The 288,358-nt window shown below is 42.4% G+C and overlaps 1 protein-coding gene across 1 annotated transcript; it reads right to left on the bottom strand.

The window, feature by feature from the left end:
* Positions 1–75,008: 75,008 nt before the first annotated feature.
* Positions 75,009–248,984, bottom strand: BRINP1 (BMP/retinoic acid inducible neural specific 1). Its single transcript, XM_017664395.3, has 8 exons — positions 248,577–248,984; positions 202,317–202,584; positions 137,434–137,624; positions 129,969–130,138; positions 126,965–127,070; positions 104,115–104,351; positions 99,481–99,703; positions 75,009–76,577 (listed from the first exon to the last, which is right to left on the bottom strand). The coding sequence occupies exons 2-8, from the start codon at positions 202,532–202,534 to the stop codon at positions 75,437–75,439; spliced, it is 2,286 nt and encodes a 761-aa protein (XP_017519884.1). The 5' UTR covers positions 202,535–202,584; positions 248,577–248,984; the 3' UTR covers positions 75,009–75,436.
* Between the last annotated feature and the right edge of the window lie 39,374 nt (positions 248,985–288,358).

The following is a 288,358-nucleotide window of genomic DNA, read 5'->3' as shown; positions in this document are numbered from 1 at the left end:
CTGGCTTCATACCGATTTATTTTTATTCACTAAATATATTAAACACTGCAGTATTATCCTGCATTATTTTCATTTTTTGAGTCTCTGCAAACCTTATTATAAAAAGATACTGTATGTCCACTGGAGGACATACAAATTAGAACAGACGTGGTACACCCACACTTCGAGCCATTATTGTTGGAAAAATATTACATACGTAGTTTTAACTCAGAAGTCATGATTCATGGAATTCCCTAGAAGAGAGTTGGTGAGTGGTTTTGTATTTTTAAGCCTCTGTAAACTTCAGGGACCAGAACTTGCCAGGGAAGAACCCAGAGATAAAGGTCAAGGTGAAAGATGGTTAACTCATTAATACCAGAGGGACTGTCTCATATTGAGAAGTTTCCTACCCTCTCCCATTAAGAAGGTTTTGCTAGAGCATTACATTAATAAACTGTTGATTAAAACAGTTAGAAATTCCAATGGATTAAAAAATTTGTTTTATGATTTAAAATAAAACCTAAGTATCCCACCCTCTATAACTCCAGGCTGAAATCCCTGAATATTACTTTTCTTCCTTCTCATCGCTGTCCAGGAAAATCAATCCATCTGGTTCACCTTGAATCTCGAGCTGCATATTTTCGGCAGCAGAAAATTCTATGTTTCCAACACTGCTGGGAAAAAGGCAGAGAACCTCCACAGCATCCTCCAGCCAGGAGGAGGACAGAGGACTCAAAGGAGCAGAGTACTTGCAGCTCCTGGCTGGTGCCCATGACTGAAAGACCATAGGCCAGGAGTTAGAATGTTCAGAGCATATCGCTGATCTCAGAACACTAGTTCCTCTAACGATTGAGATCAGTGTGGGAAGAGGTTCAGAGTAATAAAAAGGGCTTTCATGCATTATTATTATTATTATTATTATTATTATTATTATTACTATTATTATTACTATTATTATTATTATTAATACCAAGCAATATCTATGAAGGAATGGATGTAATATATAGTAGGAATTGTAATACTTAACACTCACATGTGCTTACTATGTACCACTCATTGTTCTAAGTGTTTTTACCTTTGTTGATTCATTTTATTATAGCATTTCACAGCTGAGAAAAAATAAGAGGTTGATGAATGACTGGGTGCTGTGTCACTAATTATACTACGATTTTGAAGGAAGGTATTCTTGACCCTAATTTGAGCAGTTGAGAAAATCGAAGGTGACTTCCCTGAGGTGCAGAGCTCAGAGGCTCTGGGCCCACAGGGTGGATATTTTGGCTAGGTTAACCTGCAGAGGTGATGAGGCTTGCTCGAGCTCTGAAGGGTGGAGCAAACCATATTGAAAAGTGCATCTTTTTACAACTGGGGAAGCCTAAGTTCTCACGGAGACCCTCCTAAAGATTTTCAGGATGGACCACCATCTCTGTCTTGTTCGTATGCCCAGAGTTATTGGAAAAGTCAGGTGTTAAAATGCATATAAACTCCACCTCAAATGCTCTTCCTCTGACGGATCCACAGGATGAACTATTCATCCATCCAACCCTCAGATCAAGGGTCACCACTCCAAGAGGCTCTCTCTTCCTCTCCCTCTTCTCTGGGGTAGAGTTCCTTTTTTTTTCATTTTTGCCTCCACATTTTCTTCACTTCCAGTGCACTGCGATCCCTTTGTGAGAAAGTCTGTCATCCTCACTAAAATGAGGATGGCACCCCCATCCCTATTACCTAACACAGGGACAGCCACATAGTCAACGCTCAGCAAGTGTTTAATGAGTCGCGTGAGTGGCCTTTCTTAGTTATAGCAGTGCTCGCCTCTCCCTGTGTAAAAGATAGCTAGGTCACTCATTGCACAAACGCTGACTGGGCTGCTCTGAGTAGGGCGCTGTGGAAAATGAAGAGGATACAGTTGTAGACATGATGCAATATATGTAACTTAATAGAGGATGCAGCCAATGAATAAGAACTTACAAGGGGATGGAGGGGGAGAGGCCAAGACAGAAAAAGGGAGAGAAAATGAAGAGAGTAATTTATGCACTGTATCCATTTGTCTCCTTCCAAAATTCTTATGTTGAGATCCTAACCCCCAAAGTGACGGCCTTAGGAGGTGGGGCCTTTGGGAGGTGATTAGGAAATTAGAGCAGGGAATAGTGCTCTGATAAATCAGCCCAACTGAGCTTCCCTGCCCCTTCTGCCATGTGAAATTACAGTGGAAAGACACTGCTCTGGGAAGCAAGTTCTCCCAAGACACCAAACCTGCTGCTGCCGTGCTCTTGAGTTTCCCAGCCTCCAGAGCTGTGAGACATAAACAGTTGTGGTTTGTAAGTCACCCAGTTTGTGACATTTTTTGTTACAGCAGCCCAAATGGACCAATACATCCATGTATCCATTGCATCATTTATCAAAAGGCATTTACTATATGCCATGGACTGTGCTAGGTACTGAAATAAAACCTGGAACAAGATCTCACCCCTACCCTAGCCAAATCCCCAGTCATAACCAGTGAACACAGCCCTGGGATTTTAGCTACAAATAGAGAATTGGGAACTGAAGCCAACGGGCTTGCCTGCTCTGAATGCAAGACTGCCTCGCAACTCCCTGTGTCCTCCTGGGAAAGACGGAGCATGGGTCCTGAGGCACCACGTGGCAGTGACATCTCCGCTAGCTGTTAATCAGGGCCTTACCGATGAATGTGCAGCCGTACCTTAGGGACGGGAGCATGCGGGATGCCTCGGATGCTATTTACTATCTCTCCAGAGAAAGTCTCTGACCTCAATTTCATTTCTTGTTTTTTATTGACCCATTTCACGCTAGTGGAGTGAATTTTCAAGGCCCTTTAGGGACAAATAGGCTTCTCTTGTCCTTGTTAAATGGACATACTCCATGCAGTGCTGGGTGGACACAATCTTATCACTGGGAAGATAAGGTCTGAAGTGCGTGACTTGGCTGCCGTGACCCAGACTGAGCCCGAGTCTTCAGAAATCAGACTTTAGTGGCTGCATTTTGAGGGTGGGGCCTAGGATGGGTTCCACACTCTTATCCTAATTTGAGACAGGAGGAGGACAGACAGAGTGATTCTGTGCCTAAATTCCATTATACTTAGGTTTTCCCAGGGAGACACCCCTGGGTAAGGAGGAATGCAGAAAGGAATGGTATGGGACAGAAAGACAGAATTGAAGGTAGAAAGTCACAGAGGAGGAGAAAGAAGGCCTAGGGGGTTGAGAATATGATCAAACAGGGAAGATTCCCAAAGGAAAAAGCAGATTAAAATTAATAGGATGGATGCATCAGTCAGGGTGGACTAAGTTATACTGTAGTAAGAAACAACTTGACATTTCAGTGGCTTTAATCAACAAGAGCTGATTTCTCACTCAGCCGCATGTCTGTCGGGGCTCAGAAGGATCGCTGTGTTTGTGCAGTCACTCGAGAATCCAGGTAACGGAGTAGGCAGCCTCCTTTGCTGGCCATTATGTCAAAGGGAAACTGAGTTCAGAAAGGTCTCACACAGGCAGTTAAATGCTCTGAACACAGCAGGAACACATCATGTTTGCCCATACTTCATGAGATGGCCGAGTCACATGGCCCCACTCCCCCAAAGCGACCAGAACCATGTGCTCGGGAGTCAGAGAACACTAATGTGTTTCCCAAGGGGCCTGGGGATAGAAGGAGATTCCTCAGAGGTGTTTATGCCAATATATTGTTTTCAGAAGTGGACAGGTCTGCAAACCCTGTCTGATTAAGATTATGGCCCTGGTAGGAATGTGACTGCTCTTCCTCAGGGTTGTAAAACAACCTATAACAAATAAGGTTAATAATACCAAACCCCAGACTTGTGTGCATATTAAAGGAGTCAAATACAGGCAAAGAGTTGAGGGCAGTTCCTGACAGATACTAAGTATGCCGTGATGCTAACAATTCTTCTTCGTAACAACCCAGTGAAGTGGGCTATGAGTTCTGTGTCATGGCCTGGAGAGTGAGGCCTGGGATAATACCCAGAGTCAGTGGCAGAGCAGCGCTCACATTGCAGTGCTCTGACTTCAAAAGCTCACATTTCTGTTGCACATAGAAGTTATCATCCCCACGGAGCCCCTCGGTAGCCCTGTGGTGGCAACCACCAGCCCTCCTGCGCCTGTCCCTCCCAACAGCACAACTTCTGGGGGCCCTTCAGAGAGTAGCCGCCACCGCTGGATGTCATCATATCTAAGCCTCACACCAGTGCCATGAGCCCGAGCCTGGTCGCCCCTTTCTACCAGCAGCAAAGGGAGGCTCGAGGAAGCTGAGGCGCGAATGAGCTTGCCAGGGCTGCCAGAGCGGAGTACCGCAGATGGGGTGGTTTAAATAACAGAAATTTTTTTTCTTACAATTCTGGAGGCTGGATGTCTGAGACAGGTGTCAGCAAGGTTGGTTTCTTTGGAGGCTTCCTCCTTGGCTCGCCAATAGCAGTTTTCTCCCTCCATCTTCACATCATCTTCCCTCAGTGTGTGCCTGTGTCCTAATCTCCTCTACAAGGAGAGAGATACAGTCACATAGATTAAGGGCCACCCATGTGAACTTCTTGTATCTTAATAACCTCCACATACGGTCACATGCCAAGGTCCTGGGGCTGAGGAGTCCGACACTTGCGTTTAGGGGGAATACAATTTAGCCCATAAAAGTAGCCTGCCCCCAGATGGAGCCCTAATTTAAACAGAGGCTGTTCTGTTTCCGTGTCTACATCATGCACCTTCCAGCCATTGGTAGAGCCCTACTATATGCTGGGCACAGTGCCCTCCACTTTTACAGATGGTCCTCGGAAGAAGTGTTGACCCATTTGGATAGATGAGGAAATGGTAGCTCACAGTAGGAAGAATTTCTCCTGGATTGTCACTGTTGGTCACCTTGGGTTGGGTTCAGATCTTCTGACTTTTGACTAAGAAGAAACTTTCCCTCCTATCTTGATCCTTTAGAGAAGAGGCAGCCATTTAAAAATGATACCATATCTGTAATAATAGCAATAGTTATTTAATACTATTTATTTATTGGCATTTAATACCAATTATGTGCACACATGAGAATAGGCACTTAAGACACAGAAACCTAAGAAGCAATGCCAGTTTCCTAGGAAATTGCAACCTTGATGAAAAGGCAAGTAATTGGCAGTAAAATACAAATACCACTTGATGTTCAATGAGAAGTGCTGTCAGTAAATCCTGTAAAAATTTAGAGATGATGTAAGTACTGTTCTGTAGACTGTATAGACTGTATTCAGAGAACATTTTTTGCCTTTAGAAATGCCTTCGGGGGTTGATGGTTAGAATGTGAGCAACAATAGATGCAGAGGTTCTCAGGCGTGTTTGTGGAACAATTTCTGGCCATACTCCTACATGCACATCAATGGCTCCCCACTGTCTGCAAGGTAAAGTCCAGAATTCTTAGTTTGCCTTTCACATCTTCACTAGTTCATGTCTCTGCTCTGTGACCCACCATTCCCCTTTTCATGACCTGTGACTAAGATCCAGCCCCTAATCTGCCTTTCATTCCCTGCCTCTGGTCCTACACCTGCAGACGGGAACTGTGCACAGAGGAAAGTGCAAAAGCCTCAGTCAGCCAGGACGGAATTCTGGCTCTGCTACTTACTAACTAGCGGGGCATTTGACAAGTTATTTAACCTCTCCCTTTCTTTGCCCATAAAATAAGAATAAGTAATAACTACCTGGAAAAGCATATGTGAAGATTTAATGAAACAAAGTATATAAAGCACCCAAGTTACTGCCTACTCTATTATATATACTCAGGAAATGGTAGTTATCATTATAATAATGATGCTTTTCTCATGTCAGCAACTCACTTTTACTGCTTCTTAGCCTAACAATTCCCACAGCACATTTTCATATTTATACCTCACCTTATATTACTTACAGAGAGAAACAATGCAGTGCGGTGTTTAGGGGCTCAGTCCTGGAATCAGCCTGCTTACCACTTATTAACTGTGTGATTTTGGGCAGGTTGCTTGGCCTGTCTGTCTCAGTTTTCTTAGGTAGATAATGGAGACATAAGGCACCTCTTTCCTAGAGACGGTTTGAAGATTGAATGACTTTACATCATAGTGCCTGAAATATAGTACATACTCAATAAATGGTAGTTACTGTTAGCTCCACTTTATAGGGGTTGGAAGAAGTCATGTAATTTGAGCAGAGCTGAGTGGCTGGTGGGACAAGAACTCTCAGCATCGGAATTTTGAGCTAGATGACTGCATGGCCTGTGCTCTTAGTCACCAGGCATTTGGTTTCTCCCATGAATAAGAAACATGTTCTCCTCCAAGCCCTTCCACACCATCATTATCTGATTCCCACACTGGATAACTCTGCAGGCCAGGCGACAACCAGTCAGACTGGAGGTAGGGCTCACTGCCTCCCACTTTCATGCATTCTATAAAGGAGTCTGCACTGAACCACCCCACATCCTTCATCTGTCCTCAACACATAGAGCTTCTGCATATTTAAACAGAGGACTCAGTGTAAAGCAGCATGTGCAGTGTCACATAGTTAGTAGACAGCTGCTTAAGACCAAAATCCAGGTCCCATTTAGATGATTGCTGATTTTTGAGCTCCTGCTAATGGCATGGCCCGTGTAGACACCACTGTGGGAGACTGGGAAATGTATGTGTTCCGTCCTATTAGGAATTGGACTATGTTTATTTCTGGCAAATAGTGGGCACTCACTAAACATTTGCTGAATGAATGAATTCACAAACCTACCTATTCATCTCTCTTTGTCTCTCCATGTACCTATCTAACAAAGGCCTGGCCACATCTTGCATTACACACCCTCAGCTCCTTACCGTATGTTATGCCAGGACTGTGATAGGAGTGGGTGCTGTGGGCACCAAGAAGAAGTCTCAGGACTAGCAAAACTGCACATTCTGCTCCTTCTGAGGTGCCTTCCTGCCCGCACTTACTTCTTCTACACTAGCACAGAAAAGTCATGATTACAGCAAAAGCTTACATAATTCGATAGTTTTGCTCTTAGCAAGCAGCAGCAATCACAAAAAGAACTTTAAATACAAATGCGACAAAGAATGGAAGTAATCATGTTGCAGTCTCCAATATGAAAAAGGACTACATTTTATTTTTTTAGGAAAGAAATGTGGTTCTACATGAGGACCAGAATCTACAGCACAAGTGCAAACACTACCCTTTTGTAATGGTCTGAATCAGATTCACTAATATCTCTCTCTTGGGCAAAGGTCTTGTTACCTAAACAAGCTTGACCTGTTTTCTCTTTTCTTTGTTAATTTTGTGTTTCTTAGTTCTTCTCGTCTCTCACTCTCTTATTTACCTTAAGTCTTTTTGTTATTTGTTTTGGTTTCATTTGTTTAAAGTTAAAGATGTCATTGTTGTAATTAACTGTGTGTCTCTATTTTTTTCCATTTAAGTCTAATAAAGTGGAATGCATATTGGCAAAATAAGGCAAATGTGACTTCATTTATGCATCTATACCTCATATGTTCAAAATAACTCATTGGAGGTTCCTTGAAGTTTTTCCCTGTGACTTCCCACATCTTGATAGTCACCAAGTCTTGTTAATTCTACACCCAAAATTTCTCTCAAACCCATCTCTCTCTGACCAACCTTAGTCACTGCCTTACTGCAAGTACTCACTGATGAATGGGCCATTGCGGTGGCACCTTAAGTGTCTCATCTCCTTTTACTCTCCAGCCCTACCATTCATCCTCCATCTGTCAGAGGGACTTTTCTAAAACCCAGATCTGATCATGCTTTCTCCTAACTTAGTGGTTTCCATCTGTTAGAGGATTAAGTCTGAACTGCTTAGCATGATGTGATGGGCTGACCTAGCATGATATGACTTCTGCTTGTGTCTCCAACTTTGTGTCTAACCCCGGACCAACTAAGAGGGAGAGAGGTAGCAACTCTCAGCAGTTTTTTTTCCATTGTCTGCAAAATGGCTTAAACTTACTGGTCCTTTTTATGTACCTTTTATATACTGTTTCCCTTGCCTGCTGGAAGAGTCTCCACAATTTTTTGTATGCCTATTGTCTTTTCTTAACAGCCAAAACTCAAAGATAACCTTTGTTTTTGCAAAGAGCCATTTATTATCACTTTCTTTTTTACTCCTACATCACCTTATGGGTACTATTACCTTTACATGGATTGCACTGAAGTATTATTACTTTATTTTTTATTGCAAAGTAATATATGCAACTTGTAAAACCTTTAGAAAATACAGATAAGCACAGTGGAAAAAAAATTGCTAATTCTGTCACTCTGATGCAACGAATATTAACATTTTAGTGGATTCTACTTCTAGGTTTTTCTCCAAATGTATGTGATTGTTTTGCAAAAATATTATATTATCTATATTGTTTTGTAATTGGCTTTTTGAGGTGGAAGAGTATACTGTTGAAGTTATTTCCGACCTATAAAATTCTTTCCAAATGCTATTGTTAATTCTGCAAAGTATTTCCTCGGATGAATTAAACAATTTCCTATTATTTGAACTACGATTATGTCCAAAAGTTGCACATTATAACGAGGAAGGCAGTTTTTCTCCTTACAGCTAAATCTTTGAGTGTGATCACGATTATTACTATTTGATAAATTTCAAGAGGAAGAATTTCTGGGTAAATGAGGGTATACAAGTTTAAGCTTTTTGAAATACATTTCCAAATTGTTTTTCAAAAAGATCCTATTAACTTTCACTCCCAAAGTCAAAGTATGTCCGTTTTCTCACCAAGGTAATAGTAAGATATGATATTTAATATCAGTTAAATAAGCAAAAAGTGTACTTTGTGAAATATACTTCCCTTTGCATATTAAACTCATACATTATTTTTTCTGTTGTGATTTTAATTGGGTCTTCAAATTCACTTTTCACTAAAGTGTTTATCTTTTTTTTTCCATTGGTTTTATATATTACCCTTATCATGTGTGCCGCACAAAAATTTTCTCTTTTCTGCTGTCTGTCTTTGAATTTGGAAATGATTTATGATGCAATTCATCCAATCCCTATTGATTTGAAATGCTACCAGCATTATATATTGATTCACATATATACTCAGATCAGTTTATGAACGTTTAAAAATAATCCATCAGCCTGTTCCTCTACCATTAGTCTATTTTTAAGTAATTTTGGTTCATACCCATATTATACTTGATGTTATTATTATTATTATTAGCACTTATTACATCATTGATCTGTTGATCATGGCCAACATACAATATTTCAGAATATAGTGCTTAATAGTTTCACAAAATATATCTGATACATTCTTCCAAACAACTCTGTGGAATAGGTACACTTATTAAATACATGCTTCAGCTAAGGAAACTGAGACATTTGTTATTTGTCATCTAGTAGAAGTGAGATTAACACTCAGCTTGGCCTGACACCAAACCTACAAACTCAAATCCTATGCTTTCTCTTTATTCATCTTCAAAATATTTTGTGCCTATTCTCAGATGGTTTACTCATGGTGACAAACTTTAAAATAACATTATTAACTTTGTAAAATCAGCTGTGAATTTTTTGGAAACTTTTTAATGTGGCATGACATATATATGTACAGTACATGAACAAAAAATGACTGAATCTGTATATCTATCCCCAGACCAAGACATTTATCAGCAAATCAGAGACCTCAGTGTGCGTTCCTGTACTCGTTACTACTCCCTACCGGTAAACACTCTCCTGATTTCTATACCATATTTTAGTTTTACCTGGTTTGGGATTTTAAAGAAACACATACATTTACATTTATGATATTGAGTGTCTTTTGGCTCTCTGTCTTCTATTATGAAAAGTCCAATCAAATCATTTATTTTAAAATTTTATTCATCATATTGAATTGAAGAGTCCCGTGTATATTCTTGATACTAGCCCTTTGTCATATTTCATGTGTGTGTGTGTGTGTGTGTGTGTGTGTGCAAACTTTTATGTATATATATTCTTTTCTGAAAAGAGAAAGGTTCTATTTTTGGTGGTGCCTAATTAATCCATTCCCCCCTATCATTTTGGCAAATGCTTATGCTATAATCATAAAGAATTGTTTTATGTTCTTTCTAAAACTAAACATTTTTAGTTTTTATGTACATGATCCATTTTGAGCCCATAATTTTGTAACTGCTATGAGTTATGGGTCAGGTTTTGTTTTTTTTCTGTAGAGATACACAGTTGTTCAGGCATCACTTATTGAAAATATTCTGTCTCCATTAATTGCCTTGAAAACTTTCTGTAAAATCAAATAAGCATATAAAACTGTGGGACTGTTTCTTAACCTTTTCTCCTGTTTCTTGATCTATAAGTCTATTCTTTTGCGAAGAGCACATTGCCTTGATAAGCATATAAAACTGTGGGACTGTTTCTTAACCTTTTCTCCTGTTTCTTGATCTATAAGTCTATTCTTTTGCGAAGAGCACATTGCCTTGATTATTTGAAGTTATATCATAAGCCTTGAAATCAGGTTTTGTAAAAGTTTATAACCTTGTTCTTAGCTTTCAAAAATTGTTTTAACTATTCTAAGTGTTTTGCACATACACATATATTTTAGAATTAGTCAATTTTTATTTTAAAAATGACTTCTGGGATTTTGTTTGGGATTGCAGTGAAACTGTGGATCAATATTAGAAGAATATGGAATCCAGTTGTCCATGAAAATAGTATGTGTCTCTGTTTAGGATTTCTTTAACTTCTTTCAGTAGTACACAAATTTTAAATATCCTGTTTACTGAACTTGTGCATCTATATATACCCAAAAAACTTCCTCAGGAAGTAGCACTTTTTAATTCTATTTCTGATGCCTCTAAAAAATAGAGTCACTTGTGGATTTCTTTCTTTTGCACACGTTTTTTTGGTCCCGTTTCTTAGCATGTCAGGCGACTTTTGGTTGAATGCTGCCATGCTGTCTTCTTTGAGAGATGTTTACCCTGCCCTTTGATGGAAGGGAGACTGGGGGAAGATCACCTTTGGCTGATCAGAAACTGAGCTGACATGAAACAGGGTGGCAATCCTCATTTATTTATTTAGTTAGTTATTTAGTTATTTAGTTATTTTGGTATCATTAATATACAATTACATGAACAACATTGTGGTTACTAGATACCCCCCATTATCAAATCCTCACCACATACCCTATTACGGTCACTGTCTATCAGCATAGTAAGATGCTATAGAGTCACTACTTGTCTTCTCTGTGCTGTACTGCCTTTCCCGTGCCACCCCCTACATTATGTGCGCTAATCGTAATGCCCCTTTTTCCCCTTATGCCTCCCTTCCCACCCATCCTCCCCAGTCCCTTTCCCTTTGGTAACTGTTAGTCCATTCTTGGGTTCTGTGAGTCTGCTGCTGTTTTGTTCCTTCAGTTTTGCTTTGTTCTTATACTCCACAGATGAGTGAAATCATTTGGTACTTGTCTTTCTCCGCGTGGCTTATTTCACTGAGCATAATACCCTCTAGCTCCATCCGTGTCATTGCAAATGCTTTCCTTTAAGGTTTCATCCCCCTCTGGTTGTGCACACTCCTCAGCTGAAGCTCTGCCTGGGTTCCCAGCTGAGATGCTCATCAGGGCTTCTTGCCTCTCATGGTTCTGACCTCCAGTTTTTGTCTGGTCAGTTCCAAGAGACTTGGAGAACTCTGTTCTACATCTACAGGGCTTCTGCCTTGTTTACTGTTCTCCTGGCCTCTACAGTTCAAAAATTTAGCAGATTTCTCAAGGGGAGACCAGCAATTGTGCTCATTTCTGTGAACTTTACTTTCTATTAGAATCTTGGCTCCCTAGAGCTCAGGTGCCTTGACAGTCATGAAGAATTTTTTTTTTTCCTCAAGTTCACCAAAAGTTCTGCTGGATTCTTGACTACTCAGCAATGACCATTTACTTCCATGTTCCAATAATGGGCAAATGCCCTGAGGAATAGTGTGGTTGGGATGCTGTGTGTGAGCTAAGCTCTCCAAACTGCCCACGCTTCTCTTCATTCTGGACTCCTGGAATCTCAAGTCTCATCTCCCTCCATAGTTTTCTTACGTCTTTTCAAAATGTATTCACTATTTTTTTCCTATTTGTTTTTAGTGGGCGACTGGTCTTACACAAGCTACCACATCATAGCCTGAGAGGAATTCTCCTTTCTCTGTGTGGTTTGCCAGTACAGATATCTGTCCATTTTATTTATTAAAAATTGTTAAGTGTATGTGCTCAAAGTAGTTCATATTAGCTGCTTATTTTTTTCAATGTCTGCAGCATCTAAATGATGCCTTCCTTTTTCCTGATATTGATAATCAAGGTATTCCCTTTCTTTTTCTTGATCAATCAAGCTAAAAGTTGGTCAGTTTTAGTAGTTCAAAAAAATTAAAAACAGCTTTTGGTTTCAGTGATTTTTCTCAGGTTCATTTTTTAAAAATCAATCACCACTCTTTATTTCCTTATTTCTACTTATCTTGGGCTTACTTTCCTCTTCCACAGCTTCCTAAGACAGAAGAGTATATAATGCTTTTTTAGGCTTTACTTCTGATGGAGTAAACCATTTAAATCTATAATTTTCCCTGTAAGCCGTGATTTTTTATGTTTTCATAATTTTTGATAAGTTGTGTTTTCATTTTATTTGAGTTCAAAATATTTTCAAATTTCCTGTGCAGTTTACTTCATCCATTGTTTGTTTAGAAGTGTGCCATTTCAATTTCCAAATATCTGGACAATGTCCAGATTTTTTTCTTTTGTTGACTTCCAAGAACGTGCTGTGTATAAATTATTTTTAATTTTTTGAGACTTTTTATGGTCTAGCACATGATCTAGGTTGGTGAATATTCTGTGTGTTTGAAGACAGTATAATCTCTTGCTTTCGGAAGGAATATTCTAGAAACATCAGGTTCAGTTGATAAGTAAAGGTCAGTTCTTCTATATCCTTTTTTAATTTCATTCTGTTTGTCTATCAGTTAGTGAGAAACAAATATTGAAACCTCAGATATAATTTGTGTCTGTTTTCTCCTTTCAGCTCTGTCAGTTTTGCTTCATGCATTTTGTAACTTTGTTGTAAAACATATGTAAAGGTAATCTTTATATCTTCCTTTTGTAGTCATCCTTCTATTATTGTGAAATGGCCCTTTCTTCTCTAGAAATATACTTGTTTGGATGTCTATTTGCTTTCCGATTTCCCAAGTATTTTTTTATTGTTCATCCTTTTGTGTTCAGTAAATATTTTTTAGTATACCATTTGAATTACACAACTAAATTTTTGGCAACATTTCTTTTCATTGTTATGTTTATTTGATCTAGGAATTATAATATGCATATTTAAATGACCACAATCTACTTAAAATTAATACCAAATTTCTCCTGGTTAAAACAAAAATAGATGATTCTGGCTACAGTAAATTTCCAATTACTACACTCCCATCCATTGTACTATTCACGATATATATTATATTATGGATGCATACATAAATAGGTTAGTCAACAGACATAGATAACTTGATCTACATATATCTATGTATTACACTAATATGTTCCACTCAACAATGCTTGTGGTGTAATTTTTGCTTTAATTAGCCACATATCTTTAAAGGAAACAAGTTTTCTGACTATGGAAATACATTGGGTGGCCCTTCTCAAGAATACATACAGAGGATGTCTGACATGTCCGGGTACTATTTCTTTCAACACTGAGGCCATACTTACCCCAGGCTGCTCAAAGCCATAAGTCTGAGCAAGTGGAGATACGGTGCTGGCACACTGCTGCTCAGCGCAGCATTACTCTGACAGGCATCCTGGCTGAGATTTCTCAGAAATGTGCTCTAGGCTGAGGTCTTTCCTACCCAATCCATCTTTTGTTCTCTCTCTTCACAGATGTTGCACCTAGTAGTCCAAAGACTGTTTACTCAAGTCTTCTCCTTATTAATTCCTCACACACATTACCTTAAAGTAATCTATCACATTTAAACACTTCTAGGTGTCTAATTCTTGGATGATTTAAACTGACGTGACAAGAAAAAGTACATATAAACATACATACATACATATATGTATGCATATTTGTAAATTTTTTTGACCATTTTCTATTTTCTTCATTTCCTTCCTATATATACAAGGAACTATCCAGTATCATATCTTTTCAGCCTAGAAGATTTCCTTTAACATTTCTTTAAATTGTGTCTGATAGCAATGAATTCTTTCAGTTTTTGTTTATCTGAAAATGCCTTTATAACACCTCTATTGGTTTTTCTTTCAATGCTTTAAATATTTTAATCTAATATCTTCTGGCTTTCATTGTTTCTGGTAATAACTCAGCTGTTAGTCCTAGCATTGTGTCCCTGCTTGTAAAAGTGCTGTTTTTATTTGCTGCTTTCAATTTTTTCTATTATTTTTGGCTGTTGGCAATTTTACTATGATGTGCTTATGTAATTTTCTGTTTTTTTTTTTTTTCTGTCTGTATACTCCTTGAGGGTTGTTCAGCTTCTCAGATCTGTGAATTAATGGGGTATGTTTTTTCAACAAATCTGGAAAAAATTTGACCATTACCTCTTCAAACATTTTTCTTTCTCATTGTGTCTTCTCATTCTGGAAGTCCAGCTGTTGGAGTGCTCAGTACTGACCATAGATTTCTGAGGCTTTTCTCACTTCGGGATTTCTCTTCTCTGTTATTTTGTCTGGAAACTTTCTATTGAGCTTTCTTCACATTCACCAGTTCTTTCTTCTGCCATCTCAAATCTGTTGTGGGACCCACCTAGTGATTTTTTCTTCACCTTAGTTGTGACACTTTTCAGATAAAGCATTAAAAAAATTCCTTTCATAGTTTTTATCTCTGTTAATGTTTCCTGTCTATGCACTCATTAACAACATATTTCTTTTTAATTCTTCAAACTAATTTTTCCTTTAATCTTGGAATACATAGCCATTTACTTGCTTTGATGTCTTTGCTTGCTAAATCCAACACCTGGACAGACGCAGAGTCGATGTCTGTTGACAGGGTTTTAGGTGTTTGTTCACTTTCCTGCATATCGGTCATACTTCTGCATGTTTGTTTATTTTGGGTTGACAACTGAATGTTGCAGATATGTTATATTGATTCTGGAATCTCTGGTGTTTTTCTGAGTACTTTCATTTCTAATAAATGGGTCACTTGGCTGTGTTCAAACTGAATTACATTTCCCTGTGGTTTGCAGCAGCAGGTAGGTTTGCCCAGGATTTTTTGACTTTAAACTGTTGCTTTTTAGACATCTCTTCTGGATGTTTCCCATATCTGCATATTTTAGTGGGCAGCCAAAGTTTGGGGAAGACTTTATACTTAGATTTAGGAGCTTACTTTCTCTGTGATTCCCATGAATTAAGGATTCTCCCTGAATTTTTTTGTTCCTTTAATAGCTCTCATTTCTGCCCTCTAACACCTTAAACCAAAAAGGCTTCCACTTTTCTGCCACTGGCACTTTGAGTGGGTTGGAAGGCACCCTTAGGTAAGAACACATCAATGTCACAGTTCTTTTTCTGTGCAATTACAGTCTTTGAAGTATAAGCTTTGACCTGTTCTTTGTTATTTTCCAGCATCTTCAAATAGTTGACTTTACTAATTTTTTTCCAGTTTTTATCATATTATCTCTGTAAGAAATCACCTGTTCTCATTCTGTGGCCATTACTGGAAGTCATGGTCCTGATTTAATAGTATTTTCCTCATGCTAGTTTCATTTATATAGGTGGATGAAATTATATGCTATCTTTTGTCACACTGTGGAATAACTATAGTGTTTATTACAAATCAGTACAATAAACTAAAAAGCATCCTTCTGTTTTATGTACATAGGAACTATCAAAGTTACATGGAAACTATATCTTAAAGATTCAAAACTCTTTCCATTAAACACTCTTGGCTCTGCACTGTCTCTGTATCATTTGAATGATTTTAACATTACATCCAGGATCACTGTATTTCCAACTTTCAATATATGCTTATATCAATCTTGATAAGATATATTTATTTATAAAATAATTTTCTAGATATTTTCACATTTATTTTCAAAGAGTTGCACATAACATTCTTAGCTCCATTTAAATGATTCCTCTCTATCCAGAGCTACAAGTTCCTTCTGTTTCCTGACAGCTTATTCAAGTTTACTTGGCTTTCTGTTAGACTCATTTAACTATTTATATATTAGCCCTGTTCTTTAAGCTCTGAACACTTTGAAGTCAGGAATTATGCTTTGCCTACCTCTTTGTCTAAAGCACCTTGTACAATGCCTTTCACATTGAAGGTCTTTACTGTGTGCTCAAATGAACTGCAAAGACTTTCAGCTATTTATGGAAAAATTGCATATTAAGCTGAACTGAAAGTTTATTTTACAAATAGTGAAACTGAAAGAAGAGTTGACCTGCCCAGGTTTACCCAACAAGTTCACAGCAGAGCAGAGACTTCTTCCCAAAAAAACCACACTGCCTTGCTAAAATGGATGAAATTAAAGGCAGCCTCAATTACCACCTCTTCTTCACATATATATTCAGTTAAAAAATGTACTGATTCCAAAGCAATTTGAAGCTCTAAACTTGTGAAAAATCTTTCCATTAATATTCTGCTTTGTCAAATCATTTTTGGGTATTAATGACAACCTAAATTGGGGGCCTCTGGTTCTTGGCATTGTGTCGTCCCAGGAACACGTCAGTGTGTAATGGATGTGGCTAATTTCGTGATTCTTTGCAACTTTGTAGAGAATCGCCCTGCCAGTTTTTGGCAAGAAGGTTTGGTTTATTAAACTTGGAATTCACCATGCAGGATAAATAATGTCTATGTCTGTCCCTCTTTAAGCATGTGTTCCAATTGAGGGAAATAAATAAACTGTCTCTTTTCTTTCAGACATGTCCATTTGTTTTTATATGACAATTAACATAGAATATTGAAGAAAGGATTAGGCTAGAAGCCAGGAGATCTGGGTTCTTGACCGAGTTCTGCCATTAACTTGCTGATGACTTATTTCCTTTCTAGGGATCAGAGATTCCATATCTTTAAATTGAAGCATTTAAATCAGTGCACAACATCTGAGCATACCTCAGAGGTGCTTTAGAGGGCTGTGTTTATGGATAAAGCCAGAAAAGCTCTCAGAACCTATATATTTATTTGCCTAGCTTCAGAACATAAAAGGGAAGGGCAGTTTTTTAGAGGTTTTTTCCTTTGGCATCTTCCATGCATCAGGATGTCAAAAAGGAGCATCCGTATTGTGAGAAAAGCCATCCTCCAAAAATCTCACAAGAGAGATACAGGAAATAAGTTCTAAATATTCAAATGACTGAGAATACTTTCAGCACTTTTGTTGTGAGATCGTGGGTGGGAGGAAGCAATGGGACAAAGCCTTACAGGGGGGGCGCGCCGGCATTAGAGATGGTCCTTGATGAGTGAACAAGACTTTCACATTTACACACGAATCACGCATTCCTCGAGGACTTTGTTGATTCAGTGCGTACTTCTTAAGACACCTACTATGTACCAGGTACTATGCTATCATTGAGGATACAATGGTGAGTGTTACGGAACTTGTAGTCAGGGGAAGAGACAGGCAGGAATCCAATCATCACGTATCTGTGTCATTACAAATTACTGTAACTGTTTTGCATTAAGAAAACCAGAGTGTGACTTGATATGATCCAGTGAGAATGGTAAGGATGTCCTGGTCAGGGAAGGCTCATTTCTTCGAAGAAGTGGCACCTGTGCTGATATCTGGGTTACGGGTGCCTTAACTGGGTTACGGGGTGGTGGGGGAGGGAGGAGGGGGAGGCCCTGAGGAGGGAGGGAGCATCATCCCCTTGCAGAACGGAAACGAGGTCAGCAAGGCTGGAGCCCAGAGTCAGGAGGGGACATAGGCAAAGGATATTCTGGGCTAAGAGAATAGACGTGGAAAAGAGCGAACCCTGTCTTGAGAATTACAGGTAATTGCATTTGATATGTTATGGGCCTCCAATACCTGAGGAGAAGTGGAAGTTTTTGAGGGAAAAGTAGGTTGAGTTTGTATCAAAGAGAGGTTTTCTTGACAGGCTAAGTAATCTGGGTTTAGGTACCATGTGTGAAGAGAGAGCCAGGAAAGTTATTGCCCTTGGACCTGCTTTTATAATTTACATTTGTTACCAGGTGAAGAGAGTAAGCCAAAAAAAATTTTTTTAGAATAAAGGAAGGAAGGAAGGAAGAAAACCCACTTAGAAATGGGCTCTGTGAGGGACACAATGTGTGCAGTCAGCTGGATGCTTATCTGCACTGATACCACCACACGTCTTGCGGGTCCTTTTATGTGGCTAGTTGCAAAAATGTGTGAGGAATGGAAGCTTCACCCCTGCTTTTTCATCCCTGATGTTGTGTGTTGTTGCTTTCTGCTTTTTTTCTTTCCCTGAGGTGTCACCCAAGCAGTACATAATGACACTGGGAAAAACAAAAGCATCTCTTTTTCATAGTCGGGTTTATAGTAACAGATGGTCACGTTCACTCGGCAAAAACAAATAGCTCAAGTGCTAAACACAACAGGGTTCAGAGGGGCAGGAGGAAGATTTTTGCCTGAATCCCCATTCATACCTGGCTCTGGGGAGGGAATCATCTGCTTTTGGAGTGCCACCAGGGAGGGGCACTCGAATACTGCTGGGAGGAGTGTGACCACAGTAGAGAGGGAGACGCTGCCCAGATCCTCTTCCCCCCCTCACACCACAGCGGGCACATCCCCACAGGCCCCCTCAGCCTCCACGGCCAGTCTTTCACCAACTCCAGTCAAATTTGTTTCTTAAGTTTCTGTCTGTCTCTTTTTTCTTCCACCAGTTTATTCAAGTCACTAGGTTCTTTTGTCTGTTATTTATTTAAAAAAATTTTTTTTCTCTCCATTGTTTGTTATCTTTAATTTCAATAGTGAAATGTTCAAGGTAATATCCACTAGATTCAAGTGAGCGAAACATAAACTGTTAAACCTCAATTATGTCTTTTACTAAAAGTCTGTTCTAAAGATGATAATGATTTTTTCAGCTGCATTGGGATAAAAGTTGGCAAATAAAATTGTAAGATAAAGTATTCCTTGTGATGTGATATGCGTACATATTGTGAAAGGATTCTCCCATCTATTAATTAACACATCCATCACCTCACATTTTTTTTGTGTGTGAGAAAATTTAAGTTTCAAATTCAATTATACAAAACAGTGTTAATCAACTAGTCACCATGTTATATATCAGATCCTCAGACCTTATTCATTTTATAGCTGTAACCATTTACCAACCTCTCCTTATTTTCCCTGTTCTCAGCCCCAGCAAACACTTTCTACAATTTCTATTGTTTCTATGAGTCTGATGGGGTTCTGTAAGATTCCACATGTGATACCCTGCAGTGTTTGCCCTTCTCTGGCTTATTCCACTTAGTAAAATGCACTTAAGGTACATCCGTGTTGTTACAAAAAGCAGGATTTCTTTCTCATGGCTGAATAATATTCCACTATAGAAATGTATTATGTATATAATTATACATGTATAAAGTATATATAATTATGTATATTATCTATGAATTATATATGAACATCTGTAAGTTATAAATTACATCTATCTATATGTTTTATATATACATACAATTTTCTCTCTTCATCTGTTGATGGACACATGGCCATTTCCCTGTCTGGGCTATTATGAACCATGTTGTAATGGACATGGGGGTACAGATTTCTCTTTGAGAACCCGTTCTCTTTGCCTTTGGAATATACCCGGAAGTGGACTGCTGCTTCATGTCTATGTTATTTCAGTGGCCTCCCAGCCTTTTCCTCTCCTTTGCAACTTCTTCCTTCCTTTCTAGCATCTGTGCTGCTGACAAAGTCATCTTTCTGAGATGCAAATCTGACCGTGTTATTCTACCACCTAAAACCCAATGAAGGCTCCCTGTTGCATTCAGTCTATAGCCCAAGTTCCTGAATTTGGCCCAAAATAATCTCCAGGAACCAGCCCCGTCCTAGCTTGGGTCTCATCTGTGCTCAATGTCTACATCAGACACATTCATACACTTCTGCTCAGTGACTGATGGCCTGTTTGCAGGTCCATGAATGTTCTGAATAATCCAGGCCCCGTGCTTTTCCTTTCTGATTAGCTTTTACTGTAGTAGCTTTCCTTGCTCCTACTCACCCATCAAAACCTTATTCAGCATTTCCTCCCTATGAGGTCTGCTTTGGCCTGCCTTCAGCATCACTAAATAATTAACTACCCTCTTTAGCATCCACATATCTCTTACAAATCTGTTATTTCTCCATCAATAATGATAATGTGATATAGCTATTTGTTAATGTGACAATCTTCTCATTATTCTGGGCCTTCATGGAGAAAATAGAGATTCTTCCTTATTCATCATTTATCCCCAGAGGCCATTAGGAGCTCTCTGCGCAACAATACTAATAGCTAATGCTTATGGAGAGTTGCTATGAGCCAGGAATTGTGCTGAGGCCTCTTTTCAGAGGCAGTGTAGTAGGAGCTCAATATAGTGTTTTTGATTCCAAGTTGCTCATCAAACAGAGCACGATTCATTTTCTGATTCACAAATAATGGGGACAGCAAATTATGTCCTTAAAGCATAGACACTAAGGACTTGGGATGGAAGGGACAATTAGGAGATGAATGAACAAATCATATGCCTGCTACCCTCCAAGACATTCAGTCCAACTCCAGAAGTATTGATTATATACATGCTGCCTACCTGTCGCCCCCCCGCCCCCAGAGTACATCTCCGTATCAATAGAGGTTTCCAAGGGGTAGAGAGAAGTACATCTCCATATCAGTAAGTGATTACAAGGGTGACCAGCGGGGGCTTATCTGGACCAAAGATATTGGGTGGAGCTCTCTTTTCTTCTACAGCCAGGTCGTGAGAGACGCAAGACAACTGTTTGTAAGAAATAAATGGTTTCTCCCACTTTATTTCTCCCTTTGACTGATTTCGGTTTCAAAGGTATTTTGCCCCGCGATATTCCACCGGGAGTTACAGTACCCAATGTTGTACTAGGCAATTGACCAGCGCTGGCTTCAGTTAGAGGTGCTCCACCTGATTCAAAGTCAGTTTTCCCATCTGTAAATGAAAATGTATTAGTATTTTGATCATTGTGTTTTAATTTCACACACACAGAGATCGCAGCGGGAACTCAATGCCGTGCCGAGTCCAGTGCCGAGCACGTAGTAGTAGCGCAGGAGGGAACGCTCGCCTTGGGAGCAGCATGGTTGTAGCTCCTCTTCTGCGTTATCACCGTGGAGGCCTGGGCTAGACTCTCTCCCTCTCTGTATCTCAATGTCACCACCTTGAAATTGAGAAATGTGACCTGGATGGGTTCTCTTGTCACTTCCACCTTTGATATAATCTGTGGTGTTGTGGTTCCCTCCTCAGAAGTTTCTCTAATTATGGTTTTCTTTACCTAAATTGAACCAATTTCCCTTTAGCCTTGCAGGTATAAACACCCAGAGAAGCTGCCATGGCACAAGGGGCTTCTCTCCTCAAGCTAATTATAAGGCTTTGGGGGAAGGTTCAGATATATCACTGGGAACAAGAAATAGACCCTGTGTTATTTTGATGCCATGTGTTACTAAGCAAGACATGAGACAGGTTAGAGCCCTCAAGTTGCAATGTCTTTGCAACTCAGCTCTGCCAGTGGTGTGACTCAGGATGAGAAGGTCACCCTCTCTAGGTCTCATTTTGCTCACATCGAAATGGGGACAGTAATGGTACCTATAGCACTAATTGTTGTGTAAATGCATGTTTGGTGTTTAGAAAAGCTTTGGCATTATAGTGAGAGACCCTTAAGTAGTAGTATTGTGCATATCATTAGGCAGAGTGCTAGCTACTTCATTTAACATAGGAGAAAACTAGACCCAGGGAAGTGATAAGGTATTTCTGTGGTCATAGGGCAACCCCTTCACCAACAAAACAACACCAAATATAAAAAGAGAAAAACTGTCACAGCAACTGATATTTGTATAACATCGCAAATAGAACATTTGCAAGTGTCATCAAATAGGAACACAAATTCTCACTTTGAAAGAGAAAGATCAGACTTGGAGAGGTTAAGTGACTTGTCCAAGGTTACATAAGTAATTCATAGCAAAGCTGGGATATGAGCCTAGATAGTTTAATGAAAAGCCTCTCCCAGTTCCTTTAAACTCACAAAGCTGAGCAAATATAAGCCCCCATCCACTGTGCCTCCCTAAATTCTTGGCACCTGAACCAGTTCCATAAGAAAGGTTTGGGAGGTTTGGAGATAAGAATAGCAAGGTCACTGTAGCTGTTGGAGTATCTATTGTCTGCTTATCAATCATCCATCTTCCAGTTACTCCTAGTGGATTAGGCTGAGGGGTGGGGTTGGGGAGGTGAGATACTAAAGGCCGATTAGGCTTGACTTTGCAGAGCATGCCTCCTCTCTCTGTCCTGGGAGTTCTGCTGTCTGCCTCCCCAGGTACTCCTTTGAGCCCAGTGGGAAACCTCGAAGTTTCCTTTGAAACTCTAAGCCCCACATCCCCAATCAGATGTGCAAGACGTCTGCTCACTTAATGACCTATTCAAGACATTTGAGGATCTGCACTATCTCCCTATCAGCCTCTCTGAAGCATGCAGTATCCATCCGTCCTTGAAGTGGGTCCCCCGGTGCAGTGATTAAAACAGTTCTGTGTTGGATAAACCCAATGCAATTTTCCAAAAGTCATCATTTTGGCATTTCCCCGCCACAGCAGAGCACCTCGCCTCCAATTTCTGCGCTTGCTCATTTGTTTTTCTTCAGACAATCTTGGAGACACTCTTTCCAGTGACCTCTGCTAAGGGAAGGGAACAGTACACTCTTATCCTGACATTATGCAGACACAGTGACAAATTGGTCTATTTTTTATGCTGGGCAGAAATGGTAGCGGTGGGAAACAGGAAAAGCATATTAACTCCCAATATCTCTGACCACTGGTAGGTAGAGTTTGGAAAAACTTGTTTTTTCTTTTTCTTTTTTTCTAAGATGTCCCTCCTTATGTCTGCTATCATGTGTTCTTCCTTTAATTAGTCCTGGAGTGTGACATTTCCAGAGTAGGCTGCAATCCTAATAGAGTTTTGAAGGCAATATGACCAAGAAAAAATTTGTCATTACTGTCCTAAATGGGCTCCTCCTAACTGTGCTCCCAGCCCATCCTTCTTAGTGACACAATCACTCTCCAGGTTATCAGTTATTCAAATGCTGGATTCATTTTTGCTACAGCTTTTTTTTATCCCTCATGTTATTAAATGCTATTGATTCTTCCTTAGCAATACTTTTTTTTTCCGTTCACCTCTCTTTGCATTTCTACCATGTGTCCCTAGTGTGGGTCTGTGATGGGTGACTCACTTGCACCTGTGTATAATTTTTATTATTTTGAAAATATTTTCTTATACTGTATATCAGCTATTATTCTGATTGACTCTTTCGGAATGTAAAGCACGGGTGCACTGATCCTCCTTGCTCACCCATGTGGATGTTGTATTGAAATTCCTTCTTGAAAAGTCATCGAGGGTGTTATTGTCTCTCAATCCAGAAAGCAACCAAATGAATGAGCTCTAGATGGGAGGCATGATGCGAATTTGTCTTTTGTGCCCTTGATCACGGAGAGGTCAAGGCAGCTGGGAGATCATTCTATAAGGGGAACTGTGAGATTGAATTGTCCACTTGGACATACATCAGAAGATACAGAAGGAGAAGCCAGGACCCACTTCTGCATTACTTGTACTATTCCTGGGTGTGTCTCTCCATATTCTCCTTAACTCCTTATGCATTTGTCCTACATAGGACAGTGATCTCCTTAGGAAGGAGTTCTGCCTTTTCTAATCAATGTATCCTTCACCCCTCACAGAGTTCTCAGTGTTTCTTAATAGATGCTTAATATTTTTAATCAAGTTGAATTACAGCCTTTCAGGCTAGAGACTTTATAACAACTTATATTTGAAAATATCACTTTTCTTTCCTGTGTTTATTTTACTTCTGTTCTTGCTTGGTATTTTAAAGTTTGTTTGTTTGTTTTTAAATTCTAATTGGTCTAAGCTGAAGGAAGGAGAACTGTCTGCCCACAGGTAGACCATGGAATTAATTGGGAGGAATATGTTGCTTGGAAACTATTGCATTCCAAGCTACAGAATCCATAAAAGAAGGTAAAACTCCTGGAAGAGTGTGAGATCACTTGTTCAGGGTTTTACTTTGTATGATTACATTTCCAAGTGAAAAAGAGGAAACACTGATGTAAAGTAAATTGACATGTATAAAAATGGTGTTTATTATTTCACATCATGACATTTCCTGAACTGTGGTAGATTTGAGGGTGAATAGATTCAGTGTCTTCAAGAACCTGAATTATCCATCTCTCTTCTCTGCTATCTTTGTAATATGTTTTATCCTCAGGCTAATCTTCTAAAGTTCACAAGATTGTGGCCTGCAGCAAATGGGGCCTTGTGTTTTCTTATTCACACTGAGTGGAGAAATAAGATTCCCAACCTTGAGATATGCTCTTAGCCAGTTGGGAAAGTATGCCCACCACAAGATAACTAACAGGCACCAACAGAATGTGATACACTATTTGGCTGTGGGGCTCGATTCCTGAACCCATCACTGGCAAAAAGAGAAAGTCACTCTGATTGGCTCAGACCCAGGTTTCTCATCCACGGCACTGTTGGCATTTCAGGGTCAGATAATTCTTTGTCCTGGAAAAGCTATGCTGTGCAGTGATGGAGCATCATCCTTGGCTCACTAGATGTCAGTAGCATCCCTCCCAACTTATGAAACAAAAATATCTCCACACGTTGCCATAAGTCCACTTGAGGGTTGAGTCACAGCCAAACTGCGAACAACTGACTTAGGCCAAATGACTGCAGCATCTGAGAATCAACCACAATCTCAAGCCATAATCAACTACCCCTCTGTTCACAGATGTTCTCCTCTGAGCAATAAACATTTGAAATTGTAAGTTTTATTTTAAAATGTGTGTTTCACTCACAAGATCTTTATCATGGTATGCTCAGATTATTGCATAATCTAACTATTCTCTCTGATATTTGCCCCAAAGGAGAGTCTGCAATTGCTACATGTTACCGGTCTCCCTGATTTTGCCTTTCAGTGACGGTGCTACTCTCTAGTGTGGTACCTTTCAATATCCAAATTGGAAAGGTGCTATCTAAAGAGCACAGCCTGCTTCAGGGTAATTGATATCACTGAGAGAGAGAGAAATGAGGACGAACATGTGAACTGTGCAAGCAAAGCTCGCCACACTTATTAGAATAGTTACCATATGCTTGGCTACCATTCTGTGAACAGGCATTGTGCAGAGGGCTTCCTGTGCATTATCTTATTTAATCCACACTAAGCCATGTAATTTATGCATTTGCGTATCCATTTTACAAGTGAGGAAACTGAAGCCAAGAGATGTTTTATTCTTGCCTAAGGTCAGAAACTATTGCATTCATGCAGCAGGTATGATGCAGAAACACAATTTGACCTCAACTCTCTTCCACTATGAACTGACTGTTTTTTAGTCCAATATTTGCCAGTATCTATGTCATTCTCCTTTTATAAGCCCATCCTTTGGAGCTCTAACCTTCCAGGATTCCATCATTCATAAGGACAGTGATGCTGGACACAGGAAGCAAGAGGGGCTGGGGGTGTGGCTCTGAAAGGAAGGAAATGTTGTTAAATGAAAGCCTGAATCTGCCTTACAGACTCATCTCTACAAGGCTGCTTTCTGACTGATAAATCCTGCTCCCTCAAGTCACTTCCTTCAGCCACAGCTGCATGCAACATAGTAATCACCATCAGAAGGGTCATCTCCAAATTGCAAAGGACAGCACAGCAGAGGAAATTATAATAGATAACACATACTGCCTGTATATATCTGTCATGCAGACGAGGGCTGCATGCAGAATTCTAACTCCGTCCCCTGTAGCCCTCTACCGTCTTCCATTTCTTTTGCAATTACACTGGCTTGAACCAAATTTTTCAAGTCTACCAATTGGTCTCTTGCTTTTTCTCTTCCCCTACCAATCCATTCTACTTAAGTGGGTTAATTCTTTTTTTCTACACCACTTAGCATTTCACTTCTCTGTTACCAAAAGTGCACAAACCAGAAAGAACTAAATTAAAAAAAAAAAATCAAGCCATGGCTTCTCAGCTCGTTATTGTACAGCCCCTGGGTATCCCAACCCTTCTGTGATGTGGTCCTGCGCTCCTTCAGGCCTACCAGATTCCACCACATTGAGCCTCTGCATCACTCACTGTGGGACGGGCCCCCACTGGCTCTGCCCATGCTGTTCCATAGGCTTAGAATGCTCTCTGATAACTCTCTGCATCCAGTTTTCCCTGTTTGGGCAATTTCAGTTTTTCCCTAGTGTTATGGCAAAAGCTAAAGTCACTGTACCCATTTTATAGGTGACCAGAAAAAAAACCAAATACATAAGAGATGAGAGCCAAGTCATGAAGTTTGTAAGCTATAGAGAGGGGACTGAAATCCATGTCTTCTGACCTTCCATGTCTTCATCTGATGTCATAAGATTCACCATTTTCACCATGCAGTCCAAACATAATACATATAACCAAAACTGAACTCAGCCCCCTTTCTCACAGCTGTGTTATCTTCAGACTTCAGCTGGTACTATCAGTGCAGCCCACTGAAGAGCCTTATCAACCAACTTCCCCCCTGCTTCCTTTGTCCTAGACTCAAAGGGACCATCTCCATGAGATTAATTCTGAAGCTGCTGTAATGTTTGTATAGGTGATGCCATCCTGTTATCTTAATTGCATATTTGGGAAACCCGCCCTGTGCCTGTTTCATATGGCATGCCATTTGGTGTTTATGGCCATCATACTGGAGTTAACAGCATATGGGGAGCTCATGCACTCTGAATACTAAGTTTATCCAATCTCTCTCCCAGAGCCAACAGGAGAAATAACTAATCAAAATGATTACAATAATAGAGGGTCATATAAATGCCAAATGCAATAGCTATTCTTCATTCTAAAGTTTCTTCCTATCTCTTCTCCACCAACATCATAAACTCAGGGAGAGGGGAAGCAAGATATTGTACATAAATAATTAGAAATAGTTCCTTAAGCTTTATTTCAAATCCTTCTGCTAAGGGTTAAGATCCAATTTTAGGGTCATCCTGAAGGTGAGGCAAAGTTTCAGGGATAATTGAACTGGAAATTGTGTGACCTTTCCAAAGACCTCTCTTTGTACTTATGCATTTTTCTCCAACCAGCAATAATAATAATATAAAAAGATACAAGAATAACACTTAACTAAATCAGATGCAGATGGCTGTTTTATCAAGCAGAGGCAATTTTTATCATTTTAAAAGCTTTTGTTTTTGTAAAGGAAAGAAAATGGGCCATGTTCCCTTGCTGTTTTTTTTTTTTAAGAGAGGAGAAAGCATATGTTTTTTAATTTGAAATGGAGTATTAATGGTGTTATCTCCTGAGAACTGCTGTACTAGACTGAATTGTAGAAAATGCATTTACTTGCAAGCTTTCTGGTATAGTCTTCTCTGACTTAGAGAATTAGTGGTGTATTATATCAGCCTACCTTTCCAAGACAATACTGTACACATACCCTAAAAGTCAATTTCCTGAGCCTCTTTTACTAGATTACCTTGTTTCCTTTGTTTATATTATTGATTTAGGGGAAATCATTTGGTGAATATTGAGTGGTCACCTAAATGAGAAGGTGGTAATATACGCAAGTAGACAGAGAGGGATATAATATAAGGGGATAACAAAACCTGGTATCTGCCTTGCACTTTATGGCTTGCATTATACTATTTGAACCTCAGTGTACCCCTGAGAGTTATGGGACAGGAACTATCATCCCAGTTTTATAGCACGGAAGTGAAAGCACAGAGAGTGTAAGTGGTCCCCTCCCCCCTTGCAGCTGCTGGTAATTGAACCAGGACTAGAACCTTCACCAGTCAGTCTCACGTTCCCTCTTCTGCATAAAGCTGCCTCTAGATTAAAAATCAACGAATCCATTCAGAAGCAGTTAGAGAGCACCTATTATTTAGCTGGCACTATGTCACGCTAGTACTTGAGACAGTGACAGCCCTTATATAGTGTCTTTAGGTACTACCCCAGTGCACAAGGGGCTTACCATTGGGTCTAAACGGCAAGCAGAAATGTACAAACTATTTGGTGAGCAAGAAATGCATATGAGCAACTGCAAGATCAACATAGATTGGTAATGTAGGAGACCTTACTCAGGAATGAGTAGAAAATTCATCATGACATTAGCTAACATTTATAGAGCAGTTACTGTGTTCCAGTCACTTGGGCTGTAAATGTTTTCACTCATTTGATAAACATCTTCTGGTTTTGACCCAAAGAGGCATTTTGGAGACTTGCAGGGAAGAAACCCTAAGTTCTGGCATTTTTAACTAATGACTAGAGCATGTGACTTCACCTCTGTGGGCCTCATTGTAGTCATCTGAAAAAAATATGTTTAGGAAAAGTACCGACTGCAGAAAAATTCTGTCAATAATGTGTAAAATAAAATAAAATATTGGCAAGTAGTAGTAGCCCTACAATAATTTGTGGGGGTTTGTAATCAGTATAGTTGTTTTTGTTATTAGTACTCTGTGGTAAGGATCAGAGATACAGAAATGCATAAGAAGATGCTACTCAACTTAAGAAACTCCATCTAGTAAGAGTTTTCTGTATAATCCCTCCGTCCTTCCCTCTCTTCCTTCCTTCCTTTCTTCCTTCCGTCATTATTTACTGAGTGCCTCCCATGTGCCAGACAACACACTAGGTCCTCAGTTCTCAAGAACGTATTAGATACTGATGGAGCCCAGAAGGAGATATCAGTCTAGGGGAAAAATAATTTGCAATAAATAGTTACCATGAAAGGTTATAAATGCTGAGATGAGAGTGCAGCAAGATGCCAGGGATACACAGTTCAGTGGCGGGGAGGTTAGAGAAAGTTATAGACAACTTCCCTGGAGATAGGGCAACTATACAGAATCCTCAGCACAACTGGGAGCTGGCGAGGCAGATGAGCATTTGATGTCTTACTAGGAGTTTGGCTCAATGGAACCGCGTGCTGTCCAGGGTCCTACAGTGACTGAATGACCAGGCAGGATCGCTGTGACTCCAAATCCTCTCTGCCTAATCTAAGTGTTATGTTTCTTCGCCAACTTAGACCTGAGTTTCTCTAGCTGGAAGATCATAGGATTAACCTAGAGTTTTCTAAGGTATGTTTTACCTTGAATATTAAAAACTTTCATAAACTATTTGGCAATTGCATGTATATTCATTTGGGGTCTGGTCACTATTTATATCTCTTCTTTGGGGATTGCATTTTATCCCAAAGCTTAAAAGAAAATCACTGAAGACTCCCAAATTTAGATGCTGACTCATAAACTCTCTCAAGTTTGAGACTCATCTATTAAACTCAAAAAATCAACCTGAGTATCTAATAGACAGCTCAATGTAACATATCCAAAATCAGAATCTTTAATTTTCCCCCACAAAGACCTGTATCCCCTAATAATGTAATGGTGCCAACATTAACCTAGGGGTCAGCTTAGAAGTCTGTTCTTGTTCTCCTCTTCCATCAAGTCCATCCATTCTCTAAAATGTCTTCTGCTCTAATGAAACAATATGGATCAAGGCACCACACATCTATGACTGATGAAACTAGGTAAGAAGTTGATGGGAAAGTTCCACAAAGAATGAATCAGAAAAAGAGCACCGGAATGCACTGATAATTTAAAGAATAGCCACCTGATCATGTGTCCACTGGGATACAAGAATAAGTCCCAGGCACCATCTATGAACCTGAGTGTAATCAATCCTCTAGATATACCTTTTAAATCTTAGGAGATACAGGGGATAATAAAGGAGCAGGTATAATGATGCTGTTAATATACAATCAGGAAAATACAGAGCAGGAAAAGTCCATATGACAGAATACACAGTTTTCAAAAAAATGCAAATAATGTTAAGTTTACAGAAGCTAGAAGAGTTTCCTTTTATAAGCAATACAAAAGTAGGCAAAACTCATCTGTATTACAAAAGATAGAATGGTGGTTCTTTGCAGAAGATCCTGACCAAGAGGCGTGAGGCTTGAAATAATCTGACTCATAATCTCTGAGGTTCTTAATCTGGGTATGCCAAATTTATTGAGCTGTATACTTTGGAATTGTATAAATTTTGCCTCAAACAAAAAAAATTGATTAATTTATATAAACATGGAAAGAAAACTCTTAGCAACAAGGTAGACTTCAGAGACATATCAACCACATTCAATATGTGAATCTTGTATGGATTCTCATGGGGAAAAAATACTTGTTAAACATGAACATTTTTGATACAATGGGGAATTATTGAACACAGATTAGATACTAGATAAGAATTCCATAATCTTTATGTGTGATAATAGTAGTATAGTAACAGAAATAACAATGAAGAGAGGGAGAAAGAAGAGTAAGAGATAGTCCTGATCTATTAAAGGTACTTAACTGATTAACTGCTGGTAAACACGATGAGATGTGTGATATTTGCTTCACAGGACTCTATGGCAAGGGGTAATAAACTGGCCCATGAGGTAAAGCCAGCTATCACCTGTTTTTGTAAATTAAGTTTTATTAGAACTTCCCCACTCCCATTCATTTACATATTGCCTCGGGATGCTTTTGCATCACAAGGGCAGAACTGAATAACTGTAGCAGAAATTTCTGCCTTCAAAGCCGAAAATATGTATTACCTGGCCTTTATAGAAGTTCGCCAACCACTGCATTGAGAAGGCAGTTAAAGAAGAAATAAAGACTAGAAGAAAAGAAGGAAGGAAAGAAAGAAGGGTTCAGGAGAATAAAAAAAAAACCTAGAATGTTGATATACTGGGTGATGGCTACATACACATTTATTTTTTTCTAGTCTACTTTTATAAATATTTGAAGAGTTCCATGTATTTTGTATATATCATAAATGCAGACACATTCCGCTGTGATTCAAACTCTGACCATCACCTGGAATTCTTTAGTAGCTTCTAACTTTTCTTCTAACATCTCCTCTTGTCCTGTTACCCTCTTTTCTTTGTACTTAAGCCAAAAAGATCCCTTTAAAATGTATATTGAATCATGCTACTCTACATATTAAAATCTCCAGTGGAAATTCTAAAGTCTTTGACACGATTCCACACTTTGGTCTGTAACGTGGCCGTGCGTGAACTGGCATACCCCAACGTCTGGGACTTCATTTTCTAACACTGTCCACAAGGGCCTCTTCTTGCTATTCTTGGTAAACTCCAAACCTATTCCAAACTCAGCATCTATTTCATGCTGCCCATATTCCCAGGAAACACTGTTATCTGGCTCTTCGATGGGTTTATTTCACAGTACAGGTATGATCAAAGAAACTCACCACCTTATTAAAATAGCCATGTCCCATAATTACTCTATATTCTCTTTTACCTTACACTTGTTAATTTTTTCATAGTATTTACCTGTAGCCTTGTATTTTGCTTTCTTTTCCACCAGAAAGTAAGCTATGTGTAAATGGAAACTAACCCTTCTTATACTTTATTCCATTTTCAGCATTAAGAACAGAAGCAGAGCAGAGGGAGTGAACAAAAAAATAAAAAGAATAAGCTGAAAAACCAGCAGATTCAGGGAGCAGAAAGATATTTTAAATTCAAAGAAATAAATCACAGGGATGAAAAGTACAACATCAGGAATATATCCATAATATCGTAATAACTTTGTATGGTGACAGATGGTGACTGCACTTGTCATGGTGACCATTTCATAGTGCATATAATTGTCAAATCAATGATGTACACCTGGAACTAACATAATATTGTAGGTCAGCTATACTTCAGTACAAAATTACAAGTTAAAAAACAAAGAATTCTAAAGCGTAAAGATTCCTGTAAAGTCCAAAAAACAGAATGCTGGTAGATACAGGGATATCTGCAGAGCAGCAGTCCATGACAGAGGAAAGAAACAGCAGTTCAGCATGACTAAGCTCACCAGACACTTACAGACACTTACTAGGGAGAAGATGTGATGTGACTAGGAACTGGGAGTCTAGAAATGCCTAATGCGAATACTCCTTTATACTCAGTTGAGTGGTAATAATGGCGATGTTAATAATAGCTGACCTGCTAAGCAGTGTTGGTCATTTCCTGTGTGCCAGGCCCCACTCTAAGGACTATGTGTATTATCCCATTGGTATTTCTTCCTCACAACAATGCTGTGAGATAAGTACTATTAGAACTCCGTTTTAAGAAAAAGGAAATTGAAACACAAAGAGAGAGACTAAGCCAGTAGGCAAAATACTTGCAAACAGCTACCAGTGTAAAAGAGTATATGGAACTATTCGCCACATCCCCCTGTGGAACTGACGGAATGGGAATGGCCTATGGAGACGTGTCAGAGAAGGCTGCCTGGATGAGGCAGGCAGCATTTGATCTGTGCCTGGTGGGATGAGGAAGCACTTTTTCCTGGGGGCTGGGGTGATGGGCTGTCCAGGGTGATGGAAAGCCATGAGAAACACCACAGAGACATAAAAACACAGTTAGCACTTAGGTGCTTAAGCTCTAAACTCTGGCAGTGTGCAGAGTTGGACTCCCACTCAGCTGTGTGCCAGCTCTATTGACCCTATGATCCAAGTCATGCCCTGATTTCCCTTTGGGCTGTGTTGAGAATTAAAGTAAACTTTGCATTCGAAGCACATTACCTGGTGGATGGAAATCACTGGGCCTCTTCCAGCTGTTACTTCTTCCAGTTTAGGAACAGAAGTTATAGGAAGCGTGTCACCAAAGAAATCCGGTGCAGTGTAAGCCTGTGAAAGGGAATCCGAGGTCATTTCCCTGAAAGCTGTGATCTGAGAAGTTCAGGCTTGGTTCTGTAGACCAGGGGGTACACACTCACAGAAAGGGCACCGAGTCTACCAGGCAGGCGACTCTAGGGAGCCGTGGTTTTGAGATGAACTCCACAGGGCACCTCAAAATATTAAGTATTATTCGTTTGTATTATTATTAAACACAGTTCATGGCTAAGTAAAACAAAACCTCATTAACACTGAAAAGCAGCCCTTAGGCAACTAATTTGGGACCTCTGTGGAAGCAGTGGTGATATTTTGAGAAAGAGCAACACCCAATTTATTTTTGGAAATATCACTCAAGCAACAGTGGGGAGAAAGGATGGAAGGAGCTGACTTAAGGCAGGAGGTCATCCTGAAGGTCTTTGAAATCAAGCAAACAGTGAGAACCTGAACAAGAAGAGCTGCAGAGAATTTGAAAGGACAAGGGTGATTGGGTGATTGGACAAGCCCTGGGTTCAAGAAGCAAAAACCGATGGCAGAACAAACATCGAAACTTAAAAAAAAGTTTCAACATCGGTTTCGGTAAAAACTCAGAATTTCTAAAAGCTCTAAAGTCATGCAAAGCGCTCCTCAGGGCAATTGGATTTGCTCCAGAAAACCCAGACATCGCTCAGGGCCTAGAGTTGGTGAAGCTGCTGACAAGAATCCGAGAATGTTATGACCTTCTGTCCCAGGGCAATGTTGGTGACTTCGCTGCACTATGTCTCATGTAGCTAAGGAACAGAAAAGCAGTCATTAAAATGTCAAAGTCAAATATCAGAGACTGGCATTCAGGAAAGGTGATGGGGGTAACTAATTAAGACTTTCTTCCATAATACATTAGCTGCTTCAATGTCACCACTGAAGAGTCTGTCTTCAAGCTTCACAAACTTGTGTCTTCCATGGAAGCATTTATCGAAACAGTTCTTCCCAGCGTTGCATTGAGTACCATCATGCAAATGACATGTTGTACTCTGGGCAGCATGTGCGATTTTAAGAAGAACAAAGTCCAAGCCCTTTAACCTACATGGTTTCTCATCCTGCAGTGTCCAATATAATAACCACTAGGCACATGGGCCTAGTGATCACTTGAAATGTGAGTAATGCAAATTGAGATATGCTATAAATGTAGAATACACTCTATAATTCAAAGATTCATAACTAAAGAAAATGTGAATATCTTATTAATGAGTTTATACTTATTGTCTGTTGAAATAACAATATTTGGGACCTATTGAGTTAAAACATATAGTTAAAATTAATTTCACTTGTTTCTTTTGCTTTTCTTTTATGGCTACTTGAAGAAAATTGGCAACTGGCTTTCATTTGTGGCTCATTATATCTTGATTAGATTAAGCTGTTCTGGACTCCAACCTGTCGGACCTCTTGATGTCCCCTAGTATAACTGGTATCTTAGTGGTCTAGTGCCATACCTTATGTTTGTTTGTGAAAGCCTACCCATTCTTGAAACCCATCTAGAAGGACATTGCTTCTGTTCATCTTTTTCTGAAGTCTCTAACCATATATGAGATTCTCTTTGGAGCTTCCAGAGGAATTCATTTATTCTTATCATGTATTTATCATAGATTTTTCTGTATTTTTTTCACTTGTTTTACCAGAACATAAACTCTTTGAAGACAAGCAGCATATACAAACACCTTTTTATAAAGCATAGAGCTTGATACATTTTTTTCTTCTGAAAGTTAAAATGGTTCAAGGATCTTCTAATCTGTTATGGAGTCACGATGCTTCAGAGATCCCAGAAACTGTGACAGGTAAATGAGATACACTTACCCCCTTGATTCTGCTTTTGTGATATTGCAGCTACTAAAGGAGACTATCAACAGTTTTGAACAGGAAAAAAATAGATGAAAAATGAGTTCCTAAAAATAAGGAAGCTTAGACTTGGGAAAAAGGTCATAAAAGGAAAATTAATAAAACCTGTATTAAAACCATGTACAAGACAATTGAGAAAAAGAGACAGAGAGCTCAAGAGAGACAGACAGAGGTTGGAAAACGCTGATCTTCCGTTCATGCTAGGGAATAGCACCCAGACCAATTAGGCACACTTTAGATGTATTATTCAAAAGCTAATGCCGGTAACACACAACCCTTGACTTTCATGGCTTAATGAAATAAAAGTTTAAAGTTATTTTTCCTGCACAATACAATCCAGTGTTGAGAATCAGGAGTCGAAGGCATGCTCTGCTCAGCATAGTCATTTAGGGACCCAGAATTCCTTCATTTTGTGTCTTCTCCCTCTCCAGGTCATAGCAAAACTCTCCATTCAACTATTAAAAGAGGTTAAGGGCAGATTGAGAAGTTTATTAATGAGCCAATTCCAGAAGTGTCATATGTAATTTCCATTCACATCCCATTGACCCAAACTTAGTCACATGGCCACACCTGACTTTGAAGGAAGCCTAGGAAACTAGGTGTGGGTTAAAGAAGAGATCAAATATGTTGGTGAACAGTGCAGTCTCTAGACCGTCTCTATGTACATGTAGCATAGGGCTTTCCTTCATTTGTTCTTTTATTCATTCCTTTAAGGCAAGACTTCTCAACCTTGACACTATTGACATTTGGGGCTGGGCAATTCTTTGTTACACAGGGCTGTCCTGTACATTGTAGGATGTCACCAGCTCCCAGCCTCTACCATCTAGATGTCAGTAGCACTCCTTCCCACCCGAGTCATGCCAACAAAAAAAAATGCCTTCAAATATTTCCATTTGTCCTGAGTGGGTTGGATGGAGGGGATCACCCTGGTTTAATCGAATATATTCCCTTATTGAGTATTTTCTGACTGTCATAAAATATCTATTTGCTAGAACTGTAGAATTATAGAATTCTTGATTCAAAGACATCAGAAGTTTATTTTTTTCTGATCTTTATACACAGCTATCCCTCAAACATTACACCAGGTGGAAATCAAGCACAGACAACAGATCTTATCTCAATTTCCAGCCCATTTGTATGCCTGCATGTAATATTTTTCTCTGCTTTGATTTCTCTGGTTCTCTTGTCTCAATATTTGCCTCTGGATTATCTTCTGTTTTTAATCCCTGTTCAGTTCTCTTTTTCTGGAATACTGAGTTTACACTGATACTGGAATATTGATATTCATACAACTTTTGAATCTACATGCTTGGTCCAAGGTAATCTTTCTCCTCCTTTCTAATAGGGAACAGGAATCATATAAGGACTGAAACTATCTTATCCCAGGAATGTACAAAAAATTGGCACTCATGTCTTCATTACCACAACTGCACTCTTGGGAGACATGACTAATCAATCACGATACTCTTTCCTCCTGAGCCTGGAGTCCACCTCAGAATTCAGGAAGCACTATTGATAGAATGGGATTGTAACAAGAGCTTAGAATTACTGTTTTCAAGCTCTGGTCCAACTACTTCACTTTAGAGAAGAGGAAACTAGAAACCCTGGAATGAAATGGATTGCCCAGGCCACACAGAATTGTAGTGTTCTGACCTCTTGTTTCTTCTTCTGCTCCTGTGATATGAATTAATGAGGCTTGCCCAAATCCTGTGGGAATTTCTTGGAAGTACAGCCTTGCAAAAGGTTACTAAAAGCAAGAGCATTGCTTGGATGGGTGGTTGGGGTGAACTTGAGTTGAACCAGATTCTCTTTTCTTTGCTATCTGAACAAACAAAGAATAAACCTAAGAATACTGAGCAGAGACTGGAGGGGTATAATTACCCCACCACCCTGATTTTTACAAGATCAAAGGGGAAAAAAAGATTCTGAATGCTAACTAAATGCCTGAATTTAAAATTCAAGAAAAACAAGAAGCAGTCACATGAAAGGAGGGTTAACTGCATCAGAATGTATGGAGCGTGAATGTGACAAGTATCTTTGAATGAGAGGATTTGAGATTTCAATGTTAGGTACAGTCTTTTTAGAAAAAAAGTCATCAGAGTCTGGTGGGAAATCAGAGGCTGTTTATGCTTTATCATTTGTATACCATAAAATACACTGGAAAGAAAAATTGATCCTGGTTCATTTTCTCATCTGGGGTTTATATCCCTACCCCCAGCTTTCCTGGCTGAGGCTCATACGGCCCATGTTTATGTGAAATGTGCCGAGACTCTCATCTTGCCTTTCAATAGTTATAGGTCTCCCCAGGAAAATGGCTTTACAGAGGAATTTTATAAAGGTTTTAAAGATTTTACTATGAAGGATTCATCCCTTCCACAATTATTTGTTTTAAAAGGTACTTTGTAGCCACTGCTAGTAGAACAGCTATTGATCCCCTCACAAAGAGAAGACCAAATCTTGTACGGCTGCTGTACCTCGGCATCTTCTAAACGGATATAATAATGTGGTGAAGTAACCCGATCATTTTTCTCGTTGGAGGGTCTCTTATTCCCACTAATGGTGACAGAATAAAATTCAGGCCCGTAGGCAACAGAAACCACAAATTTCACTTTGGTTTTTAAGTTATGTGGAGACTGTAATGAACTTCACGTTATTGCATGAAGTTTGTTGAAGAGGTATTGCCAGACTTGTTAAACAGACAACCTGCAAATATCTCTTGACTCAGTCACGTCCTCTCCATCATCTCTGCCTTAGCCCACCTCCTCCTTTGGTTGGCGCTACTGAGACAGCTTCCCAGGGGGTATCTGCTCCTTGTGTGCCCCCCGGCTATACCTGTTCGGGTCTGTCCCCCTTGCCTACAGGAGTGAATCCACACTGTGGCACATGCTAAGCCCCTGGCGACCTGGTTCTTACATACTTTGTCTCTTAACTGCTTAACTTAACTGCTGCCACGTGAATTCCGCAAATCAGCCTAACAAATGAATGATCATATGGTATCTCGTTCGGTGGAATAGGATAGTTTATGGCATGCCTTTCAACACAGCTGCACAGTCTGATCTCTGGCATGGAAGCTTTAGACAAATATACATGAAGGTTTTTTTGTTTCTTCACTTGGCGAATGGCCTTGAGAAAATCATTTAATTTCTGGAATCCTGTATCCTAAAGTGTGCATAATGATAAGAAGAAACAGGTGTAAGGGGCCAGACACAGTAGCTGGTACATTACTGCTATGCCCTTAAAAAAAAAAGGAACTATATTTCCATAGGTTATAAAATATAATAGGAAAGTGAATAAGTGCCAGAGGCAAGCAGAACAGGCTTTAATTCTGTGAATCTCAGTTTTCTCATCTGAAATAGGGATCACAAAGGGGGCCTAGTTGGGTTGCCAGGATGACATGTGATAGTAAAAAATATCTAGTGTAGTGCCCAGCATAAAGTCAGTGTTTCAAAAATGATAGGTATGAATAGTATTATGCCCTCCATATAATAAAATAGCACTATAATCATTACTCAACCACATTCCAACCACTCGATGTTAGTAGTGAGTTGCAAGTGAATTTATGCTCACAGGTCATTTATCTATTTGCTTTATATACTGAGCATTCTGTTAAATCACCATTGTGGTCTAAGCGTGGTTCCAGGTGATGGAAGTACAAAGATGAATGTTATAGCTCTTGTTTACAGGAACTGCCAATCTACTGAAGGAAAGATTTTCAAAGAGGCAGGATTAAAAAAATATATAAGCAGGAAACACCCAAACAGTGCTGTGCAAATATAAAAAGTAAAAAGCAATACATCAAAGAAAGTTTCATGCAAGTGTCAGCAATTTGAGCGTGAAGGAGGTGTGATATCCCTTCGAAGGCAGTGGCTGGGGTAAGGACAGGTCTGGAAACAGGTAGCAATTTGAGCACAGACACAGGGACGGGAAAGGTCTGGAGAATGCTGGAGCTTGGAGGAGGGCAGGCCAGTGGCTTGCCACAGGGCTGTATTGTCAGGAGACAGGAGCTTAGGTCTGGAGGTGACGGAGATCACTGAAGACATTTGAACAGTCGAGTGGCTTAGCAATGCTTAGAAAGGTGAATCTGAAAGTTAGGAGGACAGACCAAATGGAGTTTTGGAGATTAGTTAGAAGTCTGTTGTAATAACCCAGGTAAAATTAACAAGGGAACTAATGTGCTTCTAGTGGAAATAAAAAGTAAAGTCCAAATGTGAGAAAGACTGCAGCTGTTCTAAGGGCAAAAACATTTAGTCAATTACTACTAGGTGGGGAACACTGTACTTTTTGTTAATTATTGCTGTGTTCTGGCTTGTAAACCCAATAATTATTTTGATGTTTAAACAAGGGAAGTTTGTCTCATCAAAAGCAAAATTTATTAGCAAATAAGGTGATGTGCATTTCCAATGGCCACAGTACAGCAGGTGATGGCACCGAGGTTAGAATGCAGGTTGGACTGAAGCCAAAGTCTCTGTGTTTTCCACCTGTGTGTTCTATCACAGTGCCTTGTTCTACCATATTACCTTCTGGAAAGGCATGTCCTTTGCTTTGCTAGGTAAGGTGTGATAAGAGCATGAAGTTCATGGAGGAGGGTGATGGGCCATAAAGCCACGCACCCAAACAGGGATGAGGTCCCACAAAGCTCAGCAAACCACATGTGGAGTCAGAGCCGCTGGGTGTGAGCAATGCTTCTGGAATTCTTTGAGGTTGAGGAACATGAACAAGGGAAAGCACGGAGGCTGCAAGATAGTTTGGGGGTTGTTGGGAAGATTCAGGCAAGAAAATACAGCCATTTGAGCTGAGGCATGGCAATGGGGATGGAAGTGTACGTACTGCTAGAGGAGATGTTGGCAATGTACTGCTCAAGGGTGAAAACAGGTTTCCAAACAGTGTGAATCTCATTTTGTGTCTAGAAGATAAATAGATATGTCTGAACCTTTTCATGGGCCTCTCTCTCTCTTTCCCTCTATCTGTGTCCCTCTCTGTAATGTCTTCAGAAGTAATCCCAGAGTAAGAGTATGGCTGCATTTTTATTTTTTCTGCTCTTTCTGTGTCAGGAACTGTGCTAAGATCTTTATGGCCATTTGCTTAAATAATTCTTAGTTTTATGAGGTAGTTATTAATGTAAATATCCCTGTTATTTATTATCTTAATGTGGAATTAGAGCTTCTGGAAAGTTAGCTGCTTGCCTAGAGCATAGTTGCTTTTTCGAATAAGTGAATACAGATCAAGTGTGTTCTTGGCACAGGGCTATTGCCTGCATGCCACCATGGATTAACCTTTTAACCACTATGTAATTATTTCTTAATTTATCTATTAGCTCTTTTTATTAAAAATAAAATATATTTTACATATGTCTAAATCTGTTTACATATGTTATAAAACATTCTGTACAGATAATATTGTCATCTAGCTCTTACTTATTCATAGGAAAAAAAATGACCACTTTGCCTCTCTTAAAACTTCTATTATAAAAGAAATGCATGCATATGGTAGAAATTTAAATTGTTTTAATAGTAAAATAATGAAAAGAGTCTCCCTGAAAGGTCAGCTTCAGCTTCACATCCACTCCTACGGAAGAGTACTGTGAATTGGTTGTGTGTGTGTGTGTGTGTGTGTGTGTGTCTTTCCTGAAATGTTCAACACGCAAGCATATGTGTGCAACCCTTTATTTAATTCATGAAAACAGATGAGGTCAAACTAGATACTCCTCTGTACATTGATTTTGTTTTTTCCCCTGTGTATTAAAGATCTTTCTACAATTGCACATAAGAAGATCCCCAATCTTTTGAAAGGCTGTGAAGAACCCCATTGTATGGTCATGCCTTAACTAACTTAGCCTTTTTTGCACAGAGAAAATTCTTACACATATGTGACCAAGAGTATCTATAGTACAAATTCTTAGAGGTTAAATTGCTGAATAAAGTAATCTGCAAATATTTAATTTTAATTGAGGTGGCCAAATTAACATTTTATATATATGGAGAGAGAGAGAATGAGAATTAGCTATCTTCCCTGTGTTTTGCATATAAAATTGTCATGCTTTTAGTTTTTATAAATTTTGGTTATGATTCTAAATATTGCATAGAAGTATTTATTTATTTACTTAATAATCTGCACTTTGGTAGTTTTTGTGGGCTTTGGTCAAATATAGTAAGGCATTTTTTAACAAACTCAAGATTTTTTTAATGGTTTTTTTCTTTATATTTACAGTTACACACTTCATCTTAAATCTGTGCTCCAACTAGAATATATTTTGGTGTGGAAATCAGGTAAGGATTTAACTTTCATTCTTGTGCTCACACCAAAGGGCTCACCTGTTTTCCAAGAAAATCTATTCAATAAGCCATCTTTCTTCCTTGCATTTAAAACTATAATAATCCATTTGTTTAATGTATATATGGGGCTATTTGTAGGATTTTTATCCTGTTCATTAATTTGTTAGTCTGTTCTTGCTACAGCAACACAGAGGTTTTCTTACTATATCCTTGTAATGCATTTTAATATCTGATGGTACTAGGCTCCCCTCATTTCTTTTATTGTTCAAAATGGTTTTGACAGTTTCCTCATGTTTATTTTCTAGATGAATTTTGGAGCTATATATTCAAGTTCCAAAGTGAAATATTGTATTAATGTATTTGTTAGGATTATACGGAATATTTAAGTTAATATAATTGATTTTTTAAAACCATTTACAGCTTCTTACACAAGAATGAGGTATGTCTTTCCTCTTACTGAAGTCTTTTCTTATGGGTATCTGTAGAGTTTTAGTTTTCTTGTTTTCATATATACCTTGTACACACCACATTAAGTTTATTTGTAGGAAATTAATCTTTATTATTACTTTTATAAATGAGATATGTTCTTACATTAAATTTTCATTAATATAATTATAAGCGTTATTGAATCTTTAGTGACAATTTTGACCAATTACCTTATAAATTATCTTACTTCTAATAATTTAAGTAGTTTCTCTGAGTTTTTAATGATATATTTAGTCATTTTATATGTGTTGATAATAATTTTTCCTTATTTGCTTTTTATGTATCTTATTTTCTTCTCTAAATGCAATGGCTAATACTTCCAGAGCAATGTTAAGTAACAATCAACACATTATTTGCCTTATATTGTTTCTGAGTTTAATGGAAATGCTTCTGTTGTTTCAAAATTAATAAACTTTTGTTTGACATGGGTTTAAGCATCAAAAAATCAAATAGATACATTTTTTCATTTGTTTCAGTACTTATTTAGATAACCACATGCTAAGACTTTTTTCCTGTGATTTATTAAGATATTAAATAATACTAATTTAATACTAAATTTCAAACAGTTTTTTCCTGCCTAGGGAAAAAAAAAATTCCTCTTGGTTATAATGTGTTAATGTATTAATTCATGTGAAGATGGGTCGGTTCTATTGACTCAGAATTTAGAGTTTTTAAGTCAGTATGCAGAGATGGGATACATCTTCATCTTTTCTGTTTTGTCTTGATGGTCTGGTTTGGGTATCAATACTGTCTTTTCTCAGTCCCCTCCCCACCACTCAGCACATACAAACGCACATATACTTTTCTAAAGTAAATAGTTAATGATAGTCTAATCTTTTCCCAAAACAACCCCCTTTCAATTTATTTATTAGTTCTGTGTTTCTGTTTTCAAAATCATTAATTTGGTTTTTACTTATTAATTTGGGCCTTTTATCTTTTATTTCTCATTTTCTAACTGGTAGATGGCTAATGAATCCATTTATTTTCATGTTTTTTTAATAGTAATGTGTATACAGCTATGAATTGTTACCTGCGCATAATTGTAACTATTACATAAGGCCCCATATATGACATTTCCATTATTGTTCTTTTCTAGACATTCAGCAGTTTGGACTGTGCTTTTCTCTTTGTTCTAGAGGTCATTCAAAGAACAGGGAGGATTGGTGGATTTCTTATCTTGTCCCTGTCCTTGCAAACCCATCATGATTTTACTGTGATCAGAAAATGTGACCTTTTGACTTTCACTTTTGATTAATTATTGAAGTTTTAGTAGTAAACAAATACAAGATTGAGCTACATATATGTTCCATAGGCACTTGTAAAGAGGAGGAATTTACTGTCCTTTGTTGTAGAATTAATAATGCCTGCCTCAGTGGTAATATTTCATCCATGTTTTTCTTCTACTTGATGTGTTTTTCTTAAGCTGAGAGTTCAATTAAAAAGCCCCACCAATCTTGTTTTTGTACTAATTTTGACATTTTCTTTATTTTTTTCTTAACATCAGTTCTGTGATATTAGGAACATAAAAACACATGACAATGGAATATCCATAATCATAGCATTAGAGAGTACCCTTCTTTGTCTTAATTAGTTTTCTCTCTTATTTAAATTTTATTTTGTGCTTACAAGTTAATCCCTGTTTTATTTTTGCTTAAATAGTATGTGTTTATTTGGCATTTTACAGTTTATCAAAGGCATTTGTTTTAACTGCTGTAACTCCATGTTGTTTCCTGAATTAACCTCATGGTCTTTTTGAATAATTTGTGGGTTTATCCCATTGTAATTAAGTAATATGTCTGTATTTCATTTTAATACCATCAGTTTATTTTATGTTAATTTCTTTTGTGCCCATTAGATTTTCTATTTTGTTTCCCTACATGTGCTTCTTTGATTGCTTTTGTATTTCTGATTTCCTTGAGATAAGTTGAAAGATTCTTTGGGGAAGAAAAAAACCTATTTGCTACATTTGTAGTTAGTAATAATATTTATAGATATGTTTTTCTTGATATAACAAATACAAGTAATATTTTTAGAATCATCCACCACAGGAAAAAATAAGAAAAATTACCATGTGCACATGCACACACACACTTACACACATGCACACACACACGTCCTTATACCACCCATGTTCCCACTTCCAATTTTTGTTAGTGTCATTTTCACATATATTTTTATGGCTTCTAGCAATTACATTCTGCATAGTAACCAACATTCTCACAAATCTTTAACCTTAGTTCTACATTAAAATAAAGTCAGTGCATAAGAACTTTGATTCTATAGTTCCTACTTTCTATGCATTTTATTTTGCCTCATTTCTTGGTTGACTGGATTTTATGGCCATGTCTTTTTTCAAGAAAAGCTCATGGGTGACATTTCCTCAGAGTTCTACCATGTATAAAAATGGCTTTTGGTTGCCTTTATGCTTGAACACTAATTCAGCACAGAATACAATTCTTGGGTCATGCTTTCATTCCTTTGGACCAAGTAGGCATTGTTGTTCACACTGCTTCACTGTCTGCTGGCGTTGAATGTTGCCTAGTCAAAACCAGAAGTAAGGCTGTTCCTCACCCCCCTTGCTGTAGAGGATCCTGTGTGTGTTAGAATGCCTTTGGTAGTTACTCTTTGTCTTTGAAAATCAATAACCTACAAGGCTATGTCTCACATTTGATATGATTTTGTCTATCTGTTAAATCAACTTTTCCAGGACTTGCCCCACCCTTTCACTTTGTACATGTAGGTATTTCTTTAGCTCAGTATCTTTTTCTATTACATTATAAACATGTTGGGGGTTTTTGGCCTACTTTATTCCTTTTCTCAGGAACACTAACCATCTGAATGTTTGCTGTCTTCTAAAACACATAGCTCTGTATTTTTTACAATTCCATACTTTTATATATTTATTTTTAAATTGAAGTGTAGGAGATATGCAATAGTTTATTAGTTTCAGGTGCACAATATAGTGCTTCAGCAATTATGAACATTATGAAATGCTCATGATAAGTGAAGTTATCAACTGTTACCATACAAAGATACTACAGTATTATTGACTATATTCCCTATAATGTACTTTTCATCCCCATAACTTATTTACTTTCTAACTGGAAGTTTGTTCCTCTTTATCTCCTTCATCTATTTCACCTTCCCCCACTTTCCCCCCATGGCAACCACCAGCCTGGTCCCTGTGTTTATGAGTCTATTTCTGTTTTGTTTGTTTGCTGTGTTTTATTTTTCAGATTCCACATGTAACTGAAATCATACGGTGTCGTCTTTCTCTAGCTCACTTATTTCACTTAGCATAATACCACCTAGGTCCATCCCCATTGTCACAAATGGCAGGATTTCATTATTTTTTATGGCTGAGTAATATTTCATTGTATATATGTACCTCATCCTCTTTATCCATCCATGTGTCAGTGGCCACTTAGGTTGCTTCTTTATTTTGGCTTTGGCAAATGCTGTGATAAACAGCTATGATAGGGCTGCATAAATGTTTTCCAAATTAGTGATTTTGTTTTCTTCAGGTAAATTCCCTAAAGTGGAATTACTGGGTCACATGGTATCTCTATTTTTAGTCATTTGAGAAGCCTCCACACTGCTTTCGGTAGTTGCTGCACCAATTTGTGATCCACCAACAGTGCACAGGGCTCACTCTTCTCCACATCCTCATCAACACTTGTTATTTCTTATCTTATTGGTATTGGCCATTAAGGCCATTCATTTCCCTGATGACTAGTGATGTTTAGCATGTGTCTTCAGGTGTCTGTTGGCCATCTGTATGTCTTCTTTGCACAAATGTCTGTTTAGGTTCATTGCACATTTTTAAATCAGATTATTTGTTATTTTGGTGTTGAGGTACATGAATTCTTTATAATTTGGATTTTGCTGTCTTATCATATATATCATTTGCAAATATCTTCTATTCAGTAGGTTGCCTTTTCATTTTGTTGATAACTTCCTTTGCTGTACAGAAGCTTTTTGATCTGAGGTAGTCCCATTAATTTATCCTTGTGTTCCCCTTGTCTAGTTAGACATATACAAAAAAAAATTACTAATAATGCTGCCTATGCTTTCTTCTAGGAGTTTCATGGTTTCAGGTCTTATGTTTAGGTCTTTAATCCACTTGGAGTTTATTTTTGTGTTTGGTAAAAGACAATGATTCAGTTTCATTCTTTTGCACGTACTGTCCAGTTTTCCCAGCTCCATTTATTGAAATGACTATCTTTTCCCCATTGTATATTTTTGCCTCCTTTATCATATATTAATTGACCATATAAGCATGGGTTTATTTCTGGGTTCTCTCTTCTGTTCCATTGATCTGTGTGTCTTACTTTTGGGCCAGTACTATTTTGGAGCTTTGTAAAGTTTGAAATCAAGGAGTGTGATGCCTCCAGCTGTGTTCTGCTTTCTCAAGATTGCCTTGTCAGAGGCCACATCATTAAGATAGAAACATTACATGAAGAAAGGAGTCTGGGTTTCCAAGTTACTCCCTAGAGGGGAGTCACCAACAAGAACCACCCAGTCCACACTGGAGGATGATATGAGGAAGGAACAGAATTATATTACGAAGGACACTGATATTTGGGGATATTACAGTTAGGACCACCTTCCTAAGTGGTTGTTCATCAAGGCATTATTCTGTCGATATTAAAAATACCCAAGCTCAGATTAGAGCTTTAGAAAGGGCAGTCAAAAGAGAAAGAACTGACACTGGCCTGATTGTGGTAGGGCTACTTCTTGTATAAAAGGGCACTCTTCACTTCCAGAAAGGCCTACTGAAGCCCATAGTCAATAAAACAAAGCCTGGCTGCACTGTCTAGCACAGAAAATTATGCTTGGCATGCTTGGACTTGTGAGGAGCAATTAATCATGAAGATGCCATTAATTAGAAATTGCACTAATAAAAATAAAAGGTTCTCAAGCATTATAAAACACTTTATCTCCCTTATTCTCCTCATCAGCTGTGTATGTTAACCATTTGGCAGAAAACTGAGGTTTAGAAGATGAAGCACAAAACTCTGGATCATACATTTAGTTAGTAGCACACACAGGGCTCGAAATTCGAAATACTTGACAGCTAGCTCAGTACTCTTTTTCTGTGATGTACTTTTCTGTGAGCCTGCAAATATATATATACCAGTCTCAAGGGGTGTTATCTGGTCAATGCAAACCCATGTTTAGCTCAAGAATCAAACGTTGAAATTCAAGAATGACCAGCAAATGCTAAGGGCCCTTTAGGGTTTCCACTGTACTGCGAGGCAGATACTTGAGACAATGAGAATGCACTCTGGCATTTAGGCCTGTGGCAGACTGTGCGGCACGGTGTCCAGGGCAGGGGCTTGTGTTCGCTGACTCGGTTTAAATATTACCTCTGTCATGTGTCAGCTGTAGGAAACTGGGCAACGTACTTGATATCCCTGAGCCATCCGTCTATGATTATTTATAGCAAAATAATAATAACAATAATAAATTTTGTCCAGAAAATGCACGGAAAATTACCTGGCACAAATGAACTGCTCAACACAGCTGCAATAATTGTAATGGTGACCAGTAGTAGTTGGCGGAGTTTTATTGAAGGTAGTTAGCCCTGGTTATGGCTTACAAGGCGTTAAGCAGGCCTGTGGCCACTGAGCTGTCTCCGTTTGACCATGACACCAGTGAGCCCTGGAGAGCACCACAAGACAGCTTTGACTGGTCTTCCTCGCCTAGCACCATCTGCCCAATATTTATTATCCAGAAAATAATAAATGATTGCTGCCACACGATAAGAAGCTGTCTTGGCTCACTTCTTATTCTAAACTGATTTCAGGACAAAGTTGCCCCCACTAAGGGGGGCATGAAGATAAATTTTGACCTTGAGGTAAGCTAGCTTCTTACTCTACTCACCAAGTCTTTTTATTCATAAGTGCTGGGTATGACTTAACCTCATTCCATATAGAATATTTGGGGGAAAAGAATCTGTTAAATATTAGAAAATGTTGATGATTTTGCTTTTCATATTTTCATGTTGATGATAATAAGAGTTCATTACAGAAAATGCTTATACATATGAAATAGAAAACAAAAATCACCTTTAATCCTACCAACCATAAATATGCCCCTGTATTTTAAGATGTTTCCATTATATTTTTAATGCATGCACACATATATTTATGTGTGGTTACAAAATGTCTATAATATATATTTAGCACCATGGAGCGGGGTGGATTTGGTGAATATTTTAGAAAGCTGTACAGCCTTATTGTTTTCCAACTTGATAGACTAACAAACTAAAGGAAACATTTTCCAAATAGGAAATTATTCTTTGACGAGCAAATCTTTAGCTTTAATGAACAAACACAAAGGAAATTGTTTGTATGTTGATGGCCCTTCTGGAATCCCTGAAGATGTTTGGGAACAGTGGCTTTTAAACAAGTGAAACCTCATCTCCCTGCTATCTTATTTCCACTGTTAATTTATGTAGAAAATCTTTCTCCTTCTAGATAACACAAAGTTATGTGTCAGTCTGGCCTGAATTAGTGGAGTCTGAATTAATGAGATTTGCCTGTGTTTAATCCACTTTCTTCAAGCATGTGTTCCTCCTAGCAAAATCACCTTGGGATGCAAGAACAAAGCGGTAACAATTAAAATATGCAACAACAAAACACCAGCTCTGAGCATACGTTAAGAAATCAATGAGACACCTTTAAGTCTTTAAATCTTGCCTCACAACCAGAAGGTGAGTGGATTGTGTTTCAGACTGGACAAGTCACTGCAGGGCACAGGCTCACCATAGGTAGTAACCCACAGGCTCTAGATTTCGGGAGGAAAAATCTCCGTTCTGTAAGCAAGAGCCTCATAGCGAAAGACAGTAAGACGAGCTGCAAGGCAGGCCAGCCCAAATCTGAATGGTATTCATGCTGGTGTTCAGTGGAGCATCAGGATACTGAGGACAGTAGCCAAATCTCAAGTGAATATTGGGAATAATTGGGGAATGGGGCAAAAAAAGGCAAGTGAAAGTTGATAAGAAAAAGGGGAGTTAACAGGAAGGCAGAGCAAGAGTACATGTTTTTGCAACGCAGGTAAGAGATGGTTGGTCTAGATATGGACCACTCCTCATCTATACCTTGATTCTATCCTGCAAATGCTTCTGTCATTGTTCTTGGGATATATATTTGTGTTATTTGTGAGCATGCCCCACTTACTAAAACTGAGATAAACTCTCTGGGGTAAAGACTTAATTGTTGTATCTTCAGAAAATAGAATAGCATCTGACACATAGCTAATGCCTCAAGTATGTTCATTTAATGAACAGATGACAGAATGAACCAGAGACACATAACCTCTTCATGTCAGAACAGTTGTTTTGTCTGTAAAAGGGCAGAGAGATGAGTGGCAGGGCCAGGTCTGAATATCTGGCTGCATTCTGATATGATGTGAATCAGTTTGAGCACAATTGAAAGGTTTGTGCCTAAGTATTAGGTATGGGCTTTGGGAAATGGTACTGGGTCTGAGAGAGGGGAGCTGTTTTCCTGAAATAGTATGTGTTCATTAAATTCAATGAAGGTTACTTAGGGCTTTTTGTATTTTAATTATCTGTGGTGGCTTACACCATTGAGAACTTGAGAGCTGGAGGTCAACAATAATGCATAGTGTTTGCCATAAAGTCAATGTAGAATGGGGTCAGAGGATGTGTCCTAGGCTCTGTGACCACTGGGAATTCTGGTCCTGGTAGCATCACCTACTTCCTGCAACATGGAGGAAACTTCCTTTCCTCTGATTCCAAGCAGAAGGACATCCATTAATGAGAAGCATGCTCCAGGCCGCTCTCCACCTCCCCACTTACTCCTCACATGAAAGTGAAGCATTCTAATGGTTATGTTTAGGAAAGCAAGTGACCTTTCTTCTGTGGGATCTGCTTTCTTGCAAGTATGTCACTGTTCTTCTCCTGCCATGGCAAAGACTGTAGACGAAGCTTTATTTTCAGGGAGACCGGCCTCTGGCTGTCCAGCACTGTGATTGGGTGGGCTTATTTGTAATTCTGTGCTGTAATATCAGGAAGCCCATTGTGGTACACATCTGAACCACATCTTCCAATCTCTCCTTCAACAGTGTGACAGGTGATACTTAGATTTTTCATCTGATTAACCATTCTCAATCTCCACTGCTTTAGAATGTAGGTGATATTGGGTCCCTAAAACAATATCAAGGAACTCACTTGACCCTATAGAACCTAGGATTCTCCATCCTTGCAATGGATAATTGCCAATGCAGTTGCTCTCTAAAGTGTGAGAGACAATGATGTGTGCAAAAATGGATGATTATTTCAGGGTTCCCCAAGACCACCCTGAGGCTCAGTGATTCACTGGAAGAACTCACAGGACTTAGAAATTGTTATACTCATCTTTTCAGTTTATTATAGCAAAGGAATACAGATTAAAATTGGTAAAGGGGAAAGGTATATAGGGTGAAGTCCAAAAAACCAAATATAAGCTTCCAGGTATCCACTCCCTGTGGAGTTGCATAGATACCTTTAATTCTCCTGGCAATGGTATGTGACAACATGTGTAAAGTGTTGCCACTTACAGAAGCTCACCCAAGCTTGGTGTCCAGGATTTTTATTGGGGATCAGTTGTGTAGGCATGCACAGTGATTGACCTCAGCTCCTGTGACTCCAGGTCCTCAGAGCAAAAATGCATTCACCCTCAATCATATTTATCAGTATGAACTATATGGTCAGGCTGGTACAGCATGACCCAAGAACCTAGTTACACAAAACACACTTATTAGGCAGATACTCCAATGGCTCAGAGCTCATTTCTGAAGAGCTGGCTGAAAGCCCATCTTGAGGACAGAGCTTTTTTGGAAATATGCATGGTTTGAACTACCCAGTTCAGCTAAGTTAATACTTTCTTGCATAATAATCCACCGTAAAGTACTGTACTCATCTATAAGGTTAGGCTTCTTAATATAATAGGAAAGTACTGATAAACAGTCTATATTTCAACTAGAAGACTGTTACCCTACAATATATTGCAAAAATTTTCTGATTGTGGGGGGAATCCACCATTTCCTTTTGAAGCAGCAAAGCATCAGAGTTCAGTGATACTCAGTAGGTGCTTAATATTGCTAAGTGAAGAAGGAATTCTCTCAAAAACATGAGCTTGGGTGTTAGACAGAGCTGATGTGAATCCTGCTCTTCTAAAGTCCCAGAGCCAAAGGCATTTTCTAAGACACAGTTTCCTCTCCTGTAAAATGAGGATGGCTATGGCTAACTTTTTTTCAGAATCTTTTGGTAAATTATCAATATGAACCCTCAGGCATTTAGGTAACAAAATGATTCTACTTCAAGGGGCACAGTTAGAAGTCAATCCATCCTATGGAGGCCCGCTTCTTACCTATGACTTTATACCTCACGTGTTGACTGGCATCAAAACAAACTGAGGATCAAGAGGAATTAATTCAGAGGTGCAAGGAGGATTCAATGTCCACAAGTCAGTTAATGTGATACATTAACAGAATGAAGGCTAAAATTCATATGATCATCTCAATAGGTGCAGAAAAGGCACTTGACAAAATTCAACACCTGTTTATGAAAAAACTCTCAACAAAGTAGATATAGAGGACATGTATCTTGAAATAATAAAGGCCAAATATGGCATGCCCACATATAATATCACACTTAATGGTGAAAAGTTGAAAACTTTTCCTATAAGATCAGGAACAACACAAAGGTGTCCACTCTTGCCACTTTTATTCAACATGGTATTGGAAGTCCTACCCATAGTAATTAGGCAGGAAAAATAAATAAAAGGCATGCAAATTGTGAAAGAAGAAATAAAACTGTCACTATTTGCACATGACATGATATTATTTATACACAATCCTAGACTCCATAAAAAATCTGTTAGAACTAATAAATGGGCACTATAACAAAAACAATAAAATAGTATGAATAAATGTACCCAAGAAGATGAAAGACCTGAATATTGAAACTACAAGACAATAATGAAAGAAATTGGAGACACAAATAAACGGAAAGACATTTTATGCTCATGGACTGGAAGAATTAATATTATTAAATTGTCCATAGTACCAAAGCAATTTACAGATTCAGTGCAATACCTATCAAAATTGCAATGGCATTTTTCAAGTAAATAGAACAAATAATCCTAAATTTTTATAGAACAACACAAGAAAATCCAAATATCCAAAGCTATCTTAAGAAAGAACAAAGTTGGAGTATCACACTCCCTATATTTACATATTACAAAGCTATATTTATTACAAACTATATAAAAAAGCTATAGTAATTAAAACAGAAAGGCATTGGCATAAAAACAGAGACATAGATCAATGGAACAGAATATAGAGCCCAGAAATAAATGCTCACCATGTGATCAATTAATTTACAACAAATAGCCCATGAATAATTCAGGGAAAACGGAATAACTACATGCAAAAGAATGAAACTCAACCACTATCTTACAACATACACAAAAATTAACTCAAAATGGACTAAAGACTTCAATTAAGACCTGAAACCATAAAACTCCTAGAAGAAAACATAGGTGGTAAGCACTTTGATATAGGTCTTAGCAATGATTATTTTAAACTGACACCAAAATCAAAAGCAACAAAAGAAAATAAGTGTGACTACATCATATTAAAAAGCTTCTGCACAATAAAGGAAACAATCAATAAAAAGAAAAGGCAACGTATGGAAGATATTTACAAATGATATCCAATAAGGGGCCAATATCTGAAATAAAGAACTCTTACAAACCAATAGCAGAACAAACAAAATTTGATTAAATAGTGCGCAGATCTGAAGAGACATTTTTCCAGAGAAGACATACAGATGGCCAAAGGTACATGAAAAGGTGCTCAACATGATTAATCATCAGGGGAATGCAAATCAAACCACAGTGAGATAACACCTCACAACCATTAGAAAGACTGTACAGTGAGTTTTGGCAAAGATGTGGAAAAAAGGGAACACTTGTGCACTGTGAGTTTAAGTGTAAATTGGTGCAGCCACTACAGAAAACAGTATGGAGGTTCCTCAAAAAATGAAAAAAGGAACTATGTTGGGATCTAGAAATTCTATGTTTTGGTATTTTTCTGAAGAAAACAAGAACACTAACTCAAAAATATATATGCACCCCCATGTTCACTGAAACATTATTTACAATTTCCAAGATATGGAACAACAAGAATGTCCATGGATGAATAAATGTATAAAGAAATTGCAGTGTTTATATATGGTGGAATATTACTCATCCATAAAAAAGAATAAAATCCTATCATTTGTGACAAATTGGATGGACCTTGAAGGCATTATGCTAAGTGAAATAATTCAGAGAAAGATATCATATGATCTCTCTTATATGTGGAATCTAAAAATAAAACAAAATCAAACTCATAGATAACAGAGAAGATATTACTAGTTGCCACAGGCAGGGCAGGGGGTGGGAGAAATGGGTAAACTGCTTTGTTTTTGTTTTGATTTAAATAAATTATTTAGTTTAAAAAAGACAAAAAGGAAAGGTTTAAATGAGGATACCATCATTTAATGCCCGACCTTTGCTCCGGCAACTGTGAGAAATGTGCCACAATCCATGCATGAACATCTCCTATTATAATAGGGCTCCTGCTTTCTACACTCATTTTGATGTTTGATTCACTTTGCATCTTACCATATGTCTAAAAAGTACACATTAAAACTTCAAAAAAGTTTTAATCAGCTTATTAGAGAATTCATGTACAATAAAGCTATTATATGGCAGCACATCCCAGCTTCTATGAAGGGTTCCTTTCAGTGTGACAGATTTAGGTCAGTGTCATTAATGAACATCCAGATTGATGTTGTCAGCTTGATGATCACAGATGGCAAATTCCCTTTGCATGGGGAAAGAAGGAAAGAGGATTTATCATAGTAGATCATTTTGCCCCTCGTTTGGTCTGGCCTAAGCAGAATCCTGAACCAGATGCTTCTGGAGAAAAAACGTTGAATATCTACATAGGCTTTGAGCAGAGCACTGGAATGGAAGGCAGATGTTCTCATTCTTGCCTTGTATTGTAGCTTAAATGTGTTCCCTCCCCACCCCCTCTGCCCCCCCAAAATTAAAATCTTGAAATCCTATAATCCAATATAAGGGCATTTAGAGGTGAGATCTTTGGAACGTAATTAGCTTTAGGTGAGGTCATGAGGTGGAACTCCCAAAATGGGAGTAGTGTCCTTATAAGAAAAGGAAGAGGCTAGAGTTTTCACTCTCCTCCATGTGAAGACTCAACAAGGAGACAGCCTTCTGTAAACCAAGAGGGCCCTTACCAAGAACTGAACTGCTGGCACCTTGATCTTGGAGTTCTCAGCCTCCAGAACAATGAGAAATAAATGTTAGTTAAGTCATCAGTTTAAGATACTTTGTTTTAGAAGCCCAAACTGACTAATACACCTTGCATCCTACCAATGACTAAAGATCACTGTGGCCTTGGCTAGGTCTCTTTTACCACTCTGGGCCTCTGTGCATATATGAAGAGAAGAAAATAACAGATGAGTAATCCATTTTTTTTTTCATTCAACAAATACTGAGCGCATACCTGGTGCCAGGTGCTGTGCTAGTACGAGGGATAGAACAGAAGTGAAGATAAACATGTTCCTAATACAATGACTTCCTAGCCATTCTGCCTACTTATATATAAGGGATATTAGTTTACTCCACAGTATACAGATGCTATACACATTTCTAAATGTTACATTTCTTTCTTTTTAAATTGTATGTTTCTGAGTTATTATAGCAGGATCACACTCAGAGTTCCCTCCAACCTTCTCCTGAGCACTGCATTCATCCTGTACACATATGGTCCCAGGAAAATGAGGAGACCTGGTCCTTGGTCTCTATTGACCGCCATCTTCCAACTCTGTTGTGCAGGAATCCTGTATGCTTCTCCTACATAGGGACATACTGAGGTCACTCAGAAGACCTCAGGGCCTTCACAAGGTGGCCTGGATACTTCACTCCAGGCCACACACCATGTGTCCATTTCCAAAGGCATCCAGGCCAACAGTTGCATCAAATCCCAGTTCCCTGCAGGGAAGCAAGGTTCAGCCTCATTCTCAGGAAATCCAAGCCACTATGTCATCTCTCTTCTGATTCTAGTGGCCAGCTCTCTCCACCTACCTCCACAGTGACTGCAGCCTAATTCTTCAGTGGGCAACTGCATTCGTTTGCTAGGGCTGCCATAACAAATAGTACACACTGGATAACTTGAACAACAGAAATTCTAGTTCTGGAGGCTAGCAGTCCAAGATCGAGGTGTTGGCAGATTTTTTTTCGGGGGCTTCTCTCCTTGGCCTGTAGATGGCCAGCTTCTTGCTGTGTCCTCACAAGGTCTTTCCTCTGTATACACACATTGCCAGCATTCTGTGTGTGTCCAAATTTCTTCTCCTCATAAAGACACCAGTCAGATTGGATTAGTGCCCACCGTAACAGCCTCATTCTAATTGAATTGCCTCTTAAAGCCTCATCTTCAAATACAGTCACATTCCAAAGTACTGGGGGCTAGAACTTTAACACATGAATTCTTGGGACACAAGTCAGTGAGTGACAGCCATCATCACTACCAACTACTGCACAAAATGCCATTCTTCTAGATCAAGATGAGAATAGTACCCATGGATTTGTGCAATACAACCATTCTGCTAACCTCCCCAGATGGAGTCTGTTGCAGGACAGCCTTTGAAACCAAAGGAGATGCTGGCCTTTATCAAGCGTTGAGAAGAGTCCCTGGAAGTCATAAACAGCACTTTGTGGGTGGTATGTGTGAATATACAAAAAGACAGTCAAAATGGATGGTTACTTCTTATTCATTTATGATGAGCCTGTATTCCAGAAAATAAGACACGGTTAATCTCTCAATCAAGATATTCTGATTAATTGATGATAATTAATAGCTAATACATGTTTATTATGTGTTATATGTGTGTAATCTCCTTTAATCCTCCACTCTTAGGAAATCATTGTAAGGATCAAAACCAGAAATGTTAAGTAGATAATGTACTCTCAGAGGAGGAAGAAGAGGAATATATATTTATTTTGCTCCTACTATGTGCAAGGTGCTATTTTAAGAGTGTTTTCTCTCTTTACATCTTCACAACAGCCTCATGGAGTGTGTGTTAATATCTTCATATAAGGATAATGATACCAAGCTCACAGAGGTGAACTAACCTCCCAAGGGTCACACAGCTAAGTCTTGGTATAGACCAGGTTCATCCTAAAGGGAAGGGCCTTTAACTGCCATATGAAAGAGGTGAATGGGTCAGGTGGATTTCCTGCATCATCAGTAGGATGACCAGAACTTGATAAGAGACCAGCCTTTAGACTGGATCAGTTCTGGGCAAGTAGCACGTTCTGAAGCAGCTGCTGCAGGTCATGAAAGACAACCACTTAGTGGTTGTGGACTTTACCTGGTATAGACAGGATGAAGAAACAACAGTGAGTGATAGAGTGGTAGTACAATCACACAGCACTGGGGCAGTCATAATGGTGCATGGACAAGAGCACAAAGGGCAAGCCTTGGGACTGAGAGTCTTAAAACAGGCAGAGTCAGAAGGAGAGGTAGGTAAATGAGCTCACTTGCTTGAGAAAAGGCTCCACACATGAGGGAAGGGGTGGCAAATGGCCAATGAAATGCAGGATCTCCTTTCTTCAGGCAACTAGGCAAAAGACCAAGACAGGAGTTCAAGAGACTAAACCAGGGACCCAAGTACTAGGAGACAAACACAGGTGAGGTAGCAGGAGGGCTGGCTGGATGCTAGGACATGTGGTCACATGTTATCACACTGGGATTTTTGCAATGGCTGCCAGCTGCTCTTAGGATAAAGTCCGAAATCCTCATATGAGTTGTAAGATGCTTTAGCATATGTGGGTAAAGTGAAGGTTCCTGTGGCCAGGATTCTCACCTCTCCCTGATTGGCGAGCTCACTATACACGTGAGGGCAATACATTGTTTTTTTTTTTTTTTTTTTTTTAATTTTTTTTGAGAGGGCCTCTCTCAACTTTATTGGTCAAATGGTTGTTAACAACAATAAAATTCAGTATAGGGGGGTCAACGCTCAATGTACAATCATTAATCCATCTCAAGCCTAATTCTCGTCAGTCTCCAATCTTCTGAAGCATAACGAACAAGTTCTTACATGGTGAACGAATTCTTACATAGTGAATAAATTCTTACATGGTGAACAGTACAAGGGCAGTCATCACAGAAACTTTCGGTTTTGATCATGCAATATGACCTATAAACAATCAGGTCAAATATGAATATTCGTTTGATTTTTGTACTTGATTTATATGTTGATCCCACATTTCTCCTATTATTATTATTATTATTATTATTTTTAATAAAATGCTGAAGTGGTAGGTAGATGCAAGATAAAGGTAGAAAACATAGTTTAGTGCTGTAAGAAGGCAAATGTAGATGATCAGATGATCAGGTGTGTGCCTATGGACTAAGTATTAATCCAGGCTAGACAAGGGCAGCAAGACATCCACGGATGCAGAAGATTTCTCTCAAAGCAGGGGGGGTGAGGTTCTGAGCCTCACCTCTGTTGATCCCCAAATTCTCACCTGATGGCCCCCCTGCGACTGTGCCTGTCTTAGGTTGTTCCTCCCTTGAGGAATCTTACCCGTCTCTGGCTAACCAGTCATCTTCCGGGGCCATACAGGGAAATGTAAAGTTGGTAAGTGAGAGAGAAGCCATATTGTTTGCAAAGGTTAGCTTTTTACTTCTTTGCAGATTTATGCCCTGTGGCTTCTATGCCCAGCACTTGTCTCGAGGTATCTTTACCACCTGGAGGAATTATGATACTCGGTAAATTCGATCTGAGGCACGAATTCTATTTAAGGGTTGTAATTAGGAAGGAAGAAGAAAAGCTATAGATGTAGCATATGAAGGAAACTTGGGAGGATTGATTATTTCTTTGACATATCTTCTTGTATAGTACCTTAAGTATGTATAGGTTTTAAACTACTAACTAATTTGCACACACATATTAACATAATAGGAATACGGTGACATAAACAAAGCAAATCTATAATTACCATCCATCTCCAGTGAAGCCAAGAAAACCAGTTAGGCACCCTAGGCATTTGTGAAAATTTATCTATGATATGATGGATATTGTCCAACTGTACTTGAACCATCAGACAAATTAAAGCAGCCCATTTCTGGGATCTGTTCACATCCCATATGTTCTTTTAACCATAGATAGTCTATAGTCATGAGATTTTGGGGTGCTTCAACTTGCACCCCTCCCAACTCCTGGTTGAGTTCCAACAGTACAGATCCGGTCAAATTCGTTGTCTCACTGTATGCACATGCCAGCCTAGACATCTCCCTCCTCATTCTTATGGCAAGTCCAGGAGACGGTGGGCTGGATGCAGCCACAACCGCAGCATCATCCGGATCCCTGTGGAGGCTTTTTGATGATCATCCCCCGGCACAAGTCCTCCAGAGAGTGCTGATGCCGGAAGCTCCTCCTCATATCGTATCTTAGTTCATTTTCTGGGTATCCAAGCTAGGCCTTGATCTTCTGCATAGAAACAAAGAGACCCTTTGCCCACACTTTGACATGCCCTCTATACCACTGTGCAGAACTCATTGGAGGTCAGCACACAGTAACTGCTTTTTTTTTCTTTTTTTTTTTTTTTAAATTAAGAGAAAGGAATATTATCAGAAAAGAGTACCTCCATAGCTGATCATCTGACACCCTTTAAGTGATCAACATTAAGGATATTTAAAGCATGCGTTGATCTTTGATTTACCAATAGTTTTATCCTGTTAAGGAGTAATCCCCCTTTTCTTTCTTTCTTTCTTTCTTTTTTTTTTTTTTTTTTTTTTTTAAATTTTTAATCTACACTTACATGAAGAATACTATGTTAACTATGCTCTCCCCTATATCAGGTCCCCCCTAACAACCACAGTACGGTTACTGTCCATCAGCTTAGCAAAATGTTGTAGAGTCACTACTTGTCCTCTCTGTGTTGTGCAGCCCACCCTCCCCTTGTTCCCTCCCCCCCATGCATGCTAATCTTAATACCCCCCTTCTTCTTCCCCCCCCTTATCCCTCCCTGCCCACCCATCCTCCCCAGTTCCTTTCCCTTTGGCACCTGTTAGTCCATTTTTGGGTTCTGTAATTCCGCTGCTGTTTTGTTCCTTCAGTTTTTCCTTTGTTCTTATACTCCTCAGATGAGTGAAATCATTTGGTATTTCTCTTTCTCCGCTTGGCTTATTTCACTGAGCATAATACTCTCCAGCTCCATCCATGTTGCTGCAAATGGTAGGATTTTCCCTCTTCTTATGGCTGAGTAGTATTCCATTGTGTATATGTACCACATCTTCTTTATCCATTCATCTACCGATGGACATTTAGGTTGCTTCCAATTCTTGGCTATTGTAAATAGTGCTGCGATAAACATAGGAGTGCATCTGTCTTTCTCAAACTTGATTGCTGCGTTCTTAGGGTAAATTCCTAGGAGTGGAATTCCTGGGTCAAATGGTAGGTCTGTTTTGAGCATTTTGATGCACCTCCATACTGCTTTCCACAATGGTTGAACTAATTTACATTCCCACCAGCAGTGTAGGAGGGTTCCCCTTTCTCCACAGCCTCGCCAACATTTGTTGTTGTTTGTCTTTTGGATGGCAGCTATCCTTACTGGTGTGAGGTGATACCTCATTGTAGTTTTAATTTGCATTTCTCTGATAATTAGCGATGTGGAGCATCTTTTCATGTGTCTCTTGGCCATCTGTATTTCTTTTTTGGAGAACTGTCTCTTCAGTTCCTCTGCCCATTTTTTAATTGGGTTATTTGTTTTTTGTTTGTTGAGGCGTGTGAGCTCTTTATATATTCTGGACGTCAAGCCTTTATCGGATCTGTCATTTTCAAATATATTCTCCCATACTGTAGGGTTCCTTTTTGTTCTATTGATGGTGTCTTTTGCTGTACAGAAGCTTTTCAGCTTAATGTAGTCCCACTTGCTCATTTTTGCTGTTGTTTTCCTTGCCCGGGGAGATATGTTCAAGAAGAGATCACTCATGTTTATGTCTAAGAGGTTTTTGCCTATGTTTTTTTCCAAGAGTTTAATGGTTTCATGACTTACATTCAGTTCTTTAATCCATTTTGAGTTTACCTTTGTATATGGGGTTAGACAATGGTCCAGTTTCATTCTCCTACATGTAGCTGTCCAGTTTTGCCAGCACCATCTGTTGAAGAGACTGTCATTTTGCCATTGTATGTCCATGGCTCCTTTATCAAATATTAATTGACCATATATGTTTGGGTTAATTTCTGGGGTCTCTAATCTGTTCCACTGGTCTGTGGCTCTGTTCTTGTGCCAGTACCAAATTGTCTTGATTACTATGGCTTTGTAGTAGAGCTTGAAGTTGGGGAGTGAGATCCCCCCTACTTTATTCTTCTTTTTCAGGATTGCTTTGGCTATTCGGGGTCTTTGGTGTTTCCATATGAATTTTTGAATTATTTGTTCCAATTCATTGAAGAATGTTGCTGGTAATTTGAGAGGGATTGCATCAAATCTGTATATTGCTTTGGGCAGGATGGCCATTTTGACGATATTAATTCTTCCTAGCCATGAGCATGGGATGAGTTTCCATTTATTAGTGTCCCCTTTAATTTCTCTTAAGAGTGACTTGTAGTTTTCAGAGTATAAGTCTTTCACTTCTTTGGTTAGGTTTATTCCTAGGTATTTTATTCTTTTTGATGCAATGGTGAATGGAATTTTTTTCCTGATTTCTCTTTCTATTGATTCGTTGTTAGTGTATAGGAAAGCTACAGATTTCTGTGTGTTAATTTTGTATCCTGCAACTTTGCTGTATTCCGATATCAGTTCTAGTAGTTTTGGAGTGGATTCTTTAGGGTTTTTTATGTACAGTATCATATCATCTGCAAATAGTGACAGTTTAACTTCTTCTTTACCAATCTGGATTCCTTGTATTTCTTTGTTTTGTCTGATTGCCGTGGCTAGGACCTCCAGTACTATGTTAAATAACAGTGGGGAGAGTGGGCATCCCTGTCTGGTTCCCGATCTCAGTGGAAATGCTTTCAGCTTCTTGCTGTTCAGTATAATGCTGGCTGTGGGTTTATCATATATGGCCTTTATTATGTTGAGGTACTTGCCCTCTATTCCCATTTTGCTGAGAGTTTTTATCATGAATGGATGTTGAATTTTGTCAAATGCTTTTTCAGCATCTATGGAGATGATCATGTGGTTTTTGTCTTTCTTTTTGTTGATGTGGTGGATGATGTTGATGGATTTTCGAATGTTGTACCATCCTTGCATCCCTGGGATGAACCCCACTTGGTCATGGTGTATGATCCTTTTGATATACTGTTGAATTCTGTTTGCTAATATTTTATTGAGTATTTTTGCATCTACATTCATCAGGGATATTGGTCTGTAATTTTCTTTTTTGGTGGGGTCTTTTCCTGGTTTTGGTATTAGGGTGATGTTGGCTTCATAGAATGAGTTTGGGAGTATTCCCTCTTCTTCTATTTTGTGGAACACTTTAAGGAGAATGGGTATTATGTCTTCTCTGTGTGTCTGATAAAATTCCGAGGTAAATCCGTCCGGCCCCGGGGTTTTGTTCTTGGGTAGTTTTTTGATTACTGTTTCAATTTCTTTGCTTGTAATTGGTTTGTTTAACTTTTGTGTTTCTTCCTTGGTCAGTCTTGGGAGGTTGTATTTTTCTAGGAAGTTGTCCATTTCTTCTAGGTTTTCCAGCTTGTTGGCATATAGGTTTTCATAGTAGTCTTTAATAATTCTTTGTATTTCTGTGGAGTCTGTCATGATTTTTCCATTCTCATTTCTGATTATGTTGATTTGTGTTGATTCTCTTTTTCTCTTAATAAGTTTGGCTAGAGGCTTATCTATTTTGTTTATTTTCTCAAAGAACCAGCTCTTGGTTTCGTTGATTTTTGCTATTGTTTTATTCTTCTCAATTTTGTTTATTTCTTCTCTGATCTTTATTATGTCCCTCCTTCTGCTGACTTCAGGCCTCATTTGTTCTTCTTTTTCCAGTGTCAATAATTGTGATGTTAGACTATTCATTTGGGATTGTTCTTCCTTCTTCAAGTGTGCCTGGATCGCTATATACTTTCCTCTTAAGACTGCTTTCGCTGCATCCCACAGAAGTTGGGGCTTAGTGTTGTTGTTGTCATTTGTTTCTATATATTCCTTGATCTCTATTTTAATTTGTTCATTGATCCATTGATTATTTAATAGCATGTTGTTAAGCCTCCATGTGTTTGTGAGCCTTTTTGTTTTCTTTGTAGAATTTATTTCTACTTTCATACCTTTGTGGTCTGAAAAATTGGTTGGTAGAATTTCAATATTTTGGAATTTACTGAGGCTCTTTTTGTGAGCTAGTATGTGGTCTATTCTGGAGAATGTTCCATGTGCACTTGAGAAGAATGTATATCCTGTTGCTTTTGGATGTAGAGTTCTATAGATGTCTATTAGGTCCATCTGTTCAAGTGTGTTGTTCAGTGCCTGTGTGTCTTTACTTATTTTCTGCCCGGTGGATCTATCCTTTGGGGTGAGTGGTGTGTTGAAGTCTCCTACAATGAATGCATTGCAGTCTATTTCCCTCTTTAGTTCTGTTAGTATTTGCTTCACATATGCTGGTGCTCCTGTATTGGGTGCATATATATTTAAAATGGTTATATCCTCTTGTTGGACTGAGCCCTTTATCATTATGTAGTGGCCTTCTTTATCTCTTGTTACTTTCTTTGTTTTGAAGTCTATTTTGTCTGATATTAGTACTGCAACCCCTGCTTTCTTCTCACTGTTGTTTGCCTGAAATATGTTTTTCCATCCCTTGACTTTTAGTCTATGCTTATCTTTGGGTTTAAGGTGAGTTTCTTGTAAGCAGCATATAGATGGGTCTTGCTTTTTTATCCATTCTATTACTCTATGTCTTTTGATTGGTGCATTAAGTCCATTTACATTTAGGGTGACTAGTGAGAGATATGTACTTATTGCCATTTCAGGCTTTAGATTCGTGGTTACCAAAGGTTCAAGGTTAGCTTCTTTAGTATCTTACTGCCTAACTTAGCTCGCTTATTGAGCTGTTATATACACTGTCTGGAGATTCTTTTCTTCTCTCCCTTCTTATTCCTCCTCCTCCATTCTTCATATGTTGTGTGTTTTGTTCTGTGCTCTTTTTAGGGGTGCTCCCATCTAGAGCAGTCCCTGTAGGATGCCCTGTAGAGGTGGTTTGTGGGAAGCAAATTCCCTCAGCTTTTGCTTGTCTGGGAATTGTTTAATCCCACCATCATATTTAAATGATAGTCGTGCTGGATACAGTATCCTTGGTTCAAGGCCCTTCTGTTTCATTGCATTAAGTATATCATGCCATTCTCTTCTGGCCTGTAGGGTTTCTGTTGAGAAGTCTGATGTTAGCCTGATTGGTTTTCCTTTATAGGTGACCTTTTTCTCTCTAGCTGCCTTTAAAACTCTTTCCTTGTCCTTGATCCTTGCCATTTTAATTATTATGTGTCTTGGTGTTGTCCTCCTTGGATCCTTTCTGTTGGGAGTTCTGTGTAATTCCATGGTCTGTTCGATTATTTCCTCCCCCAGTTTGGGGAAGTTTTCAGCAATTATTTCTTCAAAGACACTTTCTATCCCTTTTCCTCTTTCTTCCTCTTCTGGTATCCCTATAATACGAATGTTTTTCCTTTTGTATTGGTCACATATTTCTCTTAGTGTTGTTTCATTCCTGGAGATCCTTTTATCTCTCTCTATGTCAGCTTCTATACGTTCCTGTTCTCTGGCTTCTATTCCTTCAATGGCCTCTTGCATCTTATCCATTCTGCTTATAAATCCTTCCAGGGATTGTTTCACTTCTGTGATCTCTTTCCTGACATCTGTGATCTCCTTCCGGACTTCATCCCACTGCTCTTGCATTTTTCTCTGCATCTCATCCCACTGCTCTTGCATTTTTCTCTGCATCTCATCCCATTGCTCTTGCATTTTTCTCTGCATCTCTGTCAGCATGTTCATGATTTTTATTTTGAATTCTTTTTCAGGAGGACTAGTTAGGTCTGTCTCCTTCTCAGGTGTTGTCTCTGTGATCTTTGTCTGCCTGTAGTTTTGCCTTTTCATGGTGATAGAGATAGTTTGCAGAGCTGGTACAAGTGACTGCTGGAAGAGCTTCCCTTCTTGTTGGTTTGTAGCCTTTTCCTGGGAGACTAGCAACCTCTAGTTGCTTGTGCTGGGCAGCTGTGCGCAGACAGGGCTTCTGCTTCCCGCCCAGTTGCTTTGGGGTTTATCTCCGCTTTTGCTGTGGGCTTGGCCTGGCTGGGGCTGTTCCTCCAAAATGGTGGAGCCCCGTTGGATGGGGAGCGGCCAGGAGGCTATTTATCTCCGTAAGGGGCCTCTGTGCTCCCTGCTGCCCAGGGGGTTAGAGTGCCCAGAGATCCCCAGATTCCCTGCCTCTGGTCTAAGTGACCTGTCCTGCCCCTTTAAGACTTCCAAAAAGCACTCTCCAAACCAAAACAACAACAGCAACAATGAGAGAGGGAACAGAAAGAAAGAAAAAAAAAAAGGAAAAAACAAGCGATTTTTTTTTTTTTTTCCTCAGTTGCCGGTCCCAGGCACCCGCTCACTGGTCCTGCTGCCCTGTCTCCCTAGCACCAGGGTCCCTGTCCTTTCAAGGTTTCCAAAAAGCACCCACCCACCGGTCCCGCAGGGAAGCAACGCTCGATATTCTTTGTCCTCAGGCACTGGTCCCAGGCACCCGCTCACCAGTCCCGCCGCCCTGCCTCCCTAGCACCGGGGTCCCTGTCCCTTCAAGGCTTCCAAAAAGCACTCGCCAAAAAGAGAGAAAAAAAGGGGAAAAACACGCAATTTCTTCCGTCCTCAGGTGCCGGTCTCAGGCACCCACCCACCGGTCCCACAGGGAAAGACGCGGTATATTCTTTGTCCTCAGGTGCCGGTCCCAGGCACCCGCTCACCAGTCCCGCCGCCCTGCCTCCCTAGCACCGGGGTCCCTGTCCCTTTTAGGCTTCCAAAAAGCACTCGCAGAAAAGGAAAAAAAAAAGGGGAAAAACGCGCGATTTCCTCTGTCCTCAAGTGCCGGTCTCAGGCACCCACCCACTGGTCCCACAGGGAAAGATGTGGGATATTCTTTGTCCTCAGGCGCCGGTCCCAGGCACCCGCTCACCAGTCCCGCCACCCTGCCTCCCTAGCACTGGGGTCCCCGTCCCTTCAAGGCTTCCAAAAAGCGCTCGCCAAAAAGAGAGAAAAAAAAAAAAAAAAAAGGAAAAACGCGCGACCTCCTCCGTCCTCAGGCACTGGTCTCAGGCACCCGCCCGCCGGTCCCGCAGGGAGAAATGCGGGATACTCTTTGTCCTCCGGCGCCGTTCCCAGGCACCTGCTCACCGGTCCCGCCACCCTGCCTCCCCAGCAACGGGGGCCCATCCCTCTAAGGCTTCCAAAAAGCGCTCGCCAAGAAAAAAAAAAAAAAAACCGCTCCGGTTTCTCTCCACCCGCCGGGAGCCGGGGGGAGGGGTGCTCGGGTCCCGCCGGGCCGGGGCTTGTATCTTACCCCCTTCGCAAGGCGCTGGTTCCTTGCAGGTGTGGATGTGGTCTGGATGTTGTCCTGTGTCCTGTGGTCTCTATTTTAGGAAGATTTTTCTTTGTTATATTTTCATAGCTCTATGTGTTTTTGGGAGGAGATTTCCACTGCTCTACTCACGCCGCCATCCTGGCTCCGCCCCCCGCAATACATTGTTATTGACTAGAGCTCTGCCCAGTGCTCTGCACAACACGGTGGCGTGGCTGCAAGGCTGCAGGAGAGCAGAGACGAGACTGGAGTGGTGGCAGCTCCAAGGACAGAGACTAAGACAGCTGCAGGGGTAGAGAAGTCCAGAGGCAGAGACCGGCTTGCTGCATGCAGACTCGTTCTGAGTGGATTGGATTCTAGTGATTGACCTGCCACCATGGAAATAAAGTTGGGTATAAACCTTTTCACCTGAAGAACATTCTACTGTCATTTCTTTGGTCACATTGAATCCATACTGAACTTGTCGGGCTGAAACCCATTGGCAAGACAATTGGCATAGTTGGCAGGATTCATTGTTGACCAAGGAAAAGAACAGGCTGCCCTCATGAGAGGAGTGTTTCAGCAGGCTGCACCTATGGACGGGAGACATTCAGTGTCCCCCAGTGGACATGTGGTCCTGGGAGGGGGTGGAGGACTGGGGTCCAGCCCAAAAGAAAGAAAATTTGTTGCTGACTGAAATGGCATCATTACAAAGTGCTGTAGAAATGGTAAAGGATGTTGTGGTAGCCCGAGAGGAAACAGCATGAGAAGGAGCAGCGGCATGAGAATCAGCAGCACGAGAGCACAGGCTGCCAGGTGCTGCAGGGCAGGTGCAGGATGTAGTGGAGCCGTCAGCCCCAGAAATGGAGGAGGGAAGGTTTGATGAACAGGTAAGAGTGGAGGCCCTGCCGGTGCCAGAGGTATCAGCCCCTCCCTGGTTAAAATGCCACCTGGTTGAAAGTTGGTGGAAAATCTGAAGGACTCAGCAACCGCGGGTTCTTCCAGGAGAGGTGCAGCCCCCTCCCCAGGTCGTTGAGCGCTCCATGCTCTGCTTCTATCCTTAGACTCAAGCACAAAAGGAAATGCGGTCTGCTTCTCAAAGGAAGAATTTAAAGGGCCCCATGAAGGTCACGAGGACCCAGGTGTGGGTTGGTTTGAACAGGCAGGAGCAGACAGAGAGAAAGTGGATGGCTGGAGCTGTGGCAGCAGCTGAGACCAGAGCAGTGGTTCTGGCTGCTGAAGACAAAGCAGAAGGCAGAGATAAAGCAACAAGATTGGCTTGTGTGTCTGCAAGACTTTGTGCTGGAGAGGCTGGAGAAGGTGGGTACTGTAAGGCCCACCCATGGTTCTGTTACAATGTTCCAGCTTCCTTGCACAGGGACCATTGCAGAGGGTTGAGGGCACATAGATTGAGAGGCAAGAATTCTGGAGGGGTGGAGTGTGGATAAAATGAAGGTTCCTGTGGCCAGGATTCTCACCTGGCCCTCGTTGGCTAGCTCCCTACACACGTGTGGGCAATACATTGTTATTGACTCTATAAAGAGCTCCACCCAGTGCTCTGGGTAACACAGTGGCATGGCTGCAAGGCTACAGGAGAGCAGAGACAAGACTGGAGTTGTAGCAGTGCCGAGGACAGACACTGAGACATCTGCAAGGGTAGAGAGGCCCAGAGGCCGAGACCGGCTTGCTGCATGCAGACTCACTCTGAGTGGATGGGATTCTAGTGATTGACCTGCCACTGTGGAAATAAAGTTGAGTATAAACCCTTTCTCCCCAAGAACATTCTACTGTCATTTCTTTGGTCACAGTGAATCCATAGTAAACTTGTCTGGGGCTGAAACCCATTGGCAAGACAGGATACGATTACATAACACGGGTATATTTTGCTCCTACTCCATCTCCAGTTCATTCTCTCTTCTCTCTCTCTCCCTATCTTCTCTCTCTCTCTCTTCTCCGCTCTTGCCCTCTGTTCTCTCTTTCTGTCTCTCTTTCTCCCCTCTTCTTTCTTATTTCCAGCTGACGTGGACCATTGCATGAACTGTTACTCTGCATAGAACAGTTTTCCCTTCCTCTTTGTCCAGCTCTAATGTATCATTCATGACCCTTTTTAAACATCAAATCTTCTGGTGTTTTCCACGACCTTCCCTCTTTCCTGTCCACTCTAGATTAGGGGTCCACGGTGTACACTCCCATCACATCTTATACTTCCCTTCCTTAGCATGCATTACACTTTAGCATTAATGTTTATCTTCCTCTCTAAACTGCAAGCTTCAAAAAATATCATTGAATAAATGAATGTAGGGTTGAAGGCTAACACTTTGAAACCCTACCGACTGAACACAGTATTGTCTCTAGGTCTTACTGTGAGGTCAAGCGTGTAGGTGGTGATCAGTGGCTGCAGCTATTGTGTGAGGGGCCTTCATGAGCTGGGACCCAGGCCTGTCCTTCTGGCTTCACTTGCGTCATCAGCCTTTAATGAAGCGGACTCACCAAGTCCTTGGCTTGGCAAATCCGTCTTAGCACACCAGATTTCTGCACTGTTTAAAAGAAATAAAACATATTCTCTTTATATTTTTTCCACTAATTTAGACTATATACCCCTTTGCCTGCCTTCTGCCCAACCTGACCTTGCACAAGACTTCCCTCCCACGTGCTTCCTATTTACAAGAGGTCCCTTGTGCTGTAGGCGGAGTTTCACACAAAACTTTGGTCCTGCTCCGGACTGCAGCGGCAGCCCTTACTGCGCAGGCCCAGAGCTCACTCTGCTCTTCCTGCTTGTGTTGCTAAGCAACATCCCTGCGTGCCTGGAAATGGGGTGAGGCTGTACCAGGCTTTGTCATAAAGGAAACTGGGAGTAGTTACTTGGAGCTGCTTCTCTTCAGTATTTGTCTTACAAACTCTTTCATCCTTCTTTCCCCTGATTCCATTCATACAATTTAAAAACGATACCTTCTCCTGTTGTACCCTGCCTCTATTTCAGGTTTTATGTATATACGTTGCCATCAGTTGCTTGTGAACTTTTGGAAGGCAAGGATTTGTCTCCTTCACTCAGTTCCTGTGCTGTAGATGATTCCAGAGGAGCCACAGGGGCAGCCAAGGGGCAGAATGGGGCCATGATTTCAAGCCCCAGTCTTGAGCCATGCTGGCCTAAAGGAATCATGAAAGCTAAGTTTTACTGAGTGTTTATTATGCATCAGGGAGTTCTAGGCAGGCTCTTTTCTGTGCTAACTCACATGAAAAGTGGAAATCTGGCAAAAGAAACATGCTAACCTGTTGAAGTGAGAGTTAGTATTCTCCCCACGTGACAGATGAAGAAACTGAGGCACACAGATGTTAAGTAGCTTTCCAAGGTCCTAGAGTTTATAAAGGGAACTTTTGATTGAATTGAACTTCTTTAGACCCTAGATCTCATATTAACCATTTCATCTTACCCCTTAATTTTGGGCTAAGTAAATTGCAGAATTAACTGAAATTACCTGACTTTTTTGCTACCCTAGTGTCCTCACCTGTGTGCTGTAAATAACAACTCTCTTAGGGATTTATGAGGATTAAATTAGATAGACATCACTTGAGAAAATACATGCAGAAGTGGTGTTATTTGGAAATATTTAAAATCCCTAATCCACATATGCTTGATATAGTTTATTCATTCTGTTTTCTGTCAATGAAGCATTTGTGCCACCCTAAGAAAAAGAAAATTGATTTGCATGTTATGGCCAAGGATGGCAATTCTGGGACTTCTGGTGTTGGGTAGTTGCAGATAGTTTGAGAATGTAGGGGGACAACAGGAAGCTGAGCAAGGAAAAATGAGGATATCTGCCCAGAGCCCCACCTACTGTTTGTGGATGTCACCCTCCACCCTCCTCATTCATCCTAAAGATGCGCTCTATCTATGGAAGTTTACACTGGATGGGGTTTCAGGAGACTTGGATAACTGGTTCCAGCTACACCCACGCTGTTAAAATGTGGGAATTAGCCCTGCCGGAGGTCAAAGGGCTCCTCTCTGTGGGATAGCTGTGGGAAACAGACTGTGGTTTTCAGGCTGGTTCCCCACCTGCCAATCTTACTCCTTTAGCACTATTCTTTCCCCAGAAAGCAATCCACAAGCCAGTGGCACTCTGCCCAAAGAGCGGTGGCCCTACCTGAAGCTAGCAGGCTTCCCTGAGGTGCTTCAGGAGTAAGAAATGCCTCTAAGTTCTGAGTTAGATCCTGCTACTCCAGATGGAAAACCTGTCCTAGACAGCCCATTCCTCTTGGGTTCCTGCTGAAGCTCTGTGATTCTAGGAGTCCGCACACTTGATGCCATCTGGATACCCTCAACTCTGACTCACAGAGGAATTTAATCAATTCCTGTATTAATGAGGTGCCTTTTAGGTCTGGGTTATTCTTATAGGTGACTTTGTTAGACCAGTTATTTATACTTACTGGGAAACTGTGGCAGAGTTAGGAGGCCTATTTGTGGAGACTGACCAGCTCGTGACCACAGGCAAGTCATGTCATCTTTCTAAGACTCAATTTCTTCATGTGTAAATTGAAGTGGTAATTAGACCCACCTCATTGGGCTGCCGTGAAGTTGAATGAGATAGCTGGCATCAGTTCTTAGTATAGTGCTTGGTCTGCAAAATGAGCTCAATTGATTTGAGCTATTCTTATTAAGATTATTAAGTTGCATACATATATGTAAATTATATTTTTATGAATGTTATTTATGTAACAAACAGATGAGCTTCTTATATGCCAGTCACTGTTATGTAGGCTCTTTCCATGTACTTAATTCTCATAACAACCATGTTAAAGACCTATTTAAGAACCTCATCCTTACAGAAGAAATTGAAGCTCAGAGCAGCTAAATACCTCAGTCAAGTCACATAGGTGCTAAGTAGCTGAGCTCTAATCACTGTTCCCTATCCCCAGGTCTGTGTTCTCAGCCACAGCACTATGCTGCCAGTTATTTCCTCATGTCAGGAACAATGTTGAGTGTAATGGTTAATCAATCACCAAACCTGAAAATTGGGAAATTTGAGTTCTGATCCTGGTTCTTTTGGTGCCTAACAATTCAGGAAAACCCAACTCCTGGGTCTAGCTATAAGCTCAGTATCCTTTTGTGTACTAACAAAATATTATTAGGTGACATTATTAAATTATAATTATGTGCTATACAATTAATACAATACAATGAATCCCTTGGCAGTGTTTATAATAATCCCCTAAGTTATAAAAGCGTTACTATTTCCTCACTCATGTGGGCCTGTGGCAGCCAGACCAGGCTTCGGGCCCTGGCTAAGGCTTGCAGAGACCACCTGACAGGGAAAGCATACCCGTCCCCGGTGACATCAGTATGGAAATTTCGACCTGCAGCTGGGGTATCCCTTCTTTCTCTTTATTATCAGCTCTGAAGCTTTCATTTAAAATTGCTTTCAAAGTTATTTTCTTTTTGGAGTGAATGGCCCCATTTAAATATTTTATTAAGACTGTGAAACCTTGACTGTGGCAGAGGCTTCTCGTCCACTGTTAGGGAAATGCCAGCTCCTAGGCGGAGCCCGTATAGGTCTGGGGGACACCTACTGATCAAGGAAGTTTGAGAATGGAGGTCAGATACTCAACTCAGAGAGCAATTCAACGTGCAACTCATGAACCTTTTTGTTTATTCCAAGCTATTTAATGGTTGTTTTTCTTTTGCTGATTTAATATTATTATAGACTAAAGCTTTTGTCCCCTCACCACCCAAAATTCATATGTTGAAATCCTAAGCCCCTAGGTGATGGAACTAGAAGGTAGAAAAGTGAGCCCTCATGAATGGGATTTGTCCCCTTATAAAAGAGACTCTAGAGTGTTCTTTTCCCTTCTGCCATGTGAGGACACAGTAGGGAGACAGCCTTCTGTGCACCAGAAAGTGGATTATCACCAGATACCAAGTCTGCTGGTGCCCTGGTCTTGGACTTCCCAGTCTCCAGAACTGTGGGAAACAAATGTTTGTTGTCTAAGCCCTCCAGCCTATGTTATTTGTTACAGCAGACAGAACTGACTAAGACACTCTCTTCTTCAAACTTCATGCACCATTGTACCAGCTTCAGTGCACTAGACTCAACCCACTGATGATGCAGTCCTTATCAGTGCATCCCTGCCCATCCTTCATCCAAGCTCATCACTTTCCAGTAGAGACCTTGCTTTTAGTCAGCACTTACAATATATATCTATTAGAATATATCTAATTAATAAATTTGGTATTTAGTATATGTTGGGTTTTATTAAAGTGACCATAACTGCCATTTCTACCAAGATGTTTATGTTAAAAACTGCCTTCCTTGAGGGCAGGATTCTGCTGTATGAACTACATTAACTTGCCAGGTGATTCTAGACCAACATATGCTTGAGATAGTGAAAAGGGGACTATATAATCATGGTCAGTGTCCAGCACTTGTCGAATGACTTTGAGCATAACTTCTCATCGCTGAAAGTTGAATTTTTCCTGATCCTTAATGACCCCTATTTAGACCCGAGTCTATAGCTCTGTGTCCACTCTTTCCATTTTTCCAGCTAAGTTGACCAACTTCAACCCTGATGATGTATTTTGCTTTAAAATCTATTTCGGCTGTTCTTAACATTGCTACATCAGCTTCCTTTTAGTTAATATTTTCCTAGTAGATCTTTTTTTCACCCTTTTATTTTCAAACTCTCACCCCTATCTTTTCACCGACAAGTTTTGTTCAATTATATTTATTGTGATTATCTGTAGTAAGTTTTGTTATTACGTCTGTTTATGTGTCCACTCATTTTAATGATTCCTTTTTCTCCTTTTCTGCATTTTTAGTTTTTTAAAAATTTGCCCCTATTAATCTGAAAGTTCTATACTCTGTAGCTACAATTTCAGGAGTAAGTCCCTACTCACCCTTTGACTCTGTGATCTCTGGCCTTGATCATTTATCACCATTTAGTGGATCCATATTATTTTCTCACTTTCTCTCCAGAGAGCAGAGAGTAGGAGAAAATGTTTGTCACTGAGGTGATTTTATCAGCATAGAAAATCCAACAAGATGCTCCACATTTAAAATTATATTCTTGGACTTGAATAATCCTGGAGCCTCCTTTCTCTTATTGTATCAACCTGTCTTACTTTCCAGTCTTTCTTCCGCTTGGTGACACGTAATCTCTGTGCAACTATGATTCTAATTACCGACGGGAGCCTTGCTGTTACTTTGACCTCTTCTTGCCCTCCCCTTTGAAGGGGGCAGATATGCCAGGGTCCAGAATTTTCCAGTGATTTTATTTGATAGCTAATTAATGGCCTTCTGTGGTTTCCATAGCAATGCCACGCTTTGCTGCCAGGCTGTATCCAAATGGGCATTCTGTTCACTCTTTTACCTTTGCATCAGCATATTAATCAGACACCATAGGTCCTTGGTTGCTGCATCAAATTGGTAAGACACTAATTGAATTAAAATCTCACTTGAAGGCTTCAGGCTTTTCTTTTGCACAGCTGGAGGAGAATCTTGTTAGCTCAAACGGCCAGACCCAAGCAGGGGACATTTGGAAATCCACAGAACTTTGTGTCCTTTTATAGCAAAGTAGTTTTCTTTCACCTTTGAATAAATATTTTGAGTCCTTCTCTACCCTTGAACATTTCTCTACTTCCCTGACCTTTCCAATCATTAGACATTGCTGTATTCTCTTTGTAATATCAAGTGATGGAGTTAGTATTTTCAAGATGAAGGGAAGAGGCTTTTCCTATACACACACAGTTGGTGAAGTCTGGGAAAGTACTCAGGTTGAAGGGCCTAATGGAAATGCGATCAGGATTAAGTAGCACAGTGCATATGAAGATAGCCCAGTAATCTGTAAAGTCCTATGCAAATACAAGGGGTATTACATTTTGAGTCTTGAGAAGTGCTTGGAAGGTAGAGATGAAAGGGAAAAAGAAAAGAAGCAACCAAGAGATGATCAGTCTTATAGTCATTCTTCAAGTTATAAAGATTATGGATGATCTTTCATCACATGTAGAGTCAAAATCTTCAGTCCCCTTGGTTGGCTTACCATTTTCAATGACAACATTTTAAGGCTATTATTTTAACTGATTCTCAGAGACACCATTCACATTTATATCTTCATGTTTTTGCGTTCTCTGTTCTTTTGGCCCTTCTACTCCTTGCTATTTGCCCACATCCTTACTCATTTTCAAAACTCAAAATGAACATGTCCATATAAAGACTCCACCAACTATGAACACAGTTAATAACTGATTCAGGGCTGCTCTCTGCATGCCTGACCCCACAATAACACTCATCATGGTGTGCTGTAATTATTGCTTATTTTTAAATTGGTTCACATGTCTGTATTTTGCATTAATTTGTGAGTGGCACAAAAGCATGGGCAATTTCCTTATAAATGTTCATATTTCTGACACTCTCCATTCATCTACTACATTTTGAAGAGATGTTTGATGATTTATTGACCTTCTGTAAAATCTTCTGCTTGATGGATAGGTGTTGTGTAACCTCTGACATGAAGAATTTCTAATCTAAATGAGCACAGAATCTTCTCAAAATCTGAGGTCTAAAAAACTATGCTACTGTGAAGTGCACATTAAGTGTTCAAGTTGTTACCAAAATACACGTTAGTTCATACTAAAAACTAAAACATTAAAGTTGGTATTTACCACTATGGAAAAAAAAAAAGAATCCTTCCCCCAAAACACACAAATAAACTAGGAATTCTTTACCTCGTGCACTGACACCCTCTCCTCCTTTCATCTTAAAATAAATTATACTGGGGATGGTATTCTCTTTGAGTCATAGTACCACAGACTCTGGTGACCCCTGAGATAGGTCTTTGTATTACATCTAGGATAGCATTAACGAGAGAAAAAAGCACATACCAGAACTGGAACCATTGGATGGGAGGTATGCAAAAGCTGGTCAAGGTATGGAAGAAATAGCTAATAATTAGATTTTTTTTACAACACAAGCTTAAAATGAGCACTATTGCTCCCCTTCAATTAAAGAGGAATTCAAGGACTACAGAAGATAGAGCTAATTAGCTCCCTGTCCCTGGCATGGTGCAGTCAATGAACAACGGTGATCTCCCTAGGATGGTAAAGAGGAAATTTGCATTGGGCAGAAGTTTAGACCTGAGGCGTTCTATTTTCTCTTCCAATCCTAAAACTTACAATAATGTTTCTCTGCCAATACAGAAAATATCTGGATGCCCAGAAGCACCTCTAGCAAAGTACCCCCTTAGCAAAAAGATAAACATGAAGTTCCTGGAGACAAAGAGAAGATATGTGCCCTCTACAGGAGTGCTTTGAAATGAGTTCTCTCTTGAGTCTCTCCTTTCAATGTAATCCCCCAAGTCCCACACAGGCTTCTCAGCTTTCACAGTTGCCGAAGAAATGGTGTGTTAGTTCATTTTTGTGCATTTGGAGTTAATCAAAGGATCTTTTTTTTTAAACATATTTACTTGGGGAAGTCTGCCTGGCAATATTAGAGCCTGCCCTGTTTCATTTTATTTTGGTTATTTTTATTCAAACTCAAATTTACTATGCAAGGCATTTCTAAGAAATCTGATACTATTTCTTTTTGGAGAAAGTAGGACTTCTTGATCAAGAGAGTGAAAGCTATCAGAACAATCTGAGACTGACTGAAAAAATACTTGTCTCTTGGCAGTTTGGCTGGAGGAGAAAACACAAAAGTGACCACTGTGATTTAGCAGGAACGGCACCGCCAAGGGGATCAGAAGACAGAGTTCAAATCCTCATTCAGGCAGTATCTCCTTGTGGCCACGGGCATGCCTCTTCTCTCTGACCCTATTTCACAAGCTAAATCAAGGAGTTTGATGGGTGATTCCTAAAGTTCTTCACTATTTCAGCACCCTGTGTTACATTTATGATTCTGTCCCCAATCCCACCTATTGTCCAGCTTCAATTAGTTTCAGTTTACTCAGAATGAAAGAAAGCTGTATGGGTAAGACAGCACCGTCACAGCATCCCCACCCATGTATGAGAAGAGACAAAGAACCACAAGGAATGAAGCATAAAGCAGGAAGAAATTATAACCGAAGAAATATCTTCTTTATCTATGTCCATTTCCTCCCACAAGGAAAAATGGCAGTGTCGGTTGTACATTACATATATCTCTCTTTCTTTTTAGTGTTTAATCTTAGCACCTGCACAGCAGAGATCTTTACAATTCATTGCATATGCTCTCCCTTTTCCCCCCCCTCAAGACAGCACCTGAGGCCTAAGAAGCCACTTCCTCCAAGCGCCTCAAAAGGCTGAGACCCTTCTTCATGACAGAGTATAGAAATAACAAACATGCCCAACGGTTTTATACAGTTGCTAGAACATTTCAGTTTCCAACGAACGAAGATTTTCCTTCTTTGAATATTACATTTTACAAATTTTTGTTTTCTTTTGCTTTGCTTTGTTCTGTTCTGTTTGTACAACAAAAGAGAAAAAGTCCATGGCAAGGAGTCCCAGGCTAACAAAGTTTGGCTGTCATCTGGTCCGACTGTTTGAGGATCTCGGTGTTGTAGAGGTCCAAGGCGTGGTTCACCCTAATGATCTCGCTGTTGGTCAGTTTCAGGCGGTGTTTCAGCATACAGGAGAACAAGTCCAGCTGGGGTTTCCCCGGGGCCACAGGAGGGGCCAGGCGATTAATTCGGTCCCGAATATCCAACAAGAGGAGCATCACGGATGAAGAGGAATAGAACTGGCCGCCTTGAGTGTAGGACTGGTTGACCTGCTGCACGGCACTTCGAAGGAGGTCCGCGTTGAACCTCAGGCTGTACCCGAACACCTGCACATCCGAGATCTTGATGTAGAACTGCCTCTTGGAGGGGTCGGACAGGTCCACAGGGCCCTGGCCAGTCTCATTACGCAGTAGGGTAGGTAGCCGAGTCCGACTACGTAGGTAGATGTGGACCGTCTCGAAAAACGTTTTCCACCGATTGCCCAGCAAGAGAGTCCAGTTGTAGCACTGGCTGTTTTGGAGACGGATCTTCTCCCAGCGCGGGTAGCCAAATTCCCCGAAGGGCATGTTCCAGCCCTCCGAGTGGCTCCCGCTGAAGGGGTTGACATAGACAAAGAACATGGGGTCCAGGCTGCTGTTACGCATCTGACAGATGCGCATGGACATGCCGATCACCATGTGGATGAAGTCCATGCGGTTCTTGTTGCTCTTGAGAGTGAGGGACATGCGCTTGCGCCACCGGGGATCAAAGAAAGTGTCAAGGCGGATCTCGTTGCTGATGAAGGTGGTGTGGACGTAGAGGCGCGAGTCCATCTTCTGCAACAGGTACTTCAACTCCAGGTCCTGGAAGTCCAGGTCTGTCTCGAAGCTGATGAACTGCTCACTCCGCTCCGAGTCCACGTTCTGTGGTTCGCAGCGACCTCGGTACAGCTTGTAGCCCTTGTTGCAGGAGCCGCAGAGTGAGATGTTGGCCAGGCTGCACATGGCACAGCTGTTGTTCCCACCTATGATGCAGGGGATGGGGCGCTGGCACAGCGTGGTGCTGCCATGGCACACGCAGCTTCTCTGGCTCTCCAGGAAGGTCCCCCAAAACCCATTCTCATTGCAGTAAAGAAGCGACTGGACCCGTGCAAGCCACTGCTGAATTGTCCTGGAGGATAGAGGGAAAAATGGAGAAAGTTAACTACGGGTGGACTGTGGTTATCCAACTGATAATACGAAGTGGAGCTGCCACAGAGTGAAAGGACTGGGAAGAACAGTTATCACAGAAAGAGCACTGAGTATAAATTGTAAGAATTATACTGTAATCGCTTGTAATGTCACAGACCAGCCATATGACATTGCACATTACCCTCCTGATGTTCAGTGTCCTCGACTGTAAAGTGAAGGGTTTTGAGAAAATGTTCTTTGGGGCCCTTCCAACTCCATGATTCCATTATACTTTGGCCCCAGAGAAGTTTGAGTCAGGAAATTCAAGTGTCTAAAGTCAAAACACTGCTGCGGAGTTGACAACCGCTTGTAAAAAATCAGCAGTAGAGAACTTAGGGGTCATTTCTTTTACTCTGTGTCAAATGGGTGATCCCCCTTCACAGACTCCTCCTGTGAGGTTATATAACATCCAGCAACTTCCACAAAACCTAATTACATTTTATACTATCTCTAGAGATGACTTAGTGCTTCCATATGTATCATCTTACATGATCTCCACAGTAGCTTTCAAAACATGTAAGAAAGATGTAACTTCCCCATTTTGCCAGAGTACCAAACCGTCAGTTCCATGAAATTTGTGTGACAACATCTATCTCTAGGTGTCCCTTCCCGCTGCCCCTCAACGTATAAACGCTACCCAAGCCTGTGCCCAGATTTCACCCACTACGACATTCCAATGAAGACAGATATTCCATCAGATAAGCAACAGGAGAACAGTAACAATATGTAAGGCGGTGAGCTTAGCAGCCTCTCATCCCCCCTTATTGCTGGGCGAGCCACCCCTCAGCTGTCTTCTGTGCTACAAATAATCCCACCTGCATCTCCTGACCTTGGAATAATCATGAGGTTGTGGGCTGTATCAAAGAACGCATTAATGATACAGCAAGAGGAGTGAGAGGGAGGTGGCGGCAGGGAGGTGGGGCGCAGGGAGCGCGAGGCCCAGGGAAAGAGGAGAGAGAAAACGGAAGAGCAAGGGAGAGCATGGGGAAGGCTGGTAAGACAGGAGCGATGGCCTGACCTAGATGAGCAGACCAGGCAGTGCCGAAGGAACCACCTGGAAAAGCAGAATGGGACGGGACGAATCTAGCACTCTTTGCCCTGCACAGGGCACACTCACTCCCATTTTCTCACTTGAGCCTCACAACAATACCCTGAAAATAGCTTGGGACATGAGGCTCGTCAGAGATTGTTTAAAATCCCGACTTCCACACTTACAAGCTGAGGTGATGCTCGGCAGTTTCCTTCACCTTTCTGATCATCCCTCCACACAGGGCTGTTGTGAGGATTACATGAATTTTTATGTGAAGGCTTAGCCCCAAACTTGGTAGGTATTAAGGGCTCGATAAAAGTTACTTCTTGTTATTCTTGCAAAGGGAGCCTCAGCTCCATTTTATAGACATGGCAAGAGAGGCTCAGAGGAGGAACGATGGACTCAAAGGTTGTACAGTGAGTGAATAGGGAAGTCTCCTGGCTCACAGCTATGGCTTTTCTCACTGTGTGTCAAGCAAGAGTCAAGAAAGCCTTTCTTAAGGCTGTCATACACTGGAATATATTGATGGTGGCAGTGGTTACTGATCCCCACTCTGGGAAGCTGGAAGCAGAAGCCCTTTTGCATCGTACAGGCAGTGTTGCAACCCATCTGTTCTATCCCTTCCACTGCTGAACCACTCTTGCCAAGCCCAGGAACCATGAGGTGGGCAGGAGAGCTTCATGTCAAAAGCATGTGCATTGGCCCCAGCAGCACTGAATTCAAAGCTCAGTTCTGTAACCAGGAACAAGTCACACTGTGTCTCAAGCCTCAGTATCCATATCTAAAATGAGACTAATAAGGCCCATCCCATATGGCGGGTGAGAGGATTGAGTGAGATCATATATTTTAAAGCATTTAGCACAGAGCCTGGCATAAACTGAAGGTAGTAATAGTAATAAGTACTCTTATTCCAGAGAATAAGCTATTCAGTCCTTTGAAGGTATTGAGACACTCTCGGGATTTCATTATCTCTCTGGACTTGGAGGGAAACCATTTCGTTATGTGAGACATTTGAAAATGGATACTGCTGAAGCAGCTTCCCAGAATGCTTTGCTTTAAATGAGTTGCTTATCAGCTGAGAGAAAATGGGGGAGTAATTAGTGTGCTCCTCCAAACTGCTCTGCCTTTAAAATCCGCTCCTGGCAATAAAACCTCTCTCACAACACTGCGTTGAAACCCCTGGTTTTCTTGTCAGTCTCCCGTCCAAAGCTCTGAGGCTTGAAAGGGGTGATCCCTCCTTTCCTGAGCACCTAGCCCAGCACCTGTCCTATTAATGTTTGCTGAATGAATGAATGAGTGAATGAATGAATGAACAAAGTTAATGTTTTCCTTCTCACTTTTCATTAAAAAAAAAAGAAAAGCAACTTCTCTTCCCCACTCTGGACTGCAGTATTAGTGTTCGATACCATCCACCCACACAGAAACAGACCTCCCCAGTCTGCTCGGCGAGACCAATCCTATTACAGCCTGGAGAACAGCAGCAGGCCCAGCCTTCAGGAAACGGAGCTGGAATAGTAATGAGCTAGGCAGCTCCCACCTCCCGAAGCAGAACATTGACTGAATATTGGCTATGAGTCATCCGGTATTTTTGTGAGCTGCAGGGACCTGCCACACGTCCCTGATTGCGTGGTTCCATCTGATGAGGGCGTTATTTCAAAATGCCTCTTTCAAATGGCCCACACTTGCCCCTGCCACTCCCTCTCCAAGTGACAAGGACAGTACCCCATTTAGAGCTCCTCTGTTCCCATCTGCGAGGCATTCTATAACCCCGCAGAGCGCCCCCTTTCTCGTGTCTCATCATTGGGACCCTTTGTCGGGACAGTAGCCCCCACTCCTTGAATCAATGCCTCATTGTGGATGAACTCTCAGAATCCTCCGTGGGGGGAAAGAAAAAGATGAAAGTTCGTGGTGATGGTGCAATAAGCAAAGGGACTAGTGGCAAATTAGGATTCCAGCCCTGTCGAGCGGGAGGGACTGGGGACAGAGGCCCTCTGAGGCGCATTAGCGAGCTGCATGGCACCTGCATCTCCTGACCTCGGAATAATCATGAGGTTGTGGGCTGTATCAAAGAAGGCATTAATGATACAGCAAGAGGAGTGAGAGGGAGGTGGCGGCAGGGAGGTGGGGCGCAGGGAGCGCGAGGCCCAGGGAAAGAGGAGAGAGAAAACGGAAGAGCAAGGGAGAGCATGGGGAAGGCTGGTAAGACAGGAGCGATGGCCTGACCTAGATGAGCAGACCGGGCAGTGCCGAAGGAACCACCTGGAAAAGCAGAATGGGACGGGACGAAACTAGAGGGGATAAGGCAGGAAGGAAGAACTCAGCCAAGCCTGCATTTGCTGTGACTCGCAGATCCAAGGAGCGTGGCCCTGGATGGGCCATCTGAGGGCAAAGCTAGCCTTTAATGAAGAGGCAGGGGCTGGGGTGTCAGACAGGGGGAGCAGCGTGAGTGAGCCTGCATTCCCAAGGTCAGTGGACCTTCCTTTGCTTTTTAATACTTCCTTTTGAGGAGAAGGGCAAAACCAGAAAAACAAGTCTTTTCATTCCAGTTTTGTATTTGTTCTTAACAGAAGCAACTTCCAATAGTGAAGAATCCCCATAAGTCAGATTTATCTCCTGCACCTTCTCCATGGCCAGCGAGAGCTCTGGTTAATAATCACTGATATTCAGAACCCCTGCAATGCCTGTACTGTAGGCAGCAGCCTAAACCAGCCAAGGGCATCAGTGCTTTATGGCTATTGAGCTCTCACTGTGTGCCCGGCATTGTGCTAGAGGCCCTCCCCGCGCAGCTTGCATCAGAGATGGAGACACCGAGGCCCCAAGGAACGAGACAGCTTGTCCGAGATCACCAAGCCCCACCGCATCACACACCAGGCTCTCTAACTCCAGCATCGGCGCCCTTGCTGCTATGTCCCATAATGTCAAATTAGAACAATGAAGCAAGCAAGAAAGAAGCAGGATACAGGAAGAGAAATAAATCAGAAATAATGGAAAAATACTGAAAGTTTGAGCATGTGAAGGGCCTATTATCACATTCCTTGCTTCCTCTGGACCTGCCAGGATCCCTCTCCTCCATTCACAGATAATTGGACCTCACCGACCAGGGCTCAGGGAGAGGTTGGGGACCAGGGTAGGAGGGACCGTGATCTATAAATACCATTTCCCAGGCTAGCGGGCGACAGCCTGTCTCAACCCTGACAACAGAGGAGTGACTTAAGGGGCTGGCTCCAGAAGGGAGGGTCCCACAAAGGACCAACACAGCCCCCCTGCAAGGCAGTCTGTGTGCGCCACTCAGGACCAAGTTTTAAAATGCCTTTCTTGGTCCCTGGGGATCCAGAGCATCTTCTGTTTGCAACCAAAGCTGAACTCTCCTACATCCAAATCAGCATATTTCTGTCGGATGAGGTTTCAATTTATTCTGATGGGGGGCTGAGAGGAGGGAGGGAAGGGGGAAGGAGGGCAGGAGGCTGCATGTTTATTTCTAAAGCTGGAAAGCCCTGGAGCCCGACTGGTAGGCTTCCACCGCAGCTCCACATGAACCAGGCTGGACCGCAGGAGTAGAGACCCTGCAAGCATCTCCCTCAGGCTTAGACCTGAACGTTGACACATGGTCGCTCAGGCGGAGGACCAATGTTTCTTGAGTCCTTGTATATCACGGCAGTTATCCCTTTAGGCTCACAGCAACCCCATGAGCTAGAACTCCTTTGTGATTTCCATTCTACTGAGATGGTGTTGAGGGCAAGGGAGGGACTGTGACTTTGCCATGATCCCACAGCATGGACGAAGCAGACCAGAACTCAGGATTTCTGGATGCAAACGCAGGGTTCCCTCCATTCTCTGCTGTACTTCCCCTACCCTCTAAAACCCAGGCTGGAAGACAGGCTGGGCCCTGGGCCATGGGGGCACCCCCACCGCTCCCCTGCAGGCTCTGCCGTTGCCTCTTCCAGGATTTTCTGGCAACCTGACAGGTCTCCCAGTGACACAGCTGGAGTTGCTCGTCATGTGGAGGGCAGAGGCTGTGCCACCCAGGGCTCCCCATCAGTGCCTTCAAAGGCACACACCTCCCGTTCAGAACCACCCAGGTGGGGGGCCCTGGCTGGAATTCCTAATTCAAGCAACCTCCCTGCTGATTTTAATTGGAGGTTTTGCCCAAGACAGGAATGCAGTGCTGGGCCAGTGGCATTTTAGGGAAGATCATACAGATTGAGTGCCAAGGAGAGCGGGGGGGGGGGGACCAGAATCTAGGCTGAAACAGAAAACTATAATCCATATCTCCCATTTGCCTACCAGGGGTGTTTATTTAAAAGTGGAGAGGAAATGAAAAAAGAAGAAGAAATTGGAGTTCTGAAATATTTTTTTATTATGCCCTGTGCTGCTTCCTTGGCATTTTTTTTTGACATTATAATGGTATCTGAGTGATTCTGTGAGACTCCATGAAACGTGCACCCTGTAGACCACAGACTGGGAAGACAAGCAGTTGTTTTAGGTTTCTGATGATGAACTGTGTTCTGGCTGCGCCGTGTATGACTCTGCATGAGCATGTGTGTGCACACACGTGTATGTGCATGTTACAGGGCAGTGCTGATTCCAGGTGAGTACATCAGTGGTGTCAGAAAGCTCGGGGCTCGGCAGGAAGAAGCCTTGGTGTGTGGATGTGCTTGTATGAATAACTGGCTGTCAGACCCACTCTGTGTTAATCATTTTCCCAGAGAACTATTTAGCTTTTGATCACTGCCCTCTTTGAGTTTCTCTTATTGTCTTAATAACTTACTATTTTCCCTTCTTCTCTCAGTTCTTCACATGACGTCAGAGCCTCATTAAACAGCTTACAACAATACGGAGAGACCAAAAAAAACAAAACCCTTCTGCGGCCCCTTGCGATGATGAAGGTGTCCAGTTTGGAATTGTGCAGTGAAGGCAGTAGGTGTTTGCAGAGGGCAGAGGTAGAGGGTAGGAGGAGGAATGGGGAGAGAAGGAATGCAAAAATCCAAGGGAGCCTTTGAAATTAAGTTGTCAGGAGCTTAACTGGGGAGGATTATGAAACAATTTTTGCAATTACCCAATTCTGTGTCTGGAAGGAGGTGACAGGCAACATCAGCTGCATATTCAAATTCAGTATTTTGCTCTGGGGCATGGATGTGCTAGAGGCAAGTGAAAGAAGGATCCAGAAGCCTTCTTTCAGCTGACACACAGGCTAAGAAAAGCAATGGGAAGCTCCCAGATTGGGGGCTGCAAGAATGTTTCATTCCTCCACTGCAGTTATCAGGCAGGAAGATGAGACTCAGACCAAAAGGCTAGGAAGTCAGAAAGGGCTAATCAGGTCAAGTGGACATAACCCTGAAGTACAATGGTCATCTAGAGCAATGATCTGGCCAGAGGTGGGGTGAGCAGAGGTGTGGGAGTCAATTACATGCTGGACCCTGCTCTACCACTACTTGGCTTTGGATATTTGACCTTGCTGTTTGACCTTGGATAAGTAATACACTTCACCTCTTTGATCCTCAGCTTCCTCATCTGTCAAATGGACCAAGTCATGCCTACCTTACACCTTCTCTTCAGAGCTGGAGTCAGATACTCGAAGTTCCTGGGAGATTTGCAGCGAAGGGAAGTCACGACTGACCATTAACCATTATTGTTACTGATGGCAAAAAATAACTGTTTTGTAAATGTTTCAGGTAAAAATATTCTCCTCAGTTACTAGAACAGCCCAGTTGATTATAGCTTAATAGCCTAGTCTCACTGGTTACTCACCATCTCCAGAACGCTGTCACTGTGAGGCCTGAAGAACAAGCTAGCTGTGGGCTTTAGAGTCAGAAAAGACCGGGTATTGAATCATAGTGCTGCAACTCATTATTTAACCTTGAGCTAATTGCTTGTCCTTTCTAAGCTCTAGTTTTTGCAACTACAGAATGGAGCGATATTACAGTCCTTTAGAGTAGCAGGTAGGATGATGTGTGTAAGTATGTGCACACTACCTCTCATGAAGAGCAACTACTGTGGTGTTCCTCTTGAACTCAGATACAAAATGGTCCCTTCAAAATAAGTAATTATAGATTGCAGACTCCAGGGAAGGAATTCAATACCTGTCACTAGGTCAGCTGAATATCGATATTAAAGTAGCAGCACTAAAACCTCTTCTTGACACACAATCTCTTCTGTGCCCCTGAATCATTGACAAGTAGATTACAGATCTAAGTGTGAAAAATAAAATAATAATAATAATAATAATAATAATAATAATAAATACCTATATCAACAAAACATCTTTTAGAGGAAGAACAGGGGAGCATCATTATATCAGAGGGGGCAAAGATTCCTTCACACAGCTCACAGTAAAAGAAAAACATGATTAATAGGGATTTATTAAGATAAAAAGATATTCATCAAAAGATCCCAACCCCAGAGTAAAAAGACAACCCTTTAGTTAGAGACTATATTTGCTACAATGTTAGCCAATCAAAGACTGGATTTGTATCACATACACACCTTCTCTGCTGACTGGATGCTGGGCTCCTCAAAGGCATTTAAGCCACCTGAGGTTTGCCACGCCTTCCTGGGTCTTTTTAAATCAGAGCTGAGGCAATTGCTCACAATTTTTGTTTTCCTGAGAAGGGTCTCCCTACACTGTTTAATAAATGGGATTTCTCCCAGAAACAAAAACAAAAACAAAAAACTACAAAGTGGTAAGAAAAAGTCGGATAACCAACAGGGAAAACAGGTGAATGAGATGAGCAGGCACTTCATAACAGAGGCTGTTCAAAAGGCCAGGGAGCCCAGGAAACTGCACTTCATCGTCGGGACCAGGTCAGCACTGTGACTTCGGTCACCAGGGCAATGCCAGTTAGAGTCACAAGGAGATGCCACTGCAGCAGGATGGCTACAATCAAATTGACAATCAAAATAAAAAAGATAGCAGACACTAAGTATGGGTGAGGATGTAGAGCAATGGAAGCTCTCCTATGCAACTGGCAGGAGAGAAAACTGGCCCAGCAAGTTTGGAAAACCAGAAGTCTCTATGAAAGTCAGTATACAATATCAAGAGGGGCAAAACAGAGCCACGGTGGGCGTAGCAATGAGAAGAGTGATTCCCTGGGAAAAAAGGCTGGTAGTGCCCAGCAGAGGATGCACGGGGGTTCTTCAGGGCTGACAAGCCCAGTGTTTTTATGTGGGTGCTGCTGGTCACATGCATGGATTCATTTTGTGAAAATTCAATCTTGCTGTACACTTACAATATTCTCCCTTTCTGTGTGTCTGTACTGTATCAATAAAACACTTCCACAAAACACTGTCCTTTAAGATAGTCAGAATACTACTATAAGGCAGCCATACTTTTCCTTTCTATACTTTTAAACTTTTTAAAGCTCTTCTGTTTTATTCTCTATTTTTTATCATCCCAGTTTTTCTGTGGCATGAGTTGGCTAGAGAGGGTATCATGCATCTTCTGTCAATGATATGAAAACCTAGGCTCAGAGAGGAGACATGACTTACTGAAGGGCCCCAGGGTGTTGTCACGTCACTAGGATTATAGCTCAGCCATGTGTGAGTCTGTCTGTTGGCTGACTTGGAGGGTGAGTTTGGGGAGGAAAACGGGGAAGTGGCACCGAAGGAGGATAAAGAGCTATCCACAGACATTGTAAGAACTTAGTTCTATTTCTGACTCAGCCCTCTGAGCCTCTCTAGATTCTATTCTGAACAGGAAGCTACTTCTGAGCCCCACGGAGAAAGAAGAAAAAAAAAAAACTAAAAAACTAAAAACAACAGAAAAAGGTCTGGAGATGCTTATTTTCTTGCCTTACGTCAGCTGAGTGAGTCAACTGCCCTACTTGCTACAAACACAGAATGACAAGCAGGGACGGGAATGGAGATGTGCCTCGTAGTGATGGTTTGAACAAACCTTGCACATCAGGGTGAAGCTTAGCTGCCAGCGTGCATCTTGCTGCCCCTCACCCACACTGTACATCCCTGGATTCCTGCGGGGGTAGCACTGTCTGCCTGTTTTACCCCCCTAAACAGAAAAGAAATGCCAAAGACAAACGCTTTATTGCCCTGTGGTTGGGAGGGCACTTGTAGGCTTTCATGATTGACAGCTAGCTGCCCTGAGCTAGCCTGGGGTTATCTGCGGGCTTGTACCTCTTCCTTAATAGGACAGTTTAATACATACTCAGAATAAGTCTTTGTCACCAAATCACCACCCTCTCCCTGCCCCGATCCCCAAACACACACACATACACAAAAAAAATCAGTAAGTTGGGGATTATCAAAGTAGCAATTTACTCCAAGGGGCACTGTCTGTGGGTTTAGAGTGACAGATTTTCAGAACCCTGCAGCTGAATGATGCTTAGACAAGGCCAGGTCCATGAGAAACAGAGCCCAGAGAGGTTATGTGACTTGCTTGAGGTCACACAAGTAGTCTCTGGAAACTGAGAGCCAGAATCTTCCCCGTGAGGAAAGGCCTCACACCCTGCCACACAAGAACACTGTTCTTTCCCCCAGCCTCTCCCAAAGGACTGATGGCATTTTACCCAGGTGACTGTGCACTGGGGCAGAGGAGACAGTCACATTTCTCAAGGATTATTGAAAACTGTCTCAGAACGGATACTAATTCCAGGAGGCACAGAATGTCACTATGGTCCAGCGGTCAGAAAGGTGTTCGTGGAGGTCAGGTAATCAGTGGAGTTTTAGCCCAGGTCTGTGTCACAGGGAATCCCACGGCTGTTTCTTGTAGTTAGTCCCCCAGTTTCAGAACATGTACTTGGAATTACTTCATGATTAGAATACTCTACAACTGGCAGAATGCTCTTCCTTTCCATTTCTGTACCTACAACTATCCATATACCCATGAAATAATAAGTATTATGGAACATTCTCTCCCTTTAACCAGCTTCCCAGAAAACAAAACAACAAAACTTGCACCTCAGTTGAAACACATAGCAAGGGGCTTCAACCTTAAATCCTCTAAACAACAATCTTGATTGACAAGCATTCTAAAGGGCAACTTTGTATTACACAATGTTTCTTCACAAGGTCTCTGAAGAGTGCATTCCCTCTGTACTAAAATGTATTATAGTAAGTGAAAAACACACTAATATGGGAGGTGGCCCCAGATCCTTTGACATTCCTCCCATAGACAAGAGATCTGTGCTCCCTCCCCTTGAATCTGGGCAGATTCCACTGCTCCTTTGACCAATACAGTAAGGCAGAAGTGATGCACACAGTTTATGGACTCAGATCTAAAGACTAGCAGCTCTACCTCCTTTGGGAAAATCCTCTGTGGATGCTGAGGCCACTGACAAGCCGTCTGACCACCCTGCTTCAGTGGTGACATGGGGAGACCCTGGATGGGGGTGCGGGGTGTTTCCCAGCTGAGCCCATCCTTCTGGGTGTCTGCTAAGGTACTTGACATGAGAGGGAAGTTCCTGCCCAAGCTTCTAGATGAATATCCAATGAGTGAGTTCAAGTCAAGTCCATGTGGAACAGTAGAATTGCCCAACCAATTCTGACATAAATTCATGAACATAATGTAAGGATTGGGGCTTGAAGCCCTTAAGTTGGTCAGTTTGATATATAGCAGCAGATATTCAAACTACAATCTACCATGAGCCCCGAAGAGAATGTAGAATATCTCTTCCCCATTCCAACACTATCAAGCTGTGTTACTGTACCAGGCAGAATCCTAAAAATGCCCCCTCTCTCCCCACAATTCCAGGCTGTAATCCCCAGGACCTGTGACTATGATAAGATATCAGTGCCATGATTGTGTTCTGTTATTTGGCACAGTTGACCTAAATATAAGGAGATTATCTAAGCAGGCCTAACCTAATCAGATGTGTCCCTTTAAAAACAAGTTTTCTCTGGCTGTTGGCCAGAAAGAGAACCTGAGAAATCCTGAGCATGGGAAGGACTAGCTGCACCTTTGTTCCTTTGAAGATGGAGGGGGTCCATGTGCAAGGGCTGGAGAATAACCTCTAGGAGCTCTGAGCAAACCCTGTCCAACAAACAGCAGGGAAACAGTGACCTCAGTCCTACAACCACAAGGAACTGAATGAGCTTAGATGTAGGTTCTTCCCCAAAACCTCAACATTGATTTCTGCCTATGAGATGTAGGTAGCTGTACCATGCCCATGATCTACGGAAACTGTAAGAGAATAATGTGTGTTGCTTTAAGCCTCTAATATAGTTAGAATAACTGTAACTAATACAGTCGCTCTGGCCAAGACAATTCACCACTCTGTTTCATTTTGCTCTTTTATAAAATGACAGGAATAGATTAGATGACCTTTTAGGTTCCCTGACAGTTATGACATTTTATGATTTCATAATTTTAGGTCATTTAGCCTCCCTGAGCCTCAAATTCCTAAGGTACAGCATCCGTGCAGGGCTGGCCCTGTGCCAGTTTTAATTTATCTGCCGGATTCCAAGCTCTCTGTGAACAGAGGTACTCTCTCCCATTCACCACTCTACTACTGCCCCTTGCATCATTCCTGGCACTTCATAGGCACTACGTATTTGTTGAATGAATGAATGAATGAAAATTCAGTATAAATATAATGTAAATATTCTTTGACAAGAACAAAGAACTATGCCTATGCAGAATGGCAACAGAAGAAGGAATATTATTTCATAAGGTTGGGCCAGTCATTGATTTCTGGGAGGCTTAGTTTTCTCACCTGTAAATGGGGAGACTAATCCTTGCTGTGGCTCCCCTAGGTTAGTAAGGTTATTATTATACTATAGGTTATTGTAAGGATCGGATAAGATCATTGGTGTGGAAGCCCTTTGCAAAATAAAAAATAAAAACCTGCCTTAGTAATAGTTGACTTTGTAAGGTTAGCAATGTCCCTAAACCAAATGGGGTAAATTTATTTCCTAATTATAACAGAAACTGAGTATCTTCCTGCTGTTATTTTGGCTGCTGCTGGTTAGCAGTCATGCCACCTCTCAGCACGAGTGGTACCTGCTGGGATATAAAGCCATTAGCATCTGCTTAAGCAGAAGGTGTTAGAAACTCAACTCAAAGACAACTAGCTGAAGGATGAGGATACACTGACAGGGAGGGAAATCCCAGCCTGTGGTACCATGCCAAACAAGCCAGACCACTGCCTCTTAATCTGCTGTAAACCACTCTTTTCCAAGGCTGGGTACTACGCAACCCAGAAGTTTCTTCAAACTTCAAGAGGGGTTCTTTGACCAAGTAAGTTTGAAAAACATGCACATGACCCATTCCCTACTTAGTTGTTTTCTTTTTAATTCACCATTTCATATATGTACTCAATCACAGACACTACCTCCTTTTTCTCTGTCACAATAGATTTAGAATTCAGTTAGGGGAATTCACTTTAGCTTGATTGCTACCAAGTGCACCTATAGTGAAGTGAGCCCATATTTATGATCCAGGTTAGTGTGGTCCCCAGACCAGCACAGCAGTGTCACCTAGGACCTAGAATGCATCCCAGACCTACTGAATCTGAAACTGTGGGGCTGGGGCCCAGCAATCTGTGTTCAAAAGGCCCTCCAGGCGACTGTGATACCCACTCCAATTTGAGGACTATGCTCTAATCCTTAAATCTGTGGTAAAGCTCATGTCAACACAGGGAAAAAATACTGAATCCTTTTACATCTGGGAGAGAGATTCCATTGATTCTTGTGTTCAGATTTCAAATGGCACCAGAGAGGATTTACTAAACCATGGCAGTCCTTCTAATTCATTTTTCTAATGGCCGCTCATCACCTAAATGATAATACAAAAACTCCACAGCTAGGTGCTCAGTCCCTCCATAATTTCATCTCAACACACTAGTCTAATCTTATTCAATAAGGACAATTACCCTAAGAACTACTATTTGTTGACACCTACTATATGCTAAGAACACTGCACATATCCTGGGTAATCCTCACAATAAGTCTGTGTGGAAGGTAATATTACTATCCTCATTTTACAGATGACAACATTTAAGGACAGAGGACACTGAATACACAGCTCACTGGGATTTAACACCGCACTGTCTGGTTCGAAAGCCCATGTATTTCATCTTGATTTATGTGCTCACTCTGATTTCTCATTTCTCATTTCTGGATGAAATTAACCTCACATTCCATTCTTCATAAGTATATTGTTCTCTGGAATGGAAAACTATTCTCTCCATCCCAAGTTCAAAGCATCATCATCCCTCAACTGGCATCTCAACTGTTCCCTCACTTCAGTTCGGCAAATGCTGTGTCATTATCTGACTTTACCTGTCACTGTGGGGGATGGGAGGCTACATGATGAGCAAGAAAAACAGTTGCTGCCCTCATGGAATTTGTGGTCAAGTAGGGGAAGTCCTCAACTGTGTGATCAAGCACACAGTTGAAAATGTGCCAAATGTTAGAAAAAAATGCAGTAAAGACATACTGCAGGACAGTGCAAAATAGCCCAGTGTATCAGGGCAAGCATCCCTAAGAAATGGGAGTTTGAGTCAAAATTTAAGGAGTGAATAGAATAATCCAGGCAACGAGGAAAAGGATTCTCCAGTCTTTCCAACAGGGATCTATTTTGCTGCAATTCAAACTATGTTTATACAATGAGAAGCATAACAGAATCTGTTTTATAGGGTTGTTATAAGGACGCCATGAGTATATATATGTAAGGCATTTAAAATTGAGGTTGGTACAAAATAAATGATCATTACATGTTAGTGATTATTATCATTTTTTTTCTTACTCTATGACCTTGGACAATCGCTCCATTAATAGTGGCAAGTTAATAGAAATAAGCTTCTGTTTCAGGACAAGCTTGTATAATCGACCTCCATATAAGTGAGTTGACACACAGCAACCGGGGTGTGTGGCGCTCGCAGGATGCTGACTACTCATGGCGGGTTGGTTGAGTCCCTTCAAAGCCCACATACTTCTGCTCCCTCCAAGTAACAAGTAAACAGGTATGTTTACGGAAAGTCAGTTCTCTTTTGTTCCCAAACCTGCTTCTGCTTTGCAGGTTGTATTTATTTGCTAGCCTTAAATCATGGAAATGAAAGTCAAATAAATCAATGAACTCTGAGCTTTCTCTGTGGAAACTAATTTGAATTCCGTGGAAAGATTCTATGAAGACTAGTTGCTGAAAAAAATTGCCATCAATTTAAATAAAGAGGAAGTACCTGAAAAAGATTAGGAGGGTTCATAAAGATCTACAAACATTTATATCATTTCTTAAAAGACTTTAAACTATTGCTGCACTTTGAATAAACTACAGTTGGAACTATTACATAATCATAGGTGTGGCTTATGCAAGACAGCCAGTAAAATGTTAAATGGAATATATCAATGCCCTCAAGATTTTGGCCCTATGTCAAAGGGCTGGGCAAGGAGTGTACATTTATATATTTTAAGTTAAAGTCATATGTTTTTATATGTGAAGCATGTATGCATTTTAGAATTCCCTATTTTAACTTTTCAGTTAATTAACTGAAAAATTATTGGTCTTTGTTTGACAAGGAGCCTTGTGCTTTGATTTCTTACTGTGTGCTAGCAGTAGCATATATGTTCTTTTGCGGATTTTCTAATGTGAGGCATTAATTTTATCTCCATCACATCAATTAGAACAATGAGGCTGAGATACTGTAATGCTGTGCCAAGGTGATATTGTTAGTAAATGGCAGTCACACACCTGGGCCTATCAGACTCCAGAGTCTGAAGTCTTAAGTATCTTAAATTCCATTGCCTCCCTACTATATTATTACATTTTGTTGGGCTCATGTTTTATCTCCTCTAATGGAAACATCCATACGTTGGAAGCAGAAACAGTGTGTTCATTAAACATCTAGCCTCTACTACTGCTGTGCTTCTGATTATATTAATACTGTATCTGTACATTTCTTTACAGTTTATTAAGAGTTTTGACATATATCACATAAATTGACAAGGACACCGACTCCATGGGGTAGCTATTCTTATTATCCTCATCATGCAGACGAGGAAACAGAGGGTTCACGTAGGTTTGGAGATTTTTGGAGGTCACACATCTAATAAGTGGCAGAGTAGGAACTGTCACTCTAATAAACTGAAACTGACTTCGGTTCAATAAAATATAAGAAGTCATATTCCTCTGCCCCAACGGCAGGAGTCTATGGAGATTAAATCCAGAGGCAAGTAAGGATGGGGTTCAGAGGAAAGAATCAAAACCAGCATGGATATTTAGGGTCATTATAATAGTGATAACGATTATCTTGGTGGCCAGAGTCATTCCATAGACACCAATTAAACACTGAATGGAGCAGGAAATATGTTAAAAGCTGATGTGGGTTCAGAAGCTGTGGCCCCAGGATTGCAGCCTGAGGTGGATGCTCTCAAGAGATTTTCATCTCAGCAATACACGATTACATCGGCTTGGCTAAGGCCCAGACTGCTGGGTCAAGGCCGTGTGAATATGAGAAATAAAAATAAACCAATGAAAATGCCAGTAATCATGCTACTTGGCCTCAAGAACAAGTTCCATGCATCTGCTTTGCCTCACAACACTGTAACCACTGTAAAAATCAGGTGATAGGGTATAGGGAAGAAACATCAATCACATGGACATTAAGCACCTACTGGATGCTAGGAATTTTTCTTCATCTTATTGAATTTAAATAGACTTTCTATGCTTGTCCTTTTTTATCCCCAGTGGGGTACATTTCCCAAGGTAATGGACTGAGAGCAAGAGATACTTTCAGGACTTCATCCAGGTCAGTTGAAGACAATGTCCATTTGCAGCTTCCACTTTAGCATACTGTCTGGACTGTCCCAATCAGAGGGTCCCACAGTCACTTAAGTCCCTTTGGCCTTAGTTTCTTCATTTATGAATGAGGAAGGCAATCTAACCATATACTATATATGTGGAAAATCCATAGATTATTTACCTGGCAATGGCACACAATTAAAAAATATTGTGTCAACATGCCTTGGGGACTCCATTCTCAGTAGAAAATAATTTACTTGTCCATAATTGAACCAAGTTTTTTGAATAGCTATGGCATACCAATCACCATGCTAGGAAGCTATGATGATACGGTGAAGAACATGGGTACAGGTGCATGCAGAGAGCTGATGGTTGCAAGGGAGAGAGAGAGGCATTAATAAATAGATAGACTTCAGTATAATGGGATGCTGAGATTTGGACTTCACTTGAAAAGTCAGAATGCTAGGAAAGCACATAAAATACATCCCAGCACAGCCTTCTGATGGAAAGGAACACAGCCATTTGAAATGATACCTAAGGATACACAGAAGTTACTGCAGTGAGGCACATTCCAGGCAAAGCCTGTGTAGAAGGAGATGGGATGTGAACATTTACTGAAAAGAAGGATTAGTGGGGTCGTATCTGAGAGGAGCAAGGAGAAAAAGAAGATCTGCTATAGTTAAAGGTGATGTGCAACTATGTCCTACTTAACTTGCACCCCACCCCTCAAGGCACGCATTTGCACCCAGTGTTCTCTGGAGTAGCTGGTATAAACCCATCATGGATTTAACCAGGCCCCATGCAGGGCAGAGCCAGAACTGGAACTCAGGTCCTCTGGTTCAAACGAGTGTCCTTTTCAAAATCACACCCTGACGCTAGATTCTAATGCTTTGAGCACAAGCCCTGTTGCTTGTATCTTTAAATGCCTTTGTTTCTGAAATAGGGCTGGGAGACCAGGTGGTCGGTAAACATTGATGGAATTGCACAGAAAGCCAACTGAATTCAGCGCTGTCCAAGCTAATTTTGTGCTGCTTTTTTTCTCTCGCTCCCCTCCCCTTCCTCTTTTCCCATCTACCTTCCTCTTTTTTTCCTTTCTACCTCCCTTTCTTTCCTCCTGCTCTGCTTTCTCTCCTGCGCAGGAAGACGTGATTTCCATCCCAATGCAGTCTGTAGTCTAGGCAGGGGACCCGAACACCTCGGATCATCTTGTCTTGGGCATGGGTAGAACAGCACAGAGGTTCCAGGAAAGGACCCTGCCTATGTTCGAATCCTTCCTGCTACCTGCTGTATAACCCTCAGCAAGCCAATTAATGTCTCTGTGCCTTAACCTTCCCATTCGTAAAATGGGATGAGTTAGTGCTACCAGATAAAGTGTCTGTGATGATTAAATAAGTTGAAAATGTGTGGGACAGCACCTGGTGCATTGTGAATGATTTAAAAGTGTGAACTCTTAAATGTTGCCTTGGACCTAAACTCAGCTCTCTTCTCTTCCCGAGAACTTCAATTTCAAGTTCCACCTTGTTCACATGGCCCCCTTTCATAGTACACTCATAAGTTTATAAAAGTGCTTCCAGACACACCATCTCAGGTAAACTATCAGATAGAGACCCTCTGAGGTAGGAGGAAGAATTATGCCAATTTTACAGGAAAGAAAACTAATGTTTGGTAAGTCTCAGTGTCTGATAATTGTAGTCACCGAACTCAGAGTCTGTCCCTCTATCAAGGTGAGGATCTCCTGGTAGTGAAACAATCCACATCTTCCCTCCACTGGTCCAACTGCACTACTGTGGCCTGACACTTGGGCCTGCTCCTGCACAGGATAAAAAAAATCCACCATGGTGCCCTGGGACCCCCAAAAGAACCTACCACATCATGGGCATCAATAAATATTTGGTTGGGTATGTGACTCCCCATTGGTAGGTTGGTGCCCTCATCCCAACCAGCACTGAGCCTTGCACTGGGCTGGGTCTTATCTTGGTGCCTCCAGAGCCTGACACTGGGTAAGCTCTCTGGAAGTGCCTGCTGAGTTGACTACTGAACCTGACCCCTTCTCTGTGCCCACAGATGTATCTAATACATCTTGCTTTCTGTCCAGGCTCCAGAGTTGATTTAGGGCCATTTTGTGAATCGCAGCACACATTAGAGCCTATGGGAACTCTAATCCTGGTCCATCACCAACCCCATGACCTTGGAGAGCTAAGCCTGCCTTGGACATCACCACTCACCAAACTCTCAAACCAGGTGCCCCTCCTTGCTGCTGCTTAGGGCCTGCACAGGGCTCCTGGCCACCACGCCCACCACTGGAATCGCAAGACAGTTCCGGTCCTTCTGCTACCTGCCCTGCGACCCTGGGCAAGTCAGATCTTTGCCTCATCAATGCCTTGGCCTTTAAGACAAATTCAATAAAATCAACTTCACAGAGGCAGTGTGAGGATTAGATGAGAAAAAATGTATGTCATCATCATTAATACTCAGGCTTACTGAGTATTATCATGCTCTGAGTAACTTACAGGCTAAATACCAATGCCTGGTAAAAATAACAATAAGAAAAACAGCTAACATGAATGGATGTTTTCCACGTGCCAGGCACTGTTCTAGGTATTTTATGTGGGTTAAAGCATTTAATTATCAAAATAGCTTTTGGAGGTTGGCACTATTAGCCCCATTTTAAAGATGAGAAAATTGAGGCTCAAAGATACTGGTAACTTCCCCAGGGTTACAATGTAAGCAGGTGACAAAGCTGGAATTTGAACCCTGGCAGTCTGAATCCAGAATCTTTATACTTAGCCAGCTCTATTCCCTGTTATAATAGCTGCTCAATAAGTGGTTGTCATTGTTTAGTGATTGCTCTCATTGTCATCAATCACATTTGCCTTACATAGAGGATAGTCATGTCAAGCTCCACGTGTACTCCATTTATCTTGTCGTACCAAGTCTTCAAGACTCCCTCTGATCCCCATGACCCACACCCCCACATTTACACCCTTGAGTCTGCGCTGAGCTTTTGGCCAACAGGAATGGTGAAAGGCACCCCCTGACTTCCAAAGCCGACTCATAAGAAGGCTTCCGGCTTCCTGATGGCCTCGGGACGCTGTCACACTGCAAGAAGCCCAGGTCACAAGGAACGGGCACACACAGGCCAACATCCCTTTGAAGTGCCAGTAAAACAATGGACATTTATTGACCTTGGGTACATTACAGAACTCTCTGGGTCTCGGTTCCCCTTATCCATAAAAAATAGAAATGGCAAGAGGTAAGTAAGAGCACCTAGTTCATAAGGTAGCAGTGAGGAGGAAATGAGTTATTCCTATAAGATGCAAAGAACAGTGCTTGACGTTTAGAATACTGATGCTGAGTGACAACTCCTTCTTTCTCTTTCATTTCTGTCTCTTTCTGTCTCTCTCTCTCTCTGAGTCAGGCACTCTGTTAGGTTTTTGGAATTTTAAAATCCTAACCCTCATCCTTAACCTGAGGGCAAGTATTACCATCTCATGTTGTCAACAAGGGGCAGGGGCTTCCGTAAAGCCTCGTGGCTGGCACATAAAGGGCCAGGATCTGGGTGGTGTCCGTGTGTGGCTAGAGCCCCATGCCCTTCCCCTCTCCCACCTGCCTCCACAACGCCCTTCCTCTGTGACACGGGGAAGTCTGGGCAACCCACATGGTAAGGACGGCCTCTGCTGGGTGGGCTCGTCTCCCTTGAGGCCCAGCATGCAGACCAGCTGCTGCAGAGCAATTGGTTCATTTGTAAATTCCAGCTCGTTTGCCTCAGGTGGCCTGAGTCTCTGGTATGGGACCACTTCTGACACTCTCCCTGGTGGGGCGGTGGCCTGCCTACTGCTGTGAGCGGCACTCATTAAAGCCCCTGGTCCCGATGTCAGGAAGCCAGCAAGGAGGCCCAGTTCTCCTGGGAAGGCTTCAGAGGCATCAGCACACAGCTGAGTTTTAGGGTCCTGCACCCCTGGCACCCAGCATTCAGTACTCGTGAAATGAACATATGGAGTGCCCTGCTGTGGTGGAAGTCTAGACATCCTCTGCAGGTGAGTGTAGGAGGGAGGCTATGGTGTGGTCAGGTTTTCTTGTCTCAGGAGGAGAGAAGGCAGTGCAGTGAGTTCATTCTTCGAAGGTCCTGGGCAGGACTGGCAGGGCATTTTCAGCCATCTGCCTCGCATCGGAGGAGCAGCTGTTCACAGATGTGGACATCGATGCTCAGAATAGTGATGTGACTTGCTGAAGGTCACACAGCTCGCTTCATGGTAGGGCATGATCCGGAGTCCAGCCCCGACTGTGTCTGGTGTCCTTTCCAGTTGCCCCTTCTTGTCCCTTCTCCCTCCCTCCTGACACCTGTCCAGCTACTGCCCTTTGGAGCCCGCTGAGTCTTCCCCAGACCTGGCATACCGCTGGCACTCTGCGCTCTGCATACTGGCCATTCTCATCTTTAATAAATATCTGCCCAGTGTCTTTGGGCCTTTGGACACCCCCCCACATACACACTGCCACTATCACACTTCATGCTCTGAGGGGACCATCAGCAAAGTGACAGATACATCTATTTAAAGCCTCGTCATTGTTGAATATTACTCTTCTCTACCAGATCGGGGCCATGTGGCCAATCCTGGGGATGCACACAGGTTCCGTACCTAAAGATCTGTTCAGAAGCCACTTCTTATGGTATTCTGGGCTGAGTTATAGCCCCCAAAATACGTATGCTCATATCTTCATGCCTATACCTCAGACTGTCACTGTGACTGAAGAGAGGATTTTTAAGGAGGTGATGAGGTCATTGAGGTGGGCCCTCACCCAACGGGACCACTGTCCTCATGAGGAGAGAAGACTGGAACACAGACACACCGCGGGAAGGCCACGTGCAGACACAGGGGAAAGATGGCCCGTACAGACCAAAGAGAGAGGCCTCAGAAGAAGCCAACCCTGCCTACACTTCAGTCTCAGATTTCAAGCCTCCAGAGCTGTGAGAAAATTAATTCCTGTGGTTTAAACCACTCAGCCAATAACACTTTGCTGTGACAACCCTACCAAACTACTATATAAACGGGAACTTTTTCCTCACTGCCAACAGAGCTCTTTCTCTGAGACACTGCTCACAGCACCGTTCACTGTGTTCGTTTCTGAATCTCCCCCAGCACCCAATGCAGGTCATGTGACAGATACCTAGTAGATCTAAACGGCACCTGCTTTAGACACACCCTCATGGTGGCACTGCTGCAGATGACGAGGAAGCCATTGTAGGATGGACCCCTTTCCTAGTCTCTGATTCTGCAACAAGCAAGCCACTGCCAGGAGAAATTCTATTTGATTTGCAAAATAATTACCACAAACTAAGTGCAAAGCAATGGACTAGGAGGGAATGGGGAGAAACAGAGATGAGCAGAGGCAAATGGAAAAGGAGGAGGTTTCATAATGGAGAAATAGAGGTAATATGCAGACTGGAGCAGGTGTTTTATATTAAGGGGTCTTAAAATAAGGAGCCTTCTGTAATGGCTGGCGCAATCAGGAAAGACTTCATGGAGGAGGCAGCATTTGATCTGAGTCTAGAAAAATGAGAGAAAGATGAGTGCATGAACGGGTTGGGGTGGAGGGAGACCCCTTAGGAGAGTATAGGGGCTTTTCATTTGAGTGCCTGTAGAGCTGAGTGACTAAGAACATAGTATTGAGAGTCACAGAGTCAAGGGGGCATCTTGCTGCTTCCTCTAACGTCAGGATTTCCAGACCTCAGCCGGATTATTCTTTGTTGTGTGGACTGCCCTGTACAGTAGAACCCCCACATCCATTATGACACTCAAACAATGGCTTCAGAAATTTGTAAATGTTCCCTGGGGACAGAATGGCCTCCAGGTGAGAACCACTAGCTTACACTGCAGTTTTAGACCAATCACTGGACCTCCCTGAGCTTCAGTTTTCTGATCTGTGCTATGGGGTAGCCACCATGTATATAAATACATGGCTGACACAGCATCTGTCAAGTGACTGTGACCTAGCCTCAGTCTTTTAAAGAAGGGATCTCTTTAAATAAAATTCAGTGCAGAACCCCCCAATATGAAACGGATGAGTGTGGCTGCTCTCGCTGAAGCAGGGTGCACAGCCTCCAGGCTGCCTTCTTGCCCTCCCGTGATGCCTTCATGCAAACGCTAGAGGCACCACACCAGAAAACTCCAGATGCAGCTCCTAAGTGCCCTGGAGAATGGAGTCTGAAAGACCTGGATGGAGACCCGGCTCCTTCCACGGGGCTTCCTGAGAGTGACCCTACATTCTGTGGGGATGCGGGCCCTGTCTGTCTGGTTCACCTCTGCCATCCATCAGAAGACACTGTATGAGGCGAGCAGGGCCGGGACTGGGGTGAGGTCAGCGAGGCATCGAGGCACAATGCCCTTAGGGGAGGGCCCTGCACCAGCACGATGGCGAGGGAGTGCCTCCTCACATCCTTGCTAAAGACAGGCTTCCCAAGCTCCTGTCATCTGCATTCCAACTTTATACTGTAATATTCCCATGTCCTTGTACTTACAGTTACTTAATATTTTCTTTGAATCAATTAAGCCAAATATTTACCTGATTATTAGAAACCCACTATCACATGCTTTCAATGGAATGGGAGTTAGAAGAATAAAAGTGTGAAAATAAATATGAGGAAAATAATAAGTTCTAGCCAGACACTGTTGGTAGGTACCCTTTCTGCTCCCTCTACTCCAGGCCCTGATCAAAAGCCCTTCATAAATAGGTGATTGATTAATTAATTAACCCAGTTTCTTCACCATTAAGATGGGGATGCTAAAATCTGCTATGCCAAGCAATTTTAAAATTAAATAGATAATACATTTTAAGCAACCAGAATAATGCCACAGAATAGTCGGGGCTATTAGTTCCCTCCTTCAGTCAGACACAGAGCACAGAGGCTGAACATTCAGGGTATATTCAGGAAACACGAAGAAATCTAGCAGCTGGAGCCAGAAGGCGCGAAGCCAGAGATAAGCCAGAAAACTGCTGGCCTGGACCACAGAAGGCCTCCCTTGCCACCTCGGAAAGCCCCACCCCCTTGTGTTTGCCTTTGCAACAGTGAACTAAGCTAGCAGCAGGTCTGAGCCTACAGGAGCCGGGGCAGATGGCGGCACTTACCTCTCTCTGGGCAGCTGGTGGTTGGGGTTGTGACGGCAGCGGACACTGAGGCCGAAGAGCTTGCGGGCGGTGCGCTGGAGCTTCTGCCTCTGGGCCTCCGTGGCGCTCTGCAGGAGCTTGTAGCGGTTCTGCAGGTCCCAGTCGTTGCCCCAGTGCTGATGGATGCTCCCGATGGTCAGGAAGTGGTTGCTGGGGAGACGCTTCATAAACGATTTAAACTCATCTAGCAAGAGACAAGGGCCAAGGGGGAGGGCTGAGCATGATTGTTCCCATCAGAGGCAGCCCCAGATGTTTAGTCCCACCTACCAATAAAGCTGGCCTGCAAATAAAGCCGGCTTGTTTGGGGCCCCAGCACACCGCTCTAGTCTGCTCTGCTCTTACGGGGCAGTGCAAAGACTACTCCCCTTCCAGAGAGGGCTCTTCTACTTTCTGTTGCAGGAATGAATCTGCACCCTGCGTCCTTGCTGAAGACAGGGCTTCCCAAGCTCCTGTCATCTGAATTCCAACTTTATACCGTAATATTCCCATGTCACTTGTACTTACAATTACTTAATATTTTCTTTGAATTAATTAAACCAAATATTTACCCAATTCCACATTAGAAACCCACTATCACATGCTTTCAGTGGAATGGGAGCTAGAAGAATAAAAGTGTGAAAATAAATATGAGGAAAATAATAAGTTCTAGCCAGACACTGTTGCCTGCTAAATGATCAAACCCCTGTGCCTGCTCTCACTTGGAAATCTGGGAAAGAAGCAAGTGATAGAGGGGTGTTAAAGGCATATTAGCACCAACTGAAACATTCTCTTTGATGGTATCTGCAGGTTTGAGAGAGAGCTGAAACCCTCCACTCCCCACTGTGTGATCCAGGCTCTTGGAGGTTGCAGGCAGGCACCGCTTACTGCATGCCACACTTAGTGAACTCCAGCTTAAGAGACGGGGACAAACTCTCGGCGCTTCTGGGTACAGGATTCTGCCTCAGTTTGGGAGGCTGAGCTTCAGAGTGTCAGCATGTGCTACAACTTAAAACACCCTTAGAAATGATCCAGGTCAGCTTTGTTGTTCTACATGTAGGGAAACTGAAGCCCACAGTGGGAAAATGATTTTCTGAAGAGAGAACAGCCCATGAGTGACCCAAGCTGCAGTTTCCAATGTAATATTTACCTCCCACAAAGCCCCCTCAACTATTCGGAAAATTAGGTTGGGTTTTGCATATATATTATAATATATATAATATACATGTAAATACTCTGCATATGTGTGTGTGTGTATGAAATCTGCAACTTAATATAAAACCTAGAAGGAAATTTTGGTACATTAGGCACTCATTTCATTAAAAAAAAAAACCCTACATAGCTCTCAGTAAGCACTAGGCTCAGTCTTAAACACCTAACAGATATAAATGATTTGACGGCAAACCTACAAGGTGGTCCTTTCAGTGCCCCCTTTTATAGAAACTAGGACACAGAGATGTTAATTAACTTAGCAAGCCCACAGAGCCAGTAAGTGGTAGAATTAGAACTCTAGACTGGCTCTCAGTACTACGCTCTTACTTGGCACACTGCAGTTACTCTCATCACAACAAAGAAGATCAGTGTATTGGGAGAAAAAAACAAACACACCACACAAAAAAAGCTGCTGCAAATAGGAGGCTCTGACTCCCGGAAAACCTCAGGCACCTCATCACTGTCAGACACGCATGAGTTACAGCTGCATCTTGACTCCTGAACAGCTGTATGGCCATTATTCTTTCATGCCTCAGTTTCCCCAATGCCTTAGTTTCCCATCTGTCAGACAGGTACAACAGCATCTAATCCAAGTCTTGGACTGGTGATACAGGACTGTGTCTTGATACACAGAAAGTGCTCAGCGGATGGTAGCATAAGGCGACAGGGTAATACACGACTGCATTGACTGATACTTTCAGAGAGCTGCTGGAGGCAGGAGACTTGCTCTAAGGACTCTGGGTTGCTTTAGCCAGCCCACCTCCCCGCCATGGAAGACCTGCAGCTCATACTGTAGAGGGCTTGAACATTGAAGGTGAAGGGTCCTGTGCTGTATAGACTCTGTTGGACCCGGAGACAGAGCAATGTCACCCAGTGCGTAGGAAGCCGCTGGAGAATGGAGAGTCAGAGGTATTTGTACTGATTGCTGAATCCGTGTGGGTGTGCATGCAAGTATGTCTATCTGGCTCTCTAAATGAACACATGTGTGTAAATACATATATGTGTATGTACATATATATGTAGATATTGACACAGATATAAATAGCCAAAGAATTCACAGACTGAACATTGAAGGTGAATTTGGGTCAGATAGGAATATATAACCTAAAAGCTAAAATGACTTTAATTTTCTTGACTGAAAGTAAAAGGGTTCCCTCCCAATAAAAGAAGTATAGACCTCATTGTGGATGTAAAGTAGGTCCTATCTGACCACCGCCACTCGAGTCATGAGGGAATCAATAACTTTTACCTGTGGCCAGTCATTAATCCCTCCAAATTACCTGGTGCTGAGTCACAAAGGCCATGGGGTGAACATGCAGACAAGGAAAATACACATGAATGGGCCACATATACATGTGTATATGGAAGGGTTTGCCTTAATGGGTAAAACCATTTCAAATGGATAAGCACAGAATATCTAGAGTAAAGGTGTGCTCTTGTGTGGAGAAAGCATGACATGTGAATCATTTCCGTGGCCTCTTCAGCTTACTGTGCAGCTTCTTCTGCATTTCCTCACCCACCCCCCACCCAAAGCGTCTTCTCTTCCCTGGGAATAAGGATTATGCGCTAAAGATCTCTACTGCTTGTGTACACAGCCTCTCCCCTACCCCCGCCCTGCTTTTTATTAGCCACCAGTAGAGTCTCTCCACAAAAGTATTTTATCAAATGCTTCTTGTGTTACAGCCAAATAATTAATCATAATACATTTCCAACGTGACCCTCTCTTTTATGAATTCCCAGGATTTTAAATGGACTAATGAGTAGAGGCTCATAAGGCATCCACAGCTCCATTCGAGCTGCACGGCGCTGTGAGAACAGACTCAAGCACCAGGCACTCCTAGAGCAGGTTGGGGGCTTAGAGTTCATTGCAAACCAGTGGTTTTCAAACACAGCCCAACAGAGCTCGGCTTTTACCTGTGGTACACAGTGGCTCCGAGGTATGATTCTGTTTGATCAAAGGATTTCTTGGCTAAAGATAAATAAATTCAAATATTAAAAACACAAACATGTCCTCTCATTTATTAGATGAGGGAACTGAGGCCTGGGGGTGAAGCAGAATTAATAAATGACAAAAGCTGCTATGACCACTGGATTTGGAATCAGGGATTCCATTAGCGACCCTCATTTACTAATGACGTCACCCTGGGGAAAACACTGGGCTCAGCACCGTCCCTCGTCTATGATACAGGAATGTCATTATTTACTTTAATGCAGTTGTTGTAATGGATTTAAGGAATACAAAGTTGTTTTAAAAACAGTAATGCTGTATACATATGTCCATTTCCTTAACAGTTAATTTGGGCATGTATTATATGCCAAGTATGTAGGTGGCCTCTCTTAGAAGTCTCAAGGGTTCCCAAACTTTTCATGGGACTGAGTACAGTCTTCTTTCCAAACCTGCCAGGTATTCTAACTCAGCAAATGGCAGGAACATCCATCAAACTGTCTGACAAACATGCCTAAAAGAAGTTCTCAGATCTGACCTCATACCCTCGTTTTCAACTTTCAAAGCCAATCTCATACCAAGCCCTGCTAACTTTGCTTCTAAATATCTTGGCATCACTGCATAATTCCCATATTTACCACCTACACCACCTACTACCTCCAGCCATCTCTCCTGAGGGCACCTTGTGATGGCCTCCCATTGGGCCACCTGGGCTCACCCTCTGACCTCTGCACCACCGCCAAAGGCTCCTTCCCAGGAGGCCTCTCCTGACCTTCCTGACCCCATCAGCCTCCACCTCTTCTCATCCTTAACACACATACCAGAACTGTTGCAAGTATGTGCATGGTTATATGACTAATGCTCAGCTTGCCATGAACTAGAAGCTCCATGAAGGCAGAGATCCAGCTCTGACCCTCATCTACTTTGTGGCCTTGGGTGACTGACCTTCCTTCCCTGAAATTCATTTTTGTTAACCATGAAAAGCAGGGAACAGCTAAGTTGCCTGAAAAGTGACTTCCAACTTTGACAGTCTGTGAATTCTTTGGCTATTTATAACTGTATCAATATCTACATATATATGTACATACACATATATGTATTTACACACCTATGTGTTCATTTAGAGAGCCAGGTAGACATATTTGCATGCACACCCACACGGATTCAGGAATCAGTACAAATACCTCTGACTGTCCATTCTCCGGGGGCTTCCTACACACTGGGTGGCATTACTCTGTCTCCAGAGTCTATACAGCACAGGAGTACAAACTCAGTAATGCTGTTTGTTGTTCTGCTCAGTGGAGATGTATTGAGTGTCTACTGCATGACAGCTGCTAGACCTGGCTCTGGACCCTCCGAAGTGAAAGAGTGGGGGTCCCTGCAGTGACCCCGACCCCAGCTAGACAGTTCTTGTCTAGACCTGGCCCTGGGCCACGTGTGCAGTAGTACTGAGGCTCTCTACCTGAGTTCTCCAGGTCCTTATAAGCTTCAGCCCAGGACTTGGCCATGTTGGCCAGCGTGAACTCCATGATCTGGATGTCGGTGAGCGGGCAGTTGCACTGCGGGAACTCTTCTGCACACTGGCACCGACACTGGCTGTTCTGGCACACATACTCCCCCTCGCCGTTGCACATGATGTAGCTCAAGGCCGACTGGACGAACTTCTCTTGCAGATACTGAGGGAAGATTATCTGAAGACCTGTTTGAGAACAGCAAGGAGGGGAAAACAAATGGTGAAAAAAAAAGTGTTTCATTAACAGTTCCAAAAGGTGACGCGTAGGAACCTGAAGCTGCTAGCTTTCTCTCTGAGCACTGTCACCAGAATATTTCTGGGCTTGCCTAGATCCAGACAGGGCACATTTGGGGAGGCCTCCAGTTCCATCACTTCTACTTAAAATTCCCAAGTCAGACCTCGGCCACCTCTGATATGCACGCTCTATTCTGTTACATTAAAACTGAAGCTCAAGCCAGATCTGATACATACTATTCCCATTTGGGGAGAAAACCCTTAGAGAGCACAAGATTATTGTGTTTTCTCCTTATTTCCTTTATTTCTTCCCTTTTCCTATCTTCAAATATTTAGGAACCCTATTTATGAAGCACAAGTCCTGAATCAGGCACTAGGTCTATAAAGATTAAAAAAAGACACATCTTGCCCTTAGGGAGCTTAGATACAATCCGCAGGGATAGACATGGACACACATCATCAGAACACAGCTTCATAGACCTGGGGCAGAGATGGCCACGCAAGGCAACAGGACAGCAGAAGACTGCAAATAACACTGCTCAGGTAGCAGAGACCTTTGCAGAGGAGATGGGCCTTGGGCTGGCAGAAAGGTGCATGAGAGCTCATATGAAAAGAACAGGAAGCGCATTCCAGTGAGAAAGAGCAAAGGCAAAGGCGTCCCGCAGCCGGGTGCTGCTGCTGGTGAAGTGCATTTGGACGGGGGTGGGGGTGGGAAGTGCGACGCTGTAGGAGAACAGGTTTTAGAAAAGGAGCAGATAGATGCCAGAGTGCAAAGGGCTTTATTTAAATATGCTGAGGAATTTGGACTTTATCCTGTGGATAATGAGGATACTTTGGCCAATTTCATGGGTAAAAGTGATATAAGGAGAGTGATACAATTTACTAAGGCTATGTATCATAAAAATAATTAGTGAAGATGACGCCGATGAGAATTTTCTCCTCTTTGCTCTAAAGATGAAGCAGCCGAGGCCCACTGAGGGGACATGACTAACCTGTGGTTATCAACTGAACACTCTTGACCAGATCTCATGACCTTTTCTCTATACCTGACAAGTCAGTCTTAATCCTGAGAGCCAGTGATGGAGGAGGATTTATCTGGGCGTGAGCATTAATCCTGCACCCTTGGGATGTCAGCACAGCAGGCTGCTTCCCAGGGCGTCCAGAGGACAGCTCTGGCCCTGGTTCGCTAAGGCACTTTCACCTGAGGCATTTCTCTCTGCCTCATTTGGAGCTGCTAAAAGTTTGAGCCACCAGTGCACATGGGCGTAAGGGTTTTACTACCCCTGTATTAGAGCTGCATTATTTGGATTAAATTTCTTTCTCTTTCATGCTTCAGGGACACCCCTTAATCCTACTCATCAGGGATTTGCTGGATAAGCTCAGCATTGCTCTCACTCTTCTCACTCTCTACTTCACAATAGTTTCTAGATGTTTATCTTTCCTTCTCTTACCTTCAAATTATTTTTTTAAAAAGCCTGATCATTTCCACCTGTCTCCACATGGCAGCTAAAAAAGACTATGTTCAGAGGGGCATTGTGGGAAAGGAGACTGTGCCTCCAGCATGCCTTATGGCAAGGAACTATTATAAAGTATTTAAAATGCTAGGCATTGCTAGAAACAGGTTCCTCTACTTACTACTAAGACTTCTCAAGCAAGTTATTCAGCCTATCTAGGGCTCCATTTTCTCTTCTCTAAAATCAAGTTATTTTTAATATCTACATTAGAAGGTTGTTGAGAGGATTAAGTGAACAGATTCCTGCAAATTGTCTAAAGACAAGTCCTGGCACACAGCAAGTAAACAATAAATGTCATTTATTCCTATTTTTGATGCTGCTGCTTCTGATGATTGTGAGAAAGATGTCACTCCTCTGATCAAAGTTCTTAAAAGTTTCAACAGGACCTTAGAATAAATGAACAAACTGTGGGCATTTAATCAGAAGAAAATACTCAGAAGATATTCTCTAGAGATCAGGAGAGATTTCACAAGAAGTAGGGTTTAGAATTCTGTGCCTGTTGAACCAGCACGGGTGGGAGGGCTTCAGGAGGTGGCTCGTATGCCGCAGTGCCTGGAAGGCATTCTACCAGATAGAGGAGTACAGCCTGAGCAGTGGTCTCCTGCAAGGCTGGTGAGCTCCACACCAGTGAACAAGGGGTCATATGAGTTAGATGCACTGCTCAGAAGGGCTTACTTGGATGAGGTACAAATATCAAAAGATGGGGCAAAACAAATCAAGCAGTAAAGTCCCTTCTAAGTCAAGTCTACAATTCTTTCAGAGTTTGCATTACTGAGTCATTTTATGTTTCACCATTTTCACTTCCAGAGCGAAATTTATTTTTAGCTCATCCCAATCCCCTATGGGCATCTGAGTCTATGGATTGGGGTTAAGTTTCTGTTGGAGCTCTACAGACTATACTCTTCAGGCCTGTTTTTCTAGCTTGCTCATCATTTTCTTTCTCCCTTTTATAGGGGATAAAATATGCTATTCTTGGTCCCAGCCCAAAAGGAATTTGGGGAGAGCATTTTTAGAAAATTGCGTCAAATCGTTTCTCCGTTTGGCAAGGATACAAAAGGCAGTATTACCTACCCCATTTAATGCAACTGAAAACAGATGAAGTTTGGGGTGGGGGGTGGTTTCTGGGAGCAGCTGAAACACAAAACTGATTGCTCTTTAAAAATGGAAACTCAGAACATGCCGAGCTGTCTCTGAGGCAGAATCTCCTGGGCAATTTTGAAAGAGAATAATGAAGACATAGCAATTAAGAAGCACTTTTCTGCAAAATGTCATTACTGTTTAAAGTTACATAACCATTTCTACGGCAGCGGAGGTTCACACAGCAGTCAGCGCCAGTCGTCTCCTCATGACCTGTGTCCGATGAAGAGGCTCATTGCTGACCTGCTAGATTGGCGCCTGAAGCCTGCCGGCTTCAATGGGAGTCATAAATAATGTGGAGCGGGATTTGGCCTGTGGAACCACTGTGTGAAAGATATACAGCTGCCGCCTGGGATCGAATATTCTGTCCCCACAGTTCCCAAAGACACACACACACACACACACACACACACACACACAGGAAAACCTGAGAAAATGAGAGAAAAAGGCCACCATTATTGCCGAGCCTATAAATTTTGGCTGACAATGCCTGGGAAGGCAATAGTTGAGAGTTTCCTTGACACACCAACTCACCCCTGCTGAACATATATGCAGTACTTCCCCTCCCCGCCCCAATCTCACTATACAGTAAAAAAAAAAAATCTTGTTACTTTAAAATGCAGTGTTTCGCTGCTCTGCAGAGTGAGTGGGCACTGGAGATGGGGGAGCGCCCACGTCAGCTTCCTTCTCTCTTCCTGATTTCTGCCCCATCCTCCCCAGTCCCTCCCCCCACCTCACCTTCACACAAAAGATTCACAATATTGTTTGTCCTCTGCGTATAGTCCTTGTGTCTGAGATATCATTTCTCCTCTCTGCCGCATGAAAGCACATCTCTATTTCCTTGCCTCCCCCCTTCCTCTTCCTCCAATAGTCTCTATTTTCAGAACACACCAGACATCCTGCCCTTTTCTTCAGTCCCTGCGTCGCAAGTCTTACTCAACACTCTTTGCACTCATCCTTCGCTGGGCCTAGAATATATTACCTTCCCCAAATCTCTGCATGGCCTCCGTCTCCTACAGTCCCAACCTTCCCAGATCACCCAAATTAAATCTCCACTTCTGTCTTCCTCCAAGGATTAGTCACTGACTGAAAGTATCTTCATTTGTTTTCATGTCTTTTTCTACCTCCCTGTTGGACAGTGGGCTCTATAGGGGCGAGGGTCTTGTCTGTGCTCCACAGACACCCTCCTCCCAGAGTGTAACTTAAGGCCAAACCCAGCGTAGCTCCAGGCACTCGTCTGTTGAAGGAATACACTAGCCTCTTTCTCATACCAACTGGAAAGAAAGCTGTCCTTAAAAGCTTTGAGGATGTTGGAATTGAAAAGCAAGATGACCCTCCCGAGGCTCTGCAAATAGAGGAACAGACTCAGGACCTGCCCCCAGGGGTTCTGGCTGAGTTCTGAAGCCTCCGGGCTTCCAGCTCTCCTGCAGGCAAGAGGCACACTAGGGGCTCAGGGTCCCTGGGGCAGCTCTGGTGCTGAGTGGCCTCTGGGGCTGTCTTAGGCTCTCTGAAACTCTGTTTTCATGCCCATCAAGTTAAAATCCCAATGATCACCTTCTGGGACTGCTGTGAGGAGTCAACGAGGGGAGAAAAGGAATAAACATCACTTAAGCCAGAACCTGGCTGTTATGGACTGAATGTTTGTGTCCTCCCAAAGTCCACAGGTTGAAACCCTAAACCCCCAAAGTGGTGATGTTAGATGGGGGGCCTCTGGGAGATGATTTGGTTTAGATCAGGTCATGAAGGTGGGGCCCCCATGATAGGATTAATGCCCTTATAAGAGGAGAAGACAGGAAAGCTTGAATGCTCTCAGATGTGCATGCTTGGGTGCTCCCTCTTTCTCCCTCTCTCCGTCTCTCTCTCTCTCCCCCTATGAGCAGCCACCCAGGAAGGGCCACGTGAGCACAGAGTGAGGGCACAGCGGTCTGCAGGCCAGGAGCGTGCCTTTACCAGACACCAAACCTGCCAACAGCTTGATCTTAGACTTCCCAGCCTCCAGAACTGTAAGAAATAAACATCTCTTGTTTAAGTCGCCCAGTCTTCGGTATTTTGTTACAGTGGCCCTAGCAGACTAAGACATTAGCACAATTAAGTGTTCAGTAAGTGCTAGGATCCCCCACTTCCACCATTATCAGAACATAATCCATTACCTGGACCAAAATGAGCCTTTCTTGGAAAATCCTCCTTGAGTAGCCTCATTTAGGTCAGCAGGATACATGCCAAGAGAGCATTTTCTCTTAATAGCAGTATAGTCATTACTAGAGGTCATTGTTCTTTATCATTCCATTGTTTGTACTTCAATTTTCCTCCTTCCTTCCTCCAACTTCCCTTCTTTTCTTCCCTCCTTCCCACACATGTTGCTTAAGCCCTACCATGTGCCAGGCACCAAGCCGTGGATACCTGGGTGGGTAAGGTAGGCAGTTCACAGTGTAGTCAAGGAGACGGATGTGTCAAGCTGCTTGGAAGCGGGGACACCAGCGCTGTGTCGGGAGACACAGAGGAAGAGAACCTAACCCGGAGTGCAGTAGGGGCGGTGCAGGATGCTCTCCTAGCCGAAGCGGCATTCAGGCTGAGACCTGATGGGCTTGCAGGAATTAGGGGATCAACGATCCGCAGAACAGTTAGAAAGTGCAAACAGCATGTGCAAAGGGCTCGGCGACAGAAGTCCTTCCAGCGGAGACCCAACACTGCCATCGCCGCCCTCTAAAGGTTCATCTTTTTTGTTTGTTTGCTTCCAAGTTCCCTAGAGAAGAGTTCTAGCGCATTAGAAAAGATAAAAACTCCAAAGAGAAGAATGACACAGAGTAGAGATCTGTCAGCTCATCAGAGGAACAGTATTTCTTTTTTTAAATTGAAGTGTAGTTGATAGACAATATTATACTGGTTTCAAGTTTACAACATAGTGACTCGACACTTATCTACATTGTTAAATGCTCACCCCAGTTAGTGTAGTTGCTATCTGTCAACACAGATATTACAGTATTATTGACTATTCTCTGTGCTGTGCTTTCATGCCCATAACTAATTGATGTTATAATTGAGATTTTGTGCCTCTGTATCCCCTTCATCTATTTCATCCTTCCACCCCAACCTCTCCCCAATGGTTACCACCAGTTTTCTAGGCATCTATGAGTCTATTTCTGTTTCATTTTTGCTTTATTTTGTTTGCTTTATTTTGTTTTGTTTTGCTTTATTTTTTTAGATTCCACACATAAGTGAAACCATATGGTATTTGTCTTTCTCTGCCTAGCTTATTTCACTTAGCATAATCCTCTCTAGGTCTATCTGTGTTGTTGCAAATGGCAGATTTCTTTCTCTATTTTTTTTGGCTGAATAATATTCCATTGTGTATGTGTACCACATCTTCTTGATCCATTCATGGACAGAAGGACACTTCAGTTGCTTCCAAATCTTGGCTACTATAAATAATGTGTCTATAAACACAGGGGTGCATCTATCTTTTCAAATCAGTGATTTTGTTTCCTTTGAGTAAATTCCCAGAAGTGAAATTGCTGAATCATATGGTATTTTGATTTTTAGTTTTTTGAGGGACTACTATAACTTCTTTCCACCAGTTTACATTCTGACCAACCAAAGAGCAACAGCATTTCTTAAAGCAAGAAGGATCAAGGGTCCTTGTCCATTAGGGACAGGGAGTACATCTGAGATTTAGAAATAGAAATGAGGGCTTACTGCATTACTGAGATTCAACCACTGGGGATCATTAATGTGACAGAAGAATTTCAGGGGAACCCGACATTGGCTTCCTGGAGATCTCTAATGATGTCAATGCTGCTGTCCAAAGCAGGCACCCAGTTCAGGTGGACTGCCCTCTGTAAGCCAGGGAACATTTAATGTCTGGAGAAGAAGACCCAATCAACAAACCTAAAGGTGCCCCTAAGATCTGGAGATTGTATTCCATCCTTCATTTCTGGCCTGATGCTGCTCTTTTGCTGTTAGGAACTCTTAGCCTGTTCTTCCCTCTTTTAATAAACAGTAGGTGGGGACTTGTTGGAGGAGACGCTTCCTGCCTTCTAGGGACACAGAGGGGCTTCTTGGAGATTCGACACTCAAGCGCAAAATCCAAGTACAAGAGATAAAGGCCTTAATTAATAATTAAAACATAAAATGTAGCATTATGCCTGGTATACAGTACATCTTTAATAAATATATTTCAAACATTCGAATTAGTCATCTTTTATGAAGATGAAAGAAAATAAGCCTGGAGACAGTAATTTTGAAAGACTTTGTGATGTATGTGGGATGTGGGGAGAGTCCTGAAACATGAGCATGGTCTAAATAAATAAAGAAGGGCAGCCATTGTATTCCAAGCAGAGCATATCTTGAGCAAAGGTGAGTCAGTGAGTGAATACCTTGGATCAATCTGTCTTGTTCAAAGGGAAGAACTGTATAGCTTCCTTATTTTTTTCCACTGTTTTATTTTTATTCTATATCCTAATTATCTAATATAGTAGCATTTTTGGAGGAATTACTCTTTTCTGACCTATTTCATTAGATATTAAATGCGCGATCTATTATAGCGCCAGGAGGAAGAGGGAAACATACGGGTTCTATTTTGGTTGAGCAGAAATATTTTTTCTACCTGCACTTGCATCAGAATGTGGCCCCCTGTAGAGATCTCTGAGCCCTACTGGAGTTCCAGCTGTTGTCTTGTACCTGCTAAGTTCTGCTTGTCAAATTCTGTCCGTTTCTGAAAAGCATGAGGTGGGACAAACAAAAGGACTGCACCTTTTGCAAGAAGTGGGACTGATCCCCTTCCTTGTGAAAGCCCGGAGATTTTAGACTGGCAGATAAAGGACTTTATGGCTCCAATAGCCATTCTGAACTCCAGTGTAATGAAGGCATGCAGGTCAATTACCCATCTGTTTGTGTTTCTATTGCTGTGAATTACAGTATCCATCGCTGACAGCTCATTGGAGTGGAATGAAAATAAGACGATAATTCACCGGGTGAAACTGTGCAGAAAGGGCGAAAAGGCTATGATCTCATTCAGAACTTCAGCCCTGTTTCTGTGATGGGTCATTTGCACTCTGGGAAATGAAGAAAGGCAGCTACCTGGGGGGAAAGTGGGTGGGTCCTGGCTCCCTTCCGGATAGAGTGAGCTTTTGTGTTCCCAAGTAGTACCATCTATCCTGTGGAATCTGAAGGAACTGACTTGGAGCCCTTGGATTAAATATATAGGTAAATGAAGTTCAGCACAATAAAACTGAAGCCTTCTTAACAATCTGAAGTTTTGAGGGCTGGAACAGATTGCTTTAGTAGGTAGAAGACTCTCATCGTCGGGAATGTACAAGCAGGATTAGAAAGCTGACATGGCAGGTGTGGTCTAAAGAACCCAAGGTCCAAACGGCATGTGGTAAACTGGGTTATCATTAACTCATAGTTAGTGTTTCTTCCTGCAGCATCCTTCCTTTAAAAAATCAACCCCCCATGCTCGCAACTCAGATGAGTTCATGTGACACGTTCCGGCCAGGGAAATGTGAGTGCAAGTGATGTGTGCCACAGAACCTATGTAGGTTCATCAATTTCTTTTTTCCAATTACCATAAGAATAGGAACACAGTGTTCCATATAGATGCCACCAGAGAAGCAGATTCACAATTGACTTGTGATCACGATGTAGCATCAGTAAGAAATGAGCATTTACTGAGGTTCAGGGATTGTTTGCACGACATAACTTAGGCTATACTGAAAGATACAAGAGTTGATATGGTTCATGGGCCAAGTTGACCTGCAGCCTATTTTTGTAAATTAATTTTACTGAAACAGCCACACAGATTTGTTTAAGTAGTATCAATAGCTGCTTTTACGTTGAAAGAGGTGAGTGGTTGCAGCAGAAACTTTGTGTGGCTCACAGAGTCTAAAACATTTATCCAGCATTTTATACAGAAAGAGTCTGCTGACCCCTATACTAGTTGACCTCTAAAATTCTTTCAACCTTGATTTTCTATGAATCTGCTCTATGCTGTTGTTCATTCATTTATTAAGCAAAGATCAATTAGGCATCTCTGATGTGCCAGGTACTCTTCTCGGCTCTCCAAAAGGGCAAGGAACTAGAAACAAAATCCTTGCTCCCATGGAACTTACCTTTTAGTGAGGATGAAAGTGAATAAATAAAAACAGAGGAGGATTTAAACCGACAAAAGCAGTTGGGAGAAAGGGGACTTATACATGACAATTTTAACTTTGAAAAAAGAGAATGTGATCTAAAACCATGAAATCACCAAGGATAAGGAGGCTAACATATTTTTAAAGTTCAATTTCATAAAATTTCAACATGAGCATACCACTGACGCCTTAAGAAGAGGTTGATTCAATTCAAATATATGCTACTTCATAGAATTCATGATAAAAACCAAATCTGTCCCCTATATATCTATGTTACCTGATCCCTAGATCAGCTCATGTCTCCAAATTCCTCCCTAATCTATTTCCCTTTCCTCGCCACATTCTGCCACACGACTGCTCAGTTCTCTCCTGTTCCAACCTGGGCTCCAGCTCTTACTAACTCATGACCTTGGGAAGTTAAGACGAAAAGCCTTAACTTCTCTGATTCTTAGTTTCCTCATGAAAGCTTCCATTCTAGGTCCAGTGTAAAAAGTGCAATGCTATATATGGATTGTGGTGGTATCTTGATCACATGATTGTATATGTTTGTCAAATTCATAGAGCTGTTCACCTCAAAAGATGAATTTTCCTGTATGCAATTTATATCTCAAAGAATTGGATAACAAAATCAATTACATAACACATATGAAGGGCTTAGAACATGATTAGTTAGTTATTCAACTAATTCATTCCCTATCTTCACCCTGTTCTTTATTGCTTTCCCTGGAGGCCTTTGACAATCTCAGGTTCCCTCTGCTGGCCACCAAGAGTACCTTACGAATACCTAAAATTCTAATAGGACCCTTATCACTTCGCACTATGTTATGTTTATGTTCCTCCTGGTCTGTGAGCTCCTTGATTGTTAGGGCAGTGCTTCATTCCTCTCCCATTTCCCTGTCATCTAGCACATTAGTGGGCTCCCAGTAAACGTGTTTGGATGAAGGTGTATTTAGACAATGTGTTTCAGAGGGTACTGTGGTTCTCTGCTGAATGCTTAGCATGCTCCCCCTCTCTAGAGCCATCCTTCACGATCATCTTTCCCAACCTGAAGCTGTTTTAACTCCAACTCAGTAGTGAAAGAGACAGGCACACAGAAACAGCTGAGTGAAAAACAACGCAGATCCAAAAGACGTCCTAAGAGAACAATGATGTTGAAAGTCTTGACCGCTAATTCCAGCACACATTTTGTTCTGGATCCATTGCTGCAAACTGTGATTCTTGAGGCCTGTAACTGTTTCTTGTATTTCTTTGCATTTTTTTTCCAAGATATCAAGCACAGGGCTAGATCATACTCGGTGTGTGAAAATAAAGCAGTTCAATTCAACAGCTATTAGGAAAGTCTTTTCACCCACCAGTTTACTGAATCAGGTGTTGTGCTAGATGCTAGAGATATAGAAAATGAGTAAGACACAGTGTCTGACCTCAGGAAGCTCCAGTTGGGTGGGAGAACAAGATTCATAAATACACCATTACAATAAAATAGACACAAGTTTCAGTAGAAGGTAAAAAGTAGACCCCTCTACTTTTATAGCGGTAAAGAAGTCAGAAAATTGGACAAGATTGATCCCAAATGGTATGTACATTCCAGCATTTGCCATGGTATATGCCCCAGAATCGTAAATCTGCAAATGCACACAGGATCAAACACACTCAGGTAACTATTCAGTCCACCTCTTGAGACTCATAATACACATTAGCACAGTTAAGGCACAGAGAAGTCCTGCAGTAAGTAAGCGTAGTGTGGTTTATGTTGTTTAATCCAGTGTTTCAGGAATATCGAGTTTTGGCTAAGTTACTGTGTGGTAACAAATAACCTCAAAACTCCAGTGGCTTACAACCACCAAAGTTTATTTCTTGCCCACATTTCATGTTGGCTAGGCTTTGGCCCTGCACCAGATGTCTGCATTTGGATCGAGACTGTTGGAGCAGCTTTTCTCAGGTCTACGCCCTTCTCATGACAGAGGGAAAAGAGCAAAAGCCAAGCCAGACAGTGTCTCCTGAAGTGTCTGCTGCAATGAGGCATGCACTACATCCTCCCACATTCTACTGGCAAAAGCGAATCACATGGCGACATCCAGTGTCAACTAGACAGGAAGTATACATCCCACAGGACAGCACCACCAGCCTCAGGGCAATTCACTGCACTGTGCAGTCCTGTCAGAGGAAGGGAGCAATACAGTTATAGAATCTAATCTATCGCAAATAAATTTATTTTTGTGCCAAACCTTTTTAAAAAAAATTGTAATTACCGTATGATCCAGAAATTCCATTTTTCAGGTATAAACCCAAACGAATTGTAGACAGGTATTCTAACAACAACTTGTACACAAAGGTCCATAGCAGCACCATTCACAGCAGTCAAAGAATGGACACAACCTAAATGTCCCTTCAACTGTGAATGGATAAACTAACTGGTCTGTCCATACAGTGGAATATTACTTCAGCCTAAAGAGTGAACTATTGATACATGCTACAACATGGATGGACCTTGAAAACATTTTATTAAATGAAGGAAGGCAGGCCCCCAAAACCCACATATTGTATTATTCCAGTTTTATGAAATATCCAGAATGGGCCAATCCATAGGCACAGCAGATTGGGAGTTGCCAGGGGCTGGAGGAGGGCAGGAATGGGGAATGACTGCTTAATGGATACGGAATTTCCATCTGGGATTTTGCAGTGATGGTTGCGTAACACTGCAAAAATACTGAATGCCGCTGAAGTGTGCATTTTAAAATGGTTAACACGTTCAAGTTTATGTAATATATATTTCACCAAAATAAAAAAGTTCAGATGAAAACTAAACTGACTTGACAATTCAAATGAATTCAGATCAATAAATACTGAGCACCTACTGTGAGTCCTTAAAAAAAAGATATGGCTGCTTCTCTCAGAGATCTTAATTACAAATTTAATAGCAACTACATACAATTCTGCACATAACACAAGGTGAAATGTGTCTAGAAAAATAATCGAGGCCCATGGAAGCTGTTTGCAGTGCCCAAGGAGAGCTTAATTCTGACTAACACAAATTGTGAGGAAAAAATAAGGATTGACTTAATAATCTCAAAATAATAAACAGGCACCATATTTACATGGAGTCAATGAATTCATTTTCATGGGTGATTTATTTAGGTTTTGAGCATCCTGATGCCTGGTTGCTGCACAATCAATGTGATCAGCAAGGAATTGAGTGGGATACAGTTGGTAAATCAGGTCATCACTATGTGGACCATTTATCAGTGGGCTTTCCATGCTCACTGCATACTCGGCCACGGGTCTGTCTGAAAGGTAGAGATCCCACATGCCTACAGTGCCAAGAGACAAGTTGTCTGACGTCCCTTCTCTCAACATCAGCTAAAATCCCATCAGAATTTTCACCTCTCTCTGTGCAAGTCTGAGTCCTGAGTCACTGAACAATTCCAGATTTGCCCCAGTCAGAGGCAGCGCGTTTTGTAGTCATATACCCCTGGAATGCTGCAAGGCCTCAGCAATCATCTGTTCTGGAGGCCTCTGAGTCATATACCCCTGGAATGCTGCAAGGCCTCAGCAATCATCTGTTCTGGAGGCCTCTGATCTTTCCTGGTCCTGGATCCTTTGAGAGTATGAGAACAGCTATGCAAACGGCATACCTACACACGTATACGAGGAGGCAGAAAGTCTTAGGAAAATCCCAGACTTTCGAAAGAAAGTAGCCAAACCTATAAGCACACAGAAAGGGCTCTAATAAAGGCACGGGTGTGATGCATGTGTTCCAGGTTGAGAAACAACAGGGTGGACGGTCTAAAAGCACTGCCATGACTGCCCCTGGCCTCAGGCTCCTGCACTGCCATGTGCGAGGTAGTTAATTTGACTTCTGTGAACCTCGATGGTCAAATCTGGAAAATGGGTCTAAGTTAAGGTTTACATGAATAGTAATATAAAGAAATGAGCTCTATACTCGGTACCTGAGAATTACCCTACTAGTAAATCACAGCTATGTTGATCACTTTACAGCAGACGTGCTGGTTTTCAGGTTGGCTGCTGTCTACATGTTTTCCAATTAAATGCAGAACAGTGGCTCTGAAGCAGAGGTGCTTTCATTCCCGTTTTGCAGATTAGAAGACCTCGAGAAGCTCACACTTAATTAACTAGTCCGAGGCCTTATCACTGTCAGATCCGCTCTCCTGATCCTCCCCATTTTCTTTGTTTCCTGATTGAATCTTTAATTGGTATCTTCAATCCACTTCTTAAGAGGAACTCCACTTCTCACACGGCAGAGAACAGAGCGCTCCTAGGCCCAGACAGGAAAACCAATATTTGGAAGCAGCCGACTGGGTGGAAGTCAGCAACCCCCTTTGTCATGAGGCACTTCTCTTTGATTCAGCAGCCTGCACAGGCAGAGCCACAGGAAGGCAGACACCCGGTGCTCACCAGACAAGAAGGCCTTAAGTCCCGAGCCGTTGCCTGTGGCCCTGGGCTCAGTCTAACAGGGGGACTCATCCCAGAGCTGCTGATCAGAGCAGGCACTGTCAGCATCACTCGGCGCTCCACCCTGGGGTCACAGGCCACATGGGGTGACGGGGTGTGGGAGGGGAGGGGCATTATGAAAAGGAGACCTAATCCTGTCCTGCCCCCTTTCTTCTACTACTGCATCCAGGCAGGGGCTTGCTCCCGTCCTCCCCACACCACACCGGAGATGTGCTGTGCCTCCGGAGCTCCCTGAGAGGAGGAGCCTGGGGAGCCCAGACAACCAGGAAACAAAAGTCAGGAGACCTTGAGGGAGTGATTTCACCTTTCTGAGCCTCAATCCTTCATCTGTATAATGGGGGGCATGATCCCCTCTCTCAGCTGGCGGGAAGGATAACCTGGCTATTGGACATCAGCACACTGCCTAAGAGTTCCTTTCTTTCTACTGTGATTATTTTGAAAGTAATCATCTCTGCTCTGTTTATGATGCCCCCACTACTAGGAAGGCCTGTGGAAGTTTCTTCTCTTCCCCAGCCGCCGCCTCCTCCTCCTCGTCCCCCTCCTCTTCCTCCATTGCCTCCCTCTGTCTCCTTCCTCTCTCTCTCCCCCCCTCCTCCACCTGCTCCTCTGCCTTCTTTTCCTTTCTACCCACCTTCCCTTCTCCCTGCCTCCTTTCCCGCCTGCCTCCTCCTAACCCTCTCCCTTCTATTGTCCCGTCAGCACCAATCATATACAAACATCCAGCCGGGCCAATACGCATTGGGTTCCTGTGTCCACAGCTCCACTGCACAAGATAAAGAATGAAGTTGGCAAAGCAAAATCCCTTTTTCCAAAAAAAACCTATCCTCTACTCTAATAGAAGGGATAAAACCAAACACGAATGAATAGGTTGCAAGGTGAATAAAAAAAGAAATCACGCCATAAAAGAGGTCTTAAAAGAGGCTTTTCAGAGGAAGTGGCATTTGGAAGATTAAGGAGCATGACTTTTGCTGAAAGACGTATAAGATCTGATGCAGAAGAGGCACGAGCACTTCTGAGGGGCGCTGCCCATGCAAGCTGGCACAGTGGCTGGCAGACAATAGGCTCCTAGGAAATGGCCATTAGGGTGAACTGGATCCACTGGATCCAGTATGATGTGGAATGAGAAGTAGAAGAGTTCAGAGAAAGAGGAGCTCGCTATGAGCTGGGTGATTCATTCATTTAATTATTTATTCATTCATTTGTAAATTCATTTAACAAATATCCTCTGAGCCCCTTATGTACCAGGTTCTATGTATTATGCTAGAGACAGAGTTGGTCCCTCCCAATGAGGAATTTACACTTCAGCTGGGAAGTCAGGCTAGTAACAGGACCGTCGTGCTCTTGTGTGACAACCCCCGGGGAGGAAGGTGGGTAGGATGCCTAACCACGGGGGCAGAGGGGGTAAGCAGCTTTCCTGGGAGAGGTGGAGCCCAGGAATGGGAGCGATGACGTGTACAGGTGCAAAGTAATAAACAATACAAATTTTAGAAGTTGTCTGTAGTGAAAGGTAAGAAATTCTACAGGCCTGGAATTCCAAAGTAAGGGAATGAGTATGTGTAGGATGGTAGAGTAAGACAAAGCCAGGAAGACAGGCTTGGGTTTGATTATGTTCTTGGTGCCAAGTTAAGAAGCCTGAACTACAAATCAGACTCTCCAGAGGCTGTGGATGGGTTTTAAGGAGGGAAGGCAGCATCTGACTTGATTTGAAGACCACACTGGCTGCCGGTGGGGGTGGGTCGGCAGGAGGGCTCAGAGTCAGGGTGACTGGTTGGCTGATCTCTGCCATGGGGGGAGGGGCTGGGCCAGGACAGGCTTCCTGCCGAGGGGATATTCATGTTGGCTACTGCAAGAGGGACCAAACACAGTGAAACCAAGAAGGGAGGTCACTGAAGGCATGAAGAGATTGTGAGTGCATGAGTGATAGGAAATAGAGCCCAGTCGGAAGAAGCTGAGGTTTCAAGCAGACAGAGGAAAAGGTAAGAAGGGGGAAGAAGGAGGAGGAACTCTTTGAGATGAACAAGTGTAACGGACCATTTGAATGTGAGCATTAGGAGGAGGCTCTTAAAACACAGCCTCCTCGGTGGTCCTGTCTGGGGTGCAGAGGGCAGCTTATCATGGTTTCAGCCCGTATCCCCACACTGCCTGGCCTCCCATCTGTTACAGGCCTTTATCTTGTTTCCTTCCACTTTCTCTTTGGGGAACTGGCAATAAGCTAGTGACCATTTTCATTAAGAAAAGTATCACATGACACTGAATCTCAAATGTCATTCATTATAAAACACACCATTGTTTTATGTACATTATGAAAAGTACACCCTGCCAATTAAACTAGGACACACCCTCAGTTGTAAGAAACATTCTAATGTAAGAGATAATTACGATTTAAAAAGTCATGCAACTTAAATCTATAAAAAGTGATCAGAAGTAGCGTTCAAGAAAGAGTCCCCTATGAATTGTATCCACCCCTGGGCCCAGAGATAGTCTCTACCCTCCATTCACCCTGGATGAACTGGCAGGTGCTCTTGCCTAAGGCAAAGAATTCCGGTCACACACAAGACGCTTATACGGGCTTGCCTGCTCTACTTTGACCCTAAAATAACCCCTCTTGCTTGCAGAATCACTTTCCCCTCCCCCTCCCTGAATAACCATTCTCATCAGCATTTAAGTATTTTGCTGCTTCTGTATTACAAAAGAAGTTCCCTGACTCCACATCACCCTCTGCTTGTGTGCCTCTTACTGCCATCCTCTTCGGCAGCGCTGGCTGTACATCCCCTGCCCTCGCTTCCTCTCTTCCCGTTCTCTCTTGAACTCATTTCCTCAAGCTTTCCTCATGTCTTGTCAAGGTCAGTCGTGATCTTAATCATCTATTGGCAGCTTTTGACACAGTTGACCACTTTCTCTGTTCTGGAAAACATTCTTCACTTGGCTTCCAGGATATGACACTCACTTGCCTCCTTTCCCACCTCCCTGGCCACGTCTAAGCTTCCTTTTTATCATCCTATTCCTCAGTATCCTCCTGTCATCCCAACCCTTTAATACTGAATTCCCCAGGTCTTAATAACTGGATTGCTTCTTTTTTCTACCTACCTTCTCTCCCAAGGCAATCCGATCCAATCTCACATCATCAAATACCATCTCTATGCTAATTTACTTCCCTGGTTCTCTCCCTTGGCTTTCCAAATGCCCACTCAGTATCTACACTTGCATATATAATAGACTTCTCAAACTTAGGTTCAAATTCAATTCCTCCTGCCCTATCAGAACGGACTCCTCCCACCGTCTTCGTCCTGTCCGGAAGGTACTTCCTTCATTGCAGGTGCTCAGGTAAAACTTTGGGATCAGCCTCCCCTTCTCATTTCCCCTCCCAACTACCTCTCAGTCCATCACCAAATGCTGTCAGCACTACTTAAAAATACATCCATAACCCAATCAACTCTCACCACCCTCATCACCATGATCACGGTCCAGGCTGCCATTCTCTCTTGGCGTGATTAACACGAGAGCCTCCTCACTGTTTCTTTGATGTTGTTCATGCCCTTTATAGACTTTCCTACATAACAATCAGAGTGAATCCTTTAAACTGTAAATCAGGTCAAGGTAGGCCACTGCCCAAATTTGCAATGGCTTCTCATTTCATCTAGAGTAAAATCTAAAGCATTTTCCTCTTTTTACAAACCTCCACGTGACCTGTTCCCTCACTATGTCTCTGATGGTACAGAAAATATATCTCTCGGTTTACTTGTTTTTTATCTGCTCCCCCAAAACCCACACACTAAATATAAACTCCCCAATGACTGAGACTTGGCACATTCACTGCTCTATATCCAATTCTCAAAACAATATCTGACATATACCTGGTTTTCAACAAACACTGCTAAATGAATGAGTGGAAGTACATGTTAATACATTTTTGGATCATTCCTAGCTTTCAGCAAAATATTCTCTCTGCATCCCTTTCCACATCACCGAGCTACTAAGGCAGCACTCTGCTCTCTGTATACCTCACCAGATGGATACTAGATTAAATTACACGACAGTGTCAGTAAAACACTCAAAGGGCTTCTTGGAGAAAGAAGCATAAAAATAAGAAGTTATTATTATGATATTAGCATTATTACTACTAGTGCGGCTGTTCCTGTTTTGACTACTAAGAGCCTCTGATCACTTCCATGATCCATTCTTTCTCATTTCTAGTCTCCGCCAATCCTCCTCTTTCTTTGTCTATTTCCTCTTAGTTCTTTGCCCTGTTTTGTGAACATTGCATGAAACCCTATAAGGCCAATGTCATGAGCCTTCATCTACCAAAATAAACTTCTGCAGAACCTCCCTTACAGCCTCGTGCACAGGAATTAGGAGAGGAACAGACAGCAACAGCAGTTTGAGAAGAAGCTCTTCAGTTGGGCTTTCAGGATTGAAATTCAAGTTCAATCACTTATTGAATAAGCTCTCGCAGCCTGTTACCTCACCTAGAAAAGAAGGCTGTTGTTGATGCCTTCCCCACAGGAATGATTCAAAGAGTAAAACTTTAATAAATACCATTATATAATACAAATAAATGTAAGTTAAAAATAAACAAAAACAAATAAATATAATAAAAATAAATCAGTAGTCCCTGGCACAGAAGGAAGCACTGGAATAAATAACATCGATTGTTATTTCTGGCTCCTGTACTCTGAGCCAAGGCGTCTGCTTATAGCTGGGCTGGCCACCTCCTGCTGATGTCTCTGCTTTATTCATTTTCTCTTTGCAGAGGATGTCAAGATAGAGCACATTATTAAATAAATTTTTAATATACGAATATTATATACACAGAAATGTGTACCTATAAATCATGTGTGCACAGCTCTATGCATTTTTGCAAAGTAAACGTATCCATGTGTTGCCACCTAAATCAAGAGACATAGCATGACCAATACCTCCAGAAACCTTGCCCATCTCTCTCCAGCCACTTACCACTCCCCTTTCCCCTAAGGTTAATGATCTATGGACTTTGAAAACAATGTATTTGTTTTTTGATCTGTATGGGAATGGAATCACACAGCTTGTTCTCTTTTGTGTTTTGGCTGCTTTTACTCAGTGTTACGTTCATGACATTCTTTCATATTGATGCATAAAAGGGTAGCTTACTTTCTCATTTCTGTATTGTAGCCTATCATGTGAATGTATGATAATTTATTTATCCATTTTCTTGTTGATAGGCATTTGGGGCTATTTCCAATTGGGCGCTGTTTTGGAGAAAGCTGCTATGAACATTTGTGTCTCTTGGTGAACGCTGGTCACATTTCTGCTGGACCTGTTCCCGGGAATTGTGACTGCAGGGCCGTCGGGTGAGGACGTACGGAGTTTTCCATGGATACTGCCAAAAGGGTTTTCTAAAGTGACTGTACTAATTTTTTCTTCCCTGAGCAATGCATGTTAAGTTCCCACTGATCCATGTTGTTTTTTTCACTTGAGCCAGTCTGACTGGTGTGTTATGATACTGAATTGGGGTTTGAATTTACTCTTTCTGAGGACTAGAAAAGTTTATCACTTTTTCAAATGTTTATTTGCCATTTTTATATTCTTGTTTGTAAACTGCCTGTTCATGTCTTTTACCCATGTTCTAGTCTTACTGTATTGTCTGCCTTTTTCTTCCTGATGTTAGGAGTTATTTATGTCTTTTGTACAAGAGTTCTTTGTCAGATGCATATGTCACACCTGTTTCCTCCAACTCTGCTGCTTGCATATCCATTCTATGAATAGCAGCTTCTGATGAACAGAAATTTTAATTTTAATGTGGCCCAATTCATCAATTTTTTTCTTTATATATGGTACTTTTTATATCCTATCGAATAAATATCAGCCTATAAAGAAGTCATGACATATTTTTTTGCCTTACATTTAAGTTTGTTTTATCTTCTACCAAGACAATATTTTTCTGCCACAGATATAATTTTTTATGACTTCCCTACCTAGACAGAATTACTCCCTTTCCTGAATCTCTATAATAGCATGCATTACCTTTATTATCTCTATTAGATTACATATTACCTCAACTCATGTGTACTTTGCTATCCATCTTCTCTGTCTCATCCCCAAACTCCATTTACCCAATTACCTAAATTCTTCATGGTTTTTTCACTGAATCCTGGTCATGATGCCTCCTAAGTAACTCCAAAATGGGTCTGTTTTCTCTCCACCCCACCTGCTACCTCCATGGTCTAAACCTGTGACAGCTGGAGTACTGTAATGGTCCCTAACCCACTTCAAATCTACTGGTATCTAACTAACCACACAGCAGCCAGAGAGATCTGCCAAAATAGCAATCTCTTCCCGCTACTTCCTTCTTAAAAACCCTTCCGTGGTGCCCACTATTCTCAAATGATTGTTGGACTCATTAACGTGCTTCAGAGGCCTTCCAGGATTTGAAGGACTATTTGTCTTTCTCACCATTGATGTCTTTGCTCTAATCTCTTAAAATCTTCCATTTCCTTGAATGCCCTTTCCGAAAGAGTCTTCTGTCTGCCCCCATTTTCATGCCCCTACCCTCCTCTTCATTCACATCTCATTCAATATGCATCTTTTTAGCAGGAAAATTTCCCTGACTCCCTAAGAAGCTAAGTCCCCACACTATCTGGTACCATAAAACCCTCATAATTTCTCTCCATCAAAACCCATTATGCCTATTATTGTTTGCTTAAGCCCACTTCTCTGATAGAGTGTATATTTCCTTGGGGCAGAAACTCTCTGTCTTATTTACCTCTATAACCTTGTGCCTAGCTCAATGCCAACATGGGTTCTTAAAAAAAGTACTGAACTGAGTTGAACTGATGTGGGCTCACAAGCCCAGCTTTTAGCATCAGATTTGGCTCACAGCCTCAGAAAAGATTTGGTGATTCATCACCTTCATAAAACCCTAGAATCAGTATTGAGAAGGACTTAAAGACCACCTACTTCAACTGCTCAACCCAATGGAATATTGATTAAATAATCTCCATAACATTCCTACCAAACATCATCTACTTAGAACTCTCTAATAATAGAAAGTTACTACATTCTAGGTTTGGACATGAATGTGCATTAGAAGGTCTGTTTTGTACTGACTTTAAACTAAGATCTATTTATCCCAGTTAAAAGCTGGGATCCTTATAATTCCCCTAAAGTAGATCGGATTTGGTCCATTTTATCCATATTAATGAGTTTGATCATCTTTCCTGAAATACAAACCCTTTTGCTCTAAGTCAGCCTTCTTTAGCTGTTTATCATAACACAGCCTCCATAGGTAGACTGCAGTTTCTTAATGTCCCTCCTGAAGTGTGATGCCCAGACTTAGACTCAATCCTCCAGGTGTATTTTGGACAATCTAGAACAGGACAAGGCTGTCATCTCCTTTTTTGTGGATAACATACTTCTGATAGTGTAACTAATGGCAGTCCTGGGTTGTGGAGTTCTAAAGTTTATACTATAGTCACCTAATAAGAAAAGGAATTCAAAATTGCATGTGAAAGTGAGTAATTAGAATGAGAAAACTCAGGAATTTAGAAGGTGAAGGAGCCCATTGGGTTCATGGTAAATCAGCTTCTAAATGTCCCTAAGATCTTAATAACGTCCTATTAACATCCTGTTAATCCCTTCTAAACGTTCTCCAATTAGAACTCACATCTCTCTCCACCAACACGCATAGCAGCATTATCAAATGCAAACCAGAGCCGAACATCCTGGGTTTAAATCCTTCTCACTCTTCACAAAGTGATAACTATAGGTGTCACAGGAACTGATAAGGTGAAAATCCTGGCATTCCCAATGCAGATCCACCTTTCATATTTACTTCTTACCAGGTATTGCCAAACCCATGTGCCCAATCTTCTCTACTAAAGGGGGCCGGGTTATTCTTCAACTACTGGAAGGTTTGTTTTGTTGTGTTTTAACACTAGCCACTTTCTCGGCCTGAATTTCCCTGAGGGATTTTTCATTCATTGCTCCCAAGTGACATTAGCAAGCCCTCCCTGAACCATTTCTAACCATCTTCTATAACAGGAGCATGGATCAAAGAGTTGCCAAGGAACCAGAATATAAAAGTCATATTAGGCTCTGCTTAGCTCGACCTGCCAATCTCAACCTAACTTTCCTCCCACTGACATTCAGAATCACCTTTATCAGATACCTTTCTAGAAGGTCACATTTTTAGTCTGCTCAAAGTTAAAACATGTCATTTTTTTTTCTGACTATAAAGTTAATACATGATCATTTGGGGAAAGTTAGAAAAAGAACTGGAAGCCTAAAATAAATCATCCGTGACCTAACCATCCAGAGGTGAGCTCTCTTAACATTTTGGCGTATCTCCTTGCAATGTAATTTTTCCTTATCTTTTTACATTGTTAGGACTATGCCATGCATTCAATCAGAAACTATCCATTTTTAAATTAACATTATATCAAATAATTTCCACATATTCTTGGAAGTTCTTATAAACAACAGTTTAGTACCTGCCTAATATGATGTTGTATGGATGCTACATAATTCATATAGTATAAATTATGCTTTTAAAAATGACATTCTATATTAAAGCCTTATCAATGTTTTCCCTATAATCTCTCTTTATGATGAATTAATAAGGGTAAAATTACTATTTTAAAGGGCATATTTTCTTTAAGGTCATGAGTATACATGGAGCACCTGATATGTAAGACATTATACAAATACAAATATATACATTAACAAATTAACCCCATAATTGCTGCATTCTCCCTACCAGTACCTAAGAGTATCTGTCTCCCTAAAACATTGAGTAAACAATGAACCAACACTGAGTATTCTCATTTGTAAATCCTGCTCAGAGCACACACACACATACACACACAGGTATGTATACAAATATACTGAAGAGTACAAATCATTAACAAAGAAGGAGAAAGAAGATTATACAGAACCGAAATGTCTATAAAATGCCCTATAGTTCTTGGAATTCAAATAACACCTGCCAAAATACATTGAAAATCAAATGCAATAATGTAGGAAATGTGGACGATGTGATATGAAACTTTAATATATATTAGATTTAGAGCATCTATAAATAACACTCTTTAGACATTTTCATCAAAATAATCAGATAAAGCTCACATTTCCATACTTTATATCTGAAAACTAATTAATAACCATGAGTTTAATGTCCTGTATGTGTTAAAATTTTTAAAAAGCAATCACATCATAACTGTCTTCATTTCCCTACTTGTAGTTCTCGTTGGTGCCTCTGTCTCTCATCGCCTTTGTTCTCCCTCCACATCATACCTCCTAAGAATCCCGGGCCCCCTTCCCACCACTTCCACAGGCACCCTACCTTGAAGATGCAGTTTGCTCTCCGTGCTTTGCAGAAGGACGGAACTCACAGAGTCCAGATTGTCATAGCTGTTACAGCCCAGAGGCCCAGTGCGTGTCTCTGTGACCTGGAATGGGCATCAAGGGTGACAGATGTGAGACCCGTGCCCTTGTCTGGGACAGACCCTGCAGAGTCAGCCACGGCAGAGCAAGCCAGCAAAGTCCTCTGGCCTGAGCCAGTGACCACTTCCTGCACGCCTTGCCCATGCCCGGCTATCACCACACGGATGTTGGGGTAGCAGAGCCACTGAGCACACAGACTGGAGCCATTCCTGGTTTTCACTTCCCAAGGTCACTTTAAGTACCAGGGCAGTGAACAGGCTGAAAGCACTGTAGCATATCCTAAAGCATGGGCTTTGGGGTCAGGAGAATCACTGTTCAGTCCTGGCTGTGTCATTTATTTTCTGGATGACCTAAGAAAGTCATTTAACTTCTCTGAGCTTCTGCAACCTGAAGCTGGTAAATGCTTCCCAGGAAGGATGTGAGACAAGACAGGATGAGTTTAAGTGCCTGACACATGGCGTGTGTTCAGAAATGGGCATCTTACCACCAAAAATCTTTATACATTTTAATGAGTCCATATGCATTATTATCAGGCAAGAACTATAAAAGAATCTCCAGTTTCCAAAAAGGCATTGCTTTTGGGCACAATCAGTACCATGACAGAACAAAACACCCCAATCCTAGGGTGGTGGTCTGCAGGACATTGGAAATACTTAAGGTGCAAACAAGAGGGGGACAGGTGCTCAAAAAGATAACTTGGAAATAAGAACGGTTTCCAATGAAAAGAGGTTTCTTCATACTTTCAGCCTCCGCTTCCCATTTTGTAACACAGTCACGTGCAGGGCTGTTTTGAGGTTTGCATCCAGCCATAAAGACACAGCACCCATTGTCACAGGGAAGGACAGCTTGGGAGACAGCCACTTGAGTCTCCAAATGCCAACATGGCCGTTTCCAGCTGGGAAATCTTGCATCACTAACTTGCCCCTTACTCAGCCTCAACTTCCCTACCTAGAAAATGCTAGTAATCCTCTTACCCATCTCAATATGTAAAGAACCATTATATTTGTGAAGGGTTTAGCACTTAGGAGACAGTATATAAATGGAGAACTACTAGGCTTTGGTTTTTTTTTTAATAATCTATTGTTCTTTCTACAAAATAATAGCAGAGTTTTTATTGAATGAGACTCAAAACTACCAATTCATTTTGCCAGAGATATCCTGGGGAAGAAAACCAGGGGCAAAACTTCCCCACCCGGGTGAGTGGCTCCTCTCATTGCTGACAGTGAGGCAATTCCAGCCAGCTGGGTCTTCAGGTAGTGTCAAGGAATGGCAAGAATAATCCAAGCCCCAGACTGTGTGGAGAAGACAGTGCCACTGTAACCGCGGCTTCTCGAGTGGCCTCTGTGCAATTGCTCTGAGGAAAGTCCTCGGAAGGAGGCAGGCTGCACTTCCAGGGTGCATAAAAAAATTAGTTTCAATGTCTCAATCCTGCATCCTGTCCAGCAGGGAGAGAACCATTTGGTGATAATGAAAACCAAGCCTTTGCTTCCCTCCGACTCTGACGGCTTCATCAAGATCTGTCTCTCTTGCCTACTTTCCTCACAAAGCAATGCCCCCGATACAGGCAGTTCTTCCAGGATAGCTGCCTCTTTGTCCATCTGATTTACTTCCCTCTTTCCTGTCTCTCTCCTCCAGAATGCTCTCACCCCCCACATTTTTCTCTTCCCTTGGTCAGTTTCTGACTCATCTGCCTGAGCCTCCCTCCACGCGAGCCCCCACCTCTCCACTTTTTCTCTAAAGATACGTGTGAAAGTCTTAATATAAGGCAAAGTCTGCATTTTATTCAGAAATCAGACTGAAGACTGAGAAGTAAAATGCAGGTATATAATCTGGTTTAAGAAAACTTGAGATGAAAAACATCTGCACTGAAACCCTCAGAAGAACTAATCCTTTATATCAAAAATGTCCTCCTTCATTCTCTTTATAAAGGTAATCTCTCAATTGCATTTAAGATGGAATCTATTTTGTTTTGTTTTGTTAAAATTCTTGTTCTCTGAGGCATTGAATTGAAAATCTAGAGCTGCTCCAGTTAATGTAGCTATTTAAATTAAAATTAATTAAAATGAAATAAACTTACAGACTTAGTTCCTCAGTGACCACATTTCAAGTGCTCTATGGCCCCAGGTGACTAGGGGCTGCTGCCTTGCCTGCACAGATATAGAGCATTCCCATCACCTTGCAAGGGTCTAGTGGACAGTGCTGGCCAGACTGCCTGTTTTGTAAATAAAGTTTTATTGGAACACAGCCTCACCCATTTGTGTTGTTCCATAGCTGATGTCTGCACTACAGCTGCAAAGTTGAATTGTCGCAACAGAGATGTTATGAATTGCAAAGTCTGAAATATTTATTACCTGGCTTTTTTCCAGAAAATACTCACTGGCCCCTGGTCTAGAGAGTAGAGTTCAAGTCCCTGTTAAGGTACCCTAACTGTTTAACCCTGAATAAGTCTTTAACTCTTGGATCCTCAGTTTTCCCATCTGCAAAATAGGAGAAGGGGTGGAGAGGATGAAAAACACAGGTTTTACAAAATTGCTGATGTAGCCATCAGTAATCTGGCTCTTGCTAGGTCTGTGACCTTGTGAAAATCATTTACCCAGTGTAACCTGTTTGTTCACATAGAAATGGAACCTGAAAATCATCCACACAGGAGAACTTTGAGAGTGAATGAGAAGATAGTTGATAATTATGCCACGACCACAGCCAGGGCTGCCCCAGGATATCAGTACCTAGGGTCACCCTAATGACCAGGGGCATGGGCACTTGGCAACATCTGTCACAGTAGTTGGCAGGGGCACTGCTAGCTCCATGGGTATGAAGCCAGGGATTGTATCTGCCCTTCAATTTGTAGAATACCTGGGCTGTTGTCTTAAGGCCTTACCACACAACCCACCCCCAGGCCGCACCTTGATTGCTCCAGTTGATATCTGGATCTCATGGAGCCTCCTCATGGTGCCATCACGGTCGACAAAGTAGGACGATGCAAGCTGGTGCAGAGCTTCCACACTTTGAGTAGCATTCCCTGACTTCCTGTCGAGGCGACTTTTGTCCATGTACATGGTCAAGGCCTCCTCCCCTGCACGGAAAAGGAAAGTTCAGGCAGTCTGTCAAACTTTGGGGAGGGTGCAAAGGCTCCAGGGTCTTGATGCTGAAAATAGCCTCGAACTGCCTACTAATTTTGCCCGAATTTTCTTCTGCCTCTGAAAAGCAAAAGCACAGTGAAAAGAGCAACAGTGCAGAGGTGGCTGTAAGCACCAAGCTCCATAGGATGAGGATCGTGGGAAAACTTGGTTTTTTCAACTATGTCAAGTCCAGCCCCTACGAATCTACTTCACAGTTCTCGCCAACGCCATCTCTAAAACACTCGCCTCCTCTCTGAGGCACAGTCTCTCCTGCACAATGGTGGATTTGCCATAGATGACCCCTTCCCCTCTGTTCCTTGTGTTGCCTCATCATCACTCGTTCCTCTTTCCTCTTCTTACCTCTTCTCCCTCCTCCTTCCCTCCTTCTTTCCTCCTTCCTTTCTTCTTCTCCTTCAGCTACCCCTTCCTAGGCAGATGATGGACAGATGGATGGGATAGCTGAAGAGATGATGATAGATAGAGAACAGCTAGAGAGATAGATTAGATAGATAGATGGATGACGGGATGGAGGGCTGGCTAAAGAGGTAGATTAGACACAAATGATAAATAAGACATAATGGCAGATACAGATAGTGAAAACCTGTGCCTGTGGAGAGAGGAAAAACTCAACTATCATCTCTATGAAGTCAGACATTACCTATATTAACCAGTGCTTTATCCCTTGTACAAAGTCCAGTGCTTGGCATACAGCGATAGTAAGTAAATAATGCATTTTTTCGTTCACTCAATAAATATTCTTAAATGCCTACATATGCCAGGCGCTGTGCTTCTGAGAGTGCAGTAGAGAAGAGGTTCGGTCTGGGGGAAATGGGAGATGACAAGAAAGTTAGGTATTTGGAGGAAGGGAGATTAGAGACAGAGAGAAAGAGAGACAAATACATAAACATATCTTTTCCTGCATAATGTTTTCCTTAAAAATACATGCATAGATTACTAACAGTACTAACTTATGGTGCCTTTTATTTTGAGTAACAAGGTGTATCACCAGAACTTCAGAAATGAGGGTCCAGAAATGCCTACTAAATAGATCCAATCACTGTGCATCTGGTTTCACTGTCTACTAACTGTGAACTTGGAGATGCTCCTTAACCTTTCTGTTCCTCAATTTATTCATAAACAAAATAGGAGAAGAATAGCATCTGTTCCATAGAGCTATTCAGAAAAATTAATCAATTAATGTTTGTAAGGTCCTTACATTAGTGTCCAGTTTTTTGCAGCAATCAAAATCACCTGGAGTAGTAGTAGAAGGCAGACCTCCTGGACTGGCACTAGCTGTCTGAGCAAGTTCCTCACCCTCCCTGATGCTTCAGTTTCTCCACGTGCAAAACTGGGGATCCTAATCATAGGGTGGGTGGGAGTAAATTCATTAATTACATAAAGTGCCTGAACCCTGCCTGGCATATAGCACACCCTATGGGAGTGACTGTTCACTACCGTGATTGGATTACTGCAAAATATCAATTGCATATCCTTACATCTAATCAATCCAGTAAGAGGACGGTTGGAGTACGAACACTATCAATACTCCCTGAGGACAAAAGCCTGACATCTAAAATAAATGCAATGTTTTTAGAATGATGATTACCTTTGCAGTTAAAGAGAAAAAACAATTTGCTTACAGGACAGCGGTTATCCTAGGAAGTGGGTTCTGACCCGCAGATAATTCCTCTGCCTCAATCCCTCCATAACTGCTTCTGGAACACAGTTCTATTCAGTTATTTAGAGTTCTACACATGCAGCCTCCAGTCTGTCTTTTCAGGGTTGTCTCCCACCATGCATTCCTGCCAAACCATTCCTTCTGCCTCCATCATTTGTTCTTGCCAATTTCTCCCAGGCTTTTCCTCAAATTCTTTTCTCTGCTTGAACTGCCATTCTGTCCCTCCCTAAATGTCTGACTGTTGAAATCCTATCCAGCTTTCTAAGCCCAATCCAAATGTCATTTTCTCTTACTTATCCTCCCCTGTTCTTGACCTGAAAGACTCCTAAACACTCGTCAAAACCCACTGAGGCATCACCTTCTTGGTGAGCTTTCCCAAATCCCACTCTCACTCCAGGAGAGATGTAATCACCTTCCCTCTATCATTCTCTAGCCTGGCCATTCAGTTTAGCTCAGCGGGCAGGCACAAAGCATTTTGTGTGCACTGAGCACTTTGGCAGGCACTGGGAGTGACAAATGAATAAGATATTGTCCCCATTCTAGAGTCACTGAGTGACTACAAGCATGCTGTCCAGTAGGGAGCCACTGGCCAGAGTACCTATTGAAATGTGGCTAGTCCAGATTGAACACGTAGGTGTGAACCACCCAGCAGATTTCTAAGATCTGGAAAATAAAAAAGAAAATAAAAGAAAAAGAAAATACCTCACTAGTAACTTATTCTAATGATTATATATTGAAATATTTGGGATATGGTACGTTAAATAAAATGCATTGTTAACTTGATTCTCCCTCTTTTTCTCTTTAAAATTTAAAATTGTAGTTGTGAAAAAGTTTGAAATGGCATTTGTGGCTCATATTCTATTTCTACTGGACAACACTGGTCCAGGGAGAGAGAGACATGAGGGGATCATTTCACTATGCCGGATGACTAGTGAAGGTGGAGGGATACCCAGAGTGGACCGCAGCCCTGGAGGAGGGTGCCCACACCCCTGTTAATAATGTATACACCAGGCAGTGATGGTCCGTTCTCTCCAGTTGCATTTCTTCTCGGTCTGCTCTCCCCTGAACGAGTGCACCATTTCTTCTGCTTGTTGGGCCTTTGCTTTTCTGTCTTCTCCTGGCTACCTTTTACTCCTCTCTCAGGTATCACCTAAAACGGCATCTCTTCTGGGAAGCCTTCCCTGAATCCCCTACTCTTTATTTAAACTAGATTAAGAACCCTACCCACGTGCTCCTACAGGCTCTTTCATTTCTCCAATGCGTCACCTATCACTTTTCCTGGTGATTGTTTAACGGCCTGTCTCTTTCTGTAGAGGAGAAGTCCTGTGAGGTCGAGGAGTATGTAAGAGTCTTCCACCATTTCGTCGTCATTGTCTAGCACAATACAGGCATGTATTACATGCTTAACAACTGATGAGGGTATTTATGGGTGAATGAATAAATACAGAAGTGATCCAGCTCTACAGTGTGTATCGATTGACATATCTGCCTCAATTACTAAACTGCAGTCTTCCAGTAAGAAGATTCATCATCATCAAAATTGACGTCTGGTTTCCACAGCCTAGAATAAGACACTCATGTTTGCATTTTCCCATGAAGCTTACATAAGTAATGCAGGAGGACATGAACGTCCATCCATTGGACTCCATAGTGACCTGAGTAGATGTGGTTTAACAGTGACTTTATATATAATTAGACTTTGGCCTCCAAAGGCAGTGGGTAGTGGCCTTGGAGAGCAAGAGCTCTACCTGATTTTCCTTTGTAATGTTTCTAATACATTTCCTGGGTCAGATGAAGAGCAGATGTTCAGCTGTCATTCAATGGTTAAATGGGTGGATGGATGGAAGGGTGGATAGATGACTGCATGGATAGCTGGACAGATATACGGGAGGAGAGATAAATGATTAAGTAAGTGAATATGCTAGAAGTTAGTGCCAGAAGGCAGAGGAAATAAATATTCCAAGTGTTAGCTCAGGCTCTCCAAGGGGCCTGTGAAAGAGAAGGTGAAACCAGCCCAGTCCCTTTGGACTGAAAACTGACAGAAGCAACCCTTAGATCAAGAGGGGTTAATGGGCTTCTTGCTGCATTATTAAGACTTAATTTCTTGTTTATTAAGAGAATGTTCTGTTTAGAGTTGCTTTCCCATTTGGGCATTCCTGCAATTTGCCTCTTCACCCCACGCAGGCCTTTCCTCAGTCTCTGTTCTCCAGGGGCTTTGCCTTACTCTCTGCAGCACTATTTTTCGGAGGGGAACAAAGTGGAACTCAGACCCACAGGCAATGGGAGATGCGGTGGGAGCTGACTGCTTTCCCCTTACGTCACTAGGGGATATGCTCCCAGATGGGGGTGGGGATTCCTGGACTGTAGGACATCTCTCATTCTTTCCTTCGGAGTCCCTGTGACTTTAGTCTCAACCTTCCTCTTGGTCACGGGGAGATCTCCCAAAAGGCAGGGTGTAGAATAATGAATATATAGACAAACACACAAGTACGCAACCATACATTATGAGCCTCATGCATAAGATGATTTCCATGCCATATGCACATACCTGTGCAAGCTCACATATACACATATAAATGTAACCTGAATTCACATGCATGAGTCCCATGTGTCTGCATGTGCACATTGCCTATGTATGTATGCCTGCATATAGATGAACTTATATCAAGGCATAGGTAGACATTTGTACACATCTTTCTATGCAGGTAAGCGTGCACTCCCACATACACATGCAAACTTAATCATACATATCACATAGATACCCAGGCTCCAAGGTGCTTCCTTTGGCCCTAAATATGATTCTCTGAGGGACTGAGGGAAACTGCTATCCTGTTTTCCTTTGTGTCATTCCAAACCCAAAATATTTCTCTTCACCACCCTCCATGAGAAAATTACCCATACTAAGTACTTTGAGTTTAATCAATTTCACCAAAACTTGAGGATCCCATGGAAATGTCTTAAACATCAGCCCTCCCACCACTTCCACCTCCTCCTTCTCACTCCCTCTCCTTTCTCTTCCTTCTCCCTCGGGAGCCAAACAGATGCATTTACTTGTCCTACATGCGACAGTTTAAGAATCATCTTTTGTTGTTTGAATATGCCCTTAGGAACTCACCTGACATCTCAAACAGCTTATCAGAGCATTTCTCCTAAATGAACATGGTGTTCTTCTTAGGAAAACATTGTAGTGAATACAGTTTTCTGCACCTCTTTGTATTGAGATGGAAAACTGATATCTGGATAGGAAAGTGAATTTCTCAATGTCTCCTGTTCATCTAGAGAATGGCAGGAATGGGCATTAATCCTGAGTCCCCAGGCTCCTTACCCCAGTAATGGCATTCATAATAGGAATAACAACAACAACAGCAATAGCAATGATTTGTTAATTGCCAAACACTGTGCCAAGATATCCTTTTATCTAATCATCACAACATGAAGGAAGTGCTATTATTATTTCTATTTATAAAAGAGGAAACTGAGGTTTAGAGAAGTGGGCACCCTCAGTGCCAAGATGACACAAAACAAGGGGGAACAGGAGGCAGGATTGGAACCCCTGTGATCAGACTCTAGAGCCTGCCCTTCCTTTCTCTACAGCTTACCAAGCCTTCTCTCCCACTGCAGGAGGAGGCTCTTAAGAAGTACTTTTCTATGAACGAATGAATGAAATGATGATGTAAAAGGACCTCATACAGCATCTGGCACATTGCGTTCAATGACCAGTAAATCTTTTCCCCTTCTCTCTCCCCACTCATCCGTGTTCAAGGATGGAGAAAACATTTAGGGCTTGCTGTCCAACACCAGAACTTAATCCAAAGCTTTGCATATTTTAAAATGTTGTGCTGTAAAAACAGGAGAGGACAAGGCTCTGTGAATAATTCACCACCTTGCCTTGGAGAAATTAAAAATATATTTCACTGCAAAAGAAAGATCTTTGTTATTTGGGACTTCCAGGGACTAGGATAGAACACAGCTTCTAATGGAAGAACTAGATGGGTTGCAATATTTTTTTTTTCCAAGTGAAATGGGAGGTGGAAGGAGTTCAAAGAAAAGGGTATGTGTAAACGCAATACCCGGTGTAGAAGTGATTTCATTTCCCTTTACGATAAAATAGAATATGTATTACATGATTTAACATTCAAAGTCCTGCTTAATCTCTGACTAGCAGCAGGCAACAAATATATACTGGCTGGTGGTTTGGGGAGTGAGTGGGCCAGTGGGAGAATGAGTTGTTTAAAAGAATATCTGATGCTGGGGCAAAAATAATGCAGGCTTTGTGGACAAAGGAATATCCTAAGTTAAACGTTAAGGTGAACTGTTTTGTTTTTAGTTTACATAAACTGAATTAAAAAAAAAACTCTGAGCTTTGTCACTTATTAGCCATAGATCTTCTTAGTCTCAGCTTCTTTATCTTTAAAATGGAGATAATTTGACTTAATTTGCACTTTTTGAGAACTAAAAACAACATATGATGCCTACTGTGGGCAAATACTCAATGGCAGTGGCAGCTGATTATTGTAAGAATGAGTGAATTTACTCAACCAGCCTCCCACATTCCCCACAGTATCAAATTCCTAATCTGGTTTTCCTTGAAATGTACACTGGGCACTCAGCTTAGAAAGCTGCACCATCTTCCTTCTGCCTAGCCAACTCCTCTCGAGCTAACCTGTCACTTCCTCCAGGAAGTGTGTACTAACCACTCCAGCTTGTAGGGTTCACCCTTCCTCTGAGGGAGATCAGCTGGTGTACCTCAGTCCCCCAACCCTGCCTCCATCAATTCACTGATCTGGTTTAGTTGGGATGGGTCATATCTAAGTGCACCGTATAAACTCCAAGCTCCCTGAACAGGTGGCCCGCGGTGCTCCACCACCAAAGAGGCTCTCCCAGTTCAGTGGACCTGGTCATCATGGCAGCAAACTGATGTCCGAGGGATTGTAGCCAATAATATGAAATGATGCATGCAGGTGTGACCCAGAATCATCTAAATGTACTAATTGCACCCAGTTCCTTTTGTTTTGCATTTTTGTTTCTCCCGCTTATCCTCCTGTCTTCTTATTCCCTTAGAGATTGATTGGACTTGAAGGGGAGGGATGGGTTAGGCTGAGAAGGGTGGAACAAGTGGTCTGCTTTCCTTCTAACCTGCTCCAAGTTCATGTAAGGTATAAATGATAGTTGTGTATAACATGATAACCTCAAGTTATCAGTCCCCAAAGCAGCCTTAAACAAAGGTAATTCTCTAAACAACACCTGAAGTTTAATTATTTCCCCATATTAGACTACATTTCAAAGGCATAATATAATTAATTAAATATTCCCAATGAACTGAGCTAATTCCAAGGTGAAACCGTATTTTCTTCGAAGCTAGGGAACTGTCAGGTTAGACCATCCCGAGAATGGCATCATCTGCTCTGATAACGATCACAACCAAGACAATTTGGTTTACCTGCCAGTATAGGCTGTCGAGGGATGTACGATGGCAGAGATGTTCATTCGGCTTTGATCCTAGGGAATTCCACCCTCTCCACCCAGAACTGAAGTTATCACAAAACTAGACACCAGTGGCTGCTGACCTACCTCCCAAGGTGGCAGAGATGAGAAGGTGGGTGCCGTACTTTTTGATGATGGTATCGATGAACTGCTGGGTGGTGGGTCTCCTGCCAAGCAGGCGGATGCTCCTTTGAAACTCCGGCATCAGGGGCACTGGATGACGGACCAGGTCTCTCCTCTCAATGGCTGTGTTCCTCACCTTCCAACGGGCAAACTCCCTGGGCAGGAGAAAGGAGTGAAACCCCTCAACTTACACCTCTGCCCCCAAGCCAGAGAGTCCACCCAGCCGTCCCATCCAGGCATTTTTCTTTAGGTGAGAGAAAAACAACAATTATTTGTAATATTTGTCAGATGGTACTTAGACCTGGAGCTCTCAATCCTCTTTGGCCAACAAATATTTATTGAGTATTGCTTGTGTCATGTTGCTTACAGAGCATATGAGGGATACAAAAACCCCTGTGTCTAGTTGCTTAGCCATCTCTCTCACTATTTGTGAATGACACCATAGAGATGCAATTTTCTTGGGTATGTGTTACATAGAAGGATTCATAAGAATGCTAGCTGGATGACTAAATAAACAAATGAGTGGATAGACGGAAAGGAGGGGTGAATGCAGGTACTATATAACAATGGGCCAGACCTAAGGAGCAAAGCAGCTTGGGACCTGTTCTAGACGATTCCAAAATCAAATAATTGGCTCGGAGCTCCATTTTATGCAAAAATCTAACATGCACTCATTGGAAGAATCTACTATTTGGAAGAAATTAAGCTATGTTCTAAAGATCATGTGAGAAACTTCCAATTTTCCCTTCACTAATGATAGAGGAGATCAAGACTGAGGAGCATTGAACTTGGAAGTGCAATTCAGGGTCTCACTTTGCCTCCTGTAAACTATGCGGTGCAGTCTTGGGCAGAATATGCCACTTCTTTGCACCTATGTTTCCTTATCTGTAAAATCCAATTAATAGTATCTATTTCCTATCTCTGGTGCACAGATTACATGGAACATAGGGTGTGAAAATGTCTTTGGAAGCTGCCAGGCACTAATCTAATGTGAAAGATAGTTTTATAACTTTATTTCCTCACAAATTTCCAGACATGTAAATCATTAAACGTTCATGAACAATGAACAAGGAGCATGCAAACTGAATACAAGTAGAAATTTAAAGGATCTTGGTTCAGGTTGCTTTTGTTTTAATAACAACCTCCCTTACTTCCAAAGATGAAGCTCTCCCTGGAACCACTAGTTCTCTGACCTGCCTGAGTTACAAGGTCAAGGTCCCCAGAGAAAAACATATTGGCCAAGAGGGTTGTAAGGTCAGCCTAGATAAATGACAGAAACCAGTATATTTATGAAAAGGTCTCTCTCCTACCCCAAGATGGGAGAGCTGAATGAAGGAAGGGGCATGGAGCATGAAGACGCAGAACAGGGTGGGAATCAGGCCAGAATATACCCTGTAGTTCTGTGGGTGAGTCTGACTCCTAATGCAGAGGAAACAGTCTGAAAAATGCTTTCCCAAGCCTCACAGCTTACAGTCTGTGTATGCTTAACTCATAACATAGTTCAAATTCTAAATAAAGTCAGTTCAGTACCTTTCTGTCATAGGTACCTATTAAGTTCATCAGCTGCTCTCGATGAACCTTCTTCATAAGGCACCTACTAAGTGTGGGGTGTGATGTGTACAGGAAGGGGGGCAGACACATCACAGTCACAGTCCCATGTCCTTAAGAAGTTATACATTTGGCAGGGAAGATATTTCCTGTTTATTGTGGATCAGCTTCACAGGGGGGATCATATCTGAACTACAGTTGAAGTTCAATTGGGATAAACAGAAATATGGTTTAAAAAAAACCCAAAACTCTCGACATAAGCAGGGGCAGAGTGAGTTGCAGGGAATAAAGAATACCTCATGGGAAGGGCTGAACAGGAAGGGAGGTGTATGAAGAAGGGTATGTGACCAGAGATGAGACGGAGCAGCAGGTGGCCAGGTATGGGCATAGGGCAGGAGACTTGTGAGCCCGCTGACGAGAATTTTGTAGGTGTAGTAGGTGACATGTGACATGGCTCCCCATGGTCCCCACACCCTGGTGTTCACTCCTGTGTTTTATCCCCTCCCCTGGAGTGTGGGCTGGACTGGACCCAGTGACTTGCTCCTAATAAAAGAAATGTGAAAGCTATGGAATATTACTTTCATGGTTAGGTTACAAAATATCATGACTTCCATTTTGCCTGGCCTGTGTGTGTGTGTGTGTGTGTGTGTGTGTGTGTGTGTGTGTGTCCCTCTTGCTCACTGCTGTGTTGTGAGATGCTCTATGGAGAGAGCCACACCGCAAAGAGCTGAGGAAAGCTTCCAGCCAAATGCTTCTGAAGAACTGAGACCTCACAAGGAGTGGGTTCTAACACTGTGTGAACTGGGAAGTACATCCTTCCCAAATGAGCCTTGAAATGACGAACTCTACCTGGTGAGAGCAAGGTCACCCAGCTAAGCCACACCCAGGTCCCTGACCCACAGAAACTGGGAGATAATAAAAACTGTTGTATTCAGCTACTAAGTTGCAGGGCAATTTATTATTCAGCAATAGATGAGCAATAAAAGGCAATGAGAAATGTCAGATATTTCTAAGGGAAAAGGAAAAAAGGAATTTCCTCAGCAACTTATTCCTGAAATTTATAAACTTATATATATGCAATTATGAAATTTTATATACACATATAAACATACATTACAAGTACATAGTTACATGTGTGTGTGCATACATACATACATCTCTTCTATTTATAGTTTATGACCTTGGGTTACTACGTTTTTCAAATAAGTACAGTTATGTTCCTCAAAAGTAACATTTACACACAGAGCGGTTAAGCAACGTGTCAAACGTCACACAGCTAGTTATTGGTAGAGCTGGGAACAGAAAGCTGGTATTCTGATTCTTAAAATCACTCTTTTAATGTAGATATTGAGAGGTAGGATAGAAACCGTAAAACCTATATTGATGCAAAGGAATTATGCCACCACAACCACCACCAAATCACAAACCCATGATTCAATTCCTTTTGCTTTTTTTGTTTTTTTTTTAACAGTCTCCACAGTCTTCATGTTCACAAGCTATACACCCAAGGTCTGCCATCTGTGCTGCTTTGGTGATAAAACTAGAGAGGAAGCTGATGCTGAGAACCTGGCTCCTCCCTCACAGGATGGCTGCGAAGCTCAAGTGGGGGGATATCTGTGACCTGCTAAGCACAGTGTAGGCACCCAGAAAGACCTGGAAAACTGGGGGTGTCACTGGGAAGCACTGACTCTGGGCCAGGCGCGCCCTTCAGCACCATGGACAGAGTTCCTAGTCCTAAAACTTGCATTTTACTGGATGAAGCTGGATGTTTAGAAAAGCTATTGAACTATGGCCTGCTGTTTGCAATGGTAATTTTAATCAGAGGGATCAAATAGGGAGGGTCTCTAATGCAGTCTGGAGGAAGAACTGGGGTGGGGGCTGGGGTGTCAAGTCTCCTGTACAAGTAAAATCTTGAAGAGAACATAGGATTTGGCCAGAGACAGGGAAAGGGCATTTCAGGAAGCTCCGTGTGCAAAAATGGAGGTGAAGAGAGGATAGAGCAGTTGGAGAGAGAGGAATGCATGTGTGTGTGCAGTGTTTGTGTGTGTGTAAGTATATCTGATACATACATGATATGTAGTAACAACAGAGAGGTTGTCAAGGACACATGACGAAGGGTCTCATGTGCCAAATTTATATTGTTAGGTTTCAGTCTATAAGCTCTGTTCCTACTGGCCAAAAATCTACACTAATAACGTTCAGAGAATGAGTTTGTGTGACATGGTAACCATCATGGGGTGGTAGAAACAAAGACTGTAATAGTCACAGGATTCTATAGTTTTATCCTTTTCCAAAATGCACTTAAGTAAGAGGGCTTCACTGCATCTAGATCTACTCAGAAGAAGATTTAAATGTTAGAGCTAAAATGGTTGATTTATGTTTTCCATATTTATGCACCTACAATTTTTCCAGATATGAGGATATAGCAGTAAACAAACTGAGGTCCTGCTATACAAGAACTTAAATTCTGGTGAGAATGGGCAGATAAGAAGAAACAAACCTGTAACATATCAGATGGGGAGAAGGGCTATGAAGACAAAGCAGAGGAAGGAGGTTGAGATGCCCAGGGGTGGGGCAAGGGTCTGGTTTTACATACATGGTCAGAAAAGGGCTTCCTGTTTGATGACACTGAAGGAGAGACTTGAAGGAAATGAGGAAGAGACCACTTGGTAGAAGATGACCTAGGAAAAAGGAACTGCAGGCAGGTGCAAAGGTCCTGAGGTAGGAATATGTTTGCCACGTCTCAGGAATATTGATGAGATAGGCCTCGATGAGTACATGACTAATCAGAGCAGATGAAAGACAGATAGGGGAAAAAAGTAGTGAGATAAGGTGGGCAAAGATCTAAAAAGGCTATGTTATATTTCATGAAGACTTATTTTTAAATCCTAAGTAATACAGAAAATCAAAAAATGCTTCTGAGCAATAACACAATCTGATTTACATTCTAAAAGAGGAGCAGTCAATCTTTTCTTCTGTTAAGGGCCAGATAGTAAATATTTTAGGCTTTGCAGCCACAGGTATCTTGTACAAGTAGAATCTTGAAGGGACATAGGATTTGGCCGAAGACAGGGAAAGGGCATTTCAGGAAGCTCCATGTGCAAAAATGGAGGTGAAGGGAGAATCGCAGCTACTCGGCTCTGTCCTTGAAGTGTGAGCAGCCACAGATAATACATGGTTGTGTTCCAATAAAACTTTATTTATAAAAATAAGAGGCGGGTGGGATTTGGCCCGCAAGCAGCATGACCCCTGTGCTAAAAGCATCACTCTGACCCCTTTCATAGAAATCATCAAATCCAACTCACTCAATTCATGGATGGGAAAACTAAACCTCAAAGACATCATTATTTGCTGAAGATCACATAGCAAATGACTGGCAGGGCTGACATCAGGGCTTTCGGGATCATGACTCCAAATGCAGCGTCCTTTCCACAGCCACATGCCACTTAAAAAATAAATAAATAAATAAAAGAAAATAAAGGCAAGTGGAAAGCCTTGGTTGTAATGTTGTCTAACTGCTCTGCTGGCCCAGGAACAATTTCATATAAGTTCTCAGTGAATTGCGCACCATATAGAATAAATCTTTCCTTCTGAGCCCACAGAACAAGCAAATTCCCCTTGGAGGAGAAGGCAGAACTCACAATCGCACAAGATCCGTGGAATATGCTTATGCCCAATTAAGCATCCGAGCAGGGCAGGCAAACCAATTAGACTGAGATTAAAAAAAGGATCCTGGATGGAAGGTATGGGGTGGCTGCAGCAAGGCCCATCTCACTGGGGGAGCGGGAGGTGAGAGGCGGGTTATAACAGAGGCACAGGAGACTGGGGCCAGGCCTGCAGGATTTGGGATGAGGCTGGAGAGAAAACCACAAGCCCGACGCTCTCTTTTTAAAGTGAAGCACTGCTGTTACAGGAATTCTCCCTCATTGTCTTCAATAGCCTTCTGCTTTCCTGCACACACACACACACACACACACACACACACACACACATTGCGTGTGAGGTTGTGCTGAAGAAGGGAAAGACTGAGGTAAGAGAACTGGCTCTGTGCCCTTGGGAAGGCCTAACTCTCCTGGGAAATGAAATAAACTGACTGTATTAGGTGACCGTCGGCTCTGTATCTCTCAGCCTGGGATCCGGAGGTAGAAGTCTTGGGTTAAAACCTGACTGCCACCAATTAGCTGTGAAATTGTGAATGAGTTTGCTTACACTCTATATAGAATGTAGATGTCATCCACTGGAAGCCTGTCTATCTTACAGGGGTGGGTTTAGGATTCCATTAAATCATGCAACACAGCACCTAGAACATGATAAGCCCTCAATAAAATGTTAAAGTTATTATCAATATTTTATCATTGTTGCTACGGTTAAATGAGAGGCCCCAGTGGGAAACCAGGTGACAGTGGATGGATGGTGGGCTGGGAGAGGAAGCAGTCATGTTCTTTTTAAGGTTACTTAAGGGTAGAACTGGGGATAGGTGGGGTTTGATCCTTGTGAACTATGTAAAAAGGAGTGAGCCTGAATTTAAGAAATGGACCAACAGTTTGTAAAATCCCTCTCATACGCAATGGGAACTAAAACCATGCATCTTCCCCAGCTGAAATAATGGTCAGAAAAGTTTGTAAATTACAACAGGGTATGGGCAATTGAAGCTGCTCTCGGTATTATTATTACTATTTGCATTGGGCACACTTACAATAATGTTTATATTGCATAAAATTCTATGTTTTTCTTTGCTTATATGTTAAATGGGAGATGGTAATTTCTACTTCTCGTGGTTGTAAGGAAAGAGCTTCCCACAGTACTGGGCCCGTAGAAGTGCAGGAGAAACGTGAGTTCTCGCTATTGTTTTCTAGATCAAGGCTTCACTCTGAAGTGAAGGATCGCTTCGCTCTGCTTTATAGAGCATGTTTTGCAGCTTTTTCTTTTTTCACTTGACTCTGATCTCAGAGCAGAAATAGTTGGAGGTGGTTTTCAAAAACACACATACTGTAAAGACTTAGAAATACAGAAAAAAGGAAAAAATAAAGGGAAGAAAATAAAAGGATGTTTGGGTTAAATTTAGCATGCAAACCTAATCCTGTAAGGATCTGACTCCTTTATAAAAGTAGACTACAGAAATTTCTGATCTTCCTTGCAACCAAAGGAAAAAGGGAATCACAACCAAAAGAGCCATACAGTGTAGAAGACAACAGAGCAATTGTTGTTCAAAGTTGTTGAAGAAGCACACAGTGCTACAGTAACAAGCAAACATCTCCCATGGTTTCTCACACAGTGATGGGCGTAGTTGATGCTGGTATATGATATACCAATGTTTGATGGGCTCCGTGGAGCCTAGAGCATATGTCAAAAGCACCATCATTCAGTAGAGCAATTTCCTGAGCGTCAAATATTATCCTCTAAATACGTAACTCTAGTGTTGTGACTTAATCCAAGGATAGAGTTTAGAATATTTTATAGGCACTGCACCCCAATAAATGTTTGTTGAAAGCGTAACTGACTCAAGTTATGGGATGTTTGCATTTGTTTATTCCTAGGTGGCTTATCCCATTGATTGCATTAGCTAAATTTGGAAGTGAAATAAAAACAAGTCGCTGAGTGTCTGGGGGATGGGGGTGGGGGAATGTGGGACCACTTCCATCACTGTGAGCAGAAAATTATCCCCAGAGATGAACAAGAGGGATCACAGAGGAGGAGAGTGAGGAGATGAAATCACTGAGCTGAGAGAGAAAGAGAAAGAGAGAGAGAGAGAGAGAGAGAGAGAGAGAGAGAGAGAGAGAGCACATTCTCTTGCCTGCGGTTCTCAGCCTCTCCCCATGGTCCCCAGCCAGCTCGGGGGAAGGCAAGCCCAGGACAGGTGCGAAGGGGACATCATGCATCTTAACAAGCAGGGGTGAGGGGAGGAAGAGCCAACAGCAGAAAAGAAAAAAACACCAACAAACAAAAAAATCTGAAAACGTGATTAGAAAGTTTTAATTACAGGTGAAGACACTGACTTAACTGTAGAGAATAAAATAATCCTTGCTCACAATTTGTACATGAGCTTTTCTATTTTTGAAAGTGTGTTCACTTAGGTAATAGCATTTTATTCTTATACCAACCCCAGCAGCAGTTCTGAGGGCTCTCACGGGAATAAAGTTCAGAGAAAACAGGGGAACTTATTCCAGCAGCAGCTTCTTGAAATGGAGCTGTTCTCACTTAGCAGAAACTTGAGAGGGAAGAACAGAAACACAACAAGCACACTTGGAAAGGTCAAGCTTTCATATAAATGGACCATTTCCTAACAAGCAAGTGGAATTCTTCACAGAACATGCTGGTACTGGGGGCAGGAGGCCCAACAGGGGTTATGGAATTCATTGTGGGGAAAGCAGCTTAGAATGCATTTTCTTTATTTCGCTCTTTAGTTTCCTGAGATGCCCTCGGTCACCTGAGCCACCCTGACACCACTGTGAATCCAAGACATCAGGAAGGAAGGGCTTTTGAAGGGATTATCCAAGGACATTGCTGTCATTTCACAGATGAGGAAACGGAGGCCCAGGGAAGGAGAAGGGGCTTGCCCAAGGCCACAGCAGCACTGGTGGCAAGAGGGACTAGAATCTGGGTTCCTGATCTCAGATCCGGTGTCCTGTTTCCTGATCCACTGTCCTGACCCATTATCTCCATTTTGTGGAATCTGTGGTGTGCTTGGGCCTTTACAAAGCTCTGTCACCATACACATTATCCTCCTGACAAGCTGGAAGAGGGGGAGTATTGCCATTCCTGTCAAAAGTGGAGACAATGAGGCCGAGACCAGCGATGGCAAATTGATGCCAGAGCTGGGCCAGAAGTTCAGATGCCACGATTCTCTGCCTGGGTCTTCCTGCGCCTCACTGCACCCTCCTCTGACCATCTGGCATCACCATGCCAGTGGAGGAAAGGTGTTAAAACTCTCTGAAACTACCTTGCCAGGAGCACGTGCAATGCTCTGCAGAAGAACAAAAATATAGGACATCAAGGGAAAGCAAACAGCTTATTCCACTGAGCACCCCAAAGAGGGGCACAAAACAGGTCCTTCCACAAAGATATCATGGCATCCTTGAGGAGCACAGCCTGCAGTCAGAAAGGCTGGTTTGGGATGAGTGTAAAGACACTCATTAAATGCAGAGCAGTCCTCTGCAGATGCCTCAGCCTCTCTGATCTTCTTTTCGTGGGTAAGAATCCTGGTACTTACCTTGCAGGGTTGCTGGAAGGATTAGGCATAATGAATGCAATTAATCTGGCACTAGTAGCTACTCAATAAATGTTAGCTATTTATCCCTTGGCAAGGCATTCTAAAAGGGGAGTTTGTCGCATAACACATAACTTTTAATGGATATTTTAAATGATCTTAATATGCTCATGGGCTCCAGGGATTACACAAACTGCATATAAATAAAATATTTAAAATTCTGTTTACTCAATTTGCCTCTCTGCTTATTTCCAAAGCATCTATTGTGAAAGCATGACTCATAACTAAATATAGATTAATAAAAGTTTGAAGCAGCAATTATTTTCCAATTATCATAAATCCCATTAAAGATTGCAATTATGCGAATTTTCTCTTTCGGACCACAAAATTTTGAGAGCTCCAAGGGATCATAGAGAACATCTTCGCATCGCCTTCAATCCTTAGACGGAAACACAGAGACTCTGAGAGGGGAGGTGATCTTCCGGGGACACACCGCTGTCAGTAGCAGAGCTCGTTTTAAAATCCAGGTCTTGCACACCCAGACCTCTGCTCATTTCCTGCTGCCCACAGTGCATCTCTTCAGGAGAAAAATGAACAACATCCCCAGCAAGTAGCACTGCACTTAATTACCCATTTCTTTCTTATTAAAATATTTTAGTATTAATAAGCATGCTTCCGTCGCAGAGCCTTCCCCAAATCCACCTTCCCAACTAGATCCTCTTTTGCATCTTATATAAAAAGCTTTCCTGTCCCTGTTTTAAACTAATCAGGAAATCTCTTGTTCTTCAACTCATTCAACACACATTCACTGAATGCCTGGTCTTAAATCAGGAATTAGGGATCTAAAGTCATCATCAACTTAAATGTACCAAAATCCTTAAACATAATTTGACTCTAGGGTCAGCCAACAATATAGGGCCACAGACCAAATTTATCCCACTCCCTGTTTTGTGAATAAATTTTTATTGCAACACAGACACCCTCATTTGTTTACACGCTGCCTGTGGGTGCTTTTGTACTAAAATAGCAGAGTTTCTTAGTTGCAACAGAAACCAGGGGCCCACAAAGACTAAAATATTTACTGTCTGGCCCTTTACAGGAAAAGTTTGCTGACTTTGATTTAACCCATTGACCAGGCCAGTCAAATAATATATTTAAAGGAAATAATCAAGGATGCCCGATCAAAGACTTACAGATTGAGCTACTGAGAAAAATCAGTAAAATCTGTGTGTTTTTTAACAAAAGGATTCCCTTGCCCTAAAAGTATTTTGAAACTACTGGGCCAAAGTAAATCAGGAAACAAGGACGTTTTCCCACACAACTTACTTAAAGCACCTTCAAGTCTAAATAGCAAAGTCATTCCTTAAATACAAATTCAAAGGAACTGATTTTTTTAAAACGTCCAGATCACACCTGAGTTAAGAAAATGAACACGTTTCACATGGAATTTATGATTTGATGATTAAACAAGGTCATTGACTTAATCTATGCAGTGAGGAAGAAAAACACCATTTGGTGGGGAGGGTCTAAGGCCTCTCAGAGATATTTGCCCAAACCCCACAGGAAGGACGGTACCAGCAGCTTTCCAATTTGGCGGAGCCCTGTGAGTCGTAAGGCCATGAAAACACGGCTCCCGGAGCTAAAGCTGGAGTGACCCGGAAGAGGCGACAGTAAGGGAAAGTGGCCCCAATAATGCAAGCTCTTTCTCACTGTCCGGTCTCATCGGACAGAACAGGCTGCCCTGGGAAGCAGGGAGGCCCCCGTCTGAAGATGTCAGGGCAGCGTCTGGGGAACAGAGTGTCAGAGACACACACGGGAGGGGGTCAGAAGCCTCGAGGTGACTGAAAAGCGTTGCTGTTGCTGTGTGTACTGACTAGGAGACTCTACGAGTTTTGGGAAGAAACCACGTGTGTGAAATATCAGGAACTGTCTTCTGAGTGTGCAGGTGGACTGGGAATAATGCTCTGGTAGGGAACTAGTCATTGCTGTCACCACACACAGGTACACTGGCCTCACACAGGCACCGCAGTGACAGATGATAGTAAACGGAAGAGACTACCTACTTCATTAGCTTTTTATGTTTTAGCTCTGAGATAGTTGGATAAGACTCCAAAACACACTGAGAAATGCCAGACCCTTGGTCTAACCTGTACCCATCCTTAGATTCAGAATTTTAATATAGTTCTTTCCTCTAAAGCACATAAAGATGGTTCCTCTCCATCAAATGATCCTCCAGTTCCTCTACTGGGTGTCCTCACAAACGGTCAGCATATGTTATTTTTCTTGGGTGTAAAGGCATTTCAGTGGCCACATCTACAGCAGCCACTGCCTGGCAGCCATTCTCCTACAAGCTCATGAGGGACTTTGCAGAAGAACCCCAGCTCCTCTCTCACGTGCAGACCCTCATCCACGTAAGTCCACAGACTCAGCCACAAATAACATCTATTTTCCAACACTGGGCATGCTTGGTCCTTCAGATCCATATGCCTGTGGGTAAATATGTGTTGGCCACCTAATATGGACCAGGTGCTTTGCACTGATACTCACAAGAGGTGGTTATTATCATCTCCATTTCACAGATGAAGCAACTCAGCACAAAAATCTCAATTAGATCTCTCTTGGTCACACTGTGTGCACACCAGATCTGACTAGTGATTACTTTCAACCCAAGGTTCTATCGAGCAAGTTAATTACCTATTGTGAACATCAAGTCCATGAATTTACATGAACTTGTATTTCTTACTTACCCCTTCCATTTTCAGCAAAGTACTGCTAGTATTTTGGTCACCTTAAAGGCTGACATAGGGTCCAGAGGAACAAGCACTGGACTTTGAGCAAAAGCATTGTAAGTCTACTATCTGCTTCAACAAGTGAGCCTACCATAGACAATAATTCCTCTTTGGATCTCACTTTTCCCACCATACACGCACGCAACAGCTGGACTAGACTGGTAGACTTTGTCTTTCTGTTTGGACACAAAACATTTGTTTCATTTACTCATTCTTCCAAGAAAGTTTTTGTTTGTTTGCTTTGGAGATTCTACCATGATTCTGTCTCCATTTTAGGTGCCAGGGCTACAGAAGTGAACCATGTGGACAAATAACTTACATTTTTCTAGGGAGAACACAAATAATAATACCCCACTAAGTATTCTGTAAAGTAGGTTAAGTTAGATTTAAGCGGGACTTCCCTGGGAATGGGGATGGTCCTGAGGCCTGTCTCCTCCTGTCACTGCCCTAGCGTTCAGGCTGAGGAGCCCAATTTGCAAACCATCTGACCCAGATTCTAGCTGTGCTCTGTGAAATGAGGTGCAGAGGCCACCTGCATCAGAATTCAGTGGGGATCCACGTTAAACAAGAAGCTCAGAAACAAGAGCTCACTTACACTTAGCAAATCAGAGTCACTGCCTGCCTTCGTTACAAGCTCCCAGATGACCTTTCTATGGAGTGAAATTGAAAACCTCAGGTCTACAGGGCCTCTGAGGCCTCCTCTTCTTTAGACAATCTTCTCTATTCCCTCTAGTAAACTCCTTCCCACCTACAGGGCATCAGCCAGAAGGTGGCTTCTACAGAACATCTCCCTGACTCCCCTAGCCAACTCTGTTGCCTAGACCACCAAACAGGCGACAATTCTGTATTTACATGGTGATTTTATTGTCATTCCCCTCCAGTAGACAAGTCAGCTCTATTTTTCTCAGCTCTAGCACATTCTTGGAACTTATTAAAGTACCGAATAAATAATTTTTAAATAAATCAAAGCAGCTTATGAATAGATCTTCTCTCCTTTCCACATTAAGAAACTCATGTTTTTAGGCAACTCCCCTCCCACTTGGATTGTTTTACTGCCAACACTCAGGCCTGGAGTCTGGCAAGTTACCTTAGGACCCTATTTCCAAACTGCCCAAGTCTTCAGTGACTTCCTGTTTCTAATTATTCCTGTGCCCTGTTCCACACATAGGCAGAGGTGGCAATTTAAGCCTCAGAAGTGAGGAATTTTGGAATTAATCCTTAACACCTTAGTACTTTCATTTTTCACTTTTCCAATCGATAGCATTCCAGCAAGTCCAGAGGTCTGCAGGGAAAGACTCATGGGATTGAATGAAACAAGGTTCTTAGGCAAGACACATGGAGGTGCAAATGCCACTCTCTGGCTCCCCTGCTTCCACCTGGACAATCCTACAATTCTCCCTTTATATTACACCCAAAATTGCCTTCTCAAAATGTGGATTGGCTCACGCCACCTCCTCCACTTTGTTAGGAAGCTGTCATTGAGTCCCGACTATCTACAAAACAAATAGTAAGCTTTCTGGATTCCTGTTCAAGATTCCTCATGATCAGAGTTAAACTCCAAATTCCCAACCCCTTCTTCTATTACTCCATCATAACTCTAGTCAAACAGAGCTGTTCTGTGGAGCCATTCATAACTAATCTCACTCACCTTCATCTTTTCCTTACATTTTTTCCCCCTTACGTTCAGAGACTATCCACTACCTAAAATGCAGTCCAGACCTCTCAATTCTGAGTAGAACACCTTCCACAACCTGGCTCGCCTACTGTCTGTACCAGCTTCTGACTCCTAATTGTCCCCTGGCCCTGGCAGATACACAGGTTTATTTTTTATTAAGTTCCAACAAGTATACAAACCTGCTGTGACTACCAGGATCTCCCACCTTCCTGTAGTATTCTCTGCTGGAAAAAATCTTCCCCTGTATCAGGTTCATTCTTAGGCACCAATAACACTTTGCACTTTCCCAGTCAAAATATGCATCACCCAGTACTAAAAATGCCAGTTGCTTCTTTCTGTTCCTGCTACGTGATGCATTCTGTGTGAGAGTGGAGCTAAAGGTGGCACAGTCAGGGTACTCTTAGCCCCTAGCTCAAGACCCAGCATATATAGTAGGTTCTGAAATAACTGAGGAAAGAGTGAGCATGTCTCTCTCATGATCAGTTGACTCCATGACTTCCCACCTATTCATTCATCCAGCCAGTATTTTTTGAGCACCTACTATGTTGAAGGCAGTCTTCTAAATGCAGACGATATGGCAGTGAAAAAGTCAGGCAGCAGGCAAGGTGCTGCTCTTGTAAAGCCCACATTCCAGTAGGAGAGCAAGTCAGTAGACAAACCGACGAACATGTAATGGAATGCTGACACTGGTAAGTCTCATGGAAAAATAAAAAGAGGTAAAGAGACAGAAAGTAAGAGGAACAGAGGGGGCTCACTTTATATGGGGGCAGTGGAAAATTTTCTAATAAAGAGACATACAACCAGAGACCTAAGTGAAGTAAATAAAGGAGGCTTAGCTCTGCCCCAGGCAAAGGGAAAAGCAACTGCAAAGCGTCCAATGCTGGGAGTGGACTTAGAGTATTTAACAAATGACAGAAGGAAATGGTAACTGTGGAGAGGCAGCAGGGGCTACACGAAGGAGGTCTGGTTGGACATGGCGAGGACTTAGATTTTGCATTAAGTGTAATGAAAAGCCACTGGAGGGGTCTGAGAAGGGTGACAGAATGAGGCAGGTTTCAGAAAGATCCCTCTGGTGGCTTTGTGGAGAAGAGCTGAGGGTGGGAAGAGGACACAGCTGGAAGCAGTGAAGCACGAGGTAGCCGTGGCTCTGGTCCAGACGAATGCTGACAGTGGCCTGCAGGAAGGTGGTACAAGCCAAGGTGGCAGGAGTCCTGGAGATGAACTTTGTAAGTAAAAATCTATGGGATTTGCTAGTGCAGAATGTGAAGAGAAGAACCACAGATATTTTGGGTGCGGGGTAGTAATAGCTGGGTGGGTAGTCATGCTATTAGACGAAAATGGAAATATTGGTAAAGAAGCTCATTTGAAAGGAGAAGCCGAGAATTCAGACCCTGATAGGACACATTTAAGAAGGCCATTCAATAGTGGGGGATATGAGTTGAGTTCAAGGGAGAGGTCTAGGCTGGGGATCTAAATGTGAGTCGGATAGATTCTAGGATAGATTCTATAAAGCCAGTCGAACAAGTAAGAACAGATGACATCAGCAAGTCTCTGGCAAACACAGAGAGGAGGCACAAGGCCTCAGACCCGAGGTGCTGCAGTGACCTGGGGATGGGAGAGAGAAGGGTCCCACACAGGCACTGAGAAGGCCCATCCAAGTAAACAAGCAGGATGGGCGGGAGAGAAGCTGAGTAAAGAACGTGTTTTAAACTCTCTACCATCACATATGTGAACTGACCTCAGCTTACCTCCACCTTCACCTTCTCCCATTCTTTTTCCATTGACTGCCCCCCAACTACCGTGGCCTTTCTCAGCACTCAAATAAGCTGGGATGCCTGGCCTCAGTGACTCATGCCCTGCAGGAACTGCCCTTCTCCCAAACTTCTGCTCAAAGCAAACAGTTCAGAGGAGGAATCTCTGACCACCACAGCTAAACCAGCTCCCAGCCCATTACCCAGTTTTCATTTAATTAAGACCGTTGTGTCCCTATCTGCAATGATTTCATCCATTTGTTTACACCTTATTATCTTTCACCAAGCTCTCCAGGCTTCGGCCCTCTCCCAACTACAACATAAATTCCAGGCGGACAATGACATCGTCTCACTCATTGAATGGTTCACTGCATGAGCCTGTTAACTGTGCCCAGCACTCAGTAGGCGCTCAATAAATATTTGTTGCACACATGAAAGAATTCACTGTCCAAACCCCATCTATCAAAACCAAAATAAAATCCTACTTCATTTATGGAAACTTCCCTTACGCCTCCATCTCAAAGCAAAATATGAGAGTCGCTAAATTGGAGGAGGAGGAGGACGGGTCTGGAAACGAAGTCAATAGGGGGTTCCAGCCCCAGCTCTGCTTCTAATCAGCTGTGTGGCTTTGCCCTAGTCACATAAATTCTCTGGGCTTGTTTCCTGCACAATGGGATCATAACTTTCCTTCATCCACAGGTTTCCTGCTAGAGAAAGGGTGTGTAAAGGGCTAGCTACAGGAAGCTGTGCACAGAGGGTACTAATTTATCATCACATCCTTCCCTCCTCTGCATTTCCAAAGCAGGCAGCTGAGCCTCTCATGACCCTGAATTACAATTTCTTTTCTGTGGGGTATCGAACACTGGAAATTATCAATACCAGTTCAAGTCTAAATGCAGTGACTTGCAATTTCTAGATTCCTTGTAAACAACTGCGGAATGATTCACTCTCCCTTTCCTCAGGGGCATGAAGCATTTTTAGCCTGAGTTTCTTTCGCTTCATTTTCACTGGTGTCTTATCCCCTCCAGTGCTCTGCACGGGGACTGTGGGAGTTCGCTCCCAGAATCCCCTTCTGGTCACTTTGAATTCATGGTTTCTTTCCAATCCTTTTTTCCTTCCTTTGTTCTTTCCTCCCCCACTGTAAGCTAACATGTATACAGTGCCTTCCAGTTTGCAAGGCACCTTTCAGATATCTGAGTTTAAACTGTGAAGCTGCCTAATGGGTAGAGATTTTTATATACTCCATTCTTCATAATGTAGAAACAGAATCTCTGAAGGTGATGTGACAGACGAGACCACAGAATCAAAAAGAGCCAGGCCAGGAAGAGACTCCAGGTACAGGGGAACTTAACTCTATGCTCTCTCCACTGTGCCACACCATTCAGTCCTTCATTCGTTCCATTCATTCATTCATGCGTATACTCACGCAGTAAATACTTATTAAGCACCAGACACTATTTAAGCACTTGAGATGTATCAATGAAGGAAACACTCACAGGCCCTTCCCTTGTGAAACTGCTTTCCTAGCAGGAGACAGACAAAAATAAGTAAATGTTTTAGGCAAGGAAAATAGGAAGTAGTAAATACCATAGATAAAAGGAAAGGTGAACAGGGTAAGAGGGACTGGAAGTGCTGGCAACTTCAAAGGGATGCAATTTCAAGTAGGATGGTCAGGTCAGTGTCGCTGGGAAGAGACCGGAAGGAGGTAGCGCTTTGGTAATGGGTGTGGCAGTGGCTCTGGTACCAGATGTGGCTGGTAATGGGTGAGGCAGGCAGAAGTATGGGCTTGAATACGATGTATTTGAGGGCTCTTTACCTGGAGAGAGACAGGGAGAGGGAGGAAGATAGCCCTCTGGAAGGACTGGGTAGGGAGTGGCTGTGGGCAGCTCGCTGTCTGTCTTATGCATTAGCTGAAGCTCAGCCCAACCCTGCCATCCTCAGGGATAAGGCAGAACGCAGGCAGGGGCGATGGGAGCGGGAGGACAGCCACCACGGGAAGCCACCCTCCCCACAGACCACGCCACTGGGAGGGGCAGAACAGGGTGGCTCATGAGGGAGATAGATTTCAGAAGAGACTGTAAGGTGAGAGACTCAAGGACTCTTAAGCATTTATTCAGTCCGTGGACACCAGCTGCTGAGGGTGGTGTTAAGTGGGTGGTGTTGAGAGACTATGTGGCCAGGGGACCCAGGGACCCACGCGCTCTGCCCCAGATCAGGAACTCCTCCCAAAGAATGCAGCCTTTGTCACCAGTGGTGCCTCTATTCTCGGCCCAAGTGAATCCAGCTGGTCCCTGTGCGGGAGGCTGTTTTCTGAACCCGATCAGCATGAAGAGCTAATCTGAAGGCCGCCTGTCCCCACCTCTACTCCACAGGTGAACCTGGTCTCAAGCTTCCCGTTCCATCTCAAGGACAGTGTATGTGTGTCAGCCCCAAGCAGGAGGGAGCACAGGAGACCATTTCCCAGAACAGGCTGATCAGTACCTCTGCTCTATGACTGGAACACATTTTCCAGCCAGAGTCCCTGACTTTGGCCAGTCCTGGGTGAGGACAGGGGGTGGACGGGGATGTTCTCAGGCTGGCCCAGCCGATGGTCAGCATGGTTTGCCCAACAACTCTTTGCTGTGGGCTAGGGACTTAACAGTGAAAAAGACCAGTTCTCTGTCTCAAGGAATTCAATCCAGTAGAGAAAACTAGTATCCAAGCTGTGTCATATCAGAGACCACCAGGATGGCTCTGTTTACGGTGTCATCCCAGAGCTTAGCCTGTGGCAGAGCAGAGCCTCAGTGTAAGTATTTACAGAAAATGACGCCCTCTATGAGGAAAGGGTGAATGGGAATTCGCACTGGGGATGTATATGGAGGAGCGACACGTCCTGCTGAAGGCTGTGGCAAGCGAGATTTTATGGCCAGTAGATACGGACAGGTAGCACTGGTGGATAAACAAAGGAATGGACAGGTGTTCAGGATCGCAGAGATGTCAAAAACTATTTACAGTCTGGGAACTCAAGTGCCTCCTGTTCGGGGGCAGGATTCACTCAGTTCCCTCTTTGGGAGCCACCTCAGGGACACCCAAATGCCGGAAGCATTTGTGTCTGGGAACCCACACATAGTGGGAGAGGTGACTGCCATGAGAGGAAATGGAAGAACCCTGGCCCTGAGGGCCAGATCGCTCAGCATGTCACCCATGAAGTATTCTGGCCAAAAAGGTGCATCCTGAATCTCATCAAGAGCCTCTACCTCACTTCCACTTTATAGGAAGGATGGGGGACAGAGGGGCAAGTTAAACACCACAAGGAAACGGACAAATCCGGAATGGGAACACACTATAAAGATAGCTCTGGATTCTTCACAAGGTCAGTGTCACTAAAGCCATAATAAAGAAAGGCTGTGGTAGACAATTTTTTATTAAAAGAGATCAGAGAAACCAAAAAAAAAAGTGCCATGTGTGAACTTTGATTAGAGAATACTGAGAACGTTTGAATAAATACATACTAGTTATTAGATTAGTATGGAACTAGTGTTAACTTTCTAAGGGGTTTCAACGGTATGATTATTTACTACAGAATGTATGGACTTATTATTTATAGGAGGATGTATTATTTATATTTATTATTTATGCACACCCTTATTCCTAGAAGAAGTGTGCCAAAATATTGCAGGGGCAGTGGCACGATGTCTGAATTGCCATTATTTCAGAGGAGGAGAGACAGACGGAGAGAAAACAGATGTTGCTAATCATTAATGATTCATATCTAGGTAAAGGGATATAGTTGCTGGTTTCCCTTTTCTTTCATTATTAAAATGTTTTGAAATTCTTGTGTTTTTGGGAAATTTTTCAAAATAAAAAGCTGGGAGAATTCATTTTCAAAAGGTCATTATATATATGTTAAGTACTGCATTTATTCTATGTATACACGTGTCACATATTCGTAGAGTGCACTTGAGCATGACATCTGTTGAGGGAGCTGACCGGAGGTCCATGTTGAAATGAGAGGGAGAGTGACGTGCGCCAAGTTCATGAGAGCAGAAAAAACCGCCGCCTCCCAGGATGCTGTGGGGAGAGCTCAGGCCACCCTCTGCAAAGCCCAGTAAGCCAGCTCCAAGCAGGCAGAAAGCAGCTTCCCAGACACAATGTGGGGGCAGCCCAAAGGGGACACAGGCCCTGTGTGGGGTGAACTTGCCAATTCCAGGCATTTCCTTCCCGCAGCATTTCCTGCCTTAGCAACAGGCATGAAAGACCAGCTTCCCTAGTGGTCAAACTGGTCAGGCAGCTCCAACTGCAGAGGCAGACGTTGCTCCATTAAAGTTCTTCTGCACTAACTCCCTCTCTTCTTCATTCAGTAACCTAGGGCAGTCTGCATTTATATTACATTTACTCATGTTTATAAGTAAAACTGAACATAAACTGAGTGAAGTTTTGCGGGTCCTCGGTCCTCGGAGGAAGTTGTTAGGTCAGAGAATGTGCCAGGGGAGAAAGGTGCGTACGAAACTGCCGGTCCCCTCCACAGAGCAGTGCTGGAATCAGACCCACAGCAGGGCTTCAGGGTAGCAGATGTCAGCACCCACTCCATGGGAATAGAAAATAACAGGCACTCCAGAAATAGATGATCTACTAAGGGGGTAACACTCGGAAAACCCTGGAAAACAGAATGAATCCAGGATCCAAGTCTGGCTCTGTCATCAGTTTATGAACTTGAGCAAGCTGTTTGTTTCTCATTTTTGGGACTCGGTTAGCCATCTATACAATCAGAGATTGGATTAATACTTCCCTGAAGTCCCTGGCAAGACTTATTACCATTCTTTGAAATAATATGAGGACAAGTGAGTGTGAACTTCTTAATCTGAAGCCAAAATGAAGCCAGAGAAGTTTAGATGGGCAGGTGGAAGGGCAAACTTTTGCTGGGTTTTATGGGTAGCAAGGATTTGAGTGAGCAAAGAAAAGTGGTAAGGAATTCCGGGGGGTGGGCGTAGCCATGTGAGTGATGCACGGAGGTTGGATGGGAAATGGCATAGAGGGAGGGATGGGAGTGGGTAAAAAGCATGCAAGGGTTGGCCCACTCTCCTCAACTCATCCTGCAAGGCCCAGCCAGCACTACTTCCGGCAGGAACCCTCCCAGACCTCTGATAGCCATGCTGTCTCTTCAGCCTGAATGGGTCCTATATGATGATCCCCCGGTACTCATTACAGATACAAATTACTGACTACCTACTCTGAGCCACATATTTCAAATATTACCTCCCTCTACCATTTTGGCCAAAAAGGCATGAGAAGATGCAAAAATACCAGGCTCAGAGGTCATGTTACCTGTCCAAGGTCATTCAGCTAGACCCAATCTCTTCGCAACAATTTCATTCCGTTTGTCCGTTGCTTATATTCCCATTGGATGGGGAGCTTCCTAAGGACAAGCCACCCCTCCTCTGTTTTCTCAGCACCTCACACAGAGTTGACGCTATCAAAACTCAAACTCCCAACAGGATGATACTAGATGCCTAGCCCTAGATACAGATTATAGCAGACAGCCTAGGATGCTAAAAACAGAGAAAATGCAATTGGCAACCTTTCACAACTGAGTCAATCTCATTCTGTAATCCTGAGTCATTCACCAGATTGCCCAGCCAAGGAAACCCCTGACCCCTTCTCTCCACACTGTGCTCTCTGAATGAATGGCAGGTGTTTCCCAGCACACAGAAGCAGCACACCTCAGGGACTGAGGATGGAGGGAGAAGCCAGCATCCCCCTTCTGGCCTTGAGTGACCATCCCTGGAAAGCAGGACACTAGGATGTCAGGGCACCCAAGGGAGAAGCAGACTCTAGTAGGAAAAACAAAATGGGAGTAGAGAGAGTTAAATGGTTCCACCATGGTGACTAAGAGACAGATTTGGTGGAGATTAAGAAAGAGAAACTTTGCAAGCCTGTGTGCTCCTGCCAATGGACATAGCTGGACAGGGCTGGACTCATTTCCCCAGACTGGACCCCAGATGGCCCTGATTTGAGAGAGACCATGTACAGAGCCGAGGAACACATGCTCTTTTTCTGGGTAACCCTGAGAAAGTCCCTCCAACTTGCTCTGCTCTGGTGTCCTTCTCTGTAAGCTAGGAGGGGGAGCCTAGGCCTGCCTACCTCACAGGTCAGCCCCAGGGCCCAAAGGAAAAACTATGCACAGATTCAAATGCACACTCATGCTACAAATTGGGAAACTCAGGGAAATAAGCGATTTTGTTGGGATCATAAAGCATCCAAGAGGTCCAAATACAGAGAGTAAATTCAGCTCTTGCCTTGGAAGATATTCTCTGTCTTTTTACGTGTAGATATATGTATATATTTACATACACACACTACACATATATACAAATACCTATACACACATTTATGGATACATATTCCATATGTAGTATATATTCTAACCTATGTATATATGTACATATATAATACATGTCTATAAAATACATATACCAACACATACACTGTGCTATGTATGTTGTGTAATTACATTATTTAATGCTCATAATCACCCTGTGATTAAATCCTATCTCCATTTATATACAAGAAAACGGAGGCTCCGACAGGAAAGCAGTTTGCTCAAAGTCACTCATAAGTAAAACTAGACCTGCGATTTGAACTCCAATTTGCCTGACTCTTTGCACAAGCAAAGCGAAGGAGCAAAACAGTTCACATAAACAGAGAAAAGCAAGTTGCTTTGCAGGAGCATGAGATGTAAAAATATAAAGCGAAGTGGTAGGCAAAGGGCAAATTTCTAATTCTTGGAAAGCTAATTCTGTTGTTGCTCTTTTTCACAGATTTTTCAAAGGACATCATCTCTCCACTTAAAGTTTTCTACAGGATTTCAAATTCATTTTTCTATTCTTTCCTTCTTGCTTCTCTTTGAGCAACTACACGTTTGATTATCTCTACCGTTTTGTGGCCCCAAGAGGCCGAGCCCATGTGGGGGAGCACCGTGAGGGAGGACCTACTGGAGGTAAAGAAGGCTGAAGCTGGCTGGGTCATGGCCTGGCTCTAGAGCAACTGCTAAGTTTGAAGGAAATACATATTGCCCCTCAGGGAGGAGCCAGTCAGTGGGAAGTTGGGAGCAGAATGGAGCTAACTAGAGTTCAAACCCTGTGCAGAGCCCATTGGTTTCCAGGAGACTGGGGCCTAGAACAGAAGCCAGGGAATGAAGCCTTCATGCTTAACAAGCACAGGATTCATGATGAGGGCCCTGGATGTAAAGCCGGGGGCTTCCCCTTTCCCTGAAGGCTTTGGGGAAGCGACTGGGAAGAGAGTTTCAAAAGAGACAATGGGTTGTTAAAACACATGAGCCTGTTCCCTATAGTGGGGAAAATTCAATAAATGTTGGAGCTGTATGGAATCACAAGGTGTCTGCAAACCCAATATACACATGCATCTCCCATATAACTTACATGTGTACATGAGTTATATGGTACTGCTAAGATATGACCGTTACCATGCGCTATGGGGCAGGCATGGGTCTAAGCCTGGTTCTCTCAGCTGATGCCTTATCCTCACCCTTGGGGAGATACAGTAATGTGGTTACCCTAGATACATAAATCGTCTTCTGTTTAATCCATATCACTGGTTCTCAAGTTTTGATATGAACTGCAAGATAAAAATTCAAGTTGATGGTAGAGTTTGTGTTGGGTAAAAGGGTCCCCCCCACCCATCAGTGGTCTGCTCTGATGCATGGGTCAGAATGCTACAGAACCCTTTCTCACTTACATCATAATGGCCCTTCTGGTGTACTTAAGCACCAGCCAGGCCAGTGAGTGACTGAGTGAGGAGAAAGTGGATACAGTGACTTGATTCTTGGCAGTCATCACTTGAACCTGTGGCAGCAGAGTAGACATGCAAGCAGGTAAACATGCAGAATTCTTTTAAATCTTGTACTCCCATGTTCTCTAATTATATAATTTCTCATGAGGAAAAAGGAGGTAATAACTAATTTTAGTCACTAGTTTTTGATATTCTGTATACATCTTTAGAAATATCACATACAAGATACCCAATATCACTGACATCTACTACACACAATTTTCATAATTGTTGTTTCTGTATATTTTGGAGCAAGTGAAGTTTCAAATGCTTAATTTCATGGGGGGGTTTCAATGCCTAACATGACTTCCACTCAACATGTCTTTTTTGAATGGATACAGATCCCAGAAAATGCCACATCTGTTTTTTGTATTAATTCCTCAGGATCCGAGAAGACCCCAGAGGACTCTCCTGAGCCTGAGAAACATGTGGTGGTTGGAGACAGCAGTCAGACACCAGGAGAAGAGTCCTCGGCCTCTGCGTGTTCCTCCTGCGTGTCCTCTCCAGGAAAGCTTCGCGCTGCTGCTGAGGACGGTAAGGGAGATCACAAAGGCTGGGCAGGATGAATAGCTGGGCTGCTCAGCCCAATCCCTACTTATTTCAGTTTCCCTTCAAAAGCAGGAAAGGGCTTCAGGGAAGAGGAACTAAGACTGAGGCCTCTGCAGAGGGACAAACTGGGGGTGTGCTTTCAAGGATAGGAGGGTTCCCCATGTGAACACTGGGACAGCTGTGAGTGAGATAGTGGGCTGTGCTGATAATAGTGTGGGAATTCAATTACAATGTTGCACAACACACACACGTCATTCACCACCCCCATACCAATGTCAGAAACTCTCACCAGGTGGGTCCCAGAACATACACTGACCTCCACACCCTCAATCCCACATAATCACACCACACACATACCTCAGATAAAACGTACGTCTCACGGTATTCTGTGATTTCACATATGTATGTACTTCCAGGCCATGTGCCCACATAGGAATAGTCTCATGATCATCTCAATTCCTAACAGACTTCACACACTTATTCTAGTTTTCTCATGTCTGAAATTTCCTTTCCCAGGAATCCCTCAGTTACCTCTGGATACTGTTAGTATTGGGCCTCATAAGATGACTCAACCTCAGGTCTTGGAGGAATGGGAAGCTTCCTCCCTCTCTACCCAAGACTCCTTTCCACCACACCTGGGAACAGCATGTGTCGACCAGTGTGAAAAGATGAAAAGAGGTGTGGCTGTCTCATGGGATAGGGCGGAAGTCTTGGAGCCCACCTCAAAGAGGACCAGAGGAGAAGCATTTGCTTTGCCTGAAGAGGCCCCAAAAACATTCAGCCCATTGTGTGCACAGAAACACCTGCCTGGCATTGAGTCCAACCTGTAGAGCAGAGCCCTGCAGGGAACAGAGCAGGGTGGTAGTGCGGGGGAGCCCCCCACCCGGGAGGAGGGCTCCAGTGCTGAGATACCTGAGGGGCTGGTGGGCCTGGACAGCGACTTCAGCTCCCAGGTTTTCCATTGTGTCTTTTCTTATCTGAAGAGGAAGAATGAGGACGAAGGGGATGAGGAGGAGGAGGCACCGTATGTGCAGGAAGTGGAGCTTTATGTGGAGGATGAGTCAGAGTCAGAGGAGTTGGAATCAGAGGAGGAGTCGGAGGAGGAGTCGGAGGAGTCGGATGTGGATGTGGTTTGGAGGCGGTTATATGGAGGAGGAGGTGGAGAAGGGGGTAGAGGTAGAGGAGGATCAAGAAGAGAGCATTTAGATGCTAGACCATAAAACACTGGCAGGAAGACATCCTCCTGCGAGTACGCAGACTTTTTCAGGCCCTAGAAAAGTGGAAGTGGAGGAGATTAAAGACGGCCGCATGAGAGGTGAGACAGAGGCTTCCTCCTAAAACCGTACATAATACGAATATATCATTGATACAACTAATTCTGAGAGAGCAACAGGAAAGAGGATGGCATCAGACTGCACACACCTGGACAGCATCAGACCTCACGGAACAGGGTAACGTACCAGAGCCATGGCCCGATGGGACCCAAGTCCTTTCCGCACCCCAGCTCACTGGCAGAAGGAAGACAAATGGAGCAGGGAGGGAGGGAGGCCTGGGACTGCTGAATACCTAACTCGCTCTGGGAGCACAAACCTACAGTGCATGGTGCTTTCATGACACTCCCATGATTAAGGGATTGGAAAGCTAAGACAGGCAGAATTCCTGGAGGGACTGAGAGTCCAGCTGCTTGTGGAAAGCAGGGATCCATATCTGGCTGCTCTGGAACAAAAGCAAGGCGGGCAGGCTGAGAGACATCCTAACAAGGAAGCCCTTAGCCAGGGGGCTGCTAAAGGGGCAATGATTGCACAGAGCTCACTGCTCAGGAGAAAGCACAGGTAGACAAAATTGTCTGGCTGCACTCTGCCCAACAGGTTGGGAGCTTTCACGATCCAGGGGCTCCAGCTCCCTGGCTGCCTACACAGCTCCAAGGACCCCCTCCGTGATACACAGCCTACTGCGCCCTTCCTCTGGCCAGACCCACCTGGCTCGCAAACCGGCAAACCCTACCCTGGTGTTAGGCCAGCCAGAGAGATGATCTGTCTACAACTACAAACGCAAAGCATAGAGGCTTATACCTGTGTGCTCGGCCCACTGGTTCAGGCAGTGGAGACAGGCATAGCGGCCGGAAGCAGGAAACAGCGCTTTCCTCCCCACAAGCACCAACACCACTCCCCTGCCAATCCCCAACATTGCTTCAGGGCTGAGCAGCTCCAGAGAGTAGAGCTTCTGGACACTAGAGAACGCCATGTACAACTATGAAACGCCAAAGGAACCTGTTTCAGAGCAAAATCATGAATACAACTCCTGAGAAAGACTTAAAGGACACTGACCTTACGAATCTTCCTGAAAGAGAGTTCAAAATAAAAATCGTTAACATGCTCATGGAGGTACTGAAAGATATTCAAGAACTCAGGAATGAATTCCGGTTGGAGATCCAATCATTGAAGAGCACAATGGAGGGTATTAAAAGCAGATTAGATACTGTTGAGATGATAAATGGAATAGAATTTGGAGAAGAGGAATACAAAGAAGCTGAGGCATGGAGAGACAAAAGGGTCTCTAAGAATGATAGAATATTGAGAGAACTGTGTGACCAATCCAAATGGAACAATATTTGCATTGTAGGGGTACCAGAAGAAGAAGAGAGAGAGAAAGAGAGAGAAAGTGTTTTTGAGGAGGTAATTGCTCAAGTAATTGTCCTGTAAACTTCTGAAACACTGGACACACTTATGCAAATAGTTTGGGACCTTCCATTACTGCCTCTTGTGTCCTCTGTTTTCACTTCCACGTGGTGCTTTGAGCGAAGGCTATAAAGGTTCCAGGTTCATTAATGATGAAGCAACTGAGGTTCAAAGAATTGTTGGCTTTTGATATATAATCCTTGGCAAAAGTAGTGCAATATAAGCGCACCAACAAATCGAGGGAAAATTTTCAATTTCATCTCATAATGAAAGTTGTTATAATATTACTTATTCTCCTTTTCATGTAGGAAGAAAAATATTTGAGCATCAGGCATACACTTACTTCACTTTCTAGTTCATATATCAACAAAGTATTAAAAAGAATGTTAATCACCCTATGTGATTTTTCATTCAGCTTTGTGAAGTAACCATAATCTCAGCAGTTTTCTTTACATAAAAGACTCAAAGGTTCATTTTTTATCCTGGGATGAACCTAAATTTATTTGAGGAAAAAAGGTCCAGATATTTTTAGATAGAGCTGTTTTTCAAATAAAGGACAAATTTTAATTATGTTCAAAATCTACTGCTTATATCATCACAGCACACTAATTCTTCACAAGAATATGGGAATTTCCTTTTCCAAGAGATTTAAGAGTGAGTTAAATGCATAAAAGTATAAGTTGCATATAAATCTGCAGGATTAAATACACTATCATCTTAAAACCAAAGTTCTATCAGGAAAATCAAATATTAAGGTCTGAAATTAATAAAAACTACACATGTATTTGATACAGCTATTTCTAAAGATTTCCACTATGAAAGACTTCTAAAACATTAAACCATTACTAATGTAATAACACTGAAATACAATGTTTTCAAAATAATTTTTAAGAAAACAGATGAGTTTTTTAAAATCCTGTTTTCCATTAATTGTTTTCAATGAAATCTTATAGTCTAAAGGCCTGGATTGCCAAGGTTTTAAAAGCCTGTGTGGTCCAAAGGAATTGAAACCCCACAGCCAAAGAATGGAAGCAGTCATGTCTCCAAAGAGAAAGAGAAGCTATAATTTTTAAATAATTTACTCATTGTAATACCCTGAAAGTGTTGTGCTAAAATGAATTTTAATAAGAATTTGAGAATGCAAATTCATACACTTCAAGCTTTACTTAATGCAGCCAATTAAATCCAAACTTTCTTGTTACTATGATGCTGGCACCTTTGCACAGTAACTACAAATAATACCTTTGACAGATACTGTCAGCCACTGTGTGTACCTTTTTGTATATGAATGAATAAAGAAGGTTACATTCTACAGGTAACCGCCATGGCCTCTAGGTCTTTATTCAAACCAGTTTTATGCTCCATCATTGAAGAAATTAAGACATAGAAAATAGAAGCTTATTTACCGAAGAGGTATTGATAGCAGTGTTTATAAAAATAAGTTAACTCTAAGATAAACATAAAGACCTCATCAACTTTATTCCTGCCCACTGTTCATAAAACTTTTCAGTATAGCAGTAATGGTGAAGGATTATCTGTCTCTGATTTTCAAAAGATTTGGGACAACTACCACCCACTACTGTTAGCTTTGTTTCTCTAAGCACAGAGTCATTCCTGTAGAAAGCTATAGATAGATCCCGGATGTAGCTGAAAGGAACACAGAAAGCACAGGAAAGGAAAAAGCTAAAAAGCTAAGCTCAACATCTCCTGCTTAGAGATGACCACCCTGCCTGTCAATCTAAAGTTGATTCTCTGCCCCTATTGCCAGTATCAAACATCATCACAACTCTATTCAATTACCTGTTAATGTTTTTGCTTGGTCTCCCCTAACTAGAAAACAGGCTCCATGGTACAGAAACCTCATTTATCTTCTTCAGTCCATATCCACAGCTAAAACCAGTGGCATCCATTGTTAATCTGTCATACGAATAAAGACAAACAGAAACAGGAAGGAAGAACAAAGAAAAAGAGAAAGACCTCATGTTGTAACAGAGAAAGCCATTTACTTATACCAAAACAAAAGGTTTAATCGTATCTTTGATAAAGCCAAGGGCAGCACAAGAGAAGTAGGAACATTCTGGAATGCACATCACTAATGGTCACTTATGCGACACGTATGTGTTCGCTTCTTGTGACATCTATGGACAAAAAGGGGAAAAGCCCCATTGCTGGAAAAGTAAAGCTTCCATTTCCGTGAAGAGAGAAGACAGACAGAAATTAACAAACATAATAAAAATGTAAGTTGAATGGTATGTTAGGAAGTGTTAAGTGATTTGGCAGAGAAAATAAGAGTAGGGTGAAGACCATGAGAGGATGAAGGTCTTCTCTTTTTAAATAAAGGGTCAGGTGAGGTCCCAGTGAAACAGTAACACTTGAACAAAGATCTGGGGAGGCCAGACAGTGGCAGCCTGGAGAACGGAAGGCAGTCTCCTAAAAAATGGCTGTGCCCTTGTGCAAGTCCATTTGCGGCCATTTGTAAAAGAAGTCAAAGCTCAGAAAAGAGACTCTTAAAGGAGTCCCTTGTGTGTGAGGATAGGAGTGGGAAAAGTCAGTCACTTCTCAGGCAGAAGTTGGAAAAATACGAAATGGTGGCAGCTGCCGGTCCAGCCTCTCCAGCACAATCCAGTGCCCATACCAAGAAAAATGTTCACTCCACAACATTAACTAACATTCCGCTGGTTTCACATCATCATTAAACATGCTTAAAAGCACCTTTCCTTTTAAATGAAAGCATTTCCCGAAAGGTAGAAGAGGGACCTATACATTATTGGCATCTTATGTTCCCTTCCAAGCTGCTGAGGTCATCCAGGTGTACCTGGGCCTGGATGACATAAGGACGGGGATCCGCTTGACCCCTCAGAATGAGACTGTTCAGTGGGAGAAGGGTGAGTCTAAAAGTCAGGAAGACTAAGCTGAAATCCAAACTCCACAACTCAGACAGACTGGGAACAATACCCTTGACCCTCAACTCAACTGCGAGAAATTCATTACACGTTCACATACATGCACCTACATAGGCACGCACATAGACACCTACGTATATTTTTTTCTTGACACCATAACTCTTCAATTCTACAAAGGCAGAGCCATTTCTAACATACATACTACTGAAATCCCAGCACCTGGCATAGCGTTCTCCTTACAACAGAGGTACCATAAACAGGGCCCATTATCACCACTGCCACATATAATAATTCTTCAAAACTAAATGCTGAGGACAGTTTAGAAGTGAGAGACCTTCTGGGCATGGCAAAGAAGAAAGTCACCAGGAAGCGAGCAAAAGGTCCAGAAAGAGAAGGATGAGAATGCACGACCAGCTTTTCATGTTAAAATTTGAACCGAGAAGAAACAGCCGTCCCCAGTTTTTCTCTCTGCTTACACATTCAGAACGTGGGCTGTAGACCAACACAATCCATGACCTGTTTTTCATCTGCAACAAATACAGAAATTGGTTCAGATTTCATTCCTTGATTCCTGATAGATGGCTGGAGTTCATTACACACATCTAAAAAGAAAATTCACTTTTTCTTATAATAAATACTTTAGGCTTATAAAAGTTCCACTTCAAATGAATAGGAGTCCTTCCAATCAATGAGGAAACATTGCAATCCATTCACAGTCAATCACCTCTAATCCTTTGCTATTTTCTTCTACCTTGATTATGCAGATATTCCTCCCTCCCACCAGCCTCTGAGATTGCACCTTTGGGGTTCTAACCTCATTCTGTTTATTTCAGCATAATGCCCCAAACACTATATAGTTGCTTGTGTATGTGCTGAGTCAAATAGGACCATGTAGGCACTCTATTGTGACTGATGAGTTTCAATGATTTCTAAGGTCCCAAAAAGAGAGGTGGGGAGGCTTCGTGCACAGCCTTATGATGGACCCTCCAAGCCTAATCCTGAAATGGACATGCTCATGGTAGGTCCAATGCAACATAGCGGATGCTTGTGACCAGGTCCACCCATACCATGAGATCTTCTTCAGCATCCCGAGGAGCAAGTCCCCAGTCGCACCTGCAGTGCTATCTATCTAAGTCTTTCCTGGATGCATAAATCTCCAGGCAAGAGTCGTGAATCTCTGGGCACAGGTCTTGATGAAGCACTCTCTACCAGTGGCCCATATTCTACATGGCACGGGCATTAAGGTATTTCAAAATCAAGCCCGTTACCTGGCAAGGGTGTGATGTAGCCCTGGCTTCCCTAGAAGAGAAGCCACAAACAGCACCAACAGCCCCAGATCCCCTCGATGTCCTCCGCGTCTCACCTCTCATGGACCCCTGCCTCATCCCTCCACTCCGCCAGTGTTCCGTCCTTCCGGCTTTTTCCTTACCCGTCTCCTCTGTCTCCGTATCACTGATCTTTTCTCGCTCACTACTGTTTTCTCTCCTTCTCTTTCATGTTTCCCCTCACGGCAGCCAGACAAAATATCTTTACTCGAGGTCTCATTTCACTGTAATATCTATCAAAGTAATCTTAATTGGGTACTTTCCTAAACACATCCAAAACAAGGTCCATAAGATTCCATCATAATATTTCCTAATGACAGTGCATTTATGTTTAATTATCCAAGCAATGTGTGAATGCCATTTCTTTGTTTTAAGAAAGGTTTTAATTATAGATAACAGCCATTATCACGCTAAAACCTTTCCTGATTTTTCTTTTACATTTACATGTAAATGTAAATACAATCTTCAGAAATATAAAGTATTGCTTTGTGTGTGCGAGTGTGTGTGTTTAATATATACAGAGAACACTACTATGTGGGTTGTTCTGTAAATTGCTTTCCTGTCCCAACAATATCCCCTATAGAAGTTATATGTCGATAAAAATGGTTATGCTTTATCCTTTTTAATTACTTCAGAGTATTCTACACTATCAATAAACCACAATGTATTTATGTGTTAGCCTACTGGTGGGCATCTAGGCCACTTCTAATACTTTCACTATTATTTTACAAATCATCTGGCAATAAATAGCCTGGTCAATACCTCCCAGTATATGTGTGTGTGTTTTCTAGGGAAGGTACTAAGGAGGGCATTGTGGTATCAAAGGATTTGCCCACTTTAAATGATACAGGTACTGCCCAACTGCTCTCCAAAACATCTGTACAAACATATCTGTTTCCTGCTTAATCTCCTCTATAATTACCTGTGGATGCACCACTTTATTCATTCACCTGCTGAAGGATGTTTGTATTGTTTCCTGTTTTTACTTTTCCTTGTCTCCGTATCCTTTCCTCCTCTTCCCAACACATCACTCTCTCCAATATCCTAGATGCAACAAAGCCTCAATAAACGAAGCTCAGAATGTAGTCCCAGGCACCGGTGTGCAGAAGCCAGCTCTACTGGCTCATGAAAGCAGCATGCATGGCTCTTGTCCTAGCTCCACGTTTAGTCACATCAAACTGGTAGCTTTGATGGCAGGACTAGGCCCACCATGGCAAGTGGGGAATACTAACAATCAGAGCTTCTGTAGAGGTAGACGGGTGCACATTGTGAACAGCTGTTAGATACTAGCAAACCACTGACTGCAAGAGAAGGGTCACCATGACGGAACTAAAGGAAAACGCCAAAGTCACTGAAAAGGTCCCAGTTGAGTGGTACAGATTCATGCAGATGTCTGAGGAGTGCCCGATGGTCAGTGTCAGGTGTCTTGTGTTGTGAGCTAGAATAACAAGGTAGTAAGTTTTCAGAAAATGAGGATGGTTCCCAGACATTTAAGCATACTGGGAATCTCAAGGCAGGAAGTCTGGGATCTATGATGAAGGCCTTGAAGATCATTTCAAGGAAAGCCCACCCCACCTCCCACTCCTCAGTCCCCAGTGCCCTTGTTTGAAATTCCTTTGCGTGATATATTCCCAACTTCTGTTTAAAAGAACTTTCATAGAAGCAGAGAGTAGAATGGTGGCTGCCAGGGTTTGGGGAGAAGGGAAATGAGGAAATGCTGGCTGAGGGTATAAAGTTTCAGTTACACGGGATACACACATTCTGTGGACCTTAATGTACGGCCCAGTGACAAGAGTTAATAATGCTGTGTTGTATACTTGAAATTTGCTAGGAAAGTAAATATTCATTGTCATCACCAAACAAAAAATGGCAACTCTATGAGGTGACAGATAAGTTAATTAGCTTGATGGGTAATCATTTCATAATGTATACGTATATCAAAGCATCATGTTGTACACCTCAGGTGTATACAGTTTTTAGTTGTTTATTTTGTCTCAGTAAAGCAGGGGGTGGGGAGAACTTTGCAGTAGCTGGCAACTCACACCCTCCTCGGGACTGATCCCTCCTCCAGGAGGAATCAGCTGCACTCCACCCGCGACCCGTGCGCCTTGCCCACCGGTCGTCTCCCCAGTGCTTGGGCGAGGTAGACAGCTCCTGTCCTTGCTCGTCTCCTTCCCTGGGAGCCTCTGTACCTACAGCTCAGGGTTTGTATTGGATGACCTCTCATGTCCCTCCCAGGACTGCGACTTCCCTGAGTCTCAACTCCAGTCCTGCTACGGACTCCTCTTACCTCCCTGCGTCCCCGTCCACAGCCCTGCTGCACGGAGGGCACTGGCTGTATTTAGAGCCTAATTTTTCTGAGCACCGTACCATTCCCCACACACTTAGAGGCAGCACTGCCTCCCTGACTGATTGTTTGCTGATTTTGTTTGGCATCTTTTTTCTGGCCTCATATAGAGCTTATTAGGGAGCCATTTTCACGTTCTGTGGATTGCATTTGCGACTCTGCTCCAATGGGGAGCTTCAAACGAAGAGATGGATGAGGGACTCCTGAGAAGCTAAGGGAGGCCCTGTGTGAACTGAGTAAGACAAATTCATTTACCTTGCATCTTTTCTTTTCTTAATTTAAAGCATTTTTATGTCAGTTGACTTGTTTATACTCATAATACCCCAACTAAGTAACCACATATAATACTCTATTTCCATTTTATTGATGAGAAATCTGAGGTTCGGACACATCAATGTGCTTAGGGCTCAGAGCAAATCAGTAACAGAGCCAAGCTTAGCACTCTCGTCTTCCTAAGTTCTCCCTAATGTTCTTTGCAGATGAAAGAAGTACATCAAATTAAACACAGATTCAGACTGTTTAGGGGAAAGTTCAGTCTGAATTAATGAAAAGGCTGAGTAATTAGGTATTTGAGAACACCATCACCCAGTACATGGAGTGACTGAAACATGTTCCCATTTAAAGGATTTGCTTGGTAAGCTCCCACTCCTTGAGAACTTAACTCAGCTTTAATGATTCATGGGGTTTTCGTCCAGCCCCTGACTGTGCAAGGTGCCCCTGGGTGCTAGCATGTCCTGTCCATACACCCACCATTTCCACCCCACCAGGCTGCACTGCGTCTACCTGCCTGCCTCCGTTTGGAGACTTGAGCTCCTAGAGAGAAGGGGCTATAGTCTTTAGCACCAAAAATAACCCAGCAAGGAATAGATGCTTAATACGTGTGTGTATCAGATCAAAGCGGCAGGGAGTGGGGAGGGGGAGGACAGACTCTTCTGGCGTGGCCAGTGCCTCGTTCACATCAGTTGTACAGAAACAGGTGGAAATAAGGTAAGCAAGCATTGATCGCTGAAGGCCTGCACTAACGACCTGATGAGAATAAATTATAATTAACATATCAATTCCATATGCAACACAAAGATGCCTACAAAAAAGCTTGAAATGTTTGCATGAAATATTGTCAATGCCCTGGAAATTGTGTTTATGCCAATTTATTATATGGTGATATTCCTTTCAAAGAGAGTAAAAGAAAGCTCACTACCTGCCCAAATGAGCACCAATTCTGAATTACTGGGGTCAGAATTAATGAGGCTTATATGGATGTTCATACGCTTCGACCTAATAATTCCTCTCCTGGGAACCCTACCCTAAGGAAATAATTCAAAGGAAGAAAAATGCTATGTGCACAAAGAGGGTAACGGTCTTGGTTATAATTTCGAAAAGATGACAATAAAATAAAATGTCAAGCATAAGGAAAATGGTAGATGATCTCAGGAGAGACTTTTTGGGACCCAGGCAAGTGTTTAGAAAATCAATGTTAGAGCTATGGGTATATGACAACATATAAAGAAAGAGAAAGGATGCAGTCATTTTAGACAGTGACAGCACAAGTAAAATTCCTAGTATTAATGAAGCCCAATTGGGATTTAACAGTAATTATTTAGTGGGCCTAACCAAACCAGGAAGCTCACTACTAATTGTTTTTCCCCTCCACGCACTCTTTATTTTGTTCATTGAACATCTGTACGAGGCAGTCAGGAGACAAAGAAAAAGACATGATGCCTGTCCTCAAGAACAACCTGGTGTGAAGAACTGGCGCCAACTGAGTGTAGTACAAATGCAACACCAAATAACTAATCATCGAGCAAGTGTTCAATTTGGAAAGAGCCAGGTTGTATGAAAGAGGACTTCTCAGAGGAGGAAGCATTCAGCCAGGTTTTGAAGACGGTGCAGTATTTTAACCTATGGAGGAATGTGACCAAAGCCACCAAGTGTGTGTCTAGAAAATGGAGACATACTCGAAGGCACCAGCACAGAGGTGTAGAAAAGGAAGGCAATGGGAATAATCTTGGTGTTGGGATGGATGGTGGAGGGACCTTGAGTGTTAAGCCAAGGAGCCCAGCCAAACCCATTCAGCTTTACACTGGTTCCCTGAGTGTAGAAATGAGACAGGCAACCGATAGGTCAGGAATTACACACAGTTCTCATTGCTCACTACCTTTCATGCCTGGCCTGGCAGAGATACTTCTCCTCATATGGGATATTTTATTCTGTTTTTAAGAGCATGTCATTTGTCATTTGGGGCAGAAAGTTGGAGCTAGTTGCAGTCTGCAATCAATCAGCCCGCCTTGCGGAAGATCTACCAGGAAACCAGCGCTTTTCTTCTGTGGGTCTTTTAGCACTGATGTAAGCACTCAAACATCACTTACGCAGTGTGTATGAACAGCAAAGGGTGGGTGGGCGTGGGAGAAGAGAGACAGAGAGAGAGAAAGAGAGAGAGAGATTAAGGCAGTATGCAATTTTCTACAGGCGAGTGGGAATAAATCAGCATTGCCAGGAAAGATGAAGTCTGTGAAGGGAGTTTTTTTGAAAAATATTGAAATTCACTCATCGTTCTACTAGTTTATTATATATCTCTGTGCATTTCGCTTTGCTCTTACTTCTGCTTATATAATCTAGCATCTATAGACACATAAACTTTATTTTAGCAAAATTGGGTCATATGAGTAGGTGCAACTTGCCTTATTTTTCACTTGACAATATATCGTGGGTTTTTTTCATGATCAGTACACACAGATTGTCTTCTTTCTTTGGAGTGGTTTTGTAGTATTATAAAGATGTGCCTTAATTTGTCTGAACAATTCTTATTGATAATCAGGTTGTTTCTACTGTTAATTCTTTTCTGGCTGGTCAACAAAGATGCAGTAAATATCATTGTAAGTGTTCCTCTGCACATACTGTATTTCTTGAAGATGATTCCTTAAGTGGAAATCCAGAACCATAGGGTACAGATATCTTGAATTTTTAAAAATAACGATGTATACTTCTATCAGTAAGATAAGAAAGTGCTGTCTACCCAACATCCTGTAAGGGTCTGAATGGTCTGGACAAGGCCTTTCACCCCCACCCACCCCTTGTCTGTGAATTCCTATGTGTAGAAGACACGTCATGGCTGAGGAGTATAGTCAACTCAGTAATGGGGCTGAGATGGAAAGCAGTTGGGATCCACTGTGGGAAGGAGCCAAGACAGGCAGGTACAACCCTGGCCTGTAGCTCAGCAGGGCTGAGGTCTTGCCATGCCCCTTCTAGAAGGCCCAGCAATGCAGGAATGAGACTTTCTAGACCTTGGTTTTCCACCTGGGAGACAAGCAAGTTGGACTTGATGCCTGAGGGTCTCAGACATCCAGTTATTCCAGGAAAGGAAGGACAGAGGGGAGGATGGCTAGAGAGGGAGGGAAGAACATAAAAGAAAAGTAATGGGGAGGAAGAAGCAAAATGGGTGACAAAAAAGAGAGAGAAACCAAGGAATAAGCCCATCTCCACTCATTATTACAGAAAAGCCTTAAGAAAACCTCAATTTATAATGCCAGGAGCTGTGACCACTGGAAGAGAGAGAAAGGGATTCTGAAAGGGGAAATGCCGAATCTAATTTTGCCCAGAAATCAGGTTCATGTTGAGCAAAACCAAGGGGAGAGTAATAGCTGGTCAGAGGGGAGAGGGCCAGAGGATGGATTACCTCTCACGGATGCCAGTTTCCATGTGTCTTGCAGACACAAAAGCCCCGATGCTACATTAATCACACCCAACCTCCCTGGTCGGCCTGCTCACCAATTGCCACTTCATAGTGTCCTCGTAAACCTTTTGCAGAACAGAAAATGCTGACAGGACCTGACCAAGGACGGCCAGCGGTGGGAGAGCACAAAGAGGACTGGACTCAAAGTGAACAGCCTGAGGCTTCAGGCTGCCCCTCACTGACCTGTCGCTGGAAGGGGAGCACATTCCCTCTCTGGGCCTCCTCTGATATCTAAAATGAAGGGGTTGAAACAAAGCAGTAGTCTTCAAGATCCACAGGTAGGCAATTCACCTCACCCAGGAACTTGCTAGAAATGCAAAAATTCTTGGCCCTGCCCCAGACCTACTGCATCAGAAGCTCTGTGCATGGGTCCAGCAACGTGGATCGGTGAGGCCTCCAGGGAGGTTACACTGCAGGGAGACGTTTAGGAATCACTGAACCAAAAGACCACCAGAGGTCCTGCTACTTCCACGGGACCCCGTTTAGCCTTCGGATTAAAAAAACAGAAAATGGGGGCAGGTGAAGTGAAATGGAGCAACCCTTCCCTAGCTTCAGATCTCCCTGGCCAAGGGCCACACGGACGCCTTATACTATTATCCCTCGTATTTCCAACAGGTCTGTTTCTCAGCACTCTGCTGCTGAAATTGTAATCCTCGGACCAACACCATCTGTGTCTTCTGGGAACTTGCTGGAAATTCGGAATCCCAGGCCACACTCCAGACCTGCTGAATCCAAATCTGCATTTTTAATAAGATGCCAAGCTGATCTGAATATGCATTCATGTTTGAGAAGCCTGTCCCCAAATTTCTTTTCCTCTCCTTTCTTCCCCCGTCTTGATTCTCCTTTTCACTCACTCCCCAGCACTTTTCCTTTTCTCGGTACCCTTGAAAATGCCCATGCTTAAAGAGCACGGCTTAGACGGAGGCTGACCCTGAGATTGCACACAGCCACGGGGTGACTTGAATATCAAATTTCATGTTCAGAGCCAACAGCTAATGGAGCTGCATTTCTCTCTGCTCCCTGTGGGAGGCAGTGTGGTCCAGGCAAGCGTCCTGAACAAGCCACGGTAGAAGAAGCTCCCCTCCCAGCTGGGCCCCCCTCTTGAGTCTGACAAACGCATTTAACCTTTGGAGTTTCATTTCTCAAATGGAGATAGTCAGACATTTTTCTTGGGTTGGGTGTGAGGATCAAATGAGATCATGGAAATGAATGTAAAAGACCCGATTCAAATGCAAGGAATTATGACGATTTCCAAAGCAAATCTCCCTCACCCTTTCCTCAGGGCTTTTTCAAGAGCAAATCTCAAAACTCTTGCCCCCTCACCACCTGCTCCTGAAAAGGGGAGCCGATTTCCACATTCCCCAGCCTGTCTTCGGGTTTTGCTTTTGTTTTGTTGTTTTTTTTTGGAAAGCAAATACTGGATGGCTCCACTCCTTCCTTCTCAATAAAAGTATTTATCACCCTGTAAATTCTAACATATCAGCTGCTTGTTAGAGAGAGAAAAGGTCGCCGCCAAGAAAGATGTGTCATTCCACTGGAAATTTGGGTTTAATGTGTACAAGGCAACCGGCGCATGGAAATCTCTTTGGAAATGATAAAGTCCTCTAATGAAAAATACCACTACAATACTGAGCTCATTTCAGCAGATAAATATTTAATATAGATCAGCCAAGATTAATTGCCTACTGAGACGTGCCTGTCCTCTGGCTGGTGAGGAAAAAGAGCATCTTTACGTTAATTTATGGCAGAGTTTTTGAAACAAGCAAAGCTTAGCTTGTCCCGGGTTCATTTTGCCTGCCACTGAGAAATGCCTCGCACGGTTCTCAAGGCCTTCAGCTTCACTCTGGGCTCCTGCTGCAGTGGGGAACAGACTGGCCACTCCTTTGCATACTAATCAAGTTCTAGCAGGCATGAAAAAAATTCCAGAGAATCACTAAAATCTGGACATGGAACAAGTCAGTGAGCAAGACCATTGTGGTTCTCGTGGGCTGGAGTAGAATGACTCTGCCCGTGCAAACCAGAACAGGGACAGTAGTGGCATCAAAGACATGAGTTAAGTGCATGCATGCGTCAGGCATTTACCTGCATTTAACCCTCGCCAGTGGGAAAATTAAATAAGAATGTCCCCATTTTATAGATAGGGTAGCACTGAAGCTCAGAGTAGGTAACTGATTCTCCCAAGGTGCACATAGCTAATAAGTGGTAGAGGCATGATTTCAATTTAGAGTTTTCTGACTCCAGAGGCATCCTCCTAACCCTTAATCTAATTACTCATCTGAGTGCCAAAGTTTTGGACTTGGGGATTAAGACCATGGAGAGAACTTCAAGCTCAGGCCTTCTGGCTCCAAGACTTTATGCCTCTGCATTCTTTCTATTTATCCATTCTCTCTCTCTTTTTTTCCTCCCCTCCCCTGACTATCCATCAGGCCCTCTTGTGTCCCCAGTGAATTTCTGATGCCTCAGCAGCGCTGTGTGGTACCATTCAGAAGAAACACCCCAATGCCAGAGGCTCCAACACAACCCTTCTCCTGAACCTTCAGCTGTGGTATGTTGCTAACTCCTTTTCGTAGGAACTGGGATCTAGCTCATACTACAAAGGAGAACCGAATGGGTTCAGACAGAACTGCACACACACACACTCTTGGGCAAAAAGCAGAGCAACCTGGAAACAGAGTAATACTTGTCATCCTACCCCAACGAGCAGCATCTTCAAAATCATCGTTGCGATCTTCATCACCTTTCGTGTGAACATTTGCCTCGAAACCTACTGGAGATACTGTTATTGTTTTCACCAGTAAAATCGCCATCACTGATCTCTGTGGTCACCACCAGTGCTATTATCAGCAACTTTTCCTACCATAAATTTTATATCCTCTGCATAGCTGAGAGCATCGACAGTGTCATCACCATCATTATTTTTAACAGAGTAACACATTCAATGCATGCCTACTGTGCACTAGAAATATGAAGACTAAAGGGTTTGGCCCTTTAGTCTAATGCAGCTGTTAGACAAGATAATTGACAAGGCAGCTCTTTTTAAATCCCAGAGGAGTGTTGTTTGGTATTTTGAAAGAATCAGAGATCGTCAGACCTGCTCTGAGAGGCCACACACAAGAGAACAGAGGGATCTCACTGGGCAGGGAGTTCTAGCGTGTGTCTGTCTTTAGTCCATGCATAATTTTGATCAAGCCATCTAACCACATTTATCTCAGTTTGTTCATTAGAAAATGAGAAGTGTTAGATATACTTTAAGTCCTTTTCCAGGCATAAAGATTCTTCGAACACTGTACTAGCATGTGGTTGGCTGCATTTCTTTCTCCCCCAAATAACCAACTAATCTTGGATTATTTCACCTTGAGGAAATCAGAGGTAGAGAGAAATCTGAGATAGGTGGGGGGAAAAATAAGCCCACCTTGCAGATCTCATCTGATTTATCTTTCCTCTCTGGGGACCCAATGGATTATTCCAAATGCTCAGTTTACAGGGTACAGAGCACTTTAGTTTTAAATAATTCACATGGTGCTTTAAGCTCTCCCTTTGAGAGTGTTCCATCATAAGAGAGCCCTGGTTCCAAGGACCAGTTATTGAATAACATTCTTAATATATCATTGCAAGATGAAATTCCCTTCTATCCATGATCAGACATGGTTGACATTTTTTATTTTTATTTCACATACTCTTCTGGAAGTAAACAGCTCAAGATTCGAATCCTAGCTCTTCTCATCTTTGTCCATGTTACCTGGGACAAGTTCATTAACTTCTCTGAACTGCAAATACCTCATATCAGTAGAGATAGTATGGACAAATATCTACGGTGAATCAAATACCAGTAAATTGGTGAATGGACTGGTAGCTACACTGCTATACTGGACTGGTTCTCTGAAGATCAGAGAAATGCACATATAAATAAGGCAATGTAAGTAACCTAGGGAATCAAAATCCTAAAGGCTTCCAACGCCATGGATGTAATGCTCAAGTGCATATGTACCTTTTGCCCTATTTGATTGGTAAAGTCTGATCACTACCCACATCTTAAAGGAGCAGCTATGCCACAACTTCAGCCCAGTCGATCTACAGAGATGACGGCAAAGGCTGACCAGACTGATCAATTCAAACAAACAAACAAAAACCTGTTATCTGGACTTTTTCCTGAAATCTCCTTTCTTTAAAAAAAAAAATCAAAGGAACCATAATTCCTTTTAAAAACTCACTATGGGCCAAGCACAAATGTATCTTGTCTTTGAGCCAACGTTTATGTATCACATTGCAGAACCGGAACAGATGGGTGGGTGGTTGTTAAATGGCTGGTCTATTTGCGGGCAGGGACTTCCTCCCACCACCCTTCTTTCTTCTCACCTCACCTGAAGAGATGCATTTAAGGAGGACAAATAACTTCAACCTCACGGTAGCTTTCTGTAAATTATTCACTGTGAATGATGTTGTTAGTACATGACTCTTAGAGGCCAAATATATAAGAGGCAACAGCCACCACTGAGTAATTTTCCCTTTTTTCTTTTTTTGATAGCTTTTCCATTGCTCAGACATAAATTTTTGACCTGATGCATGCAAAATACAATGCTAAATGCTTTGGTGAAAGAATGGATGCTAGAACATGGGCCTTGACCTCATCAACGAACAGATTCCTTGTGATGAGAAGTGGAAAAGAGTAGCAAAAATACAACACAGAAAGCAAAATTATGTCTTTCAGTAGTCATTTGATTGAGAAACAACCAATAAGTGCCCACTGTGTGTTTAAATCAACGGTAAAGGCTGGGAGAAATAGGCTTTGGAGGAGACAAGTGGTACATCTTAATAAATAGGATCGACACCATGTGTTGGTGACGTCTTTAGTTAATGGTGGGAAAAGGCTTACTCAGCCTTGGTCTACAGCACAGTGTCTGGCACACAGTAGCTGCTCATTAAAATATTTGAATCCAATGATAAGAAGTGAATGCACAACTAGCAGGTGTCATTTAAACCAATTCTTAAAATCTGAATTCAGTTTCAAAAGGCAGAGAATGGAGAGGAAGGAGAAAGAGTAAAAGAATGGGATGAGGAGAGGCACAGAGGTAGGGCAGTGGGAATGTACTTCAGGAAGTGATAAGTAAGTAGATGTGGCCTGACCTTTGTAAAGAAACAGAATAGTGAGGAAAGAACTGGAAGATGCAACTGGAGTATTTGGCTTGCATATCTGTAAATACTGGAAGCCACTGAAGATAACAGAGAGGAAGAAAAGTGTGGTCTGATCTTTAGGAAATCTGTGATTCTGATTGTTCTGTGTAAGGGGGACACTTAATTAGAAGACTGTTGTAGTAAGGGGACTGCGGGAAGCTGATAGGGAATGGAAATAAGAGGGCACAAAGGGTAGATCAGCAGCAGTCATCTTGGATGAGCCATTTGTTATGTGGAACATGAGAAGAGAGATGTTCAAATCCTCCATTAATCTGGCTGAGAAACCTCCTTAAGGACATAACCTCATACAGAACCTGGATATCACAGATAATGTCTGAGGAGAGCTGAGCACTCCAGCAGTTATCCAAAGCTCTCACCAGGTCCAAAACCTCAAGGAACACATGCGTTAACCAATGACCCACTGACACAAGTCAGAAGACTATGGTGATTTCCATCTTTGACTAATCACATGGCTTGGCACAGTCCTTTCATCTTAAACTTCCTGAATTTGATGGTTTCTCATAAACTCCACTACAATCACTTAGTGCAAGCCATTGCTAACTCCTGCTTGAAGATTTCTGATGGATTTTTCCTTGGTCCGAGCTTTACACTCTGGTTTCCCCTACTGGTCAATTCACCTACAGCAGTCCTTTAGCAAGTAAATCGAGAACTCCTGGTAAAGGCATCAGAGGCAAGTGGCCAAGCAAAACCTCTCACAGATAATAATTCTAAAAACCAGGTAAGTTAAAGAAAAACAATAACAATTATTTAAAGATAATGGAAGACACCCCAAAGCAGACAGAAACCACAGGAGAGTTTATTCTTGAAAAGGAGCAACTAGAAAAGTTAAGAACTGCAAGTGTCTGGCTTTCTGGCCTGAGGGTACCCCCCAGCCCCAAAGCAAAAAACAGTGGTGAAAATCTGCAACCTCACAGGCTCAGAAGGGAAGAGAACAGAGGTCAGGAACAAAAGAGCAAGAGAAAATTATCAAGAGACCTACAAAAGGGGTGAGAACTAAAATCTGACTTAAAAACTGCCCAAATCACTTGCTAATGGCTAACCAATACCTGTGTAGGGGAGACCCCAGGGGCCTGGTGAAAGAGAAGGAAAACAGAGAAGAATCTACCAATGAGTTATAGAACCGCACAGGGAAAGATCGGTGCACTTGCTGCTCTTAAGAAACGGAATGCAGACCCCAAATGTGCATCCTGTGGGTGGCAAAGGCTGAATCCTTGTGGGCTGGAAGTTTCAAAAGACAAGTCCAAAGGTAAGCAGAACAGCTGAAAATTAAGGAGGTAGGGGGAGAATCGTCGGAAACAAGAAACCAGGGCGAGAGAGGGAGAGATCCTCCAAACTGGAGTCCAATCTCTCCCCAGATGTTTGGCTGACCATAAAATTGAATAAGCACAGAGACTTGTGGGGGACCAAACTGAAAAAGCAGCAGTTGAGATTCATGAAAATAAGGCAGGAATATCAGTGCCTGCATATCAGAGCTGAGACAAATTTTGCAGCAGTGAGTGCAGGCAAGTTAATTGCACACTAGGACAACAAACACAATATTCAGAAAAAATACAGCATAATCCAAATATAGTGCATCATATTATTTACAAGGTCCAGTTTTTAATCAAAAATTAGCATACTTGCAAAGGGGAAAAAAAAAGAAATTGTAATCCATAAAATGGAAAAAAAAAAAAAGACAGAAACTAACTCCAAATAAACCGTGATGTTGGACTTACCAAAGACTTCAAAGCTGCAATTCTAAGTATGTTGTAAAAATTTTTAAATATATACATTTAGAAGATTAAGGGAAATTAAGGAAACAATAAGTTACAGGGAAACACAATAGATGAATATAAACTATATATATATAAATTGGAAATTCTAGAGATGAAAAGCAGAGCAATTAACATTAAAAAATTCCTAACATAGGCACAACAGAGTACTCCTGATGGCAGAAAACAGTAAATTTGAAAATAGATCCTAAGAAATTATATAATCAAATAAACAGAGAAAAAAAAAGTTCAAAAAAATGAACTGCACCTCAGAAATATGTCTGACAAATAGCCCAAGACACACGTAATGAGAGGTCCAATAGAAGAAGGGAGGGTAAAGAAGAAATATAGCTAATAAAATAATAGCTGAAACTCCCCAAATTTTGTTAAAAACGTTAACTTACATGAGGCAGATAAAACGTAAGCAGCTTAAAAAAAAAGCTTCCAGAAAAAAATCCTACAGCTAACATCATGCTTAGTAGAGAAAGAAAGCATGCTTCCCTCTTCTAAATCAGTAACAAGACAAGTGACAACAACATTTGCATTCAACATTTTACCAGAGGTTCTTGCCAGTGCAATAAGGCAAGACAAAGAAATAAAAGACATATAGGTTGGATATAAAACTTTTCACTGATACTGTGACCATGTATATAGAAAATTCCAAGGAATCTACGAAAAAAGCTACCAGGGGTAAACAGTGAAGACAGCAAGGTTGGATAATATAATATATAAAATTTTATCACATTTCTATATACTAGCAGTGAAAATTTTAAAACATAAAATAAAAATTTGAACTCATTTGCAATAGCATTCAAATATGTGAATACGCTTGATAAAATATATGCAAGGCTTACACACTGGTAACTGCAAAATACTACTGAATAAAATTAAATATCTACATAGGGAAGCAATAAGCCATGTTCATGGATCATAAGATTGGAGGGTGTTAAAATGTCAGTTCTCTCTGAATTTATGTACAGACTCAACAAAATTCCAGTCAAATTTCCAACCAGTATTCAAGAGGTATAGTACTGATGTAAAGAATATAACCAAGCATTCACACATAGTCAATTGATTTTCAAGAAAGGTGTCAAGGCAACTTAATGAGAAAAGGTGTATCTCTTCAAAATATAAAACTGGAAAAAATGTACATTCATATTGAGAAAAACAAAACAAAACATTGACCCTTACTTCACATCATATACAAAATTAAACTTGAAATGAATCCTCCAGATACCCCAGGTCTACAGTGCAACTGTTTGATATGGGAACAAAGAGATGTCAGAAGCAGCTCTTAAATATCTGACCAGGGGTGTGGGCAGTAGCACCTTTGCCAATCTTTTTGTTCTCAACTCTCTGCAACCTATTGCAGTTTACATGTGCATGGTCAATTGGGATTTTGAATTCTTTATCCATTTTAACTAAGCCAATCCTCCAAAAATGGACAAATAGCTTTTAAAGTTTCCTACATGAAACTACCAACTGAAGAGAAGACCAATAATAAAAGCAAAAGAAAAGGTCAGAGCTGATATTTATCTCTGAGGTAACCACTTCAACATAAGACAAAGCAAAAAAAATCAACACAAAACAATCATATATGCCAATTTCCTCCCCCAAATTTAAACAATCAAAAAGACTATTTGACAGAGTTTACATCTCTCCACAATTGCCAATGACACACTGTTAAGCAATGAACTATTTTTTTAAATTTTTAATTGTTCTTATTTATTCCTTCCTATCTTTTCAAATATCTGTGCTGTGTAAAATTAACATTACATATTAGGACATGTAACATTTAAATGAACATAAATATATTACATGTCTATAGAACATGAATGAACACAAATATATGGTGATATGGGCTTTTTTAAAAAAACGATAAGGATGTACAATCGTTATTGAGTACTATCTTATGAAAGAGGTAATGGGGAAATAAGAGAGGAAAGGAGAAGTTGGACTAGGGAAAAGTACATGAAATGGAAGACATTAAGTTAAGAGAGAGAGAGAATGGCTATTAGCTGGATCTGACAGCAGTATATCAAGGAGATAAAGCACACAGACTGTGAAGTCATGAATCCTAGCTCCTTCCCCCACTAACTGTGTAATCTTGGACAAGTTACTCATTTCCTCTGTTTATGATACAGCAGAACCATCCAAAGCTGGTGGAAGGGTTAAGTGGTATCATCCAGATGATGTGGTTAACACTGAATCTGAAACAGGGTAAGCATTCAAATAGTAGCGTTTCTATGACCGCACTTGTGATTATTACTGACGTTACTATTATTATTGTTGGGTAAGGAAGAGGCCTGGCTTAAGAATATTGTCCATCCTTCAGGCTTGGATCCTGGACTGATGACTGTGCCATTATTTGAGACAGAGAACACAGGAAGAGAAGCAGAATGGTAAAGAAGGGGGAAAATGAAGATTCTGAGATTTAATGAAAAAGTCCAGTGGCAATACCCATTTGGGAGTTGGGTGAAAGTATTCTGGAGTTAGGAGGAGAGATGATAGCTGAAAATAGGTCCTTGGAGTCAGAATGTAGAGGATAATGGAAGACATGGGAGTGAGTGTGAACACACAGGGAGTGTGGGAGAGGAGCATTTGATTGGCATCTGGAGGAGGAGAGACCCACTGAGAAGACTTAGATAAAACATCAGGTACACAGCAGATGTATCCCTAGATTATTAATCACACACTCAGGGCCTTCACTAGCACAACAGACTCTTTATGAAAATTAGAAAAAGGAGCTGTCTCCAAAGTCAGACAATTGGCAGGAAAGTATCCCTTTAAGGCACCACTGTGCAACCTTGGATTATCAAGGTTATCAAAGGTCACAGAAGCCATTTCCCACCTGTGCTTATATCTCTTTTGGTCAGACTATGCTAATAAATGCTCTGGTGACAGGAGAGCGATGGCCCCTTCAGCTCTATCGAGGTGTCCCCCTCCCATCACCTAGCAACTCTGGCCATTAAAAATGTCTTCTCACCTAGAAGACCATCTTCTAGTAACACTACCAATTCCCTCTCTGGACCCATGAAGAACTCTGAACACCAGTGCATGCAGGCTCTGTATTATATAGGCTCACAAGCTTCCTGCACATAATAGATGCTGGTCCAGCGCCACGGGCTGCTTTCTCTGGTTCTCTCTGACAGACAGGCTTCTCAGTTACTGCTCAAAATCCAGCACCCAGTGCAAAAAGTGGATGAGGAAGCTGAGACATCTGAAGGTGTCTTTTACCTGGCTTTGTCTCCTAGAAGTAGGTGGGTGGAACTCAGCAAAAGCATAAGATCCAAAAAATAGGAGCAGAATTATCAAGTAGACTGAAACAGAACAGCATACTAGGTACAGCTATGCATCTTCCCTCTGCCATCCTCTGTCAGTAAAAGCAAAAACATCTCTAGTGTGAAGTGCGGTGAGTTGGTAGTTTTAACGATAGCGCATCAATCTGCTAATTTTAGAAAAACAATCTTTGAAAAGCTACTTTGTTCCCGCAGTCGGGGGATGACGCTCAATGACAGTTAATTTTCTGCAGTCACTGAGAAGCCGAGGGACCCATGGAACCATACCGTGTGAAGACCGCCGTGTGCCCAGCTCGTCTTTTTTTGCAAAAATCACCTACGGACTCCTTGTGCTGGTTCACAACGAAGTACTGCAATGTTGCAAAATTCTTTTCCATTCTCCCTTAAAAAGTGTGGCAACCAGCATGAATGATGTACATCAACTGAGTCCCAGTGATGAGAAGGGGCTCAGCAAACAGAAGGGAGGTTGTAAGACCATTAAAAAGAGTATGAAAAGATGGGTCAGAAGGTTGGGATACGAGCCAATGCCCCATCGCTTACCAGATAGGGCACACTGGACGAATCACGTAGCTGCTCAAACCTTTGGCTATCTCATCTGTAAAATGGGATAGTGTTACCTACCTCCTATGAGAAAGTTATGAATTTTAGAGCATTACATCATGGGAGGTGTGTTTGAATAGGAAGAAGAAGAGGAGTGGAAAGAGGAGAGAAAGAGGTGAACACAAAGGAGGAGAAGTGGGAATGGTGGAGTATTAGGAAAGGGGAGTTTGTGCAGGTCACCAGGCGATTCAGCGTCAAGGGTGGAGTAGGACACAGGCTCCCTGTCTGGGCTGCTCTCCTTCCGTGTCTCAGCGCTCTGGAGAGCCACTGGTTAAGTGCAGAGCCTGGAACCAGATGGCCTGGGTTTGAATCACAGTTACATGACCTCCCAGCTGTGCGGGCTTGGGCAAAATAACTCTGTAAGCTTCCATTTCCTCATCTATGTAATGTGGTTAGAGGTTGTGGTTGCATATCACATACAGTTGTGAGGATCAAATGACTTAATAAGGCAATTAGGGTATTTAGCTGTTAAAATAGTCAGTATCCTATTGAACTAGTTTGTTAGTTCTATTCTGTGTGCTTTGTTTTATTTTTCAACATTGTTCTTGGTTCTGGAAGGAATTCCAACCTGATTCTGTTTTGGAATTTCCCCCCATGATCTTATTTATTTCGGCCCAGCTTGCAACAACAAGGGTGGGAGTTCTGTTGTAAGGAGGACCACTTCCTGAACACTCTCCTTTGGAAAGGCTGTACCTAGTTAGTCCCTTCCATTGCCCATCTTAATAATAATAATAACAGTATAAAAGCAGGTTGAACTGAAGCTGTTAGAGAATGAGAACTCGGCGCTTACAGGAAATTCAATACGATCCAGATTTCCTTTTTGCTAACAAGCATCCCAGGTTTGGGTGGCCCAGTGCCTTTCCATAAATCAAAAGAATACTGAACTCATTACAGTGAAGCACAAGTTACCCTTTCATCAGTCAATTTCTCTGGGTCAACTGTCCTTGCGCATTTATCCTGGACATCTAAAAGATAGGACATCTAACGGTCTGTCTCCAATATTACAGCTGCTGTTCATTTTGTTATCGGAAAATGGTATTCTAAAATCAGGCCATTCAAATGCAATTATTAGGTACCAAGGTGCTATCTTTCATCAAAGCAGTGGAAGGAATTCAAAGTCCTCCCCAGGTGCCAGTAAAAGGACAATAGGGCCCATATTTATAGAAAAACACTGGGTTTACTTGAGCACAATGATTTCCACTTTGACTTCAGTGCATCATACTCTGCAGCAGGAAATTGAGGCCCAGAGAGGATTGATCATTACTCAAAGGTCTAATGGAAAAGGGAAAAGACTCAAATGCAAATCTTTTGTTGCAGGTAGAGCTCTCCACCCCATCCTCTTCATTTCTTGAGTTTCAACTTCCAAGGTTAATATTAACTGAGCACTTCAGCACCAGACTTTCAGACTGTGTCTTCACCCCAAGTCCCATCTTCACCTCATGTACCTAACATCCAATACCCTAGGCCTCTCAGCCCCCTTAACTTACTCCATCTCAACAATCTCCATCCCTTTCCTCTTCTGCCCTCCTTCCTCCCATGGTTCCTCCTAGAATGTGCCATCTCCCTAAGGCCCTCTCATTCTAACATATTACATTAAAGCATTCTGTTTCTGACTAGTCCATCCCAAGGCCTTCTCACCTCTTTAAGACCTCTAGACCCATGAGGATCTCCTTCCCCTTTATTCATTATCTACAGTCTTTATTCCCTTTTGGATTGATTTAGATCCAATGATACATCCTGTGTTTACTTTCCACTCCTTCCAATTGTCCTTCCATCTCATCCACATGCTAAACCCTACCCTGTTTGAACCCACATTCGCTACCCACGCTCTTCCCTCAAAATGTTCAGGTCTTTGGAGAATTGTATACCAGCTGCACAGACTTACCGGCTGTTTTAGATTTGTGGCCACCAACATTATCAGAGCCTCAACTGCATCCTGGTGATCCTTTTATGTTTCCATAATCAGATCCTTCTCAATCCTACAGATTAACTATTTCAAAACACAAGCTATTTGTGGCTCTGCCCAGTACCCCCTTCCTCAGTGACTGGTTTCACATCCTGCTTCACAAAGAGATCAGAAGCCATCAGAAGTCCCTTCAAATCCCCATGAGGACAATCACGAGATTCATCTACGCCCACACCTCTCTTTTCCTTCTTTCTTCCTATTTCAGCTGAAAGGTGTCCCTCTCTCTGCCACCATATGCTCTTATGCTCTCCCTGCCTGCCTCTTCAGGAATCGCTTCATCAAAAGTTGCCCGCTCTGGCCCTTGGCATCAGTCTCTGCCTTTGTTAATGGTCTCTTCCCTTGGAAACCAAAAGGACAACAAGAACCCTTCTCTTTGTTTCATATCTTTGCTTTTTCATAGCTATGCTTCTTAAAAAAAAAAAAAGTCTGTCTGCTGGCTTCTCATTTACTTCTCAACCTACTGTAATCTGGCTTCTGTCCCCAATGTTATATTTAAAGATCTCTTGCTAAGGTCAAGATTTTAAACATGAAAGACTATTCTGAGTTTGTAACTTAGCTTCTAAATCAGAAACCATGGCCCCCGACTACCTACAGCTTCCTTTTTTAAACATGCATTTATTTTCACTTCCATGGTACCAAATAACCCTGTTTCCCCCTCGTCCATTGGCTGTTCCTCCACTTCTCAGTGCTCTCTCTGCATGCGCTCAACAGGCACCTCTGTGAGTGAGCACAGCTCCAAGGGATATCTACCGTTACCATCAGTAACCCGGGACTCGAACACCACAGTTTGGTATTACCCAGGCTGTCTCTTTTGAGGGTCAGAACCACGTGCACAGCTGCTTACCAAGTCTCTGTTAAGAGGTTCCACCTAGTTTGAATTCAACATTTGCAAGGCTAACTCATCATCTTCCATCATGCAGAACCCCAAAAGGTCTCCTTCCCTTGTGGGGCTCCCTCCCTTGATGAGAAACACCACGACTCACACTGCTGACCACGTCAACAATGTCTTCCTTGCCATCTTCCTGTTTCACCTAGATCCAGGGATTCAGCTTAAGGATGACAGGGCAAGTCTCCGGTTTGTTGAGTCTTCCCTCCCTTTCAATCCATTACCCAAATCCTGAGTCTTCCCTCTCCTTAAAGTACCTCAGGTTATGACTGCATTTACATGACGTTGTTGAAATGATAAAATTATAATCAGTGTCTGTCAGGGTTTAGGAATGGTAGGGAAGAAGGAAGAGGTGGATTATGAAAGTGGACCTCTGTGGTGATGGAGCTGTGTTGCATCTTGATTGCGTGGTAGTTACATGAATGTATGATGTGGTAAGATGGCATTGAACACACCCATTGCATCACTGTCAATCTCTTGCTTTGGTATTGTACTATTGTTATATAAAATGTAGCATTCTGTCTCTGATTAGTCTATCCCAAGGCCTTCCATTGAGGAAAAGTGGGTGAAGGGTACATGAGACTTCTGTACTATCTTTGCAACTTCTTGCCAATCTATAAGTTTCAAAATAAAAATGTTAAAAATATATTTCAAATCTCCGTTGATGCTACTTTAGTCCAAGACACTCTCCTCTCTCACCTGGGTAGCTGCCACAACATTCTCTTTTCTTGCCATCCACTTTTCATCCTCTCCCAACTTTCCCCCATTAATTTCTTCCCTCCATTTTATCAGGAGTGATCTTTCTAAGACAACAACCGGAACATGCTCTGCCTCTGGGCAAAATCCTCTCCCGAGCTCCCTATTGTCCTTAGGACCTGGCTCCTAAATGGTGCGGCCTAATCGGCAAACTCACAGTGCACAGCAGGACATTATAACTGCTCAAGGGAAATGAGGGACACTTATATTTCCTGAGCATCACAGAAACCACTAACCTGAGGAAGTCCACAGTTGCAACAGCAAAATGCACTACATTCCTGTCAATGGCAGCAGATCTTCGTTAAGGTGGGTTTTTGACACTGGGTACAATTACAAAGTAGTACGGCAGAGAAGTTAGTGAGGCACAGGGAGTGACGTCGGCGGTATCTGATGGCAAAGTTTGAATGGAGTGACTGTGGTTATTGAAAAAGAAAATGGAAACACTGCTTTCTCTTTAGATTTGCATGTATTATTTTTCAAATGGCCACAAACTTGTTGGGGCATAAATAGTTCATTAAGTTGTTTGGACCTAATGCATTAATAAACAGGATTATTAGTATTTTTCTGGTCTTCTGGAATCATAACTGAGATGTTAAGAGCATCTTGAAATAAGGAGTGTGGGTGCCACGCCCCCAGGATAAAGTTCCAAGTCTTCCATCTCACCTATACCGGGAGGACTCCATGACCTGACCCCCACTGACTTTTCTGACTTGCATGCTAACATTTTCTTTGCCCATCACTCACACTGAATTACTTGTGGGCCCCAGAACAAGTCTGCCCCTTTCTGGACACCACTTCAAAACCCCATACCCACACACACACACACACACATGGATGCACTCATGCACGCATGCACGCACACCCCTCTACCCTCCTTTGCGTAACTTCTACTCTCCAGATCTCAGCTTACAAGAGCCCTGCTCCTTGGAGGCCTTCCTTAATCTTGCAACATCAACTTCAGGGCCTCTCCGACTGCTACTCCTATTGCTCTTCTTTCCCAGCAGCCCTCACACAAGGAAAAATCTGACTGCTTGTTGTCTGTGTCTCCCCAGCTGCCCACCAGTGCTCCTGCAGGCACAGATCTGCAACGCTTCAGAGTCACCAGAGTCCAACCTAGTTCCTGAACATGGGACAGACTCAACAAATACTTGTCAAATTAATGCACAGGTGAGCAATTCCTTCCCAAACAGGCAATCCCAAACTGTTCAGCAGTGCAGACTTCCCCGTCTTTTGTCACCTCCTCCTCTCTCACCCTCACCACACTCCCCATCAGTGTGATATAAAACTGGGTGTCATGCTACAGCCACACAGAGGCTGTCACAAGTGCCCAGAGATGGAGGCTGCCCTTTGCTGGCCTTCTCTGAACAACAAGCCTGCAATCCTAGAAGAAGCAGTTACCCACCCACTCTCCTGCCACACAAACACATCCCACTGTGAAATGCTGCTGATTCCTGGAAGGTGCTTGGGTGAAAAGCCACCCCTGAGGGACCAGTGTCTCCTTGAGCATCACACATCCGACACAACCTGGCAGGCACCATGCTACGGGGATGGGAAGATGAGATGTCACAGACTGCTCCCACCACCTGGGCTGAGCAATAAATGAGATGCCTGCAAATCAAGGGACGTGAACTGTTTACATGAATCAGTGCGTGCTGACAGGTTAAGGCCTTGCTAGTACACACACACACACCTCTGGGTTCCTGCCACACGTGCATCTGGGCACCAGAAACCTTTCTCCTGTTGGTCCTCTTCCTCTATCATTCCTCCTAACAAGTGTCCTTTCAGTCTAAAAATGCAGCATAGGCTGTCTTCCTAGGGCACCTAAGCTATAGCACACAGGCTCAGCACCCATCCTGTCCTTGGAGGTCTCCTGCAAGCCTCAAAGCCCCCGTTGCTGAATTTCAAGGTATCAGTACTTGACATATTTGTTTTGGCTACCAGTCCTCAAGCACTTGCTCTGTGCTAAATGGGATCATACATTATCTTCTGAAATATTCGCAACTGTGGAGTGTACCCTGATTTTGCAGATGCAGAAACTGAGGCTCAGAAAGTTTAAGTCATGTAGCCAGGATCTCCTGAGTGGGAAGTGGCAGAGTTAGGATTCAAACCAAGCCCTGCCTGAGTCAGAAGCCTGGCTCTTCAAAACTTAGCTAGAGTGACTGTTTTAGGATTCACAGAGGCTTAGATCCTGGACTGCACGTTTCCACCAAGGTTTACAGAGAGAAGTCAGGAGGAGATAAAGAGTGGTACTCAAAACCTTCCTCCAAGCCAGGCTGGGCATCCACTGCTAGTGAGACCCAGTAATTCTTAAGCCGAAAGGAAGGCCTTGAGAGATGAAGACATTGCCTGGAGGCAGAAGCCTCGCATTCTGGTTCCTTTCACCAAGAGAGAGAAAGATATCCAGCAGCCCTGCACATCTACGTAAGAAAATGCATCCTGCCAGAGGCGCCAAGAAGGGACTCGGGCAGGTAGTGCTGGATGCAGCCCAGGCAGAGAGCTGCCTGACTGGCAGGTCCGAAGAGGCTCTATTGGCGGCACTGAGTGGTACTTGGGAGTTAATGAACTCCATCTTTATTGCCTTTGTCTTGGCTCCAGCACTCCCTTCCTCTCCCTTGAATTACTGCCACCGCCTTTGAACCTTTCTTACTCCCTTCCACGCATTGCTCAGGCTGCAACCAGAGCCGTATTTTCTAATTGTATACCGCACCACACCTGTCTTGCATTTGAGACTCTCCACTGTTTTCCTGTCACTCAATCAGGCAAGGCACAGGTTCTCACTTGCTTAAACTGAACCCGTGGCAAACTCTGCTAACCCAGCTGCTGAAACAAGACCACAAGAAAGACTCACCATCGGTGTTTTTCACACTGAGAGGCCCACCCTATTAGTGGAGGCTGAAGTCAATTTAGCTGGAAGGTATCAGCATTTTAAAAAATAATCAGAAAGGAACAGATTGCAATAGAATAGAAAACATCAGGATGCATCACTTACAAGATTATTTCTTTTCCAGGAACTTTCATTTTAATCACATGTGTTTACTTGTAGGTTTATTGAGTGTCCATGTGAAATATATTTTTTTAGTGTGAGTTAGGGTCAAGAAATGAAAAACAAAAGACACTGCTCCAAATAGCTGTCTAGTAATACTCTGACAATTAACTAGAGTTTGAAGATTGGTTGAAATCAATTTGCCATCCCAACTTCCTGTCACTGCTGGTTCCAAGCTCTATTCGGTCTAAGTCCTACAACATTGCTACTTAAAATACACATACACACACAACGAGCTTATAATTTCTGGCTTTTTTCTGCCTCCTTACCTTTGTAGGTGCTACTCCAGCCCTGCTCTTCTCCTCAGTGTCTTCTCATTGAATCCTAATCCTCCTTGAAGACTGAACCCAGTACCCCCTTCCTCCAGGATGCCTTCCTAGACTTGTCTCATCCTTCCATCTGCCTCCACCTTCAGGATCCCAATGCTAGGGGAAGCTCCCCTCTGCCACACAAACATGGCCCCCAGGGTATCAGTCCATCTGGGAACTTAGCACTGGCACTGTGGTTATCTGCCTTTCAGTCAGTTTTCCCCAGGATATCATGAATTCCTGGAGAGCAGAAATCATGGTTTTCCTCTTCCGATCCCCAGGGAACAGTGAAGATCCTGGGCAGAGGGAGTCTGGAGATCAGTAAACAGGTTTTGAAGGAATGAGTAAGCTGCAGGTACCCCAGATCGTGTACCCAGTCCCTCTCATTCTTCCTTGGCCAAGATTTGGAGTACAGCATCAGAAGCCCCAGGAGCTTGTCTCCATTCTCCTCCAGATTTTCCCAGTTATAACCATGGCCATATTCTGTGTCAGTGTAGAGACACAGTGTCAGTCAGTCTGGTATACACTGACCCATTTTCAGACACTGCTCCCGACTAATGCTGGACAATTCCTCTACGGCCCCTGCAGCAAACTAAGGTTTGCAGCTCACGAATGTCAGTTCGGTAACGGTCTGAGAGCAAAGAGGTAAAGTATTGCAAAGGTACCAATTTGGCAGCAATAAAGCTATCGTTCTTGGAAGTGGAGGGCCAATTGTAAATAATCAACATGGAAGATTATCTTTGAATTGACACCAAGTGGCCCATTTGCTGAATGTCCCTCGCCATCCTTCTCAATTCAGGAACACCTTGGCCAGAAATTTGGATTAAATTAAAGATAAGGTAGGAAGAGGGTCCAGGGCATCAGCTCTCACCAGTGATGCCGACCTGACCTGTAAGTGGCTGAAATTGACAACTATAAGCATGGGACATTGCACCATTCTCACTGTCTTTTGAGCCCACTGTGCGTTCTCTATAAGGAATACAAAGTATCTGCGAACACACTTGGTCTAAACTGGCCTGTAATGATGCAGATTATGTGTATCAGACCCTAACAACGGAGCCTAAGCATCTTACTTCCTAAGGCCTAGTGTAGTCAGAGGAGAAACCCACCATCCCTGGGAATGGAGACTGGTTTTGCTGGAGTGGAGAACCAGCTTCCCTAAACCCCTGCCTCTCTGCAGCAAGAAGCAAAAACTGATTCATCTTTCTTAATGATTCCCCTTCCGACTGCCATCCTGGTCAAGGCCACATTTGATGACACGGAACATCCCTTTCCCTTTGGTCCTGCAGCCAGACCCTCTGGGAACCCAGCCATTACCCTCATGCCTGTATTTCAATCATTCCAACTCAAACTCACCAAGTCCAAAATGTAACACCATGGATTCTAACATCCTTCCCCCACCCCTTTTCCTTTTCTCTAAAAATACTTGCTCCAGAGCAGTTTCTGGAGGGGAGCCATGTAACTCTTGGCTGCAGACAGCTGGCTGTGCATGTGGGATATCTATCCCAGATCTCTACTTATTAGACGCCATGTAGCACCCTGCCCCTCACCCTCACAACCAATTTGACAACCAAAAACATCCCCCAGGTATTTCCAAATGCCCCTTTAGTGAGCAACATCACCCCCGATTGACAACCACTGCCCTAGGTCAGTGGTTCTCATGTTTGATCCTAGACCAATGCAAGCCAAATATCTGAAGAAGGACCCAGGCATTGGTATTTTTTCAAAGTTTTGCAGGTGATTCTAATGTACAGCCACTTCTTTGTATATTGAATCCAGATCTTACCTTTCCCATCAACAGTGGTTCTGGCCTCTTGAAGTTTCTATCCCTATACCACAGGGTAGATGCCAGATTTAGGATTAAGAAATAGCAAAGCAGAAATTTTAAAAATGAAAAGGGAGAAAGAGAGAGAAGAAAAGGTAAGACTATTACTTGACACAGCTGCTAATTCCATTCCTTTTCATCATAAACCAGGAGGCAGATATAGACTCAAGCATTCAAAGCAAAAACTCAACGAGTAGGGTGGCGTCCTCAGCAGGTGCCAGGTCCCCAGGTGCTTTGATACAGGCTGGCGTCCAGAGATGCAAAACATGAGCTGCCTAAGCCAGGTAGAGCCAGCAACTCCTTAAACCTGCTCTCCAGAATTCCAACCCCTCTGAGTAAAAGAGGTTGTGTGGTCAAAGAGGTTTGCTCAAATATTGTTAAACAGCCCAGTAAAGATCTTGTAAAGTCCTGTGATCACAGCACAGTTAGACATGCAGACTCTGGAATCTGCTGGCCAGAGACATATCCTGCTCTGCTCTGAAATCAGCTCTCTTTCCTTGGACAAGTTACATAAATGGAGATTATAGCATGTCTAATGCACAGGATTACTGTAAGGATCAATCAGTTGGAATAATTTATATATGCTATATCCATTCTGGACACTTAGTATATATTATGCTTCAAAGTTAGCAATTAATTGATCATTATTGTTGTTATTATTTATTTGACTGGGATTTTTTTTTCTAGAAAACACTTTTTAACATCACACCAAACTAGAGTTGCATGTAATATACTTTAAGAAATGCTGACCTAGACTAAATTTTGCCATGATAATAGAAATATGGCCCTTGCATCTTGTGATATCAAAATTCTATCTGGAATTCAGAGGCTGGTGGCTTCCTTTCAAGTTCAACCACAAGCATCCACTGGTGCAGTGGTGGACTTCTCTCTCACTACCACTTGTCTGTAAGCTCCCTGAAGGCAGGGACCAGTCTACCTTGTACATCATTGGCTGTCAGGCCCATAGCATCGGGCATACTTAGGCACCCAATTTACACTCTTGAATAGTTCTGGATAAGGACCATATTTCACTCATCTCAGTGGAACCATCCCCTCACCTCCTGGCCCCATTCATTTAGCCAAGTAGCTCTACCGCAAAACCTACTACAGACAGTTGTTTTGTGAAATATATGAAAGGACCCTCAGGATAGCATATTAGAATGGAGATTCATGCAACTCTGAAATAAATATGCAAGAGAAGTAATTCCACTTGGTTTACCAAGACTTGATTTACATTCAACTTTTAGGCACTTATCTAGGACTCAAAGGAAGGTATACCATAAGCCACAAACCACTTGCTCTGTAACCTGCAGGGAAAACCACTCAATATTAAACCACGTCTTGTGGCCACCATGATCAGCATCTCCCCTCTGCCCAGACCCTCCAGAATGAAAGCCTACAAAGGGTACCACAATTCTCCTATTAAATCCACCCTAGAATAATTGCTAAACTTAACAATTACAGACGATCTCAAAGTCCAGGAATAATAAACAGGAAATAAAACACAAAAATGCGAGAAGCTGAAAGCTTTTCCTTTAAGATTGGGAATAAGACAAGGATGCCCACTCTCCCCACTTCTATTCAACATAGTACTGGAGGTCCTAGCCATGGCAATCAGACAACACAAAGAAATAAAAGGCATCCAGATTGGCAAGGAAGAACTGAAACTGTCCCTGTTTGCAGATGACATGATATTGTACATAAAAAATCCTGAAGAATCTACTCCAAAACTACTAGATGTAATATCTGAATTCAGCAAAGTTGCAGGATTCAAAATTAATACACAGAAATCTGTTGCATTCCTATACACTAATAATGAGCTAACAGAAAGAGAAATCAGGAAAACAATTCCATTCACAATTGCATCAAAAAGAATAAAACACCTAGGAATAAACCTAACCAAGGAAGTGAAAGACCTGTACTCTGCAAACTACAAGACACTCACGAGAGAAATTAAAGAAGAAACCAATAAATGGAAACACATCTTGTGCTCATGGATAGAAAGAATTAATATTGTCAAAATGGCCATCCTGCCTAAAGCAATATACAGATTCAATACAATCTCTATCAAAATACCAATAGCATTCTTCAATGAACTAGAGCAAATAGTTTTAAAATTCATATGGAACCACAAAAGACTCGAATAGCCAAAGCAATCCTGAGAAGGAAGAATAAAACGGGGGTGGGTGGGGAGATTACACTCCCTGACTTCAAGCTCAACTACAAAGCTACAATAATCAAGACAATTTGGTAGTGGCACAAGAACAGACCCATAGACCAATGGAACAGACTAGAGAGCCCAGATATAAAGCCAAGCATATATGGTCAATTAATATATATGATAAAGGAACCACAGATATATAATGGGGAAATGACAGCCTCTTCAACAACTGGTGTTGGCAAAACTGGACAGCTACATGCAAGAGAATGAAACGGAATTATTGTCTAGCCCCATACACAAAAGTAAACTCAAAATGGATCAAAGACCTGAATGTAAGTCATGAGACAATAAAACTCTTAGAAGAAAACATAGGTAAAAAACCCTTGAATATAAACATGAGCAATTTTGCGTGAACGCATCTCTTGGGGCAAGGGAAACAAAATAAAAAATGAACAAATGGGACTAGATCAAGCTTAAAAGCTTCTGTACAGCAAAGGATACCATCAGCAGAACAAAAAGGCATCCTACAGTATGGGAGAATATATTTGTAAATGATATATCTGACAAGAGGTTAACATCCAAAATATATAAAGAACTCACATGCCTCAGCACCCAAAAAGCAAATAACCCAATTAAAAAATGGACAGAGGATATGAACACTTATCCGAAGAAGAAATTCAGATTGCCAACAGACACACGAAAAAGATGGTCCACATCGCTAATTATCAGGGAAATGCAAATTAAAACCGCAATGAGATATCACATCACACCAGTTAAGATGGCCAACATAGAAAAGACTAGGAACAACAAATGCTAGCAAGGGTGTGGAGAAAGGGGGACTCTCCTACATTGCTGGTGGGAATGTAAAGTAGTTCAACCATTGTGGAAAGCAGTATGGAGGTTCCTCAAAAAACTCAAAATAGAAACACCATTTGACCCAGGAATTCCAATCCTAGGAATTTACCCTAAGAATACAGAAGCCCAGTTTGAAAAAGACATATGCACCCCTATGTTTATCACAGCACTATTTACAATAGCCAAGATATGAAAGCAACCTAAGTGTCCATCAGTAGATGAATGGTAAAGAAGATGTGGTACATATACACAATGGAATAGTATTCAGCCATAAGGAAAAAACAAATCCTACCATTTGCAACAACATGGACGGAGCTAGAGGGTATTACGCTCAGTGCAGTAAGCCAGGCGGAGAAAGACAAATACCAAATGATTTCACTCATATGTGGAGTATAAGAAGAAAGCAAAAACTGAAGGGACAAAACAGCAGCAGACTCACAGAACCTACGAATGGACTAACAGTTACCAAAGGGAAAGGGACTGGGGATGGTGGGTGGGAAGAGAGGGAGAAGGGAAATAAGGGGCATTATGATTAGCACACATAACATAGGTGGGGGGGCACAGGGAAGGCAGTAGAGCACAGAGAAGACAATAGTGACTCTATAGCATCTTACTACGCTGATGGACAGTGACTGTAATGGGGTATGTGGGGGGGACTTGATAATGGGGGGAATCTAGTAACCACAATGTTGCTCATGTGATTTTATATTAATGATACCAAACAGAAAATTTTTAATAAAAAAAATAAAACACAAAAATGCCGTGGGAACATTAGGAAACACATTTGGGCCAAACTGACTTTTAAATTATATTAAGAAAAAAAGGAATAATTTCTAGTACTGCAGTCATGCCTCCAAGATGGAAGGAACTGGAATGTATGCAACTCCTGTAAAATTCTACACACTAGATGTTCAATACCTGTGTTATTTTTCACCACAGCCACACAAGGTTGCAACTTGCCTGTGGTCAGAGGAAATCTCTCATTATTTGGTAATAAATCAGGTAACTAAAAACTGGAAAGAGGCATGACAGCATAGAGTTAAGGGCTCATGCGCAGAGTGTAAGAGGCCTGCTTTGAGTTCCTCGCACTGCAAACTTTCTAGATATGTGACGTGGACAATGTGCTTAGTCTCCTGGTACCTTAGTTTTCTCATTCATAATATAGGCAATAATAGTATTTCCCTCACAGATTTAATTATTAATATATGTATGGGCTTAACAGAAAGTGAAACATCAATCATAGTGTTAAAATAATGATTTAGAACCTTGGTGGCAAAAAATGTGGATTCCAGATATAAGAAAATTAAAATTTTACAAAGCATTGTCATGCCAACTGTCTCTTATTTGACCTAGTAAGGAAGCAGACATCATTATCCCTTTCTGTGGAAGAGAAAATTGAGTATCTGAGCAGTTATTTATTCATTCCTATCCAAAGAATGTTCACTGTTCACTCCTGACTCTTGTTTTTCTCTACCCTCCACCCCCAACCCTGAACTTTGTGGAAGAGGGGGTAGACACTGGCTTGTGTGTGTAGGGGGGAAGGGGGAAGGTTCATTTTATCAATTTTTCTCTTTGTCAGGTCTGTATCACCAAATCATAGCACAGCTTATAGCATATGACTGGTGTTCAATTCTACATGAATGGATGCGTGAATGAATGAATGATGCATGGAAGAATTTGCCCCAGATGAGAAAGCTGGAAAGTGGCTCCAAAATAAACAGAATCTGAGTCTCTAGACTCCAAGTCCAGAGTCCTCTCTGCTGCCCCATGCTATATTTTCAAATGACAGTATTTTGCGGAATCACAGAATTTCAGAAAAGATAAAGACCTTGGAGACCACATTACTAACACTCCCATTTTACAGTTGAGGAAGCAGAAGCTGGAAGAAGTGTCATTAATTGGTCAAAACCACGCATCAAGGAGTTAGGCAAGCTGGGCCAGCCCTCAGGCACCTTGGCTTCAAGATCAATGCTGTGGCTGCTGCACCATGGCAGATTCAAACAGAAAACTCCCTCGGCTTCTGAGAGTCAGCTTAGACTTGTGAGTGTCAGTGTGGGCCTCGTGCCCACAGACTACTGCTTGTGCACACATTATTGCTTGTCTAGTGAAGCAACATGAGAGAAGGCTTCCGCTGGGATTTCATTTGAAAGGTTCTCATTGTTGCCAGTGGCAATGACCCCCCACCATGTTCTATGAGCTGAAACCAGCCTCTGTGCATATGCACGAAGAAGGAGATGGCCTTAACCTACTGAAGTGAGGAGAGGAGACTTCCTCTTAGTTTCTTTCTAAAGCTCCCAGATCACCCTGGGTTCTGCCTGGATACAGGGAAGGGAGTCAGGGGGTGTGGGGGGAGGTCAAAGTTTGAGATCTAGGACATTTCAAATAGGCTGGCTCTCTAGCATAAGATAATACGGCACAATCCTGTAGTAAAGCCTTTCATTCATGATGCAAATGCCCAGTTTTTAATGTGCTAGGTCTATGTTAGCACACAGGAAGTCACACAGGAAATTATCAGTGGATATGCTTTAGTGGTTCAACATGTTTACTGTTTGCATGTGCAACATGTAAAAAGAAAATGTCAGTTGACAACTGCCAGGATGAACATGTCCTGGTTGGCTTTTGCTGTGGCCTGAATCTGGCCTGGGTGCACACACATGTCTCTGGGTGTCTATCTGCATATGTGTCCATGTGCAGATAACCTAATCTTTGTACATAATAGGTTCCAAATCAATGTTTATGGTATCAATGATCTCCCAGTGATGAATAAAACAAACAGGGTCCCTGCTCTCATAGGAGAGACTTTTTTCTTTTTAACAATTACATGTGTGTGTGCACATACACATATGTTTAATTAACATCAGTCTCTCCTATGAGAGCAGGAACCATGTTTGTTTTATTCATCATTGTATCATCTTCCCCAAACAGAGGGCTGGAACTGTAGCAGGTGCTTAATAATTACTGGAGGATTAAATGAAGGAAGGAAGGAATAACTAATGACCAGGGGCCTGATTTCTGGGTTGAACTCCAACATTTAATTAACCGTGTGACTTTGGTTAAATCTTATACTTCATTTTAGAGCTCGAATGGGTCTTGGAAATGAGCTTGTGGATGACTGCAAACTGTCTTAGCAGTGGAATTCAAAGCAAAGCATACATGAAATCTGAACACAAAAGCAGAAGAAATACACCTTCTCTTGTACAAGACCTGGGTAAGGCTGGGAATCCTGCCTGATGCCCACCCCCTTGACTGTCTTCCCACACTAGAGATGGAGTTAGTATCCAGATGTCTTGCCCCCCGACATGACTAGCAATCTTGCCCTTCTCAGCATCTCTAAGGCCACCCCCAAAACATTTGCCAAGTGGTTGTGAGGAAAATGTTTGGAAGAGCCCTTCAGAGCTCTGCAACACCCTACATTTGGGCACCACACTGGGGAAACCGTGCAGCATAGTGGTTGAAGGGAGGACTTCAGGGTCTGGTAGATAGTGTCTGAACCTGAGCTCCATTCCTCACCAGACAGACGAGCGAGGGCAGCGCACTCAATCCTCCCCAAACCTTGGGTTTCCCATCTGTAAAATGCCAAGGAATTGCTCACCTCACCAGGATGTTGTGAGAATTTAATGACACCCCCGCCCCCACTTCATGGCACATTATAAATGCTCGATTAAAGGTTGCTACTGTAGAATATTCTAGATCTGTGGTTCCACTCAGGACATCCATTTTAGGGTAGGTTACTTCAACAGCAATCACACACATATGCTAATCATCTAAAATGCCAATAGCTCCCTTATAAAACCCAATTATAGCCACCATTTGTTATATCATTATTTCTTATCTTCAGGCCAACTGATCCTCGGTTGTCTAGTGCAGGGTCAGAAATGCAACAGTTGCTAAGAAACATTTGTAAACAATGAATGGATGTTGTTACTTCTATGATATTCATTAGTGTGGTTGTGGGCTTATAATCAGACTTTGTTTCCAGTCCAGACTCCATCTTTTTTTGACTACATAACTTAATTCAAGTCACTCATCTCCTGGTCTTTAAAATGGAAATATGAACCCCATTTCATCCAACTTTAAAGTGTCCTCAGGAGGCTCAAATGCAAGATAAAGCCACATGTAAAACCAAGAATTTATTGTTGCCTGACTAAACACAGAGTAAGACATTTGGATCTTCACTACTTCTTCTGTTCCCCTAAATCCTGTATCTCAAGCCTGCATGTTTCTCAGTATCAGGGATTTTAGTTCTTGGCATGCTCTGTTGAATAATCTATGAGTACCCATATTTGGTTTGTACATGTTCACAAATAGCAATGGCTATATTTTGCCAGAAACTATCTTAAAGATACAAATTTGAAATTAAGTAGATAACTATTATTCTTGGGTATTCTCCCAAGGGGTAGCTCTTTGACTCAATAATTATTATTAATATTTAACATAAAATATTATTATCAATTTTTGAAACTCTGATATTCTTCTCTTTGGAAAGAAAAAATACCCCTTATTTCTCATTCTTGTGCTCTTTCTCCTTTTCTTCCTCACCCCATAGTCATTGTCCTTTGTGTTTCTGCTTTTCATCATGCCCAGAGCACCTTTCCCCAGTTACTCTCTGATTATTTGCCACACTCCTAGGCTCCCAGAAAGTGAGACCTCAAACACTTAGTGGGTCAGCTTTCAAAATAGGATTTGAATATTCAGAATAGAATCACAGGTCTTTGCAGCTGGTAGAGATTTCATGAATCATTCATCCTTGTCCACAATGCCACAAAATGTTCAAAGGAGACATGCACATTTTACATCAAATACATAGAAAACTTAAGACCTGAATCTATGCCTTCCCATCTGAAGGTCAGGGTTTTCTTCCAATACCAAGTTTCCCAGCTCTCCTATTATAATTGGCCCAGAAGTGTTAGTGTTTGGCCACCTTCTTGACTTTAAGACAAAGGCTATACCTCTAGACCGTGTGCTGCATTCCCCAACTCATCTAAGTCCACAACACGTAATATGTGTTCATGATGTAAGGCAGAACAAAACTCACTCAAGGGACCCAGAAATGAATTATATGTAAGTCTGACCTTCAAAGAATTTCCAGTGAGGTGAGAAAGAAACACAAGAATGCATTCTAATTCCAAATGGTTCAAAACCTAAGAGGTATAAGTATAGAGAGCTGTAGAAATATCAAAGACAGGGTAAATGAGTAGAATGGGAAAATCTAAGATGTTTGCAACGAGGAAAGAACTTTGGGTCAAGTCCTTTTTGGATGACTAGGATTCCAACAGGCCAAGACCCAGTTTGGACCTGCTCAAAAAAAGAGGTTGTTCATTGAGTGTCCCTACTTGTTTCTAAGTGTGTGAATATTTTGGGGTAGGATACTGGGTGTGTTCATAGCCTTAACAAAACAACTCTATGTACACCTGATGTGGTTCACTGAAAATTATGTGACTGTGGACACAGATAATCCAGGGTTGGAATCCCCTCTCCTATCACTTACTGACTGTGTGACTGTAGGCAAGCAATTTCACCTGCCCAAGATCAGCTACATCAACTGTAAAGTGGAGAGAACAAATAGAATCTACCCCCAACGGTTATTATAAGGTTTAAATGAGATAGTGTAAATGAAGTATTCAGCACCACACCCAGCATAATAGTAAACACTCAGTAAATATTAGCTATTTGTTCTTTTCCTTGTCATTGTTAATCTCTCATGCAAAGTACAAAAAAGGAAAGGGTGGCAATGTGAATAACCGCCTGCTGAAATGCCATGAATCCCTTGGCCCAGACGCTTTTCCGTACAAGGCCCATACCCATGCCTGAGCCCAGAAAGCACTCTACGTAGGCAAGACAAGGAAGGCAAGAACTAGCTTAGCCCAGATCTTACCTGTATATTTTATATCTGGTTGTAAATCCTTGCCGGTGTCTTTCCACAAAGGATAGGTAGCTCCTGGAGTGGTGGAAAGGCCCCCTGTCTGAGATAAGCCAATCAAATTCCTTGGAGACATGTTGGTCTGTCCCAGCCGGTTCCTGGTGGGAGGGCTGCACTGAGATACGGCCCCATACAAACAGGAAGTAGAGGAGCTCAACAAATCTCCAGTTCATGCTTTTCTGCCGGCCTTTTTCCTCTCATTCTTGCTCCATTCTGTGGAGTCCTGAGAAGGAATTTTAAAGAGAATGGAAGAAAGGAGAAAGCAATGGTGGGAGAGAGACAAAGGGGAAAAATTAAACAAAAGAAAAGGAAGAGAAAAAGACAAAGGAAAAGAAAAAATGCTGTTAACATACATTCATCATATTATTTCCATCAGCAGAGTGTCTTAAGGTTTGCAAAAACCAGTACAGTTTCTGGAGTTGTTATAGATGGAGATCATCTATGGAGATTTGGCCTCATATTCCTGCTTTGCTGTTCACGTTTTGTGAACAGGTACAAACTTGTTAGCCTCTTAGGGATGCAGTTTCCTCATGTGTAAAGCAGACGATGAGCTAGTATCTTCAAAAACAATCTGCCTCTCATTTCAGGTACTCAATAAGTGGGAAGTTATTTCCTCTCCTCTCACATAGACATACCTGCTGGAGCGCACACTTTGCTTCGGTATAATCAGATAAATGCACAAAGTCTTAGGATGGAATGAGTATGATGATCGGGGCTGATGCCTTACAGATGATGAGCCAGTGGAGCTCATTAAGAATCCACTTCTCCAACTCTCGGTGGAATGTCTCTTTCACCCCAAGGAAACACAGCCAGAGAATTCCCCTATTGATGACTCTGAGCCTCAAGGTCCCCTGGGGTTCAGAAGGGAAACTAATGGCCAAGGGATTGAAGGGGTCTTGCCCATCTCTTTTTTGGGAGGTGGCAGTATGGCATGGTGGTGCAATGTTGAAGAAATGCTTAAGACTATGGGAAAACTCAGGTAGAGGTTTTTATGGCAGGAAAGAAGAGAGGCCACAAGAAGCTTTTGGGAAATTTACAAGTAATGTTTTTATCATCCCATCATTATTCTATGTACTAGCTGAACAGATTTCTGTCTGTTCCCCACCCTACTTATTCTAGAAAAGTTCACCTTGCTCTATATGGAGAGGTAGCTTTTAATCCGGGGTCCCTCTGTTATAGACAGAATCATTTCAGGCAAGTCATTTAACTTCTCTGGATCTCAGTTTCCTCCTCTGTAAAATATGCTTAACAATAGCACCCAGTGTGAGAACAAAATGACCTCATTTATGTAAAGTGTCCCACCCCGTGCCTGGCATTTTGTAAGTGCTCGTTAAATGGCATCAATGATGGTGAGGATAAAGATCATGATGAACGTTGATACTGATCATGTCTGCTATTTCCTGCTGGGATAATCTGTACTCAGATTGCCTCCACTGCCCTCCACAAGCCCTATTTATGCTTCAGTAGCCAGCTGAGATCAGGTCCTCAAAGGTCATTTCCTTTTCCTGCTCCTCTCAAAGCGTTAGTTGTTCCTTTCTTCACTCTGGTTGCTCACTTTACACAACTGTATGTTATTTATCCTTTATTGTACTTATTTGTTCGTGTATCTGCTTTGCTCACTGGGCAGTGAGCCTTTAACGGGCAAGAACCTTTGAAAGACCGTTTCTACACCTGGCTGGAAATGTGTAGCTGTGTGACTCTGGATAGTTACATCCTCTCTTGATCTCAGATTTTTATGTCTACTATTTACAATGGTGAGGACACAAACATTTTGACAAGTATTTTGGGTGGATGTTAGTCTTCCACCAGAATCTCACCTGGCCTTGATAGTGATATGCATATAAGGGTCTATTTGCATAAACAACAGGATGTTTACTACAGCAGAGCCCAAGTGAGATGTGGGGGTAAGGGGTGGAGCCTAAAGGCCATTCTCTCCTCCCCTCCATTCTGGTATGTGATTGGTCAGGTGCCCACCAGTCACTAGGGCCCTGCCGACAGAGCTCCTCCCCTGGGGAGTGGAGCCAAGCGAGCCGATGGGGAGAGCCGCAGAGGCTGGAGAGGGAGGACTCCTGAGCGCGCCGTGACAGACTGGGCCGTGAGCAATCAAAGACCCTTTCCCCAACCTCTCACCCTCGTCTGCCTTTGGTTTCACGAGATTCATCGGGAACTTGCCACAGGTGGGGAACTGCCTTCCTCCCAGAGCCACAAGTGTAAAACCATGTATAAACAAGAACAAATATGGTACCTTCCATCTGTCTACTCTTCCAGCTGAAAATGGGATGACAGAAAAGCCAAAGTGAAAATCCAAAAGAGAGATGTAAACTTCCTACCCGTGTGGGTATTTCCCTCTTGTGGCTCCCTTGCACCACTTTATTATGAGTAGTCACGAGAATCTGCTTGGCACTACAAGCCCCCGCTGTCAGGGGTTAAAGGAGAGAGTAACATGAGCAGGGGAGTGGGTTGGCAGAAGCTGTGGACCGAAGTTCCGTTCAGAACCTAAAACAAAGCCATGCATGTGGATCACAGAAATATAACAGGTACAGCTGCCAAAACTGTCTGCCGGAGCCCACCTGAGTGGCAAGCAGGAGGTGGAGGCATTTGTTTAGAGATCCCCGGGGAGCCACAGCACACTTAAATCCCAGCGTGTCACCCATAAAGCCCTCCTTCATGGCGGTGGTGAGTGGGCGTGGGGTGGGGGCTTATAATAAGCGGCTTGGCTGTTCGACTGTCTGCAAAGAAACAGAGCTCAGAACACTGCAGTTCTCGAAAGTGGAGCAGAGCTATACGTGGAATGGCAGCGTATGTGTGTGTCTGTGTGTGTAAGAGTGAGACATCAGCCTACAGTCCTAGAATCAGCTGACATTTGAAAAATTTAATCCAGCACTTCCCAAGCAACAGCCATTTTGCACCCCAAAGGACATCATTGTCACGACTGAGGGGCTGCTGCCAGTCCCTAGTGGTTAGATGTCAGGGACGCTGCCAAACATCCTACAGGGCACAGGATGACCCTCCACGACAAGTTGTATTGGACCCAAAAATGTCAATGGTGCAAAAGGGAAACCCTGCTCTAATCCAGCTCTGTTTACAAGATCATGACCTGAGAGGCCGACTGCGCTAGTCTCATCTTCCAGCTCCTGGTTTTCATTCTGCCACACCGTCGCGGCAGGGCAGAAGGAAGACGTGGTGACTTTGTTATTGGGGCCTGTGATACAATCTACATTTCAGCAAAGAAAGATGTTATTTCAAGGAAGAAGTCTGAATATATCTCTGTCGCCTGAGAAAAGCACCAGAATCCACAGAGCACTAAAAATGAAAATGAAAGCTTCTATAAGGTGCATTTTAATAGAAAGGGATATTTTCTTGGGCAAGAAAAAGAACTAGTATAGTACATATGTTACTTAAATGTTGTCAAGTCATGACAGATGCTATGAATCCTATCCTGTAAACAAGCCCATTTCTGCACCAACCATACTAGAGACTTGAGGTAATATAAGGGTCATATGACTGACATTTATTGAGCACCTACTGTGTGCTTGGATCTAAAAAGGTCTGTTCTCTTGGTACTAGCCAAAGTGCCCAGTACAGACTAGGTGTTAATAAAGGTTTCTTCCACGAGGTGGGTCCAGCTATCCCATTTAACAGTGAATCCCTTGGGACTTAAGACAGTGAACAACTGTCCTAAGATTACAACTCATAGGTGTTTGCAAGATTTGGTGTCAGCCAAAAAAAAAAAGGCAAAGCTATAAAACAATTGGTTGCCTTTATTTGGGGTTCTAGAGATTACAATGTGGGAACATAGATTTGGCAGGAAATTCAAATGCATGCTCCAAATGCATGACCACTTAGGAGTTTCAAAAGCAAAAAGAGGGCTACCATGAGTTGTTTTGAAAGAATTGCTTTTGCCTAAAGCTACTGTAGCCTGCATTTAACTCTACATAACTGGTGGCCAAGGCTGTTTCCTCAGCGAACGGCTACTTTGTAAGAGGTAGCAGATGTTTGTCCAGGATGTTTATGGTTTGGCCAAATGCAAAGTTCAATGTTTTTCTAAGAACAGTTTCAGAGAAGAGGCCACACATAGACCCTATTTCCTTACCTGTCCCCCACTCTATTTTGGTCTATTCTCATTGTCATTGTTAACTCCCTGTTGTCCACATTCACATATTCAAAATCCTAACCCGCGTATACCTCATTATAAAGCCTGTAGACTTTTCACTACATACCCAACCCTCACCCATCCCGGCTGACATTAGATTCTGCTGTTCCAAGAGCAAAACATAACAGTGGGGGTTGGGGCGGGGGGTCACGCCCATGAGTGAGGAATTCCAATATGAACTGTGTGGTCATAAATATGATAACAGAAGAAGAAGTCCAGTGGAGGAATGGAGGACACAGAGATTGTTTTCTGGAAGGATCCTACAGAAGAGGTGGTATTTGAGCAGGTCTTTAAAATAGCATGAAGGTTTTATTAAGCAGAGCAGACAGCCTTGCTGGGATGAAGTCTTGGTGAGGGAAAGGGCAGAGTGAGGGTCTGTGTGCCCAGGGGAGCACACAGGACGGCGGAGGCTTGGGTGAGAAAACAGCCCACAAGGCATTCGATTACCCGTGTCTCTCTCTCCCCGTCATCATGCAAGTGGATTTCATTTCTGCGCTACTCCCAAAGAGCAAAGCATTGTGGATGCTCGCAAAGTCCATTCATTCATCCGTTAACATACTTAGCTGGAAATTAGAGGACAGAGCAACCAGGGGTCTGGGGGAGCTTATTTTCTACTGGGTTGGGAGGAGTACACACATCAGCAGCAACTGTACGTGAGGGGGAGGGGGAGGTGCGCTCCAGTGAGCCTCAGAGCAGGGAAGACGGGACTGAGCGGAAGAGCGCTGCTTCACATATGAGGTATTCAGGACAAGCTTCTCTGAAAAAAAGTGGTTTTTGAGCAGAGACTTGAAGAAGTGTAGGAGTGAGTGGTGCTGATGCTTCACAGAAATGTCAGGGGAAGGAAGGGAAAGAGAGAGTGTCAGCACTGGTTTACATTTCATAGTCAAAGGCTAAGTTGTTTTCCAGTCTCCCACAAGGAGCTTACAGTTTGGCTGCAATGAAAGTCATTTTGGGAAGGAATCAAGCATTAGCTGAGCAGCTACTGTGTACCAGGAACGACACTAGTTACTTTACACGTGTGACCTCGTGGCAACCTCATGACAGGTAACAGTCCCATTTTATAAAGATGAGAGGAGAGAAACTGAGGTTTGAAAAGGTTAAGTAACTAGCCCCAAAACACAAAGCTGGCAAATGGCCAAGCTAGAACGGGAGGCTGTGCTGCCCAGTTTGGAAACCGCTGACCACATGTGGCTCCCAGGTCCTTCATGAAATGTGGCTAGTCCAACTCAAGATGTGCTGCAAGTACAGAAGACACATCCACTGGATTTCAAAGACTTAATCAGCATTAAAAAAATTGAAATAGGTTACTGATGTTTTATATTGGTTACACATTGAAATATTACTATTTGGATGTAAAGGGTTAAAAATGTTGCAATTCCTCTCACCTGTTCCCTTTCAATTATTTGAATGTGACTGCTAACGTTTTAAAATTGCACATCTGGACAGTATTCCATTTTTATTGGACAGTGTACAGCTTGAATGAGCCTTTTCTGCTCTATGACATTGCCCAAGAAGACCATTCAAACATCCCCACATTTATATCAACATTGGGGGGACCCAACTCATCGCCATCACAACTGTTTGATTAAACCACTGTTCACTTACTTTCTCCCTTCAAAATTAATTAAACAATCACACAATAAACGTATCACTAATAAAAACTCCCACACTCAAGAGCTACATCTCCCAGTCCTCATAGCCTATTGACAGCCCTGGATATCTAAGACTGCATTTCAGAATTGCTGTCTTTCCAACAGATTCCTAAGTGGAATTTCCTGCCACCGGGGTTTAGAGCCTGTGAGAGAGAGGCTGGTTCTATTCTGAGTGCTGCCCTTGGCCCCCGAGGACCTTCCGTGAATCACAGGTCGGCTGCAGAGAGGCGCCCTGGCGGACGTGGAGCTGCTGACGCAGGCTGTGGCATCGAGAGCTCGTGGGACCCTTGGCTGACAGCACGTGGGCCCCTCACTGAACCGTGGCATATATAAGCCTGCAGCATTATTAAGGGAGTCAGGTTCATCCCACACAGAGCTCATTCTCTACTGGAATTATTTACATCCCAGGGGCACAGGCAGGAGAAAGATGAGAGAAGGGCCAGCCAGCCACAGTGCCACGAAGCTCCTCCTCTACAGCTTTCTGCGTGGATTGCTGGGCATTGCCCACATTCTGGGCCATAGGGTGGGGGGAAATGCCCCCTCCAATTCACCCGTGGGGGCCTTGGGGCTGATCCCCACATCTGAGGTCACCCACAGTGCCTCCCCACAGAGCCTGGGTCAGCCAGATGACCTCATCCAGGCTTCGACTTCTAAACCTCCATCTCCAGATAAGACTTGCCACAAAAGATACAAACCTACAAAGCTGGGATGACTGTTAACAGGCAATAAATCCCTTTGTGTCTCAGTTTCCTCATCTGTTAAATACAGGCGATGATAAGACCATGAGTACTTCTCAGGAATCCGATAATAGGATTTTAAATACAACTATTTTAGTATTGGTTTCCAACAAAGCCCAAGACAATAGATACATTCTGAAAAGAGGTTCATGACCATTGTCCAGGGCTTACCAAAAAGGTGGCCAAAATGCATTTTGGGCATTCTTAACCTCTCACCCTCTCATCACGGGACAGAGTCAGATGCTGGGGTCAAGCGTGGCATTAGAATGAGAGCTGACAGTGTATGTGAACCCTCTCACCCACCACCACAAGCAACTCAGCGGGAGAGTCTGGCAGAAGCCTCTCACCTCAAGCTTCCACAAGACCACTCCTGGAACAAGACAGATGTCCCCAGGAAGTTGGGGGAACATGGTGGATCACTGCCTGGTTCACACCGGAGAAATCTCAAAAAATATTTCTACAATGGGAAATCTGAAGACGGACAGGCTGAAACCTGGTGGCGGAGAAGGAGTTTCTGCAATGTGGGAAGTAACTGCTTAGCTCAGGTGTAAAAAGAATGAGTCCCCCACGGATCAGAGGTGGGCCACATGCAAAGAAAGCGAGGACAGGATGATCTAGACACATCCTGACCTGGAGGGAGAGGGGTGCCAGCAAAAGGAAACCGGAACTGCCCTGCTGTTTACCAAGGGTCCCAGGAACGAGTGGCCAGCAAGCAGCAGAAAAGAGATACATTTTCCTTCATCAGAGGAATCACAAGGAAGTGATCCTAGAGAAGGAAGCTCCAGATATCCCCAAGAATCCTGCATGAGAAAAATGGTAGCACTCAACACCAGCCAAGCCCTCAGAGTGCTAACGCTGTTGTCAGAAAAGTACTAGTCAAGGAAGACTATCGCTCCCTCCTCACTTCTCTATCCTGGACCAAAGCCTGCACCCTGGGGAACTCAAGATCAAGGTCAGTAAGATCAAAGAGAGAGCACCAAATTATAAGTTGGGGAAAGACAGGAGAATCTGGAGGAAGAGTGAAGTTTCTGCTTTAAGTAAACTTCGATTTACTTGTTATACTATAATGAACTGGACACATTAATTACTGAACCAAAACTGTATATGAGGAATAGAGGGGAGCAGAAAAATGTTTGAATGTAACCTGAAAAAAATCACGGACTTGCCTTAACTTTCATCCAAGTGTCAGGGGAAACCTGATCTGAGAGTACATTTAAACAAAGGGAGACAAGAATCAAGTTGTTGTTTTGCTGATGTCTATGAAATCCTGTTTGATTGAAGTAAAGATTACCCTCAATTCAGTGCCCAGCTCGGTGTAAAATTCCAGTAACATCTAATTAGAATTCACTGACCATGGTACACAAAACTAGAGAAGATGTCAGAACTTCTAATGTACATGTTTATTATTTACTTTCAACACTCACCTCAAATATCAGATAGTCACCAGTGACCAATGGCACTAGAGTTAAGAGTGAGAACCCAGCAGCAAGGAGAGCTGGTTCTATCCGTCCTTCACTTTCAGTGTATTGTGATGTCTTGGGTTTACCTGTGTCTAGTGATAGGGAGTTTAAAGTCATCTGATTTAACTAAAACAACTCTCACAAAATGTGCACGTGGCTTAAAAAGAAACTGGGGATTGACAATAATAATCAACATGAGCAAGAAAAACAGCAGAACACCAGCCACATTACAACACCAAACCAAAATAATGAGGATCTCATCAGATTTGTCAAGAACTGGCCAAAATATTTCAAGATGATCAAGAGAACTAAGTAAAATGTGGATTTACATATGCCTTTCTTAACGCTGACCCTTGCTCCAAGTGGACATTGAACCTTGGGGAATTGTGACATTAGCTAATGAAGGTATTACGTGTAAGTAATTTATGGACGTACATTCTCAGAGAAGCAAATTTCTACTGATTTTATGGGTGTGACTCTGAAAATGTCTAGAAGCCACTGAAATGAGAGTTCATTATAATTTGTGTATTTTAATTATGATTTTCAGCCACATAATCAACATCTCTAGGAAATCCCATAGGCGTCTCAACACAAAGTACCTCAAACTAATGCCACCATTACTCTCAAATTTCCCCTTCTCCTGGCACCCCCTACTCAAGTGAACCACACAGTCTCCCAAATCACACCTTGTAGAAGCCTGAGACTTTTCCTAAATTTCTCCTGCATCATGATCCACCACTCTACCACCACCATCACCTCCACCTCCTGTCAATCTACTTTGTTTTCATATTCATCTACTTCTTTTGACAACATTGTCCTTCTCCTGTCTTCCCTGTAAACTTCAGTGTGATCCTGTGCCCTCTCCTCTCCCCTTTATACACGTTTCCAAGCTCGTTCCCTCTTGGTGTCTGTCATTCAACCAATGGTTCTCTCCACTTGAACCATTACACTTCCTGCTTGTCATGCTGCTTCATGTAGCCCCCTGCCACCTCCATTCTAACACTAGTCTAGTTGCCAGAGAGATTTTTCTAAATACAGATGTGGCCATGATACTCCCCTAATTAAACAGACTCAACAATTCCCTGTTGATTGCCTGACCTCTGAGTCTTGCATTCAACAATGTTTATGATCCTTTATATACTCATCTTTTCCTACATTCACTTTCTCACATCCCACCCTCATTTCACCCTACTCTCTGCACTCTTGCCCCAGTTGCACTGACTGATCACACTAAACTTCCATGCCTCTCTGCCTTGCTTATGCTATTACCTTTCTGCAATGTCCATCCCCACTTCCCAACATTACAACAGGCTATCCATGCTTCACATTAATTTTAAACTCATCAGGAAGGGTGGACAAAAGACTACTGCACACCTACTAGGTGCTAGATATTATGCCAGACTCTTCCTCGTGCTCCAGGACATTAAATCCACAGGACAGCACTGGTTCCATTTTGCAGATGATAAAACTAAGACTCTTCTTAGAAAATATGGTTATTTTTCCAGGTCACACTATTTAAAAATGGCAGAATTCAATTTTAACCTATGCCAGTTCTAAGTTCTATGATTCAGTGCCTTAATAGACGAAGCAATGAAATTGCATCACCCTTAATTGTAGTTTTCCTGTTTTGACGGTCATGACCAACCACAAATTAACTGTAAAATGTGAATGAAGAGAATAGCTGATAAGTTAAATTGAGGTGTGAAACTTGTGGAAATGTCAAATTTAGGGAAGGCAGGGCAATCTGAAAGAAAACCAAAATATGTGGAGTACTTATTTTTGTGATTTTGGGGGATCCTAAATAGTATTGTTTTAATTAACAGTATAAGTACAGGATAGGTAAGGCATCCTTTTCTTCATAAATATTCCATTTAGAGCCACGTGTAAGAAAATGAAGATCTAAATTCAGGGAAACTGCTTTTTTAAGCTTTTCCTCAGAATTAATAGCAGTCTCTGCAGGAGATCTTTCAAAACGGAAAGTGAAATTAACATTTTAGAATGTCTTTTCTGGACCAATCTGGTAACATTCAATACATATTTGTTGAGTCCCTACAATTTTAATTAGGTCTCACAGTCCACAGTAGGAGAAACAGGTAATTTAAACAATGTAAGAGAACAAAGACAAGGTTTGTTCTGTGTTTTGTGGAGCAGAGAGCCCCAAGCTAGGGTCTCTGAGAATGAGTCCTGGGGATGACATCCAAGGGAAGCCTTGAAGATTAAAAGCCATCTGGGAGGTAACAAATGTGGGCCCTGCATTCAGGCCAAGAGAGAAGAATGGGGAGGGTGCTGTGAGGATAAGATCTATAACATTTCAAAGTTACCGCAATGGGAATTTTGAAGCAGGGAGTGGCACTTAATTTATAATCATATCTTTACACCTGACAAGCAGTTTATTGAGAAACTCTCCTCCTGTGTATGCCCTGAATCTGGAACCAATCAAATAGTAGGCCTTAAATCAGTTGTTTATTGAAAGAACGAACTGAACAAATCAAGAATTGGGATTAGCCTTGTGGAACCACTGGGAGCCATTGAAGTCTTCTGGACAGAGGAGTTGTACATTAGACTTTCATTTTATGTGGATCACTCCAACTAGGGGTACTGGATAGAATTAAGAAGGACAAGGACAAATCTGAGGAAGCTATCACAACAGTCTAGTTTACCTATGGCCTGAACACGATACCTGGTATTTCATAGACAGAGAGAGGCAAAATTACTGAGATTTGGTGACTGGGTTGGTGGGATGGGGAAAGAAAAGATGTCTGTGATGACTCCTAGATCCAGTTTGATGATTAGGTAGACGATGGTGTCATTCATGAAATAAACAATAAGGAAAAAGGAATTGATTTAGAGTGAATGATGACAAGTTCCCTCTTGGACCTGTTGAGTTTGAGGTGCCCAACATTCATGGCAGAATTTGCAGCAGACTATAGAATCCTCGAGGCCAGGACTAGAGGGAGATATTTGTAAATCAACAGGAACTAGTGGTGGTTAGAGCTCTGGAAGTGGATAAGAACACCCAGTGAATACATGTGAGGCAAGAGTGATGGGGAAAAAAAATACAGCCCGATGCTCATATTTAGGAAGGTAGAAAAGGCAAGAACCCCGTGACATACAGTAAGAAGGGGTTGTGAGGGGATGGAGGGGAATCATTACAGGGTAATGTCAACAAGGCCAGGGAGCAGAAATATTTAAAAGAAGGGTCTCAAGTTTCAAAAAGCTAGAGAGTGGTGCCTATCGGACTGAAGAATACAGAGGCGGCTGACAATTTTCAATGCCTTGATGGAAACTGCAGATTCACTGAAAGAGATAAGGCATGAATGGGACATGAATAAATGGAGACAGAGTGTAGAGTACTTGGCAAAGGAGGAAAGATCCAAAATAGCTCCTTTTTCTCCCCCAGAGAAGGAAGCAAACAGTCAATGGAGGATTTTTTTCTTCCTAGAAGGATTAGAATACTTATTTATAAACTCAGAAGATAGATACAGAATTAAAGAAAAGAAAAATCTGAGAGAGAAAGGAAATTAGTACAAATTGAAAGAACAGCTGGGGTCTGGGGTGGAGGTGGTATGCCAAACTGTCCCAGCCATCAGGGATTCAAAGAGTAAGAGTGTCCGTGGCTTTAGGGAGCCATACACCGGTAAGGGAGATAAATCCATGTACCCGAAAATGCAAACAATGGATTAAGTTTTGTCACAGACCTGAACAAAACATAGCTGGAACAAAGGCGGGGAAAAGTGACTCCAACAGAACCAGTTGAAGACTTTGCAGGGGTGCTAGGATGTTACTTGAGCTCTAACGGTTCAAGTAGTGACTTCCCAGTGAAAGGGAGGAAAAGGGACTTAATAGAAGGCATTTCAGGTAGTCGAGCTGGTGTGAGCAAAAGGCACGGAATTATGTAAACCCACCAGTTATGTGCGAATAACTAAACTAGATGCTGCATGGGATACAGAGATGAGGAAGAAAAGCTTACTCCACCTACAGGATTGCAGATCCTGGAGTCAGAAAGGGATGTCAAAGGTGGGAGCTGGCACTACAAAGGTTGCAAAATACAATCGCTCAATAAATAAACACAGTTCTGCTGCATTAATGGCTGTGAGTTCTTCCCTGGGCTAATCTATTCTTAATACTCAGTGGAGCAAACAAAACTTAGAAGCGTCATCTGAACTTAATTTTCAACACTTACTCATCAAAAGCACTGACCCCCAGCTTGATGTTTCCAACAGGTCACTAATGAAAACAGCTGAAAGGTTCCTGGTGGATCCATCGGATAGAAATTCCCTGGGCTTTGTTAGCTTTTGGGCAATGTCTTCACTCCTTTATACGGTGCTTTTTAAATGATGAGCTAACAGGACTGCTACAACTCTGCTTGTCCATGACAATCACAGAACCCAAGGAAGAAGGCAGGGGACACACATCTGAGCATCTGCATAGGCCCTGGGTGGTCAGCTTGGAAACTGCTAAGTCACTCCTCATTCCATCCTTGCATTCCAGCAAGACTTCGTGCTGCAAAGGGATTAAGCTCCCATTTGAATTCAGAGCTACCGTTAACACAGATTTATACCTCTCGTTCCAGAGATGAGAAAAATTAACATTCAGCTAGGTAGCCCTAGAACACTGTTTAATAAAGCATACCTAATTCACTTAGTCCTCAAAACAAGCCTCTGAAGAAGGTATGGTGATTATTTCTATTTAACATGAGAGGAAACGGGCCAGAAAGGTTCAGCATCTTACCCATGGTCTCACAGCTAGTGGGTTATTTTGTTTTGCTTTTTTGTTTTAATTTTTTAACATTATCCAGTCCTAGTTTGTTTCTCTATTGCTAGCAGCACATGGAGCCCTAACAGATAACAGCAATTTCTCAACACACGTCTGCATTTTCAGAAAATGTTCCTGGTGAATATATGTACCCTAAAGTGTAAGACCTTCCATTCCTGCAGAGTAGAGAGCTGTGCAGGGCCATCTGAGGCCATTGCTTAACTCTAGGAAATGCCACTTTATGGCTGGAATGTTACACATCACCATGGCAGAGAACCAGGGTCCTTCCTGTTGTTCTTCAAATCCCAAATACAAATCATTGTACTGTCTGATGTTTAAGGGCTCAACTAGCCCCATCCATGTGTTTTTGGGGAAGCTTCAGCACCTCTCTAATCATCAGTTTTCCTATCTGTGCTGCCAGATTTGGAAACTCTGGGTTTAATCATGCTAGCCACCATTTTTTTAGTCCTTCTTATATAAATGATCGTGATGAAAATAATTTACGAACATTTGCTTAGTGTATGACAGAAGCTGTGACAAGAGCTTTATGAACATCTACCATAGCTACCAATTGGACTGACATAGTAGGTTGCTTTAAAGGCTCCAAATCATGACCCCCTGTGTCATGTGGTTTTCTAGCTCTTCTACTAAAGAGGTGGAGTCTGCTCCCTTGAATCTGGGTTCCTCCTGTGCCTCCCTTTGGTCATTAGAATGAGGCAGAAGGGATGGAGTGCCAATTCTGAGCCCGTATTGCAAGAGACCTTGTGGTTTCTGCTTAACCTCTTGTTATTACCACGAGGACGTGACTGGTGTTTCAGAAGGAGGATGAAAGACATGTGGAACAGACAATCTGGCTGATATGCCAACCCAAGCTCACAGCAAAGCCCCAGCTGAACTGCAGGAGCAAGAATAGCCCACCCGGATCAGGGAAGATGGGTTAAGGCAGCTGGCCCCTCACTGTCTGACAGATACATCAGCTATAACAATAAATAAAAGTTGTATAAAGCCACTGAACTGGTGATGTGTGTGCAGGGATAATTAACAGACACACTAGGTGTGGAGGGACAGCTAACAGACACATTAGGGAATATTATTATGCCCATTTGTAGACAAGGAAACTGAAGGTCAATGAAGTTCGGCAACTTGTTCAAAGTCACATTATGGATGGTAAGCGTCAGAGTTGAGATTTGATTCTAGGTCTCTCCAAAGTCTAGGCTTTTACCACCACACTGCACCATCAGCTCCTGGGCTGGAGACTCTGGTCCCCATGCCAGGGGTCTTTAAGCTGGTGTAGCTTGTGAGTCCTAAGCAGTTTCTGCTTTTAAAGTGCACATTCCCTTCCAGACTTCATCAAAAATTCTAAAGATGAAATCCCAGAATCTGCAGTCTTAAAACACTCCCAGATGAGTTTAATGCATTTGTAAGGCTGGTCGGCCCACACTGGAAGGGCGGAGTCCTGAAGGAATGCGGCACTAAGTATTCACCTGAGCTGCGAATGCCCAGCATAACCTAATCCATCTATGCATAAGAAAGGAGGCTTGCAGGTTTAAACCAGAAAGGAACAAGGTGTTTCACTGGGAGTTTGAGGAAAGGAGAAAAAAATGCATCTTTTGGATGAAAGGACCCTTAATCTTCAAAACACAAACCATTTTTCCATACCAAAGCCCCTTCAAGCCTAGGAAGTCTGCTGAGGCCTCCAGTCAGGCAAACAGCTTGTGTTTTGCAGATTAAGGAGCCTTTGACCCAAAGGATCCATTTTTGTGAAACTCAAAGGAAACACCTGGTCTATTTCTAGCTGATATACACTGGACACAGGCAGCTTCAAATGCAACCCAAGAAGGTGCCTGCGCTTCCTGCAGGGACTGGGGCCCAGCACACAGTAGGCAGTTAGATGAATGGGGGAGTGCCTAAAAGAGATCCGTGCCCCAAAATATCATCCCTGCTTCCTTGCCAGGGTGCCTCCAATGCTCATCACAGAGTAAACACGACTTTGAAATATTGAAAGTTCCTGTTCAAGGAGGAGGGCTGACAACCCCAAGTATCAGGAATGGGCACATATGTAGCACTCTAGAACTCAAGGAGCGCGCTACCTCATCCAACCCCGACAAAAACTCGCCAGGATGGGGAAACTGAGTTCTCACTTCGCAGGCAGGGAAACTGAGTTCCAGAGAGTTGAAACAGTGAGCCTCAGATTGCCCACACACAGTCTCATGTTCCTTCTTGGATGTGACCCCAGCCCCGGGGCAATCAGCAGTGGTAAAGCTGGGAGCAGGATTATCGATGGAAGATGGATCAGAGGATGCCACGTGGCTTAACTGGCACTGCACTAGGCAGAGTCAGCGTGCCTAAATTCTGGCCCGGTCCTGATACCACGGCAGAGGCAAAGCAGGGTAATGGTCAGCCCCCTATCTCTGGAACTGGCCTCTGCACCTACAGAATCAGGAAGTTTGGCTTAGATGCTTTCTTAGATTTATGAAATTTAATACTGCCTTGGGCTATGATTCCATCTTGGTGAAATAAAGAAATGTACACATCAAGAGGGAGAAGGAGGGGGAGAGAGAGAGAGAGAGGGAGGGAGACACCTATGCTCACTTTTGGACTGCCTTGGGTGAGGGGAAATTATGCCAGCTAAGAGGGATCGAGTCTGAGGAACTGAATGGATTTGATTTGTCTGAGCCTTAAGAAAGCAAATATTACTGAAATGTTGGCTGACCGCCACTGACTTCCAAACAGAAAATGGCTTCCAGATACACTGTGGGTGCTCAGCAGGTCTGTTAGAGTGAGTGATGGGGTGGCCGTGCACGGCTGGAGAGCGGGCAGAAAATTATCATGTCCTCCTGACAGACCCAACAGGAAGAGCCAGCCCAGGAGGAGGAGGGAGGGCGGCAGCTGGGCCTCCCCCAAAAGGCTCAGATAATTTACACGGATCCCAGAAGGGCCTCTGGAAACGGTGAACTGAGGACTGTTTAAGCCAAGTGACAGTGCTGAATGCAGTGCAAGGGGCTGAGGGCAAGAAGGCACCAGCCTGGGAGTCAGGAAGCCCGGGCTCCAGTCCCAGCTTGGTCCCTAAATCACTGTGTGACCCAGGAGGAGGCTCATCCTGTCCACAGACTCAGTTTGTCTGTGTAGAAAACAGCTGAGGTCTAAATGATTTCTAAGGGCCTTTCTGATGCAGGCATTCTATAACTGTGATCAAGTATCAGTGACTTTCACTCAGTTCAGCAGGTACCTACTGGACACCTTTTGTGTGCCAAGCATCACACTAGGACACAGGACAAAGTCACTGACATCTAGAAACCTAAAATCGGCCTTCTGGGAGATTGTCAATACTTTCCTACAGGGAGGAGCGACCCAAAGTGCCATCTGATCTAGCCTTCTAGCTCCAGGAAGTGCGGAATCTTAACACTGCATGCCTTGACTTGATGCTCATCTGATTCCAGATGAGCCACAGGGGAGGAAAGGCCTTTCCTTTGAGCCACAGAGACCTCACGCAGTCAGAAAGGTCTCCTGTCGAGTGTCACCTGAGCTTTGCCTGCTCTCCAGGGAAGCAGTTCTTAGAAGGCTGCAACATATGGGTGAAAGTCTCCTGGTCTGCACATCAATATGTCTTACTGGTAGCACATGGCCTGCAAAAAAGCTGGAAAGAAAACCCATCAGAAATGTCCTCCTACTACTCAGAACTATTTTAGGTTGAAGGGTCCTTAGAGAAAATCAAGTCCAGCTGCTTCATTTTATGAAAAAGGATGCCAGGGCTTGCCCAACGTCCCACAGCTAGTTAATGGCAGAGAACAAGAGTAGAGATGAGGTCTTCACTTGGTACTATTTTTATGACTCCAAGCATCCTCTCCTGCTCCTACAGGCATTGCTTTTTTTTGATAAGGTTTTTATTTTGTTCTGTTTTAGCATAAGGACCATTTGCAGTCAAGTCAAGTCCCCAAATTCAGCTCCTCGTTACTCTGAGAGTGATCATCCTGTGCTGTGTGTGAGGGTTGGAGAGACATTGGAGCCTTTGGAGACCACGCTGGAGACCAGCTGGAGAGGGTGGGTGGCGAGGGTGGGAGCGGAGTGCAGGAAGAACACGTGTTCTGGGGAGCGGAGGGGACAGGAATGCCACCGTCAAATGCAGAGGTGGAAACAAAGCAGCGGTACTGATTTGAAAAGGCAGCTCAGTGAGGTTGAAGCCGCCAGCCTGGCTCCTCCAGGTCCGCTCTCCTCTCGGCCGCCCTCAGAGGTTCAGAACTAGCTACACACACTCTGCAGGCAGGGGCTGAATGGCAGGGAATCGGGACCAAAGGGCATGTGGTCATTTGACAAGATGAGAGAGGATAAGAGAATAAGAGAGGACAGCCCCCTCTTCTCAGATGAATATAATATAAAAGAAATCAGGGGAAAGAACCTAAAAGGATAGGTACCTGTAGAAATGGGAGGGCACAGTTTTCTCTTTAAAAGGAGGATCATGGGAATGGGGAGAAGGTCCAACTGCTTCCCCATCACAATGGCCTGTTCGTAAGTGGAATCCATCCTCTCACCTGAACCCGTGAGCGAGCCTCCTAATTCATCTCCTGAACTCAATTCTTCCCCTCTAAGGCCCTGCAGAGACTAAATGCTCAATAAATGTTTGAGGAGCAAATAAACAGACTCCAACATTGATTTCATCATGTCCATGATGGTGAATTTTTAGTGCATTGCCCCTTCCTCAGGAGTGTAGACACAAAAGCCCACAGAGTCCACACCATAGACATGACAGAAGCAAGTAGCCAGGTATATAGTTTAAGAAAGGAGCATTGCAATTAATTGTCATCACATGACCCAGGCTAGGCCAGCAGACTGCTTCCATGTAGGAATGATATCTCTAGGCAGCCAGGTCACTTGATTTCACAGGAGAAGCCAGAAGGATATCCAGATTTTTGTATGAAATCTCTTCATTTGTAAGCATTGACAGATGATCTCTCCCCCAACCCCGGCACATGTGGGTCAAAGACAAGGCAGCCGCATGCCAACAGGTGCATCTGTTTGAGACCCTTGGCTTACAGGGTTAAATCCAAATATCCTAATTCAACACCCAAGCCTCTCCTCGAACTCGATCCAATAAACAGACATTATGTCCAATGTCCCAATGCTTTGGGAAATATACCACTGTTGCATAAGTGTGGAAAATTTTCTCTGCCCGTTTTGAACCACCTAAGCCCTGCCTCCTCTAGGAAGCTTTCCTGACTCTATCAGACCCTTCTCAAATCCTATACCTTGGAGGGGATATAACTGTCCTTCATCCTTTAAAACATATGCTGCCATCCCATAGTTATTCAACAGAATCCTGCAGTGGAAAGAGTATTTGACTGGGAATCTAGGATACCTTGGTTCTAATTCTGGGTGACCCCACTTTACTCTGTGACCTCAGACAGGTTAACTCCTCATTCTGAGACTCAGCTTCCACCCCTTTTGAAATAAGGATGTTGGTTTAAGGTACCAGGTTTCAAAGAGGGCTCAGACGTGGCCACAATGCAGGCAGGGGTGCTGAGGTGCAGGGGAAGCTCTCCAGCCTAAATCTGCTGCTGCCTTGAGAAACAGCGACCTCGAAGGCTCTGACTAGTTTATGGCACACAGATTGCGAATATATGTTTTTTCCCTCTGCAGTCAGACTGGGCTTTTCTTGAACTCAGCTAAGCTTCGCTGCTGATTTACTATGTGCCTAGCACCGTGTTAAATGCTTTTCCTGTATTTTTATATCTCCTGTCTCCTCTTAGCTCCTAACTGTGTTCTGTGTACAGAGTGAAAGACACAAGGAGAAAAACACTAACTAGGATGTGGTTGTCCCCCCGTGGTCACTCTCCGGATGCCTTATCTTGAAGTCACATCCAGGTTCTAGAGTTCAGTGTCTTCTTCATAAACACAAAGACTGGACAAGAAGGAATCTTTCACCTCAAAATTGGAGGAGAGGGAGAAAGAAGGAGGGAAGAAAAGAGGAAGTAGAAAAGAGAAAAGCAAGGAGACATTAAGAAAGAAAGGAAAAATGGAACATTAAATGAAGGGGGAAGATAAAGAAAACTTTAGTTTTCCTTGTCATCTGGACAGCAGCTCCTATTAAGCTTGTTTTCCTCTAGACCAGGAATAGACAACTTTCTCTTTAAAGGTTCAGGCTAGTAAATATTTTAGGTTTATGGGCCATATTGTCCATGTTTTAATTACTTAACTCTGTCACTGTAGCATGAAAGTAGCCATAGACAATAAGTCAAAAAATGGGCATGGCTGTGTCCCAATAAAACTTTATTGGCAAAAACAGTTAGTGGGCCATATCTGCGCTCTAGAAAGGATTCAACGCTCCGAGCCACGCACTTAGGAACAACCTCAGCTTTTCCGTCCAGAAGAGGACCCATGAGCTGTGCCCCCTCTCCAGAAGGGACACTAAAGTGATTCACTTATTTATTTAGAATTCATACCCCACCGACCCCCAGACACAGCTAATGTGACCTTACAAAGTTAAGTAATATATAAATCAGAACAATTAAAAGTAAAAATAGAACAAAGAATAGTTCAAATGAGTGAAGGAAGAGATGCTCCCAGGCACCTGGGAAGAGTTAATTGATCTGGATTTAGTTCTGAAGTTCCTGGCAGCTGAAGTAAAGTGAAGTTAATTGGCCCCCAGGGGGCTCAAATCCCAGAGTCCGGTCTCATTAGCACCATCCCTCTACCAGGGAACAAGGAAAGGCTGAGCCCAGAGGTGTGACATGTGCCCCACCCCCAGGGCATAGGGACAGCCTGGAAACTGTCCCCAGTCCAAGAGCCTCCTCTTCGCCAACCAGGCAAATCTTTGTCACGTCACAACAGGAAGCAAGCACAGGATTTGAGACAGGCGGATGCTACAAGCCTCAGAAGCCAAGGGACTTAATCAGGTTACTGGTCTCTCCATGCTGGTCTCTCATTTTCTGATGCGTCAAACGAGACATGACCCTTGCTTCCTCCACTGAGCTGTCAGAAAAAGAGGACTTAAATATTCCAAATGCCCAACCGATGATGGGGACACAGTAAACTCATGAGTCTTGTTAATTCCCATTCATTCCTGCTACAGAATTGTTAGAAAGCAAAGCCTCATTAGACACAGCTTTTTAAGCTGCCATCGGTCCTTCTCATTTTCTGGCAAACAATGGAGAGAAAAGTGGGTAAGAATCATGAGGAGGGCCATGGGGGAGAAAGAGCTAAGGCATCCAAGTGAAATGCTAAAAGGATGAAAAGATCAGAATGGGAGGATGTGGCTCTGGAAACAAACTTTCAGCGCTAGGTATTTTACAAGCTCCAATCCCGGCCTCCCTTCTAGAAGGTTCGAGGTGAACATAGCTTAGCAACAGCAATCTTTTCACTGCCTTCTTCCATTTCATTCTAGCCTCAGACCTTACACTCGATCGTTCGATCAAGTCTACTTCCCTCAAACCGGATGTCTAAGTGTCCTAGGACCCCTAAAGGGTTCTTAAAGAATTCAAGAGGTAGGAAGACCCTAAAGATCCCAGTGCCAGCATTTCACAAAATGAGGGCTGTCTACACTGGCTGGAACAGACATAGCTTCAAGTGGAGACCTAGTCTTTCATAAAGTCACTTCAACTTACAGAGTGAAAAAAATTTCCCCTTTTCAACTCTTCCTCAATCAGGACTAAGTTAAAGAGAAAGACTTCATTTTTGGTGCTACTATGTCTTCAGCGTCTCTCTAACATTTAAAAATATTCCTTTTAATATGGGCAGGCCTAAAGATTGGAGACGCAGGCAGGCAAGAGTACAGCCGAATATATAAGCTGGAATATAAACTAGAATATAATCACACTGTGATGTTTCCATTGTATTATCTGTACAGTTACACATTGTTTAACTAAATGTGTAACCATTTAGTGCACACAATGTTTATGTTTTTTAAAAAACGAAATTAGTGGCAGTGAAATGAAGTGTCCTTTGCCAAATAAATGCATTTATATAAGAGGTGGAGTAACGTAAGGAGAAATATTAAGTAGTATAGATGAAACAGAAAGTGGGCAGAATTAAGGTGGTACCTGAGAGACTAACATTTCAGAAATACTGATCTAATCCAATTCCTTTCTTTTAGCGACAAAGGGACAGAGACAAAGAGAAGGGAAATGGCCTGCCAAATTCTCATATAGGAACAAGGATGTTGGAGCCAGATTCAGCCCCAGTTTGAACCCCAAATCTGCCAACCATCCCGGTTACCTTGGACATTCTACGTCACGGGTCTAAGCCTCCCTCTCTGTATCCACAAAACGGGAACTGTGATGCAAGGCATTTGCAGCATGGCCTTGAGCTAGACTCAGTCAGTGTGCTCAGCACCTAAAGACCTCTAGACATGCAACAGCAAGACTATGGGTGACACATGATCTGTGGGCAAAACTAACTCACCCGTATGTGTGATGGTCTGACAGTACCTTCATTTCTATTCGACTAACTATTATTACAGCATTGCCCCAAACTGCCCCTACGCTTGTGCTGGAAAATCTATGCACAGCATTAAGCAAGAGTTACAGTGGACAGATGAAGTACAAGGTTCTGGAAACTGAGACATCCCCAGTTCAAATCCTGGATTTGCCATGGATTAACTATGTGACCTTGGCATGTCGCCTTATTTCTCTTCACTTCCGTTTACATATCAATGAAATAAAGATTAATACAGTACATCGGGCTGTTGCCTAGATCAAATCAATTAAAGCACATAAAGCAGTTAGCAGAGTGCCTGAAACATAGGAAGAGTCACTAAATGCTTCCTATTATTATTAGGGCGCAGTGTCAAGCCGAGCTTCCTCCAGGTCCTTCAGCACAATGAGAGTGTGGCTGCTGTGCTGGGTCCAAGATGTGAGCCGCCAGGTGTGACGGGAGGAGCCACAGCTGTATAAAGTGCAGATGCAAACAGATTGCTCCTCACTGCCTCCAGGGAATGAGATATGGAGTCAGTGAAGGGTGGATCTTAGAAGAGCATCCGATTAAAAACACATCAGTAAGAGAAAGCTAGCTATATGGGTCACGTTCTTCAAGCCATAAACCCTGAACTTAACAACTGCTCCATTCCACGCCTGGCACCAGGCAGCATCTCCCCCGACTCATCCACATGCACTGAACCACGTTCACCTCATTTACATTTAACTTTATGGATCTGGCTTTTTCCCAATGTTCCCTCCTCCTGCACAGCCCCTTGTTTGAAAGCCGCCCCTGCCCCTTGAACCAGGAAACCGATCTTCCCACATTGAATACTTGCCTCCTCCTCCTTTATCTCCAGCTCTGTAGGGTGTTCCCCGAGCAGGTCAGTGAATTCTTCCTGCTCACTCAGTCCCTAGAAGTGAGCTATGGCGTGGATACTGAAATCTGAGACCTGTTACCTGCCCAGGCTGTGCAGCGCAGGGACACTGGAACACCCTCCTCACGCGCCTGGACTCCCTGGCTGTCCACGGCCTGTCTGCCAGGGCCAAGCATTATTCCTCAACAGTCAGTGATGGTCGAGACCTCTGCGTGCTTGCACCTGTTGTTCCCACAGCCTGTAATGCTCTTCCCAGAGGCATCCACCCGGTGAATTCTTACTAGACCTACTCTGCCCAGGTTAAGCTCCCCTGCCTTGGCCTCATCTCAGATCCCAACCATTAGTTGCTCTTTCCTGCAGAGCCAGACAGCATGTTGGGGAGATGGGACAAATGGGGAGAAGCACTGAGGAGGGGCTCTGGGTCAGATGACCTCACTTTGTTTTTTGTGTCCTTGGGCAACCCTGAATTCATTTTCTTACTGGTAAGATTTGGATCATAACTGTATTCTACCTCCTTAAGGTAGAGGGAGAATTATTTGAGATAGTATGTGTTAAACTGACTGTGCATCACACATAGTAAATGCTCAATAAATATACATTGTTATTATTTGGAATATATATATATACATACACATATTCTAGCACTTTCATATTACCCTCCATTTGCTAAACATTAATCCATCTCTAGAACTGTAAACTCCTTCCAAGTAAAGGCCATATAGTCTTGTTCACTTTTGTATCACCAGCATTTAGCACACAGTAGGTGCATAACATATATTATCTATTGATTAAACCTCTCTAGAGCAGAGACATATTTACATTTTTGTTTTAACCACAGCCTCTAATACAACGAAGAGTTTTTCCAAGCCTGCTCATTGCAGGAACAGATGAAAGTATGAGTGGATGGATGGACTTCCAAGATGCTCTAGTTAAAATGGTTACCAGGTACCCAGTGTTGAGCTTATGAACCTCACCACATTCAACCTCAAATGTCACAGCTACCGTCCAGTTGTGCAAACACCTTGGTTTTGCTCGGGACAAACTCAGGCAGATCATCCATTCAGCATCCTTCCTCTGTTTACACCTGATTTTTTTTTTTAAACTCAGCCCCTGCTGTGGCTTGCCAAGATCCCCTGAGCACATTAAAAAAAAAAGAGCCTCAGATATCCTGCCTGCACCCCGTATGACCAGCCTCTTCTCATAACCTTAATGTTCCAGCATTCATTTCTTCTCTGTCTGCACAAAAATTAACAAAAGGTGTTGATGACAAACTGCTGAAAATCAGCAAGATTCCATGCCACATCTTGGACGCAGGCACTAGCTAGATGGCAACCTAATCTCTGACCACAGGTAAAATCCAGAGGGCCAAAAGTTCCTACACACTGCTTCACTGAATGTCCTCTCTCTCTCTCTCTCTCTCTCTCTCTCTCTCTCTCTCTCACACACACACACACACACACACTGTCTGAGTCACTCATGTCATGCAGAAACTCTTTCCAGACTGATCCCATCTTATGTAGCCTTGATAATTCCAGACCCTGAATACTGAATAACATCATTCTAACTAACACCTTGAGTTTCCTTAATTCCATTTTCAACTTTTGTTTTATCTCTTCACTAACTCCCTTATAAGAAGGGTCTTCATCGTGACAGTGAATTCCTAGGGAGAATGGACATTCTATTTTGGGGTGACTTATGAAAAAGAATATCCCATCAGCTGCAGTCGTTTCAATATCCCCCACCCTAAAAGAAAAGAATAGTCTTACTAATTCTTCAAAGAACTTCCCAGAAAGAGGAAACTAGGTGGCTCCGCATCTTTCCCACAGGCAACTTCACCTCTTTTGGCCATGCATCTCACGGCCTTCTACACGGCAAAATCCTGCTCATCCCTGAAAGGTCCCTCCTTCATGGAGATTTTTTTCAACTTCTGCATCCTAGGCTCATTAGCTTTCTCTAAAGTCCTATGGATGGTAGTCAGTTCTGAACTTGGTATTATACAAAAAAGATTAAATGATTCTTCCAAGTTTACTGAACTGATCAGTGGTGGAGAAGGAAACTGTACCCTGGTCTCCTGAACCAAGTCAGCCTGGGCTCCTTACCCCATCATGCCTGATAGGCAAGCCTAATGATGAGAATTAACGTGAACTGACCCTTTCCTAGGTATCCGTCACTGATCTAAAATGTTACCTGGATAAACTCCTATAATCTTCACAAGAATTCGATAAGGCTTTTATTATACCCACTTTACAGATAGGGTAAATGAGGCAGTACATTAGTAAGTAAAACTGCCTGAGGTATACAGTTAGTGGTGAAGCCAGGGCTCACACCCACCTATGCAGTCTGGTTCTAGAATCTGAGCCCTTAACCACTAAGCTTACTCAGCTCTAAAGTCTTGACTGTAAGCTTCCTATCTACTGAAATTTATTTATACTCTTGGGCAGCCTTCACTACATCAAGCAGCCTTGACCATAGAAAAAATACTCAATACAGTTATTGATTCCGTGGAGATTCACTCACTTATCACACACTGAATGAAGACCTACTATGGGCAAGATGTTATCAAGGTATCACAGGCGATGATGAGATGTGCAAAGATATGAGAACAGCATTCTGGAATCAAATGTCAAATAAGAAACAGACTTACTCTGTGTGACCCATAGCATCGACATCAGCCTTTCAGACTCCACAGACAAGTCAAATTTTAAAATCAGTTTTTGGAAGCAACACAAAGTTATCAACGTGTTTTTGTTCTAAGGAAAGGACATTTAACTAAACAGAAATTGCAATTATTATTACCAGTGTTTTATAAGAGAAAGCACATTTTAACCAGGAACATAAAACAGAGAAGACGTAATCTCAAAATAAGATTGCCCTTCATATGTAGACACCATATATTTAAACTGACATTTATTCAAGAGCCACCAAGCTATGAGACTTGGCCAGAAGAGAATGGCAAAGAAAGGAAGCCCCAAAGGCAGAGAGGGTGGCAATAAAATGAGGTGGAATTGAAGGGTGTGGGCACTGGCATTCACAAATTGAGAAAGGCTAAAAAATCTGAGACATTTCAGACCACAGAGTTTTTTATTCTATGGCTCTTCCTTCAAGGATTTTAAAAATGCTATAAAAAATGAACTTACAGAAGGACAAAAAAGTAAAGTTTATGGATGGTTTTATGGCCTTTTCACTTTGGGGTTCTACGTCTGGTGGATTGCCAAGGAAGGCAGCTTTCATGACGTTATCCAGAAATGTTAGGTGTCTAAGAACTCACCAGGGTCTGTGTTAACTAACAGGAGCCAGGGGCCCTTGACCTCCTCCCAGATCCCCATCTCCTTCCCTCCTTGGTGCATCAGGGACTTACCCACATACACTCTCTTCCTTGCCCCAAAATACATTCCTGAAAATGCCTGGGAATTATGTCTGAATTTGACCACCACAGTGACTTTTTAGAGTTTCCCGGGATTTTCTTACCCTTAGAGTAACCACAATTTGTGACTTGTCTGGCCCCTCCCACTTTCCCAGCTCCTTCCCAGAATTAAGCAGATATTCCTAAAATGCCGTTCTGGATAGTGAGGAGATGCAGAGCAGAGACCACAGGCAGACAGATCTGGGTGACAGCTCAGGATGTGGGGCCCGCTATCAACGCAGCCAAGCCTCATCAACTTGGTAATCTCAGCTCCACCTCAATCAAACTATATCTCTTCCAAGTGTCTTATTTTGGGGGCCTTCAATGAAAGAATGAATGTAAATCATTTACACGGTATCTGGCATAGTGAGTGTTCAGTAAAGGCAGCATAGGGACCCAGGGCAGGCTGCCTCAAGGTGTGACACTTTGACATGCAGAATATTTTGAACTGAACACCGTCAAGGCCCAAAAGATTCAGGAAGATACTTCGGCCTCCCCTATGCAACTGCAAAAAGGAATTTAGGTGGAGGAACTCTCCGTCTACTCCAGGAGGAGAGCTATCACCAGACATATATTATATTGTAAACTATATTATAATGTAGACTATATTATAAAATGGACTATATTATAATATAAGCTAGGGGTGATAGACAAGAAGGAATGTGACAGTCTGTTAAAATTTCTCTCTGTGCCCCATCTGGTTCAGTGAGACCATCAAGTATTTTGTTTACCAAACATTTACTCTTCATATTCCAGTGAATTACTTCCCTTTTCCCTTGAAGTCCCCGACCCCCACCCACTTCTCCTTGGTTCAGGATGACATGTAAACCTCATCCTCCCTGACTGTCTTTGGAACCCATGTCTACGGCTTCCCAGTATGTATATAATTAAACTTCGGTTTTTTCTTCTGTTAATCTGCCTCATGTCAATTTGGTTCTTAGACCAGCTAGAAGAACCTGAAGGGGTAGAGGAAATTTCTTCCTCCCCAAGAGCAGCTATAATTTTTGGGTCTTTCAGTGTTCTGAGATCAACTTCAGTGCCACCAGGGCAGGAATTCCATACTAACAAGCGATTCTCTGGATACCACCTGCCCAGAGACAGCATCAGATTCCACAGGTTAAGGGTTTAGTCCTATAAGACTGCCCCTCCTCCAACACTTCGGATGCCATACCCTAGCTCAGGTTGTCATCGGTGCTCCTGACCGACCCACTTCACATTGGAGGTACCAAGCACCCCCATCAAATCAGGATGCCAATACCTGTGCTTCTGACCAACTGGCTATAGATCAGAGGTCCCCACAAGCCCCTCCTTGGGTTTGATTAATTTGCTAGAGTGGCTCCCACAACTCAGGAAACCCGTTTACTCACTAGATTACCAGTTTATTATAAAAGAGTGTAAGTCAGGAACAGCCAGATGGAAGAGATGCACAGAGCAAGGTGTGGGGAAGGGGCTGGGGGGCTTCCATGCCTTGTCCAAGCACACCAGCCTCCCCAAATCTCCATGTGTTCACCAACCTGGAAGCTCCAGGAACCCTGTGCTTTTGTTTTTTATAGAGGACTTGTTACATACGCATGACTGATTAACTCTTTAGCCACTGGTGATTGATTCAACCTACAGCCACGCTACCCTCCTGGAGACGGGTGAGGGCTCAAAGTTCCAACCCTCCAATCACAGGCTTGACTTGAATGGGAACAAGCCTCCAAACTTCTGGGTAGTCTGAACGTTGCCTCATTAACATAACAAAAGACAGCTTCATGGAGCTCATCATTTAGGAAATTATACGGGTTTTTGAAGCTTTGTTCCAGAAACAGGGATGAAGACCAAATATAATAGAAGGGCCTTGAACAATGCAGGGGTTGAGGGCACTGATGCCCTGCACAGCTGGAAATCCACATAAAACTTTTGACTCCCAGAACACAACAACTAATAGCCTACTGTTAAGCAGAGCCTTACCAATAACATAGTTGATTAGCACATATTTTGTATGTTATATGTATCAGATACTGTATTCTTACAATAAAGCAAGCCAGATAAAAGAAATTGTTTTTTTCAAATTGTCACAAACCTCCAAAACATTTTCCAATATATGTATTGAAAAAAATCTGCTACTAAATGGACCTAGGCAGTTAAAACCCATGTTGTTCGAGGGTCACCTGTATACATTTCTTACTATAAATCACACTATCACATTGGGCTACTTTATTATGCCCATCAATGGCTCCCTTCCATCTCTAGATGTCAGCTACTAGCTATTTCACTTTACTCCATTATGGCCCACAGTCTCATTCTCCGTGCCTCTTCCCAGATCTCTGCCTTTGCTTTCTGGATTCCCTGCAGATGTGCTCAGCATGCCCCAATCTGCTTTACCCCTGTTTTGCTCTTCCTGAAGCTAATCCCTCTACCAAGAATGCTGTCTTCCCTATCCCCATCCCAAACCTCATAAACCCCTTCTTCTTTAATATTCAGTTCAAGGTCATCCCCCAGGAAGAAGAAACCACACCTATTCATGATTCTATGCCAACACTGAGGCAGTTTTCCTGCAGGCTTTTGGAGGGTATGGACTTCACCTTTTTCATGTCAGCCTCACCCACAACTAAGCAGGAGCTGGAGCATAGCGCTCACCCAGCAAATGTCTCATTAATAAATAAGTCAGTGAATGAATGAACAAACAAAATGAGATGACCAGCGAATAGCATGACTGGATATGTATAGCACAAGAGCAGCATTTCACCATTTGCGGAGCATTTGGGCTTAAATTAAACCACCTGATCCTCTGAACATCCCCGGGTTTTCCCAGGAAAAGCAGACTCAGAGAGTTTGAATGATTTCCCAGGTTAAAACATGGCAAAGGAAGGACATCAACTTGAGCCTTCTAACTCCAAGTCAAGTGGACATTTCCACACCAAACATAGTCCTTATTATTAAGAATTGATGATCGTTTATAAGGAAATATTTAAAAAAAGTGCAGGACCTAGCTTAAAATAGGGAACAGAGGAAAATGAGAACAGAATCAATGGTTTCATTGTTAAAGCAGAATGGAGAAAACTAAATGTGGGATGCCCAGCATTCTCCTAGATGCACGGGGCGGGGGGCACAGTGGCACTGGATGGGCACGTGGGAGACCTCTTAGTTTGGAGAAATGACAATCAGAAAGATACTGGAAACAGATTTTTGTCAATTTCCCGAGTTCACCGATGGCCAACCCCATTTCCTGCAGTGCAGTCCTTGCTACAGCTGAAGTTTCAGCCCTTGGAGAGAAGCCGAGAGATTTCTGCAAATGTTTTCTGTTCAACAGATGGAGCAGAAACCAAGAAGCGTTACAAGGAAGATGGATCGGTGCGTCACATTTGCAACAATAAAAACACAGCAACGGTTAAAAGCAGTCGCAGTTAAATAGAATTGGGAACCCAGGGTTAGCCTAAATCTTTTTTTAATTAAAAGTGAAGGAGAATTTCAAAGTTCTATTTCAGCCCCTCAGATAGTCAATGCAGTGAATTCATAATGTTTACACGGCTTGGCTGGGTGTCAGACTGCTTGGGATTTATGTGGGTTCAGGTCCTTAGCCTGAGAAAGACCCTCAACACAAGAAACCACACAAGGAGGCGCAGGAGAGGGAAAGTACGTGGCAGGAATACCTGGGTTCAAATCCCAGCTCCACTCCTGTGTGACTTTTAAAGTCACATAACCCTGAACGTCAATCACATCAGCGTAAGGGGAACACGGGAAAACAATCCTCGTGGATTCTGACGCATCGTGCGCCTCCCAAAGCGACAGCTCAAGAGCCTTCTGTTACCTTCCTCTGCCCCCGTACCTGCACCTCTTCCCTCCCAAGTCTTTCCTCTCCCGTCCCGAAGTCTCGGTATCATGGCTGACCTCCGGCATTTGCTTCCTTTTGCTCCCTCATCGCCCACCTTGAAAGACCACTTTAACTTCCTGGTGAGCATTCCACAAGCTGCGGTCTCAGGAGCAACTGCCGGGGACACACGTGGCTGCTTTTCAAAAGATTGTGGGTCCTGACCCTGTATGTTCCGAGTAAGAAAGGCTCCAGGGCCTCGGGAGCTGGGATCCTCCCTGTCAATCAATGTCCCTGAAATGGGGACACACACTGGTGTTTGGGAACCGTTGCTCAGGATGAAGGCTACCAGGGCAGAGGCTGTTAGTCGGGGATGCTCTTCACAACAGCCAGAGGGACTTCTTCAAATCAGGAGTCTTACCAAGGAAGTCAGATTCAGTGGGTCTGCGTTGGGCCTGGATATTATTTGTTTTGAAAAAAGCTCTCAGGGGTTAATAACTTGGGGTAAAGAGTGCTTGCAAAGCACATAGCCACGTCGGCACTGTGGACAAATTTACATTCGGCTGTCCATCCCCTGTCTCTTGGATCTCTCCTTCTACGTCTTACACAGTCCACATTCCCGCGGCCCCCAAGACCAACCACACAGACCTCCTTTGCTGGATGATATGGTTTCAGCTGGTGCATACATATTTACTACCTACATATTCTTACTATACATCTACACATTCATGCAGATTATGAAATTCATGCACATCTACATGTCCATGTGCACACACATACTTGCACTTACACCCCAGTACATCAAAACAAAAACGTAAGCAAAAATGTCTGACCCCACTGCAAATAACCTGCTCTGATCTGTTTCAATTCTAAGAACCTTAGTTGACACATCTTCAAAATAGAAGCTCATACCTACAACAACTACTTCATAGTTGTAAAATCAAATATCTTAGCGCCCATGAAAGCACTTACTTCATTATCAGAATCATAGTAGATGCTCAACAAAGATATGTCAAAAACCACATAATCATTTACATATCTGACCTATTCATAAGCACATTCATTTCTATTTGAGTTTATCCACATATGAATGCACATAGGAATCCATGCAGACATTCAAATGTAATTGTACACTCATGAGAAAAACATCTAAACTCACATTTATGTGAACAACACAGGCACATGCATGTGTGCACACACACACACAGAGCTTCTGTGGTACAAAGCAAAGAGCTCTACACACTGTACATACTTCTTTGAGCCAGGTTCTTCTTGTACCTGTCAAAATATGCCACTGAATCTGAGGTCCTGTGAGAGGACGTGGAGGAAACAATTAAACACAAATGGATGCCAGGTTTTAAACAAAAAAAAAGGCTTGGCAATACAAGCCAACACTTCAGAGTAAACATAAGCAAGGACACAGATCAACAACAGTTTACTGCATGTATACAAGAGTAAACTGAGGGAAAAGGCAATAAGACTGGATGCCTGGGGGCCCAGCAACACAAAACACTTTTCTAGAAACCTTATCAACACCCTATAGAACCATATATCACTCCTACCCTCCTGGAGCTTACAATTGATGAAAGAAGACCAATATTTAGGGGACTATTTTCTAAAATGATAGCGTGGCTAAGAAGGGCAAACGTGAATAATTACAGCAGGGCTAGTCCATGAACAGAGTCATTAAATCCTATTTTGCTTCCAGCTTCCTGTTACTTATGCTGAGCGTTTGCTTCAGAGGTCAGTGGAGCCCATGGTCATGCCCCCAAGAGCCTTTATAACGTTCAGAAATTCCACCTGCCTCTACTATCAGTGCCCCTTGGCCAATATAGTCACCATTAGTGTTATTAGCATTATATTTCCTCTACTTCATGGCCACCTTTGTCCTATACAAAGCTTCTCAAGAATGTTTGCCTTTTAATGGTATATTAGTATTTTCTATGAATTGGGAATGAGGGTTGGACCAGATAACCATAAAATGCCATTCTCTTCTAAAAGACTCTAATTTCATGATTGCATGATTTTAAAGATTTGGTAGTATTAAGAGTCGATTTTTATATTCCGTGCATATTACACTCTTTGAGTCTATGAGGTTCTGTCTCTGTGGCTTTACTATTCTGAGATCCTCTGGTTCCAAGATTTGATACATCCTAAAATTCTACAACTATGATTCTAAGATGCCAATATTATAAGGACCTGGTACTTTATGAGTTTACATTCCAAGCTACCAGCAATGTGAATGTAGTTATCAGATTCTTCCCCATGAGACGGGCAGAACCTAAGTCACGGTCAAAGTATCTGTACTTGAACGGAAAGGCAGAGTGTCACGAAAAGGGAGAAGAATGCCCCGTTGAGACGAGAGCTCCTAAAACCCATCTCAAGGCTTCCCCAATACCTCCCTTCCGCCCCATCTTCCTCCTTGGCTCCGTCTCTAGCCTACTGAGAGACTGAGGATATTTACTGCTGGAACATAGATGCCACAAAGGCAAGGCTCAGCTCTTTCTTGCCACTTTATTTCCCAGCCTAGCCCAAGACGGAACATAGAAGGTTCTTAGTCAATACTCTGGGGTCGAATGAGTCAGCAGCGTTCTTCCTTTTCCTCCTGTCTACTGCCTCCTTCCAACCTTCCTCCAACTTTTTCTCCTCCTTCATCCCCCTCGGTCTCCACCATCTCTTACCAGCACTTAGAACTTCCATGTGCATTCATTACAGAATCCTCATAGGAATCCGGCATTGTATGAACTACTAACCCCGTTTGCAGAGGAGGAAACTGAGGCTAAGAAATGAAAACAACTTACCAATGGTTACACAAAGTGACAGAAAAGGAATCAAACCCAAATTGCCTGCCTCCGAGGTCAGCACCCCTTCCTTTATTCCACAACTGCCTTATAATGTTCTTGATAATAATGAAAATAGCAACCTCGTAAAGACATTAAGCAAACCAACACCTAGAGAGAACGCCTCCACTTCCCTTTCCTAAATTTACCTCTGAATTCATTGTCTCAATCAATACCAATTCTTATTCCAGGATTTTCAATCATTTAGGGCCTACCACACCCATACGCTCATTTCATTTTTGAGCCTTTTCTCCTCCTCTTGAGAGTGCTGTACATGGCATGTGTTTATTTTTCAATTAAAGCAAATTAAACTTAATTGTGTTTTGGGAACTTTTTTTTAGAATTTCACAGCCCACGGTGAGATAATTGAGACCCTGCTGTTTCTGGAAACACTAGTTAGAGAGCAGGCCTAGCTCCTCACAACCTTGGAGCAAGTCACTCCCTCCCTCTCTCCTGTACCTCCATCACAGGGTTTCCCCGATGCACCCACTTCCCCGCCACTGCCCTAGCCTAGAAGATCATCTTCTGTCTGCATCTGAACCATTACCATCACCTAAAGGGCCACCTGACACCCTCTCGCCTCCTCCCATCCTCATCCCTGTCTCTCTTAATCCCAGATCTAATCAAGTCACTTATTAAGAGTTATCAGCAATTTTCAAAACACAGATGACTGAATATGGCTTCCAGGGCTTTGTATATTTCATCCCTAGGTCATTTCTCTAGCCGCACCCCTTAGCATACTCTGCAGCCACACGGAGCTACTTCCTCGCCCAGTCTCCACATGGAAAACCCATTCTCCATCTTCCCAACCGGCCAATCAACCTGCGCGGCTCACAGAGACAGACCTCTCACTCACCTAACACGCTGTGTTCTGATTCCAACGCCAGCTACTCAGTTTGCGCGTCTATCTCCTTATCAAACTGGCAGAGCTTCAGATCAGGAAAATTCTTTAGAGATAGTCCAGAATCAGGAACATAGTAGCTCCTCAGAAAAACACATTTTGGGGAACAAATAATGGGAAGAGAGCAGGAATAAGCTAAAAGAGAAATAGAAGAGGGCAGTAAGGAGGGAGAGAAAAAAAGCAAAATAACATAGGAGGGTAAAAGAAGAAGAAGGGAAGGAGACAAGGGGAAGAAGGCGGAGGGAAGGAAGCAAACCTTACATTACATCTGGGAAACTTCCCTTCTTACTCTTTGATAGCCATTGTCTTAATATGACCATCATCAATAAAATAATACGGACCATAAGAATTGCTTATAGAAATTTTTCCACACACATAATATACTGACTTTTCAGTGGAAGAGATACTGCCTAGAGTAGGGTTTCCTACAGTAAGCCTATAGAATATTAAAAAGAATTAAATGAAGAGTATAGAAAGCTGAATTCTGCAGTCAAATAATTTTGAGAAAGTTTGAAGTACACTTTAAAATCTCCCTCTATCACAGGACTTTGTCAGAGCCTTGAATTTGCCTATATATATACGATGAATTCCACGAGAGGGTAGATCCTGAAGAATGCTCCAAATTTATTTGATCACACCACACATTTTTCTTCGGAGTTTTTGAAGAACTAGTGTACCATGAAAAATGACATAAAGTGTTCTGCCGGAGAAGCATTGCTGTCTTGAGAGTCAAGGGTCTTGAGAGTTCTAGGTTTAGCTGATGAAGAATATGTCCTTTGCCCTGACATTGCCCCTGTCAGAGCCTTAGTTCCTTTTTATGAAAAGAGGGAACATTGGTTATAATGGATCCTAAGGACGCTTCCAGCTCAGCTCTAACATTCTATGGTTCTGTGATGAAAAACATACATCTTGGGGTCATGCCTTTTGCCTACCATTTCCTGTACCTGGAATGCCCCCTTTTCCACTTCCACAAATACAGATCTCTCCCTTGATATCATCACCTATCCCAAGCCTTTCACTGGCAACTTGAATTAGCATGCTTTCACTCCTAAGGTTTCCTATAGAAACATTCCATTTCTATAAAAGGCTGCCTTGAATATAACTCACACTTTCCTGAATTCATTTAATCTGTTGATGGCAATTATACGCCATGTATTGTGATTACAAAGGTGGCTAAGACAGTCATATATTCCCTTCCCACTAAGCCCTTGGGGATACATCATAGTCAGCTCTGGTTCCCCAAAGAGCTCTCAGTACAATGACAATCTAGGGCAAAATCTGTCACTTGTAAGTCCACTTTAGAGACTGTTTAAAGTTTAAACCAATGATTTCAAGTTGTTTTTTTAAGTCTTGGAAACCCTTACTCAACTCTGATATAGAAGGGAATAAAGCAAGGCAGGTAAATGAGAGCTGCTCTGATGAGATGACCAGGTGAGGATGGGCGTCCATCCTGCGTCACCTAATCAACCCCTCCCTACTCTATGGTGGGCCTCCGAGGGCTTCTCAGAACCTCCACTGAATCTCAAGCCCTCATTTGACAGGTAAGGAAACTGAGATAAAGATAAGGATGTGATTTACTCAAAATTAAAACTGAGGTACAATCAAAGCTAAAGTCAGTAACCACTAAATCGTGCTTTCCAAATCATGGTTCCAAAAGTCCTACCAGTATGTGAAATGATTCCAGGTGATACAAAGATAGTACAGCTTTTCTTCTAAGGGTGTGAAAGCTGTCTTAATGTGTATGAGAAAGTATAAATCATTTATCAGATCTTTGATTTTTATGAGTATTATTGTTCAGGCCAAGGTCAAGTAAAAAAATTAATAACTAAGTCCATTTAAATTTGATTTAGGACAAGCAACTTAGAAACTTAGCCAACTCTGCATTACAGCATGTGCCTCTGCTGTGGGTCCTTTTCCTATGAAGAAATGCTCACTGATTCTCCACATCTCACTACTTAAAATATTAATTACCCAAGTAATGCACATTCCTTAAGGAAATATCAGGCAACATGGGTTAAGTATAGAAGAGAGACCTAAATACACTCATAATCTATCACCCAAAGTTAACCACTCAAATATGAGGTTGCATCCCATAAAATAGCGTGCTATACATAATATTTGGTACCTTACATTTTTTTTAACTTAGTAGTCCATCAAAAAATATATCCATGCTGATACATATCACCATGAATACCATTTACTGAGCACTTACTATAATACAGTGCATGTTTCTAAGTGCTTTATGTATGTGACAGCAAAACTAGCAGGGAGGTACTATTGTTAGTATCATTTTACAATTAAGTTCTCTGTTTTCATTCTACTTTCTAACTTAAAGATGTGTTCCTCTGCTATCACTCCTAATGACTACGGATGTCCCATTATACACTTGGTCTTGCTTCTTTGTTTTATCCCTCTCTGATACATTCCTGCTTCATATGCCTGTGTACATAGAATTAATTTACTTCTTAAAATGCAGAAGTTCTTAGAATGGAAGGATTTGCACCTCCTTTCAAAAAATGGAGATAGTGCCCCAACTCAGCAACTCTATTCTTTCTGGAATGTTCGTCCTCAGGATGTCCACCTGGCTCTGTGCCTAACTTCGTACAGATCTTCTGCCCCAAGGTCAACACCTCAGTGAGGGCATCCCTTGCTCACCCACATAAAACAGCACACCCTCTCCCACCATACACCTGCCATCTCCACTACACTCATCCCCTCTGGCACACTAGGCATTTACTTGTTTACTGGCTTATAATCTTCTCCCTCACTACAGTATCAGCTCCACGAAGGCAGGGACAAGTCAATTCTGTTCATTGCTGTACTACAGTTCCTCGAACAGTGTCTGGCACAGAATATGTGCTCAATAAGCATGCTTGCTGGTTTTTAAATGAAAGAATGACAGTCACATCTCCTAAAGGCTGTATTCACATCAGTTACCACCAGTGCCACAGGAGACTATCTCATTCTTTGCATTCTTGCCATGGTCAGACACTATCATTTTTAAAAAAGCCATTTCAATGATGCTATCTGGCATCCCATTGCTATTTTCACCTATTTGATTACTAGAGAACTGGAATATTTCAGTGTTTTTATAGGTTTATAGGCCATGTGTTTTTCCCATTCTCTTTTTAGCTGGAAGTTCCACCCCCATACCACATTCTGATAGATGAACTTATGACCATTATTTGTTTTCATATTCCATTAACAGGGAAGGAGAACCCTGCCTATTTCCTACTATAGCTATTATTTTCTCCTTCCTACCTACTCTCAACCTTGGTCAATATTCCTTTCTTTATACATGTGACTGTGTGCAGAGGAGGAGAGATCAGATATATATATATATTTTCTCTTGCAACATCTGGCTGTCACAATTCATGCCACCCCCCACCCTGCTATTTCCTGAGATTCTTTTAAAAGTGCTACTGCTTCCAGAGGTGGCTCTGGTGATTCTATTTCTAAGAAAAGTAAGATTTTGATTCTTGGCTCTGGTCCAGAGTTAGAAAGTAGCTTATCATATGACTACTGGTCTTGGTCTCAGAGCATTTGAACTCCCCCCACTTAAAGGTGCAAATAAACATGCTAAGTTAAGGTTTCCTTTTGAAGTTAAGTTACTATTTTAAGAGGCTATGAAGCTGGCAGCCAGAAAGTACTGGAAGAGTAGAAGATATTCATGACGCTGACAGATAAAGAAGGAGAGAAAGCAAAATGCAGGTTATTAGGGAGATTTAAGAAGCCTCCCTCCAATGACACCATTTATAACATTTCCTGGAACATGCAGGATAGGTGCCTTTCTCATTTTTTGGCATTTACAAGGCCAAGATTGAAGACAGGACAGGGCTTCCATGACAGAATCGTTGAAGATTTGTAAGAATTGATCTGGCCTAAGACAATAGAGAGCAAGCAGCAATCATCAACCTTGACTCTGGGAGGCCACCAAGCTGCTAAGGGCTGGACAGTGCCTTAGGAGGTAGTGGGAGGGAGGGCAGTTCAATGAAAGAATGTTAACATTCAGGTTCTGACAATACGGGTCAGAGACCTGATGCTGTCGCTTATTGTATATGTTGGGGCAAATCCTTTTACCCCTGAGCCACAAGGTCCCATCTGGAAAATGGGGAGGACAATTCCAACTTCAGAGTATGACTATATTGGTCAAATGAGATAAAGCACATTAAGATATGCAAGCATGTGGTAACATAAATGACAAAAAGAGAAGAGGAGAATCCTGAGGAGGAGGAGGATAAGCACGATTCACACGAAGAGTGTGCAGCATGCTGTCAGTCAGCTATTTTCCCATATGTACCTGCTGAATCCCCTGGTCTTCTAGAAACCAAACCAAAACATGGGCTTGACATGGGCTGCAGGGCACTAGGGTCCCAGAACCAACTCAGATACAGTTTGATCTTAACAAGGAAAAAGGTTCAATGTCAAAAAAAAAAAAAAAAAAAGGGAGGAAGTTGACCTAGACTGTATTGAAAATGGGTTTCAGCTCTGATGGCCAATGAGCCTTTTCTATATTTGGTTTCTGACCCACAGTAATACAGAGAATACAGAATCTGCCTCAGCCATTTTACACCTTTCCACACCTTTCCTACTCTCTCAGCTCTCCCCTACTTGCTGGTATAGCATTGCAACACTGAGAGAGGGAAAACTGGTAAAAATGACTATGCAACCTCATTTACAAGGTAGTGCCTGGATCCTGGCAATAAGCTCTTTCTATGGAACATTTCATGTTTGGAGAACATACCTGGGGGCATGGGCAACATTTAATCTAATGCAACGAGGTGTAGTAGTAATAAAAAGTAATAATATAGCATCGATGATCTGCCAGGCATTGTTCAAAGCACCTCTCATATAAACTTGCAAAAAACCCACAATATCTCTGTGAGGAGTAGCTACTGTCACGCTCATTTTACAGACGAGGAAACTGTCAGGGAACCTGGCTATGGTCACAGAGCTAGGCAGAGCTGGCATTGAAACTCCAACGTACAAGCTTTTAACTGGTACATTCAAGTCGACAGCAACAGTCCAAATCCAAGACATCACTGACGCAGTGCGTGGCCCTGGACCAGTGGCATCGCCACAGTGAGCCTTGGCGAACTCATCCCTAGGATGGGGGATGGTGCCATCTATGCACAAGCCTGCTCAGAATATTCAAGTACCCATTACAGCAGGAAGAATTATGTGACATGCTTGGCATATTCCCTTTCCCACACTAAGAATGGTTTTATAATTGTGACATTTCAGCCATTTTTAAATATTGTGGCAGAAGTGTCTTCCAGAACATCTTAAATTCTATCCTATGTCCTGCTAAATGTACAATTCCTACTGTCCGGAATGAGGGGAGAGGACAGGTAAAACGGTGCCTGATCTGGTAAAATTTTCAGGAATTGTTTGTAAGCCTTCACTGGACCTTAAATGATGCTGTCCCATTGACAGGCATTCAGAATAAAATTCTTTATGACTGCCTTCAGCGCCCCCTTGCCTCAGCCATCTCTTACAATGGCATTTGATGAGGGCCACTTCATCTCAGAGTCATGCCTCAGAAATTTGTCCCAGCAGAAAAACCCTATTACCACCCCCTCACTGTGTAATCTATTCAATCTTTCCCCTAAATTCCTAAACACACCAAAAGCACTGATTTTCTTTTTTAATGGCCCCTGTGCTTTGCGTGGGTGTTTTTATAGTGCCAGACAAGGCTCCTTGCAGGTCTGAGTGCCTATAAACTTAGAGTCCATCAAATTCCACAAGAAATTTAGCTTATCCACTCCCCATGAAAACTGAAACGTACTTACTTCAGGCAGATGTCTCTGTAACAGTTCTAGGAATGCTCTTCCAGATGTACCTGGGGGTTGCTGGAGTGTCTAGGAATTCCACAGCTCACCAGAATTTTATCTGCTTCTGTGGATTGTTAAATCTTAGAATGGAGACGTGAGAACAGACCACTCACAAGTGTGGGTCTTCTAAAAAGCAATCCTCTCCTAGATATCTACCCTTCCTCCATGTGAATCAGTTTGTGATCTGTAACTCAGCTGCTCCACATTACCCCCAGGATCCATCAGTTCTCAGAGATGTTCCCCCTGGCTCATTTGCAGGACCTTTGAAAGGCTAGATAAATAGTATCTCAGAAACCCCTCTGGGCCAGTATTAGGTTAACCCTTACCAAGGGTTCTAGCTGTTCAGATGGGCCATTTACTTGGAGCCCTGCTGCTCTGACCTTTGCAGTTTACACAAAAACAATGGCATCTTGCTTTTGTTAATTGCCTTATGAATCTAACTCCTCACCCTTGGGGGGATACAGCGTGTTAGCCATTCCCAAGATGGCCCTGACATCATTGTATACAGCTCTGCATCCCGTGAGAAAAATCTCCACAAACTGAGAACGAGATTTGTTCAGAATGATATATTCTGCATTGGCACCAGACTTGCTATTGCTGTGTGTGTCCTCCACTGGGCAGCAGAAGTGCGGGTGATTTACCACTCTCACTTTCTCACACCCACTCTTATTCGGTCTATTCTCCTTAAGGCCACCTGCAGTCTCCAAAAGATAGCTCCTTAGAGATACAAAGATTCCCCCCACCCTCATATGCAAAAAAGAAATTAATTTCACTTTCCCACAGCCTCATTATCTTCTTAATTGTCTTCTCTGCCCCCTCAGTAACAAGGACTGTCTATGGATTTCCAGGCAGCCTTTTCAGGCTACTGTGTTCCAGGAGGACAGTGGGTTTCATGCTACCACTTAAGCATATCTATCCCACTCAGCCACTCGGACTTGAGTCGCAGTCTGTGCCCCGAGGTATAACTTGGTTTTGATGCGCTTGTTTTTGAGACTCCATCCAAACAACCTCACCAGGACCCACAGCCGTCCAGCCTGTCTCCCTCCGCTTTTGCAGAGAACATTTCTGTAGCCCTGGGCAAACCCCTCCCTCCGGTGGGCGGACCACTGTTTGGCCCTTCTCAGTTTGCAGAAGGCAAGCCCAGAGAGGAGCAGGTATAAGTTCTTAAGATGGTCCAGACAGACAGTGGTAGGAGCCCTGAGTCCCTGTGCTCTTATTATATGAAATTTGAAATTAATAGAAATACAAAGTGAAAAGATACAGTCTCTGAACTCCAAGACCTTATTGTCACTGCCACGCCCGGCTCTTCACCACCATCACCCCCTTCATGTCTTCCTCTCATCTTCTCCTCCTCCAAGCCCTCATGGGACTTCTGAAGTGGCGATTATCAGTCTACCACAAATGATAATTATTTATGGATTTGTGGATTGCCTTTGTTAGATTGCCAGGGTCTGGCAGGATGCATCACCACAGCCACTAAGTCATTTTGTTCAAGGCCTGTCCCAGATAAGACAGGCAATAAACATTTGTGGATCCATACTGATTCCAGCTTTCATCTTTTTTTTTTCAACGACTTCATTTCAATTACCTTCTCCCCAGGTATCATTCCCTTCTCCCTTTCCTATCAATTTCCTACTCTTCAGTTTCTCCCCCTCCCTTTAGATTTTGGATATTTCCAGAGTGTGTAAGCCCTCAGAGCAGGAAAAGAAATTAAGATTAGGAAAAGCCATTGAAATGACAGATTAAAAATGGGCACAAAAAACACCCATCAAAAGTCACTGAGGAGGGCCTGTTGTCATCTCCAAATGCTCCTCTGCTCAGTCCTCAAACTACCTGCTTCCCAAGCAGCAGGACTTCAAGGGGGAGAAGCCTAGACTCTCCATTCCCTCATCTTGCAAAGGCCTTGGTGGTCTGGCCCTTGCCTACCTTTCTTATTTTTATTTCGTGACGTTCTCTTTCTCACTCAAAAGCTTCAGCCACACTATCTCGAAGATCTCCTAGGCTTGCCCCATTTAGTAACTTTGTCTTTGCTTTCTTCTCTCTTCCACAATGGCCGGTCCCATTTACATCTCAGCTCCAATATCACCCCCTCCGAGAAGTCTTTTCCTGTTACCCTATCTAAAGTTACACCATCCACATTCCTTTATAGCCTATAACCCCAAATTGTTAATTGTATGACATTTACTACAATATGAAATGATGTTGCTCATCTAACTGTTTACTTATTTATTCTTTCTTTCCCCACCAGGCTATGAGCTCCAGAAAAACAGGATCGAGTTCATGCTACATTCCTACACCTAGATCTGTGCTGTTCAATACAGCTGCCACTAGTTACATACAGCTTATCTAAATTAAAATAAAATTTAAATAAGATCAAAAACTCAGTTTATCGGTAACACTAGCCAATTGCAAGTGCTCAGCAGTCACATGTGTTCAGTGGCTGCTCTACTGCACAACACAGAGAACATACCCATTACCACAAAAAAGTTCTATTTCACAGCATTATCAATGCTTGAAAAACAGTAGTCATCTAGTAAATATCTGTTGAATAAATGAATAAATCAATGCCCTTTTTAATCCTCACTCAATTTTAGGTCATTCCTCACCCCTTCCCCCTTTTGTAACTTCTAAACCCTGTGAGATAAACTAGAGAATGCCCACAGACAAGAGCCAGCCTGGTGATAGAGGTAAATAAATGTTCCCAAAGACAGCCTTGTGGATCAGGCCCTTCTGGTCAGAATGCCAATGACTGTGGTGGTATGGTTATGCTCCCATGAGATGTTAAGAACTGATAACTGGAAGAGAATTACACTTGTGTTGTGTGATTTATGTCCGAAAGGCACATTTAAGGTCAAGAAGAGAAAACATTCCAGCAGCTAGTCGTATGATAATGAGTTTGCTGTGGCTAAAGGTACTAAAATTGAGACCGAGTGGCCATGTGTGATGGTTATTCCCAAAAGGATTCTTGACTAAGAAAGGTTTAGCTATTGAGAAATCTTAAAACAGTGAGATTCTTTGATCCAATGACTCCCTAATTCCATCAATTGCAAAGCATTAATAATGCGCCCCCACCAATTCCTAGGATCTACCGGCCAGACCATTCCTGTTGGCCATCTACACGGGTTTTCATTAACTCAGGAGTATACTGGAAAGAGCAGAGATGCTGAAGCAAGGAGGGCCTAGGTTCCAATTCTAGCTCTGTTGATTATGTGACCTTGGGCGAAGGACCTAGCCAGCATTGGGTCTCACTTTCCTCTTCTGCAAAAGGGCTGTATCTGCCTCACTGGAACAAAGATTAAGTGAGAACACAGACCCTGGAACACAGCAGAATAATATTTCCTACCAAGTTGGACATAAATTTACCTGTTTGTAAAATCACTGATGTGCCGTTCTTGTTGTATAGGTGGTGTGATTTTGAAGCCATGATCGCATTGTTTTGCATGAATATGGAGTAAATTATCAGAAAGAGAAAGAGAGATTACAGCTGCTGTTGAGACTGGACTTCAAACTCAACAGTAAACATTTACAAGAGCAATCACTATGTGTCAGTCCCTGGAGATAAAAAGATGCTCTGAGGAAGATGATACAGAAGAGGGCAAGCCAGATATATACCTGCAGCACTACAATATAAAGCAAACAGATTCACAGGCTAAAATAAAGTTTCAGACAAAATTCTGTGAAGAAGAGAGGAGAAACAGATTAATCCCAAACTATGATTTTTGGACAAATTTGAGCTGGATGTGGAAAAACAGGTAGGATTTCAAAAAGTAGAAGCTAAAGCTGGGAGATGAAGAGAAAGAGGTGTTCCTTGCAGAAAGAGTTAAGATGAGAAACAATGAGGGGGATTATTTGGAGAGAGACATTTTTAGATTTGTCCTCTTCACATGTCCCCCTTCTTGTCTTTAATATAACCGGTTCAGTGGCCAATTTGTTAATCTCTGAATTTTAGCAAGAGGCATGCAGGGAAAGAATATCAGGAGACATTTAACCTCAATGGCCCGTTCAGTGTCCAGGTGTTTCCATCTACAGAACTGGGAGGGGACAGAAAACGTTACCTCGCACAACTGTAGGCCCTTCAAGCAAAGACCTTTCTGGACAAATAAGATTTCGTGGTCAATAGCATAAACTCGTGCAAGCACTAGGAAGGAGTTGTTTTATTTGGACAGACCAGGGAAGAGTGTTTTTAAGGACCCCCACCTGGGCCATTTCACATGTATTCATTTCAGCCGAGCTGGGCCATCGAAACTCAACGGGGCCCAACAGCCAATTTGCAATCTCTGAGCTGCTTCTCCTTGGTTGAAATGGAGTCACAGCTCCCCCTTCTGGGAGCTAAAGTGTCATCCAACCCTGGGAAAAAAAGCCTGCATGGAAAAGGCTCTACTGCAGATGGCCCTGAAACTCCTGTTTTTTTTTCTCAGTGCTCACCTGCACCCTGAAATGAGCATCTAGGAGTCTGGGAGCACACTTCTGCACGGGCCTGATTCTGGTTTCTCAAGAGCCCATCTTTTACTGGGACTTAGATTCCCCCTTCCCAGGGACTATGAGTCTTAGTCATCCTGTGGGTAATAATGCCTTTATATAGGCGAACATAATTTGTTGCGGAGGCTGCAATTCCCTTTGGGGGAACACAGCAAACAGGAAAGGTTTCCAGATCTGTGTGTGCACATGTGTGTATGAATGCATATATGCACATTTGCTTAGGCATATTCCTGTGACTACAATATGTATAATTGTATAGGGGCAAGATTCTCATTAATATAAAGAAATTAATTTGCTTGAAGTATTTCCATCAGTGGATGGGAGTACACTTGACTCTCTGAAAAGCAAAGCATTCTTTAATAAAGAGCTCAGGTAGAGTCCAGGAGCTCTGCTGGGTCCTGTCTACCAGTCATAGTCAGTACTGGGTCCCTGCCTATGTGTGATTCTCTGAAGGCACTGGAGAAAGAATGTACGGGGTGTGTGCGTGTGTGCATGTGTGTGTGTGTGTGTGTGTGTGTGTCTAGCAGGGACAGTGATTGAGGCACTGGAACCTTCTCTCTGGGGTCATGTATTCCAGATGGAGCAGCTCTGAGATGCTAAGTTTGATGAGGGAAGACAAGCGATTGTCTAGGGTGGGAGCACAGTGGCAGGACAAGAGTGGAGAGCAATACATCATCCCTGAGCACTATGGCGGAGTGGGAAGGACGCTGACCTGGGTGTTAGGCACCGTAAGTTCTAGCCCTGGACATACCACCAACTCATTAAAGAATGTTGGGGAATTCTCATGTCCTCTCTGGGCCACAGAGTCCTGCCTGTCTGCTCTTTAATATTCCTTCCAGCTTTGACTGTCTATGAACCAGAAGAGATCACATGAGATCTGTTCCTAACATGGAATCTTCTCCTCTGCCTTCACACCGCCACCCAGAATGAACTAGGGAGCCCTGCTCTGACATGAGCTTCCTGAAGCAGATTTCTTGTGGCCATGAAAAGGCTTCAGCCTGAGTTATCAGCCTCTGGCCAGAGACTGGTGTGTCTGCAAGTGCCTGCAGGTAGCAGTGTCACCCACCCGCCAGGGCAGGTTACTGCAAACACATGTCTGCTTTTATGTCTCCCCAGAAGATAACATACAGACATACATAATACTTTTTTAAGACAATTATATTTCTACTTCTATTCTCCCCTAAAGGTCTCCTCAGTGGCCCCTTTCCAGCCAGGGTGGACAAAAGGCTGTGTCCCATCCTCTCGGCCCTTGTCTTCCCTTAGTCTCACTGCCTCAGAGCAGACTGGCTGCCTCTTACCTTGGGGAAGTAACAGCTGCCGAGTCTGGAAGCCATGCTAACAGCAGTAAAACTCCGCAGTTTTGCTGAGTAGGACAAGCCTTTCAGAGGCAGTCGGGAATCAAATCAATGGCTGGCCCCAGAGCCTGAACCCAGTGAGACCTAGCCAGGGTGGCCTGGGGACTTACCTAGAGAGCACCCCCAGGAGGGTGGAGGAGGAGGAAAGAGGGACTTGGCCCGAACTGTCTCCATGAGATTCTTCCCATAGCCCTCCACCCCACACGCACACCCCAGCGCCCTTGGCAGTATGATGGAGCCAAGCAAGGGATGTGAGGTCCAGATCAACCGCAGTTTGAAGTCAATTACTGCCACATATATTCTGCCATGAGCTCCCCAAGCACAACCCATTCCCAAACTGTAGGTCTCCCTCAGCATTGGGACGTGCACACACACACACACACACTACCTCTCTGCCTTCTCCCATGTCCCCTAACTCCAGTGCAGCCATGAAGAGGCTCCGTGTAGGGAGAGACTGTCTTGGGGCTTCTCAAGCCCATCTGAAACGGGGAAGGAAGGAAGGACTCTGTCTTAAGGAAGTACCCCATCTGTCTCCTTCCATATTACTCAGAGCTGCCCCCAAATGACATTTCCTCGGCGATCCTGTGTAACTAGGATGGATGAGCAAGTCCCCGAACACTCTTTTCTCGTTTCCCTTTAGGGAATCCATGCAAACTTGCCCAGATCCTCCCCAAAAGCACCAGAAACCGGAGGTGCTGCTACGCTCTTAAGATTACAAACGGAGGCTGGGTAGACTCTATCCTAGACCAAGCCTTGCATAAGGAGCCCACCGCTGACTTCCCCTTTCTCTGTCACCCACTACCCAGACTCCAAATCCCCATCAGAATCCTGGAGTCTGCCCAGTGTGGAATTTAAAGTGACAGTGTGTCATTGCCTCAGAGGTTGGCCATTTGTCTTTCACGTTAAGCGGCGAGCCCAAGTGTACCAGGTCTCCATCGTTTGGAGGAATTTTCCTTCACAGGGACCAATATTGAGCTAAATAAAGTGCCATCTTTATCCCCATAGTCCTTCCCACACCCCAAACCCCAAGCCCCAAGAGGAAGTCCACAGCGGGTTTCCCGATGGCTACGTGATCCTATAGGAAGGATCCCATTCCCTGTAAGCTGGAGAGACCTACTTAAAAAGACACACAGCGCACATACAAACACATACGTAGAAACATGCACAAACACATCTCGCCTTAAGTAGGTTATAGGACCTCTTTCCTTCCTCCCTACACACACACGCACGCACACACACACACACACACACACACACACATACACACACAATCGCAAACACACGCATCCAACGCAAGTGACGCCGCACACGCACACACACACTAGCTCATCAAGTTCCCACCGTGGTTACACACGTCGGGAGCGCGCGGGAGCACACACACCACTTACTAAAACCCACGTTTAACCCCTTGCGCCCCAGAAGACACAGAACCCCCACTCCCCGGACCCTGAGGACTTGGAGGCGGCCGGGCTGTCGAGGGAAGGGGGAGGGGAGGGGCGCCCCGAATGCGGTCCGGGGCCGTCTCCAAGGGCAGCGGGGCTGCGGGGCGCTGCGCCCGGCGCCGCCTTACCTGGAGTCAATGTCCGTCTTTGGCGAAGAGCTGCGGGCGGACGCTTTTTATTCGGTTCGGTGGGAACTTGGGAGCGCCCTGCGTCCAGCTCGCATACCGGGAACGGCGCGGGGACTGCAGGCGTGGGGGTACCTGGCTCCTAGCAGCCTGGCTCATACTCAGCCGTAAAGTCCCCTTCGCTGGTCCCGAGGACAGGCATGAATCCGGGCTCCGGAAGGCGGTCGCTACTCGCTCGGCCGCCCGGCTCGCTCGCCCTCGCCCCCTCGCTCGCTCGCCTGCGCTTCCCTCCTCCCCCTGCGCCCGATCAGTTCGCAGTCGTGGGGACCGGGAGCGAGGCGGCGGGCGAATGGAGAGGGAAGTCCAGGAGCGCCGCGGTCTCCGGGCGGGGAGCGGCGGAGGCCGGCCTACGCCGGGGGAGGGACTTACCCGGAGACGGGCGAAAATGAATGGGGGAGCGGCAGCCGGGGGCGGGCAGGGAGGAGCCAGGAGCCGGGGTTGATTCTGAGGAGGGTTTGTACGTCTTTAGGCGGAGGAGGAGGAGAAGGCATAGAGGGGGAAAGGGAGGCCTCCTCGGAGGGAGGGGCGGCCGGGGTGGGCCGAGGCTGAGCCACCCGGGCGTCTGGTGGGTCCGGGGACAGGGTGGCGTGTCTCCGCGGCTGAGCCCCCAAAGGGACTGTGTGCGGTGTGCGTGTGCAAAGCCCGCATCGTGTTGTCCTTAAGCGTGTCTGTAGCTGTGTGCGTCGCGAGTATCTGAGTTTTCCCGGTTGGGTGTGTGTGTGGGGAGGGGGGTGCTTGTGTGTCTGTGTGCATCTACCTGAGTGTGGTTTTGTTGGGGAGGCGCCTGTGTGGGTCCGTTTGTATCTCTGTGCCTCTCTGTAAGTATTTAAGACTGTTTGTTTCTCTGTGTGTGTAGGCATGAGCCCACGTAAGCTCCCAGAATTAAGCGAGTGCTTCTCTACGTGGGCAGGATGTGGGAGTGAGAAGCTGAGGGTGCGCAAAGTTCTCTCCATACCACCAGAGGCAGGGAAGGGGCGAGGGAGCGAGGCGCAGGCACTAATACAGAGAACCGAAGACTCCGAATTCAGCCTGAGACGCAGCCTGGGGTTGCTGACACTGGGCCTCTCCCAGAAGCAGAAAAGAGGGCCAGGACACAGTTTGTGTTCTCATTCAGTGCATATTCTGTATGTTTGCTTGCTTTGCTTCTTTTTAACAAAATTAAACCAAATCAGCAATGAAGATTCCTAGTCCCTGGAAGCTTAAGTAGGGGTAGGTAGCATCGGTGAAACTCCACATGGAAGGGCAACGATCAATAAGGGAAAAGCAGTGAGACATTTAAAGGAACCCAGAGTCAGGAAAAGTGCAGGCTCTAGATAGGTTAGAATCCTGTAGCAATGTGATCTTCCCCAAATTACATGCCTCTTAATCCTCAGTTCCTCATCTGTAGGTAGGATAATATAACTATCTATACAACATGGCTGGTGTATGTGTAAATAAGTTAAAATAAGTAAAAGCACTTAGAACACCGCCTGATACCTAGTGAGTGCTCATAGCATGTTATCTGTAATTAGGCTTGCTATTGTTATTAATGTTATTACTATCCAAAGTGTGACAGGAGAGAGATATGATAACTAGGAAGGCCTAAAAGGATCTAGAGGCTAGTGAATGACAGGAGCAGAAGTTTTGAACCAAATGCAAGAGAGATTCTTGAGTGAGGAATCTAAAATTGATGAAAAGAAATAATTGACAAGGAGGGAGGGGAAATAAAAAGAGAAAAGGAGAGAAAACTGGCCATAAAGAGCCTGGGTCTCCGTACTGCAGGACTGAGGAAACCGGGTGCAGGAAGGGCACAGTAGCCGGTTCAAAGCTCTTCTTTGCTCCTCCTCCGCCCTAACCCCGACGACGCGCGGTCAGCACCACGGACAGCTCTCCAGCCACTGACCCAGGGCACAATTTCCCTCTGCCTGGTGGGAAGTTCCCCCCTTTCGCTCCCCCAGTTTTCTCCTTCCCAGGCTTCTGGCCCGGGGTGACATTCTGCCCAGTGATTCCTGAGATGTTTCTGACTTTGATTCCAACCACAAGGAGTATCACACGCTGTTTCTCCCATCCTCCCTCCTTTCTTCATTCTCCCTGTTTTTTCTCCCTGTCGCTCTCTATCCCACTCCATCCCTTCCTCTATTCTTTTCTCCCTTTCTCTCCAATTCTCTATCACTCCTACACCCCAGCTCAGATATGCCTCCTTGAGTTAAGAGTAGGCAAAAGCAGCCGCACTGGGAATACAGCTCTGACATCAGTGTGAAACAACGCAGGGAGCTTCAGAGAAGGACCAAGGTACAGACCGAGTCCCCTTAGCTCCTCTCTCTCGATCACTCTCTCACGATGTGCTGTCATCCAGATGCCTTAGAAAGAAGGTATTTAACACCATGGGACATTTTTCCATCTTGCTTTTCCTGTACCCGACAGATCAATGTTTCCCTTAGGAAACATAGAACCCTCCCCACTTTTAGCTGCTGTTAGACAGAGAAAGACAAGGAGAGTTTTGGTTTTTTTTTTTTTTTTTTTTTGCTATGCACCAGGTATTCCATTTGGGGCTTCACTAAATTAGCTGTCATAATTTTCAAAATGCTGAGAGATAGGAGATAGGTAATGCTATCGCATTTGTACATCGTAGGGAATTGGAGCTTGGAAAACTTGAGTAGCTTGCTCAAGTGCAGCAGCCAGTAGGTGATGGAGTCAGGAATTCTGCACCCAAGTCAAAGTCCCAAATCTTCACTGTGTTCTCTGGACATAATAGGGTGGACTTGGGGGTAATTAGAATAGCTTAGAATTTAATGGGGTCACCGCACCCAATTCTAAATATCAGCTTCAATGGCTGAGACCATTGCATTCTCTGTGCCAGTGGAGTATTTGTCAGCTCTTGTCCCTGGAGTGGGAGGTGAAGGCTTTGCATGGACATATTTAAGGTTCAACTGAGTCTTAATGATTTCTGAGTTTTGAAGAAAACTCCAACCTTTCCAGGCCTGAGCTCATTTGCATTTGGCTCTGTTTAGCTTCCTTGTTTCTATAAAGAAAGGCTAAGAGGACCATTTTTAAAAGTCTCCAAAGACTCCTTGGTCATCAGAAAAGTTCTTGGTGTAAAGCATTCCTAATGACTTATGGAGGAAGCAATCGGAACCATATGGATAACATTTCTGCAGAAATACACATGGGTGGGAAAAGGTTTAGAGGCCAAAAATATATTTCCTTTTTTTTCTTCTTTGCCAAAGAAAGAACATTTAAGGCAGCTTGAGATATGTGAGAAATGTCTTGTTCTTTCTTTGGGGTGGGTGTTGGTGAGCAGCTGTTTGCTATTTCCACTGAATTTACCAAGGGCTTGCATGGAGAGGAGGTGCTGAAGGATAGACTTAGGATAGACATAAGAAAGAACTTCCTGTCTGTCGATCTTAGGTGATACTAGAATGGGACCTTTCTCCAAGGACATTTAATGAGTCAATATGATACTGTTTTTTTTTAGTCTTTCCACCATGATGGTTGATAGGAATTGGATCATATTTTTAAAATCACGGGCCCTTTTTGGAATCTCACAATTGCCTTGGGACATTTCTCTTGTGAAAAGTGTATTTACAAAAATGCTCACAAAATCTTGGATGGAATTTCAGACTCCCTCTCTGCTAATCTCATTCACAGATGTCTACACCTGGACCCCAGCTTCAGAACCTTTAAAGTAGATATGTTTCTGATCTTCAGTCTGACCTTAGATTTTATAGGTTGCTTCATTTAGGTTTGAACTTAAGAAATTGGAAAGGCAAAACCAATAAGGAAACCAAAAATCAGGCAAACAGCTTTTTTTTCTAGAAATAGGAAGAAATATAAATAAATGTTCAGTGATGAAATGGGAGGCTCCACTCCCTTATCCACAAATAAAGGTAAGATTTAGCCCTATTTGTGCAGGACTCTGAGCCACCTGCCACTGCCTCAAAAGCTTAAGTTTACTACTCTTATCAAATCTCAAAAGAGTTAAAAATCCCTTAATCTGGGGTATTTGGGGTTTAGAGCAGACTGAACAACTGCAGAAAGAAGTCCACATGTGTTAAGTGCCTACTGAATGTGAGGCAGAGTTGAAGATTCAGAAATAAATACCATCCCTGGTCTCTGTCTTCTAGGAGTCTAAAGTCTTTGCAGGGCCATACTTATCCCTAAATAATCACAATGCATCATAGCAAGTAGCTGGCATGCCAAGGTCCATAGGAAATGCTGCGAGAGGAGGAAAAGTTTACCTCTATTTGGGGTATAACATTTTGCTCCTATCAAGAATTACTTTTATTTTGCTTTAAATGCAGTTTATTTGATAAACTAATATTTATTGAGTGATTAATGTGTAGGTGCAACATTCAGGCTATCCATGTCTCTCATCTAGGTTTTTATGAGCATCTCCCAATTTAATAAAAACACCGTATGTCATTTAGTGTCACCTCCTCTCTTCCCCATTCCACTCACCCTTTCTAAACCTGCTGGTGCAATATGTTGAAAACACAACGATTACCCTTCATTCTACTTACCCAAAACTGTAGGATGTTTAATGGCATATCAAAATACCAAAGTCAAAATGTCTGCCCTTCCATCGTCTGGTCCTTATATGCTTTACTATCTTATGTATACCTACTCATCACCACTGTACTGTCTTTAATAGCAAAAGATTAACTGCTCGCTGGTTCCTGATTCCCAGTGTCCCTTTCTCTGTGCCCTTAATTAGAATGGACCCTCCAAAGCCAGCACCCTTCGTGTATGCATGATCCCTCCTTAATATTGAGTTCACATGCCATATCCTCCACCACTTCAGTTAGGATAAAACACATCTTAACATGAAGTGTGCAAGGCTGTGCATGACCTCTCTCTCTATAATCATGCCTCCCCCTGCACTCTAACCACACTGGCCCCCTTCCAAGTACTAGCCTTTAAGGACTTCCTTTATGCCCCTAGGACTTTGTGCTAGCTGTTGCCTCTGTCAGAAGCCACTTTCCATTACTAACCAAGTCCTGCTCACCCCCTAAGCATCAGGGTAAATGTCACATCCCTGACTCCAGAACAAGGCAGGTCCCCTGACATCAGCTCTCACAACCCTTAATGTCTCCTTCATAACATGTGATCATCATAATGAAATAGTTATCGGTGAAAGTATTCTTTGAATATATGTTCCCTGAGCCAGAACTAAAACTCAAAGCCACAAAAGATATCTTCATGATGAGACATCGGTACATAAAAATACAGTGAACATGTTTTAACCATGCCCTATGTCCTAGGAGCTATGTATGTGTGCTTCACAAGTATTTTCATTTAATTCTTCAAACAGTCCTATGATATCAATACTATTACTATGATTATAAGTCCCATTTTCAGATGAGGAAAACAAAAGGTTAAACATATTGCTCAATATCACATACCAGAAACCAGGATTTCCACTCAGACTACCCTGCTGCAGAAGGCAGGCCCATAGTCACTATGCTACCTAGCCATTTACACAGGAGGAGCTGGTACATATTTATTGAATTTATTGAATGATCAGGAGCTCTTCATATGCCCTTCAATCCTTAAGTATACTGATGCTCTTCATTTTCTGCCTTTTTTATGCTTATTTGCATATGAGAGCCTTGATCTTGGTATCCCCATAGGGCTGTGTTCTTTCAGAAAACACACTGCTGTTCTGGAGCCATGCTGTTACCTGCCTCCGGCCTTAACTGGGAGGTATACCCTACCTGGCCTTCTAACAGGCTCCCCAACCACTAAAATGGATCTATCTGGACGTGGGCACATGCAGACAGGTTTCATTAGACATGCTCAGCTTGTTCTCTCTCTCTTCTCCCTTTCCCTTCCTTGTTGCCAAAGTTCCAGCTTCCTTAGGCCTGAGCATGCCTAGGCCATAACCCTGGTGGCATAAAATTTCTAAAAGGGATTTTAGGAAAGGTGTCCAAAAAAATACTATTCTGTTGGCTTAGGCTCAAGGGATATATCCCTATGGCAAATTTCAACATTCTGCTTGAATTAAGCAAATGTAAGCCCTTTTGAGATCTCGGATAGTTTCTCCCTCATTTTACTTTTTTTTTTTAGAACCTTACTTTTTGCAATGACTAAAGGACGCAGGCAGGGCAGTTAGCCCCACTTTACAGAAAAGGAGACAGGTAGGGACTTAGTAAGCTTGCATAACGATCACATTCTGTAATGATGAACCCAGGTATTCAAACTCATCAAGGCTGATGTGCTGGTTCTCTTTGTTTCTCTGTTAACACTGCTTTGGTGGTTTAATGGTCAATCTTTTCTCTCTGGGCACCTCCCCTTTTCTAACGGGCCTGCGCCTCCCGGGTTGCACTCCCGGCCACATTCCACTAGGTGGAGTCCTACATAGGCCATTGGTAGTTTCCACCTGCCCCGCAATGACTGCCCTCTTCTGCTCACAGCATCTTTATTTTCCTTTGGGAAACGAGCCTTCTAAGTTACTCAGTCCATCTGGTTCTAGAGGTGTTCAGTCTACCCCCTGACTCTAGGACACATGACCAAGGATGAACAGTCAGGGTATTCTAACCCAGTAGTCACCGGGATTGGTTTAGAAAAGGGTGTTGACATAGATTGATACAATCACAGTGGGCCCCAGAATCTTTACTGGAATCATTATTAAAAGTACTCCTAAACACAAAATAATAATAATGGACATACTTAGCTTGTGGAATCCAAGCCTCCTGCGGTTACCTTTGCCGCCACGATGAGCATGCCTGGGAATGAACGCAGATGGAGGAACACTTAACTACACGGCAGATCCAGGGATGCTTGAAATCATAGATGCACACTGGACACTAGGAGCCAATACCTTTCCTTTCTGTTTAAGCTAGTTTGATTTGAGTTTTTGTCACTTGCTACCAAATGTATTCTGACTGATACAGCATTATAAGTCAGAATGACTAAGTTTTAGATCCAGAAGTTTGGAGCATTCGGTTTATAGAGACCAGCAGAAGAGTAGAGATGAACTCGGGGCCAGGTGAATAGCTATTATCCCAGTTCTTTCTCTAGTAAGCCCTGTGCCCTGAGAAAATCAAGTCTACTTGTCCTTCTGAGCCAGGTGCTCTCAGCTTATGTGGTAGACAGAGTTCTGTATTGACCCTGTGACCCTAGTATAATCCCTTTTCCTTTGAGGGTGGGTAGAACTTGCGAATCGGATAAGACATCACCCCTGTTATATTATATGCAAAGAACAGTGGGCCGCCTCTAGGATCTGAAAGGAGTCCCTGACTGGCAGCTAGGAGGAAACAGGAACCTCAGTTCTACAACCACAAGGAAATGGATACTGTCTAAAATCTAGGAACAGTCCTCAGAAGAGGACAACATGCCCCAAACGGCAAGCATAGCCCTACCTGACCCCTTGATTTCAGTCTGATGAGACAATGAGTAAAGAATCCAGTCATTCTATGGCTGCACTACTGACTTACAGAAACTATGAGGCATATATGTGTGTTTTTCAAGCCACTGAATTTTGGGGAATTTGTTGCACAACAATAGAGAATTAATATAATGCTATATGAGTTGGATATAGATATTATTTATTACACAGCCATAGAAAATATATGATCTATAAATTACATAGCTGAATCAAATCCTCTCTATATTCTTTCCTTTCAGCTCTGATGTTGCATGATCAGGTAGCAACACCTGCTGGTGCTAAATATCTGGAGATTCCTATACTATATGTCAGTGTCTGAGAGCCCCTCTCATGTCCATTAGTGAATACTTCCCAGGCTAGAGACTGAGAAATCCCTCCCACTCAGCTTGCGAGCTGTCCTATTCAGATATTTCTTTCTTATATAAAGCCTTGACCTGGTGATGTACAATTTTGACTCTAATTCCATCTGGATAAATGTGCTTGTTGGCGATGCAAGATATGAAAAGGAGTTCACATTTGCCCCACGGCTTGCTCCCAGTAAGATGGTCTTCCAATCCAGTGACATCATTTTTCTGAAGTGTGACTCAACTCTAATTATTTTTGTATCAGTGAGCATAGTAGATACGAGAAATAAAATTTGGAGTCAAACAGACTTGGACCCAAACCTAGCATCACCATATCTCAGGAAGATACACAGTAAGGCTTACCAGGAACCTTACACACATAACCTTAACCCCTTCAAGCCTCAGTGTCTCATTTGGTAAATGGGGATCCAATAATTTATCTAGACCTTATTTATTGAGCACCTTCTCTGAGACAGACATCTGGTCTATAGCAGCGAACAGACCATTCCCCTTGGGAACAAATAGTCTCATTAAGTGGTAACACTAATCCCAATAATGTTGTTGTAATGATTAAATGACATAAGCATTTAGCATGAAGCCTGATACGCAGTAAGCTTCAATCAATGGGTGCCATGCTCAGAGGTGTCATACCTCCAAATAGGAATTATATAATTATTAATAATAGCATTTATTGAATATTTACTTTGGGCCAGGCATTTCTCTAACTGCTTTTCATGTATTAACTCATGTAATCTTCAAAAAAATCCCAATGATTTAGGAACTATGTTATGCTTATCATCCTCAATAAGAAAAGGACTAGAAAGTATCAAACTAAGATTTAAATTCACGTAGTTGAGCTCGCAGCTTGCAATCCAATGCACTTAATTATGACTCCTTACTATCCCTAAGTAGATGCCTTTAAAGCAAACAAGATGACACAGGGCAAAGACTTTTTGTTTGTATGTTTGTGTTTTGGAAGGTGAACCCCTCACCAGACCCCAATCACATATGCCACCTCCATACCATGAGTACCTCTTACATGACACGTTCTAGTCAAGTTACCACTACCGATAGACAAAATGAGATCCCTGTCACTGCTGTTTTTCTTTGTAGTTTTTATTTGCCACTTGCTTCCTGCTTTTGATATGCCAGAACGCTTGCTAAGTGCTTCACAAATATTGTTTAATTTAATAAATTAAGCAAATTAAAATAAACATCAAAAAAACAGAAGTAAGTCAAAGTTATCTCACAGGTTACCTATGGCAACAGAACCATGGCTGATAAGCTACTTTGATCTTTCATACATGAAGAAACTGAGAATCTGAGCAGTAAAATGATCTGCTGAATGACACAGCTAGCAAGAGCTAAACTTTGGCTTCAAACCCAGTCCTGTAAGTCTGTGTTCTTAACTGCCATGCTCTCCTGTGCTCAGTCATGCTGGTTTGCACTTCTGCGAACTGTAACACAGAGACTGCAAGCTTCATCGATTTGAGTCCAAAGTGATTTCAAAGAGGCAAACACGTTTTCTTTCCAGCTTCAGGGTCACTGTTTTTGAGAAGGTATGGTTGCCTGCTTATTTATGATGTAAATATATTATTTTGTCATGCTTTATAATTGCTTTCGACTGCAATTACCTTGAGTTCAGCCGGTTAATCTTTACTTTGTTTCAAACCACCAGATATTCTTAGATTTTCAATATCTCTTGGTGTCTCTTTGGTATTACCTCTTGTCTATCTCTTACCTGGGGCTGCCATTGCTAATCGATCACAGAACCCTTGCCCACAACATCCCCCAAACACCTCTTCACACAGCCCTCTAGGCAACAACTACCAATCAATTAGATTTGTCATGGGAGATGAAACCTAAGTGTCAGCCCTGCCTGAGACAGGTGAAGGCCCTCTGCAGATGTCAGAGATAAAATGCCTGTCTGATAGCAGGATCAAATAGAAAGAATTATCTAAATTGTGAATTAAGGATATCTTTACCTTTCTATTCTGAAGGTCAAGCACCACATAATTTTTGTCATTCTCCGTGTTTTATTACAGATGACAGCACAGAAAATTGTTTATGGAGCCAGGGTCCCTGCTGCTACTTGTGGGAAATACAGTATTTATGAAATCCAGACATAATTGTAGATATCAAACCCTCTTTCACTGGTATGTGGGCACTGCTGGCTTTACTGGGGACAGGTATCCCAAGAAACAAATTAATGTCTGTTTGATTAAACAGTGAGAGGGTAAACAAAGCCATGGTTAATGAATTTAGTCATTGTTCTCCTCTGCTAGGACATTTGCCTGTATTAGATCTTGCTGATAATAACACTGTTAAATAATCAGACCATGATACAACCAAGCCATATACTTTTCCATGCTAATCATCTTGCAGGATTGCTACATACTCCAGGGGGCTACAACAACTTCAGACAGGCTTTGAGCAGGAGTAGTTAATCAAACTTGCTGTATCAATTAGCACTCTCTTGCTTATAAATGACAAGAAACCCTTATGAAACTAGATGAAGCAAAAAAAGAAATGCATTGGATCATGTAATGTGGAACTTGCTTCAGGTTGGGCTCCACGTCGTCAGGACCCACACTGCCCCTCAGCTTTTCTCCCTCTGGTTGGCTGAGCGCTCAGGCAGACTTTCTCCACACTTCGCTGGAACGGAACTGGGAACCGCCCCTACAAGTCCCCATCGAAGTCCTAAGATCATGCCCAGCTGACTGGGATGGCGTTATGTTCCCATTGCTGAATCTCCATCCTGTGATGCTCTGAATCCAGGGAATGCCTCAATATCACCTTGACCAGATGGGTTAAGGGGAAAAGGAAAGAAAGAAAAAAATCCCCAAAGAAAACTGGGATGCTATTACCAGAAATATAAGGAAGAGATCAAGTGCTATGAAAACAGCCAATGTCCACATCACCAACCCATTTGATCCTCCTTGCATTTAGCTCTTGTTTTTTCTTAGGAAAACACACACAGGCACGTAACTTTAAATTTCAAACAGTTTCTAAGACTGTCACCTAAAAAGTACTGGGTGACGCTGAGGAGATTCACCTGTACCACTAACTGTGTCACCCTGAGCAGCCTCTTACACCCTGTATCTTCATCTTCAATGTGGATATATTTGCTTACATCTTTCTCAGGGTTGTCTCAGAGAATACTTTATCAGAGAGATTCTTAAATACTGCTGAGCCTTACACATTTTATCATTCAATGATCACAGTTAATTTGGAAATATTTTAATGATCTTATTAAACATCACGAAAGATAGTAAAAATTGATTTTATTTCTTTTTTTAACTTTGCATGCCCAAACTTACAAGCATCACAAAGAACAGGAGAAGGTGTATGTAATTAGGAAGCAGAAGCTAAAAATTTTTTAACTGCCTTTTCTCTCTGGCTCAAGCAGAATCCAGAGCATAATGCAGGTGTCTATGGATTATAAATATCAAAACACAATTAGCAAAAACCTGCATTACATTTTGCTATTCTTTGATTTCTCTCAGTGGCTTTAATATGGTGGTTTCTTTAAAGTACGTGGGTGGCCATGTCTAACCAATATGTTAAGAGATCTACGAAATCAGTGTGGAAAAGGAAAGAACCTGAGAATTAAATCCAGATGCCCAAGCTCTCCTGTGGCTTCCCACGCATTCAACAGTGTGATTTGTGGTGGCTAATTTTCTGTGTGGTCAATTTCATCTTGACTGGGCCAGAGGGTGCCCATGTATTTGGTCAACACTGTTCTGGGTGTTTCTATGAGGGTGATTTGGATGAGATTAACATTTACATCAGTGGACTGAATAAAGCAGATCGTCCTCTAGTGTGGGTGGGCCTCATCCAATCAGTTGAAGGCCTGAATAAAACAAAAAACTGGCCTCTCCCTCCCCATCAGTAAGAGAGAATTCTTCCTGCCTAACTGCCTTTCAACTGGGACATTGCCTTTTTACCTTCTTCAGACTCAGACTGAAGTACCAACATCTCTGGTTCTCAGCTTTCAGACTTGAATTATATCACTAGCTCTCCTGGGTCTCACTTTGTAGAATCTTGAGAATCATCAGCCTCCAGCATCACATAAGTCAATTTCTCTATATATATGCATACACATTATATATGTAGTATGTATATATGTAATTCCTTAATGCATATATTATATTATATATAATCACATTTATATATGTGCATATTTATACATTTATATGTGTGTATATATATATACATACATATGTGTGTGTGTGTGTGTGTGTGTGTGTGTGTGTTATTCTGTTGTCTCTGGAGAATCCTAATACAGAACCTAAAGAAATTATTTAATCCATGGATCTCAATTTTGATAAGAATAAGATTGAACAAAAACATCTCCAAGTATCTTGTATCTTTCAGGTCTGCTACCAGTGAGTTCATGAGCCTGGTGTGTACGTGGGCCTAATTGCAAGTGGGAAGCCTGCTGGGTTACACCCAGGAGCTCTGGGTCCAGAGCCAGAGGCAGCATAAGCTCAGATGCCCGGGACTCAGCTCTATGGCGACAGCTGGTAAATTGCTCTGATGACGTGGGCCTGCAGATGACAGTGGTCCGCTTTCTATCCCACCAGATCATCTCCCACCTTCTAAGCTGGCTGGAAAAACCAGTCACAAAGCTTCTATAGTGATATTTAAAGTCAGTGTATGAAACTAGCATTGCAGAAGAGTAGTTCTGTATGGTTATAAAGACATTCACACAGTGGTAAGAAATATAATTTTTGGAGCCACACAAACTTTGATTCAAATCTCACCTCTGCTATCAGTTCAAATGGGGCCAGACTGCTTTAACTTCCCGAGTCTCACTTTCCTCATATATAAAATTCTCCCAATAATATTTGCTTTAGAGAATGGAGTGAGATTAAAAATGTTACTGCTTGGTATAATGCCTGACATACTCAATTCTCTATCCCATGTATGATGAAATCAGATTGTGCATTATCTCATTGTCAAGGGAATTAAGGTTCAGAAAGTGACCTAGACTTCCTGGTTTCTAATTGAGGATTAAAACCCAGAATTCAGGGTATCATTTGGCATACAGCATGCATTCAGTAACTTTCTGTTGAGTGAATAAATGAAAAAAATCAACATAGCTAGTTTCACTAACACCTAATCCAATCTTTTTTTCTCATTTTTTCAGCATACAAGAATTAGAAAATGTAATAGATAATGAGCAACTAGAATGTGTTTTCAAGTTAATGCCTGATGCATTAACCAGATTATGAATTAGTCAAACAATAGAGAATGGTCTCCAGTAGTACAAAAAATGTTTCCATTTTTTACTATGCATAGTAAAGAAGATAAAGCCTATGAGTTGAGAAGAAAAACATGTTTTACATCTACCCTGTAAAAAAAAAATATTACCTCTATGTTGAAATCAACTTAGGAGCTGGAAAAAGGCCCAGTAATTGCCCCAACAATGCCTGGTTCCCCGAATCCCAGGCTGGCCACCCAGATGGGCCAAGATATGCCCTGCCTGCTCTTCAATCTTGTTTGAAGGCAGCCAAGGGTTCCCTGAGCCAGGGACCCCTCATTGCCCATTGACATTCTATAGACCAGGCTAGTTGCAAAGTCCTCTGATCAATGAGCTAGAATCAGACCCAGCTACTTATTCTTCTTGCTGTTTTCACACAAAAGCAGCTTGTGAGCTAGGAGGAGGTAAGGAGGCATTTTTCTAACCCATTTTCAAATACTTGCAGCATGCATTTTTTTCAAGTTGGAATAGTTATACCTGCTCATCACAAGCTCAAACTGGGTTGCACATGCTCCTAGATAGCTGTGTTGATATTCTAATGTTCTCCAGGTCTCCAGTGGATTGCAAGCCATGTTTCTCTTCTGCAGACAAATATCCCAATAAGTGGTAACCCTGTTTGACTACCCAGAATTCATTGCACAGACATCTGTCTCCTGGGAAGTTGTCACCTCCCTTAGGTAAAAGATTAGTGGGCCTTCACTGCCGACTGGTCACAGATCTAGACCACAGATCTAGACCCCTCCCACTCTCAGCAGAAACACAGGGGAAAACAGACCCTTCCCAGAGTTTCTGCACTTTTAAAAATCCATGGACACCTTTTGCACACATTAATAACTATGAAATTTTAGGATTAACAGACTCAGTTGATACTGTCTGCTTCTAAAAGATGTTTGGCCTATTCTAGAGACCTGAGATAAAATGCTATTTCATCAATGGTTAGAGGAGTTTCTGTTTCAATTTTTGCTTTTGGTTTTTGTGATCGATGCTATTTTTTAACAACCATCACCATTCTAATCCAACTGAAACTGCATAATCCTCCATGTCTTAGTGAGCCTGCCCAGTTTAGGATATAGTAGACTAAGCAGGAGTCTTATATACTTGGGCACATCTGCATTCATGATGCACTAACAGAATCCCTTGAAATCTGACAGCATTTCGACTCCTAAACACTGTTGGAGGGCAGTGGGTTTCTAATCTGGTCTGGCCCACTCTCTTCCCAAATTCATTTATCTGAAAGACTGGGGATGCCGTAAATGTATCAGGGCACTGAATCGGGGTTTAAAAGAACCTTTAAAAGTCAAGTCCTGCACTCTACTTCATCCCATTTCCTACTTGGTTTGAATCTCAGCTACCAGAAAAGAGGGTTAAAATGATGAAAACTCCAAAACTGAATTGGTATTGAATGTTCTCTAGCCACTGAGTGGTAGTTGCTACTCCAGTGTACCCTTAGGAAAGGGTCCAGATGACAGAAAGGATGGAAGTTGTCATCTCTTGTATTAGCTCTTGGATGGGGCAGTGGCCAGCCACATGTGGCTGTTGAGAAACAGATACATGGCTAGTCTCAACTAGTATGTTCTGTAAGTGTAAAATACATACCATATATTGAAGACAGAGTGTGGAAAAGAAGTGTAAAATATCTATAATAGTGCTTATGAGTTGCATGTTGAAATGATTGTATTTTTGATATATGGTGTGTAATAAAAATGTTATTGTAATTAATTTTATTCATTTTTACTTTTTGCAATGTGGCCGCTAACTGTTCCAAAGGATTTTGGAAGAGAGAATTGTCTCTTAAGGTGAAGGTAATAGAATGATCAGACCCTAGGAGGGAAAGGTGACTTAGTCATGACGTTTAAAGGTAAATAATAAATGCTAAGCATACACTCTTGTGTTTATCCTCACATTAACATCCAGAACAACTCTTTGGTGACATCAGAAACTGCATTCCTATTTGGGGTGCAAGCTAACTGAGGTCAATAAAGTTGAGAGGATGTGCCAAAAATCTAGCCACAGGAAATGGTGGAATTAGGAGCCCAGGCTCTTTCTCCTCTACCAAACTGCACTGCTCTAAAATGTATTTACTCTACTATCACCAATGGGCTGAAGATTTTCAGTTCCGATTCTTCATTTTCTCTTCTCATCTCCTTCTACCCATTTCTCACAGGTCTGTGAACAGGATTTGATGATGTTATTTTATTTACTACAACCGTTTCTGGCCCTTGCACTCTGCTTTATGCTGTGTTAAAATAGTTTGCCCTTTGGGAAGAGAGTGCTGGGTCTGTTTGTGTCCCTGCCGATATCTGTGTTTATGAACCAGGCAAGGCAGAGAGGGAGATAGCAAGTTGGCTAACTATGGCTCCAGGGGGAGTGGATTTCTGGCTGAGTTGATAATGGAAAATGGAGAATTTCATCTCCAGGTCAGTGACTGAATCTGGTCCAGTCTTTCACTCTCTGCTCTGTTTGGTGACTTGGTGGATAGAAGCTGGGGATCTGGGACTTCCCCCAAAAGATTCTTCTATTCTCCAAATGCTTTCCCTCCCTCCTTCTAACCCATTTCCATACTACTCTTTTAGACCTATTTCCACCGCCTCCCCAGAGCCTCTCCTCATCAATTGGAAATGAGAAATTAATTCCCACTGACCTCACCTCCTTTTATACCTGAAATGAAAATAAATAAATAAATAAGGGCAAATGATATAGAAACACAGGATTAATGTCATCTCTGTATATTCTAACATGGTTACTATTATCATCATTAAATAATGCTAATTTAATAATACATTAGTTTGGAGAACTAAGATTTTAATTATGCAGGATTTTTGAGTTAATAGCAGTTACTCGGCTAGTTTGCAATGTCCATATGTCAGGCATGAAATATCATTTTTCAAAGGATGGGACACAGTGGTGCAAAGGGCAGTTAATTAGATTCAGAATGAGGAGACTTGCATTTAGATGGGACTCTTCAATTTCCCTCATGTGATCTTAGGTAAGCCGCTTACCTAGCTAAACCTCAGTTTCCTTATGTATCAAATGTGAATAATAACTTTGTGCCTTTTTGAGTTGTCATATGTCAACAATGTTATATGTCAGCAATGCATAACACTTATGAATGAATACATTACAAGTAGGGAAAGTATATTTAAGATATTCTTACAGCTAGGGAGGCTAGGGATCAAAAGTACTAACAAGACCACTGTTTTAAAATCCATAAAATTCTTCTAAGTCATGGAAATTGAAGATGAAGAAGATGAAGGTAATTAAGCTAATTATAAGGCAAGGTCATACCTTAGAAGATTAATTTTAAAATCAATAAATCCCATGATTTTAATTTAACTACCTCCTTTCTCATAATTCTAAATATTGTTAAAGGATAATTCTTTAAAACAAAACATGTTAACAGTGTTTGGTGCAGCTTATAACATATGTAGAAGTAAAGATGTATGTAAACAACAGCATCACGGCCAGAATAAGGGCAATGGAAGTATACTGTTATAAGGTTTTTATACAATATGATATGATAAAATATTACTTGAAGATAGACTGTAATAAGTTAAAGATTATACCCTAAACCCTAAAGAAACAAAACACTAAAATAAAGGAAAAGAAGATTAACTGGCAAACAAATAGTACAGATAAAATAGAACCATAAAAAATGCTCAATTAATGAAAAAGAAGTTAGGAAAGTAAACAAGCAAACATGAACAGAGAATAAATGGTATAAATAGAAAAAAATAACATAAGAGTAGCTGTAAACCCATCTATAGCAATAATTAAAAATAAATAATCAAACTCTACCAAAAGGTAAAATGAGCAGGCTGTAAAAATCTAGTAAGACCTAACTGTATGATGCCTACAACCAATATAAAGTAAAAGATAAGGTAAAAGTAAAAGAATGGGAAAAAAGTATACCACACTAACACTAAATAAAAAAAATCTGGAGTATGTATACTAATAATCAAATAAGGTAAACTTAAGAAAAGAAATATTAGCACAGAACAACAGAAAAATCCATATTCCTTCAAATAAAATGTAGTGCTAGATAACATTTTAGGCATGCCAAAAATCTGAATAAAGTTCAAATGATTAAAAGTGACAGGATATATTCTTTGACTAAAATAGAATTAAACTAGAAACCAGAAAACAGAAATATTTTTGAAAAAAATCCTCAAATATTTTAAGTTAAACAACACACATCTGAATAGTCCATGAGCCCAAGAAATACTCACAGAGTAAATTAGAAAACATTCTGAACTGAGTGAAGATATAAAACACGGCATGACAAAATTGTGGGAAGCAGGTAAACTGATGCTTAGAAATGTATAGTATTATATACTAATTTTAGAAAAAATAAAGTTTTCAAGTCAATGCTCTAACTTCTACATAAAAACTAGAAGAAGGGCAAATGAAACCTATTGTAAGTTGATTATTTTTAAAAAATAAAAACTCATGGTAAGAATGGCGATCAAAGAAAAAGCAAGCAAGCAAATACTTGAGAAAGTCAGTAAAACAAAAATCTGACTTTTGGAAAATACCAAGCTTTGCCTGAACTTTAGCCTGATTTAATAGGGAGATACAGGACACAAATTAACAATATCAGGTAGAAAACAGACATCAGTATAGACCCTACAGACATCAAATGAATAGTAAGAGAATAACATATCATGAACAACTTTGCGACAAATGTTTTGACAACTAAGATGAAATTTACTAAGTACCAGAAACACTAACTACCAAAGCTCTCTGAAGAAGAAATAGGTAAATGGAACACTGTATCTATTAAAGGTATTAAATTCAAACCTTCCAGGCCTAGGTGACTTCAATGGTGAATTCAACCAAATTTTTAAGGAAGAAATAATACCAATTCTATACCAACACTTTGGATAAATATTAAAAAGAGGTAGCAATTCCCAATCTGTTTTATGAATATAGCATTACTCTGACATCAAAACCATTAAAAGATATTGAAGAAAAACAAAAATATAGAACAATATCTCTCATGAACATAAATGAGAAATTCTTTAATAAAATACTAACAAAATGAAGTAAGGGATATTTTAAAAGATAACTATGAGTAGGTGGATTTTATTTTTCAGAAATACAAAGTTGGTTTAACATTTACAATATTGCAAGGTAATTCTGACACTGACACCTCTGAGTTAAAAAACTTCACAAATTAAGAGCACAGTCCCCTACAAGACGGCCATGACTGCCAAGACTGCCAAAATTTGCAGGATTCCCAGGTCACCTACACTTCAGACCAACAGGCTGTAAGTTCAGGGGTTTTCACTATCCCCTTGGATTCAATAATTCAGTATAATTACTCATTAGAGCCCAAGAAAGTGCTATTCTTATAATTAGAGTTTTATTACAAATGATACAAATCAAGACCAACCAAAAGAAGAGACCCCTAGGATGAGGTCTAGAAAGCTGACTATGGAGATCCCATGTCTTCTTTCCATTAAATCAGGGTTAACCCTCCCGGTGCATTGATGTGTTAATTAACCAGGAAGCTTAACTTCAGTGTCCAGAGTTTTTATTGCGGTTTCATTATGTTGGCATGATTAAATTGTCAGGCATGTGATTGAACTCAATCTCCAAATCCAGGGTCCTCCCTAGAATTGGGCTGATATCACCTAGCACAAAACCCAAGCTTCTAATAACATGGTTGATTTTTCAAGCAAGGCCAGCTGCCATCCTGAAACTATGTAAGGACTCATAATGAATCACTTCATTAGCAAAAACTCAGGCAGATTTCTAGGTACCCACCATAAATAACAAGACACTCATATCATCTAGGAAATTACAAAGGTTTAGAAACTCAATCCTAGGAACCACAGAAAAAGATCAGATAAATTTTTTATTGTATAACAATATTAAAGAAAGGATCTATGTTATCTAACATATTAATAGACTAACAATTAAGTCCCTATAGTTACCTTAATCAATGCAGAATAATCATTTCTAAAAATTAAATCTCTATTAATGAAAAAAAAATTTCAGCAAACTGGGAAAAAATTAATTCCTCAATCTGATAAAGGACATTTACAAGAATCCTATGGCTGTCCACTTATTTAATAATAAAATACTAAATATATTCCCCATAAGGCCAGAAACAAGGCTAGAATATTCATCCACATTATTTCTAATCATTTCCATAGTGAGGTTTTAGAGTGTCCAATAAGACAAGACAAAAAAAGGGGGTTCATATGATTTGAAAATAAGAAGTAAAGCTGTCTTTATTTCTCTATTTGAAGAGAACATGATTATCTATGTATAAAATCCAAAAAAATCTGTTATACAAAGCTACCAGAACTAGTGAGTTTAGCAAGAGTAAATGAAACTAGATAAATGTACAAAAATGTTTTTCTATATACCAGCAATGAACCATTAGACTGTGAAATTTTAAAAACACTATTTATAATGGCATCCAAAGGCATTAGCACTTAGAGATAAATTTTAAAAAACAAAGAAATATCTATACATGAATATTATGAGGTATTGAAGAAAGAAATTTTTAAAAAGCTATGAATAAAGGGAGATGCATATCATGTCCATGAATCAGAAAACCTAATATTTTTAAACTTTCAATTTTCCCCATACTAATCAATACATTCAAATAAATCTCAATCAAATTCTTTTCTTTTTTTTCTAGTAGAAGGGGGGTTGTCACATGTCTTTATTTTTTAATGAACTATCCAAATAAGCATTTTTTTAGAAATGAAAATTTTGGCTATAAAGTGTATATGAATATATAAATAGCCTAGAATAACCAAAAGAATTTTGAGAAAGAACAAATTGGAAGATTCAAGCTACCTGATTGACAGACTTATTATAAAGCTATAGAATTAAGAGAGGGTTGTTTTGGCATAAGAATAACATATAAATCAATGGAACAGAGCAGAATATCAGAAATGGATTTAAGTATAATTGGTTAATTGATTTTTGACAAAGGAGCCAAGGTCATTGAATGGGGAAAGGTATTATCTTTCTGAACAAATGGTGCTGGCACAGTTGGATACGCACATATTAAAAAATGTACCTCAACCTTTACCTCATACCAGGCACAAAAATGAGCTCAAATGGATCATAAAATTAAAAGCTAAAAAATATTTCAAAAATAATATAAAAGGAAATCCTTGCAACCTTGGGTTAGAGAAAAATTTTATCCATAGGATATCTAAAGCAGAAACAATGAAGAATTTTCAAATTGGGCTTCACCAAACTTAAAATTATTTTCCCTTCAAAATATTGTAATGAAAATGAAAGAACAAATTACATACTGGGAAAATATGCAGTAAGTATTTATCTGATAAAGGACTTGTATATAAATAGCCAATTCAACTCCATCACAAACAAGATAAACAACTAGTGAAAGAAAGAGAGAAAGAAAGGGAGAGAAGGAAGGAAGGAGCGAGGGAAGGAGGGAGGGAGGGAGGGAGAAACAGAGAAAGAAAGAAAAAATCTGGACACTTCCCCAAAAACTAATATACAGATAACAGAAGAAAACACAGGAAATACATTCATCATTAGTCATTAAGTAAATACAAATTAAAACCACAATGAGATGCTTCTACACTCTCATTTATAACTAAAATTAATATGACAAACAGCAAGTTTTGCTTTCATGTGCTGCTGGTGGGAACACAAAATGACACAACCACGTTGGAAGTCAGAAATTTCTTGTAAAGTTAAAATCTGACTCTGCATTTCCATTCCTAGATATTCACCCAACAGAAGGGAAAACACACATCCACGCAAAGGCTTGTATAGGAATGGTAAGAGCTTCATAACAATAGTCTTCAAACCTGGAAAGGTAAATGTCCATCATCTGTATAACCATAAAAAAGGATTAGGAACAAACTAACGGCGGAATCTCAAAAGCTTTATGCTATGTGAAAGAAGCCAGACACAAAAAGACTGCATATGGTTTGATTCCAGATCATTTTGAAATCAGATCAGTGGTTCTAAGGGGCAAGGGGTGCAAAGAGGAGGTTGACTACAAAGCGTCAGCAGGAATTTATTGGGGGTGAAGAAAATGTTCTGATTTTGATTGTGGTATTTGTTGAATGACTGTATGCATTTGTCAAAATTCATCACACTGTATTGTATGTAATAGTTATTATTGTATGTATGTGGGCTATTATTGGATGTAAATTATATCTCAAATGAAGTTGATTTTTAAAGATGAATATGTATGTGTTTGTCACTGAAAAGTCTAGGTGGAGGTACACTTCATGTTAACAGTGGTTATCTCTGTGGTTCAGGATTGGGTGTGCTTTATTTTCCTCTTGCTGGTACTCATTTATTTATTCATATATTCAGAATCTATTTATTAATTAGTCCCAGATATTCTTCAAATTACTGGCAACACAATGGTTGGCAAGATAGACATAGTTTCTGCTATTAGGGACTATATGCAAGAGTCAACTCTTTCCTAATCTTTCCATGATGACATGTTTAATTTTTGTCATGGCAAGGAGAAAAATTCCTCACAACTTCAAGAATTATGTCTTTTAATCTTCTTTTCATTTTAAGTTTACTTCCTTGATTCTCTACTGTGTTACTTTCACGATTGTCAGCATATGTTTGGTACACAGAATGCGTTGTGTAGGTCATCTGCTATCACCATGAGAAATCAGAAAAAATGAGACTGACTTCTTCCCAGCATGTGTTAAGAAAAACAATGACATACTTGTACTACAATATTGAGTGTATTTTAAATAGTTATGTTGGCATTTTAAATAGTTATGTTGTTTATATAAGTAAATACCTTACTTAGGTAATCTCTATTGGTGAAAAAGAGGAGGAAAATGTACTGGTATATCAGGATGGAATGTGCCATTATAGAAGACTGCATATTCTGATATAAATTATTATAAACTTATAAACTTCCTATAAAATTACAGAGTATTTCAGCTGGATGAAACCTAATCAGTCATCTGCTGTAATAGTCAGATTTTACAGACTCATAATGACCTTAGAGAAAGAAATGACCTTTTGCAGACCATACTGCTCATTATTGGAGAAATCAGAAATAGAATCCAGGTGTCTTGATGACTCAAAACCCGTATTACACAGATGGCTAGTACTTCAGAACTTGGAATTTACTTGGAAGGTTTTAAATTATGTGGTGTGTGTTCATTCTTTTTTACCACCACCTTTGACATGTCCCTGACAGGCATTATTAATCAACCACCACACTTATTGGCTCAACTTGGATGCAGCCTCAGAATCCTTCTTAACAGTTCTTTCCATAGTTACTACCAACAGATCAGAGCAAACACTTCAGTTGAAACCCATGTGAAATGCACACACCCCCACACACACGCATGCACACACACACACACACACACACACACACACACACACACACACATCCCTTATAATACATATAGCAACTCATTAGTCTTCCCAACAAGTTCTTACTTTCTTGTCTGTGTCCCATAGTCTTCATCCAGAAAATGCAGGTGATAACCTCTATTCTAGCTAGATTTGAAGATCAGATGAGGCAATACACGTGAAAGGACTTTGAAAGTTCTGATGTTAAGCTGTGGTAAATTTTCTCTATTACCTGACTTCCATCTCCCTCCCTCCCCCAAGGTTTATATGACTGTTACTGTAGCACAAGCTCATTTCTCCTGCTAAAAGTCAGCCTACATCTTGAATTAGGAATAAAGTACAGGGAAAGCAATTTATGTTGATTCCTCTTTATTTTAGCATTCTCTTTCCATTATATACACTTCAAAGAAATTAACTATAAATATTGGAGATGAATAAGGAGCACCCAGAGAGAACATCCGTGGAAAAAAGATATGTCAGTAGTTGGATGGAGAAGTTAATGATTCAAAATCCTCCTGCCATGTTCCCTTATCAATCTGATCAGCTGAGCAATGATTTTTCTCCAGCTATGAACTGGAGGAGACGTGGGTACAGTTGCACTCTTTAAAGTGCTTTCTGGCATGGATGATAGATTTAGAAATTATTCTTGGATCCTCAACACTAATATGTGCAGTAATTACCAGTGTGAGTTAATCCCAAAGTCTCCCTTCTGCAAAAATGATGCATCTGAGGAGAAGAGCTTCTTGAGGCTAAAATTGCGCTCTGATTGGAATGGGGGGAGGGACTTAACACTGAACAAAAAAATAAACAACAAAAAAGCACATAGTGAAGAGCTGCAAGAAAAACGATAGTACAGGAGCACATGATAAAAATTGGCAGATGATGGAACAAGGCCATTTGAGACGATGCTTTTTGAGCCAGGACCTGAGAGACTTGAAGGAGCTAGCCGCAGTGCCGATAGGAAGAGCTTCACAAGAAGAGGGCTTCCAGGCAGGAAGGAGTTTGGTCCAGACAAAATCACAACATGGGTGAGATGCGAGAACACAGGTGGCTTAGCGGGTAGGTTGGGCAGTGTGAGTGGGAGATATTTATAGTTGACAGAGGCAGGCTGTTCAAGTGAGACTTCACACCGGATGCTGGGCATTTGGGTGATTGTCTTCTCAATTGTTATAGGCGGACTTTGCACCTTTTGCAAAAGGAACATGGACTCCCCAGCCCTGAGAGCAGAAAAGGGAGAACTGACCTTTTAAAAAAATCCGAAGGCTTAGTTTGTCTGCAAAACTTCAGCGATAGTACAAACTCCTCTTCCAACATCCCTTGCTTGAACGAGGCAGATCTACATGGGCTTCCAATAATCGCATGGAAATGTAGACACATAAATAAACATCATCCATTTTCTCTTAACAAGGTCTGTGCTACCTTTAGCAAAAGGCTTGGCTTAGCTCGGAGACTATTAATTGTAGCTACTCAGAGGACAGGGCATGTTGTAAGTGAATTAATGTGCTTCAAGGACCCTGTGTGTCTGACTTTTCGTGTTGTCTAAATTTGTAACCCGTAAGACTGCATTTCCATAAGTTTTGAAATGCAATGTGTTCTGTGGCACTTAGAACTCGATCGGGATGAAAAGAGCTTTAGAAGGTAAGATGTTATTATTGTATTTGCCTTTACAAGAGAAAGAGTCAAAGGAAGACAAACAGGAGAAAAAAAGATCCTATATAGATTAGCACTCCCACACACCTTGCAACCTGGGGGGAGAAAAAAAGAAAACTAGAAAACCTGGTGTAAGAATAAACCTTAACGAAGACTGAACACTACAATCAGGCCCCCTGTGTGGGGAAATTTTACCTTTTGAACCCCAGAGAAGAAAATTATACTCACTAGGGGAAGAAAAAGAGTTATTAACAAATCAGTTATCTGATGCTTAAATAATGCACCTGCTAAAAGGAACCTTCTAAGTAAAACTACAGTGGAGCTAATTAGTTGAGCATTTGGCAATAACCTCATCTCCCTTTCCTTTAGCTTAAAAATAAAAAATGATGGGCTCAGACTATTAATACATAATGTCAACTGGGTGGTAAAACAGGTATTTTAAAGGAATGAACTTGGTAGTCTGGTCTTTAAAGCTGACTGCTTGAGTATGTGAACTGCAAATAGTATGTGAACTTGAAATTTTCATTAAGGATTCTGAGCAGAGCCCTGTTTAGGAACTGGGCAACTCTGAGGTCTAGATTTGTCTCTGTCACTTCCCACCTGTGTGATGCTGCACTAGCCATTTAGCCTTTCTGAGCATCACATCTCTGCAATGGGCATATTAATACCTATCCAGCTGGTCTCCTCAGTGGTTCTGATTAGTAAATAAACATCACAGATGCCAATACAGCTGACCCCTGAACAATGTAAGACCTGCCTAGGGACAGAGCCTGCTTTTTCCTGAGACTCAGTCTTCTGTCTAATGAGGGTGAGGCCCCCAAAAAAGTGTTTGGAAAGTGAGACTACATGTCACTGGGAGAGGTATAGCTGGTTTTAGGAGATGCACAGAGACTGTGAAGCTGTATAAAAAATTAAATATATTTTGATTACAGTAAAATAGCTAGATATTATTTGTATAAAGAGAATATGTGTAGCATGCACCTCATGGTAGTATTTTCTAAGATATTGTTTTCCTTCAAAATTTATTTAACTTTTTACAAGATTGAAGTACAACTGACATACAATATCCTATTAGTTTCAGGTGTACATCATAGTGATCTGATATTTTTACACATTAGATATACTATTTATCGACTTTTATACAATATATACCGATGTTTTTCATACATTATAAAATGATCCTCAGTGTAACTTTTATATGTTACAAAAAGACTCTGCCCCACACACTAGCCTGGCACTGTTCAATAGAAATACAAACAAGCCACATAGGTTCTTTTAAATTTTATAGAAGCCTCATTAAAAAAGGAGTAATAAGTCTAGTTACCATCTGTCACCATGAACAGTTATTGCAATATTATTGACTATATTCTCTATGCTATGCATTACATCCTGTGATTTATTTGTTTTATTACTAGAAGTTTATACCTCTTAATTTCCTTTACCTATTTCACCTTCCACCCCACCCAACCCTTCTCCCCTCCAGTAACAGTTTGTTTTCTGTATCTATGAATCTGTTCCTCTTTTGTTTTATTTGTTCATTTGTTTTTTTAGATTTCACATGGAAGTAAAATCATATGGTATTTGTCTTTCTCTGTCTAACTTACTTCACTTTGCATAATACCCTCTAGATCCATCCTGTTGCCACAAATAATAAGATTTATTTCTTTTTTGTGGCCAAGTAATATTCCATTGCATATCTATACCAAATCTTCTTCATCCATTCATCTATCAACGGACATTTAGGTTGCATCCATATCTTGACTATTGCAAATAATGCTACAACACAGATAGGAGTGCACATACCTCTTGTTGGTGTTTTCACTCTTTTCAGATAAACATCCAGAATTGGAGTTGCTAGATCATATGGTAGTTCTATTTTTAATTTTTTGAGAAGCCTCCATTCTGTTTTCCATAGTGGCTGCACCAATTTACATTCCGCCTAACAGTGCGCAAAGGTTCCCTTTTCTCCACATCCTCACCAACACTTGTTCTTTCTTGTCTTTTTGATACTAGCCATTCTGACAGGTGTGAGGTGAACTCCCCTTGTGGTTTTGATTTGCATTTCCCTGATGATTGGTGATATTGAGAAAATTTATTTTTGACTTTAGAAAGCAGAAAGATGTGAAGCAAATGAATCACGGTGAAGGCAGGTGATGCCTACAACAAAGCTCCTGAGGTGACATGTAAATACCTGAAGTTTGGGAAACTGCTTCAGAATACACATAGGTCCCTTTGAATTCAGATATTTATAGTTATGAGTTATTTGATTCTGAAAGACAGCTTCTCCTTCGGAATGTAGACTCACCATGGCAGACAGAAAGAAGTGGTGAGGTGGGAGATGGGAGCTCTGCCCTGGCTCAGCAGAGAAGGAAGCTACCCTGACTGTATACAGTGGATCTGGGAAGGGGTCATGGATGTTACCCTTGGCTGGGCCCGAGGGCTAGGAGAATGAAGGTGGATATACATAATGACAAAGGGCAAGGAATTTCAGAGGTTTGCGTTTCCAGCTCTGACACTCTATGGCTTAAGAGAGAAGGTTTGGAGTCCAGTGAGCCCCAGGCAAATCCCAAAACATATGTTTGTTTAAAAGGAACCAGGATAGCAGGTGCCCGTCTTCTGCTATGTAAATGGCATCCAACATTCCTACTGCAGGCAAATTCAGATCCCAGCACAATGAGTTCCAACTGTGCCCACTAGACACCTATTCACAAAGAAATTTACACAGTAATCAGGGCCTCAGCATCCACAGCCCACTAGCATGTCCTTGATATGATTGTCATGTACTCTTCCAGGTCCTGAGCAGAAATCAATTCTCAAGACAGCAGGTACAGTGAAAGGAGCCCTGGGCAGGAGGCAGGAGCCCCGGGTTCTCTACACCACTCTCTTACCCATTAATGAAGTGACCTTTCCTCAACACACATTTACTGGAAGCCTGTTACACATCAAGGGCTGTGCTGAGCCCTGGGTAGCCATGACCAAGGGTAGGCTGGGCTCTGCACTTCCTTCCTAGTCCTGGAGGCAGGCAATTAAATGAATTACTACAGAGTTCTTCACTGCCATTCTCTGGATTTGTTCCCCCTTCTTGGCTACTAATGGGCTGTATTAGGTGATCTGTAAAGTAGGCCCCTTCAGTCCATTTACTCATTCATTCATAAATATGTTATCAAGTTCCTACTATGTGCCAGACACTTTTCTAAGCACTAGAGCTGAACTGTGTCCACTATGGCAGCCATTTGCCACATGTGGCTTCAGTGCACTGACGGGGAACTACACTGAATTGCGCTGTGAGTATAAAATACACGCTGGAAGTCAAAAGTTTAAGATGCAAAATGCAATGTAATGTAGCTCATTAGTACTGTTTCCTATTGATGGCATGTCAAAATGGTAACATGTCAGAAATATTCTTGCAAATAAAATATATTACAAAATGATATTCATCTGCTTCTTGTTACTTTTTTAGCATGGCTGCTAGAAAATTTTAAGTTACAAAGGTGGCTAGCATTTGTGGCTCACATGATCTTTCTCTTGGACAGAGGTGCTGTGGAGATTGAGAGGTAAACAGAAGAGACAAAAGTCCTTCCACGGTGAGAGCCCATATAACCTGGTGAGGAAAAAAAGCTGTGGGAATCACAGTTGCATTTATAAATTCATACTATATTTAAGCCTGTTGAGGGCAAGAGTAGTTCTTTGCTCGTTTTGCTTTCTCTGGTCAGTCGACAAACACTGAAGTTGTCTTTGAACCTTATGTCAACACCATCCCATCTTGGGGTCATGAAGACAACTGAGAGTCTAGAAATTGGGCTCTTTCCTGGCTACCTCTCTAGTTCTGACTACCACCTCTAGCCCAAGGGCTGCCCATTCTCACAGTAAGGCGATTAAGCACAATGATTTCTAAAGCTCTTCCCAGGCCTGAAATTCTTTGAAACTGGAATGATGACGCCCAGGTGCAAACGTCTTCCATCAAATGTCAGCCTGAAACTGCCTTCTGATTTATTAGGAGTTATTAGGCAATATTTCTACAAGCCCATCCTCCTGCCCAGAAGGGTGTTTAGGGAAATTAGAATTAAGGAAGAATCCTATGAATACAGTGTGTCAAACTTTAAAATGTGAACCACAGTAAAGGGGGAAGGAGGGGTCTTTCCAGGGAAGGCATGAGTTGCTGTGTCTCCCCCAAAGCACCCAGAGATTCACTGAAATTCCTTGGGAGATTATAATTGGGATCCTCCCCCAGGGATCATAGAAGGAAGCAGAAGGGGATTCTTGCTCAGTCCACAGGAGACCGGGTCTAGGTACAGACTGTAGCCTGCAAGGTATAGTGGTGTCAGGAGTCCCAGGCAGGGCCTTTCCTTGGGGCTAGAAGGGCCATCCGACCAGCCTCCTGTTCATGAAGGGCCCCAGCTTTCTGACACAATCTAAAATGAAATTATATGCAAAGTTGGGGTGGGGGTGTCTGTGTGTAAAGCTTTAACTTTGCGAATGTTCATCTATATGAAGACAGGCCGCCGTTTTGTTTTGACACTGTCTGTTCATCTATCCCTTTGGTTTATCGCTCCCTCACAAGCTCTCGGAGACGGTGGTCCTGGAAGGTGGTCTTTTTCCACCTCTCTGGCCCCCCACCTCCACCCCAATCTGCAGTTTCCTTTCAGGTCTGGTAAACAGATTCCAAAGTAAATACCGGTAAAGGGAAAACACAGTGATGGGGGCCAATGTGAATGACATTCATACCAGGCTACAAAGGAGAGATTAATGAGTGATGGGATTCAAGAACCCTGGTTGCCATGTGACCTTAAGCAAATATCTGTCTCTGAGCCTTGGTTTAGCTATTTGCAGAGCAGGGGTTGGATTAGGACTAAATTCCCTTTTAGTGTTAATATTCTCTCAGTATGTTCAACCTTGTATATACATTAGAATCAATTGGGGTGAAATATTTTAATTAGAACCAATTAGGATTAGGTCATCAGTTGTGCTGCTGGTTCCAGTATCAGGAACCTCTAGAGGACAGCCAACACTTCCTGATGGACTAATTGGCTAATAGCTAAGAGGTCCTTCTAAGGAGCGGAAGCAATGGGCATAGTACCCATGGCGGGAAGGTGCCCCCTGTATTGAGGGACAGTGAGCAAGTTACCTATGGCAGAGAACCCGTCCAGAACAGGATGGCCCAGTAGAAATATGATGTGAACCACATACATAATTTAGAATTTCTTAGTCCCTCACTTAGAAAAGTGAAAAGAAACAGGTATAATTCATTTAATAATCATTTTACGTAAACCGATATATCCAGAATAGGCTGGCATGTAATCAAATGTACATAATTCAGAATTTTTTTGTAGGCATATTCAAAAAGTAAAAATGAATGAACTTCACTTAATGACATATTTCTAACCCAATCTACAAAAACTATTATTATTTCAATAGGCAAACAATGAAAAAAATTATTAATAAGACAGTTTTACATTATTTTTTCTATCAAAACCTTTGAAATCAGTGTATATTTTACACTTAGGTTACCTCTTAATTTGAAACAGTCACATTCCAATTGCCCCGTGGCTAGTGGTCACCAAGTTAGACATCATAGGTCTAGGCGTTCTTACTCAAGTGTGATCCGTGGACTGTACCCGCGGCACCCACTGACAGCTGATTAGAAAGGCGGACTTGGAGGTCAATCTAGACTGATGGAATCAGGATCCACATACCTCCAGCGATTTGTTCACACATTAAAGCTTAAGAAAGCCCTCTCCTTTCCCATAGCCACCACCCACTCTAACCTGTATTAGTGCAACAGCCTCTTAACAGCACCCCCTTGAAACCTAGCCATCGCTCACTTTGCTAGCCAATTTACTACCAGTTTCCCCTCCCAGCCACAAGGAACTGCTCTCATTGACCCAAGTCAGCTGTCCTCTTACACTTCTGAGCACTTGTACAGACAGTTTCTTCCAGGAAATCCTCCCTCTCCCCTCCTCCCCTTCTCAGAGCTGATTTCCACTTTAATTTCCCTTCTAATGTCATTTTCTTAGGAAGATGTCCATAACCCATATCCCCACAATTCTTCTAGCCCCTTGTATCTCTCTGCTCCCCCATTCTGCTACCACTTAACAAATGCCATTCTGCCCTTCCTCCTAGATGGGAGGCTCTGTGGTGACAGAGATGGGTGGGTCTTAGTCACTGCTCCATCCCAAGGATCCAGGTACTGGGTGTTTGATACATTTTTGTTGGAAGGGAGGGAGAGAACAAAGGCAGGAAGGCAAGAAGGGAGGACGGAAGGCAGGTTCCCCCTAATGTGAAACTGAAGTCATGTATTCTGTTAAGGAAAGTTTCCCTATAACACTGAAGATTTGAGCCAGAGGGTGGGGAAGAAAAGGGGACCAATATGGATTAAAGGCCACTGTGACTGTGCCTTAGAGGCCAGAGCCACTCGACTTGGGCCACCCTGGTCTGGACAAGTCACTTTACCTCTCCAGGTCTCAGTTTCCTCACGTGCTATGGGATGATAATGCCTACATCAGGTGTGAAAATTCAGGGAAAAGATGCATCTGCGAGGCTTCCTAAACCGTCAAGTGCTGCAGAAAAAGAAGGAACTGTGGTTCTGTTCCCCGACATTGCAGCCCTTTCCCTCTCCAGGCACTGAGTTTCATTTTCCACTTGAGTTTAGAAGTCAAATATTTAGCTGTGCTAATGGGGTATTGGATCTTTTTATTATGGCCCCACCACTCAGGGTGTGCAGCTTTGCTGAGATAATAAAGGATGTTAGACTTGGTCTTGGAGCTGCTTAATGCAGAAATGCTATGGGAACACACCCGGGGTGTGACCTCCGGTGGGATCAATGGTGAAGTCAGCCATGTCCCCAGCAGAGATAAAAGCATTAATATCCTATTTCACCCTCAGCCCACACTGGCATGACGTTGATTAAAATTATTTTCTGCAGTTTGACTTCTTTTTTTTTTTTTAAAGAGAATGTGTAAAGGTGTGTGTGAGAGCGAGTGAGAGAGACAGAGAGAAAGAGGTTTAATAGGAGTTTGATTTGATACCTCTGTTTGAAGTCTGGTTTCAGATCTAGTTTTAATGGCATACATTTCACAGCCCTGTGGCTTGGATGGGGCCACGGGGAGGTTTTGTTAAGTGCACTGGGCCTCCGTCACTCCCCCAACCCCGGGCCCTGTCTTCTGGTCTTCCATACTAATGTGTGTGTTCACATGTGTGTCTGAGCAGCCCTGTTGGTTTGAGCCTATTTTATGTGATATAAAAGAGAAATCCTCTGCCGTACAGTTGACATGTCTCACAGGAGAGGTGCAGGGGAGAGTGGGCATGCCAGGTCTCTGAGTAGGTGCACAGATCCCTGTAGACCTATGTTGTGGGGGTTGGCTCAGTGTGGGTTAGGTGCAAGCTGCTAAGAGGAGTTATTTGATCAGGAAGAGGTGAATTACGCATTAGGGAGAGGGAAGTGTGCACAGGTAGGATGTATCTTTACATTAGAATTATGATCTAAGGGTCCTTTCTATGCAGGAATAGGAGTGGCCATTGGAGGGAGACAGGTATGAGCCTGCGTTTGTTCACAAGATTGATCTAAGGGTGTGTGTGTATGTGTGTGTGTGTGTGAGTTCGCAGAGATTTTTGAATACTATCTCCAAACCAATGAATGTGCTTATGACCCAATGCAGGATATAAAGTTGTAAATATGACAGCCAAGGTCTCTACCAATCTCAAGTCCGCAGTTCATGAGAGGGTTTCTCATCCACGGCACTGCTGACCTTTGGGGCCAGATAATTCTTTGCTGGGAGGGGTCTGTCCTGCACATTACACAGCATGTAGCTAAAAGACAACACAGGTGTCTTCTTAGGGGTAGCTCCAGCTCACTGTGACAACCGATAATGTCTCCAGATGTTGCCCAGTGCCCTTGGGAGAAAGATCACCATATGTTGACGACCGCTGGTCTGTGGGGAAGGATCATATTAACCAAAAAGCACGAAACTATGTGTCGTGAAGGAGAAGTCCAGGGAGCTATGAGAGCCTCTGTGGGTGAGCTAGTCAGACCGCAGGGGGCAGGGGTCGGAAAGACTTCTGGAAGGATGGGGCGGATCAGAGAGGCAGGGAGGCTGAGCCTGATTCAGCCGTGTAGATTCCAGAGAGAGAGCAGTAATGCCGCAGAAAGTGGGTTGGGAGTTGGGGGCATGTGAGGGTGGATAAAGGCTACACAGCCCTGCTTACTTCTGAGGCTTCTGCCTAATGAGGAAACCTTGAGGCAGCGTGGAGTCAGCCCAGCTTGTCTGCGAAATGTTCTCATGAGGGCAGGTGGTTTCAGTGTTACGGAGACTGAGAACTGCGGTCTTTGGTAGAGAAAAGCACTTACTTTGAGGTTCGCCCAGGGTCCCAACTATTTCTCAAGTTCACCCACAAAAGGCACAAAACCTCCTTCCTCTACACACCCCCACACGTGTGCACTCACGCAACTTCACCTACTTATAATTTATCGATAAATAATAGGCAGCAAAGGAATCAAGGCCTTTCACAGCTGCTATTCCCAAGGCCCAGCGGATTTGGGGGCCCATCAGTCAATGTTGCTGGTGGAGGGGCATCGGATGGGCCTGAGAGCCGAAGGGCATGGTGCAAGGGGGTAAGGGAGGCACCATCAGGAAGGTCTTTTGTGCTGCAATTAGGAGTTTGAATCTCACACCAAAATGTACAAGGAGGCTATAAAGATTTTGAGCCTGAGTGAGATAAGTCCAGATCTCCCTGTGGAAAGATGGATTAGGGCAGACGATCGGGGCCTCGACTGCCAAGCTAAGGAGTGTTTGCAGTTATGTGAAAATGTATCGGCAAGAGTTAAAAGAAACTCTCTCTCTCCTTTTGCACTCTGCCTGTCAATCTAACCCACTGAGATGGCAGGTTGTAAGTTTATTTGATTTCAGGAAATGATATATTCTTTATGTTGTTTTTTTTTTTCTCACTATCTTCATTTTCCCTCTGGACGACATATCATTGCATGCAGTGGCCTGCAGGTTCTCAGTTTTCACGGAGAAATGTACTTTTGGCGTTGTTGGGCCTGTAAAACATGAAATTAACCAGTGTCGTATCTTTCACGCCCTCCTCCCTGCTCACCCAAGAGCCTGAATTAAATTTCACACTGAACAATCTGAGCAGCTGATATGTTCCACAGTCACTTGGCGCATGGCTTTGATGGCCACAAGGTGGACTGCTCTGTCACCAGGCTCCACATCAACCCTGCCACCTCTATTTTGATGGCAGAATTTAGCTGATTCTTGCACTTAGCCTCGAGCTGCTGTAGATTCCCCGAGGACCAACAGGATCTGTCCCTGAGTGCATGTGTGTTTGCACAGAGGTTTACAGCTTACAAAGCAGTGTCCGTGCAAGCCTGCAGAGCAGAAGACATTATACACATCTCCCAGGCTGGGAAACCAAGGCTGGGAGAGGTGACCAAGGCCCCGTGGGGAGCCTCCCTCCTTCTCCACCAGGACGGCGGTCCGTCGGCCACATGGCAACTCTCTGTTGTACCTTCAGATCAGAGACTTTTATGGATAGCAAGGAAAAAAACCAAAGAAAAGGCTGTCCGTTGGTAACTTCTTGAGAGTGGAAAATGTCACTTTTTTCTTTCAACCTCTCGCTCCATTTCAGGCCCCATCTTCTCTTCCAGTTCTGTGAGACCTGGATCCCTGTTATTCCTGCAGCCCTTGCAGTATCTTTCTCACTGTCCTGAGATCCAGCTCAGCACAATCTTACCCACCCTTACTCTCCTGACCCGCACACTCTCTCTGGAATGCTTTTCTTCAGAACACCTGTCTGTCCAAGTCTTTTCCATCTTCAACCTCAGCCAAAACTCCCCAGCCACGAAAAGGTAGTTCCTGGTCCTCATGATAATTACTTGTCCCTATGTCATGGTCCCATCCAGCTGGAGTCCTCACAGTACATCTGTAATAAGTTGCCTTGTATTTCACTCTAACCGAGTTGTCTGAGGCCCAGGGCCTAGCCTACTTCATGCTGGAAAGTATTTTTATGCAAAGCAACGTTTTGCACATAACGGTCATCGGTTGTATATGCTTTACTAAAAATCCAGTTTCATCCATCAAACCAAAAAATGTTACTGTGCTTCACCTTACAGTGCCTTGCTGGGGGAGAGTATCCAGATTGGTGTAAGAGATTACCCTGGTGATAGACAGTTAATCTTATGCCTACACCTAGAGAAGGCATCTGGTGGGTGCTAATGAGTAATATGTCTTCCGGGATTTGTTTATATTTTATACTGCCAAGTACAGTCAGTTGACAAACTCTAGGGTCTAGGGAGGGTCCAGGGAAGAAAAGGAGAGAAGGCAAGACTTCCTGGCAGCAAAGAAAAATCACACTGAAAGGCATTTCTGAATATATTTCGCCCCAAATTTAATCCCATCAACACCGTTTCCCCAGACTAATGCTCTTTCAATTGCTAGAGCTCCTCCTGGGTCAAGGAGGTCATTATCTTACAGAACAGCCCCTCTTATGGTGGAGTCTCATTATGAGACAAACTTGTTTTGTCAAGTTTAAACTTTCACTTCTCCTTCCATGCCCTGGCCCTGCCCTCTGGAACTCCAGAGAAAAAACCCACTTACACCTTCCATGACACACACTTCCAAATATATAAAGACAGTGCAATGTTTTCCTCATTTTTTACTTTCTTTACCCCGCCCATTCTGCAGAAGCTAACACTGAGTTTCAGAGGGGAAAAAAAAGGACGTGTCCAAGAAAACAAAAAGTTAGAGCCATTGCCACTGTCTTGGTGGCTTTTCCACTGTACCATGAGGAGTGTGATGGTTTTATGCACCAACTTGTCCAGACTAAGTTGGGCACAAAATTGGATACTAGGTTGGTACTCAGTCATGCAATTAAATGCTGATGGAAATGGTTCTAGGAAAGTGTTTTGCAGATGTGTTTAACACCTCTGATAGTAGACATCAAGGGAGATTATCCTCCACAACTTGAATGTGCCTCATCCAATCAGTGGAAAGGTCTTAAGACTGAAGTTTTCCTGAGAAAGAAGAAATCCTACCCATGGACTACAGCTCTTGCTCTCGAATATCCAGCCTTCTAATTCTGTTCTACAGTTACACACACATACATGTGAATATGCATGTGTGTGTGTGCACGCATGAGCACGTGTGTACATGTCTGTCCCATTGGCTCTGCATCTTCTATGCTTCTGCTTTTAATTCTCTGCTTGAACCCTGATTGATAAAAGGAACTTTACCCCAAAGCTTGGTTATATGGCAGAGTATTTCAGACTCCAAGACTGGAAATGGGGACTTTATGGAAAAGGAGCCTCCGAACCCCTCTTTCTGGTTGCCATGAAAGTGAGGGTTGGCTACAGACACATTGTTGGACTGATGGCCTCCCTACATCACAGTACTGCCCCCTGCATTCATGGGGTGGTTCATGGGGTTCAGGGAGCCCTGCCCTCCTGGGTTCTTGGAAGAGGAGCTGACTCTGGCTCCTTCATAAGAGGCCCTTGGCCATTCCTTCTGCTGCACCAGGTGGCGTCTGGGAGAAGGAGCAGACCAGACTGCATTTCTCCTCGAGGCCAATAACATATATCAGATGCAGGTGACACTTGGGTTAGGCAAGCACCTGCTCTTCGGAGGCCTGAGGCTTTCTCCTAACCTGGGAAGGAATTCGCTGCAGCTTATTCTGGAAAGGTTAGTTGAGAATTCCTGGCTGTGGTTAAGACTTGAAATGCTTTATAAAACTGCCCCGGGACACCACTGAGCACAGAATTAGCAGGGGGTGGGGGTAGAGAAAGGCAGAATCAGCTCCTGGAATCAGCTTCTTTCTGGCCAAGAGGCAGTTCACTGGAACAGTAAGAGTGTGCTTTTGGGTTGGGCTGCCAAACACCTAATTCTGGATTTCTCACTCACTAGTTGGTGTCTTCTCTGAGACTCAGTTTCCTCATTTGTAAACCAGGGATTAAAGCCTTACTTCCTTGTAAGGTTTCTCTAAGGATTAATTATCACATGTAACAAATAAAACATATAAATTTCCTGGCATGTAAGTGCTCAATAAACATTTGCTACTGTTATTGCTTTGCTTTTCTCCCTTAAAACAGTTAACTGATGTTTCATTTGTTCTCAACCATGATCGGAAACTATTGCCCTTAGCAGACTGGGTAGTGATGAAGCGCATAAGCCTTATCATCATGCAAAACAGTGTCTCTCTCTGTTTCTCTGTGACTTTGAGCAAGTGATCTGACTGTATCTCAGTTGGTTCCTGTGAACATGGGCATAATAATACCTGGGATGGTGATATAACATAATGGGTATGATAATGGGTGCTAGAGTCAGGCTGCAGGGTTTGAATCCCAGTTCTGTCCCTTGATAGCAGTGTGGCCTTGGACAAGTTATTTAATCTCTCTTTGCTGCAGTTCCCTCATTTATAAACTGGAGACAACAATAGTGCCTATCTCCAAGACTCTTGTGGGGATTAAATGCATTAATATGTATAAAAGGCTTGGAGCAGTGCCTAGCACTTAGTAAGAACCTGATAAATGACAACAATTCTCACTGTGCTCTGAGTAAGGATTAAATGAGATAATGCTTTTAAAATATCTGGTACCTTAGCAGGTGCACAATAAAATAATAGTGATTGCAATCGTTGTTGTTGCTTATAGTACTAATAATAATAACCTCAAGAGGAACTTCATCATATTCTGACTTCTCGAGATCTAATACACTTTCTATAAGGTTTGCCTTCAGGCTTTCTCTGTGTTAATGCCTTTTAATTTTCTAGAAGATTAATCTGGCTGAATCTCAGCTCCATGTGATTTCTCTGTTAAAATAATATCTCAAGCAACTTCCAGTTGGAGAATAAAATCCAACCTGCAGACTCAGTTAATCCCCATGATCACTTCCTGAAGGAGTTTTTCAGCTTTATTTCCTGGTCTCATACTATTCCTCATCTCTCCCCTCAGTGCACAGTGAGTCTCTTGATGGATCCAAGATGATGATTAACATTAGACCATCCGATGTGAAATGGTATCAGCCTGGAGGATGTAAGGATCATAGAAACTAGATATTGGATGCCTGCTGGGTACAGGCACCATGCTAAGTACTTTATATGCAAGCTTTCCTTCCATTTAATATTCCTAGTGATCTTATGAGGCAGATCCTTAATCCCTTTTTAGAAATGAGACATCTGGGGCTCAGTCAGGTAAAAATGTCTTGCCCAAGTTTCTGGCTGAGTCACTCATGAGCTTCATTGACTTATATCCCTGGCTCCTTATTCATTTGTAAGAACTTTTTACATAAGTATAATAACATGCACATTAAACTAGAAATATTGTTAAATGTGTGGCTGGGTGAATTTTTATAAACTGGATACATCTATGAGCTAAAATCAGGAAAGAGAACACAAACGGCTGTGCAAAGATCCCTCTGATGCCCCCTCTGGTCACTACTTCCCTGAGGGTAACCACTACTGGGATTCAGTGTGTTCAGTGACATGGGTTATTTTGCCCTGTTTGCACTTGATAAAAATGGAAGCATTTGTGTCTATGTTCTTTAGCTCAAGGTATATGAGATTCATCCACACTGTAGCCTACAGGTGTACACCATCCATTCTCATTGTTCTAAGTATTTTTGCAGAATTACCCATACATCCAGTATAGGATGAACCTGGCTACGTGCAAAGCTTCACCAGACAAAAGTCTATGAATCTGAATCAGCACCACAGCACTAACCAAGTGGAGAGGGGATTCCTACTATGAACGCAAGCAGGCTCAACGTGTGTTAGAAAGTGAAAGGGGGCAGGATAAGTTGAAACACTTCTAGTTCACTACCTGGTTCATGCATTATTCTAAAGACTGTGTCTCATTTGGAATACATAGGCTTATACACATGATTAGGAATTTGGAAATATTTTGGAGAATTTCTTTAGAAAGATATGAGTACCCCAACCAGAGAACAGAGTACACTATGTCTGCCAAGAGACAAAAACCCCAGCCCCGTTCATTCTCGTTTCATGGACTCTCTGACTCCATGGACTGGACGGTGCCTGTTTCCCTCTATCTGTGCTGACGTCCCCAGGCATGATGCCATGGTCTGCCTGAACTTATAGCTTCTGCCAGGTGCCTCCTGTTCAGTGCCCCACAACTTATTTAACCTTTCCACTCTTTTGGGTGTTAAAGGTAGTTTCCGGTTTCCCAGATAAGGCTGCCGTGAATACCCTAGTCCCATGGATGCATTTCTGGCCTTACACAGTGCCATATCTCGGTATTGAACTAGACCTCTTTTATGGAGCTTTTAGGTGACCAAGGGACATGCTTGTTTTCCCACATCTGTGCAGATACTACTGACTTATTTATCTCTTGCAAGGAGCCGTCTTTGCAAGAGGTTGAATCTGGTGGCTCACTGCTGTCACAAGAACCTCCTGGGTGTCAGTTACACTAAGCAAAAAGAGCCATTCTGGCAGGCCTTCCCCAACATCTTAAAGCGAGTCAGGAATCCTCCCACACAGCAGGTTAATTCAGACAGTTCTTTCAGGGGACTTTCCACGGCCAACTCATTCTGCAGGCTTGGGGAGGCAGTCATATTCAATAATAACAGTGACACCTTCCATTTGCCCAGCATTTTATAATTTAGGAAGTACCTTCTAAATGTCATGTGCACACTCATGGATATTTTTATCAATACCCCTGTGCAGCATTTTGTAGTCAATAGAAGAAGCTCAGAGGTACAGCTCTTACCCAGGTTATGGTACCACATGTGGCTCTTGACCTGAGATGCTCTTTTGAAGACGTTCTTCCTTTTTGCCTAAAACAAGGTATTTATTTGGGTGCCTGCAGAATCCTTCCATAGACAAGGAGATTACCTGGTGATTTACAACCTTCAAGACAAAAATGATGGGGTTCAAGTAATCTCTCTCATGCTATGCAGCAATGTGGGTTCTCCACCAGCTACTCAGTGAACTCTCAGCTATTTATATGTCCCTTAGCCCTAAAAAGCCCTTTAATAGCAAGTTAAAGGGCAACTCCAAGCTTGCAAACTGTAGCCCATCAGAGTGAGGCTGGACTACCTGACCCTCATCCCCGATTCCCCAAACCTATGTCTTCTGATTTCCGGTTCCAGAAACCACGCTGCCCAGCTCAAGCTGCCGTCCTCATTGGATCTCAGTAGCTGATCCTTCTTCACTCTTGATTGGGGTCATGTCTCCTAGATTTTTGCCACTTCCCTTGTAGACATGCAGGTTTGCAGTTTATAATTCTCTGCCCTCCTGCCTATCCAAAGGCTGGGAAAGATTCGAGGTCCTTCCCTGTGAGGAAATACTGGTTCTGCTTACAGACTGACCCCTTCAGGCTACACCTGTGCTGAAGTGAGTTGCCCCTCTGTCTGGATGAAAGTCCAAGTCTGATGCTTTAAGTCTTCCTACGGGATGACCAGGTGGTCCCTTTTCCCATCTGGCATCTACAACACAAGATGGTCTCTTTGACCAATGACTGGCTTATCTATTCAGGCATTAGCAAACATTTTATGTAAAGGCAAGATAGTGATATTTTATTTTTTGGGCCATTGGTATCTGCAGCAACTACTCATCGCTGCCCTTGTGGTGTAAAAGCAACCATATGTGATATGTAACTAAACGAGTATGGATGTATTCCAATAAAACTTAATTTACAGAAATGGTCTGTGGGCCTGATTTGAACATAGCTTGCTGACCCCTGATCTATAGGACCAATTCTGGTTAGAGGATCCTACCATCATTTCACTGCACTATAGAAAGTAGATTAGTT

The sequence above is a fragment of the Manis javanica genome, chromosome 2, assembly GCF_040802235.1.
Source record: "Manis javanica isolate MJ-LG chromosome 2, MJ_LKY, whole genome shotgun sequence".
In the NCBI taxonomy this organism is placed as follows: Eukaryota; Metazoa; Chordata; class Mammalia; order Pholidota; family Manidae; genus Manis; species Manis javanica.
The sequence above is the reverse complement of the archived record's forward strand: the minus strand, read 5'-3'. Positions and strand labels throughout refer to the sequence as shown.

Excerpts from the sequence above, each read along its gene's own strand:
- BRINP1 (XM_017664395.3), bottom strand. The coding sequence starts at position 202,534 with ATGAACTGGAGATTTGTTGAGCTCCTCTACTTCCTGTTTGTATGGGGC. Across the intron at positions 104,352-126,964 it reads GAGCAAACTGCATCTTCAAG|GTCTTCAGATAATCTTCCCT; the intron begins GTAGGGTGCCTG and ends GTTCTCAAACAG. Across the intron at positions 99,704-104,114 it reads TAAGGACCTGGAGAACTCAG|ATGAGTTTAAATCGTTTATG; the intron begins GTAGAGAGCCTC and ends GTCTCTTGCTAG.